We start from the raw sequence: 254,317 nt of genomic DNA, 5'->3' as shown, positions 1-254,317 counted from the left end.
TTTCTACAATGTCCTAATTTTTGAAAGAAACGTGTACACATGCTGTATTAGAAAGACGTGGATTATGAAGCAGTGTTTCACTTTGTTGTGTGGATTAGTCAGCCTATATTTATATGCCACGGTGAATTCAAACAAACAGGATTATGTGCATTGTATCAGTGGGAATGCGGCAGGCTGATATCCAGCATGTGTAGGACACCTCAGGTACACAAACGTATACATGCATGTGTGTGGTGTAGTATTTTTTTCCTAATAGGATACTGCTCTCGTGGGGCTCTGCTGTAAAGGCCTGCGATTGGTTGGAGGCGTCTGTGTGTGCAGGCCGGGGCAGAGGCTGCGAGGCAGGCAGTGCGACCTAGTGGTGGAAGAGAGGTGTGTGGTGCAGGGGGGGAGTGCACTACTGGTCGCATGGATAGACCCTCAAACACACACTTTACGTCTTGCTCATATGGACACACACACCGATGTGCAGACACACTCACAATCAAACCCACATACTTTGTTAATTCACTGTAATTTATCTCCCTGAAACACATGCGCTTAACCTCTAACCCATGTATGACACTGTTCCAGGTTCCAAAATAACCCATAATTCCCTACAAGCCACCCACATACACGACTTAATGCTCTTTAACCAGGTTTGAATGCATTTGGAATGTCAGTCCACCCTCCTCTGCCCCCCCCCCCCCCACTCCCCTCCTCTCACAGCCTGCTCTTGAACCAAATGGCACCGGTGGCAACTTCAAAGTCAGGATCTCTGTGATGACCCGACCTTCTCAAAGAAACATCCATTTGCCTCTGTTGTGGAATATTAGATCGGTCTAACTAGATCAGCTGGCGGTCCAGGTTTTTCCAATCAGCCGACTGACACTCGGCCAGGCTGGTTTTTTGGAGATGCTCAGCCGCAGATCACAATTTGCTCACCCCCCCCCCCCCACCCCCCCCCACCCAAAAAAAAAGAGATTACCCCGCTCCTCCAGATGTGTTCTAGCAGGGATTGGGAGGGCAGATGGGGGAGATTTGATAAAGCGGGGGGGGGGCTGAGAGGGGTCGGCGGGTGGAGCTGGTCAGAAATTTTGGGAGAAAGAAGTCCCAAAAGCAGGGTTTAACAGGGGCCCATCTCTGGTAGAGCCACGGCCCATTTTGCCTTGAGGGGATTAATAATGAATTAAGGCACTCCCACCCCCCCCTTCTAAAAAGATATTCATGCATGCTAATGCATCCATTATTTATCGTGTGCACAGAGGCTGGCTAGTGGTAGCCACATGCAAGTGGGAGGGATGTAAGGATGAAGTGAAGAGGTGGGGGTCTCTTCCCCTGAGTGAAGCTCCGAGGCTCTGGAAGCAACATCCGCCCATTGTGGCTGAGCCGGAGCTGGGTGGGAGGGTTTGGGGACTGGATATGGACAAGTGGGAGGAGGTTGGGGGAGATGGGGCGAAAGGGGGGCGGGGGGGCCTCGCTGCCAGACAGGCAGCTCGTGCATCGGGAGAGGGCCGCCAAGTGTTGTGGGGGGAGGGGTGGATTAAACAAATAAATACATGATAAGAAATAATCATGCCAGGGAGGGAGGGCGCAATGGAGACAAAGAGGCTAAGAGGGACAAGGCGGGGGGGGGGGGGGGGGGGGGGGGGGTTAGTTAAGTCGCTGTCTGGACGGATCCGTTCTTGACCAAAACATAATGCGTGAGGCAGGAGAACTTTTCTGAATGTTCCCTTGACTCGACTGGTTGGACAGCTCATCACTGACGAGTCCCTTACAGAGGACCTGGACACATATTGAGCCCTCCTTCCAATTTCAACACCACAACTAATATAAGGCCGCTGGGGGTGATAATTAAACCCAGCGTCGCAGAAGTCGATGCAGCTGAAAGCATACGATGAAATGTAGACGTTTGAAAAAGGTGAGAGATCGAGGACGAGTGGGAAGCCGCCGTCTCCTTTAATGTGAGCAGCACGTCAGGTATGTGGTAATGCAGTGCAGAATGAAGCCGGGAGATAAGATAAAGCTAAGGAACGAGCCAGATAGAGCTTTCTACCCCACTGATCCCCGTATTAGCATAGATACAGAGTCATCAGCATGGCAGGGAACTGGGAGTTATGGTGGTGACACCTGGGCCGTGACACCCCAACTCATCTCCATAGATATCATCGGGGCCATGCGGATAAATAATACATCAGGCTTATCTAACACGTCTGCCGTGCATGACATTCTGCCGGCACACCACCACCTTAAGTTTTGGTTATCCTTGTGAGAGAGTCATTCCTCATGCTGCTTCGGTCCCCCCCCCCCGAGTAAGACGTTACTCTGGTGTCAGTGATGGTTTTTTAAATGGTTGTACAGTCGGGATGACGGTTGCTTCGACAGACTGCGTTACATTGATAATCCTGTCGGGCTACTGAGAGTTCACTGTTTACATCCTTGCTTCTTGCGTGCATGAATACACATCTGCCAGAGATGTGGTGATATCTGGGGTAAGAGGTTATCAGTGGCTTTGCAAAAAAAAAAAAATGTTTGAATGGGATTGCCCTCTGATTTCAAAGTGCCGGCCCCGTGAAGCAAATCCCCTCCGGCGTGATGGAGTTTATGAATGGTTGCAACATGAATCTATAAAAAACTGCTACATGAGCTTGCAGGAACAGTGCAGGTAGCAGCCAGACACCCATTAACGGCAGACGCGCAACATGTTTCCCAACAAGTTGCACTGGAGGCCAGACCTCCGTGAAGGGACAATCTGCATTGTGCAAACATTGCAACCTTTGTTCCCCCAACAAACACAAGGTGAGGCTCTTTACTGTTTTTTTTTTTAATACGAAAACCTCAACCGCACACAGGAAAATCCATAAACGTTGGAATGATGTCAAAACAACATCGTGAGGTTTGATGGTTTTAATTTTCCACAGCTGAAAGTAGAAAAAAAACGGCTCCTGCAACATTTCCTGCACCCCCGGTGATTTTTATGACAAATACAACAGCAGCTTAATTATACATGCGACCACCGCTGTAAAAGCACAACCATTAACTACCATCCTGTTAACACAGAGGACCTGCCTCGAAAGTGCTGGAGTCGCATTTTAAAATCCTTTCACTAAGCGTCTGTCTGCCGTGGCAGATTGGCAGCGTTTAGAGGAGACGTAAAAAAAAGGAACGTGGCAGCGAGCGGAGGCCTCTTACACGAGAGCATGAGCAAGACAGCGACCTCAGAGGGTAATTGTTGATGAGCTGTCCTTGATGTAGTGGCTGAAACATCATGAAATTGAATATCATGGAAAGAGATGTGTCTAAAGAGAGAGAGAATACGTAGACACAGACACTTTCATCGACTTTAACTCCAACCTCCAGCTGCATGGGAGCCGGACAAAAGGTGGCTTCCAGAGGCCGTGATCTGCCGCGGTGTGTCCGGGGAGAACGCTTTGGAGTCTCAAAATAAGAGTGAACTTCCAACCTCTTCCTAGAGAGGCCTTCGGTAAGTTTCAAAGGCTTCCTGGTTTTACGTTACTGGCCAAACACACCCCAGCTGTACACAAAGTGGTCACTCTCAATGAGACCCTATGGAGGCCGAGGGAGATCAGACAGACACCCCGTGACGTAGCCAAACATCCCGGTTAAAAGCCGAGAGCGCTGAAGGGATGCCATTGATGTTATTGCTAGCTTTAACAGGTCAGCGTTCACTCCTGGCTAGTGTGATATTACAGACAGTAATTTCATACTTGGGAGCAACGCTTCGAGCCCGGAGGTTTCTACAAAGAGAATTCAAAGTTTGTCACCGTCGTGAAGTAGAGCCGTCATCTGAATATTTCATACTCCGTCCTTTTAATCTACTTTATCCTGAAGACGTCCATATGGGCTTCATAGAACGTGTCAATCTCTTGAGTGATATAATGTAAAAACCCACAAAACACCCCCTGAAGGCAAGCCCATCAAGTAGCATTCACTCAGAGATGTATGGCCCTATGTTAAGCAAATGGGCAGAGAAATGGTGACCCACTGAATCCATTATTGCTCCCCCTATATCCATTGTTTTAAAGCCGGCCTTATGTGCCCAGAGTGTCTTTAAAGGCATGTTAAGAGAAAGGACCTTTCTGCCATGGAATGAACTAACTTAATTATCATAGCAACTGGCAGTGCTCTTTAACATGTCAATGGTACTTGGCCTGCATGCATAATTCTGCTGTGTTATTGTGGTGGCCTCTGTGTTTCTCACTGACAAAACCCCGAACCACAGGCACGAGGGCCTATTGTCATGGGCGCATCCATCTGGATCAAGGCCATTAGAGGATATTTGCACTTCCTCTGTGGCTCCTGGCTCTTTTTTGACATGCGGCAGAAGGAGCAGGCATCACCCACCAGTGTAGGGCCAATTGAGGTGCAGATTGACCAGAAGGACAGTGAAGGAGGGCAGTCAGCAGGGCAGCGCTCCTGTCAAAACCGGTGATGGACACCCACGAGGGGGCTGCTAGCTACTTTTCGGAGGTCCTATAGCAATTGATAGGACATGACGCAGGCAGGCGCACTGGCTTCAGTCTTTTGTCCCCGGGGATGTTGGAGGTTGTATCAGAATGTCAGAGGCTCCTGGCTACAGCACACTTCTCGTGTCAATATGATATACAACTGCCCCCTTGCATGCCCACACATACACCACCGGGAAGATCGCAGTGGAACGCACGGTGTCTCAGAACACAATTCATTTTTCTCTTTTATGTTCAACCTCAACCATGAATAAAACATGACTGTATAGAACCTGTTCAGTGCAAACGAGTTTGCATGAAATTTAGAGCACAAACAATCGGAAGACAAACACATAAATGGTTTCCCTTTGAAGAGGTGGAAACATGCTGATGAAGCGCCCAGATAGACCTGATGTGATTAACACCATAGCATTTACAGAGGCCTTCAGTGTTCTTTCATATGTATGCATGTGCGTGTGTGTGTGTGTGTGTGTGTACACAGGTGGGGGGTGCGGGGGGCATTAATTGTAAAAGTATATATCTCTATACACATATGGAAAAAACTGCTTTGAGAGACATATCAAATAGAAGCAATTCAACTCCAACACATAAACACATTAGCTGTCAATCCATATCACCCCACGTGTAACGTATACGCTTGTCGCTGCGCACGCCGCCTCTCGGACCTGCGCTGGAATGCTGACAGCACAGAGATATGGATCTTGATTTGATTAAGAGTCAGAGTTGAGGGTCTGGTCGCTGGAGCCAGTGTGTGTGTGTGTGGGGGGGGGGGGGGGAGGCTGTGCAGAGGAGGTGAGGTGGAGGGGAAGGGGCAGAGTGTGATGGCAAGAAGGAGTCGGTGGTGGGGGTGGGGGGTGGGGGGGGTTACCTGTGGCCCTGGCTCCAACTGGGAGTAATTTGGAACAGACTGCTCCCAATGTGTTCATTAGGTTGTGATTGGGGCTGAGCGCAGGTGGGGAGGGCCTGCCCAGCCTGACGCTGAATAGTCCTGATTGTGCCCGGCATAAAACGCCATCTGTTTCAATGAGGGCATGAGGGAGAGAGAGGGAGAGAGAGAGAGGGAGGAGGAGGAGGAGGAGGAGGAGGAGGGAGCTACCGGTGAAAAGTCATGTTTTATGATGTCTGGTCATTTTTATGTTCTAACAAGGGGACACAAATTAAAAAAGGAGAAAAAGTAACGCTTGGTGACATTTTAAACTCTTCTCTTAAATTCAAAAATGCGATGAGAAAAAAATCGATTCTAAGTGAAAAACATCATCGTGAAAGTCCATAAAATAAATGGCCGATGGTATAAACAACACTGCATTGTGACTAAACTTAGCACAGAAACTCAAACGGGTTATTAGTGACCTGTTCTAGACGAGAGGTAAAATGGCGTCCTGCTCCAGACTACATGGCAGGTTTGAGTCAAGCTGCGAGCAGACAGCTAAAGAGACAGGGGGATTGGAGATGGGGCAGTGGAGTTTATTTACGGGCCGCCTGCTTTAAAGCTGGGATGTTTTTGGTTAATCCTGTACTCATACCAAAAGCAGACATCCAAATGTTAATCTAGGTGTTTACACACACATTTACACTGTCTGCCGCGCTGTAGACACAACATTACCCCAAATCACGTTCATAGGTCTTATGCGGATAAAAAAAAATGCAGAAGACAAAATTTTCCTTTTTACTCAGTCAGCCTCTCTTCTGTCTCTTCTTTTTTTTTCCTCCCTGCAAGGCCCTGGGAAGAAAAAGGAGAGCGCCGCAGAGAAGAAGGCCACTGTTTGCTGCTCGACTTTTGAAGCGTCTTTATCGGGCTTGGCAGCGTGGTCCTTGCGTGTCCAAGCCTCGTCGTGCTTTTCATCCTTTGTGCTGTCCAAGGTGTGTCCAATGCACTGGCGCTTTGTGCGGGGAGGGAGACGACACATCACATTCTGTCTTCTGTCCCGAGCTGGGGGATGGGGGGGAATTGAGGAGGGAGGGGGTGTACAACAGCGGGGGGACAAAAAGCAAACTTATAGAAGGCCGAGGGTCTTCAAAGCCGCGATGCACAAAGGCGCATAAAGCGTTACTTCATGCAGAGTTGTGCCAGATGTAATTCCGGGGTTCCTGGAGATAGAGGATCACATGCAATGCCTAGCTCCACCCCTGACACCATGAAAGGGCTGTGGCTAAGAAGCATCAACGGCCAAAGGGGTGGGGTGGGGGGGTGGGCTGGGCACAAAAGTTTGCTCCACTTTGATGCACAATAAACAAGTGAGTAAATCAGTCATCTTAAAGGTCCTGGTAGGAATCACTTGCTTCCTGAGACGGGATGATTTCGTGTGTGCAGCGCGATTGATGCCGGCGCACTGGCCGCCCCCCCATTAGAAATCAGGAAGCCGTGGAAAAGGGAAGAAGCGATCCCCCTCCCCTCCGTCTCTCCACCGAGCCATGAGCATTGCTTTCCACGGGAAATGATTTTGATTGATTGTTAATAAACCCAGAGGTAGGCAGCGTGAGCCCGGCGCGTGGAGGGTGTGTGTGTAGGCTGTAGTTTCACTGATCAACTTGACTCGTCCTCGTCTGCTTCCTGTGGCCCCCCGCTGAGACGGGACAGGTGCTGAGTGTGCATTGTTAAATATGTTCCAAGGCACAAGCGCTGCCTCTGTCAGGTACATTTGCACAGAATGCCGCTCCGTTCAGTGTGTGTGTGCAGGTGGGGTACGTGCACGCGTGTGTTTGGCTCACTGACAGTTAATGGCGGTGGGTGTGGAGGAAAGGGTGGTGCCATCACTTTAGGCCTGCAGATGGGGTTCCCACAGGAGGGACACGCCCCGGTGTTTTCCAAGAAGGAGACGGAGGCAAACATGGCGGCAGATCCATCTTTGCATCTTAAAGGTTTCGGCGGATACTTAGCCAGGGAACAGAAACTTCTTCTTGTCTCTTCATGTGTCATGTCCAAAGGCCTCCTGCTAGGGAAGTGGAGCCTGCCGCCTCTGAATCCACAAGGTCGAGGCTTAGATGTCTCGCACAGAAGATTTTCCTTTAGCCGGCCTCATTTTAAATGGAACAGAGAAAGCTAAATCACGTAGAGCCTCATCAAGGTGACATAGTGTGAGCACAATAGCATATAAATGTACCTCAGTGGCTCTCATCTTCACAGGATGGGTTTACTCAGGGACCCGTGTTTGTTTTACAGACTCCCTTCTTGCCTCCGAGGATCAGAATTCAAGTTTGCTTTATATCTTCACTGCGGCGAAAGGGCCGGCGTTTGTTCTATACGAGCGGAATTATCTTGGCTGTTCATGGCGGAATGAAATCTTGCTCATGATTAGAGTGGAAATGAAGGATCTTGTGTATATCCAAGTGATATTAAATGGCACATGGCAGAGCAGGAGGGCTAAAGCCTCGCCCGGTGCTCCTCTGCATATCAATCGTTAGGTGCTTGCGTGAAATGGAATAATTCCACCGCAGTGTGTTGGACTACAAGAATTATTTCTGATGTAGGAGCCACATTTGGCATGAAAATACAGCATTGGACAGAGTTCATGAAATAATCGTCAAATGATTAATTACTAACAAATGAAGCATCCAAACATGTGACCTCTCCGTACAGTGCAGTGGCCGTTGAATAGTTTAAACATTACATGCAAATATATAGAAAAATTCCGTGTAAACGTGCACAACAGACACACGATACAAAATAAGATGCCTCGGTGCCGAGTCGTGCGGCCGCCAGTCGGTGACTCATCACTGTAACACGCGTCCAATTGAAACTTTTGGATTAGCTACCAGCTAGCGTGTATCTGTCCACAGGCCGGCGTCGTCCACAGGTCACAGAACAAAGCACAGGGGCCAGCGAGCAGGAGTCAGGGGTCACAGCATCCCAAGGGTACCTTGAGTCTCATCCCAAAACCTCTAACATCTTTCAAAGACCTCCTGCAGCCCAGGCCCTCATCAGCGAGTGGCCCCAATGGCCCCCTGCATATATCCAGTAGCCCACGCTCTTCTCTGGCGAGCGAGGGTGGAAGCCTGAGTGCATCACCTGGAGCCGTGACTACGTGACAAACAGGCTCGCCCCGTCCAAAACCAGTCCGAGACTCGGTGGGGGGGAGGCAATAATGATGCTGAGGGGGCATAGACACACACACACACACACACACACACACAAGGGGGCAGTTTTCATTTTCTTCATATTTCACAAAGGCCTTTCGTACATTCTTGTTGAACTCGAAGCCCGGCTGCCGAGAGGTTTCAACCCACGAGAGATAATTACTCATAACCCACACGGCCCTGTTATCTCGGGTTCATGTACACACTGGCTCAAATTGAAAATCTTCTATATCACCAACGATACCATATTAAAACATTTCAATGTGCATGGAGGTAATCAGTGATCTTTCTTTGCATTTCTAGCTTTTAACCTTCAACAGTGAGACAAATTTGAGCCAAACTTTATCCACCGGCAGCTCAGGGAAAAACTGGGCCCTGATAAAGCAATAGATCCATCACCATCCCCTTATCCGCCCGATCAGCCATCAATACAAATCAGTGCCAGTGCCGGGCCTACACCTGCCACAGTGGAAAAGACCCCGGCCGACTACTTTACACCGGGAGAGGCTGAGGAAAAAAATTAAGATGATCAATGTCTGTGCAGATTATACTTTATCCTAGATGAAGGGTTGAAATAGAACGAGTGCGGTTCAGTCAAACCAGCTGAACGGGTGAGAATTAAGATGTTGTAGCGTGGGATGAGGCAGTTATGCATACATAACATGTTGAGGCTGGGACCCCCTACTGGGGAGAGGCACGACAAAGCCTCTCTAACAGCAGTACCTCTGGGACAGCTAATGATTAATTAGCTTGTGTCATTAAGTGAGGCAAATGTCACCCGAGCTTCCTGGGGAAGCTGTCACACCATGTGGAGGCTACTCACAAGTTTCCCCCTCAGGTGCTGGTGAAGGGTGGAGTGGGTGGGTGTGAGGGAGGGAGGGGGGGGGGGGCGACTCCTGTTGCACAGTTACTAGTCAAATCCTGACATCTAGTGGTCAGATATTAAACCACGTCGAGCTGCAGATGCCACAAAAAAACTCAGACAAAGATTTGGAAAACTTGTTTCTTTTTTGTTTGTCTTGAGCGATGTATCTTTAAAAAAATAAATAAAAATATGCACCTCAACCTTCGCTGAACATTTGTAGCCCAGGTCTGCAGCTCAAAGGTTATTCAGATTCACCTTTGGGATTAATCCCTGCTCTCTGATCCCTGAGCGCTAAATTAGGTGAGGTGACCTCTGACCTTTAAATGTCACTCACCTTATTGACCATGGCACTGGTGTCAAAATAAAAGAGCTGATACTTCCTCAAACACAACCTGGCATGAGCTGGATTACGGGCATGCTTGGCAATACTGGCACCTGTTTTTACCGCAAGACCTGGCAGTAAACACCGGACGTCTGCCTGCTCGCTGTTGTGGTTTGTAAATTCCAAAGACCTGAATTAAATTATAGATAAAAATTCAATTCTAACATAAAAGCATACGATTTAAAAGGTCTTACCAAAGATGCGAGATGCAGGCTGGAGTTGACGGTTCTCTCGAACAGTATTCCAGACCAGACAGGCTTCTGTAATGGTCGATTCTTATCAGTTTCATTCTGCCACTTTCTTCATCAGCGACCTCTGGATGCTCACTATGCATCCGCTCACTTTTTCCTTCCTCTCTCTCCCTCTCCATTTTAAGGATCAGTTGGTGTGAGTCGTGTGCAGATCGGCACTGAATCCTGGCCTGCTGCAAGACCAGACCCAGGACAAGTGAGAAGGCCTCTCTCTGCACCAGGGAGTGGCAGCACAACGTGGACACACACACACACACACAAACACATACACATACATACACACTTCATGTCTCTGTTTATTCAGTGCACACACACACAAACACATTCACACACACACACACACACACACACAATCTGCCTCACCCTCACATAGACATACGTATACAAAAGCACACCTGTCAGGGACTTTCCACTGCGTGAGCAAAAGCAAAGGAGTCTGGCCCTCCCTCTGTCTCTCTGTATGTGGTATCCCATGTCTGCTATATTAAAGCAAATCCATTCAGTTCCCACTTTCTCATCTGAAATAATGGCATGAGCAATTTTCACATTTAGGCAAAGCAAGGACACATGTGGTCTTTCTCTCTCTCTCTTCTCTCTCTCTTAGTCTCTCTCTGTGTTTAATGAATGGAGTCGGCTCCGGGCCCCCGTGGCTGTGGTCTAATCTGCCTTTGAAGATTTTTTCACCATATCCAGATAGCAAAATAAACCTGCAGCTCCACACACAGTTGTTTTTTTTTATCTCAAAACACACCAGTAAATAACAAGTCCATTGGTATATCTGTATATGTTTACTCGTGTCTACAAGTGTTTGTGACTTCTGTGTTATTTACCTCCGGGGAAATGGGCCCGGGGCCCTGCCAGGAGCCTCCTGATTGTGCCAGTTTACTGGTGTGTGACGTTCATTTGAAGGGGGAATCTGTCAAATAGCACGATTGAATTAAAGTGCACTTTGGTCCAGAGTGCTCCCTCTTTGCCACTTTGCACCATAACATGTCTTGTCCTAAAATAATTAGAGTGGGGCCTTGGGTGGTGGAGTGGCCACATCCTCAATGGTCAAAAGGAGGAATGGTGTTGGCTTTGAATGGAAGCCTCCCATCTTAAAAAACACTCTATTTCTTTACACTTGAGGTTTGTTGTCTTTTGTGACTATTATCCCCATTCACCATTTGCTTTCATGCAGCTGTGCCCCTCTTAAAAAAAGTCTTTGTGCCACCACCATGAATACAGGGAATGTGTCCATGGCAGGTAGCCCTTATTGCAAGTTAATCTCCTGAAAGAGCCTCATACAAGTACTTTTAAATTCTCCCAGAGCCACCGAGGGCTCATCATCAATCGAGTAGTTCTCCCCTTTGTGGGACTGATGAGTGTGGTGCGCGGCCCGTGACAATGGCTGCAAAGTGTGACAAAGTAATCACCTTCTGTAGAAAACACTAGTAATTACTTCTAAACTGTTTGGGCTTGGGAGACAACTGCCATTGTGCAATAAAATGAAAGGCTCCCTTTGGAGAGCAGTGCCGTGATGGTCGCCCTCAATCTGTTTGTCATCTGTTTGTTTACAGAGATTTTTCTGTGCAGTTGCCCAGCTGCAGCAATGTTTTTATCATATGTGTGTATGTGTGTATGTGTGTTTTTTTGCCTTGTGTCTGTCCTGACGGCTTCAGGCGCTTCTGTTCCTGTATTCTCGAAGAGAAGAGAGGTATGCATCGACATTCATCGTGCAAACAAAAAGACACTTCGCACCCGACAAGCCATAATGTTAAGAGGAGCCAAATAATTGTTTAATTAAACAATTAAATGTTCCCTCCAGTTCAAAAGAGTTAGTTAATTATGCACATTCCTGCATTCAACCAGACCTCCATTCATCCTGTGTCAGGCTTTAAGAGCGTCAGAAGAAAGACTATTTACTGAGCTGCACCAATGAGATAAAGTAGGTTCTGCTGATTCAACAGGGTGTATTTATCTTATTATGGATGGAAGCACAACTGGAGAACACAACAAGATAGAAAATGATGACAAAATAAGCAAAATAAATGTCCTACATTCTCAGAATGTCATTTTAAAACTACGTTGGTGCTGAGTAGATGCATACTCTCTGAATAAAGATTCTTATGAATATATATTATATGAAATATGATGTTTTGTAGAAATGTATTCAATAGCCTTATTTCCTCAATGCATTAATACTGTAAAATGTCATAATAGACATCATCATTTCCAGGAACGATGATACTTTTATTCCCATGAGAGCAACAGTTTAATATTTACCTGTGTAGGTCTGGAGCTGAAAGATTAGCAAAGCAGCTTAGGTAAATTCCTGGTCTCACAATATTACTGACACTGAAAATCACCGCAGCACTCACAGATTAAGGAGCATGAAGTTCAGGGACTTTACTGAAAAGTTTTGATTAGCTGGAAACTTTATATTCTACAAACAAATATAAATTAAAATACATACTAGATCAACGGCAAAAAAATACAAGGGATTTTCTATATATAAATATGTTTATTTACATAAATATATTTTCATGCTTATACATATATATATATACATGTTTGTATATGCACATAGATGATATTGATCCTTCTCGGGAGGTAAACTCCTTGTGTGTCATTTTCAGATCAAAATAGGCTTAAGTTCCAGCATTGACTCCTCTGCAGAGCTGTTTCATTTACTGCCGACAAAACATGTGTTGAGGAAAATTGATGAAATAAATTAAGGCCAGGTGGCATTAGTAGCATTTTCTTGTTTTCATGACATTTTGCACTCAAAATTTATTTCAACAATTTTCCTCAACAAATATCAAGTGTTTTTTAATTTCATATATTGCATTATGTCCACACTTAGATTAGATAGATTTCCCTCTCTGTAATATTGTATGTTTTATACTTTTGAAGAATCAGTCACCAGTTACATCAATTGTGTTGGATTTTGCTGCAACACTGTTTACCCCTAAGATGCAGATTAAGATGCATTTATTTGTCCCAATCACATGCACAGTACCTCTGCTTTTGACCCATCTGGTGCACACAGAGCAGTGAGTGACCATGTACAGCACCTATACAATGTTGGGGGAGTCTAGTGTCCCTTGCTCAGGGACACTAGACAGGGTCTAAACAGACTCTTGGATTTGTGGGCAGATCAATCCAGGTTCGTCTTTTGTTGTCTCTCCGTGGAGTTGAACCAGAGACGAACCAGAGACCTTTTCTGCCCATAGTCCAAGTTTCTGCCACTAGACCACCGCTCCCCTGAAACTCCAAAAGCTTTTTGTGGACTCAACACTTCACCCACCCCCCCATCAGCATCCCTTTAAGTGAACTAAGCTGCGGGCAGCAGAGCAACAATGGCTGATACAGATAGTTAAGTTCCCTCTCACCTGCATTAGAGTTATTAGAGACGCACAGCAGAAGTTTTACTGACTCAACATGCCCACAGCTGCATCGCATTTCAGACCTGACCAAAGGAGCGTGACAGTTAGTGGCTGTGGTGATGAATGAGGATCCCCTCCTCCCTCCCTCACAATAGTCCTCATCAAACCCCTCTGAGCTGCGTGTCTCCTTTTAGCCAGCAGAGGGCAGACAGCATCAAAACAAACCCAACAGTGGAGACAGAAATCAAACATGACAGATTATGTCTGCTCATCAATCAATCAAACTTTACTTGTTCGCCGCAGCATATGTAAATGTAAGGTGGCAGGGTGGGCCACATTAATCAGACTTGTAAAGATGCTTTTATGTGTCTCTAAAAACTTCCTATTTGGAAATGTGTGCAGTTTTTGTTCTGGCTGCTGTCACATAAAAAAAAAAAAAAAAAAAGTAATTGGTCTCTTAACAATATTTAATGAGTGTTCTAGATCTCTGCCACCACACTGTCTCTTTTAGACTTTTTGTGCCTTTTATTTGTTCTGATCTTGAGTCAGAGAATTCAAATGAAAACAAGCGTTGCCTGTGATATATTCCTGGAAAAACCTTGTGGTAACCATCTCTCTATGTTGACACCCTGTTCTCAGTAACTCAGTCTCAAAGCCTTCTGAGTAAAACCACTCGAGCACTGATTCATTGTGCTAAACTAAACACCTTTGGAGTTTTTTATAACAACTGAAGGCTAAAAACAAGTTCTCTTTCCTGTTTGGAAGGGTAAGGTGAGGTGAGCGGTGCTCAGCTGCAAACTGCAACTTCACCACACCCTAAATTCTACACACTGAATCTTTAAGACCTGTATTGTTCTCTGCTGCAGTTGATTCTGAGCAGTAGGAAATGTGTGTCAGAAACTGTGTCAGGTGGTTACATCAGCATGTCCTGTATTTCTTCAATTGGCCAGAAATCGCCCGGTGCTACTTTTTCATAAGAAGCCAGCAAACAACTGCCTATAAATGGTTTGTATTATTATAGCAGATCTTCTAGTCCTGATGAACACTCAAAACACTTGTGCAACACTTTTTAAATCAAACTCAGAGTCAATAGGGGCCATTTTGAGGTAAATATCTTGCCCAAGGACACTTCGGCAGGTTGAGTGAAGGAGACCCGGGATCAGAACGCTGACCCTCTGTTTAGTGGAGCCCACTCTATCCTCCTGAGCCACAAGTGCCCCATATTGTCAACTACGACATAATTTCATTTGGAGTGTGTGTAGCTGTTTCTGGCAGCTTGACGAAAGTACTTTCGAACATTTGCACAGTTTTTAGCTCTAGTTTGTTCTCCACCATCTCCCACTGAGAAAATCTGACACATTCACTTGCAAGATGCTTGCTGATGTGTTCTCAGCAGTGTTGTGCATGAACGAACGCAAAAGAATGCGTTCATTGAACACGTTCAGTTTTATGAGAACGATGAACTGAACGCAACTCAATGACAAATACTGAATTTGAACGGTGAACACGTTCATATTGTAGCGTCCTCGCGTATAGACAACAGGAAACCTCTCTTTATGTGTAACTCTATTAAAGTCCAGCGAACACATCACACTTCTTGTTCGTAACTCCAACACTCCTATCATCCACCACTGTGTTCTTCACTCCCCTTCCTCATTCACCCTTGATACGCCAACTCATCAGCCAATGAGAGCCTGCCATCACCCAAAACCCTACAGCCATTGGCCTAGAACTGTCATGTGCCCCACCCCTACCTGTTCACTGACCCTCAGGACATTTCAATACTTTCTCCTCAGGAGAGACGCTGTCTAAATCGAATGCTTGCACCATGTCATTGCTCAGTGCCCGTATAATGTCCTCGATGTAGCCTAACCGAAACCAACTCACTCCACTTCGCACTACTTTACCCATCACTCATGGCACACATATGCAGACCAATCAAGCAACGTATTCCAATCGTTTTCTTCTCTGGCCAGTGTCTCGGCTCCGAACCGTGGTTGGGAGCTCAGCTCACTGGTCAGGGCCGCTGTGGCAATGTTGGCGCCCTAGGCGAGATTTTAAATTGACACCCCCGACATACACACGCAAACTGTCATGCATCCCCAAGAACTTTAAACAGATGCACACACAGGCAGAAAAATTTGTAAGCTATATATAATAAAAAATATCAAAAGAGTCTTGTACTGATAGCATATCATGTCATGTCGACACAAATAAACATTAATGATGTCCACAATTGGGGTGATTGGTCTTTCTTCTCCTCCTCTACTTTGCAGTCCTTTCTGAATTGTGCACCTGATAATTTAATCTTTTTTTAATTCATCTTTGACGGTAACCGCAGTCTATCACCGCAGCGTGTACATCAGGGACACACCTGAGGCGGAAGAGCACTGTTCACACAGGGAGCCATCCAGGAGGATGTTTTAAATAGGATCATCTCTGATTCATGAAGCTTCCTTCTACCAAGTTGTGTGGTTATTGGTCCAGTAGTTTTCTTACATAAAGTGTGCACTAGGCGTTATGCTCTGTAGTTCACAAAAATATACAACAACAACTTTAGCTGTTGTAATCTTGTATCAGTCCTCCAGTCTCTAACTGAAACACCAATTTTTTAAAATTTTTTATATGCAACAAGGGAGCTTTGATTTCAATGTTTCATTTCAGAATGAAGAGGAAGACGTGTGTGCTGGAGCCACTGTGAAGATGCCAGTTTATGGAATATAAACAGCCAGAGACTAAAATTCACAACAGAAGTTCTCCAAGTTTGAAAAAGGAAACTGCTGCACGCCTGTGTCAGAACGGCAGGGTTCTCGTTTAAATGAATCCATGACTTGATTACATCTGTTGTTGTCTTTCTCGTCATCACATTGTCAACAGCAGGAATATAAGATGCTGATTTATGCCGCTGTAATCTGGAAGAAATAATTTACAAATGCCACATCAATAACGAACCGACAAATAAACTAAAATGAAAACGAAGAGAATCAGACAGAGACCGAGCTTTTGTCTGTGAGCTTGCAGAATGAGCCCTTGCTGTGGACTGTTGGTTAGTTCTTGTCGACCCGTAGGTGTCGGTGAGTGACAGCGAACCCGGGAAAAGCTGAATGACAGAGCTACAGATGGTGAGCTGGACACCTGAGGCCATATTGAACTCTCATACTGCATTAGTAGTGTGATGATAATGATCCCATGAGGCGGCAGGGCCTTCCTTTGAATCACAGTCCATTCAACACGAGAACGGGGGGGAACGTCTCCCCGCCCCCTGTGCGGTCACCAGCATTTCATTTGCAATCTAAATCTGAAAAACACCGTGCTGGAGAGTTGCATCAAAGAGCTTTTTGATAGGCGGGATCGAGCAAAGGCTTGAAATAAAATGGCTAATTACGAGTGCTGATGAGTGGGCCATGTAAGCTATACACACTAATTGGATTGTGCAATGCAGTGCAGCTTTTGTTTTCTGTGCATTAATGAAGTCTTTTCTCTGAAATGTTGAGGAACACATTTGTGTTTTCCTGGGTTTAAAATGGTGGCCTATATAAACATATAATTTATACAAACACTCATATAGGAGATAATTCAACTCCATGGTTACATTTAGGGTTTGATTAAAAAGAACAACAGCTACCGTGAACCACCAGAAGCACAATGGGTTTCGGTTTATCTATTCAGCCTGTGTTTTCAGCTTCATAATGAAGAATACAGGAGTTGTAATAATGGAATATTTACAGCTTTTGTAAAAGAAGGTATGTGAAAGATGAAGTTAATATCTTGGATAGAGGGAGCAAAGAAACTTACTTACCCGATGCAAACTCAAAGTAAAACATCACTTTGATCAAGGGCAGATAAAACTGATGATTATGAAAAGTCCTTTAACAAGCAGAGGAGCAATATGATTTCTTAAATTCGCAAATCAAATTTTAAATTTCAGCTTGCTTGTTATACATGGGTCATAGAATTAGTCCAATTTATTCAGTTTCATAACCATTAAGGATTTTGGTTGGGTGCAGTAGGCTGGATAATCTAAAATGACCAATAGCCTACGTCCAGTTTCTTCAGAATTTAAAACAAGTTTCTATTTGATGTAGAGAACTATAGTGTATCAAAGGCAGACTGTAGATTTGGTCAGATCGGGAGAAGAGCCAATGAGGTACAAAAGTTATTTTAGCCTATGTCAGCATTTTGGGTGAGAGATGATATTATTATTTGGTATATGGTAAATAAAAGAGGACCAAGCATGGATCCCTGTGGTGCACACATGCTAATGCTAGGGGGACTTGACTTGGAGACTGCTGGAGATGACGGTCCCTCCTGAGCTCTACCGGAGAGGAAGTCATTGAACCATTTAATTGAAACACTCAATCCTTGAATTTAGAGCATGTTACTGTTTAAAACCCTGGTGTTGTATGTGTTTCAGACAGGGGCAAGGTATTGGAAAGGCTCAAGCGACTGAAACATGAAAACACTATGAATCCAAACCTTTTGCTTTAGATGATGATTTTGATTTCTGATTCTTATTTAACTCCGGCCATTCCATTATGTGAAGATGACCCGTGACCTTAACCAAGAACCCATTGGGCTAAATGGAAATTAGGGGGAGGGGGATAAACAAAAATAACAAAAATGAAAAAATCCAATTAAGGAAAGAATGCTTTTAAATTTCCACTAAAGAAAATGGTCAAATTGACCCAATGTAATATGTGGATAGTGTTTTGTACATTCGGTTCCAAGTGTGAGTGGGTTCGTGAGACGCACGTTCACAACAAAGCAGGAGAGGGGCTGGTGAAGCAGGAGGTGGAGGGGGAGACAAGAGACATCGGTGCAGGTGTCCTCGGTTTTATTTCCCCGCTGACAGCTCGGAGACAGGAGCCGCAAGGAGCCTAAGACGGAATGAAAGCTGGTGAAATAATAAACGTCTGATCTGCCGAGAAAGAGCAGCGGAGGGAGGAAGGATGCGCGCGTCTGGATGAGAGACCCCCGCTGGGCGAAGACGCGCAGCGGAGGCTACGTGTTAGCTGAGCCGTGAAAAAAAAAAAAAAAGCTCCGAGGATGAGGTGGAGGAAAATGATCACATCACCAGCGATCACCGGTTCACACGCATCCCGCTCGGATTAGAAATCTGCATCTGTCTGGACATCCCGAGCTCGGTGTTGATCGGCTGCCTCCACCTTCCAGGTTTTCCTCCGACAGATGTGGGCTGCATCAGGGACGGAGGCCTGCTCGGGATACATCGCGATGAGCAGCATTGATCGTCCCCAGCATCACGGGCGACTCCTGGATGAGTCTGCTGCACCGTTTCCACACGTTATGGACGCCTTTGCCATCTTCAGGTGAGATGCAGCCGATGTGAGCGGAGCAGCGTTACTGCAACACGACCCGAGCTGCTCTATCTGCTCCATCACGATGATGGGTCTAACCTGACTCTGCTGGATGTCACTCCCTGGCACTGCTGCGAGTATGGGCACAAATATCACCGAGGTTCCCTGGGAGCCTGCTTCCGCCCCTGATTCCGCCCAGTACCCGGTGTGGTCCACCACGGCCGGTTGCGTGGTGAAGATGGTGCTCATATCATTCATTGTGTGTGTGTCCTTGTTCGGGAACGTGGTGGTGCTGCTGGTGTTCCAGAGGAAGCCTCAGCTCCTTCACGTGGCCAACCGCTTCGTCCTCAACCTCCTGCTGGCCGACCTGCTCCAGACTATATTGGTCATGCCCTTCGCCATGGCGGCCACCGTGCCAGGTGTGTGGCCCCTGGATGTGCGACTGTGCCAGGCCCTGGTGGTGCTCATGCACCTTTTCGCATTCGCCGGGGTCAACACCATCATAGTGGTCTCTGTGGATCGCTACCTGGCCATCATCCACCCTCTGTCCTACCCCACCCGCATGACCCCTCACCTGGGCACCAACCTGATCATCTGCACCTGGGTGCTCAGCTTCTTGCAGAGCACGCCGCCTCTGTACGGCTGGGGGGCCATCGACTTTGACCGACACCACAACATGTGCTCGGTGGTGTGGTCCTCCAGCCTGACCTACTCTGCCGTGGTGTCCGCCTTCTCTTTCTGGCTGCCCGTGCTCATCATGCTGGGATGTTACTGGATGGTGTTCAGGGCAGCTCGGAGGCAGAACGCTCTCGTGCACCCCATACAGAAGCAGTCCTACACCCAGCCAGCGCCGCAGGACTCCCAGGGTCCCGGCAGTCCACAGCGGCAGCCCCAAGCCCAGCCGGCGAGTTCACCGGAAGGCCCCTACGTAGCCAGAGGATGCCCTGTTCGGGTCAGGCACAGGCGCTTCCACTACCACTGCAAGGCCGCTCGGGTAGTGTTTGTGATTATGGCCTCATACATCCTCAGCATGGGGCCTTACAGCATACTGAACACAATATCTATGAGCTCCAGGGCGCCTGTGCCCCCCTGGCTGTCCTCTGTTGCGCTCGTGCTCTTTTTCTTACAGTGCTGCCTGCACCCGTACATTTACGGTTACATGCACCGCAGTGTGAGGAAGGAGTTCCTGGCCCTGCTCTGCGGGTCCTTCTGCAAGCAGGGCCGTCCCAGCCAGAGCTCGGCTGTGGAGAGCTGCTTCACCACCACAGAGGGACGCTCGGGCCCCCACCCTCACCTGCCCAGCCTGGCCGCCCGGGTCCTCCCTCTGCGGACCTGGGAGGAATGCACGACCTCCTCCACCCCCACTTTTGAGAGGAAGTCCAGGGACAGCCGCAAAGACACGGCTTCCACCAGCATCAGCTCGGAGAGGGAGCTCACCGTCCACAGCAAACAAAGCACATGAACGGCCTTGAGAATTTGGAGCAATGTCCTCATACAACAGGGTTATTCATTAAGAAGTTACTTGCATTAGGAACAACAACTTGACAATGTTTTTCTTTTCTAACTTGATGTCAGATGTATGTAATGGGGGGGTAAATTGACCGTGTAAAATAAATCTCGGTCAAATGTTGAGAAACATGTTTTATGTTTTGTCTCATTAGTTTAAACGTGTGCAGTTATTATACAATAGCTACACAGTAAAACCAGAAACAACATTTCATTTGTATTTTAAGGTATTTAACCTACAAGTCACTTATTAATACCATTAGGGTTTTTGAACTGCTGTGATTTAGAAAATATCACATTGGATTTGTGATGTGTGATCACTTTTTATTTATTCGGGTTACAGAAGTATTGATCTGCAGTATCTACGCAGCTACTCGGTCTCCATTAATCCTTTTGTGTGTGTGTTGTGTTTGGAGTCAGAGGATGTGCTGTGTACCTTGTGTTGAGGCGAGCGAGCGTCGCCTGCCACACAAATGAACTCAGGATCTGTTTTTGGAAAAACTTCGTGGTGCCCTTCTCTGTTCTTGAGCAAGTGGAACATGTGCGTGTTTACGTCCTCGTGTCTGTAACTCTTCTTAGTCTCAAAGCGCCTTTTGAGGAAATGACTAGATCGGTGACGCATTGTGCCTGTTCAAACACACAAGGGTTGGTGGATTGCTCTCCTTGATGGGATGGATAAACAAACCAGTTTGACTTAACCTCTGTTTCCTTTAATTCTAGTTCAAATGATGTGGGAATTTTTAATATATATCGGTCCGGAGACTGTATTTTCTGCCTTTGTGATGTCAGCCTTTCTTTGAGGAAGTACAGTGTTATTGTTGAATCAGTGCAGTGCATAGAGAACAGGGTATATACTCCAGTGGACCAGTTATTTAACGTAGGCCACATTGTATATATATATAAACCAGTGGCGTATAAATATATGAGTTTTCTTATGTTCCTCTGAACACATGTATATTTGTAAAGATCCCTCCTGATAGAACCTGCCCTCTCACAGCCAGAGAGGATGAACAGCTGCCATGACTCATCTCATAGAAAGGCGAATCCCTGAGCTGATTGTAGATGATGTGTCGCCAAAGGATTTCACAGTTGCACGACCACATTATGTGCATTATTTGAAAAGATTGTCCGGTTCTGTGGTCCAGTTTTTATAACTTTTAAATGAATGTTTTATTATTAGGATCATGATTGATTTATCGTACTTGACTGGACTGCCATAGATTTGAGCCTGGAGTCATTCAACAGTATTATAGCTGACAATCAAGCTTGTACAGCAGGTCTGACACGTTTCTCTGTGCAAGACAAAAAGTGACACAACAGTGTGTGGAACAGTTTATCATCAAATAGGAGAGTAGTAATGTTTTTTAAGTGCTTTAAAATGACATTGTGATTTCTATCGTGCTTTTGCATTATTTCTGGTTTTCATCAATCAACATCACACGTTGTCTGTTGTTTAATAAAAGTGAATTATATGTATTATGTGTCTAAGTGTTGTATTCAACTCAATATACCAAGTAGTCCTAGGTGTGAATGTGAGGGTGTCAGGTTGTTGTTGTCCCCACAAACAAAAAACAGACTTTAGATAGCTAAAGTCTAGCAGGATCTGTGGAGTGAGGTCTGGTCGAGTCACCAGGCAAAGCATCTACATCAAATAAAGTGAGGTTCATTTTAAATTTGGAATTACAACAGCACTTTAGGTTTTTAAGAGTAATTTTTTGTATTTGTACTGAACTTTCTTTTCATTAGTGTTGTATATATTCTTATTTTGTTAATATGTTACATATCATTTTTTTATCAAATTTGAGATGAAGTTCATCGGTTTTAAAAGTCAACCCAACAACTTCAGGAACATTTAAATGGAAATATAAATCTTCAAAGCTACTTGTCTTTATGTCACTAGAGGTAACATACCCTATATTACCTCATACATATAGAGTAAGGGACTTGGTTACAAGTGTATAAAATGATCATATATGTAACCAGTGGCTCAAAAAAGAACATGGCCTTCACTTTGAATTGACTGCATTTATTTGTAAAAATGTTACCACCTGGGTGATGACACCACGCTGCTCAAAGCAAAAGGCAGCAGGGTTTTACGTATAGTTACAGTTCAGCAAACTGCTTATTAATATCTAAAAGGGTGCATCTGTACTGGATCAGTAAATGAACGGACTGCATTATGATTTCACTGGGGGAGAATCTCTCCTGAGATTCTTGACGTGCAACACACTGTAACTGCAGCATATTCTTCAATGATACACGTTTGCTTCTTAGACGAGTGTGACCTTTGCTCCTATGCAAACTTGAGTATAGCAATCAATTACAAGAGAATAGACATGTGTCGTAGCAATGTCAGTATTTTATATGATTTCTTAACTACAATACAAGCTGATAGTTTAAAGATTTAAAGCCCACCCTTTACCTGAAACAAGAAATTAAAGTTCCTTAATGGTGACAATCTTTAAGTAGCATCTTTTCACACACACACTCGTTCTGTACAGTATATGTACACACAGTTTTTTGCATTTCATACAATATAAGTAATGAATAAAAAAAAGTTTAGACATTTAGAAACATAAAGAAAAAGAAAAAAATCAAAAATACAGGGCGAACACTTCATCTTCTGTTAAAACCCACCAAAACAAACTGCTCACTATGAGAAACGAGATCATTGGAACCCACACTGATTTTAAGGCTCCACTCCAAATATTACTGGTCAACAGTGAAGACAAAATCACATATATACTTAAAAAAAAAGAAAGAATAGCAATGTAGGTTTAAAGCACAAAAGAGGACGGGCTCTGCTCTTCAGGTCTCTCTATTATAAGTGATGGTTTCATTCAGGTCCATTGAGACCTCTCTATCACACAGGCAGCACCGAGGAGGCGAGTGCTGCGACAGCAAGGAGTCAGTCTTTCCCTCAGTCCTCTAGTCCACCTTGACCACACTGTAGATCTTATTTACAAACCAGAAGCAGGCAAAGAAGCCAATTGTACCTGAGAAGAAAAGGAGAGAGGTTACAGGACTGATCTGATAAATGTGATTACAAATTATAAAAATAACAAAAAGCACATAAATCCACCAGCCACATGAGCGACAATAAATACGAGTAGAGCACAAAGCCGATGTTAGTCCACATGGTAAAAAAAATGAATGTACTTTAAGAGCATGAGCATAAAAGTGTGAATCTTTACAACCGGTTTGCTGTCAGACCAAAACCACATTCCAACCCAACTTTAAAAATAACTTTCAAGAGGGAGTGCCAATCTGCACGCCTTGAAATCACCCCAGCCCTTCACTCTGTCAAAGACAGAGGGAGCGAGAGAGCACGTTTCCCTGAGCTCCACCAACTTTGAGAAGCCAGATTGGTCAAAATCCTGGATCAATTCATCCGGGTGTTAAAGTCCAATCTGACTGCTCGATGGGGGCAACGCAGCCCAATCCGAGTGAAGTTGTGATTAGAGTTGGAATGAGGTATAAGAAACAAACTTAATAAAAATAAAAAAAAACTTAAAATGGGAAGTGAGAGAGGATTATTTAGATCAAAACTGGAACCAAGGATGGGAAGTGATAGTATTTTCCTTGAATCCTTGGATTACTTCTTGGCAATAATCTTTTGACATCTCGTTCCCTTGCTACTTACGACTCTGACTTAAGATAGTGTCAAACTTTGTAGCAGCGACATGTGGGGACTACGGGCTAACTGTTATCTGGCCTAATGACGCTATAACACCATAAAGTGTGTCATCGTCTGACATCTCGGTGAGCCTTATATTTTCTGGGTGGCATGAAGACCAGGCGTGTGTTTGCCAGTTATCTAGTCCTGTATATTATCCTCTTTCGGCACATCCCTCATCTCGGCTGAGTGGGAGTGCATGAGAGTCGGACGGGGTCGGACCAGAGAGTGCCGTTACCATGTCAACATGCGTCAATCTCGGGATCTTTTAACATGGAGACGAGCACGGTAACAACGTTCTACTCATTGTAGCTCCGTGATAATAATGCACGTGGTACATAGATCTGCACAAGCCGAGTCACTTAGCTTGATTTCAGGTGCAAGCAGAGGAAATGTGTTTGTAGAGCGATGATCAGGAATCCTGAGTGTTTATAGGCTTATTATTATCCATGAACCCTAGTGATTGTGGTTCCTGTATCGTTTGATGTTCAGACCCCCCCCCCCCCCCCCCCTGCAGAACCAGGCCCTGGCTTGTCAAACAGCAGGCGACAGAAGAACCGACCCAAATAAGTCTGCAAAAAACTAGATCTGACCATCAGGGACTTTTATCATTCTAGTCTCATCTCCTAAAGTCCTGGAGATTTTCATTCAACTACAAAAGGACTTAAGAATGAGAGTTTAAATGGGACCTTTGCAAATAAATGCTCTTGGCTTCATCTGACATGGTGCTTTTATTCTGCCAGTTTAGAAATGAGATGGCAAAGGCTTCTATTTGTCTAAATGACAAGCAAACAAATGTTTCAAATAGGGGGGAATCCCTCCTGCTCAAATTCTCAAAGGAACAGGATGGAGATCCTGAATCTCCATAGTGTACATTATGTGCACTTCACAAACACAGCTAACAATATAAACTACACAGCCCTGTCTGCATCTGACACGTAGTGCTTTCACACATGCACTGAAGTCTGGATCATTTGAAAAATAACTCTAGAGCTGCTGAATGTGAAAACGTAAAATTCTGTTTCTTTGAACATTTTCTGGAACTTTTCCTGCCAGCTCCATAAATTACATGTCCAGAAAATTCACGATCCAGTGAGCATGTCAATAAGGTTTTTAAACACACAACAGACTCGAAACTGGAAGAACACTAATATTTAGGGACGACAAAAAAGGTGGCATACACTTATACAAATATGACAAAGATTCTTATGGCATAAGGACTTAAGGATTTAAAAAGCTGCTAAATGTCCGGACGCAATCTCCCTAACATTCTCTGGTGTTCATGTTAGAAAATGTCTATGCAGTACGACACAGAGCTTCTGCACAGGTCAGAGGGATATAGTCTTTGTGGAGGGTTATTTGTAATTTTTATATAAAACTGAGCCCACAAGTAGAAGCAACCGATCACAACATGATATCCAGGTGTCATTGCATAGTGTCAACACAAGCAAAGCTGACAAGTCACTGAACCCAAGGCCTCACCTGTGAAGAGGAAGAAGATGAGGACCATAATCATAGTGTATCCAAAGTAGAGGAAGGTGCTGGCCGCCCCTACGATTTGTAGCTTTGAGAAGAAGTAATGCACAGCATAGATGAACAGATAGACTGCTGTGAAGCCACTGGTCAGGAAGGAGCGCCACCACCAGTGGTAGTCCTGGAAACACATGGCAAAATAGGACAGGTTAGGATCGAGCATATGAGGATGTTCCAATTTTAAATCTGGACCAGATGAGTTTTCCATTTCATATCCGTGTCCCTGTATAAACGGACATATATTTAGCAAAGAACAGGAGAAACATGAACAAAGAACCAACATCATAGTATTTTAAATCTCTTTATTTTGTCCTTGTAAAATGTTTGATGACTCATCCTGCACTCAGGGGCTGTAACTAATTTTGAGTCTGGAGAGAATGCACTGCAGGCTTCAGATCTAGGCTAAAAAAAAGATATGGCCTCACTCCAAATCAAAGGATTTGATCATGGTCGTCGTCTTCAGTTAAATACTCAGGCTTAGGCGGTGGCGCCGAGTCCTCAGCAACAAAAGGCATGTTTTTGTCACGACTCTCCATGTTAAGCTGTGAGCTACTATACTAAGTCTTGTGTGGGGGCATAAAGCACGTTCAGCACTACGGCTGTAGCCCCATAGCTTCATCTTTTACTGCAACTAGCTAAATATACTGAAACAAATGGTGCTCTGACATCTGTTTCACTAGATTTGTAACAATGTGTTAATAACTCATATTAATATAATTCCTTTTTCTAAAAACGCTCGATAAAAAAAAAAAACATTCTCTGTATAGTTACATACCTCGGCACATAGATGGAAGTAGCAGAGAAGAATTGTGGCCTCGGAGCAGGTGATGAGCAGAATAATGAAAACCAGGAACAGGAACCCAAACATGTAGTACATCTGATGAGACCTAAAACACAAACAACCACTTTAAGCTACACAAGACTTCCCGACAGTCCTGAAAAAAACGGATTCCTGTCTTCTTACCAAATGCTGTTGAGGATGAAGAAGAGCTGGATGAAGATGCAGCCAAAGGGCAGGATCCCGCCCATTACTATTCCCGGAATTGGTTTAGTAAAGAAAGACTGCTCAGGAATTTGACGGGGGATCTGGTTTGTTCGCACTGGTTGCTCAATTGCCTGGACAGGTGCGAAAAGAGAGATTGAATAAATATAATTCAAGCATGTGTACACGTTTCATCTACACACAGTCAGTCCAAGCAGGAGCGATTAATAAACCAGGAGGCCAAACTCACAGTTTTCTTGAATCCAAAGTAGGCACCAACAAAGGTGAGGGGCACAGAGATTCCAAACCACAGGGCCAAAATTGCCACCAGAGTACCAAAGGGGATTGCTGCTGAGGAACCCTCCCACCAAAGGATCAGGTTCATCAGGAAGAAGTCTGCAAACACAATGCTAGCAGCAGAGAGGATGATAAAAGGACAATGACAAAAAAGAAAGTTAATACATGCGAGAGTGATATTTGCAGTGTCCAAGGCATGACAGGGCTTATGTAGGGCAGTGTGTCTCATTCCAGCACTCGAGGACTGATATGATCCAGAAAACAATGGACAAAAGAACATAAGCTGAGCAAGCGAACATACCCTGGGCACAAGAGTGCTGTCAGCAAGACGTTTGTCTTCCACTTTTCACCTCCGAAAGCTGAGAATAAAAACAGATGGACGTGAGCGTCATGATAAGACATTGTCTGTGTTACTTGATTAGACTGGAACTAACGAATCTGTAACCGGTTTCGCTGGATTCTTACTTTTGTAAAGGCGCGCAGACACATAGCCAGCAGGGGTTCCCAGCAGAACCCAGAGGACGACACTGCACGTCATGAGAGCCCCTCTGTTGGCTGGTGACAGGAAACCCAGACAGGCCAGGACTAAAGTGGACAAACAAGTGACAGTTCTCCTTTACAAACGTTAAGGTTACCCGAGTCAAGTCCTTAAAATACCTTTACATGGAGGATAATGTATTTCAGACTCTCAACCACATTAAATATTTTTATTGGAAATTGATAAGTTTGGATTTAGAAGCTTAGCTGAGCTTTAATTTGCGTAATCTTGTTGTTTGACATGTCAGTTTTATTAAGGTTTCCACAGGAATTTTGTTTGTATACTCAATACACACAACACACTGACATACAGAACATTTAAAATCTGTATTTTGGTTTAGGACGGCACAGCAGCCTCTTAATGGAAAATTGAATGGGACAATTTCCAAACTTCTGTATATTGTTTGCTGTTCTGCACGAGTGCACAGAAAAGTAACGTAGTTTCCAATTCAATATATAGTATATGAGGTGAAACTAATGACAGCAGTTCATAATAATGACTGTTAAACAGAACTTACAGAGTGTGATGAAGGTCATGATAAAGATCTGGGTTCCCTGCCCAAGGAACACAGACAGCAACATGCCTTTCCTGGGGGGACGGAACACATCCCCGTGCACCTGCTTCCACCCGGACTCCTCCTGTGCATCCTCCTGAGAAGGGAGCCAGTCAGCCAGAGAGGCAAAGTTAGAATCAAGGTCAAAGAGCTAAATACTTTACGCTTGCAAATGACAAAAGTAAAAGGTTAACCAACCACCACCTGTGAGCAAAGTAAAACGAGGTTGAGAGAAGTTCACCAAAAGCTTGAAAATCTGGTGTGAAAACTCCTCGTTCTCGTCTCGAGAGTATCAGACCTTTTTTTTCATCAAACTTTCCTGTTTCCACACCACATTTTGAATTTTGTCCTAATGTGCAGATTTACTGCAATCACACACCCAAACACCCGATTCCGTTAACACAAAAAAAAGAGTTTTGTTTTAAACAGTTTTTCCATAAGCTTACATAGAGTAGAGGGTTTTTTTCCTTGGTCGTTGGAACCTTTATCAAGTCTCCCTGCGAAATGTGACAGAATATATATAATTCTAGGTGTGTGCGAGGTGGTATTAAATACTGCAGAAGTTAACCAATAACCATTTATCTCTGATAGCAATGGCCAGTCAACACTGAGTTACTGCCATGTAAAATAAAATAAGCACTTAAAATATGAGAGTTTTATCTAAAATGCCATAAATAAATTGGGACAGTGTGCCAAATAAACTACAAGCAGGGCTACAATTCAAAGTACCAGTAGAGTTGTTTGTTTAGGACTTCCGTGTTTATAATGATACAAGCTCTTTAGACTACCATATTTGCATGGGGACAAAATGGTGTCCTACAAATTTGTTTGGTTTCTTGTAAGACAAATGAAACTACAAGAAGTCTACACTTGTATGTTAACACATCATCTACACATTCGGATCAGCTCCAACTGAGAGGGACCTTTACCTGGTCCACCTGGTTGTATCTGGCAATGTCCTTGTGCAGGGTTCTCAGCATGATCATGGCCACCATGCCAGACAGGAAGAGGACAATGACGAGGGAATTCATGATGCTGGAGAAAAACAAACAGGACATATTATAGTATCATAGCATCAGCTGACAAGAGTGTTTCACTGGTGTACTGTGTGAAAAAATCCATCATACCTAAACCACTGGATGTTGGTATGAGGCATGGAGACCAGGATGTAGTCCCACCTAGAAGCCCACTTGATTGAATTGTCTTTCTGTAAATGAAATAAATGTATTGATTAAAGCACTGATTTGTTGTTACATTCTCTCTATTTTGTAGAAATAGTTTTGTATTAGTTACATGTAATTAGTTTTGTTATAAAAGTATTATGTGGTTTGGAGGCTGACCTCAAATGAGACTGAGTAGGTGTAAACTATAGAGACATCCTCAGTTAAATCCATAGGAACCTCCATCGGGGTGGTTCCTTCACAGCTTGGGTTTGCCTCATCTGCTTGTTTGATGCTGTTGCAGATAAAACACACAAAATCGTTCCGGTCACATTATTAATGAGGCTGGTATTACGTTAAAATTGTGGGTTATCATCCACCTGCCGCGTGTTGGGGAAGATTAGACGTAAAGCAAATCCATTGTATCTATTGCCAAACAATATTTACCTCTTTGGCTCCAGAGTGGCAGCGACAAGCCGGGCGCCTCTCCATCCCTCGGCTTCTCCACTGTGGTACTTGAGCTTTATGTCCACATGGTTGAAGACATAAAATGTGTTCTTCTTGTGGAAATCAGACTGAAAAAAAAATGTATGGTACTCAGATTTGTAAAACAATCGTATGCGAGTTGTTGTTTCTTCTATATTGAAATTGTTCAATTAGCGCAATTAAAAAAAAGATTTCCAACCTTATGATTATTTAAACTAGATAGAGAGAAGTGAAATTACTTCATCATCCTTGGACACTCGTGACAAATATGAAGATCTCACGAAACTCAGTATATCAGAATGAGTACCACTTCAATTGCAAGTGACCACTACGGGGAGAACTTAACATATAAAGGGAAGCACAAACACTTAAATCAAAGACAAAGACAAAATCAGGACTCACATTAATGACACAAGCATCTTTGGGTTTTCCCTCTGACGTGACAAGGCAGCCAATGGGGAACCCTGGGTTGCAGTACTTCTGACCGTCTTCCACATCATAGCACCAAGTCACCGGCATGTTGTCGATGATCCTGAAGGAATAATTGGTTAATCTCAGCAAGCCTCTTTTTGTTTGACGACAGCTTTTCTTTCCTGCGGCCATCCATATCACTGACAAAACTTTTATACTAGGATTGCTGCAATCCCAAGTATTTCATTGTAGTACAGTGCTGTGAATGATTTACTAACCAGTGGTGCTGGTAGTTCAACTGCATTCCCATCTTGAGAAAATCCAGTTTGGTAGCATCCTCCTGGGAGGCTTTGCTGTATTTCTTTGTGCACACTGCTTTGCATTTAACCTCTTCATTGAAGTTGAACTGGAAAAGAAGATCAGAGTCTTATTGCATCAAGAGAAGACATGCAAAAAATAGGCTTGGGATTAGGGATGGGAACAAAATATGGATATACAGTCGTCCTGACTCCTAAAATATGATGATCTATATGCTGGCGCCAAATATCCAGATTTTAATTGTGTATGTGTATTTTCTATATATCTGTATATTTCTTTTGAAGACTGAAAAAGTTCTGCTAAAGAACTGTTCTGCTTTCTGGACATTTGCATGTGTATGTTCATTCCACCTTTGAATGATGGCACATCTGAATATTGACAATTGACAGTGTTTGTGTGTTTCAGATTGAAAAGGCTCTGAGATGCGGCTTTATTCACTTATAACTTTACAGTCTCAGTGTCAAACTCAGTGATACCGACATTGCAGTGAACAAATCCAACACTTGACACCTTTGGGGAGATTCTTCTTCAGTTAGACAGATCTCATGATGAATGATGTATTATGTGGGCCATGTATCGTGTCTTGTAATGTATCATGTCACCCAACGATTAACACCTCTACCTATATTTTTAAAATAAATAAAAATGGTTAGGCAGAGCTGTTCCCTTGTGATCAGATCTCTCAGGGCAAATGTTGAAACCAGCTCTGACCAGACCCTTGGATTGTGTGGTAACACACCTTGTAGGGTGATGACTCGATTCGTTCTCCAAACAGCACCTGTCCAAGGTTCTCCGAAGGCCTCTTCTCCTTTGCATCTTTGCAAAAGTCGAACCTTTAATTAAATTCATAGATTGTTGCAGAGAATGAGAAGATGACAACGAGATGGGAAATATGTTCGTGTGACCAGCAATGGCACAAATAGCATCAAGCAGAATCCAGATAATACTTACACATCATACTCGTAAGGCAGGACCGACTCCACTGAGTCCAGGCGATTGACAAACAGCTGAATCAATGTCTGCAAAGAAGCAAAGAGTTTGTCTTTCATGTTCAGCAACTGGGTGGGATGAACCCTGAGCTACGAGTTAAACGGCTAAAAGCTAACTCTGTTGAAATCTGTACTAGTGTGGTGACAGGTTAATACTAGAAAGGTACACGCCACCGGCCACACACACGAAACAGAAACCTCATTTACTGCCTCAGCAAAGAGAGATCTAAGCGACCCTACGATGCATGGGAACACTCATGCTAGTGTTCCCGGTAATAGCCGGGGCCTACGGGGAGCACTGGTTTGCTAGCAAGATCCAGGAAGTGCATTCTATACGAAGACGCACATTCAACTGTTAGCACTAATACAAAAAAAAAACTCCACCACGTCAGATAGTGACTGTTATGGCGTCTCTGAGGGGACCTTACCTGGCAATCTTCGCCACCGTTGTCCTTATCACAGAAACTCACTGGGGCCAAACCCGGAAGATAGAACGCCGAGCACGAAGAGAACTGCGAGACCAGCAAATAAACCAGCGCCAAACCTCCGTGTATCCGCATCTCCATGTTTGCCGGCGGTTCTTCGACGCTCTGGTTGCGGTGGTGGGAGCAGAGAGGCTTCCTTCGTCTCGGGGGAGGCGGGCTGCTGCTCGCTATTCTCGGCTAACAGGCTGTTTGTGCTCGGGACGCAGAAGCTGCGCTGACCTGACAACGTTGATGACGTTCGCCTCCGACCCAGCCACGGCATCAGCCCCGGAACTGAAACATCTCATCCTTCAAAATTAAAGCACGCACTAAAATAACGACTTTAGTATTCTGTATTCCTCACATGCATACCCGGTTCTATGAATGCATCAACTCGTTGACTGTACATTTTGTTCGTAATATAGATATAAGCACTAGTCTTATTCAGTAACTCATCAAACTGTGCGACCATGCACTGGCAAGACTTTTAGTTTGAAAGTTGGGAAATCGGATGTCACATGGGACGTATTTAACGTCGTGGAAGTAAAAGTGACGTTTGCTTATCGATGTTGGATCAGTAATACAAAATTAGAAAAAATTGTTAAAATAAAAGCTGGTTTGTTACTGTGGATGTTGCGCGAAATATCACATCTATGAGGAAGCAAAACAGTAAAGGAAGCATGTAACTAACCTCATACAACCGAGCAAATCTTCTTCAAATGCTGCTTTGCCAACTAGAAAAACTGGAATGGGCACATTAACTTGCTTGTAACAACAAATTCAAACCAGTTTTTGCACCCGTATAGTGAATGAAGCTTTTGCACGTCCCTGTTTTTTTATAGCAAACTTCATAGATGCAAGCGAACTGTGTTATAATTCAAAGAAACTCTATTATTTAATGTTTATTTACAACAGGAGTGGATTTTCCCCTTCAGAAATCAACAAAAATATGCCTTGTGTAGCAGGTGTGCTCAAGCTCTAATCCTGTGGTACAAAAGTTGATATTTAGTGTAGGATGGAGTAATACTGGCGGACACTTGAAAAGCTAGTTTGGGACCTGCATAGCCTATAATTACAACCCCTGCTCCTCCCCAGGGGAAATTGTAAATGAAATGATGCCGGAGTCTGACAGGTAGTGATTGTAAAGATATAAGATTTGTCAGTGCAACCTTTAAAAAAGTACTTTCAGTTTACAGGCCTTATGAGGATGAATAAGGGCTAAAGAATCTGGCCCCGTGAAATTAGGCATTAACTTCCACCTGGCTGTACAGGTCAGTGCAGTCTTTTTTCTTAAAAAATCACTTGACATAAAAACACAAACTTAAAGTCGCCACCAACTCAACTCAGTCACTTTACTTGAGTGTTGCTCTGCATAATGTTTGCGGTCTTAATCAACTTCAAATGGGTAACTATATTACCCATTTGGGCATAATGTGCCTAGTTATTTGGTATAATTTTTTAATGACGTCAATGTCTTTGACCGATTCAAATTTTACTGGTAAAGAAATAATCCTGATTCTTAATTTTGGTCTGCAGGTGGCGGTGTCGTGCCGCGGAGCTCCTGGTCAGCCGGGAACATAGCGGGAGAAGCAGAAGGAGACGGAGGGCGGAGTGGAAGAAACCGTTGTGAAGCTTCAGAGTCTCGGTGCTGATCAGCTTGGAGGCCGCCGCCTGTAACGCTGACTTACTCCATTTAATATACTCTGTGGTTTTATCGTAGATGTCTTAGAATTCGCGTGCTGGTGTTTGTAAAGCTCAGCGCGGTCGCTAGTAGCCGGATCGCTCCTTAGCCAGCGTTAGGCAAGAGAAACCAGCTGCAGGCGCTTTATCGCCATTTTGCGCAATCAACAGCCCGAGACTTTCGCCCGCAGCAAGGTGAGAAGCGCAGAAATACACCCAGGAACCGAACCTTTTAGCTGACGCTCCTTATCGCAGTAACGTTACACGATCCATTGTGTGTGGCAGGTGGTTGATCGTGCAGCATGGCGGAGGCAGACCGACCGGGGAAGCTCTTCATCGGGGGACTGAACACGGAGACCACCGAGAAGGCCCTGGACCAGTACTTCAGCAAATATGGCAGGATTGTCGAAGGTGTGTGTGGAGCCATTGTTGGCCATTTTAACGCTCACCTCAACGAGCAACTCGGTTTATGGTTTAATCCAAAATGCACAGTTTTCTCCGATGAACACTTCAAAACTCTACCAGATGTTTGTGCACTTACCTGAATGTAACTAACGGCACCAGATGTTTACACGATTGCATTTTAGTTTGGTCTTTTCTAGCAATTAGATAAATATTAATACAATTTTATATTTTGAATATCAGATGTGTGCACCATCGGATGTTTTTGGACCTATTACCTTAGTCCCCATTTTCTCATTTACTTTAAATTTAATCCTAGCCTTGAAGGAGGAACTCAGAAAACCTTTTGTAAACAAATTAAGCAGTAAGATTAACCTTGAAAGCAATCTTGTAGATTAACAGTTAGTAAATTGTGGCTAGAAATAAGTTAAATTGTTGTAAAATAGTAGTCGTTTGTAAATGATGTAATCAGCCTAAACACAAAGTACAAGCTCTCACTTGTTATCTCTTGATTTCAGTTATTTTGATGAAGGACCGTGAGACAAACAAGTCAAGAGGATTTGCTTTTGTTACTTTTGAAAGTCCGTCTGATGCGAAGGATGCAGCACGCGAGATGAATGGAAAGGTAACTACTGTCATCAATCAGCCGCACCCCCCCTTAGAAATCTGCTTCGAAATTGTGATTGAAATTGTAATTCTTCTACCACAGTCTCTCGACGGCAAGCCTATCAAAGTTGAGCAGGCTACAAAGCCTCAGTTTGAGAGTGGAGGAAGGCGAGGACCTCCACCCATGTACTCCCGCAGTCGCCCCCCCAGAGGAGCCCGTGGTTCCAGGGGAGGTATTGATGGAATGAGGGGCCCACCTTCCAGAGGTTTGTTTTTATATAGCAAACAACTTGAATGTGTGCAATTGTAAAACATATTTCTTTTTCTATTTTACGTTTGGAGCTTAGTGTGTCAATATTTGTATCTCTTGTCTTGTGTGTAGACTACTATGATAATTCAGGCAATGGAGAACCATTCTTCAAAGGGATGTCATCCAGAGGCCCCCCTCCTATGAAGAGAGGACCCCCAGAACGTAATGGAGGCCCCCCACCAAAGAGGTCTGCCCCGTCTGGTCCTTTGAGCAGACGTAAGTATTGGTACTATGCTGACTGGAAATCCAGTGGTTCACAGATTTGATCACCTACCTTGTTCTCCGGAAAGTACCTTGATCGGCTTCTTGTATCTCAGATTTTTTTTTTAAATTAACAAGCTTTTATTGTCTTTTTTTTTTAGCATCCATGTCAAGGGACAGGGATCCATATGGTCCACCCCCTCCTCGGAGAGACTCCATGATGTCCAGGAGGGACGATTATCCATCACCACGAGATGACAATTACAACTCAAAGGACAGGTAAAACATTTCGTCAGTTACATTATACAATTGTGTGATACTGTGAAAAGTTTTTTTGCATTTTATTAGATCAAGCTTGAGCATTTGTGTTTGTGTCTGAAATCTGGTCAAACTCAATAACTAGTTACTTACTTTTCTGATCATGGCTAAAATAATCAACAGAAATTCGGCTCCCAAGTGAAATATCAAAGACGGCGGTTACAGCTCTGCAGTTAATTGCGCTATTTTTTTCAGCTACTCCAGCCGGGATTATAATTCCAGAGAGTCCAGGGATTATGGAGCTCCCCCCAGAGATTATTCATACAGAGAATACACAAACTCCAGTTCCCGAGATGACTATGGCTCAATGTCAAGAGGATACAGGTACTTGAATAATTTGATACAAATTATTTTAAGATTAAATCGTCACATTTGGTCATCAAATGGCAATTGTTTGTATTGTGTAGCGATCGCGATGGTTATGGCGGAGGCCGCGAAAGCAGAAGCTACATGGACCGTCCGAGCGGTGGCTCCTACCGGGATTCATACGATGGTTATGGTAAGATACGACTCCATGAATGTAATAACCACTGTGGCACAAAGAGAAGCTGCACAAATACCCAAGCGAATCATAGCATTGACTACCACGCTCTCCAGTCGGAAGAAGCTGCAGTTTTTCCCCGCCCCAGAGGAAGTGACTTATCAGGCAGCCTCTTAACTTTTTTCTCTTCCCTCTTCTGCACCCTTGACCTGCAATCCGAGCTGCATATGTCCACGCTATTAGAAGCCTATAGCCATTGGCATCTCAAATTCAAAACAAAATTCTATCCCAAAGCTGTTTCTTCATATCTATGCCCATAGTACCGCTACAGCCGTCAAGCTTTTGTGGCAATATCGTGCAGAATATCTGCAACCATAAGGAGTCTCAAAAAAAGTCCATGGAAACATCTGTTGAGCTCTCAGTATGTGTTGCCTAGCAAAGCACTCCCTCAAGGAGTTACCTTCACAAAACCGTCAAGACAACTCTGAAAACCTCGTCCTTAACCTGCAGTTCTAACTCGTGGAGCTCTAAATGGAAAAGGCTTCTCAAATCAATGGCATGCTGAAGTGGGTAACAATTCCCATTAATTCCCTGTGCTTGGATACATAACTGCTGATATCAAGTCTAGCAAAACGTGATGGGACATTTAAATATGTCGTCCATTCAATTTATTTTTCACAAGGTGAATTCTATTGGCGAAAAAGTGGGCACTTGGCAGTGCGAGAATATGTATAAATTAAACCTTGCCAATTACCTGACCATTGACCCTGCAGGTAACTCTCGCAGCGCCCCACCCTCAAGGGGCCCCCCACCATCCTATGGTGGGAGCAGTGGAAGCAGTCGTTATGATGACTATGGCAGCAGTACCCGGGATGGCTATGGCAGTCGTGACAGTTACCCCAGCAGTCGGAGTGAGTCGTATCAACCTAGCCGTGGTGAGCGCATGGGCAGGCAGGAGAGGGGCCCTGCTCCCCCTGTCGAGAGAGGCTACCCTCCTCGTGATGCGTACAGCAGCTCAAGTCGTGGAGTGCCTCGTGGGGGCCGAGGTGGCCATCGAGCCGATAGAGGAATGGCTCGCAGCAGATACTGAACTGGACTTGGAAATCGCATTAAAGCAAACCTTGGTCGCCGTTGCACAGAAACGACGTGTTCTGGATGAAACCTGACGTGACAAACAAGCCATGTCTACATCTGTGGATTACAAAGCTTAGCTTTAAACTCTGTCATGACTTTCCCAGTTTTTTATGTGTAAACTTACTTTTGTTTTTGTTTTTTTTAGCATTTCTCTTGCTCATGTAACAGTACAGTTACCAAGTGAGTGTTAGTTTTTGTACATCAGTGCTGTTGGAATCTGCAATGCCCTATAAGTCTGGCTACTCTAATAAAGCTTTTAGTTGTACCTTGACCACTGCTCCTCCATTTTCGAAGAAAAAACAGATCAGAGACAGTAACATGAATGTGAAGTAACAACATGAATCTCTGTAAAGCCGAGTCTCTGCTCATACTTTATAAGCAGCGAAGTGACTGAAGTTCATTCTTGCCACTCATGTACCTCCAACTGGACGCTACTGTTTGTAAGGGTTAGGGAAATGTTGCTGTCAAACTGTTCCAATGTAGTTTCCTTGGAAATGGATCCATCACCCTAGAGCCATATGATGGCATGCAACGACAAAACCAAAGGCAACAACAACCAAATGCAACTCGACTGGTAGTCAACAGCTGGTAAGCAAAGCAAACCTCTTTGTTTCTCGTCTGTAACTGAGTTTCTCATTGTCCTGTATTGCAATCTCCACTCAGAAGGGTGATGTTCAAGATGCCTTTTGCTACAGTGGACAAGAGACAAAAGGAGGTCGACCGAATGAGCCTTTTTCACTGTAGTCCGTTCTCACCAGCTCAAGTTGTCCAAACTGAGAAACAGCCCCAAGACAATGAAAGCCGTAACAGAAACCACATGAGCCCTCAAAACCACCTTGTTTGCCTTCTCAATCGTTCACCCTCAGTAAAGTGATTGGCAACAGTGCATTTTAATCTCTAATTTAAAACATTTGTTTATATTTTTAAGACTTCTTTTTTTGCGAAAAAAATGACAAGCTATTTTAAATTGAGAGCCATATTCTCAGTATCAAAACCTGTTCAACAAGCATGCCAACTCAAACAATGGAGACCTCTGGAAGAACCGCATCGTCCTCACTGCCCAACTGGAAACGATCACTGAAGCGAAATCGAAGTCGGACCAAGGACTACAACATACTTTCCGATTATTTTATGAATACATGACAAGGACATGGGCAACATGTTAATTTTCTTTTCTCATTGCAGGATGAACATCCCTCCAAGGCAACTGCCCTTGCAACGTAGCTGACTTGTGTCCCGGTGACGTTGAACTGATGAAGCTGCATTGGCTAGTCCAGGTATGTCAACCAGACAGATCTTATAATAATCATTGTATTGTGGTTAAGTGGCTTTTCATTGCTGTGTACATATGTTACTGGTTGTCATTGTTTCCCTGTGTTTCAGATGCTGCCACAGGCGTCTGTTGAGAGTGGCGCTCCGGTCCTTTCAAGTGGACCAACGTGTCGACAGTGGGAAGATCACCGGCTGAGGATTTGCTCATATTCCCAGTTTCTGGTGTTTTCAATAAAGAGTTTTCTTTAAAAAAAAAAAGAAGCTTTGTTTCCTCTGTTGTATTGTCATGAAAGAATAATGAAATGAGCCCAGTTTTCCACAAAGATATTTTGGATGATGGTTTAGTTATGAGCTTTTTTTTTTCTTTTCATAACCTCTTTTGTGATAAGAGGCCTTTCTAATGGTGATGATGATTTCCTCCTGCAAATATCCACTTAAAGTATTTAGCAAGTGGGCAATGCAATAATCAAATAGCTTGGTATTGTTCTCCGGGAAATTTGTGCATGACCCATTTGGCACCGGAGCAGTTTTCCATGCCAATGTTATAATGGATGTCAGCAGACTGCATGTCAGCCCCACTGATCACCTATCCTGAATCACTCCTACAGTGCTATGGTGTGTTTTTACACATCAGATATCAGGGCCCTGGTGTTGCTGTAATATAATACGAGTGTAAATACTCTGTCAGCATGTGGTTCTCTGCAGAGGTAAAACTCCTGGCTATTGTTGAGGTGCCTATTTGCCAGTAGGGGTGATCATCAGTTCTGAGTGTAGAAACACAGTCCTTCCCCCCACCTCCCCTTTTTCTTTTTTTTTTTTACTTGTGGCAGAAGTGCGGATGTGAGTTGCATATTGATACGGAACAGGCCGCCACTTTTCTCGCTGATCTATATATATATATATTTAGTGTTTAGCCATGCGTGCACACGGACGATGATCACTCGGTGGAGCCATGAATCCAGAGGAGCAGACGGTAACGTGGTTGATCTCGCTGGGAGTGCTCAGCTCGCCCAAAAAGAACATAGCGGACCCGGAGGAGTTTCTGAAAAGCTCACTGAGGGATGGGGTCGTCCTGTGCAAGCTCACCGAGCGGCTCGTACCTGGAATCACCCCCAAGGTGAGTTGTCGGTTGAGGGGGAACTGAAAAGGACGCGGGCTCTGAGCTCTTGTTTTGGGGAGGAAAAGGAGGAAGGGAGGGGTGGTTGTTCGATGGAAGTGATACCGACATAACTTCTCCGTGCTGCGGGCCTGACGGTCCTGCAGCTCGGAGTAAGTTCTCTCTCTGGGCACCGAACTACAGCCGCATTTCGGCGGGTTTTTGAGACGTGCTTCTCCGCGGAGCTCGGCTGGCGAAATGTTCCGCATTCTTGACACGAGCGAGTCGGAGTGAAACACCCACCAAACACACGACCCGCTCGGGCAGGGGGAGAGCACTCAAACACCGAGGCCGTGCCGAGGCGACGGAGCAGGTCTCCGCCTCGCTTCTTTCGTTTTTAAACCAACTTTTTATATAGTTAACAACCGCATAGACAGTGGATCTCAAACACACATTATTTTTTATTGAGGTGACAAAACTTAATAAGGATAAATAACAGTTGCAAAGTCGGTTCGTCACTTCCTCCTCGGTCCTTCCCGGTGAGAGCAGCTAGCTTAAAAAAAACCGGAAGTAGCACGGAAATAGCCACTTCTCCCTTGTGAGGTTTAGTCTTTTTACCCTCGTTTGTTGTTCATACTATTTCACATGACAAATAAAACTCTTTTTTTAAATTACAAGCAGTAGGGGGAAGAACCTGAGCGTGTTCATTCCCCAGCGTCCATTGAAGGGGGTGCTTTTATTTTGAAAGTTTGAGGAGTGAGCGGATGTTTTGCTCTATGTCGCAGCTTTGACGTGTCTGCGCTGTAAATGGTTGTGTGTGTGTGTGTTGTGTGTGTGCACGAAGGAGACGCAGGAAGAACCCGCAGTTATTTAATTTTAACTGCAGGTCTCCGCGTTTGGATCATCGCGGCATTGTTGTTCGATTTGCTGTCTGTGTGTAAGTGGATTTACAGCAGCTTTTATTTTTGTAACTCGTAGAGCTTGTGTCAGCTCTCTATCTCCTTTCCTATTTGTTTATATATTTATTATGTGTGTGTTTGTGTGTGTTCAGTACTGCCAGGATCCGAGGACTGAAGCTGACTGCATTTCCAACATCAGGGAGTTCCTCAGAGGATGCTCGTCCTTGAAAGTGGAGGTAAGAGTGTCCTGTCAAGTTTTCCAACCCTGGACGATGTGATCTGTGTGTGTCCCAGAGCGTGATCTCCTTAGTGCAGTTCACAGAGGACACTTCATCTCACTCTCTGCTGGTGTTGTGATCTGCTTAACTGACATATGTTTTCTTTCACACGACCATGTGGAGTGAGCCATGCTAACCGGGTCAGACAGTCACTCACTCACAAGATCTGAGCGAAGCATCTGCTCTCAAATTTGACCTAACTCAGCTTTTAGTTTAGCAAACTGTATTAACTTCCTCATAAATACCCCCCCCCCTTCGCTTTTCATTATTTTTTCCCTGGTTTGTGTCATCTGCAGGTAAAAAAAAACCAAACTCAGACCCTCACTCATGCCCTTCGTTGCTTAGAAGACGTCCTAATGTTGCAAAGTGTTGAATCCTTTGCAGATGTTTGGGGAGTTTTCTCCATCTCCCTGCACCACCCTGCTTCAGACTGGCCACACCGGACAGTAATTTCTCCTCTAGCGTTATAAATAATCTCTTCCTGGTCTTGAATCACATCAGATGGTTTCTTTAAAAGACCGATTGAGTCAGCGGGCCTGGCTCGCTGTGAAGTCAAGTGGTTCAGTAGTTCTGCCCAGCTGGCTTGTTATGTCTGGGAGGTCCCCTTTGCTTTTATCCACGAACCCTGTCGTAGCCCATAATTAGACCTTTTTTTTTTCGCGGCCGACCAGTAGCTCGTGGGCAGAGGCTTTTGGAGATCTGCTGTCAAATGTGTCAGCCAGGGGATGTATGTGGCGCTGTAAAAACGCCCTGCCCAAGCTTTGGTCAGTGATGTGATCATGGTTGAAGAACTTTTCTCTCTCTCTCTCTTTTATTTTTGGCGTATCGAATCGTGCCCGCTTGTCCTGTGACTACACAAAGACTGCAGTCATACCATTTTCACTTCTGCCCTGAGTTGCAGAAAGAGGAAGCAGCAATTATCTCGCAGAGTATCTGTCGTGTTATTATTTCTGCGCTCATGTTTTCAACGCACTACTTTAGAATGTATTTGAAATGGGACTCATTTGAAACTAATGACCCCGGCTATGGTCAAGGTCTCAGCAGTGGCAACGGTTATTTCTGATCCAGCTCAATACGATGACGTCAGAACCGTTTACTCCTTCATTTTGTTTCGTCAGTGCGAATGGATTTTTCCAGTCTGTTCTGCTTTTCATACCACTGGTGTAAAATCATTACGTAAATAGCCAACAAAGCCTTCTCAGTTTGTTTTACATGATGGAAAAACATGCTGAGTAAAAAAAATGGCAATCAAAGACTTACTTGTCACACTTACTTTAAGTCTGAATGAGGTCATACACGACTCCTGACCAGGGCTGTATCACTCAAACTCTATATTTAAGATGTTTTATTTAAAATGTGAAACCTTATCTGCTGGAGGAAAGAGGATAGCCGTCTGAGACAGAGCGAGCATTTGTGAATCACAAATGAGTGTGGCACTGTGTGTTTTAATACAAACCGCTAAGTCACAAAATATGGGTCGTGCGTAACATGTCTGTTTTTATCTCTGTCTTGTAAGCTTTTTCCCCCCAAATCCCTGTGTGCTCTTCATGTTGTGTGCATGTGTGTGTCTGTCTCATTGTTTGTGCGGCAGCCTCTACTTCCCTCCCCCCCTCTCTCTTCATCTGTGTTTACTTACCAAGCATTAGTGTTCAGATCACTGCAATCAGTAGAAAAAGTTCCAATTGTGACTTTCTGTTCTTCCACATCTGATGGATTCCAGGTTCTATGAAAAAATGGTTTCCTTTGTTTTTCTTTTGGTCTGAAACCATCCCCTCTGTTCCTTCTCCATCCAGGGGTTTGAACCGGAGTGGTTATACACAGGCGAGAACTTTGGCAAAGTACTGACCACTTTGCTGGCAGTCAACTTTGCCACACAAGGTAAGAGTTGTCCAGTCTTTCTCTGTATTTCCTTTCGCCTGGGTAATATTCATATGTTTTGTTTTTTTTTGCTTTTACATCACAGTATCCTTATGCATGAAAGAAAATGAGGCATACAAATTAATTTTCTGCATATCATAGATAAATGCTTCTTGAGGATTTCCCCCTAACCCTTTACTTAATGCAAACTCTTTTTTTCCGAGGAACAAGCTTCGATAATAAATGACCATTACTCTTAGTTTCATTTTAGCAGTGGCCAGAGGATGTTTTTGCCTCCATATACCTTATCTAGATTTTCTACTCTGTCCGTGCAGCTCTTCTGTTACCCATGGGCAGCTGGCATGGCAGTGTGTGTTTGCATCACGCTGGGTGCCATATTTACTCATTTGCATCTATAGCATTCATGCACCATGAAGGATATCCTTCTTTGTTGGCTAATTAAGCTCCAGTATGATGCAAAATCCTCTGTGCGGCTGAATCCACACACGTGTACGCTTACTGCTCAAGTGTGTTCCTTTAATACCGACGCAGCATAAAATATTTTGCAGCGCAGTATCGCTACAGCAGCAGTTTAGGCTCGAGAGCCCTTATTTTGGGGCAGTGAAGAGGTAAAACCAGTCCAACTCTCATTGTTGACTGAGAACCAGCAGCATTGATTGTATAATCATCTAGTTTTTCGACCAGTCTGCCACTTCTGCACGATTGGAGAACATTGTCTTTGTGACATTCCTGCATACAAACAGATATGTGCTTGATTGACAGTGAGGATTGGAGCCTGATATAATGGCAGCAGCTAATGTTTTTTTTTCATGCTTGATTATTATATTATGAGTCTGATGTCAGAGCACTTTGAAATCCGGATGCTGAATTTTCATAGAGTCAGAAGTGATGTTTTCAAATAGAATATTAACCCAAATATTCAGTTTAGAGTTATATAAAACAAACGAAGACACCACATCCTCATTATTTAGAAGCTATCAGCTGCAATTGTCTCCCATTTGTGTTTGATGAATTTTATTGTTCTCAGTTTTGACCCATCAATGAACAGGTTAAATGTTTCTATACAATTGCACATAAAAGGAGGGGACAATGCACGGCACCTCGTGAGATGTGGATCAGAAGCCTCTGCCAGTGCTGGGGCTCTGCTTGATATGCAAGGCTTTTATAGGCTGGCCAGTGGCCATGCCTAGCAGCTGTCCTCTCATCTTCAGAGGTGAACTTGATTTGAGGTGGATTAGTCACAAGTTACTTGATATAATCATACAAAAGAGGCCTCTGTGTTTTTACTCATGATCCTCCAAGCCTCCTGAGTTTCAGCTTGAGGTTTTAACGTTTGTTCAGGGTAAATACTTTGAACACTGCTCAGATCTGACAATGCTCGCCACGGAGCACTTGGCTAACAGAAGGGCCTTTAGGGATCCTGTTTGTGCGTGTATGTGTGCAGGGAGTCCAAGAGTCCCACCAGTACACGTGGAATATCCCGCTGCCTAAAGTGTTATTTTAATCGTATCAGTTATGCCTCAGTGTGATGCAACCTGACGTCTCAGCATATGGAAAACAGTAGGGAATCTCCACCACTTTCCCATCTAAACATACATGACATAGATTCCAGAAGACGGGCTGATTAAACGACAAAAAGCGTTTCCATTGCACGTTTCTACTGCCCCCAAGGAAAAGCGCACTTAAGTTTATGTAAATTTGATAGTCTCTGAGTTGAACTCCTTATTTGATCTGAATCAAAGGAGACAAATGGTGCATGCTCACTATTTTTTTCAATCTTTCTGTAATTTGCAGTAGGAAGACACAGTAGACCTTGCTAGCATCCAGTTGGAATGTGAGAGGTAGTCATCAGTGAGTGTGTTTCTGCTTTTCAGCCTGTGTGCGGCTGGGTGGCTGTGATGTGTCACTTTTCAATTGAGTGCTGGGAAAGAAAATTACTACCCCTGTCAGAGCGCCTTGGAGATTGCACTCACTGCAGAACAGCTGGCAGCGACTGAACCTAAATCACTGCTGCAGTGGCTCAGGGGGGGACACTGTCGAGGCTTCGGCTGTAATGTAAATCGCCTCGTAGACTGTATATCTTATAGGAGACAGGTTTGTAGGATATAGGTTTGAATTAGTCAGAAGGAACGTATTTGCTGGACTGCACGATCACTGAGACATATTTATATCATAATGTAAACACTTGAGAGTTCCTTCTCCCCTTTTCCAGCTGCTTGCTCGTGTTGGAGCGGTGCGACAGTTTTATTTAAATCGGTTTGTTCCTTCTGACATTGTAAATGTGTGTGCCCATGTTCACTGTCCTGGGGGTTGTGCAGAGCAGTAGACCATTCTCACTTGAATTGTCATCAAGTGTTTACCTGTGTCAACTCTGACGATGATGTGTTTTCTTGGAGAATTTCAAACATGAACACAACCGAAGTGACCGAGGCTCCATGTTTCCTCTGTTTGTTTGTCCATAGACTGCGGTGCGGAGAGGTCATGTCCGCAGTCCGGCGCCCATTCTCCTAATCAGTCGACGTCTTCACACACACTCTCCTCGGCCAAATCCAAAGGCTCCCTGCGCAGACAATCCAAATCAGTGGTATGCTCTCTTCTGCATGTGTCTACATTCTCTGTCATCTGCTCACTTCATTTTTACATTGGTTTGGTCAAATAATTTGATGTGTTTTCCCCCACATGACTGCACATTTAATTTGTTTACACAACTAGAATGTCTCAGTAGAGCGCATACCTCCTCCAAGGCCCCCAGTCCCTTAATATTCAATCAAGCTGCAGCAAACTACACACGCTCATAAATATGTATCCTCTAAATATGCTGTTTTTCACTGAGATCTATATTATTCCTCTGGAGGTCAGTGAAAATGTAAAAATGTTATTGAAATAGAAAAAAACATCCCGGATGTCCCCCTCTCCCCAGATCAACACCCAAATTGAATGTGTTCTGTCTTAGCCCATGTCCCATCGTCCACCAAGTTTCATGGAAATCTGTGCGGCTGTTATTTTATTATCCTACTTAATTATAACTCTAAACACAAGCACTGTGGCGGAGGTAATGAACAGATCATTATATCAAGAGAAGCACGAAAAGTTGAATCGATAGTTCCAGCCTAATTTTAAAGAAAACTTCTGCAAGTTCAATATGGTGACTATGTATTTTATTGCACTGCACAAGATATGTTTGTTCTTGACTTTTGTCTTTGTGATGCTGACGCCTCTTCAACAGGAGATGTCCGAGAACGGCGGAGGCGGGCAGGCGATGGTGAAGGCCCGCTTCAACTTCAAACAGAACAACGAGGATGAGCTGTCGTTCAACAAAGGTGAAATGATCCTGGTGCTGCGGCAGGAGGAGGGAGGCTGGTGGGAGGGCTCACTCAGCGGCAGGACGGGCTGGTTCCCCAGTAACTACGTCCGGGAGATCAAACCCTGCGGTGAGTCGCAATCATCCATTTCTGAGTGTGGATTTCATTACAAACATTTCTTGGAGCACCATTTGTTGGCAGAGTTACAGTGTTGCTACAGTAAAGAATTATGGTTCAGTTGCATTGTTCCAGCTTTCGAGGGAAGGAGCTGTGGGAAAAAGAAAAATGTCTTTGCCTTGATTTGTGTTCCAACACGGAAATGAATCAACTAAGAATATGATTGTGTGCAGGAGAGAATGTGACATAGAAATGCTTTACTTAAGAGTTTTACTTATTTGTCATTGAAGCACTCTTCTGAAAGGCCTTTCTGAATGATGTATATTTTAAAATTCCAGTACATATTAAATATGTCAAACTGACTTGTAAGATGGTGGTTTTTGTCTGGATATAACTAAATGCATATTATGTTGCTGATTATTACTATGCCTTTCTTCTGAGAATCTGGTTAGTTCTTAATAATCAGTTCTTATCTCCTCTACAGAGAAGCCGGCGTCTCCTAAAGGAACTCAGCTGACTAAGAACTACTACAGTGTGGTGAGTGACACTTCTGATGGGTGCTGTGTGATGTGTACATGTCTACATGTCAGTTAACTTGATTGTTTGTTCTTCATACAGATCTATTTAAAGCTGAAAGGAATTTGTTATTATATATGTTTGCTTGATATTAAAAACTATTGAGTCATTTGGACACCATGCATTTGACAAAATGTAATTGGTCAGTCAGTGATATTTCTAGACAGTAGAGCAAAATATGGAAAGTGATGCATTTTATTTTATAGACACTTATCTGTTTATACAGTTTTCTTGAGTTTTCTTATTTTTAACAGATAAGTATTATTTCATTTTTCATCTACTCTGTATAACCTCTGCATCTCTTTTTGTGTGCACATTGTTAAATTGAACTTGATAAGAAACCGAGGTACTCCTAAATGTTCCTTATCCTGAACCAGTTTCATCTGTTTTGGAAACACTGGTGTTTTCCTGGAATCTGACGGAATTAACAAGAAGTTTTCTGCTGCTTTCGCAGGTGGTACAAGACATCCTGGAACATGAGCGAGAGTTTGTGAAAGAATTACAAACTGTGCTGAGTTCTTACCTCCGACCTCTGCAAGCCAGCGATAAGTAAGAGCCAATAACTAAGAGGGTGATGGATCCATTAATGTGCAAAAGATTTTAAATGAGGAAGACAGAGGTCCGAAATAAGAAGAAAATCTCCTTTGTTAATTGGATGATCCAGAAGGATTGAATTTCAGTGTCTTAATTAATGCTGCACATGATATGATTTTTTTCTGAAATATGTCTGTACTACACTACTTTCATGTTAACTTTCTTTCATTGTGGAAGTTGTAGCACATTTATCGTTCTCTGTAATAAAACTACATCTGTGTGCATTTAGGCTGAGCAGTGCAGACAGCGCCACCTTGTGTGGAAACCTGGAAGAGATCCTGACCTTCCAGCAGGGACTGTGTGTGTCTCTGGAGGACTGTACCAAGTAAGTCAAGCAGGGCAAGGACCTCCATGAAAAGTTTCTATTTAGATCAGATTTGTCATGTTCGGTCATAACTCAAATTCTACACAAAGCATATCATACTTATTTGTAGTATCATTCCTCCCAGACCTCTAATTAATTTATTTACAGAACAAATATTAACTTGCTGAAATATTGTTATCAAGCTACCACCTTTGCACAATTTATTTTATAAATATGCATGTTGTCTGGTACTTTCCTTTGTGCACTTTCGTGGGGAAAATAACATGCAAAACTGCTGGAATGCAAATATCTACCGTGGGGTGGAAAGAAAACATGTAAATACAACTAAGGTATCGTTTGCAATGGAAATTGGAAAAGTGTGCACAGTGTACAACTAGCCAGTTTAAAAAAAATGCTAGAACCATCTTGCATCATGAGTAAAAAATTATTTTTATGATTCAGTGTATCATCAGGGCAAACTTTTTGCCTCGGTCACTCTCCTTCTCCTAAGCCGTTTTACATTCTTCACTTCATCCACCTCTCTGACCCTGTCTCTGTGTTTCCGACCTTGCAGAGTCCCAGAGGGCCAGCAGCGAGTGGCGGGCTGCTATTTAAACCTGATGAGTCAGATCAAGACTCTCTACCTGGCTTACTGCTCCAGCCATCCATCAGCTGTCTGCATCCTGACGGACCACAGGTCAGCCCCTGCACACTAAACATAGCAGACAGCCATTCATTACACAGCCAGTGGAGAAGTCTTGCTAGTGAATTACATTTGTCCGAGGGGGAACTGAAACGGACAGTGCAGACTTAAGTTTTGAGTCATTTCACTGAAGTTTCAGTTGGAAGTCCTGCATTTAAAAAATGGCTTTTGATTTAAATATCCCTTGTGCTGATGTTTAAGAAATATGGTGTAATTATAAAAAAAAAATGTAAAAGATCAAACCATTTTTTAAAATATAAGCATCAAAGGTGTTCACTCTGTTGTGGATCAAAGGCAAACAGTTCTTTAAACTATTGATTTAAAACCCCAACATGCCCTGAAACTTTGTTTATCCACTGAACTTTTCCATGTAATTTGTGTTGTTTTTCTGTGAAAGTTTAGATGGATTATTACTGAATTAATTTTCGGGCCACCTAATGTTTTCTACTGATGAGCTGCAGTTAATTTTTCAGCCAGAAGGTGTCAGCCTTTCCATTTGCTAATGCCCAGGATGTTAATTGTCCCTGGTCCCTGTGCACAGAAATTTTCTGTCTCTCCATTTGTAATTCAAATGCTGTGATCTAAAGGCAGAGGGACACCCTGCCATGAATCTGTGCTGCACAGATCAAAGATCACTGTGAAACAGCAGAGTGAACACGGTGACATTTTAATAACGTGGTACGTCAGTTTCTACACTGAGACATGCAAAGCAAGTTGAATTAGAAACAGGAAGAAGCCAACTGTTGACAGGATGTATATACATGTAGTTGTGGTTAAAGACAAGCGAGACGCTTGTTTCCTCACAGTGAGCACCTTTTGTGTTGCAGTTCAAGAAGTGGTTATTTGTCACATTAACACAGTGTTGCCAGCTCGTGATGCTACAGGATACTGCATGACTGAAGCTCTGGATCTTTCAGAGAATGTTAGCGTGCTCGCTGAGATGTGAACATGTGGAGGTTTCAAAAACCAAACCGATGACCTAATTTATGTGGCCTGTCAAACTGTGTTAGCCCCATTACAGTTGATGGTAATGTGCACCAATATTATGATACTCTGTCAAAGTGTTGGCGTGATCTGCAGTCACACCGAGACTCACTTTCCAGACCTCGTGGTTTATTTTCCAGAAATTGGTCTAAATATTAAATTCATCATCAAAACTGTGATATTGAAAAGAAAAAACTTCAGTATACTGTTCATTGACCCGTTCCCATGAAAAGAGGCAGTTTTTTCTGGTTCTAAGTAACATGAACTGAAAAGTATGTCTACTTTTATATACATCATTTTACTATTTTCAACCCTGTGTATGTCGATAAGGTCTCCTGCTGCGTTATACGCAGAAAATAAGTGGAGTGTATGTGTGTTGTGTATGTGCAGATGCAAAATGATTAAATTGATATTGAAATAGATCGTACTTAGCTTTAGTCCAAGCTGTGATGCGATTCATTCTTTTTGTTTTGTTGAAGCATTGATGGCACAATGAAGAACCTTAAACTTTACAGTCAGGGTGCTCTGTGTTCTGTAGCCTCAGCAAAACACTTGTTACCAATAACTGAGGATAACACATGTCTGTTTGTGTCTGTGTGTGTCTGTGTTTTTTTTTTGCAGTGAAGAACTAGACAAGTTCATGGAGAGCCAGGGAGCCACTGCTCCGGGGATCCTGACCCTGACCTCCAGCCTCAGTAAGCCCTTCATGAGGCTCGACAAGTACCCGACCCTGCTGCAGGAGCTGGAGAGACACGTGGAGGTACAGAAAGACATTTTTAAATACATATTCAATATTACTTCATAGGGAAATAAGGAGGTTCAAATTAATAATGAAAAGTGTTCCCATATTTAACTGCTCATTCAAATTCTGTTGACTTTATTTACCTCCAATAACTAAATGAATGCTAAAACCTGACAACGTGTATTAATGGGAAGTAAAAATGAACGAGTCTTTCTCCTTCTGTCTCCATCTTCCTTTCTATACCACAATTGCTTTAATATGAAACACTAGTCCAAGCTCCTTCATTTAATTTGATGTGTTGCTTGTTTCCATCACAGGAAGCCCACCCAGACTACACTGACATCGTAAAGGCAACGTCAGTATTCAGGAGCCTCGTGGTAAGTCTGGTAATCCAGAGAGCTCTTCCTACTTGAACCAGGTTTAAACTCAATCTTAAAATTGTGACTGTTAAAATGAGGCTGAAATAAATCTTCATGGTAGATTTATACCATTCTCCTGGATGCTTTGTATTATCAGAAGTAATAATTCAGTCCCACTAAAGAATTAAGTTATGTCCTATGTGTTTCTTTTTCTTTTATTCACAATTTGATTATTTCCCCCTCATTGTCAGTGATGCTACAAATGATTGACAGTGGAATGTACCATAGCACCTCACAGCCCTGTGTGACAGGAGTGTAATGGAAGTGTGTGAGCCTTTTGGGTGAAAATCTGGTTCTTACAGTGGGTGTGAACGGAAAACATGCTAAAGATTTGGATTAGAAAAAGGGAGAGAACCTTAGTTCTGACACACAGTTTCCCTGGTAGAGCTTTGAGCTCTGTGTAAGACCAGGTGAGGTGACTCACACATGTTTCTTCCGCAGTGCTGCACAGGAAAATTGGGGGGGGGGAGTAGGAATCGCACAATGCTGACAATTGTAATTTAAAAGACTGTGTGTGTGTTTTGCGTGTGTGGTTTGCATGTGTGGTTGGGTGGGAAGGCTCTGAGAAAGTCTAGTTCCCTCTGCAGTACCTGGTCTGCAGAACCTCTTTTTGTATTCTGCACAGTGGAAAATGGATGATGTTGCATTATCATTTCTTCTGCTTGAATAGGGAGAACCCCTGCCAAGCACGTGAGAGTTTACTACTTGAAGCTACAGCTTTCTCCTCATACCTGACAATGAATTTAAAGAAACACGTGGACATTGATTTTTTTCTAAAACTGCAAATAAGCCAGTATTTCTTAAAGGATAGAAACTATATTGTTCAACAACAGGTCGGTTAAATGTATTAATGACGTCTACCAAAAAGGAAGCATCTCAATTTTGAGAGAAGGTGTCAACATGGGCTTTAGACTTTAAACTCCCTAATTCCAGGTATCTGTTAATGTACACTGCAAATACATCTCCAAGGCAGACCCGTGCATTTGACAGTTTCTGTGAATGTTTAAATCATTTGTCATCTTCATAGACTGATAAATATGATGTGTGTGTTGGTGTTTAGTCGCAGTGCCAGGAGCTTCGGAAGCGCAAGAACCTGGAGCTCCAGATCTTGTCGGAGCCTGTGCGGGGCTGGGAGGGAGACGCCATGAAGAGCCTGGGCCAAGTAGTCTACATGTCCCAGGTCCATGTGAAAAATGGGTCCAGTGAGGTGAGAGAGCTGTGTTTGGTTCAGTTTTCATGCGAATTGTTGGAGTTGGCTTTCTAAGGCAAATGTGAAGACAAGAGTGCCAAGGGTGCCTTTCAGTCAAAGTGGATAAACTTCTCTGTGCCTATTTAAAAAAAAATGTATACACATCTGTAAATTATTCCATGGAAAATTGGTGAAAATGTGAAAAAATCCGGCACACATCAAATCTTTGATCCACCCTTTTGTCTTGATCCACCCCCCAAATCTTATCGATTCTTTCCTGGCCCACGTGCCATCCATCAACCAAGTTTTGTGGAAATCCGTTCATTAGTTTTTGGAGTAATCAAACAAAACAAACGGACTTGGGTGAAAACAGATCTAATTATCACTGCTTTATCCCAGTTAAGCCTGAACTGCTGTATAACCAGTACAGTTTGAATCGTCTAAATTGTTCTTGATGTTAAACTACAATCTAGACCGATGCATCGACCTTCACCATTTCAAGAAAATGCTACACATTTTTCATTTTTTTATTAATTGAGATGATATGACTGCGTTTTCTGCTGAAGTGAGACTATGGTGTTTGACGCAGGTAAACAGACAGGAAGTGTGAAAAGCAGCTTTCGGTGAAGCGCAGTTGACTCTTTTCCTTGTTAATCCCAGCAGGTTCTCCATTTTCAGAAAAATGAAACTTTTATCATCATCTAAATGTGTAATCAGTTCAGACAGTCCATCTAAAATCCACCCTCCTTTACAACTAAGTCAGTGTCAGAACAGAAACGAGTGTAGGCCGCACGCAGCCTGAAAAACAGCTCCTTTTTGTGTTGTGTCTGTTTAGGGGTAGGCTTTTATTTGATGGTGGGAAGAAACATACTCATTTGGATTCCCTGTCTTTTGATCACTGCCAACCACTTTCCAACCACCGTACCTGTCACCATATTTCTTTAACAGCTGAACATTCATCTTATTTTCCATTCATATATGGCGCAACGGCTTTCCCATACCCATATCTAGTTGCTTACCTGAGCTGCATTATGCCAGTGTCAGCTATAATGATGGCTTTAGCGTCAGTAGGTGCAAAATAAACTGGAACGCATGTTGGTTTTTGATGAGCAACATGATGAACAACCTTTAGAGCTGCTGGCACCCTCCACTCCATGGCAAGACAAAAACTGTATGTCAGAGAACACTGTTGTTTAACCAGCGACTTACTGTTGCCGTACATGTGTGCAGGAACTCAAACTTCATATTGCAACCAAATGTTTTTCTGTTTCTCTTTTACAGGAGAAAGAGGAGCGCTATTTAATGCTTTTTCCAAATATGTTGGTCATGCTCTCCGCCAGTCCCCGAATGAGTGGATTTATTTATCAGGTGAGCGTTAGCATGTGTTGATCCGTTATCAATAGAAAAGTAAAACCCAAAATAATCTCACCATTCGCTTGGTTTAATAAGATCATTTACAATTCAACAAATCCCAAAATTATAGGTTTATGTAAGATTTAGCATTTTTGGATGTAAGCCCACATATTTCATTAATTTCAGTCGATAGCAACGTATCGTGGCTAAATGGCCTCTGCGTATGACATGGTGTCTTATTTCCTCTCCCTCTTGTACCATTCAGGGAAAGCTGCCGCTGACGGGCACCACAGTGACGAGACACCCAGAGGATGCAGACAGTGCTCACTTTGCCTTTGACATCACAGGTTTGCATCTGAAGCTCTTCTCCTTCAGTTTGTTTGTGGAAAAAGCAATAATGCATAATGACAACATATCATAATGAGAGGATCTTGAACAGTTTTGGGAATATGGCTTCAAAACTCGCAAGTGCTCACAGTTGCATCTCCAACCTCGGCTAACTAGGGCTATTTTAGGACCTGAAATTCAGTAATATTTTCAAAACTTGGTTTGCGCCTTCTCCAGAGTTTGCCCTCTACTCCCCCTTGTCTTTTACCTGAGCTATCTGAATCAACTCACCCAAATGCTCGCTGTAAGTTACCCGGGCACCTTCCTGCTCTATTCTCAAATTGACTGGAGATGCTGACTCCTTCGATCTCTAAATGCCACCTGCGTAATGTGGGTTTTTGTAAATGTTGTTTCTTGTCAGCTTTTTGTAACTTCCACTGAAGTCTGTCTATGTGTGTTTGTGCGTGGGTTTGTGTGTGTATTGCAGGAAGCATGATTGATCGAATGACAGTGCTCTGCAGTAGTCCCCAGGAGTTGCAGGAGTGGCTGGAGCACCTTCAGCCCTTCACCAAAGGGGGCAGCCCTGTAGGCACCATTGCAAAGGTTAGAACGCACACGCATGCAAGCAAGCGCGCATCAACATACACAAGTACACAAACACACACATAAACACCATTGAGTCAAATCCGTACTGAAACTGAACCTGTGATAAGGTGTGAACCTTTTTACGAATTTTCTCACCCTGACACGATGAACATGACTTTCACACTTTCATTGTACAGTCATCATTTTTCGATTGGCACACAACCGCTTCTCTTCTTTCCACATAGACTGTTGAGGGAAAGCCACTGAGCATGGTGGGTACCCCAACTCACCTGTCCCACCCGGGCAGCATCAGCGCCATCAGTCGAGGCCCCCTGGAACCACCAAAGATCAGCAAGCCGTGGTCGCTCAGCTGCCTCCGCCCCGCGCCTCCCCTCAAACCCTCCGCTGCACTGGGCTACAAAGAGGTAGGAGTTAGAAAGCGTCTCAAACAAAACCACACTTGCTGGATGTGCATCTATGGTAAGCAGTCTGGCAGTGAGCTGTTACTGCAACCGAGAGAAGTCTCTTCACCCACGTCGCCCTCTGTCCTCCTTTCTATCTCTATTTGGATTTAGACCCAGACGTCTGTTTAACACAAATGTCTTCACGAAACACACAAGTTAAATTCCCACACATGCCTTTAATCCATTCAAATGACTGACATGGCACCTGTTCAGAAGTATAAGATACAAGTGCTCCAGGTTGATGAGAATAGATTTAGTGGTTCAGTTCGTGTAGCCTGAACTGTGTGGTCACAGGCTCTTAAAACCGTGTACTGCTGTGATGCAAACAGGAAAACCCACATTTAAATTAGTTTTCTGTAGAATTTGTGAGCCATTTATATAAATTACACAGTGACTGGAAAGGAGCAGCAAACATTTTTGTTATTATTGTTGAGTAGTAGATAGAGTCAGAGTCCTTTCCGGGTCAGTTTTTGCAAACTGGCCGACCCATGTTAATTTAGTGTACATTTTGTTGCGAGTACCTAACCCAGTGCAGGACTCTATAGATAGAATAGATTTGAAACTGTCCATGTGTGTCTAAATCAAAACCAGTTATGCTGTAGTCCTCAGGAAGTTAATTCCAGTAACAGTAGAATGATCACCGCGTCTGACTGGCACCTAGTGAAACACGAGTTACTAACTTCTCGTGTTGGATGTGTGTTGACGGTCACTCTGAAGCGCATGCGGGAAGCAGAAGCTTTACTTCTTAGTCAGCGCTCGGTTGTGGAGAACCCCCACAGTTTTGTGAGTTAGATATACAGTATATTTACAGTGTCTGTACATCTTTAAAAACTATATTCACATATTCCTCTTCTCCCACCTTGAGAAAACAACCGGTTTACGGCTCGCTGGGTCTTTTTCTCTGCTCTGCAGAGATAGCATGCATAGTCCTCTGAATGCATGACCTTCTTGCTGCTATTTTTTAATGCTATTTTTTTAAACACATAATTATTACCCTTTGCTGCAAAGACAAACCGTAGGTGAACTGCAAAGGGGCTATAGAAATGCTCACTACCAGCTCTCTATCACATCTGTCTCTCATCGTATTTTTCATGCACATTTCCTCTTTTTCTCTCTCTCTCCATCTTGCCTCCTGTAGAGGATGTCTTATATCATGAAGGTAAGGTTAGAACACTCTGTTTCTCTGTGTGTTCGTGTGTGCGTGTGTTATCCCCAGGTTTGAGCTGGTATGCGATCGCTTTGTTTGCTTCACTCCTCCCTCATTGTCATCTTGTTGGTTTCCTGTTCTCTGTGGCTCTGCGTCTCTCTCTCTCTTCTCTCTTTCTCTCTCTCTCTTAGTCAAAGAACGACTCACCAAAAAACACTGTGTAGTAATTTCTTCTCGGATACTATTTTTGGAAATGTGGGTTGAGAGTGCACAATAGAGTCAAATGTCATTCAGCCCTGAATGTTATATGCAAATGAATCACATTTGCATACTGAGGAGCCTGAAAATCCTGTCAAGGTTGCAGTTTCCTGTTTCTAAAAAAGCATTGATTTCCTTTCCATAATGTCTACAGTTTCATCAGACATTCCAATAATGTACTTGTCCGTCATTCGCCCGGTGGCTTCAAACAAAACTCCAAACTCCTCGTTTATGTTTGCACGTGAATTTCTGCAGCTCCCAAATCAAATTAAGTGATTTATCTCCATGCGCTCCTTACTACTCATCGATTCCAGGCAGGTATACATGGTGTTGGCGTGACACTGACACACCACCCTGCTCCACTGGCCCAACCAATGTGGCACAGGCCACAGGAAACCAAGCCTAATAAGGAGAGATCCTCAGATCAGCTGAATTAATATGAATCCCTCAGCTTCACGGGCTCTAAAGACATGATTCAGTCAGTTACTCTCCTGATCTGTGGTTGCTTGTCAGGATGCACCATGAATGGGTCGACTACCTGTTTTCTCTGTTACGTGCTCGTCTTAGCTTCTCCTTTTCAGTAACAAATGACATACTTTCAAGTTTGATAAGAATATGTCTGCAGTAAGTTAAGTCACAAGTTAGCGCCACACTTTCAAATCAGCTTTAGCACATCAGCAGTTTGTTTGACTATTCACCTCACACCTCATCTTTAATGTTCTCATGGGAGGAAATCGTCACAAACTGACGGCTGTTGTCTGAAACATGAAATCTCTCATTTATAAAGTTAAAGGTAGTGTCACAGTGATGAAGAACATCTTTACTTCCCCTCCTGGGTTTGAAAGCAAATGTTATCGGACTTGAATAAAGAGGAATTAGGTTTTTCTTCATGCTTCTGCTTTTCGTCAAGAAGGATTCATATCGGCACAGATGGATTAGATGGGTGCTTCGCTCCCAGTCACCACCACATGCTTGCTGCCTTGTTCGTTGATGGTATTTTGTTCTTCGATGTTGTCCGTTCACAAGGGACGCGCGTCCCTGTGAGCTTGCATTCTGTTTGGTTTGAAGTCTTGGCTTTACAGGTGTGTGTAGCGGTGTGTGCTTGTGTGTTTGTGTGAGTATGTGTGTGTGTTTGTTTGTTTTAAGACTAAATTGAATGTTTCGCTACTCCAGGACTCCAGCAAGAGCCCGCGGCCCATGAAGAAATTTCTGCCAGGCAACAGGAAGAAGGAGCGGAAGCCCTCAGATGACGAGGTTCAAATAAGGAAAAGTAGGAGTTTTAACTTATTTATATGACGGTTTAAGGGAAACATGAGAAACAACCTAATACAGGCTTATATTAACTTATAAATACCTACATTTGTATTCTTTGTGTGGTTTTAATTCTATTATGGTTTTTACCTCCATTAAGAACTTATATTTCCCCCCCCTGTCCAATGTTTGATTGGTTCGTTCGTTTGTCAACCAGATTACACCAAAAACCTTAATGGATTCCCACATCCATGATTGTTTTTCACTTTCTCTAACATTGTCTTGCGCTTCCTGACATTTTCACCCGATTCCCAGGGATTTGTAATCGTGGGTCTATATTTTGGTATTAAGCTCAATAATTGATAGAAATGATTTCATTTCTAGAGTGGTTTGATATTGAAACTCTGAAATTAAACCTTAAGAAGTTGTAAGTCTCATTCAAACGTTGGGCAGGCAGCTGTGTCCACTTGGAAAATCCAGTTCTGAGGCCCCTGTTTACATCAATAATATAGAGGACAGGCGTTAACTGCACCAGTGCAATGTGGGAAATTTGTATTACCTCCACCAAGGACATTATGTTTTCATTGGTGTTTACCTGTCTGTTTGTTTGTATTTATGATTCTTAATCTGCTTTTGTCAGGCACGGCCGCTCTGGAGGAGGATGCTCAGATCTTGAGGGTGATTGAGGCGTATTGCACAGGAGCGAGCCTGCACCAGACCACCACAGGTGTGTGTGTGTGTGTGTGTGTGTGAGACTAATAGATTCTTTAATGCCTTCTCAGACAGCACTTCCATAGCAACTAATATAGCCGTGTATCAACGTTTCTTCTTGATTTGTCTGTGTGTTTATATGCAGCGGTGCGGAAAGAGTGCATCCCTCAGGTGCTCCTACCAGAGGAAGAGAAGATCATTGTGGAGGAGATGAAGAGCAACGGGCAGACAGTCATTGAGGAAAAGTAAACATATTATAACTTTGAAAAAAAGGCTGTTATTTAGTTGTTGTACCAACAGCGACAAAAAAGGATTTGTCATTGTTTGAATTTGGATCCTAATTATCTCTGTTATTAGATTCAGAAATATGATATTGATCCAATTTTGGTCAAGGAGGTCTGGATCTTTACTCAGACTGACCTCGGCTCAGAAGCCAGTGTGACCTTCATGTTCAAATGTGTTGCTGTATAATGACAACGCCACCTGCTTTATTTATTGAGCAGCTAAAAATAAATATGGATATTGTCGTTCAACCCTCATCGTCGTTTGGTTTGTCTTCAGGAGCCTGGTTGATGCCGTGTATGCTTTAAAGGACGAGGTTCATGAACTGAAAAAGGTGAGTTTTAACTACTGATCAAAACTTTCCTTTTACTTCAGTATATTTTCACTTCTTTTCCTGTTTTGAGATATAAATTCCGTACAGTGTCTTATAAACTGTTAATTATATGTTCATATGCTGCTTTTAAATGCTAAACTGGTCCTCTGCATCTGGGTTTCTTGCAACAAGGAACGTTTTTTCTGTTTGTTAAACATTGTCACTGTCCAAATGTTTTTACAGGAGAATAAGTGGATGAAGCAGTTTCTGGAGGAAGAGCAGAAGTCTCGCAAGGAGCTGGAGCGAGTTGTCCGAAAACTGGCCAAGACGGGCCAGAAGAATGATTGTGCTTGGGATGACGCCGGCCACTGAACGCCTCCCTCTGATCATCCTCATTCTAGTGTGCCTGTGTGTGTGTGTGTGTGTGTGTGTGTGGGGGTACCTTTTACTGTGTGTAAGCATGCTTGCAGAGGGACAGGAAGGTGTGCGTGTATTTTTGTGTATCTGTCTACGTTGCGTCTCCGTATTTCAATCACACAAGAGCAGAGTTGGACTCCCTCTCTGACGATGACTCTTGGAGACTCTTGGCTTAATCTGACGTCATGGTGAAATCCGTCTTCCTCGTCCAGACCCACTGGACGAGAGACACGAGTCCGCTTCCTCCCGAAGCAGATCAGCTAAACCAAGACTGGTAAAATGGGATGTTACAAACGTACCTCCTCTCGGCTACTGGCACTGTGAACCTGCCCCGGCAAACAGAACAATTTTGGACGAGGACAAAACAAGTTCTCTGCTGCTTCTCTTGCTTCAGTCGGCAGTAGAGTTCTAAGCCATCGAGTCCAATAGGTTTTCTCTTGCATGCACTTCAGTTACATACAGGACTTTTTCTTCTGTTCGCATCCTGATGTTTTTCTTGTCTTTGTATTTTTATTTGTCACAAGGACCGACCGTGGGGAAATCTATTGACCTGTCATGAGTGTGTGTAATTGCCGTTTTTTGTAACATTTCAGACAACATTTCACTTTACAAGTTTCCAGCCGGTTGTTGTGGCCGTTTCAATCAAATCAACCAGGTTCAGCTCAACGTCTTAAACTCAGTGGTTGCCCATGACTGTTGATCGACAAACTGCATGAATGTACAGTGTTTCTGCAGAATCCTGCATCAGAAATGTGACACGATTTTCAGATATTTAGTCCAAAGCTATCAGGGATGCAGCTGCAGTAAAAATAGTAAAGGCTTAACTATCATTTATTATACAAGAGCAAATAATGTCTTTGATATCTCCCCTACTCTTCTTACTAAAATATATTCAATCATTTTACTCATTGACATAGCCTGGCTTTATTTTGGATTTTTTAAAAGTATTCTTTATTTATTGCTCACCCAAGCATTTAATTGTTGTGTTGGCCTTGTTGATATAGTTTTGCCGCCTTTTACATCTGTTTGGATTTTTTTGGTTATTAATCAAACCAAACTGATGGATGAAGGCAGAACATATGTCTTTGTTTGGGCCAAGGGAAAAGAGGAAGGGGGTTTTCATTACAAAAGAGGAAACATGTTAATGAATGAGTCTGCTGGACAATTCAAAGGTTTTTTGTTCAGTCTCGTACAGAACTGACAGAGACAGACTGAGGAAATCCACCCAGTGAGATTCGTTTGATGGTGTAGAGTAGAGCTGAACTGTCTAAGTGCCTCCCAAAGGGGTCGTGAAACTTATAACTGAGTTTAACACCAGACTGGGACTAAATGCAGGATTTATATTGAAAGTGTCCGAGATGGATCATTGTAATATTTGAATGAGATTGGCTCAAACTCAATGGGCGTATATGGGGTCTGAAATATGAACGGGGCTCAGCATGTGATTTAAGATGCAGCCTCTCAGTGGGGACTCTCGGCGGTACATTTCCTCATGCGGTTGAGCGTGTGCACTGTCAACACTTATCTATTCTTGCAGCGCTGCAGAGCAGCAGTGGATGCTATTGAAATGCAATAAGTGACTGCTTTACTGATTGACCTCTGGGTCAGTCACAGCACCATGAACCAGATTTGGAGAAATTGCAATAATGAATGAATTAACCCAGTTTATTAACCAAAATATAGGACCACAGAATGTGGCTCAGTTAGCTTGTTTATCACGTTCAAATTTGCCTTTATTTAATCAAGTCCTCTTGGTTGATGTTGATTGTTTAAAGATCGCTGACCAGGTCCCAGTTTTCATTACAAGTCATATAAAATGTTGTAATATTGTTATACTGTACAATCCATGTTGGGAATCGCTGTTTTTGCATGCACCTCTTTACAGGGAGGTCAGGGCACCGTGTAGGGAACAAGGCAGCACTGGTACATCTCTTGCGGAGTCGCTGTCTTGCTCAAGGGCACGTAAGCAAGGTCGGTTCTTACCCAGCTGCAGGGACCGATTTTAAACCGCTGTTCCTATTCCAACATGCAGATTCTCCCCGGCGCTACACAGACTCTGCTGCCTGCACAGATGTGTGACTGTCTCATCATATCTTTGCTGTTGAGATTAACATTGTTGCTCATTCTGTATTTTGAATTGTTTTCATTGAGTCTAACATACTGTAGTTTTCAATTCCCCAAAGCCTCATTGAGCACTTACTAGTGGGAAGGGGCTGAACTCCGTTTTTTTTTTATCTTGTTTGAAATCACATCTCCAGACCACTGTGTGTAATGTTTTTGAAAAGTTCTTCTATGCAATTGTTGTTGTTGCAAAGTATTGTCATTGCTTCTTTTTTTTTTCTAGACACTCTGTTACTTTATGTTTGGAATGGTCATCCTTTTATTAAAAGTTTAATATAACATGTGGAGCTTGACATCAATGTCCCAAAACGGAAAAGTCCAAACACTGAAACGAGGTGAGGTCACGGTTGACTTGGAAATCCCGACTGGTTCGTCCTTTTCCACGCAGCATTCAGCACTTCTGCACTTCAGGAATTTGCAGGTTGTTAAGATTTGACTGCAGGAAACTCTTCGCAGGACGGAAAGGAGTGACTAGAATAGATGACATCCTGTGCGAGAGCATCGCCTCTGCATCTTAAACACACCTCCATACATAATCACATTTTCCATTCTGAGTTTTTTTTATGATGTCTGAGGTGCTGACTTCAAACTTGCACTGCATTTTACTTTTGATGGTAGGGAGGGAGTTAGAACCTTCTTTTTAAATTACTCATGTCCCACTGGAGATAAAGCCTAATAGTCATCACGCGAGTTAAAGTTGCTTCTAACTCATACCTGGAGGATAAGGTGGAGCCAGCAGTTAAATATAAACTGATATGTTTTGTAATATGTCATCTTTAATGTTTCAGCCCCTTCCTTTACTGGGAATCCGGAATACTGAGAATAATTTCCTGTCTTTTCGGTAGCCATTGGTCTAAATCAAATTTTCCACTGTGTCAAAATTGAATGGCAGATATCACATAAGGTAGTCTTGTGATGCATCACAGTGAGTCTTTAATCTATGATAATTTGTGTCAGTCATATTATCACTGTGAAGGAATCATACTGTTCCAGCAGAGGAATAAGAAAAATTAAAAGTTCATTGTGACGGAACATGTCACCTGATGTATGCACCACGGGGGATTAAATGTAGTCCAATTAGCTGCCTAGAAAGAAGAACGCAATATATTACAGAATAAGACACTAGCAGCTTATACTTGAAAACTGTGAGCAGTAAAATACTTTACATAAAAATGAGCATATGTCAACAAAGAAGCAGTTTCCCGTGTCAGGGGAGTAGTCTAACTTTTTTTCAAGTTGTAACCTACATCTGCAGTGGTCGTGTTTCTTGTGGCGCAGCATCATGAGAAACTTCATCTTTTGTGTGGTTTCTTGTGTCCTAGAAATTTGAAACCGCAGTGGAACAGACTGACTAATAATACAGAAGGAACTTTACAGTAAATAAATTACAAAGTTGATTTCTGAGTCGCCCGTGGAGCACGTCGGACTTCCCTTTCCTAATCCTGATGACTGGGTGATGACTTATCCAGCGCCTCAACAATGATTCTATACTTTTTGGTGGTTTGCACCATTTCTTAACGCCTTTACTAATTATTTTCACACAGATGTGCTCCATATTTGGACATGCACACATAACTGTGTAATACAGTTGTCACCAACCTTGTTGAGCCCATGATCACATTTAAATCCTATTCAAGAAACCCACTCAGGAGGGTCATATTTAAGCATTTTCTGATAAAGGCTGAATGTACGAGCATAAATATAAACAAAGAAAGGTGGTTATGCAACTTTATCTATTCAATGAACAATAGTCACATTAATATCAATTCATATTTACAGTATCTGTTCAGTGCACAATATTTAGCTTCAGTTCACACTGCAGCACAATGTTTTTTACATGGCCATAAATATGACTATTTACTTGTGTGAAAGTAGTCCCCTGTACTCAAATAAATACAAATACTATACAGCCGTCCATATTCTGCTCCTGTAAATATTTCACAATAAAATCTCCTTGTTAAACAAAAAAAAAGGTTTTAAACGCTGGGGAGGTTTTATTTTGATACGCATACAGAAAGTGTTGCAGCCACTTGTGTTCGTAAAAAACATAATTTCAACAGATAAACAATTCAAACTCGAATGAAAGATCATTTTCTCTGGTTGTTCCTCTTGTAAAACACAATGTGTATCTGTCTATGACGCAAGCGTATTTACAACACTTCCCGAACCCGTTTCAAACTAAAAGCGTTTTCACTTTCCGAGTCCATCGATCTGTTCTAAGGTTCCTACGTGGGGTTAGATTGTTATCGAGAGACCGAAAGATGCGCGTCTTCATACCGTAGTATACTAGTATTTGCTTTTTTACATAAACCGACTTGCAGTAGGTAAACTAGCAGCTGTGGCGAAACCGCAGCCAGTGATTCTAGAGAGTTCGGGGGTCCACGGTGAAGACTGCGGGATCGACCGGAAGATCGCTGTCGACGGGTGGGCGACCACATCACTGAGATGATCGGTATCTCCTTTACTTTGAAATTCACTCCTGAGCTGAGCACACGCGCGATAAACTGATGAGATAAGAAGGGACACTTAAGATTAAATATAGAACAAATAAAATCATTTCAGGGTAATATAAACTTCATTTAATTGAATAAATACAGAAGGATTTTGTATAAATTATAGTTGAGGACTGTTCCTCTGTCATCAGAGTTCATCAAGCCTCAGTATTCAGCAGTGTTCTCAGTAGATTTATATCCAGGTCCATCCACTGAATGAGTTCCCCTCAGGTCCGTGTCCTCGCTCCTCCGGACGCTCCTACAGTCTGTACATCCCAAACGCTGTGGCTGTTCCATCGTAGTCCACATAGGAAAGGTTCTCTATCCAGACACCGAGCTGGTTTCCCTCCTCCAGCGTGACCACCCTCCCCTGCGTGGCCGTGCACTGCCGAGGCTCAGACTGGTTCTCAGTGGGGCTGCCCAGGTTGCAGTAGGCCTTCATCAAGATCTCCTCTTCCTTCTTCTCGCTCTTCTTCAGCATGACTCTGCTGAACAGGGGGCTGACAGAGTGGCTCTTGGAGAAGGTCACCCTGGAGTAGACGTAGTAGTCCCCGGCTTGCAGCACTGTCAGCCAGCTGCTGTAGGAGTAGTTGATGTTCTTGCGAGCTGAGTTACTCATGTCCCACTGGAGATAACCAGCTGGAGAGACACAGGGAGGCGTTTATTACAGAAAATACTCAAGTTGCATTTCAAATATGCTATTTCTATAGTTTCTTACATTTAGGCGTTTTTGCAGTATTCCGGTCAACCCCCAAATGCGCCAAGGCTCTGTAGGAAGTTTCCTGTTTAACTGATGTTAGAAGTGAAGCTGGAAATGAGAGGAAACATTTGGTCAGAGTCGTATAAATATTTTTATGCAACTGAATATATCAAATTACATTTGGGGAGAAATGAAATGAGTTTACCTTTTCCTTCAGCTGGGTAAAATCTCTCCTGTGGGAACGAATAAGGAACACGAATTAGGATTTTCCTCATACGCTATTAGCGTCGTGAAATTAAAGAGTTTTTCTCTCTTCGATCACTAAATGTCTGCTATAGTAATATCACACCTCACTTGCTTGTTCAAGAGCATTTCCTGTGCTCTAAATACACAAATGCAAACTCAAGTGCACTGCAGTTTGCACATCAGTTACTTCATTCAGAATTTAGAATGAAAAATCATGAACTTTGCAGATGAAACTTATATATATATTTTATAATTGGTTTTTCCCATTGATTAGTTTTTGTTTAAGTGTAATAGAAATTGAAAAAAAATTTAAACAAAAAGGCCTTTTTTCCTCAAACCATCACCTTAACATTGACAAAGTAAAATAATTGTAATGGGTTAAGTAAGTACTGCATAATGATTTAAAAAATACGTCCAGCCGTGCCACCAGCTAGGCCTTGTGTGGTTAAAATCCTCATACTGTAATAATAGACGTAGTTTTACCGTTTTTTCATAGTGGTACAGATAGATGAATCCTCCGACAGACAGCAGCAAATGCAGTACCGCCACGCCGACTAGGAATCGGATGAGAGTCTTGCTGTGGCTCGGTGATGGATGTGGACCGGGGATGAGGAGGGTCTGGGACCCGCTGTGGCGCGGAGGCACCGGCGGTGGGGCCACGCTGGTGTGGTAAGTGTTGATCATGATGGAGAGTAGCGGTGGAGTCTGCAGGAGCTGCCTGCTGTCCGTCACATCCCCACGCACCTCTGAACTGCAGCTCTCTCTGCCAAATGAGTTTTACTCTTGGTACTTCCTGGAAGCTCTGCAGGCTTCAACTTGCCCGAATCTACAAGTGACGTGACCTTTGAAGAGTTCATGTGTCAGTGTGTGTGTGCATGCATGGGTGTGTTGCGTCTTCCATTCTGACAGCCTCCGCTGAATGTTACGTGAACTTGTACTTCTCAATTTTTCCATTTAAGTGTGGCAACACTTCTATTTTTGACAAAAATGAACAATAATCCTACAAAGTGCAGTATAATGTACTATTTGTTATACAGGAATAGAACTAGGCCATGTGTGTCGCAGAGCTTGTAACCAAAGGCTTGTGCATTGGACGCTCAGTGGTATTTTCACACAGTTTTGATGCTGTGTGTATTTCCTGAGACACAAATGACCTCAGCAGCCGCAGATACATATGATCTACACAGTAATAGGAGCAGGAAATAACACATTTACAACATGTTCTACATCCATGTGTCTACCAAAGAAGACCTGTGTGTAGACACAAGCAGTTTAAATATTTACAGGGTAACTTCTCGATAATATTTGTTGGATTATTTGGTTGTTTACTTCAATTCAGAGGAAACAAGAACGAGTGCAGAATGCAAGTGGACAAAAGCCAGATGAGCACAGGCCGGTAAAAGCTTCCTGAATGCATCTCACCACAGTTCAACTTGAAAGAGGTTTATTCAGATACACGGCGATGTCGTCACACTGCTGAATATGTGAACACTGCTCGGTTGCGGCGGCACATACATCAAGGGAGGAGGAGTCGGAGGAAATCTAGAGAAGATGCGCAGAAAAAGAGAGGAAGAAAGAGGGGCTGTCATGGCAACAACTTGACCGGAAGGCACAAGAGCGGAGAGGATGGGGGGGGTTCGTTACGTTCCCCGGGGGAATCAAAAGGCCTCAGAAAAAGAAGGCACAGAAAGTTAAGGCTATTGTGAAACTCTTTTTCACGTTTTCCCAATTAGTCTCTGAGGGCTGTAAAAGCAGAAGGTATGAGACAGCTTAGCAGATGACACCATGTCACATGCTTTTAGTCAGTTCTGAAGAGTCGGTGTACAGCGTTTCCTCCGCACGACAACTTTTTCACATGGGAGCTTCCTCCCGGAGCTCCTACACCCAGATGGGCCTCTAAGCGAAAAGCAATGAAGGCAAAGAGAGAGTTTCTTTAAAGTGCCTGCTGCTCATGAAATGACTGCGACGCTGAGTTGTTTACCCAGTGAGTAAAAAACAGTCGTTATTTGAAAATTATTTAATATTTTTTATGTTGAGGAATGATACATTTTCATAGACAAAAACATGTGTTACTATTTTGGGGGCTAAAAGTTAAGATTCTCATGTTGAGTATTGGGTTAAAAACAGCGTAATTTATTCAGTGGAGTCTCAAACCCCATTAAGGTGGTTTTAACTTAAATCTGCATAATATTCTCAACACTGCACACAAGTATTGGACAGGCTTTCCTATGATAAAAAAAAAGACTTTAAAAACCGATACTCAAAAATAACTGACACACGTGAAGACTGAGTCTAATGTGACATTACTGCATCTCAGTGGTTCAAAATATTCTCGACTGTAAATACACGCATAAGATATTTTTATTTATTGAAATATATACAAATAAGAATAGATTCAATGTTTTTTAAACGCTACATTTTATACTTTGTTTTCCTAATTTAGTACCAGACACCATGTACAGTTAAATTCAATGTAATTGTGGAACCAGAATCAGTGCATGTTAAATGATTCCCTTTTCTCTCCATTAAATGGTGAGTTACACAATATTCTAACTGGTTCTTCTGTTTCCTGTTTTTTAAAAGGAAATAAAAGAAGATAGGATCAGGACTCAGAATCAAACGTCTAACTGAGAAGTGCAAAGGAATTTTATTCTTTTGCGAACCACAAGAGACATTCATTGATATTTACATTTCATGAGCGTCGGCATCAATATGCAGAGGCTGTTTTAACTCGGTCGGTCAAGCTGCAAACTTACACATAATGACATTGTTAACATGTGCTGTACATTGTTATTATCGTAAATGGAAGATCGGCACATGACCAAGTGAAATGTGAACTAAGCAGAACTGCATGGGACTGAGTTTACATTCAATCCTTAGAGAGTTCTTCATCATGTGTAAAATGAACTGTCTTTGAGTTGCTCTTTGGATTCTGCACAAAAAAAAAACTTAGTTTAAACGTCCACAGTCTGTCAGAGGAAAAAGGTGAAACACCAGCTAAGGAGTGAAATGAACAACAAGTGTGTGATGTTCACTGTGCCGGCTGCAGGGGGCAGCGTTTCCAGGGCTGCTGTGGATTGGAGATGGGGCTGAGAGGAGAGAGGCCTGATGCTTGTGGGAGGGGTAGAGGCCTGAAGCCGGTGTCCCTGGGGTCGGGTGCACTTCTTCATGAACAGAATGAGGTTCGTCTCTGCACTTCATCAGAGCCACAAAGCCTCTGTAGAACTGAGGGAAGCCACAGGATACAGGAAGATCGGTGTTTGTCAGCATTGATGTGCTGATTTGCAGGTTATAAGAAGTTTGATATCACAGCTCATTATGTCAGTAACATACATAATAATCAGTATCATATCAGTCAGTTACTAAACATCAGGATAAAATCGGCTGAAACGAAACATATACTTTTTCTATTAATACAAATTTATCACTGGTTAACTTAAGACATATATTTGACTCATGACCAATCATGTGTCAGTCTCAGCTGTCAATCATGATGTTATCGTATTAATAAATAATTAAAACCAAACCTACTGGAAAATGTTTCACTTGGACAAACATCAGTGTGATAAGATCTACCTCAAACTACAGAAGACATACACAAAAAGTTGCGTAACGTGAACTTTGACATTTTAGTTTGGTTCATGTCCCATCGATTAACATAGGGGATTTATGCGTTACACTGCTGCCAGCCACTAGGTGGCATATGACAGAGACAAAAGGTCACATATAGCTGCGGGGGAAGGAAAGCTCTTATGTGTGGGAGAGAAAACTTTTGTGCTACTTTCTATTGTGTGTATTTGTAGCATATTTGTCTATTTGGTTTATTTTGTGTATTTGTCAAATTGGTGAGGAGGTTTTCTTGCTTCTGCCTAAACAGGAGCCTGTCATCCAGTGCGATGAACATAACAGCTGATAAGTGGTTATCGAGAAACACTGAGAGAATAAAGACTGAGCTTCTCCTCACTGAACGTCTCTCTACCTTTCTTTCCACTTCACAGTTGGAAACTTCACACATATTTATACTTTAACCAACAGACCTTACATAGCATACCTCATCGTATACCCCCCGGGTCGCTCACCTGGTTGTTGAAGAACATGTAGATCACAGGGTTGATGACTGCGCTGAGCTTGGCCAGGACCGAGGGCACCACACTGGCCATGGGAGTGACCAGTCCCAGCCGTCCGAAGGTGGCAATCAGGGCCATGATGCCGTAGGGCATCCAGCACAGCATGTAGCAGGACACCATGGACAACACCATCACCAGGATGTGCTGCTCTCTGCGCTGAGCGGCCAGCAGGTTGATCTTACCCACCTGGAGACATGGAGAAAGAATCAGAATCGGGGTTTATTGCCAAGTTGGTTTACACATTCAAGGGATTTGCTTTTGTTTTTTATGGGTGCTGGATGAACACCTCGTTTCTCTATACATCTGCCTGAATGCTGAACCATCGTGTTAGGGTAACTCTCCCTATTTTCTCCATAGACGCCTCAAATAACTAGTTTTCATGATTAATGTGGTTTAAATTTGATAAGAAAGTTTATATATATATTTTGTGCACCGTTTTAATATCTACTCTGATATGTGTATATTCTGTATTACAGATACATCACTTGATTACTTTAAACTGGACAGTGGGTATTTAAGATGGCGACTTTGTTTCTAAGAAGTTTGAGTGGAGCTATTTTGTGCTCTTCACAACTTTTCCAGAAACAAAACGAGAGCCGACGGTTGGTTTGGGAGAAAGTGTGAATGTGTCCGTGCAGTGTGTGACGTGTGAGTGTCGGCTGGATCGGTAGATCTAACATGTCAGACTCGGCAATGCACATGTCGCAGTAACCATAGAGACCCCCACTAAAGAAACAGTAGACGGTTAAAGTGTGTCCAGCAGCTCCACTGTGTTCCATTACGACGGATGTACTGGTCCCCCCCCCCCCCCCCCCCCCCGCTCTAGTGCAGCTGTGGGCTTAAATTAGCACAGATACAAGGATAATGTTGTCCGCGGAGAAGCTGTCCCAATAAAACAGGTTTTTTTATTGCGTCACTTCAAACATCACTCATGACACATGGGCGCTGCAGAATTGTGCTTTACTACCATGAATGTAAATAAAAAAATCTTTGTTATCATCAAATTTTTGGTGGGAATCCCAATTAGGAGGCGGATCTGGGAAAAATTCCAAGAGGACTGGTATTTATGAGTGTGCACAATTTGGTGCAGGTCAATATAGAAATCTGGATCTAGTGATTTTAAGTGTGGCTTCCTCTGCTGGGCCTTGCGCTCTACTGAGTAACATTCTATTCTTGTAATACAATCGAGCACGGTTGTCAGGGAATGTGTCCATTGTCAATAAACAGGAAACAGTTATATGAGAATAAATCTCCAAGGTGCGTGGGTTAATAGAGGAAGCATTGTCGACAGCGTCATCATCATCAACACGATCTCTGAGCGATGTTGCCGTGCAGAGGAAAAAGTATAGAAATCCAAGCCGGATGCACACTGATGCTGTTGATATAAATGTCATGCGTCCCTCTGACGTGTCCGACTCAGTCACCTGGGAGACGCCAGCTGAAGAATCCACACACTGATTGCTCAGTTTCTAACAAAAGCGCTCCCAGTCAGAGGGCGATGGCGGAGCCGCCGTTCGAGGGGATACAGTAATCATGTCTGCAAAGCCCCTCCGTGCGCTGACTCCCTCGGGTGCATTAATAGCAGGGATCCATTAGTAACAGGTTGCTTCCCTGATCTAAAAATACCTCCCATAGGTGATACATAGGAGCAGTAGCAGAACAGTGCACGGAGGCACCCAACATCAATTGATTGCTCTTTAATTGTGTGACTGACAGGTTTACGTAACCCACAACGAGCTGCAGATGAGTCACTATCTGGAAACTGAGAGGGGGTCATTGCCCTGAGGAAGGAGGCCGGGCTCTGATTCCTCGCTCGCCCGAAGATGTCGCTGCTCCATCCTTCTCCTGCTGGATAAATGGATCTTGAGGTAGCCAACACTGATCTGTGGCTTCTGGTATTATCTGCTCTGCGAAAAGACCTTGAAAAAAAAGTGTTGATGGGATTGTGAGAGGAATCACTCAACCTCCGAGCTGCGATCTCCTGCCCAAAGAAAACCATGACAGCTCGAGAGAAACCATGAAGCCCACTTCATGAGACCGATTGAGGCACTTTGTCCTGAGAAAATTACAGCTGGGTGCCGTGTGTATCTCACACTGAACCTTTAGAAATGTGTCTTCTATACTCTCAGGGTGAAACAAAGCCGAGTATAATTGAGCCAAGTGTATTTGCAATATATTATATACATTTCTGTGACATATCAAGAGCCTGCAAGTGGCGACAATGGAAACATTCCCTTCAAGCAGCCTAACCCTAAAGCATCTGAAGCTTTGAAAGAGACAGAACCGCAAGCACACACAGTTTTTAAATCTGATCTGTGATCAGTTTTTCAGGGACTTTCTCCTGTGAGCTATTTCATATCAGGGCATTGCCTTGATACACACAACACAAAAACTGTGCTTTGTCTCTTGAGCTAAACTTTGTATTATTTGCCCTGATTTAAAAAAATAGTTGTATTCTTTATTTTATTTGTTGCAGGTATGTGTCTAGTGACTCTGCTTCTACATTCCCTGAGGAGTTAACAGGTCTAAAACGTTGGCAGGAAGGTTACTAAAAAGTTTGTGGCAGCGTCCACTGGTGTGTTGAGGTTTCTTGTCTTCTGAGTTTTTGAATGAAACTGACAAAGAAACTATTCATAACTTGTGCTTTATAATTACATACATGTTTTGTGTAACTTCAACCGATCTGTGTAAGCGTGTGCCGGACCAGCATGCACTCACCCTCCTGATTGCAACCAGGATTCGTCCATAGGAGTAGACCATGAGCAGAAGGGGCAGCAGCAGACAAAAGATGAAGAGACACAACACGTACGAGACGCTGGTGGGCGAGCGGAGGTGCCACTGGACTGAACACGTAGTGCCCGGTCCCTCAGGCCCGTAGCTGCTCCAGCCCAGTAGAGGCGGCACGGTCCAGAGGAGAGAGTAGAGCCAGGAGCCTCCGACACAGAGCCAGGCCTTCCTGAAGTCCGAGATGTCGGCCTGGGAGGAACGCAGCACGGTGCTGCAGCGCTCATAGGAGAGAATGGACAGGGACACCAGGGAGACGATCCCTAATGGAGCAAGAGAGGAGAGATCAGAGTAGATCAGGTTTATAAGAGAGCAATTTATACTTCTTATTCTCACTCTTCTAACGACTCTACACTGGTTCCAATGAACGAGGAACAGTTGGTCCAAATCAACCTGCCGACTGCAACTGAGATGTTCTCTGTAAAATCAGACCTTTAACTTTCTCGAGGGTGTGAAAGCAGAATAAGAAATAAATAGTTCAAATGAATTCATTAAATGCAAAAGTCATAGCCTGTCCAGCTTTGATCCTTTTAAGTAAAAACATGAAAGTTGATGCTTTTTCTTAACAATGAACAAAGATCTTGAAATTTACACATGTTTTGTGATACGTTGACTTTCCAAAACTGTCACATGAAGCTGTGTGTGAGCATCGTTCTTCTTTTTTTTGTGACAGGAAACCTTAATGCCACTAGATCGTCATAGAAAAATCCATCCTATCAGCTGCTCTCTGTTCCTTTTCATTGTGAACCGCTCACAGAATGAAAGCGTCAGTGGAACCGCCTCTTTCCTCCAGACTGAAACATCTGAACAACTGTCTGATGGATTGAAACGACATTGATGAACTGACTTTTCCTCCAACAGGAGGTTTCATACTGGTGGTTTATAAGAGGAATGTCTCAACAGCTGCTGAATGCATCGCCATGAAAGTTGGTACAGATGTTTATGCCGACTCTAACATTCCCTTTGTCATCATCTCATTAATACATATCCCAGAATGCCGTCAGATCTCCATCACACAAAAGGTTTGAATCTTACAACTATATAACTTTTCATCTATAATGAATTGTTTAATATTAAAAACATGAGTTTCACCGTCAGAAAATAGTTCTTTCATGTTTATAATATTTGTGAATGTGTGTGATGGTTAGAGAACTTTGCTAGTTTGCTTTTGCTGTTATTGTCTTTCCATAAGTTTTTTATTTCTTCTTAAATTCTTTAAGTTTTTCTATGCTTCTGTAAACCACTACAAACTCCCACATGTCTGCCTGGTGTTATATAAAAAAACTATATGAAATTGAATGTGCTTGCATGTGTGGGTGTGTGTGTGTGTCTTTTGTACAACAATTAAAAAAAAAATAGGATGCACATTTCTACCTCGGCTGCAGAAAGCCTGCGACTGAAAGCTTTTGTGTGCTGAGGAGATCAAGAGACTGAAACTCTGTCAAATGACACGTCCACCATGAGTCATCCTCACTTTGACACAAGATGAATAGATCACAGCGGGACTCTCTGTCACCGTCACTGGCTTCCTGTCGTGAATCTGCCGTCTTTGGTCTTAGTTTCCTTTAAAGAGCCAATTAACTGAATTAATGGTACAATGTGACACCTACACAATCCCACAAGGTTATTTTAGGTTTATTTAACCAGTGATAGTAGCTGAAAATAACTAACTAAAGTACATTTACTCAAATGCTCTAAACGATTACCATGAAAAATATAAAAAATACCTGAGTAAATGTATTTCAGCTACTTCCCTCCACTGTTTAAATACTGTGAACTTGTTATGGTTCTTATGAGCCAAGTATCTGTAATATACGGTTGAATCTGACACCAACACAGGTCTTGTGGTTTTATTTAACCATTGGAGTTAAGTTGTGTTTTCTCAAGCACTGTTGAGGTTTGAGTTTCATGTGGCACACAAAGAGAGATACAGATTTGTACGTTGCAGTTTTGATTTGTAACAGTTTGAATGCAGGACTTAAGGTTGTAAATAATAATTCTTATACAATGGCACAGCTACAGTCCTATTATAAAATGATCTAAATACTTTTCCCACAACTATCTTTAACCTTATCGTCATCATCCAAATCCAGTTAACAAAGTCAGTTACCATGCTTGACTTTGTCAAAGCATGGTAAGCTGATATTGGATTTGCACTTTAATTTTGTTAAAATTTTGAATTCAGGACTTCAGCCTGTGAATAAGTTATTTTGCGTCAATACCTTTATCAAAGCTCTAAATGTTTCTCCAGCCATTGTCTGTCTCCATGTTTGGCTTCATGAAAGAATATTTTAATATCTGATGTTTAGTTTTACTTTGGTGACATTATGTATGGGTTTTGTAAAGCAGTACTGCCACAGTACTTTTTATTCCACCCCTGTCTCTATTAACACAATCATTAAGTCTTTTAAAAGTCACTTATGGATTTTCCCTTTTACTTTGGTAGAACTTTGACTTATTTCTTCCACCTCTTGTCAAAATCATCTTTACCGAAGTCAAACATTTTTTTACTTTCTGAATTCATCATAAAACTCACGAGTGGGTGGAAAACCACAGACAGGAAAGTTGTTTGTTTGCTCTGACTCACCGAAGAGCGAGTTGGCGAAGCCGTACCACTTGCAGCCGTGCTCCCCAATGAGCCACCTTCCCTGCAGACTGGCAGCGAAACTGAAGGGAGTCCCGAACACGCAGACCAGGATGTCGCTGAGGCTGATGTTGAGCAGGATGAGGTTGATGGGCGTCCACAGCGAGCGGAACTTGGCGAAGACGAGCAGAGCGAGCAGGTTGTTGAGGATCCCCGCCACCAGGATGAAGCCGAGGCAGACGGCCACCACCGTGTGGCCGCTCCGGCTCAGGCCACCGGGGTTCAGGACACCGGGGCTCTGGGACGCCGCCTCCGGGGAGTCCCGCAGGGAGAGGTCGGTGCCGGGGCTGGAGGTGGAGTGGGAGCTGTCCGCGGTGCTGAAGTTGCAGCCGCGTATGAGGACGACCATAGCAGAGAGAGGAGGAGGAGAGGAGGTGGAGAGGAGCAGGAGAGAAGCCGGACAGGAGCAGGAGAGGAACAGGAGAGGAACAGGACAGGAGCAGGAGAGGTGCAGGAGAGAAGCTGGACAGGAGCAAGAGAGGAGCAGGAGAGAGGAGCAGGAGAGAGGAGCCAGATAGAGGAGCAGGAGATAAGCTGAATAGGAGCCGTAGAGGAGCCGTAGAGGAGTAGGACGGGAGCAGGAGGGGAGGACGAGAGAAGCAGGAGAGGAGCAGGACAGGAGCAGGACAGGAGTCGTAGAGAGGAAAGGAGCAGTACAGGAGCCGGAGAGGAGCCGTAGAAGAGTAGGACGGGAGCAGGAGAGGAACAGGAAAGGAGCCGGACTCAAACACTGTCCTGCACAGCCCCGGTGCAACTGCTCCACATGCTGCGGGGGCCGCTACTGCACAGTTAGAAGAGAGAGTGTACTTTGCCCTGTACTCTTCCTTATACCTGCACTCTTATAATAACCCCCCCCCCCCCCCCCCGCCTCCTGACTCCTCTTCTCCACATTCACTCCTCCCCTTTCTTCCTCAGAATCTCCCCTGGACTCATTATAAAATCCTTTTGATTTCAGTGACCTATGTTAATAGAATGAATCCCACCAATTGATTGCTTTCCGGCTGCAGGTGCAATGTCTTTCTGAGCTTCTGTGCAGACGTGAATCAAATTTGCACGGTCACACCGACTTCCATCGGATTCCTTCCACTGGATTTTACACGACAGATAAAGGCCAGATCGAGCGATTGTCCAAAAATTAAGTTCTCATTATACACCAGAGAGGGAACTACATGTGGCGTTCCGCTTCAGAAACACAAACTTTGGCTGCATGGTTCTGCTAAGCCGTGCGTTTCATATTCAGTGCTGCTTTCTGTGCAGGACTGCTTTTGTGTGTGGGAGCTTAGTCAACCGTGCACACAGTAAGTCACCAACAAAGAAACTTCCCCACCTGTTCAGCATTTTCTTTTCCACACGACCAACCTGTCTTTTGTGTCCTCTCAATTAACGTTACCTCGCTGCACCGACTTGTTCTCGTTCATTTCTTCTTTGTGTGAACTTTTGGAGACTTGGAAGCCTCTACAGACAGGTGATCCATGCAGAGAGTCAAAGTCTGAGTTTTCAAAGTTCACTTTCTGTTGCAGATCAATGCAGTGAAAACATCTGCGCTCCCCGGCTGCCTCGTTCACAGCAATCGATTGAGTTTCATTTCAGTATGAACCCTGGAATTAAATGGATACCGGGACTAAAGTGCAGAAATAAACCAGTGATTGTATTTAACATTGGTCGACTTATTCCAACTATCCAGAAATTAAGCTGAAATATATGTAATGCCAATGCATCTTTTGCATTTGGTGCCTGTGTCTGTGTAGCAGCGATCACTACATGGACGCACTGTCTCTTTACACAGAATCTTTACTCCCTCTTGTTCATTTTTATATCTGTCGCACATCTTGTACACAATGGTTATTGTATCTTTGGATGGTTTAGTTGTTTGCTTTACTAGTTGTGTGATTTCTCAGGGATACGGTTGATAACTTTCCTTTCTTCATACTTCTCTCTCTTCTTTAATGAGTTTCTAGCAGCTACAATGAAGAATGCTTTTTAACAAACAGAGTTGACGTAGCCCCTCAGGTCTGTGAAATCCTTTTAGACCGTCGAGGACAGTGTCATGATTGTTTTGTTTGGAATTATCTCGATGATGCTGTCTGCTGTGAAGCTAAAGGAGCTGCATTCTTCAAATAAAGAAAAATGAGGGTCACGCAGACTGAATGTCCATCGACAAAGAGAATGAGAAATTCGTATTTGCAGAAGAGAGTTACAGACCCAGAGAACAGTGCTTCTGTTTGCAGCCCCCGTCTCTTACAAAGCTTTAAGTTAACAGATTCTTATATAAACTATTTGAAATGTTTCATGATTTCGTTGCAGCTTCAGGATCGCAGCTCTGGCTGTTATGGAATCAATCTTGATTCATTATTGTGTGCATCACTGGTAATACCTCAAACATTACAAGTGTCATCATTGCTCCCTTCATTTCTTTCACACATTTTGTATAAACACTTTAAACACACTGTCTTGAATGTTAGAGATAATGTTATATTGTCAACGTGTTATATTACAAGTGGAATCTATTGCACCCCTGTCCGTCCTGGGAGAGGGATCCCATCCCTCACTTGTGGCTCTCTGAGGTTTCAACATTTGTCCTCCTGACGAAGTGTCTTTTTTTTAGAAGTTTTTCCTCACTGTAGTCGCGGGTGAAGAACAGAGAATGTCACACCCTGTTTAGCCCTATGAGATGAAATGTTATTTGTGAATAGGGGCTGTACAAACACAATTTGATAGATCAGCGGATTCTGTTGGTAACAGCTGAAGCAGCTTGATAACATCACAATTCAGGATCACTTTTTTTATTCTCTTAACTGTTTTAGGTTCTCACAAGTTTGAAGATTGTTCTCCAGTTTGGTGTTTTTTATTCAGTTTGAACCTAACTTTAGCCATACTTTTTTTATATATATATAACAGTTTAATACTATGTGCACAATACTATGTGCAGTGCCTTAGACACTTCCCACGAATCCTTGCTACATTCGGATGTGGTCACTGGAGCGTCTCCTGAAGTTCTGCCCCAACACTGGCAAGGATACCAGTCCTTTGTCGTCATGGTTCCAATATTAACGTTAAGTTAATGGAACGATCGTGGTGTGAATCACAGACTGGTTAAGTTATGTTTACGTCCAAAAACTGCAAGAAGTGCTAAGCCAACTGTCCAGTATTTGTATTTATTCACAACATTTTTTATTTCATAAGGTCTCATCTGTGCATTCATTTAGAATTTACCTCCTTAAATGTCCATAGTATCATCAAGTAAAAATAAATCATGTGCACGAGTTGAAGATGTATTCAAATCATTTCATTTAAGCAGAAGCTGCAGTAAGACACACTAAAGATACCCAATTAAATACAAAAAATTCTGATTTACGAGTTTTACTGTTGTAAAAGTATGATCAGTAAAATCTTCTTCACATATTTAGAATAAAATAATTGATTGTGCAGAAAGCGTCTTATAGTTTGATCTTATTTATAAATTATTATTGCTAAATTAACATATAATTGCTTAGTTTAATTCTGTAGTCGTGTGAAGTGAAGCTAATTTAACTTCTTCACTCTTCTGGGTAGTTTACTTGACAGTAGCCTTATGAATATTTAATATGTTGTCAACCTGCCACTAGATGCCACTGTTTTTCAATTTGTGTTGTCTGTTAATTTCTTTTCAAAGCCGGTGAAAGGTTTTTTTTATATTTTTACTTTACTTTTGATACAAAATGACAGAAAACGATTTATTAAGATTGTATGACCGTGCCCTTTTGGATATGTAAAAACATTAACAACTAAAGCTCATCCAGGTGAACTGCAGACCAATATTAACAACAAAATCTTTACACTGAAAAGGCACACAATGTAATACTGGTCTAGTTACTGGTATAAGTCCACTAAGATAAGATTTAAGAGAATGCCCTCTCGACTCCACAGCAGAGGGAGAAACAACATATACAGTGCACTGTAATCTACCAGAGGAATGACAGAGTTGAAGAACAGGTTTGTCAGAGAGTGTTCCCTTCCAGAAGGCTTGTTCCAGCTAACACATACTGAGGTACTGAGTTCATTTGAGTGAGAGGTGCAGAGAGCGAGCCAGGGAATGGAAGCGCCGCTGTTTCTTCCGTCTTTCTGAGTTCTCCCATGACACGCCGAGGACTGTTTAACAAACACACATCTGGCGGCTCCTCGACTGAAGAGTAAGCCAGCTGTTGTAACTCAGTGTCGCGTGGTGGAAGATGTTCCAGTCTCTGCTGCTCCAGGCGCTCGCTCTTCAATACCAGTATAAGTCCTTCTTGTCCAGACGACGCTCTGACAGAGAGGAGACAAGATCCCAGCATTTCTAAACAGCTCACAATCACCCACACTGTTAAAAATTACAGCCTAATTAATCTATTTGCATAGATTAATTATGCAAATAGATTAATCTATAGCAGAACAATGTGCAAGAACTTCCTGTGCAGATACAAGGAAATGAACAAGAAAGTGGTCCAGATCTTATTGATAATACAAAGATTCCTAACGAGTAATTCCCAAAGACCTCCACACTGATTTGAGAAGGGTTAGGGCTAGGGTTAGGGTTGTCTGCTGTCCTACGATAACCTACATAAGTGCCTCTGTACTGACTGCCTCTGGTGCATAATGACACATAATCACTGCTTTTACGTAAAGATGTACTGCAGCCTGCCTGCTTTATATGCAGCACGAGCAACAAAAGAGCATGAATGTGCTCTGAAGATGAGCAGTAAGATATTTTAGTTTATTGCCGTCACTCAAGTGATTTGTTAATGCTTTTCCAGGAGGAATGCACTTGCTACTTGTCAGGTGTGTACTGCCGGAGCACAGCAACACAAGCATGCACTTTAAAGAGGGGACATTGGTTAAGTGCCTCTGCAGCTGATAAGGATTTGAATTCAAGCCAAAGACTTACTTTGATTCATTATATTTCACTTTCATTATACAACCTGTGAAACTTGGGGATAGAATCATCAAATGTTAAAATCTGCCACGAATCTAAGAGTAATTTTTTAATAACCAATCATTACCTAATAAAGATTACTGATTTGTTCCTTTCTCAGACTGCACAATTCTTGGAACAAATGTTATTAATATAACTAATATTATTATTACTGCTTTATCAGTATCTGAGGTGCGATGCTGCGGCTGCAGGCTTACCAGGTTCAAATCCCACAGAGGGGTCCACAGACTCTCTGAAGCCCTGAGGCACGGTCCAGCTGGGCAGCAGCTCTGGCTTGGAGCTGGAGGCCATGCTGGGTCCCATCTCACCCCTGTCACTGTGCAGCAGGTTGAGCAGGGATGTGGCATATTGTTGTCCAGTCAGGCTCAACCCTTGCGGGGTCAGGGAGTATGCAAGGGGCGGCAGACCTGAGCCCTCTCCTGGCCGGGCTGTGAGCGAGTGCCACGAACCGGGGGGAGTTTCGGCCAAGGGGCCGAATGTCAGGAGACGTTCCGCAGCGGGAGGGGACTGTGCCTCAGTGTAAGGGTTAACAGCCCTGCCCTGACATGAGCTGCTGCTCTCTGCAGGGGGCGGAAGAAAATAAGAAGCCATGCAGTGAGGTTGAATAGAATCGAACATCTTGTTGGTGTGTCACTCTCTGTTATGTGCTCACCAAGTTTGATACTTTTCCTTGTTTTTTTTGTCTTCGCTGCCGGAGCCTTGGCCTTGCAGTCTCCTCTGAGAGCTCGGGTGAAGTGAGCGTCCACCATGCTGTTGATGTCGCCCTGGAAGTAAGTCAGGATGACACCCCGAGAATGCTCCTCCACCTTCACAGCCATCTGGGTTTCTGTTCTGTCCTCCATGGGTCAGCTGGTACTAAACACAGAGACAAAACTTATCGCTATTGACGAGAACTGTCAAACTCAAGAGGGAAGTTTTCCTCCTCATCTTCACATGAAACCTGACTTTCCCTGGAGGATTCAAGCCATGAACAGCCGGATGTCTCTAACTGTCCGGCTTCCCATAGAGTGTCCAAACGATTTGCACAAGCTCAACCAGTCAGACAGTGAGATCCACCTTTCATTTCACTAGATTTGTTGAATATAGTAACATCTTACACTTAGATGAATGGAAATACGTTCAAAGAGCATAGAGATGAACACATTTGCATGAAACTCTTTTGTAATCTGTGAAAAATGAGCAGCGGTTTGCACAGATTTTTAAAGCGAGTCATTATCTTATCATCTGTTGAATTTGAAATATACTGTATATTTAAAAGAAATGGTGAAATTAAATAAGTTTTATGTATTGTTATAATATATAAAGCCCCCATGAACTTCCTACCCTGACTTTTGAGAAAAGAACCAAAGAGTGCATCATTCACAAGTTCTTACCTGACCTGATGTTTGCCCGAAGACGACCAGACACTGCGTCCTTGAGTCGACCGGTGGATCAAAGTGAAAGTGAGCAGCAGAAGCAGCAGCAAATGTTTTCGGAGGAAATATCACCTGGTTTCAGAGTCATCGATAAGATTCGAAGAAGCGACAGCTGTTGCCGTACTTTTCTTCCTCTACTCTACACACACAACATTTCGCTCGCCGATCCTCCAGGTGTACATGATGTGTTGGACTGGCAGGGCGTGTGATGCTTCATAGACGCAGACGGCTATGAGCAGAATGTCATCCGGCAAGTTCCTCCAGAAAGTGTTTGACACCTTATAAAAACATTCCACAGTCACGCTGACTAAAAGTCAAGGAGTTTAGCAGCTGTTTTGAAGGGATTCATTAGATGTTTGCAGATGAAACTTCATGTTAATTAGATTCAGATGTTACATAATACAGGTTTATACATATTGCACCTAAGACAAAAACTTGTTTGACAACCACTGACCTTTCGTCTCAGGGCCTCTGTGGTTAACTTATGAAATCTTGTTTCCTTGTTTGAAGGATTGACTTTTGTATTTTGTGTCATCATAACAGATTAAATAAAACCATGTGGCTCTTTTATCATTGATAACAAATAAAGATTTAGTCAGGACTAAAATAAAAGTCAAATTAATAGATTTGGTCTGGTCACTGTGCAGATTAGTAGTAATGGAAATGTGAAAAAACATGTAAATAAAACTGAATCGTGGCATTAGAAAGTAGAAGCAGAGCAAACAAGAAAAAAAGCTAAACTTACTGAAAAAACTTTGAAACTTCACAGCAACTGTGCAGAGAGATGATTTAATATCTTACAAATTAAAACCATATGCTTTTAAATTTCATTGGTAAACTGTTATAACTTTAAATGCAAGGTTACATTTTCTTATTACTTTACAATTATTACATTACATACATGTTTTTATTTTTATTATTTGCTGTTCAGTGATACAGACATGAAGCAGTTCTTCTTTAAACCACTGGATAGTCCCTGAACAGTAGACCTTGAGAAGGAGAGCTTCACAGAACGTCTCATACGGTGGCCGCTTATGCCCCCTGGTGGTGCGATGGTGCTGAGCCCGTAGAGGAGTCCGAGACATTCCTGATGCTGGAGGTGTTGTCTGAAGAGCCTGAGTTGATAAGATTGTTATTTTTGCGGCCGCCCCCCACTGTCGCAGAGCGGCTCCAGTCTGGACACAGGGGGCAAGAAAAGAGAGAAGAAGAAGGATCATGAAAAATCAGGACATGAACCATGGGACACTGCACGTCCACAAGAAGAAACATGGCTTTACAGCAGGTACCTGAGTAATCACTGAGCCTGAAGCGTCCGCAGCACAAGTGGATTCTCCACTGTTTCCTCACGTTCTCCTTCATCACACAGTGGAACAAGAAAATAAAGAAGCCTGGGACACAAGAGCAGAGACAATGGACACAGACCTCTGTCAACTTGTCACTGCTTTTCTTATGCGATAAAGGGATTGAAGTGTTTTCTTTATTCTTTTTCTATTTCTTAGTCTTTTGATTATATAATTTCATCATATTGCTATTGCAGCACTCACATTTTGTCAAGAAACGAGAAAACCATCATTACATGGCGAATTGAATTGAAGAAACCGGTTGTGAAATCTTTTTAAAACCAGGGTAATAAACTGTAAATGCAGGTGAAGCACGCTGGTAAATGTCAAATCAATCACGTGAACAACATGATGGGAAGAAATTGGATTTTCAAAACCTCTCCGAGTCTAGAATGCGGTCAAAATTACATACATGCGAGAACTAAGAGAATTACACGCGTGTTGAAAAGGAGTTTTCACTCCTTCGTGACTAATAACCACAAAACCCTTCAGCTGATATTTACCCTGCAGAGTGTTGAGGATGGAGAACAGGTACATCATGACCACTCGGCCCGGCCCAAAGGAGAAGAAGCCCATTGACCACGTCAGGCCCAGGAGGACGGTGAGACTGGCCACCGCCCTCAGATCATGCAGCGAGCCGATGCTCTTTGCTGAGGGCTTATTGGCTCTCATCCGTCTGATCTGGATCAGAACCACGACGAACACGGCGATGTTGCCCAACAGGATCAGGAGAACAAATGCCACCACGGTCACATAGAAGAAGACGTCATCCTGCAGCCAGCAGCTGGAGGGAAGAAGACAGGCGGCGGTGTCATTTACGCTTGGGTTTATGATGAATGTCACCAACTACATTTGATTTTTGTCTGTTGTTTTTATGGATTTTCCTCAATATCCCTGGAACATTCAAGTCCGAGCTAAAGTCCTGTTTACCAGTGCTTTTAATCACTCTTTTTTAAATGGTTTTATGTGTTTTACCTGTTTTACTCTCTGTGTTTGGTCTCAGTTTCTTATCGTTTTGAATTTTATTTCCATTTATTTAGTCATTAGTTTGTCCCTCAGGGTTACCGCACTTTAGGTTGTCTTTGAGGATAAACACATTCACAGAGCTTTCCTTTGAATTTTTTGTTTTCATACATTTGATCAGGCACCAAAGACATTTTATAATTTCTATTATTTGAGACATGATGATCACTGCTGCTCAGTTCTTACAATGGGTCAGTGGACTGGTCCCTGCTCGCAGCCTGTTCAGCCACAACATTGCCATAAGCGTCTTTATCTATTGCCAGCACCAGACCGACTACGACCAGAGGAATACCTGTGAAGACACACAAACATACATGTAGTAAACTTAACATAATAATTTTTGCTTTAGATTCGATAATAACTCCCTGATTTGTTGAAGACATTTTGACTATTTCTTAGTGGAGCCTAACTGCACCTGAATTTGTTTGTTTTCTACAGCCAAAAATCCTGGATAATGTCAAATGCCACTTTTGTACTTTATTTTGTGTGTCATTTCTGATACACACTCTGTAATCTGGTTCTTTGTGTCGTTCAAACAGAAACATTGTTCTACAGGTAGACTTTAACATGTATAGAGAGTATTCAGGGTAAAGGTTTTAAATATTAAATACCTATGTACCCTATTCTATATATATCCTATTTTAAATTTAAGTTCTTAAAATGTAGATGATTGACAAATAAATCTCTAATCTCAGGTTTCTTAAACAAAGTCGGCCCCAACCAATCAAACTTCAGTCCTGAGCCCACACAGCCAATTAGAGCCAACAGACCCTGAACTTTTCTTCTGTAAGGAGTACTCAGTGTCGGCTCACCCCATCCTACAGCGCAGAACTTGAGGATATATGAGGGAACATAGATGTTGAAGACCTTGACCAGGGCGAGGTACATGTTAACGGCCTCCAGGCCCATCCAGGTGAACGAGGCCAGCAGGAAGTAGTGCAGCATTGCACCGGTGGCAATGCACAGGCCGTAGCTGGAGAAGGATGAGAACCAGGAGTCCAGGAGGAACAGCATGCTCAGTCCCAGCAGAGCAGCTGACAGGTTGATGAGGATCTTAGAGGGGTGGTCCCGACGCAGCTTCCTAAAGAGTTTGTGCAGGGAAACGTTGAGAGAGAGGACACAAACACAGACGGACCAAGGACAAGTTTGAAGTCTCGCTTGAGGCCTCAATATCTTTAAGGACAGTGCAAGTAGATAATATTGTTTTAAGGCTTATTAACAAATTCTAAAATGCCCCAGAGTGAATCCCTGAAGAAGCTAATGCACGATGCCTCTTATACTTTCAGTGTGTCTGACTCACTCAAACACCAGGTAGGTGAGTAGAGTGATACCCAGAAAGATGGAGGATATCCCACATCCAAGATATGAAATCAGAGTCAGAATGTAGCTGTTGGCTTCACTGATGGGAGTTCTGGACACATCCTGAAACACCAAATACAAACAGGACAAATCTTACATTTAAAGCCAGAATTGGTCAAAGATTATAGGTATAATACGTAACATCTCTGCATCAAAAAACGTTGACTAGTGTTATATGTATAGAGTTATGCACTTAAATGATCACAAATGATTCCACCAATCCTTAGTCACCCTTTGAATCAGTGTTGTGTTTGTCTTCCATCCTTTAAGTGCTCTGTTTGTTTTGAATAGAACAACTCATGCTAATTTGTCTCCTAATAAAAACCTCCCATATGTTTTTATAAGTTGTTAGAGAAGAAGCCGAGCAAATGTCAACAGCAAGCGGCAACTGAAGCCGATACCAAAACACTGCAATTCATTGAATGGCCACTTGAGGCTGACTCCAAAAGTGAGTCAATCCCTGGCAGCAGTTTGGCTAACAGCTCCCCGGGGACAATATTTAACGTTAAACTGCTTCAATTAGATTATTAACTGGTTTATATGTTTTGGAGAGAAGGAGGCCTTTACGGACAATAAGCCGCCCATTAAAAACCACCTCAACGATAAACAACTAATGAAAGCTAATCAGGCAAAGTTAACTCCAATGAAAACATGCAGACCACTAGTGGCAGAAAATGACACATTGTACGTTTACATTTTTCCAAATGTGAGTGCACCCTGGTGGTAGAATCAAAAAGCTGTAACGTCAGCATTTTTGCATCACAGCAGTGAGCCACTCGCCAGACAGAACACCTCATGTTGTTGTTGTTTGTTTATTGGATTAGTTCATAAAAAGCAAATCAGTGACTCACCAGGAGCACCGCGAAATTTGTGAGGTGATCGCAGAGACAGCTGGTCTGATGAGGAGAAATACTCCTGGTTTCACAACCACTGCCGTTCCAACCACCCAGTCCACCTGACACACACACACACACACACACACACACACACACACACACACACACACACAAAACACCAACAAACAGAGATACACTCCATTTATTGGCTCTGGCATCTACATGGACCTTGATTGTTTGGTCTAACTCGTTCATAGAAAGTTGGCTCTAAATCCAACTGTAAACATATCAAATATATCCTGGACAATAAATAATGACTAACTCACCGTTCTTCCTGAAATCCCAAAACATACACTGCACCCTGTCGTCGGGCTGTAAAAGAGAAACAGGAAGTCATGGTGGTTTTCGAGTTAGAAAAAACACAACGTGTCTTTTCACTGCCGAACTGAAAATGGAGTCATTTCTCACCAGTTTGGGTTTGTGATGGCTGAGAGTCACCACCACCGGATCACTCAGGTTGCTGACGTCAGTGTCATTGATGCTGGCGGATACTATATAAGAGTTCAGCGTCCACTGGCTATGAGCTGTGCTGGTGGTGTCCTGGTAGGAATCAAATAGTGGTGACGTTAACTGTGGCACGGCTATAAATCACAGCAAGTGGGTAGAGGGTGTAAAGTTTCACTGAGGTCATTGATCAATGCTGCAGAGAGGCCGATAGCGAGTTGTCGTATTCAAAGATTGATTATTTTTGTGCAAGTGGGGAGAGTTACAAGTTTAACTGTAAATATCAAATATCCAACATTTGTTTTCCTGTCGTTTCTTACACAAATAGTTTGTGAGAATATGCTGAATCACTTTTACGCTGAGATGAGATTTATTAGAAGAATAGTTACCATGTTTTTTATATTTGCGAATACATGTAATATGAATACATACAGCAGCAACTTCTTAACTCTGCATCCTGACTGGAAACAAATCCCAACTGAATCTGCTTTGTTGAATTAAATCAAACAAAATGTGTGAAATGCAAGAGGTCACAGCATAATTTACATCCTACAGATATGACGGTGATATCAACATTCTTATCAACAAAATAATTCATGCCTTAAGAATATCACAATTATATTATTGCATTAAGTAGCCTGCATACAACAGGCTACTGCAGTTTCCTCAGTGTCGTGTAATGAGAGTACCTGAAAAAGCTCGGGTGTTCCATGGAACTGAAACTGAACACGAGTTGTGTCTCTGGTGAAACAGTTGTTGAGCTCAGAGGGCAGAGAGATGGTTGCATCTGTGTCTGGAAGTGGTTCACTCACGAAATTCCAGTTGACAAATGTCTGAAAATCAAAAACAATAGTACAGATAATAATCAGAATCAGAATCAGAATCAGAAAGTATTTATTGCCAAGTAGGTTTATTTAGGTTAATATAATATAATGTGTTAATTTAACACATCCTTGAGGTGTGGGGGCGGAATAAAAGTCTGATTGTACTTGTGAATTATTACCCGACATGGCATTTACTATTCAAGCTGAATGTATTATTTTAGAAATTGTATTAAAGTCGAATCATTTGCTTTCTCACTGAAGTTTAATGAGCTGTGGTGGCTTGAGGCCACATTGACTGTTTATTAACTCCATTTCCTGCATTTTAATTCAAGGACATAAATGACACATTGAACTGGTTGAACAATTGTCTGATCAAAACATTATCTCTTTTCACCTCTTGCTGATCACGAACCAGCTGGTTTCGTAAAATGGGGATTCCTCATTACATCACATTTATGATTTTCTACCTTCAGATCCAGGAGAGATGAAACTGAGGACACACCGAAGGTGAGGCCCTTGAATCCATCTGCAGCTACGTTGACCATGGAAAGTGCCAGTGAAGGAGCGGTGACACTCACAGATTGATCACTGAAAAACATGTTGTCTGCCATTCTGTCCGTCAGCTTGAGGACTCTTTGACAAAAGAGAGACAGATTAACAATTGTTTGTTCATATTACTGAGATTAACCAGATGCCCACTTCCCTCTTTGCTTACGTTGTAGCCACTTGTGTGACGTTGGTTTCAGAGAGCAGGATATCAGCGATGACATTGACTATATCACCCCCAACAGCAGGTTTGATGACACTGATATCAACCACTTCATTGAGCTTCCTCACCACGGAATCCAGCTCCAAGGATGAGAGCACGGAGCTGTTACTCAACCCAACGTCCACCAGGTCCTGAACAATGTCCACCACCTCAGCAGCGTTATCTACAAAACAATAAAAACATTTATGGTTTAACTGTTACTGTTATTGCAAATAATTATGTTTGTATACAAACAAAGGCAGTGAACCAGACTGTGTGTGATACTCTTACCAGTGGTGACCGTGATATTGAAAAGGTCGGACATGGTCACAAGTTGCTTGCAGTTCTTCATATCAGGCCTAGCCCAGCTGGTCATGTCAGTAGTAATGTCTAACTTGCTGAAAACAGAGGAGAATCAGACGCATCCTTGTTAATAGTTGAGTTTGGTTCCTCTGCTTGTGAGATCATCACCAGTTTCTACCAAACATGGATTATTGCCTCATTTAACATCAACCCTGTGTGCCAGTAATAAGCCATAAACCCAGTTATCTGTATTGCATTGCCTGTTGAGCGATAGTGATAGTGCAGAGATGATGTGAGGAAGACTGTAGGCTTTCATTACTCTTATTATTCACTGATAGGAAATTGATGTGTGTGTGGGGTATGAGAGCTTGTGTGCAGAGTGGGAGGGCCGCGTGGAACAGGACATCGTAATCAAGGGGAACGTCTTGTCTTGCTGGGCTGTCTCCATGGATGAAACCGACGAGGAGTTCGAAAAGACACTTTCTCCCCAAATTTGATCGGATCAGACGCTTCAGCCTCAAGCTAGAGAGAATAAAGCCCTTAATGTGATTCCTCACCATCTCAACTATCATCCAGGATATGCTTTATTAATATTCGGTTGACACAATGTTATTCTGTCAAACAATAAAACATTAGATCATATTGTGCAGCGTGATAAGCTCTGCTAATAAAGATGTGATTTGATTGATTTTCGTGTTGTCTTTGGGTCATCGCTTTATAATGGGACAATTCGTCTTTGGTCAAATCTGCTGTGTAAAAGGAAATTGGTGAAGTCTTACCAAAGCCTGTGAGCTCTTTTTGACGGAGGTTTTCTGCATACCATCTCTTGTTGTTCTTGTGGAAATGCTGCAGGCCAAATATATTCTCCATAGATCGTTGCTCTGGTTTCTTCTAAACAGTTTTCTGGCACTGACAAAAAAAACAACATATAAACTTAAAGTTGTTGAATTTAGACTTTCTCTTTTCATCCGAGTTGGAAATCCATCTTACATATTTGCTTTATCGCCAAGTCCACAGCTTCAATAATAATGGAGCCATTTTGGTGCTTTGACGTCAGTGCAGAATTAATGAAAGTTATGATTTCTGCCACACTGTTTTTTTTGTACTCCTGAACATGGAAGGCGCAGTAATAGCTGTTAAGGAAACACACAGTTAGTGCTTTAATTAAGTCATTTCTGAATGGAAAACCTAATTAAATTGACAATGCAGTAATGTCAAACAGGCAGTGCAGGTAGCTTTTAAAATAATCATTTTTTATTTTCAGTCACCTACTGTTTTTGTTGTTGATAGGAAATCTAAAAAAAAGGAACCAGAGAGATGAAGATTAGGAATTATCATTGTTTAAAGCAGTGTGAGATGTTATTCCTAGGATTAACCCAAACATGCACTTATATTGTCTTAACATATTGATGTTGAACAACATACTCACTGTCAGTTTATTGTTTTTGTCCATGTACCTATTGAATAATACAGATTAATATATAACAAATCAGAGCTTTAAAATCAGAAACATCAAAAACAGTTGTTATGCAAGAATAATTGAATCCACCCACCGGCCGACTTTCTCCTTTATGACGAGATTCAGTACAATCATGGTGCCATTCACCTCCAGTGATTCTTTCACCTTATTCCAGAAGATAACAATTCAGTGAACATAATTTTTTGGGGGTGATAATAGTGTGAGTCACTGTCTCTTACCCATTTCTTAATGATAACCTTAGGATTCGTGGGGCCACCATTCATCTGTAACGTCATATTGACTCTGAAGAACGTATCCGGTCCGACTGCGGGGATAAAACGGTCTATGTCATATAATGACACAATTCAAAGAACAGCTCTGAATCAACCTCTATTTATGGGACAAAACATCTGTTTGTGCTGTGCAGACTCCCCACAGGGTCGTGACCAATTCCTGTAACTGTTTTTTCTCAAAATTAACAGAATCGTAAAATGAGTCAACCCCAGGCCATGTGGTCGGGGTTTTCTGGGAGAGAACATTTCTAAAACAAGAGATGTGGTTATGGATAGGTATGGAGCTAGGTTTGCATTGACTGAAGTCTTTTAATTGATGTTACGTGAAATAAACACTTCTCAACATAGACTGAATATAAAACTGGAAGACACATCTCCACTTCCTCCCACTATCCCAGTAGGGATCGGTCATTCCAGCCGTGGTACAGAGGTTCTGACGATACTCGACCACTTGTGAGTCATTCTCAGCTGTCAGTCATGATGTTTGAAAATGTTTTCATAGCATTAAATTATAAATACACATCGAACAAACATCGGTTTGATAACAACTACCAACAATGGCAGAAAACATTCTTGAAAAAAAAGGTTTACTTGACGTGTTCTTAATTTGGTCCATGTCCCATCCACTAACATGGCAAAGGCAGGGTTTATGACCTATGCTGCAGAAAACCACTATGAGGTGACCAAGACCCTGTGGCTTTACTTTTCGGGGAGCTGTCATGTTGTCCATCTTTATAATCTATGGACTAGATTAGCAGATCAGTCAATTAATCAATCAATCAATTAATCAGTCAGAACTTGTTTGTATAACACTCATTAAAAAAGAGAAATGTGAAAAAAAGAGAATAAAATACTAAAAGAAAAGATGTTTTGAAGTCAGCGAAGCCTTTTACTGCTGCTGCTCATATTTTGTTTTCATCATGTTGAGCTCTTGGATTTCTGTGTGTGTTACCAGCTCTTTAAACATCTTCAGTTGTCTTATTGTGTTTTTAGTTATTTGTTGTTTTAATGCTGCTCCCCTGCAATGATTTGAGGAATGTCCTCCAATGTGAGACAGCTAAGATGTGAAAATGAAACAGAAACAGGAGTGAAGAAGCTGCATGAACCCGCATGTTTCATCAGAGTTTCTTGATAAACTGACAGGCACTCAAATTCCGATCTGAAGGATCCCCTGTCGTCGACACGTTAGCGGGACAAGCCGGTCGACTTTGAGTTGGACCTGTTTCTGAGAAATAAATTACATGAATTACAAGAAAAGAACAGCACAGAGAGAAAGTCTTTAACACTTGGCTGCACCTTATTTAAAATAGGAAAGTTAGTGCTGTCACTGCAGATAAATAATAATTAATATTCCTTCTCGCACGCTCACCTGATGTAGATGCAGTAGTAGTGACAGCTGTTGGTGGTTCTGATACTACAGGGAAGGACACTGAAAGAAACACATGAAATCATGAATAAAAAAAGCAGCAAGAAAAAAACACTCAACTAAAAATCTAGATTGAAAATAATGAATTGTGAAAATTAAGTGATTTGAATTCTGCAATAATGAGAAAACATGAATTTCTTGTTTCTATTATAGGTAATTTTAGACACTTCACTCTGCAGCTACAAAAGGTTTATTTATTTCAGTCACTTGACAATAGCTATACAAAGGCGTTCTTACTTTGAGTTGAGTTTTTAGGACTTTGATTTTTAATTTTTAACTATGTACTTGTGGCACTCTGAGATTCTCGAATGAATCTTGTGCCTTACAAATAAAATGTATTATTATTATTATTATGCGTGTTCGGTTAATCTTTGATGGATGTAATCCACTAAACACAACAGAGTATGTGCTGCACAGACTGTACGTACCCACAGGAAGTACCACAATGCTGTTAGGGTCAGCTGACAGGTTGAAGAAGTTGTACGAGAAGGCCAAACTCAGCAGAGAAGTAATGTCTGTTTGAGCTGCTTCTACGTTGGCGGCAGGATTCACATTCACATTGACTTCACAGTGGAAACTGGTGGTCGAACACAAGGACACAAGTTAAATCTACGCGTTAACGGTGCAATGATCGTGAACTTCGGTTTTGTAGGTGTTGGTTTCTTCTCACCACTTGTCACAGAGGGAGTCTGGTGACGCTGTTGATCCCTGGAAACACACGTCTCTTCATGACAAGGTTACTCATTCGATTACACCTGGTTGTTCTTATTGTGATATCACAACCAGGTCATATCAGCGTTCTCATACGAAAATCATTAGAATAACACTCAGTAGTGGACAAGCCTCTACCAAGGCCCAACAGTCCCTTTAGCGAACCATATAAAAGTTGACTAGATTTATATTTGGATTTGCAACTTATTTCATGAATACAAATATATATATCACCCTAAACATGTCAGTTTTTTCCATTAAGATCCAAATTATTCTCTGAGAAATCATTGAAATCTGGAAAAACGATGTCACGCAATGATCCACACCAAAGTGTTATGGATTCCTCCCTGACCCGCCAAACGTCCACCAAGTTGTATGGATATCTGGCATATCCTGCCAGCAAAAACAATTCACTTGATACAGATAATAACAATCTCTCTTTTTTGATTATTTTTAATTATCTGTCCTCTAATCAGCTCAAGTATTTGAGGATATTGCTTCCATGGAAAATCCACCTGAGGACTGTTGATAAGACTGTACCTGAGGCTGTCGCACATGCAGAGCTGCAGAATCATTAACCCCAGGGCAGCTGCGGCTGTACAGAAGCACAGATAACAGAAATTACAGTCATGTTCAGAATATACATTACATTCAGCCTTGAAATGCAACAGTCACCTTTGTAGAGTTAAGTTCAAAGCAATGGGAAGTATTTCCGTTTACAAGCACTTTGTAATTTGAGCTTTAAAAGAATGGTTTTACCTTTGGGAAGACACAGAGATGTCGTGGACAGAAATGGTCTGAGGGAAAATGCTCTCCAGCTGATGAGAGGAGATAACAGGTACATTATTCTGAAAGGCAAATCTGACTGTTGAAATCTTATTGGAATATTCAGCAAATTCTTCATACCCAGCCTCTTGTGACTCCCTCCGGGGAGACAACACAGTTTCCAGGTTCCATAGCGTGAACGAATGTCCACATTTGGATTTTGTAGAGAGACCAAGCTAATCAAAAAGAAAACGAGGAACAGTTCCAAAGAAAAATTTTAATCAATCAAGTATAATCAACAGGGTTTTCAAACAAGGTATTGCTGAACTCTTGAAGATGTTCCTTTCCTTTAAACTCAAACAGCAAAATACATTTCTGGATAGTTCAGTGTGTAAGATTTAGGCGAAAGGGATCTTTCTGCAGAATATACAATTTAAAATAAAATAATCCTAGTGATCCTAGTGTAAATTGACCAATTTGTGGTTTTCTTTTCACTAGAATCGACCCTTTGCATTTAAATACTTTTTATTTACATCAGGAGCAGGTTTCTTTTCAACAGGAGCTGCACTGCTTTTTACAGTAGCCTAGACTGGACAAACTAATTACCTTTTTAACTGAAGCACTGAGACAACTGAAGGCTACCACAGGTTCTCTGTCATGTTTGGAAGGGGAGGGTGAGGTGAGGATGCAACATGCAACTTCACCACTAGATGCCACTAAACTCTACACACTGAACCTTTAACTCCAGGGAAGTTTGAACTGGACAACCATGCAATGCAACAGAAATAGCTCCCCATGTTATTACCACAGTGAAGGCTGTTGTCAGGCACAGGAGGGCAGCCGTGTTTCCACTGCCGCTGGTCCCATCTCACCACGTCTCCATCTGCACAGCTCTGCCCACTCAGCTCCTCAGCACTCCACTCTCTGGACCAGATCCTGAACCGACCGATCTCCCCCAGCAGGTTGTTCCCGCTCTCTGGCTGCACCTCCCCGTTTGTATTCACATTATGAGAAACCCCCAGAGTGAGTGTGCCGTTTGGGGCCAGCTGTTGGGGTAGGTTAGGATTCACAGGGGCCTCATGCAGAAGGGTTCCATTAATGTAGGTCCTCAGCCTCCGAGCTCTGCCCGACCAGGTGAGACACACAGAGTACCACTCTTTGACTTTCAGTTCCAAGAGCAGAGGCACTCTCTCTCCGAACAGCCACACCGTCAGCTCTGAACCTGAGCCCCCGAGTCCCAGCTCTATTCTTTTACCTCCCGGCGCTTTGTACACGAACCCTGTCCACTCGGTTGCAAAGTTGCGGCGTACGAGCAGGCAAACACTCAGCTCCTCCAGGGCCGGCACCACGACACCTGGCTGTAGCTGCCAAATGCAAGGACGACCGTTGAATTGCACTTTCTTACCCCACAGGCTGGTGGTGGTGGCAGAGGCACCTTGTTATGTTGAAAAGACACAGAAAGGTTTAAGCTACTTAATATGAGATCAACAGTCAAATCTTAAATGTGTGAAGTCTAATCTCATGTCAAACTCAATTAGATATCAAGATTTTAATAATAAAAAATAAAAAAAACGAATATAAAGACAGAATATTTTAGAGGTTGTGATTTGTATTCATTCTCTTTAATATTTTCTACAGCTTTAAACATTATCAAGCTCTATAAGAAATGTTCTGAAATCTTACTAGAACCCAGAAGACACACTGACAGCTGTATGTACAGACAGACGGTCAGTGGAGACCGGGAGTCCATGACTGCAACTTAAAAGAACTCCGGGTTTTCAGTGTCAGTCAGCTGGTCGTCTGCTGAAAGGTGAGAATAAATCATATATTTCATTATGATTCACTATGTTGAAGGAAGTTGTGTAGCTAAATCAACAAGTGAGACTTACCATGCTTCCTCCCTGCTTTGGTCAAATCCAAAATATAAGATGTTCAGTAAGAAATGTATCAATCGATCAAAATCAGTTCACGCAAAGCTGCCCGAGCAATAAGTCTGCTGAGCGGTGTCCCCTCACTTCTCTATAAGAAGACCTCCACGCCCTCTTACTAGAGTTACTCATTAATCTGGCAATAAACATAACTGACACAGGTGATAACACTAGAACCATGACTTTGTGAAACCCTTTGCAAAAGTGAATCTCTCCGGTTCACACATTGAGGAGTTTTGTGCTCAGTGTGAAATCACCTGGTTTTGGTGCTGCGGTGGTTCAGCGGCTCCTCGAGAGTTTGAATGAATAATTATCCTCCTGAGGTTTAAAGGTCAAAGACAAGAGTTTAGGTTGTTGAGAAAGATTCCGTCTTTGACACACACCCTTGTTTGTGTAGATGTTGATGACACAGATGTAATAAGACATGACAAGCTTTATGTGTGGGGGCTGTTGTCAGAGCTTCTAGATTCCTTCTGCGTGGGGATGGATGTTTATGAGGATTTTTTCCCTTTAATATTACAGTAGTAGATGTGAAACACTGCTTCTTTGAATACTTATGAAAAAAGTATTTCTTGGTTTACATGAGTGTGTAAATATTCCTTAAACACAGTAACGTGCCAGATATGCAGAAAATGTACGTTGACTTACATATTCCGGTACAGTTTACACTTGTACACTATGTAATTTAAATATACAAATTGTTTTCATTTGATTCTATTATTGCTCTAAATGCACTGCTTTCAATTGTACTGTTCACCCTGTGTTAACTTACACATGACGCTGAAACGAGAAACTATGTTCTTCCACTGCTCTTGTTTTTTACAGGTGATAAGCGTTCAAACAGATCTAATTTTCTTCCCTGTGTGAGATACACTATGTCCATGTCTGTGAAATGTATACGGTATAAGTCCACAGTGCAGCCTTCCTTTAAGCCTTCACAATTCAAACAGCCAATGTATGTCAATATCTCAACCTTTTCTAAACCAGCAATATCCTGTCAGGGCGTTGAAATCTTTCAACAAGGGAAGACAGGATGTTTTTTCTTAGCTTTATGGCTCCATACCACAAAGTAGTAAAAGGTGATATTGTAGCAACCCGGCTGTACTTTGGGAGGCGTTTAATGATTCGCAGCTCATCACCTTCAGCTTGTCTCTCCTCAGTGGAGTCAGCAAGAGGACAAAATAATAGATAAGTGACTTTGTTTCACTCACACAAAGTATTCTGGATGGAAACAGCTGTCTTAACAAGGCTCGCATTCATGTATCTGAATACCCTTCCCTCCACCTCCTCTTCCTCCTTCCCTCCATGTCTGCAGGAGCCGACGGCCGAAACAAACGGGTTCCCCAGAGAGAAGACCAGGTGTGACGTGAGGTGCCCAGGTCGGGGGGGACCTGAGCTTCTCGGTTGGGAACCTCTCTTGCCTCACATGTGATGTAGAATGAGGGGGATTTCCAAAGAACTTTCCCACTATTGGTTACCTCTGCTGAATGGGGAGCAGCTTGGAGGGAGGCACGCTGTGTAGGATGCACTGCTTTTACAGATTTGAAACTTGCCAAATAAGTTTTGGTCACTTTTAGGTTTTGATGTTAGCCATCTTTGTGTTGTTCATGAGAAAACTTTTAAGATTGCATTCAAACGAGAACACATACTTTTTGGGATTACAAATTCAGAGTAGAAAGGGACCATGGACATTTTTCTTGTGGGGTTGTGTCTCTATGTTGCTCTGGTTATAAGTCTGAGCATAAATTCATTTTTTTCTTGGCTGTGTGATGTTGTATTATTAACAGATAATCAATTTTTACTGAAAATAATAAAAAGGTAAAGTACAGAGTACATTCACTTAGAGATATTATATTTGAGTATTTACATTTCATGCCACTGTATTTTTTACTACCATTCACTTTATTTTATACAACTTCAGAATATGTTATGTTTGGTAAAATATGATAAATTATGGAGAGGATACAATTATTGAGCATTTTTTGTTCATCACTTGTACTTAAAGTCTTAAAGTCTTTTTTTAAGTTAATCCAACATTTTTGTAAGTAATTCTCAAATTGTTTTCAATGCTAACAAACTTGTTTGAAGTGTTTTTATGGAATCTAAAGACACTCGATTGGTGGACGTCTTAAAAGAAGCTGATTTAAATGAAATAACTGCAGTTTCAGTTATATACAGGTTTCTATAACACAGTCTTATGATATGCGATAAAATAAAATGTTCCCTCTGATCAGGGCTGGCAATATTGACACCCTAGGTGAGATTTCAACGTGGGGACGACTAATTTGTGTTGGTTTTGAAATCCGTTGCATTTTCATTCACCCCATTTCTTATATCTGTTTGTGTGTCTAACTGAACAGAGCTTTATTAGTAGCTGAAGAGAAAGAGTAACATTCATCGTATGAGAGGAAAAGTAGTAGATTATGCTGCTAAGAGAGGTGAAATCAAACTCTCTTCTTTTTTTTCTGTTCATGCTGCAATGAAGTAGATTCACTTAGTCTGACGTTTTCTATCACATCTTTATTAAACACCTCATTAGCTTCACACTACAAACCCTGTGGGGGGGGGGGGGGGGGGGGGGGAATGTTTTTTGAGAGAAGATTCCAGATTCATTCACTGGACTGGCACTCAGTAGAGCTCAACAGAGCCATATAGGTTCATCTCTAATTCATGCAGCTTTCTTCTACCAAGTTTTGTGGTTATTGGTCCAGTAGTTTATTCCATAAACCTACTGACTGACGAATCAGAGGTGAAAACATAACCTCATTAGCAGAGGTTATAAAACCTCCACCCATTTATCAAGGAAATGTCCCCAACATTAATAATTATTAGAAACAAAAGAGGAAATTAAAAGTAGAATATCTAAATAGTTAACAGGTAATTTTCTGTTGGTCTACTTATCAATTAATTTATTAAAAGCAAATTTTCCCCTGCTACTTAGTCTATAGGGTTTTTATATTGAAATTTATTTACATTGTATATTATTATACTGTATATATATTTTGTCGTACATTGGTTGTTGGTTGTACATCAAATTGCCCTTGAAGGATAATAACGATTTTCTTTTATAGACAACTTTAGTTAATCACAAGCTGGATAAACAAAACAAGAGCAGCAGAGGAACCCAGCAGCCAGCAGGGGGCAGCCTCAGGGCATCACAGCAGACTAATTCTTGTTGGGCATCAGAAGACAAGGTTTGGAAAAGTACTGGGTTATTCTCTAGCAATAGGTTTTTAAAGCATGTTAAATCATCCAGTATCTAAAAGCCTAAAATATAAAGGAAGGCTGTCAAATATATGTCATAAAGTAGAAAATATTTTCTGCAGCGTAGAATGTCCATCGTCTTATAGGGCGTAGTTCCTCTTGGGAATCAGCAGGTGGTTTGGCCAGTCAGTAAAGTGTACGTTTATAAACAGGAATATTGTGGGTTTGAATCACACTCTATCTCACCTTCTTACTGATTTCTACAAATTGGCGGGAATTCAATCTTCTAATAATTGTAAACTATATTACACTATGTAAATTGAAATTAATTAAATAAAAAACTTCAAAATTCAAATAAATATTAAAAAATCAACAACAAAAAAATGCGCTCGCAATGGGGCTGCTGCGCAGGAGGTGCGTAGTGGGTTTCTGCGCAGAATGTGTGCAGTGGGTTTCTGCTGGGGATTATTTTATTTTATTTTATTTTATTTTATTTTATTTTATTTTATTTTATTTTACTTTATTTTATTTTATTTTATTTTATTTTATTTTATTTTATTTTATTTTATTTTATTTTATTTTATTTTATTTTATTTTGTAAAAAAAATACATTTAATTAGAAACGGTTATGGTTATTTTTTGTTAAATATTGTGCAATGAATAGGTGGTTGAAGTCCTGCAAACACTTGTTTGGTGTGTGCGTATTGTAATGATCACCAGCGTCAAGTGGAGCTGGTCACGCGTGTGTGTTTTTCATAACTCCCTGTGTCTCCTATGAAGATTTGTAAAGCCTGGTATTAAGTATTCAGCGTTTGTTCTGTGTTCAGACTATCACCAGATGACATGGGCGTTACCTCAAAGCACATCTGGTGATATACAGCTGACAAAGCAAAGAACGAGACATTTATCTGACGCGTGATTACAATCTCAGCGGTTCGGTGGCGTGATGAGATCATCATCAGGCCAGAAGCTTAAAGTTATCCAGCGCGTTGTTTTGAATCCCGTTCAAGATTTTTGTACTGTTTTCTTTTTTTAACCATTTAATTTATATTGCTGTCTCAACGTGATGCTGACACGGACGGATTATCTAAGAAGAAGACATGTCAGTGATCTTGATTGGTTCAGCAGCAGCTTCCTCTGTTTTCCTCATCGCTCTGCTGCTTTGGGCTTTCCTCCTGACTGCCGAGAGATTCAGTGAGTTAGACACATTCTGTTTGATGTCTCTTCTCCTTCTCTCCTTCTCTCCAATCTGACTCCTGTTTGCTAAATGTGCATTATATAAACTTGTTGCTACATCCAGAGCAGATTCCAGACCTTTGTCGTGGACCTGAGGGGCTGTTGTCTGCAGAAGATCTTCAGCACGTAACTTGGAGGGAACAGCAGAAACTCTCAGAGAGGCCTTCACAGGAGGAGTTTCTTTCAAGGTTTTCTGCAAATAGCCCTTACTGAATTATAACTCATTAAACCAGATCGTAACTAATTATTTATATAAATATCATCTGTTCCCAGAGGCCTGAACCCACTGAACCATGGGAATGAAATGCATCCTACTTCTATTGTGAATAATGTCACCACCAACATCAAGCCCTCTGGTCAGCAGACAGAGAACATCACACAGAGGGAATGGAAAAGCAGCTGCTTCTCCTCAGAAGAGGTGAAATACACGGGACAAATAGAACTTATTGTCTGGGTCATGGCAGGAATTGGAACAAAATTAACACTGCATGCTCCTTCCTTATATCCATAAATAAGATATACTGTTGTTGTTAAAAACTCTTTATGCTTTATTCAAAATCCATATGAGATCCTAAAATCAAACATCCTTTCAAATGTGCTTATCATAAAAGCTGTAAGTGGGAATGATTTTGTTTTTTACTTTGACTTTAAATGAAATACGTTACACAAGTACTAACAGTTTATAACAAGGATAACATCAGGATAAACCGTATCTTTGTCTTTTCTTGTTTCTTTTCTATGTCAACATCAGATGGAGGACACGCTGCATACGATATGGGAGAAGGCTCAAGTTGTGTATCTTTTCATTAAGACAAAGCAAACATAGCAGTTATTCGTTTGGACTATAAAAGGGCCGCTCAATTTAACCTCTGGGTTTCCAAGAAGGAGGCACCATCCTGTTTGAATGGCCTCCATCAGCAGGGGGCCCTTTCTTAAGTTCATGCCTGATTCCCTGTACTCATTCTGACTCTGTCCATGTGACGGTGTCGAGACGCTCAACTACGACTCAGTCCAGGACTTGTCCCGGCTCCTCGACTCTGAGGACGACTAGAAGGCGTTGAGGGGACTGGGGCGCTCCCTGGGTGTCCCGCCTCAGGTCGTCCCTCATCTCCGAGGCTTCCAGGACCTCTTCCAGTACCTGCCCACCTCCGCCTCCACACTGCTGCCCCCGCTGGGCCAGGCCGCTGCACTCCTGCCTAATCCTGAGGTCGTTGCTAGGACACACAGGGCTGTGGTTGAACAAGTGACCACTTAGGCCCTGAGGATGCGTTGCCATGACTCCAGCTCTATAGTATTTCTGACCCACTTTGCGTGATGACTGTGTTACCAGCCGGGTCGCCCGATGCTCCTGACACGTCTCCCTTGAGACACAACGATGCTCTTTGTCCTGAAATAAATTGATTTTGCGTGAAGTAGGATATTACTGTAAGTAGATATAAAAGGCATGAAATTAACATCAGAGAGAGTTGCAACACTTTTTTTACCCACTTTATTGGTTCCACCTGAATTAATCAATCATGATAATAGAAGCCATGAGACTGACTAAACCCACAGATGATATAAGTCATTATTTGTGCTTTGCAAGTTAAATAACACAATATCAAGGTCACTGGAACTGAACCTACCATGCAGGGTTGCTTCCTGTTTACTGTGTAAAGTAGAGGAGAGGCCCTCTGGCTCGAGCATGTGAGACCGACCTGGACAGAGGGAGCAGTGTTCATATCAAGAGAAGGAACATAGAGCCCTGAGAAAATGTGTTATTCTCTCACTGGGAGACGTTTGCCAGCTGAACAATTTTCTTGATCTCCAGCTCTGCAGATTCTTCAGCACGTTAAATCCGGTAAGGTTCGTTTCATCACTTCTTTTCAGAGCAAACTCAAAGGATAACGATGGACACATTGACAGTGAGGTTTGGTGTCTTCTCTTTAAATCTATTTCCATCTTGTCTGAAAAACTGACTTTGAGAACCATAATGAGAAACATGTCATATGAAAGTACTTAGTTGGTTTAAGTAAACACTCTTGTACCATGAAAGTCTCCTGTATATTTTTAACTGGATCTACTGTACGTTTGATTTGCTGATGTTCTGATCTTTTCTTGGCGAGATACTTTTTTTTTTCCCCAGTGTACATCCAATAACTAACTATATACGCTAGGTGGCGCTCGTGATCAACATAGCAAATGTGTCCACTATATTTCAAATACTCCCCCCCCTCGCGTAGATCGTGAATGGAACAGATGATCCACTACTCTGTAGAATTTGGCCAATTCGGACTACTTTTGACTGTAGAACTGTACCCGACGAGAGTTTTGAGGTAATTCTGCTACTTGTTTGTATGTCAAATCAATTCAGTGGAAATAAATTGTGTCCTTCAGTCGACTTTAGTGGAAATTCAGCAGCTACTCAGCAGTAGAGCAAGATATTAAAAATAGCCCTGCCTTCACCAGCTGCAGCATGTGATTAAGGCCTCCATATAAATTCACAAATATTTATAATCAATTTACAAATATTATTTGCACAGTGAGCAAAGGGTTTTTACTTTTGCTACTTTATGTATATTTTTATTCCAATTCTTTTGTACTTTTACTTAATTGAAGTTGTGGATTCTGAATGTAAGAAAGTATTTCTAAGGTGTGACTACGCAATCGACAGTCTTATCTGAGTAAGAGATTTTAGTGCATCCTCCAATCCTGCTTTAATTTATGGTTGAAGTGACACTTGTGAAGCTGCCGTCTCTGTTGTAAAATAAAATGTAAGTTCACATGCCACAGGCCGGGTCTGAGTTTCCTTCAGGCCCCAGACCTCATAAAGAAATCTCTTTGCAATGTTGCATTGTTCTCCACAAACAAACAACTTGAAAGGAATAGTTTGCAGCTGAATCAAATACAATTGAAGTGACATTTAGGCATAAAACATTAGTTTAATTTGAATGTGGATGCTTATGGATACTTGGATAATACCACAGGAGCAGTATGGAGACTTTAAGTGGGCTTTTTTCTGTTGTTCTTTTACATTTGAAGAATCAATCGCCAGTTACTTGAATTGTTTTGCATTTGGCTGCAACGCTGTTCACCCCTGGAACTCCAAAGTGTTCCAGGGGTGTTGTGGACTCAAACATTTTCACCCAGTCCTCCATCGGCGTAGTGGTGAGTTGATAATAAGAGAATTTTCATTTGGGCTGAACAATCTCTTAAGTGGTAAACTGATATAGCATTGAAATATTAGTTACCTAAGCTTTAAAAGGGACATAAAATGAATAGATACCAAACTCCAGCACAACAAAAAGAGTAGAATCATCACAATTTGTTCCTGTGCATCAACAAACAAGATGAGGACCTCGAGGACCTTATAATCTTATAATGTGACACTGATAAACCTCAGTGTTTAAATCATAAAGCTTCCAGACTCTGGCACATCTGCATCTGACCACATCTCTGGGACGTGTTGCTCCTCCGCTCGAGAGAAAACGCCTCAGAGTGAGACCTCGCGGCTTTCCCCGCTGGTCTTCGCTGTCCACGTCCCCGCGGTGTCCGAGTTCTACCGGCTGCGATGCGTCTCGCGCCCCCGCGCTAAGAGAACACACACTGTGGAGGAAAAACTTCGGAGAAATGGCGGAGGGCGCTTCGACTCTCAAAGGCTTGCGGTCCCAGATGGGTAAGACGCGTCCAGACAGCCGCGGCGGAGTGTGGTGCAAACTGCAATGTGTCTCACGCGGCGGTTGGGACTTTGTAATGTTTGCTAGCAGCAGCAGCATCCGCCGCTAACCGGGATGCTAGTGCGGTTAGCTTCTGCGGGGTAGTGACGTTAGCTCGCTGTCCGCTCACAATTGACGCCGACTAAACTCCCACTTATTCCCACATTAAACCTTGTAAATTGAAATAGCCGAATCACGTTAGCTGATATTGACTTGTGGGTTATATAAGCCGCACATACGCAGTGAAAGTAGGGAAGCTACGCGGAGTTAGCTAAAGTTGCGACGGCTGACACATCGCGACCAAACTCGGCTAACTTGGGTTTAGCTCCACTTTAATGATGTTCCATACTTGTCCTGAGACGTATTTATGTATTAAAGTGTGTGTGTGGACAAGGACAAACACAACATGGCTTGTAAACGAAGCTAACTTGCGTTCAGAGGCAACGACAGTAGCTTAGATAACCATCGCTCATCACTCAGATGGGGGGGGATTATTGTCACTAGTGATCTGCTGTCCCCATCGGGAAGAGTTCAGGAAGCGCGCTGCTCCTCGCGCCGTGTGTCCCCGGCTGTGTCACAGCTGACAGCTCGTGTTGTCCCAGCATCACATCAGCTGCTTCATCATGGGAGAAGATGCTGTTCTCAGTTTCTTTTTTTAATAGCCTCAGTCAAAGTGCTCTTCTCTCTCCTGGATCCACCCGGCCGCCACTTCTGCATATTTATTGACATATGGCCTAACCCCCCCTCCCCTCCACTCTCCAGGGAGGGCAACCATGACAATGTGTGACCTGAATGTTCAGCTAAAGCTGGATTGTCAGACGGAGAGTGTATTAGTGGAGTTTGTCTGCACGCTTGTGTTTTCTCGATTTGTCTCGATGCAGTGACAACAGGGTTTGGGTTGGACCAGCAGTCTTTGTCACACACTGATCTGTAAAGCTGAAAGCCACATTGCATTATGGACAGTTTGTGATTTAGGCCAACTGCAAACCCTCCGTCAGTGATTCTCATTCAAAGTCGGCCCCCTCCAGACCTTATGCATGGATGTTTACAGGGTCTACATCCACAGGCATGAATGCACAGTTTGTTATGGCTCAGACAGATTTTCAGTGTTTTAGAATAAGAGGGAGTTTTCTGCATACCCAGTTTGGGAGTAGGCTTGTTTTACCTCTGCCAGTGACTGGACCACTTCTGGTGCTGCTCCTGATCCTATTTCCCCTCACTTGTCTATGTAGTATTATGAATCTAAAATTTCCATCCATCCAACTGTGTTGTTTTGGGAAAAATATATAGCAAATTGAAAGTGATGTGAAATGTTGGACTACTGGCTTTGCAAGGAGCTAAACGATCTCCTGAGAAAGAGATGGCTCAGAGGACTGACAATAATAAAATAATGTCAGGAATCTAGCTAATGTGCATGGTCAACTCCACAAGAATGTGAGCAAGGAGAAAATGTACCCTGCTATTATGAAGGGAGATCACACTACTGCGAGTCACACCGCAAGGTTATCCTGATCTTGGCTCTGCAGTTGCCACTACAGAATTGAAAGCATGAGAAATATTTCAGAACTGTTAAGATTTAACCAGAGGAAATGGACCATCTGTAAGTTTAGCGTGTGTATGGTCTAGGATCTGTTCACATTGGGTTCGCTTTGCTCTTCTAATTCCCAACCCAGTTTTATTTCAGCTCTATACTCTGACTGATAGGAAGTGTTACAGTATAAATGTGCACACACCCACACAAACAATATTTGAAAAGCAAAACATCCTCATTTGTATAAGCTATAACTGAGGTTGGCGTGTCATCAGAATAAGGCATCCGTTGAACCGGTGTGCAATTGTCCAGCATTTCTCTCGTTAGTTCTGGTCAATTGCTAATAACTTCATAACAATGCAAAGCATATTATCCATTAGGCGCAATGTCACGGTTAATTTAATGTGGTATTTTAGCTACAGGCAGATCAGATTTATGAAAAGACTATTGATGTGACATATGTTTGGTCTTGCATTGTAGCTTGTAACTTGTTCTGGTTGAGAGAGGTCTGTAAACTAAATAGCTACATGTGTACTTCACTAATAGAAGTCTAACTACATCTAAGACCGTAATTATCATTTAAACATCTGATAATATATTTGCTCAACCAAAGCTAACCTATAAAAAAGCACTGCTATTAAAACACTATAAAACTTGTGTAAACTTGTTTCATCCCGCAACCCTTAATCGCAAGAAACACATTAGAGAGTCAAGTAGAATTTGTATTGTTTGTGTTTTTTTGTAAACGATTAAATCCTTTCAATGCCAATCTCTACAAAAGAAAATAGTCCATCTGGGAGAGGAGACTCCCTATTGAAACTGGGATGTGTCATCATTATCCTGCTAGTACTGCAAATAGCCAAGGCTTACCTTTGCATGAACAGGTCTCCACTAATCCCATAGAAGGTCTAGTGTGTTTGTGTGTGCATGAGTGCGCATGTTTGTGAGCGTGCATCAGCTCAGCTGTGTTATCTGATGATCTGAGCTACTGAGCCAGCAACGGGTAGCTCTGTGCTGCGGAAAGCCAAGACTGTTAATGTTTTCTTTGCAGCCGAGCACAATATAAGTCAGCCGGACTTATCTGGATAAAATAAAGCAAAGCATGTAACAAATCAGCGGCACAAGTTGTGTTTGACAGTGAATTGTCTTGTTATAGTTGGCGTGAAAAGTCCCTGCTAAGCGTTGCTTCTTGCTGCCAAATGGTCGTCCACCCATGCATTAAGCTGTGCAGACACTTCCTGAGCAACAAGCTACTTAATTATGCTGCAGGGCACAATGAAGGCTGCAGTTGGAAGAAGGGACAGAAAAATAGACCCGTTCATCCAACTCATACTTTTTCTGTTACACCACTTGTATAAAAAGAGGGAGGCACAGAGACTCCCAGAATATAAAGATCGTTATTGTTATTTGGAGAACTAGCAGGGAGCTAGCATTGGATGAGCGTTAGCGTTAGAAGAGAAGTGGTGTGATGTAATGCCGGCTGGTCTGTTTCCTGTTTGTTTTTTTTGTCTGGGCTGCAAAGCGGGGTCATCACGACACCCCTTAGTGTTTTTTTCTGACGCTGTAATAACCCAGCAGTCCTCAATATGTATATGTGCTGCGGCCAGAGTGTGTTTCCAGTATTTATTTGAATATATATGACTTAAAATGTTGAATCAAGCTGTAATCATAGACACAAGAGTCATACAAATATATTTTCTCTCTCTCTATATATATATATATATATTTGTCACAATATGACCAAAGTGATTAATACTTTTTTAATGACTGCATGACGATTGAGAGGATATGAAATGCTCTGCTCACTGCGTCTTTAACTCTACTCTACCACCCACACTTACCTGAGCAACATATTATCTGGCAGACAATGGCATTAATGAGTCTGGTGTAAAATTAGTGACAAGATTAATCAGTTGTGTTTTTTTCCGTCTAACCTGTTGAATCTGAGTCTGTGTTGTTGCAGCGGTGAAGATGTATGTAAATGGGTACAGGTCGCCGTAGTGATGAGAGTTAGCTCCTCTGATTGGCTCTTTGCATTTCTGTGAGCACACCTGGCTCTCTGGAGATCTGGACCTCGTCCCCCGTCTCATTAAAGCTCTTTAGTGGACATATACTCGTGTTTGTGTCAGTGGAAAGTTATATTATTCCGAGATGGTGTGTTTGACTTGGTGTTAGTTTGATTCTTTATCATCACTACTGAGCATGAAGTTCATTCAGGATATGTATCCTCTGCTTGTGGCACACAGAAATTCTGCAAAGTCATAAGAGCATCAGTCTTTCTAACAGAAAGGCTTATTGTCATGTTTATCGCAGCTCTTATAAGAAAGATAGACTATGCATTATTTTAGCTTACAAATGAAACCTACTCAGCCATTTTTGATTTCCTGTCTGCTTTTACTTGCTTATCATGTCACGGCAACGGAAGAAAGTCATAATATTCTGAGATATGAAATATGAGACATGGCAACAGTTACCCTTATTTTAATTTTCAACTCTTTTAGCCTTGTTTATGAAGGTGGAGATAAATGAGGACATATTTTGCCGTTTCTTATGAATACAGATCAGTTTATTTTACAACAGTGAGTTTTTTTTGATTATTTATTCCCACGCATAAAAGTGTCCTAAATCGATGTGCTAAAATACAATCTGTTACACATACAGTGAGATGCACTGTTTACATGCACAACACTATACAGAACAGAATTATAACAAAAGTTTACTTGTATGCTTTGACTTAAGTGGGATTCATTTGTAGGATTTTTACCACATGTACTTCATAGCACAAAGCTGGTGATTGATAGTTAATGCAATTAAATAAGTAACTCTATTGTATGAAAAAGCTTTTATAAGTGCTGTTAGATCACAGGCACCCTTAACTTCATTTAGCTTAGCATTAGCTAACATTTGGCCTACTCATGAGGTGGATGCAGGGAATTAGCTGCAGACTTTGACCTTTAGTAATCTCCTTTGACTGGAAAGCACTGATGTTGCCACATGGTACATATATCTAGTGCATTGGTGACTGCTAAACCTGTTAACTCTCTTATCTGTGTGTCACCTGGTTGTAACTCAAGTGATAGTTTGTACTAGTTTATTACAGCTACATCAGATCAGTCTCAAAACATTCACCCAGATATAGGGCAATAGGAAGATATAAATCAAATCAGACTGGTTTACAGTACCTGTGGCTCAGATGGTAGAGCGGGTCATTTGCTGATCAGAAGGTTGAAGTGTCTCTTGGGGAAAACACCGGCTGTGGCAGTTTGTGAATGGGATGTATGATACAGAAGAGCTGTATGAAAGTGTGTGACTCATAGTCTGAAGCGCTTTGAGGGACTATTAAAGGTACCTTTATTTTTCTTCATGTGGATGAGGCTTTCTTTGTTAAATCTTCCTCACAGCACACACACACAAAGGCAACACAACAAACACAGAGGATAATAGAACGTGGCAATTATGAACAGAGGAAGGACTCTGACCAGCCTAGACCTATTAATATGCTTGTATGTAAAACAGGGGATACTTCTGATGCATGGATGTAGGTGGAGCATGACAAGTCTGACGTGAATAGCCTTACATTGAAGAGTTATGCTACAGATCAGTCCTCAAGACTCAAACATCACTAACCTCTGTGGTAGCTTGCCGTTGCAAAGTATTTGCATAAGATGTTACTGACATTTTACTTCATCAATCATCAGGAAATGTGATTTCGATGATATCACACGTCCTTATCCCTCTGTTTTGAATCTTATTTATTTTCGTCTGCACTCATACATCTCCCTAATCTAAGAAAGCATATTTGACAGTCAGCTGTGTGAACAGAGCTTACCTGTCAGTTTGTCGGTGTCAGTTTGTCAGTGTCACTTCATTGAAGCTGAGCCCCTTGTCGTCTCTGCTTTTTCAAACAGAAGTGTTGTAGAGAGCAGAGCTTATCGGTGCTTGTGATTGACACAGCTTAAATATTTTCAATACGCTAAAGCAACTCTGTTATAGATGTTGATAAATCCAATAAGCACTTTCATGGCACCATTTCAGCTTTTATTCATAATAATTATTAGTTTTATTGTAATGAATATGATGGAGAAAGAGAAAAACTTTCAGCACACAGTTAAAAGTGTTCATCAATAATGTAAATATCACATAACTGACCTTGGTTTAGCTTCTTTGTCAGCAGTTCTGTAATGCTGAATTCAGACTAAAAGAGACGGGAGAAAAAAGCTGATACTAGGCCTCATAAAGCTTGATCATGTCCTAACTGTTTCCTTCCTTCCGGCCTCCGTGTCTCTGAACCATGATTTTCCTAGGAACTGTTTTGGCTGAAGAAAATGCTGTTGACCCAGCGGTGGTCTTGGTGGGAGCGTTGATGTATTTGAGCGAGTTTGTAACTCCTGCCTTGATGCAAAATCTCTTGATGGTGTATGCGTATCGGAAAGGAATGATTTTCCATTCATGTACACTCACATGTAGACACATGTCATTCATATGCAATTAGGACAGGAAATATTGTGCGGATAATCCGGTTTATCAAGATGAAGCAGTGGTGTGGAAATTTGCTCGAAATTGTTCTTAAATCATTATTTTATGGAGTACGTGTTTCAAAATGTTGTGCATCCTCAGGCATATTAGCGCTTTACCAAGATGCTCACAAGGGTTTGATTCCAGACATTTCTCACTGCAGCCCATCCCTCCCAGCTTGCCACAGAAGGCAGTGTATAGCTGGCTACAGGGTTGACTATGAGAGTGGGGGTTATGTCTCATGGCTGAATAGTTGGATTGTTCTGTAGCTTCAGATCTGCTGAAACTGTTCAGAACTAGAATTCCTATGAAGAACAAACAGGGCACAGAGAAAAAACCTCTGAATTTAACACGATTTGTTTGGATCATGTAAATCCAGTCTGGTTCCTTCTTTGATATTATGTGATATTCCAGCTTTGTCACAATGGCTGTATGTGACTCCAGTTCTCTTTGTGTAATCCCTGGGTGTGTGTGTGTTCTCCTACATGCAGCTGCAGCTGCACAGGCCCAGGCAGAGGAGCGGCGCAGCCAGGCAGGAAATAGTCCAGGACCTACAACTAACACCTCAGCTAAACCTCAGGGGTGTAAACCAGGTAAACGACACCACACCTTGACACAGAAACGGATGGTTCTCACAAACACAGCCCTGTCACTGCTCTATTGTCATTAATAATCTGAACCATTAGATGCAACACAATCCCTTCCACCACCCTCTCAGTGTGGCTTACTGCAGGTCAACCTTAGTCATCATCTTATTACTGTAACAGTTTATAAAGCTCATTAATGACGGTCACATGCATACATCTGCTAAAGCCTTAGTAACTCTATGCTGCATCGTAATCCACTCCTGTGTTCATCATATATGCATTACCCTTTAATCACATGCTGTTTACACATATGTATGTGTTTGCAGTCCTCGACGGTGCTGTTCTTAGAATAGACGACCGGCTGCGAGTGGCAAAAGAGAGGCGAGAGGAGGCAGACAGACAACAGGGTAAGAACACAGTTGCTGTGTGAGATTAGTTTAGCCAAAGCTAGCCCTAACCTATTTAACCCTATGTGATGATTTCCTAGTTAGATATATAGAGATACTTAAAAGTGTTTTAGTACAGGAAATGATAACGATTTACTACAAAGAATACCTGCATTAGCAGCATCTTTACTCAGCTAATTGATAGTTAATATGGTTGATATCAACTTAGGCCATATATACAGTGGCATTGTAGGGATTATGACAAACAAAAGGATTATTATTTTGAGGCCGTTCACCCAAAAAAACACATACTAATACATGACGTGTTTTTCTCTGTCTGTGCATGCACATGCTGTGTGTGTGGTCAGTTTTGCGAGAGTCTCAGATTATGGAGCGGGAGCGTAAGGCCAAGCTGCAAGTGGAGCGTCAGATGGAGGAGCGTCAGAAAAAGGTTGAGGAGCAGCGAAAGAAGGAGGAGCAGAAACGACAGGCTGTGGAGGAGAAGAGGAAGCAGAAACAGGAAGAGGAAAAGGTATCTGGGGGCTGGCTGACTCTGGGGAGCCTTAGGATCTTATTGTTGCTTAAGTAATTTGACTCCTGTGACTAAAATAAATACATTTCTAGAGGAACTCCGGTTTATGTTGCAATGTTTCCCTTTTTAGAAAAAAAAGGGGAGGTAGAGATTAAATTAAAAGGATATAGTATAATGTTAAGAGCTAACAGCACAGTTTTAATATTTGCCTCTTGTCGTCTTCAATGTTCAAGGTAGATTCTATTGTCCTTCACTTCATACGCAATGCTCAGTATGCAGAACAGAACTACACCCCATTCCCTCTGTGCTGATGTGTGCACAGTTATACCACACAACAGAAAAAAATGAAAAGGAGTATAAACAGTAAAGTACAAAGTAGACTAAAATACCATGAATGTTGTTTTATTCTAAATGACTTGCATATTCCTCATCCTCTGCCCCTGCTCTGCTGCAGGAGCACTACGAGGCAGTGATGCGGCGGACATTGGAGCGTAGTCAGCGTGTGGAGCAGAGGCAGAAACGATGGTCTTGGGGAGGACTGTCCACAGACTCCGATGGACGAACAGGTAGAACTCCTTAAAATCCTTCATCTTACCAGTTCATATTTATTTTGTGTTTTTCTGTTAAATTCGACTTTTTTACAGCGGCGCATTAAGGAGGCAATTGGGATGCTCTAAGAGCTCCTCATAAAAATGGTCAAGTTGATAATATGACTGTGTTTCACCACAATTTGGGTAAAATCCAGGCACAATGTGCATGAAAGACCTTTATTTCCTTTGCCGGTAATGTCAGATGAGATGATTTAGGTTGTAGGTTCTTCAGTACGATAAGGTTCTGTAGAGACAGACACAACACTCCCTATCTTTTTCATTTTCAAAAAGCTATGGTATTACTTTTTTTCACCAAAAATACAGAAGCACAAGAGTAAGATTGACTGTAAATGACAGCTTGAAGGTAGTCGGACACACTTATTGCATAAATACATTAAAGAGATACTATTTGATTGCTGTCTACACTTGCTGTACCTGCAGAAAGCACAGCAGTTGTAACTCCAAACAAGACAGGTTGAGTTGAGATAGCATTTCTGTTGGTTACCAACTAATTCTAAATACTGAGTCCAGTGTATTTGTGCTTTAGTTGCAAGGTGTCACATGAAGGCTGATGGCCGACAGGAAGGTTACACGCTTGTCGATGATGATGAAGGATTTGCCTCTTCTTGCATTTTATCGCTCCTCCCTGAGAGCTCTTTTTTCCCACAGGAGATTCTGATGCCAGCGCCTCATCTCCAGTAACTATAGTTATCTCCCCTGCCTCGCCAGACAAGCCACCGAGGAGTCGACAAGGTTTTGTTGTTGATTAATTGTTAATTTGCTCACGTATGTTGCCAAACACAGCTTGGACTGCCACCGGTACTTCAAATAGCATGGTTACCCACCGTTCCTCCCACCAACACCCCTCCACCACCTGCGGTCTAACTGGCAGTCTTTCACTAACCATTCTTGTATGTGTGGCCTGTGTTGTAAATGTGCCTAAGTCTTGTTGAATAGCTGGAATTGAAGCTTTAGGTTTTTCACTCATTCACACTTTCCAGCTCTTCTAGGTCACGAAGGTGAATTCGCATGGGAGTCCACTTATGTTTGCCAAACGAAAAAATGGGTGTTTAAACATTAGCATCTACAGCTTACTAACCACAATGCTTGTCTCTGAAACCATGTATGGTTTGTTACAAATGTACATTTTCATGTTAAACATGATATTTATAAAATGTGAATTTCAAAATTAGATCAGTGGATACTTTTTTTTTTTGGGGGGGGGTTATTAATGAAGGTAGATATATTAGGATCTGGCAGAATTTTATGCTCCCTCGTGTGCACCCACATGCCCACTCCTAGCAGCCAGCTTCTAGTGTAAACCCCGCCTCCCTTGTCTGTCTTTCCTCCTCCCTCTTAGTGGACAAGCGCTCCACATCCACCCTGAACTTGAAACAGTCGTCCGAGGCTGGCATCAGCAAACGCCTATCCTCTTCCTCTGCCACCCTCATCAAATCTCCCGACAAACGTAAGTCCCCCCCCCTTCCTCACTTGCTCCCTGTCCCTCCTACCCTTCTTCCTACTCTCCCTGCACCCTGCATTCCAACGCTTGTGTCTCAACCAACAAAGTGTATTCCAGACTGTTTTCAGCCAGTTAAATGTTTTTCAGTGATTTATCTCATGTCCCGATATCTATCAAGTGATAAAACTGTTGATAATCTAGAACAAACCTCTTTTTATCTGTCAGCTCTTTAACATGAACTCTGACCTCTTCATGTCCAGGGATTTGCACACAGGCTCACAGGAGCGCAGACAGACTCTGGTAAAAATGCTGTAGCTCTCTGTCTCTGGACAAGTTAGTATCACCTCCTAATTCTGCTGCATCCCTTCACTGTGCTCCTCTGCAAAGGGCATTGAAGGAACATTTTAGAGGACTTTAACAATATGCCTTGGTTTATTTGATTTCGCAAAAAGCCGATTTGATTTGATTGATTCCTATCTCTTCACAGCTTCCACAGGCTGCCAGTGCCATCTTTCCATCGCTAAATTCTCTCTACTGCCATACTCATTCAAAAGATTATTCTACCACTCTTTCTTTTCCATACATTCTCTCAAGTCTGAGAGACTTCTGTACCATTCACAAGAGACTGTTGTTAAAATGTACCATTGGGTGTTTCATCATTGTCCCTCAGGTGTTAAGCAGAGGAGTTCGTCTTGTAACCGGTTGCCTAGCAATGTGAATGCTTCTCAGGCCAGTAAGGAAGATGTCAAAAAGCCTCAGGTGGAAAAGACAGGTGCAAAAGATCCGCTCTCCATCCCACACTGTGCTCTCACAGCTAAAACGGCGAATAGAACAGTTTTCCAAAAAACACTGCAGCTTGCAAAGAAATATTTCAATTATAGATTCACCTCTGTCACAGCTATGATAACCACATAGCAAGCTGACGTTGTATAGGCCAATGGATTAAACACTCACAACCACAGTTCCCCTACTGTACTAATAGTAAGGAGCATCAGGTAATTTGATCTAATGAGTTACAACTCTTGTCTGGGTGTTTAGCCATCATCTTTGAAACTGGTGCATCAGCTGCTGTCAGCCCGAGCCTGGTGACTAACATTAAGCCAAATGAAGTGCACATGATGCGTAAACTGTCTATGGAGAGTCTTTGTCGACCTTCCTCTAGTGCCTGCTTGGCTATAATTCCACTCTCATGTCCGTAGGCCAATCCATGAAGAAGAGAAGCTCCTCCCTCACTCGAGTAAATGTGGGCAGAGCACAGACCCCTACCAAGCCTGATAAGGGGACAACGGATGATCAAGGTGGCTAGCATGAACAATCAACAGTCTTTTTCTTTATGGCCCTATCTGCATCACTAAGGCCTCCTTTTTTAAATAACAAGCATGCGGCTCTTATATTAATAGCTTGCTCAAGGATCTACTGTGGTTTTTTTAAAGCCCCTAACAATTCTTTCTGCATTGGCGAGGTTTTCGGGATAACATCCTCATTTGGTTCAATTTAATGTCATGGTGCTGAAAGAGTCTTTTGACAGGCTTACTCTTCTTGCTATGTATTCCCTCTTTCCCTCACCAAAGGGTCTCCCTCGCTTATTACAGAAATACCGCCTGGGAAGCTGCTAAGCTTCTGTAAACTGTAATTTCTCATGATTTACTGGAAAAGCTGAGTGTTTCTTAACCGTTCTGCTGTCATACTCCACCAGATCCTGCACCGTGCCATGCTCCTTACTTTGTTTGAACCTTTTCATTGTTTTCTTTTCAACCGTCGACCCAGCAATGGATTGTGTGTCTGGACTAACACTAACAGCGTTTTGTTTAGTTGTGACAAAGTCTTGATTGTTATCTCCCTCCCAGATAACGTCATGGCTGGATTTAAGTCTCTGGGCCTGTGCTTCAGTTTGGTGTGTGGTGTGTGTCTGTGCCATCCCCCCATAGCACCCTAAGGGCCCAGAAATTATCACAGCAGCTACTGCAGTCTATGTGTTGCCATTAACCACCAATGCTTTTGTTTGTCCCACAGCCACGTCATTCTCTTCGTGCTGAGGACTTAAAAAATGTACTTGTCCTGTACAGATGTATGTTCTGTGATTAACCTGAGAAATAATACAACACAGCAAAAACAATTATTCATACAGACTTACGACTTCATAACTATAACCTTATCACAGATTAATAACCCACATGCTTCATACTTTGGTGCAGAGCAGCAGGCTCCAGGGGCTAGTACTCAGCAGATGACAAAAAAACAAGTCTGTCGACAACAGATGTCCTCTCTATAAGGGGCTCCTACAGGAAGTGACTCTGCAATCTCCATTTGAGGAGGTAGCTTTTTAGGGACCTATCAAATCAAATCAACACTTTAAAGAAGTAACAAACTAAATGGGGAAATGTTGATTCTTAAGTTTCATGCATGCTAGAGCTCTTTGTTTCTGCCCTAACCGTGGACCATAGTGCTTTTCCAACATGCTGACTTGCTCAGTACTCACTGCTTCTTATTCTTATTTTAATTTGTTGATTTAAACTCAGCACCTTCTTTATGTCAGCCATGGAAAAGTTTCAACAGACGAGGCTTAAGAATTATTGCTGGTTCCCAGTCCCCTCACCCTGTCACTTTTAAACTTTGGTTTCACTTTTCATTTTCCTACCCAATAGTAATCCTCGGCTGTTTTTGAAGTTCACTAATGGTTCGGTTTTTCCCCCAATCAGCACACCTTCCTCTGCCTCAAGGAACCATTGATTTGACCTCATTTTCTACTTTGACTAATGTTTTTTTAACTGATCTTCAGTTCTTTGGTCTGTCTCAGTACTCTTCCATGGTGTCCTTTTCTTACTGTCTTTCACTTACAAACCTCATTTGTTAACAGAATAAAAGACAGTTGATAAGGAGCCAATGTAAGATTATTCAGACACAGTAACCTTTGGTTCTATCTGTTGATTCACTCCTGTTGGTTAAATCACATGGTGACCTTTTCCAAACTTCATTGACCCCCTTCTTTGTGTTGCCTTGTCATCCCACTCTCTCCCTCTTTGCCTTTTTGTTCTCCTCTCCTTTTTCGGGTGATTTTTTTCGGCCGGTTTAGCTCGCAAGGCACCGGCTAGCACTGTGGACGGAGGGGTCCTTAGTCGCCTGCTCACCCCCACCCAGGCCTCACTAGCTAGGAGCAAGAGCGCCGCCGCCCTGTCCGCTGAAGGAACAGATGCTCCAGGTAACCTCCACACAGGAGACCCTGACAGAGAGAAAGGATGGCTAGACAGAAATCCTGGTCGTCTTTGCTTACCCTTGTTGTCTTTTAGTAAAAAGTGAACCCAGTCACTCCCAGTCCCGCTTTAGTCGATTTATACTCATCCCAGTGCCCTGCTTTAGATCATTGTGCTTTTGGAACAATCCTCTCAGAGAAAATGGTGGCGGAATCACAGACGTCAATGCAGCTCCCTGTGTTTAAAAGCAGCCATTGTATCAATCAGCTGTTTATGTTACATTATTACATTACATGTCATTTAGCCGACGCTTTTGTCCAAAGCAACTTACATTTTTAGTACACTCAACATTTATGAGGGGCCATTTTGGGGGGTTCAGTGTCTTTGCCAAAGACACTTAGGCATGCAGATGGGAAAGAGTGGGATTCGAACCAGCAACCCTCTTGTTGCAGAACACCCACTCTATCCCCTAGGCCATGCTCTCCCCGTATGTTATGTATGAACAGTAATTACTTCCAGCAAAGTACACTCATGTGAGCATGTATAGTTACTCAGTAAATATTAAGACGCACACATGGATCCAGCTCACTTGCCCTCTCCGACCGGACACAATTGGCTGTTGTGTGCTGAGCTGGGCTGAGCAGGGCAGACTTGGCAGGGAGGGTTTCTCTGCTTCTGAGGAGCGTCAGGGAGGCATGCTGGGAGCTTTGCTCTAAGCTGCTTACCTGTTGGTTCTTGTTACATCAGAATGAGACCGTTGTGCTATAACATGTGTTCTCATCGTAAAACCAGGGTGTCTGAGATTCCAAAACATGCCACTTAAATAGTAATTACTTGTATTTGACTGATTATATGGGCTCTATGTCCCTCTTATCAAAATCAGTACATCCTCAATGTCCTGCTAGACATTGTAAAATATGGTCTAAAGCCATCCAAGTAGGGTTTTGTGTCTAAATGAAGAACTTGCATGCCTTCAGGTTTATATGAACTATATCTGTGTTATACTAAAATGGTTATAATCTGCAGAACATAGGTTATTGTTAAAGATCCATTGTTTTAGACTCAGCATAGACAACAATTAATGAATATGTTTGAGAACACTGTTTTAAGGATATAAAGAAGCACACTCTAAAGTACTGACTCGCTTAATAGCTTCCACTGCAGTCCAAGCATTGGTTTTAGGTTGTGTTGTTTATTGACTGGCCATTACAAAGCCATTAGCAGCTATAGATCTTTTGCTAAGTATAGTCCCAGTAGAAACATGACACATCAGCATTAGGAGCAGCAGTGGGAGCAGGATACATTTCATAGTCGACAGGGCTGCGCAGTGTGCAGTCTGAGTGGATTTGAAGAACACATTTGTGATCAGGCTTTGGCAGAGAGAGTTCTCCAGGTCTGGGGATTATCATGGCTAATCCCTCAATCTGACACAACAAGCTCAAAACCAGAGGACAACATTATTACCTTTAAGAGAAGAACACATATAGACGGCAAATTACTCTTGATTTAGTTACTGATACTGAACACAGCACGTGACACAATCAACATTCACTGTGTTTTAATGTACTAATATATCTGTGAAATGTGGTGTGTATAGTCCCAGTGTTCATTGTACTGTGTCGGTGGTAGGTTTTGTATAGCATGTGCGGTGGTGTGGTCCTTGGTGTTCCTTTGTGTTCATGTTGTGTCCGTAAGCTGTGTCTGGGACTTTTGTGAATTTGTTGCATTCTGTTCCTCGTGTGGCCTTTTAATCTCCAGCCTAATCAAAACATGAGCAATCATGCTGTCGCCTGCCTAAAGTGCTAACAACTTGCTTTTTTGTGCTCTTGTCCCCCTACAAAATGACTCCTCTGCCTTTCTTTCAACCATCATCTCTCCTCCCGTCCTCTCTCCCACTTTCCTTCTCTCTTTTCTTCCACTCTCTTTATTTCCCTCTACTTTTTGCTGCTTTGCCGCCCAACTCGGCCGCTTATCACGCTTCCCATTGGTTGTTCTCCTCTGGCCCTGCGATCACTGTGTCCTTTACCAGAGTGTCACCTGTGTCCTCGCTCAGCCTCTGCCACTCCCCTGCACCCAACACGTGGACCTGTGCGCAGCCGTAGCATTGACCGACAGAAGAGCGGCATGACCACCTCTGTTTCAGCCGACGGAGCCCTCGACCCTTCACTGGTGAGATCACCTCCTGACGTCACTCAAAGAGAACACTGTTCCATCAGACATTTATGAACAGCATGATTTAATTTCCTCACCATCCTCCCTGTCCCCTCTTCCAAAGTTGCATTTTTGTACATGTATTGATGTGGGTCTACCTACTTAGCATACAGCCGTCAAAAACGACAATGCATTGGGTTGATATTTTTCCCAGAGGACTGCTTTCTTCTGCAGAACTGGTAGGAAAACATTTCACCTTAGCTAGCCTTGATTAACTACTATCAGTGTTTTACATAAAAGCAAAGCCCTGTTGGAGCGTGACATATTTTTGTTAGACTCTTAACTGAATGTCTTAGTTTGAACATTTTATTAATGAATGTATAATTCTATGAGGCCTGAATAATAATATTTGAATTATATCACAGCCCTGTCAGTCAGTCAGTTAGTTTACTGATGTAGTATCCTGAATAAAGGGCTTTAGCCTGTATCTCTATTCTTATCCACATTCAAACTACAGAGTGATAATAGATACACAAGTCAGTGGATGTGAAGGACCATTAGAACCTGATGTGATCTGTTTTGACAGAAAATTAGTATTGGTTTCATAAGTATATGAGTATCATACTTTACAGCACAAAATAATTGCTGGAAAATAACACCACATTATGAAAATTCATAATACATAACCAGCACTATCAGTAATTCTAATTCATTGAATTTGACTTGGAAAATGTGGAGAGACACATAGTAGTTGACATATTATTTAAATATTAGTAGCTCTAAAGGAGAGTTGTACCTTTTTAATAGAGAACCAGTATTAGGTTGAAGTTATAACAAATGCATAGAGGTGACACTGCTCAGAGAAATGAGGCTGGCACTGAAGTCACTGATTTATGTGCATATCCTGCTACATTTGCCTGTCAAAGTATTTCAGCCCAATGCTAACGATAGGGAAATGTCATTCCCCCAGCTGCACTTTGGCCTTCCTGGTCACTTATTTGAACTTGCCTATACACTGGCTATTTTTGTCCTCATTGTTCCGTATAAGCAATAATTCTATTGTTTTTATATGGTGGCCTGTAGTGCCCAGCTTTCTCTAACAACCTGCCCGCCCTCCTCCTGCTCTGTGGCTGTGAAGGGCCTCATTGTCGTAGCCTGAAACAAAGGGATTCACAGTAGTCAGATTATGGACGGATCATCTCATGCAAAGCAGACACCACCCCTGACTCTGGGGCCTAATGTCAAAAGCCTTAGACTCTCCTCATCAGCTCATTGTGTCTTCTCTCCTCCACATGAGATTGGTGTGGAGATAATTTGAATTCATAGCTTCATGCTCACCATCCAGATATAGGTTAAAATGTGATTTCAAGTCAACTTAGTTGGGCTACAACCATATTAATATGTTGATGTTCTGAACATAGAGACTTTTGAAAACACTGCTTGCCATGTTTTAATTTGAAAACTCAGGTTTTGTTGAGTCATTTGACGCTCAAGGAGATTTGGAAAATATTAGTGCATACAGGTTTGTGTTGGACAGTGCTGTACACTTGTGTGTCAATCTGAGTGTAACATGGTTGACCTTGCTGTGCCCCGCTGTCATCTTGTTTGCAGTGCCTAGTTTAGCACATAGGGATTAAAAATAGATGTATTAAAACCCTACCTGTGGGACTTCTTTAAGGCAGCATTGTGTCACCATTTGATTTGTGATTTATACGAAAAGAGGCAGAAATAACGATGAGTTTAATGCTGAGTTAATATTTTTGTCATAGTTACTTTGTTATAACAGGCGACTGTGTTTTGGCCTATTTATCGCAGGATTTAGAGTTTTGTTATAAATAATAAATGTAAGGAGAGTTCAGCTACACATATAAAACCTCACCATGAGACATTTCATCAGATGAATGATAGAAGGGACAAATTAGACAAACTTAGAGTATTTCTGCTGCATTATGTGAAGTTATATGAGTTTTATTTTGACTTTTTTATTTTTCTGCATGTTTCTTTATTAGTACCTGATACTTTCATCATCAAAATACTTAGAATTATACAGTCTAAGATGGAAACATTCAGTGTTTAGTTAAAGTGTGTCATGTCTACTTTAATGCCATAAGCTGTCACAAGGGGTCACAAGTATCCCTTGCTGCAGTGAACTGATCCCTTTTCAATGTCAATACAACTTAGTCAAGCTCCTACTTAGGAAATTGCCATAATTTCTTTTTCCTCTTCTTTTCCTTCTCTCTGGAACTACAGAAGGACAAGCAGTCAACATCGCCCGCAGGGCAGCGTCCAGCCTCCCCATCCTCCACCCTGGGGCGCAACCGCTCACCATCCCCAGCCCCTAGTCCAGCTCCAAAGAGGACTCCCTCCCCAGCAGCATCCAAGTAAATCTACAATACATATTAAGTCATTCATTCATAAATAAGTATTTTGCAGGATTAGATGCAGCAACATTTTGATTTAATTAGGAGACAAAACAACACAACTCACACTTTTTGGTTTAACAGGCAAAGTTCCAAGACACGCCCATCCTCACCTGGTGGAATGAAACAACGTCCCCCATCTCCCCAGCCCACATCAACCAAACCCCCACCCATCCAGAAACCAGCTCTTACTCCAACAGGACCCCCTACTTTACGAAAGAGAGACTCAAAGTCCAAGGATTTGTGTCCTGTCCAGGCTGTGCCTCCGCAGTCCTCGGACAGCAGCAAGACCAAAGACAAAGATGGTGAGTTCTTCTCAGTTTGAAGAAAACACCACACAATATGAATGTGTTGTTGTTGCATAAATATATAGACAGTGATTTTTATTTGTAGAAAACATATAAGATATATAGGCCCGTACAAAGGCAGACTTAACAACCACAGACCACTGACGACTGTTTATTAGTCAGCACCTGTATTTGTCAAGCGTGATCCTCTGTTATTCTGACAACCAGGATGTTTGCACTTGTGAATCCAGACATGTTGTTAGTATCAAGGTGCACAGTGACCCAGCAGGACAAGCTACAATCTTTTTCGTCTTATCACCATCTTTCAGTCTCATAAAGATTCAAGTAAACTCTTTGTTTTCTGACATTTACACTGCACACTTACCTATTATTACCTGGGTGATCCTAAATCTAAATGGTGTTGCTGCACAAGAGCTTCTTTCTTGTCATTGTTTATATAACCTGACGTGATGACATAAAACAGCAAGAGATCTAGCATCTACAAGAAATTGCAGATCGCGGTTTAATGCGTGAATACATTATCAAATCTATTGTACACAAAAATATTTTTCTAGTTTAATTTCAAATGTTATTATCTGCATTCCATGTGTTTGCCAACTGTGCATGAGAACCAGATAATAGTGTGCCTCTTCCTTGTTCCCTTTTGAACTCCTGCTCTTTGTTTCTCTCTCTATCACTATCTGTCTCTTTCTAACCACACACACACACACACACCCTCTCTGACTGTCCATTAGCAGCGATGTATTCCGCTGCACCTTCACAGCCTCTGATATCTTGGTTTAATTCTCCCCCCCGTCTGTTTGGTTAGAGAGCATTATCATCTGTTTCAATAGCAACAGCATTTACGATTTAAGAATTTTGTGTTTGTGTATCTGTGTGTGTGATTGTGTGCCGCAGACTGACGTGGCAAAAGCTCAGTTTGCATAAAATCTCAGTGGCGCAGGAGACCTATTATGTCCCAGCTGGAGTCACATCCTGTTACAGATATGTGGTCGTTGTTGTTGTTGTTGTTGCTGCTGCTGCTGCTGCTGCTGCTGCTGCCACCCCATGGACAGCATCATGCTCTGCAAGATCAAATGACTTAGTAATGTTTTAATACTTGTCACCGGGCAGGGACTGTTACCCAGAATGCAGAGCAGTCTAAAAATGAAGAAGACACAAATGATCAGTGAATTTCCAACCCTGACTTAATAAGTTCATAGTGATATCTATATTATACTTAAAATATGCACATTACGCTTTTCATTTGTTATGGATATATTTTAATTTGGAATGCTGGTAAAGTCGTCTATCATGGTATATGTCATTTAATTTATCAATACATATCAGGATAAGTAGATTTTCTCAAAAATCTATTAAACTCATTAATTAAATTGCTTGTTTCATTTAAGTTTAGTCACAATGTTGCAAAAGTCATAAAAGTCTCAACTGTGCTCTCAGCCATCTATTTTTTACTGATTAAGCATCTCAAATAACATAATTATTTTTATTAAATAGTTATATATTATATGGCCGAGATTCTTGATTAAGGCAAATTAATTATCCATTCAATAATAATCATTTTACTGCCTAACCCAAATTAGTATTGCTACAAAGGTTATTGGAACCTGAGTTTCCTCAAATGACAGATATTATCATGTGACAGTTACACAACTCAGAATTAGGCCACTTTTTTTCCCTACTCTTTTTCTTCTTCACATTAAGCCTCTGCAGCCAATCTGGCTTTCTGTCCTCTCTGTCATTATTTATCCTCCAGTCACAGCGTCCCGTTGCTTTGAGCTCAGGTCTGCACCACAATAAGTAACATTTGATAGAGTGGACTGGACATAAAACGCTAAATGAATCTCCAATTTTTGTCCTTACACCTTAACAGACTCGAAGGGCTCGACGGGAACCAACTCGGCTGCTGAGGCAGCCAAGATCCTGGCTGAGAATCGCAGGCTGATGCGAGAGCAAAAAGAGAAAGAGGAGCAGCTCAGGATACAGAAGGAGGAAGAAGAGAAGTGAGGATCTTGAAATTAAGATTGCTTATCTACTTTGAAAATGGCTCCAGAGAACTGTAGATGTTAAGAGAAACCGTTTGAAATACGGTCATATTTTGTAGGTATTAAAGGTACAATTATTATGATTCTTTATCTCCTATAAGGCTGAACCTTCTGAATGTTCACTCTCTGACATTACCTGAACATATTTCTGAGTTCGTTGTCAAGCATTTGCTGCTTGTTCCCTTCCCAGGCTGAAAAAGGAGGAGGAAGAGCGTGTAGCGGAGGAGGCCCGACTGAAACGTGTGGAGGAGGAGAAGAAGCTAGCAGAGGAGAGAAAAGTCAGAGAAGAAGAGGAAGCTGTGATGGCGGAGGAGGAGCGAGTGAGAATGGCAGAGGAGGAGGCCGTGAAACAGGTCGAGCTACAGAAAGAACGAGAGGAGGCTGAGGCCAAGGCTCTGGTGGAGGCGGAGAAAGTACGTCAGGAGAGAGACCGCGTCATGCAGCAGAACCAGCACGAGCGAATGGAGAGAAAGAAGGTAAGCTGCTTTCAGACATGTACTGGACTCCACCGTATTTTAACCAGAGAACGTGCATGCGTGAAGACACGAAAATGAAAAATACTAAAGAAAACAAATATCTCCCGGTGGCAAAGCGGTGACACACACTTAGAAGACACAGCCAATGATGTCAAGAGAATTTGTGACGATCAGAGCAGACGACAGTGTCGGGGTTATGAAAACATGATCATGTGATCTCAGCAGTGGAGTTAATTTGTCACTTCCTGCCTCTGTCTTCTGTACTGCTCCACATCTTGCCTGAATCATGCGCAGGATTTGTTACTGTTGTGAACGCGTCTGTGTTGTACATGTGTGAAAGGCAGACTTGTGTAAAATTATTATTATTTAGCAGATAACATTCGTAAAAATGTTTTCTTTCTTTCCATTTCAGAGAATTGATGAGATAATGAAGAGAACTAGAAAAGGGGACCCTAATGACAAGGTGAGCTCACATTCAATCAGTTGGTGTATCCATATTTTGAGCCCATCATTTGGCAATTTACAGTTTCATGGTTTTAATTTGGGGGTTTACTAAAGTAGGTTCAATTGCCATAATGTTTATCATGGGCATTATTTGTCTCATACTCCGGGAGTGCCTCTTTTCATCCTCTGTCTGAAACACTCATTTAGCTCTTGGCCGCCTCTCAATGAGCTGTTTTCTCTGATTAGTCAGGCGACCCACTCCTTTGTGATTGGTCAACCGCTTAAACTTGCATGTATTCAAAGCGTCATGCCCCTCTTTCACAGACTGTCTGGTCATCTGTAAACACTGCTGTAGCCACAGCAACAATGGCATTGAATCTCCAGACCAATACGAGCTAGAGTTAGATATTGAAATTCAATATGAACCAGTCAATAGACCAGCTTAAGACTGGGTTTCAATGTTTTACCGTGGTAGGCTTTGTTTGCAGCTTTCTTATATTTCATATGTAGCATTTTAATTCTATTATCTCTATTCATCATGGTGAAAACTGTATGAAGGCTGGCATGTTACCTTGTGATGTGAAAGCTTTTATATGCACAAAATAACTCTGTGATCCACTAAGGGAAGGGAAAAAAACTAAAAGCAAATTATAGGCATTTTAAGTGTCTGAAATCCTCTTCCCTTTCTTGCCCGTGTAGAGAGATGATGATAAATGCTCACAGGACAATGACGACAATGATGACAATGATGACGACGATGTGGACTCAAACTATGAAGCAAACGGTAACTGTTTCCATCCTTAAGCTTTCACCTTAATTGCAGATTCAAGATATCAGACTATCTTTTCTCATCTGTGTGTTTTAAATAATCTTGTGTGTGTGTGTGTGTGTGTGTGTGTGTGTGTGTGTGTGTGTGTGTGTGTGTGTGTGTGTGTGTGTGTGTGTGTGTGTGTGTGTGTGTGTGTGTGTGTGTGTGTGTGTGTGTGTGTGTGTGTGTGTGTGTGTGTGTGTGTGTGTGTGTGTGTGTGTGTGTGTGTGTGTGTGTGTGTGTGTGTGTGTGTGAGACTTTGAATAATATCCTGTCTAACTTATGACTTGTCTCATCCAAATCAATTTCCCGGCAGAGATGGATGACATCGCCATGGAAGCTGACAAATATGATGAGTGTGGTCTATCCTGTGAGCCAGTGAATATCAGAGAGGAGGCCCTGGGCAGGGTGAACGGAAAACCAGAGACTGACGACAAGGAGAACAACAATGGCCTAAGCACAGATGAGACCCAGGCAATAAGGTATAACTGCACAAAGGAGTATGTAACTGTAGAGTACAGCTCATCTGTTGGTTTGTATTTAAAAGTTCACTCAACAGTAGCTTCACATTAACTCTCCAGAGAAGAACCACATTAGTTTGTATCATTTATTGAAATACCACAGCACTAGCTTGTAGGTAAGTGCTTTTTCCTAGTCAGGATTTACACTTGAAACTGATAAGTTACTCAAGTCAAATTAAACAAATACATTCTCAGCCACCCAGTCAGTGTTAGTCCAGCCCCCCCCGCCCCTTCTTAATTCCCACATCAGCTGACATTAATCTCATGTTTTACCTCAGTGTCTTCTTAATCTACGTGAACACATCCGATTTCCACAGTAAGACAGCTGAGAAGGTTCAGGGTCTGATTTGACTAATTAGTGGAAAACCATAATAAATTACTTTTGACAAAGTTTAACCTATGTCCTTTAACCCCTCCTCTCCAGTCCAGTCCCTAAAGGCCGCCATGTGGAGGGCTCAGAGTTCCAGAATGAGCAGGACTCTGCTAAAGTGGGCTTGATCCCAGGTCTGAACGGTAAATCCAACCAGTGGAGCTTTGAGGAACTGATTGACCTCAACGTCCACTCCAAGACCCCCCTCATCGTGGCGGAGGACTGTAACCAAGTCTTGATCAACTGTGACGGGAGCTCAGATGGGACCAGGGTAGCCTTCGAGGACAAGGGAACCCCCATCAACCCCCTGCATTCCTCTAATCAACCCATAGAAGCCCTTTCAGGTGAGGGCTCACTCCCATACCTATTTGTTGGGAATGTGTAACTTCAAGATTAACCATTTTGTGTTTTCTCCTGTGTCTCTGCAGAGATGTGATGCTGCTTCCAACCCTGAGAAGCCTCTCACTGTTGCACTCCTGAAGTTCCTATTAAGCTTAGCTCATTAAAAAAAACAAAAAAAGCAAGTCCCCTACCGGTTCCAAACAGCTTCCTCCTCTTTGTCCTCCTCCTCTTCCAGACGGAGGAACACAAGGTGAAGCGGAAAGACCTCCCTAAGTGCTACCTTTGCACCGCACATTATGAGGAAACATATGTATTGAAATTATATATTTAAAAAGAAATTCTTCAGGGAAATTCCATATATTCCTTAAGCATGCTTTCTTCAGGTCTCTTTCCTCTCCCACTTGTGTTTAGTTCTTCTCCCACATGTTATTTCTTTTTTTCCCTGTGTTGTGTCCTATTTTGATGTTTTTTAAGGGCTTTGTCAGGGGTGCATTGTTGTAATTTATTAATTTTGGCTTCTTTGTTATTGTAATTATTGTTATTATATGTTACGTTTTTTTGTTTCTCTTCTGTGACAATATTCCAGGACACGTGCGTGAACTGACATTGTGACTAAACGGAAGGAACATTTAAACGGTCTGTTCTGTCGGGGGTTGAGGGGGCGGGGAGCATCCCAGGATTTGCATGTGATTCACCTAAATTTACTTGACCGGCTGTTTCTGCAGCATCCAGCAATATGGCCTTATCGTGTTTCCCAACCTCGACGTATGAATATACTAAATTCTTGTGCTGAAAGCTCACACGCGCACAGTTCAGCCGTCTCAGTTGGGAGCAGATTCTGTATTCATGCTTCACCTCACTCATCTCGGCTCTTTCACCCCCAGTGTGTTTCATGCCAACCACACTCGTCGCCCAGCTTCTCCCTCCCTGTGTTTCCTTCGTTGGCCACTAGAGGGGATTCAGGCCCTCGGCTGTAACGTTTGAAGCTGTTTGGTGTCGAGATGAAATGTCGACACAGTTGTGAATTCAAATGTTCGGTGGAGCCTGAGCACTTTGTCGATTTAGAGTTGGCAGTTCAGTTAGGTTCATGTATATAAACCGTATGTTTCTTGAGTTGTATCCAGTTTTAGTGTCTAACATCTGTAGCGACGCCGCCTGCAGCTGTTCCGCTCACTTCACTCAAGTGAAGTTCATTAGTTTCCTTCATCGTGTCTTTGGATAACAGTTTCTGTTAACTGACCTGAACTTGAATGTTTGGCTGTTCTGTCAATAATGTTAAACTTTCGACTACAGTTTTTCCATTTTGTGCTTCATCACATCCATACACACATTTCCTCCATTCATCCTTCCACCCGTGCGGCTTTATCATAAATTTCACTTCTGTCCCACTAACCTCCCTCTAAAAAAACTCCTCTTACACAAGCTGCTGCATCTGAAACAAATTCATTTCAACTATTTTTGATAATATACAAATTTGGCTTTTTGTTTGTTTATATATGAAAATACATTTCTACATATATTTAAGTGTTATTGTATTGTGTATATAATCAGTATTAGGCAAATGAAGCCATGTTCCGGTCGGAGTGGTGTCAGGATGTGGATAATTGAAGTCTCTGTGTATGTGTATGTGTGTATAAGATTTAAGGTCTCTGTTCTTCACGTGCTCTTTGAGGGGAAGTCAGATTTGGCGAAGGGCACATCAGAAAACTAATATTTATCTGAAGCCCTCTTCCATAAGAGCTCCGCAAAAACAAGGGGCCACTGTGGTGTGTGTCCCCAAGCTCTGGTTTTGATTCAGATATTGCCTCATAAAAAAACAAGTCAACATTTTGATGGTGAGCCAAGCTCTTGCCCTCAGCGACATGTCTGAGCCGTGAAATCAGTCGCGTCTGTGCCTCACAGTGATTTTAAAGTCACCGAAATATGTTTTAGAAACAGTCAAGGGATGAGGAGATGTCGGCTCCTCCGTTGCAACGACGCACATCCGCTAAACAAAACCAGACGTGGGGCCAGACTTGTTTTCCCGCATTGTTGAACTGTCTGTTCTGGATTTTTGTACTTAAACGTTTAAATTCCCTGATGCTTGAATTGTCCAAGCACCAGGTTGGGGGACCTTGATGTTTTGTTTTTGCCTTGTTCTCTGCTGGCTGACTAAAACTGGCTTTCATTAATAAGCTCAAAGAATGTAACAGACTCCATAAACCGTCCTTCATTATTTACCACATCTCTCAGCCCGCTTTTAGCTTGCGTGCATTATTCATCTAGGAAACGCGGCGACTCTTTGCACTGTTTCAAAGTACTCGCTGTGTTTTATGAATGGTAACATAAGAGTAGCTTTACTGTACAGAGCCCAAGGAGAGTTGTGCGATATTCTTGAAGATGTCGTCTTGTCTTTGTTCCCGTTCCACACATTTTAAAAGTCTCATTCATAACCTGAAACTTCTACCTACTCATGCCTACACCCAAACCCCTCCTCTACCCCTCCTGTCGCTCCTGTGTAGCACCTGTTTGGGGGCTGTTGTAGCTGCTGCTTGAACAGATACTGTATCTATTCCAGGTCCTGCTGCATCTTTTAGGGCTCAAGCGCTCAACGTTGTCTGATACAATAGGATAGAACGGTGCCTTAGTTTGAGATTTAGTATTTTTATTGTATCACTTGTTACTAAGAAAGTTTGTCTTTACCTCAGCCTCGACAATCAGTTCACCCAACCAAGGGCGACTGTGTGAATATTGAATATTTCTCTGAAAGATTTACAGACCTAACAACGCCCTGTTCAGAAAATACAAATTTGTACTGTAAATATATCTAAAAGTGTACTGAGTTGACACAAACTGTTACAACAATAAAGTTTGCAAAAATACTCCTTTTTCCATGTTTTATATTTATTTCTTTTTATTCTTGTTTACACCCAAAGTCTTGGATACACGATCAGTTTATATTTCAGCATCAACCTCAAAAACCTAATGTGAGATTTACATTCACTCTACACATCATATTAAATGCTAAAAAAAACATCCAGGCGTCAAGAGACAGATTAATAATCAAAGCTGGTGTGTATGATGAGCAGCAGTTTATTCTAGATTCCAGTAAGGCACTGAAAAGGCTTCTCGTCTGATAAAGATGCACAGAATCCTGGATTAGATTAGACTAATGTTACACTGTTTCCATGTTAGTATCCAACACCCTGTCACTAATACAAGCTGCACTTATGTAGCTGTGGATAAATGATTGAAGCTATAGTGCATATTGAGTTGAAATAACCCCTAAACTGTCCACTTCAGAAGAAGATGCTTCACTAAACTTGTTCTGTTGCAAACTGAAAGTCTAAACTGTCAGTTCTGGTGTAATCCCACTTGTTAACACCGTGATATTCTGCACTGCTGACGGTGCAGCTCACAGCTTCTTGGCACAGTCGGGGCAGTGGATGTGATCCCCGCTGATCACGAAGCGCTTGTTTGCCAGAGTCAGGCTGCACCTCTTGCAGTTGAAGCAGTAATCGTGCCAAGAGTAGCCCTCGTAGTTCACCACGTTGGTGCCGTGGCCGAATCCTGCAGAGACCAGAGGACAAAACCCGTCAGAGCGTGGCTGCTCATATTTCGTTAAGAAAGCAATGTCCAAATTGTGAGCACACACACCGATCTGCACTCAAAGCAAATGTGCATGCTTAATTTGCATTAAGTTTGAATTTGACTGTGTGTACAGTCCTGTGGACTTATCTGTGTTATGAATTTCAAGATGTTTACTTGGTGCACTGGAAGAAAAAATTGTGGTTACACTAAATTTCTAGATTCAGAGTTTTCATGCTGATTTGTATTTGATGTTTTTATATTATGCTCTTTATTTAAATTTACTTTATTTAGAATTTCCTCTCTTACTCTATATTCTCTATGGCTGATGCTCTTATTGCATTAATGAGCTGATATTTTCTTCTTAACAAATAAAACTTGAAACTCAAGCTTGAAATAATTATGTTATTATTCTCTATTATTCTTCCAGGAATAATTAATATGATAAAAATGTTTAAACAAAGAATCCTCAGAAACTTTTCTCTGTGTGCTGAATTGAAAGCTTGCCTGTTTCAAAAAGTAACATTTCTGCTGTGCACTGCTCATTATTAATTCAACAGTGTTTCTCTTGTAAGGGAATTATTCAAAATAACAGACTCATAAATAAAACAATACTAGATGTAGTTGTTTCTGCTGTGAGACGCTGGAGCTGTTTGATGATGTAGTGTATCATCTGTGGGAGATGCAGCTCATCCTCCAAAATATGACTACAGTGCAGCATGAGTCAGTCCAGATTATTAGATCATAATGTGTCAGAGGTCTTTATAATCGTACAGGAAACAAAGAGAAGAGGAGAACACACTAGAAAATAGCTGCACCACTGTTTTCTCATTCATCTCTGCTGACCTGTGATGGGGTTCTTGCAGCCGTGGCACTTCTTGGCCACGTCGGTCTTGTAGCAGTCCACGCAGTAGACGCTGTCCTCGTGGGAGGTGAAGCGGACTCCTGCCAGAGATTTGCGGCAGGTGCGGCACACAAAGCAGTCGGAGTGCCAGGGCTGGTCCTGGTAGCTGATCCCCCCAGAGGTGATGGGCTAGAGAAGGAGACCCCTTGATCATGAGCTCAAACACAACACGGCCGGACATACATACTGTTGTAAACACAACAGTATACGATGACTTCACAACAATAAAATGCACACAATGATGCCGTCGGAGCTCGTACCTGCTTGCAGTGGAAGCATTTCTTGGCAAACTTCTTGTCATGGCAGGGGCCGCAGTAGATGTCGTCGCCCTTGGCCAGGAAACTCTGTGTGCGGATTGGCTGCTTGCAGTCAAAGCAGGTGAAGCATTCCTCGTGCCACACCTTTTTCTTGTACTCAACGTTCTGGGTTCCTGGAAACAGAATAAAACCATTTGAGCTTAATGACATTGGAATTTTCACATCTCCGCACACAGCATTTCTGTTTTGGTATATTTTAGAATAATTCAATTCTTCGCTCTCCACTAATATATATTGTGTTCAAGATTGTTCCATCTATTTTATTGAAGCTTTATGATTTTCATTTAATTTTCTTATTTTATTTTGTATTTCGACCATTTAAATAAATAAGAGAGAAATTATACAAACAAGTGGAAACAATTTAAAAATTATTATTTACAAACTGAAAAGAAATGTAAACGCTTTTTGATTTAATCAAAATTCTCGAAAAGGATTCAGGAGAAGTACAAACATATTTATAATCACCTTTTCCATACTGATTTTATACTTAATCCAGCTTCCTATATTTCTATAAAAATGTTTTTTATCTGTACTATATTTTATATATAATGTACACAAAATATGTTATAATAAATACAATGTAATATAAATATAAATATTTATTTAAACATATATACAAATACAAATCTTTTTACACTGAGTGAAATTTTCAAACACGACACTATATTTTTATTATGCACCTTGAAAACAAATGCTGATTCCGACAGATTTATTTCTGATTTAATCTGTATCTTTGGAAGCTTTGAGATCTCAACTAGAATGTAAAATAAAGGTCATACAAAGTTTGTAGAGTCACATTATTATTTCATAATGAGTGACCCACCAGTAGGTCATTTGAAACGGATACTGGTTGATTATCCTAGAAGCTCAAGGGCAACTGTAATAATAACCTTTGTGTAGCACGAGATTCAGTTACAGTGTTTTATATAGAGCAGAACAATACCAGGCAAAGGAGCAGGTGTGGGAAAAATAGTTTTGTGTTGTTGGAAACATTATATATGGATGTAGAAAACTTAAAAACTTGTTATAGGTGAAGCCCTGAAGTGAGTTTGATTGTTCACTGACTTGGAACAGAAACATTTGTGACACTTTCAACCCCATTTCTCACCCTGAACGTCTGTTCCTGTTCCTTCTAACTAGAGTGGGTGCGATCTCCTGTGAGAAGTGTGATCTGGGGTTCAAAAGTCATGCTGAACTGTAGATCATTCAAAAAGACTCAAAAGTCCTTGACAACCTTGTTTTTATACAGTATTTTGCAAGTAAACTTTGCAATATGAAGAATTCTAAGCACAGTTTGGTGGGTTTGTGGCTCTTCTGGTTGGGTAAAATGTAAAATGCATCATTCAGCTGAGTTTCAGCTCAGTGAGTCGGACTCCGCAGTCTAGAGATTGACAGACTATGTTTTTTCTCTACATGAAAATAACTAGATACCATGTGTTGCTGCAGAGGGCGCTGTTGCTCAGTAAAAGTCACATAGTGGTTTCAAATGTTGACATGTTATTTATTAATAAAATCCTGCTATTAAACTCTGCATTTTGATCACATTTTAACAAAAACGTATTGTCATTGAAATACTGAATAAAATAAAACTACTGGGGAAGTAAGATTTTACCCAGCTGACTGTATTTTGACAGTCCAAAATATCAAAACAAATACAGAAATCTCCTCACTGCTCAAACCTCAGCAGAAGGTTGTGTGCTCACGTCAGGTAATAAACCAGTTGAGAAAATGTGTTCGGGGCATTGAGAAGAAAGTGTGACAGTGAGAACACCCACCTGGCATGACCACCTTGTAGCAGCCCTGGCACCGGTTACCATCCTCCCGGGAGCTACACTTGCCACACATGATCTTGCCATCGTCCCGTGCGTTGAACTGCTCGCTGGCCAGCGGCTTGTAGCACTTGGCACAGCGGAAACAGTCCTCGTGCCAGTGGCGGTTCTTGTGGTGCAGCTCCTGAATGCAGAGGGTAAGAGCAGGGTGAGCAGAGGTGCCCTCGACTGAATCCTCGTGCAGACCCAATTAATTAAAGTGGGGTTTGTTTTCTCGTCATGTGAACTCAGGCTCATGTTGCAGTGCAGTGAGTAAGCCAGGAATGACTGGCTTACTCAATGCACTGAGCCTGAGTTCGATGCTGGGAATGAGATGGAAAGTATTACATTTAAGACCAATTTGTAGAAGTAATATGGGTATTTATATTTTTTTACATCTGTAAAACTGCTAGAAGACAATTTGTGTAACTGCTTAAGACTGACTGCTCACACACATACACACACCCACATACACACCCACATACACACACACACACACACACACACACACACACACACACACACACACACACACACACACACACACACACACACACTCATGCCCCAACGACCTATGAGGACATTACATTGACTTACTCTAGCCTCAGCCATTACTTGCCTATAACCCTTACCTTAACCTTTCTTAATCTTATCCTTAATCTTATCCTTAACCTTAATCTTCAGCTTAAAACGTAAACTTATTTTTAACGGTGGCCTTATCCTTTACCTTAAAACATGTTTTCACTGTTAAATCTAATGCTCTACATTGTGGGGACATGCTTTTGTCCCAATACTGTAGTGTATTAACAGGGTCCCCACAACACAGGTAATACCTGGAGCACACACACACCCACACACAAACACTTATTCTCTTGTTGTTTATCTTGACAACATATTAGGGTTTCTCATGGTAAACCACAGGTAAATGATTCAATAAATAAGGATTTAATTTCACTCAACTGCTTCATCGTCATACACTTCTCAGAAATGATAGTTTATATGTTTTCTAGTGTCTGTGTGTGTGTGTGTTTTCTGTTTTTGCACTTTTTGCGAGCCTGCACATTTCTGATATAAAATCTTTATCATCCAGTAAAACACTTCGATACTAATAAGTGTGAAAAGTGCAGTATAAATGAATGTATAACATACACTTTTTTGATCATATTTCAAACTATATTTATACATTTTGTTTGTATTTATGAGTGACTTCTTCTGTAATTTGTATTAATATGGTTTTGTCAGATGCTTCAGGCTGGTTCCTATGTCACTCATCTATGTTTTCTCGACACCTCACACACCTTAGAATCCGCACCGATGGGGCGCTTGCACTCTGCACAGGTGTTGGCACAGAGCTTGTCGAAGCACTTGGGGCACACGTGCTTCTCGTCCTTCTTCACGTACTTCTTCCCGTGCAGGTTGTCGCGGCAGTAGTAGCAGTCGAAGCGGTCGGTCATGGTGGCGCTGACGTAACTCCGGGGAGCTGTGGGGACACAGGACACCGTCAAACACTGGGACTCCATCACTGGTGAGTTTCCAGCAGACGCCAGATGGGGGCAGTGTCGCCTCTTTGTACAACCAGTGAACGAAGCAAGTCAGAGCTTCAAGAGCCCACACAACAGCAATGATGAATGTATTCTAATTATGCAGTCGAGCGCTTAAAACAATGTGAATTCAAAGTGCTTTGCAATGCAGGAAATATTTTAAGGCATTAGGAGCAACAAGATAATTTAAATCTGCACGAATCCCATAAATTTGTAGCTGTTGTTTTGGTGAACAGGCAAATAATGCCAGAGGCTGAAACTAAACGTTATATCTCACTTCTGCATCTTACAATGCACAACAACAGCATTATGCAGGAAGTTGATTATATTTTGTGTTTTTCCTGTAGAGTCAAAGGGAGGTGCACCTCTAGCAGCAGCATACCACAGTGATGAAGTATATCAAAGAGTAGCCCACAGTCGTCTGCGTATTTTCTGGCCACCAGACTTTTTTTTTTATCAAGTTCTCCCTGGAAAACTGAGTGCCTATTTTTAGACTGTCTGGCTTATTCCCTTCCAACTCCCCCTCCATCACCACCTGAGAGACCTCCCTCGCTCAGTCCGGCCCACACGCTCTCTTTAGGGAAGGTCAGCTTATTGGCTCCTCAGTGTAAGCACTGTAAACCGAGTTGCCTTTTTTCGCTCCTTCATTCATCAGCATTCCTGCATCTCCATCCCAGCCGGTCTCTGCTGGGAGCCGACTGAGTAGTTTCCTGGAACAACTGTGCACAGGGTGGAGCGTGTGGCCACATTCAACTTTATCTACATCACCTTAAAGCCTCTGTCACAGGATGTCAGACGGAGCAGACGCACAGCGGGTGAACCTCAGAGAAAGTGATTTATTCAGTGCGACTGATATCGATTTAGATCCGGTCAGGACAACAGGAGTGATGGAGGGAAACAATCGGTGGAATGGCATTTGGTCCTCGTAACCATAGGAACAAGGACAATATTTACAAAAGGGGACTGGGGCTATCTGAGTGGGATGTGCTCCACAGCCGTGTGATAGATATGAGGTTCCCTATGTGTGGTATGTGCCCCTGGTGTGTGTGGACTGATAGATGAGAGGAGAATATATATGTGCAGCTGTGCAGCATGGATAAAGACCAGACTGAGCCCCGGACACACCCCGACTCCGCTCGCCCAGTAGTGGCAGAACAGGCAAAACCTGGCCGGCCCAACCAAGTCAATCTCCTCAAATCACCTTTGCAGTACTTGATTCCTATAAGCAGAGAGCTATTTTAGACTTGGAACCTCTAAAGTCCTCTGACCTTCCAGGGGACACAAAGGGAGGGGGATGCAGAGTGATGACTACTGGAACTATGCGGCTATTGTGGCTCCAGTTGAGATGTGTGTGGTGCTTTAATCTTTTGTCACAAGCAGCGTGACAGCTGCCGCCTGTCAAGCAGGCCTGGTATGTACCGCCGCTCGGCTGCCATGGTCCCTTCAGAGACGAGTCAGAAAGGTCAGCGTGAGACCGGATTGAGAGGTGAGTCAGAGACGGGATAAGAGCGGATCAAAGTCCGGACGAGCCAGAGAGCGTATCGGTCCAAATCTACAGGCGAGGTTTAGAAACGTTCTGTTCTCTGACGCTTTGAAAAACAACAGCAGGCTCTGTAGAAAGACGATCTCCTGCTAAATCAGATTTTTACATAATCACATCTCGTCATCATGGTGCATTGGAGAACATTTTTTTATCCATTACATCAAAACTTTAAAAGCACAATGTGAAATCTGGAACAGGCAGTTCTGTCTCAAGACATGCGTCAAGAAGTGATAAATGGAAGAGAGGTCGAAACACAGATTTAAAAGCTCTTTCTAACATTATACGGCAAGAAATCATTTGGTTATTTTCTAATCATTTAAACTAAATAACTTTTTGGTTTAATGCTTCTACTCAAAACTCAATACTCCTCAACTCCATGTGTTCATTTAAAAATAATAATTTGATAAAAAACATGCTAAGGTTTAGTTTTCCTACAAATAAAAAAACAAAACTAAAACATGAATCTTTAGCAGTAGATCAATAAACTGCTCCTCAAGCTAAATAAACCATTTATAAACTGTGGAACATACGGGCCGAATTTTTTTCTTAGCTTTAAAAATACCAAAAATGTGGTGATACACAGTTTTTAGTAGAAAATGGTCAAAAGTTAAGCATCCTTTTATGAACTATTTTTATGAAGAATTTCTTGGGTACTAAAGTTTGAGATTTAGCAAATGATTACAAGAGGTGCACTCGATAACTTTACTAGCATCCTGTGCCTTCACCATCTCTCCTTATTTTACCTGTGTGCTTGTAGAAAGCCATGTTTGCTTCCAGTCAGGAGGAAAAGAAGAAGAAGAAGAAGAAGAGAAAGACGACACAAGGACAGGAGAAGACAGTAGCATCCACAGGAGGTCAAAACCCTCAGACCATACGTCTCAGTTAGTTATGGGGGGCTGTATATACCCCTCTGTGACACACACAAACACACCCCTTGGCCCCACATCCAAATCCAACCTTCGGCCCCTCCAGTCCTTTTTAGGGTATGAAGATCAGAGGGGATGAGAGGGATGCTGAGGGGATGGATTAGGTGATGGAGTATGGATTCCACTGCTGTAACATCACAGATCAAAAAATGAAACACAGCGATGAAGGACAACAGATACTCCCACTGCCCCGACATCAGAAGCTCTGTCGGTGCTCGGAACATGTGCATATGACAAGTCGGATCATTTAACAGCATAAGTCAAAGGGATGAGTCACAGGAGGAGCTGCAGGATGTTACTGACCGAGCTGAGGAGAGACAAAGTGTTGGAGAGGGTGGGATGAGTATCCTCTTCTTCATTCCTTTGTGTGCTTACATATTTACAACCATCACATGTCTCAGATAAAGGGTAAACCTGAACAATAAAGTCAGCCAGTGAAGATTATTTTAGAAGCAGGGAACATCCAGTGCGTTCCTGATGGAAAAGCAAAAAGGCCGAGTGAAAAACACAATCTGTCTCTTGGGGGCAATCTGTCTCTTCCGAGATACAACAACTGGGCTGAGCAGCTGAACAGCTGAATTCTATGTAGTCTTATTAAACTTGGCAATTCACAGGGGCATGGGAACTCTGGATCTTTAAAATCCTCTTTAAAAGCACAGGTATTTTAATATGTCATTAAAACTGTAATTACATGTGTTTAGGCCACTTTGAGAGCAGCAGAAACAAATTACGAACATTTCATTAACGTATCGTCACCGTTTAAGTGGATGTGGTGAAGCTAGCAGGGAAAGACTTGGCCCACACTGGCATCCGGACCACATACACAGAAAGACTGCACTCGGGGTGTCTGCTCCTGTTTGACACATCTGGGCCATAACAATACCGTATATCAACCACAGGTGCCAAAGGTGGCCCGACCTTGTTTTGTGCTATTCGGGCCGATGTTCACCATTAACCACATGGTTCACGTTGGGTTCACATCAAGATTGCACCTTACCTGGAGCACAACACGTTTGTGTGTCTGGCTCTTTAGCTGCTGTATGCTCCTTTATGTTCAGTGTGTCTGTTTGCTGGTGGGTGCTGAGCTGGAATTGTATGAAGTTTGAGCTTTTTCACTGAAGAAATCTGGGAGACGAGAAGATTCCATGGGAGAGGTGGGAGAGAATCAAAACATTAAAGTTTCACGCTGTAAAAAACAAAACTAATGAGATGAGATATGTTAAAAGGCTGAAGGGGGGGGGCCTGCAGAGTCAGAGGATAACAGCGTGTGTCACTGTGACTGATACTAAACACACAGTCATCTGATTCGTAGTTAATATAATGTTGATTGTAATGATTCAAATTGGGTTACATATTACAGAGCACACCATCATTACCATTATCTCTCCTGCAGTTCAGCAAATGAGTCTCTTGTTTACTCTGACTGATTTTGGTCTTTAGTGCGAGTGCAAATACAGAAATGTAGAAATGAGACCAGGAGCCTCCAAAGACAGGAAGTAAATCCGCTGTTTAGATAAACTCACTGACCTCAGTTGGAGCCTAAATAACCCTCTCCATATTTTATTCACAATATGAATCGATACAGCGAGCCAGCCTGTGTAGGTGCTCACTAATTTAAAGGCATCTGGTTGTTGTTACAGATTTAATTTGGTCCATTACACTGGAACACAACATTACATCTGTCCCCTTTTATCATCTGTCACGCAATTACACTGAACCCACAAAGACTAATTAATGTGCAGGAAGGCGCCATGACTCCCGGCCCACAGAAAGCCCTCCACAACAGATGAACGGCTCTGTGTCACATCGGGAAATGTCTTCAAATTCTCCTTTATCATTGCACTGTGTAGGATTTCATTGCAACCAAAGAAGGTTTCTGGTTCAAATCCCAGTTTGGCCGGGGACTTTCTGTGAATGTGAGTGTGTTGGCCCTGTGATAAATTGTCAATGGTCCAGGGTGTACCCTGCTTTTCGCCAAGTGTCAGTTGGGATTGGCACCAGCAACCCTCAAGACCCTACAAGGATAAGCGGTAGATAACTGAATAGCTCCACCCCTTCAGATTCATGTAGTAGAACATATGATACGTTTCTACTCAGTTTTATCGTCTGATACTTCCTCATATCAGCCGAATATCAAGTGTTGAGTTTAAAGAGGAAATTAAGCTGATTTCCTGTTTTGTGTTTCATATGAACTCTGACAAACGTCCAGAGGTGAAATGATAAAATCGAGAAACGCTTGTGTAATCTACTTCCTGTGTCGGACACATTTGCTTCTCTGCTCTACTTATTTCCGGTTTTGATTCTTTGATATAAACTACATGTCTCATCACACTGTGTTGCTTATTAACAGTCTCATGTGGGGATCTTATTACAGTGAGAGTCCATTAAGCAGAATTGTGGTGCCCTCCTCTCCACCTGCTGTCTGCGGGGAGCCTCGCTCCTAACAGAACCAAAATAGCTCCCGATCTCTAGAACAATAAACAAAGAGAATCTGGGCTGATTATGTTTCTGGTGATGTGGAAAAAGCGAATTAATGCTATAAAAGGCCCTCGTTGCCACTCATTCTCTCTCTCTCTCTCTCTCTCTCTCTCTCTCTCTCTCTCTCTCTCTCTCTCTCTCTCTCTCTCACTCTCACCCTATCGTGAAATGCCATGAATTGTTTTGTAGGTGTTGCTTCTTGGCCACAAGCCCGTCATCTCTCTGTCTCTACAGTTTTAGGCAGCACAGAGAAACAGGAAACCCGACCTGTACTTCCTGAATAAGAGAGCAACACACCTCAGAACGAGTGGAACAAGTAGCCACCGTCCTGTCGCTGTCACTGTCACGGTGTGTGTGTGTGTGTGTGTGTGTGTGTCTGAGCGCTCGCTCCTCAATGCGACCTCTCGCCCCTGGACGTCCATGTGTCTCTGTCAGCCTCCAAATCTAGTTAGGGGGCAGACAGAGCAATGCCAGACTGAGCCACACCATCACTGTCAGGGGAACAATGACTCACCACACACACACACATACACACACACAACTAAATACCTAACCCTAACCCTAATGTAAACCTAATTCGAACCCTGACCCTAGAGAGCCAAGTCTTAATCCTCTATAAGGTTGATGCTCAAAATGGTCCAAACGAAGTACAAGAACACACACACACACACACACAGACAAACACAGGAAAACACAGCAACAAGATGCGCTGTGTAACAGAGCTATGTCACAACACAAACACAAGTGCAGTGAGCAGCTGAGGAAATCAGGGTGTAGCTGCACGACCCAGACACACTGAGGTCAAACATGTGAAGACAAAAGACCACAACGGGACCTCTATCGGAACAGTTACACTCCTGTCCAGAGGTTATGACTTGGACAGGAGTGTTGCTAACACACCCACACACACAGACACACAAATAAGCACTCTGAGATAAAGCCCTCGCTTTAAGCCTGCAGCACTCCAGCTCTCACATGACCCGAGCCTCCCAACACTGAGCAATATGAAGAAGAAATCCCTTTGTGGGCCTGACTCTTGGCAGAAGATCTCAGTGAGACACACGTAAACCATCATTAAACATCAATTCTTCATGCACAGTTCACGTCAGGTTTTATCTCAACACTTGCATCAGTCTCAGAGTCAGTGTGATAGCAGGTTAAGTTTTCTGTTTGTTCATAGAAAGGCTTTTTTTTAAATAATGAAATACATCATTTTGATCTCACTGTTTTCATAAATTTCTTTCTCTCTTAGACTGAGCTAGGACAATTTTACCATAGCATACCACTCTAAGTACAAGTTTGAGGTACTTCACTGTGGATTTTATTCTCATTCATGTTAATAGTTTGCTACTTCATTAAAGGAAATATTGTGTTAAATTACTCCCTGACATTGAACTGACAGTTACTGCTTTACTCTCTTACAGTTATCTGACGATTTTAGTTTTATACAGTTACTTTGCATGATTACTTTATATGTAAAACCATAGACTGTATAAAGACGGACAACATGACAACTTCCTAAAAGTGAAGCCAAATCATCTTGATTGCCCCCTGGTGGTTGGGCTGCAGTATAAGTCATAAGCCCCTTCTCCTCCATGTAAACTGGGCACTGAGCAAACTAACCAGTCAAAGTACATGTTAAATAATTTTTTCTTTGACAACGTTTCCGTCATTTCAGGTATAGTTCTTAAGTTTGATTTTGGGTTTTAGATGCTCAAAATGATTGACAGCTGAAACTGACTCGCTCAGCTTGATACCTTTACATGTGGTTGAGTTTTTGCTGATAACAGAAGTCCCCATGCTTACTGGAGTAAGGACAATTTATAATGTGAACAGAAAAAAAGGAATTAGAAAGTCTGCAAAATGAAATAACTTTTACTTCCTAACACGTTTGTAATCAAACATATATGTTTACTTGGGCAAAAATTCAATGAAGGATTAGTACTAGTTACTACTAAGAGTAAATAAATTCCACGCTGGTAATGGTACTTTTACTTGTGCAACTGGCATCTTCTTCCATAACTGCATGAAATCATGAGCAAACAGACTTCTTTTCTCACACAAAGCATCCAGCGCTCTTAACCCCTCACTACTTGTTGAGGTTGTTGCGTCTTCCTCATCTCTCATTTCTTTCCCTCTTTCATCCTCTTTTAATCACAAAGTAATCGAGTGATTTTCAGCTGCGGCTTTCCTCTGGCTGAGGGAGAGCAACCAGCAGTTTGACGTCCACAACACAGGATATTGCCTCCGCTTATTCTCCGTTCAGCCCACACACACACACACAAATAAGCAGCATTGCCTATTTAGGAGTGTTGAGCTGGTGAGTGTGTTTCCTCCCCTCTCTCTTTCACTCTATTTGCAAGAATAAAATAAATGTTGAAACTCTTTTCTCAACAAAAGCATGTCCCTGGCTGAACATGTGCAGCCACCAGATTTCCCAGTGGCCTCAGTGTGGCTGACACATCCTGCTGGTGGTGGCCTGATGGAGAGGAGACCTCACAGGCTCAGACATACAGCACCATCACTGAGGAATGATATGAATTATACATCACATGAATGCCAGGCTTTATGAATGACTGATCTGTGACTATTGGGTTTGCAGAAAACTTTTGTGCAGATTGTACATGAATATTAAAAGACTTCAAAGATGCACATTATAGTCTTTAAAAAAGAGCTGTAAGTTGAATGTGGGTTTAATTTATGACCCAGTGAGCTTATTAAGTGTTTTATGGGTTCTAAAGGATGGTGAAGTCATGGTGAAGTCATATGGAGCCACAAGGAGGTCCAGTGTGCCAGGGAAAGGACCGTAACCTGCTGGTCTCTTAAATGACATCATGGGTTTGATTTGGCAGCTGCCCAAACCTGAAGGGAGGAAACGGTGAGCTGACGTTTGTTTTACACTTTCACACGGCAACTTTGGTGCCGAGCTGTTCAGTGCACAGACACGGGCATCACTGCAGGACGATGGTATCCCTACACTTCAGATCTGCTGTAGCCTGCAGCCATTACGGCCTGTTGTGTTGGACTGAATTAGACTGTTTGGTTTACATTTAGACTTTACGATATCACCCAACCCGCTTGGATTATATTGTTTGATATTAAGGAAATAAAAGGAGCTGTACCATAAAGTTCTACATTCAAATAGTAGATTTTTAATTTTTTTTAATGTTTGGTACTTAATATGTGCAATAATTATAGATGTGAAAGTGAACTACTATTTCCCTCGGGAATGTAGATGACGAAGTTAATCCCTGAAATAAAAAGTTTCAAAGTTCAAGGAGATATATGATGGACATTTAGAGATGAAGACAGAAATGGATCCAACACGTGCCACTGTGGTGCCAAGGAAAGCGCATGTGCCAATCACGCATCTGCTATAACGGTTTTTAAGTGAACCAAATATCATCCTCCCGTTTGACTTCTGCTGTCGCGCAACATGAGGTGAACATAGGTTCTAAAACACCGCTGTGGTTCAGACTCACCTCTCTCTCACTCAGATGAAGCGTCTCTCTCCCCAGCAGCTGTGCGCCCTGTGCGTCCTGCGTGTTTGGCCGAGAGGTGAAGTCTGAGGAGGCATCGCAGCTTTAAAGGACAGAGGGAGCGGGGTGGGGGGGACGACGGGACACGAGCCAAACCTCTGTACGCTCATATAAACGATGACCTCAACCAGGAATTTACAAGATCTCGCAGCAAAAGTTCTCATTGGCCCTGAAGCCAAACGGAATCAGCAACTAAAATCGAAAATTAATTTTCCTTTTTTTTTAGCACCAGGAATGGAAACCTACCTTGTTGTTGGAAGTAGATCTGCAGAGGGTTCCCCTATTTAGATATAACTTTAGTTTCTGGCTTTAATCCTGTATTTCAGGTATTTACCAAAATATGGATTGATTTGTCCTCCCACTTCTGTATTGGCCTCTTCTTCTCCTTCTTTGGTAATGAAAAGAAGGAATTACACCAAGATGACTCAATCTTGACCCAAAGTAAACACTCGCAGCCTGTAAATTGAAAAAGTTAATCCGCCACAAGTCCTTGATTAAATGGCCAGTGTGGTCCTGTTACGTAACACAGATGCTTTTAAATAAAGTGTGTCATTGAGACTAAACAGATATTTGCATCATTGTTTGAGCTCCATCCAGAGTGTCTCCATTGGGACAGATAAACACACATCGCTCAGCCTGAGGAGAGAGTGAGGATGTGCTGTTAGTGCAGACGGAGGGAGGAGGGGGGGAGAGAGAGAGAGAGAGAGAGAGAGATATGTGTGGAGGTGTTTTATCGTGAGGAGGTCATGTCTGTTGTGTTTCAAGGTCTCAGGGTTACTCAAACCTCAGGGTCAGAATGTGACGTCTAGTATTTACCTCATACATCTGCACATGGATCCACTCTAAATAAGCCCTCAGCTGGTAATTCATCCTCTCACTGTAAACATGAGATTCCTCGGTTGGTAACATCACTGAGAGTCGATTACATGAGGTCAGCGTTGATGAGAGCCACAGGTTCCCTCCGGGTATTTCCTTCTGTCGTGAACATCAGATCTGCAGATGTTTTACGGTTTCACATCTGCCAGTGCCAGGGCAGGTTTTCACTTTATGAGAGCGGCATTTCACTAGCATACAAGAAGCTTATATATGAACTATATGAATACAAATCTAACAGGGTTTGTGAGGTCAAAGTGACATTGACCTTTAACCTTTGAACACCCAAAGCTAATGTGTGGTCATGTGTAAGTCTAAGTGATAGTTTGTACCAAATTTGACGACATTCCCCCTCAGGGTTCTTGAGATATCATGTTCACAACAATGGCCCGGGTGGACGGATGAGAACCCGAAAACAATATAACGTTGCCCACGGGCGTCATAAAAACATTTAGTTTGATCTCATCTCATTATTATAAAAGATATTAAAAATAACTGGAACTTTAAAACAGAAGATCTCACCACTCAACAATCATCGAGGATCAACTGGAGTGAAAGAGTGATCATGTAGACAAAATATTTTGAGAGCGAGAGAGGCAGAAAGAGAAGGGGGGGGGGGGGTCAATGGCTCTTTTAAAACTACTGTTTCTTCCCTGAACACTCACTGCACAGTACAGACATTCTTGAGCAGACTGGAGGGAGTTGTGACCATATTAGGAACGTGTTACAAATCGTGTATGAGAGAATAAAATGCCATCGGTCCCGGCTGCAGGGCGCGGCTCCTCACATCCACACCGCTCTGCACCTCCGGCCTCGGATGGATGTGGGAGATCTGTCATGTCAACATATTTTTAAAGGAGAAATGCATGTTTTTGGTAGAGGTGACAGAAATGTGAGGATCAGTTCATGAAGTTTTGTACAGTTTAGATTCTTTACATAACAATGTAGAGATTGGTTGACATGTGTAAAGGCAGAGATACAAACCTGGCCCCTGAATGTGCCCAAAATAGTGAGGTTATTGTTCCTCATCTCGGTTACAATCACAACACTGGATTCGGTCGATCATGCAAACAAAAATACAAAAGGTTATGGACAACTCATTTATTGGACTGGTGCCTTAATGTGTTTTGTTCATTATCCAACAGTTTGGACTTTTAAGCTCTGGACCAAAAAGGTAATGAGTGTGTGAGCCTGATGCTAAATAAAAAACAGCTGTTGCAGTGATATGAGGATGTTAATGTGCTTTACACAGGTAGAAGTAGAGCTGTAAAACATGATACGTCAAGCCTGTGTGTCCAGTCCAGTACAGACACAAACACCATTAAAGAAGCGCCATCCCGGGTTGGGAAACTTTATTTAGAATCTTTATTTTCTGGGACTTCACCCTCTTGGCCACCAGGATGAGGTTAAATCTCTTCCACTGAAATATTTAGGAAGTTGTAATGATCTTTTACGTTTTGGGTTTCCTGCCATATTCTGAGGCTATGAAGATTATAAACCTGTTCTTCCTACAATAAATCATAAATCCCCCTTTCAAGTTGAATCATTTCTGGCACTAATCTTGTTTCACATGTCTTGTGGACGGGATGATCGCTGAATCTCGACATCTTCGTTCTTACACGACCGAGACATCCAATAAATAAAAAGAGGGAGAACAAAGTGAATGAGGAGGCCGTTACAGCGAGGGCTTTAATCAAAAGCACAGGCTTCTATTTATTGACCGTTGCACGCACATGAACAGTTGAGAGTATATTTATACAGATGCGTCAGTAGAGTCAGTACCTGCAGCACAGAAGGGAGAACTAGATGTCTTGCTCTTCTCTTGCACACACACATACACATACACACACACTCACACTTTGCAGTATCAAGACACAGCACAGCAGGGCCTCTTTGGGCTCCTACTTCATTTCCACTGGTCAAAGCCGGTCACCAGTCACCATTCAAAGAGCAGAGAGGGAAACACATTGGCAGAGCAGGAGGCAAATACCGAAACCTACGAGAGCTTTTGCAAACTTTGCACTTTTTTAATGTGTCATTTTAAAGAACAGTGGCACACAACTCTGTTTGTATATAATGTGACATTTGTTTCCCCACCGTCAAGTGGAGGATGAATGATTCATGCTCTGCAGAAGACATTTAAACAGCAGTTTGTTGCGAACACACATACAAAGTACCTGCGAGGTGTAAATGTGGGATGACAGAATGAAAGGTCTGCCACTACAGTGTGGACATGATTCTTCACAAAGGATTTATCAACGAACCGAAATGAATGTCTACTAAATACATTTCTTCACCGATCATTTAACAGACCGTGGCTCGTTTTTTCACAACCTTCCAAAACACAAGGTAAATAATAATAAAAAAAGCAGCTATAAGATCGAACAAACAAGGCAATAAAACATGAGTGCAAATTATTCAGCTTTTTTCCCCCCTCACATCATTGTTTCCCTTCAACAAAATAAAACTCCAAAATAACACAAATGAAAAGTATGAAGTGGAGGGAAGATTAAATAGTTTCCTGGACGTCAAACACTTTTAATTAGAAGTTCCTGCACAGCAGAAGATAACTGTAGAAGGAAAAGCGATATTTAGAAACGCCTGCTCTTCCTTCCACTTCTGTCTCATCCCCAAGATACAAACTGACACACAAACAAAATGGCCAAATTCTCCTTCCTCATCAATTCCTCTCATTTGAGTCGTCTATATCTCACACTCTCTTCTTCAACTCAACCCTCAAGCATACACCCGATTATTTTTTCTTTGGCTCACCAACCCGTTGTGTTCGACTGCGTCATCGAGTGTTTCCTGGCTTCTGTCCGCATCAACACAGTGTTGCCACGGTGACGTCCTATCAACGCTTCCTGTTGAACCCCCGTTAACAGCTGCTGTGCTCCACATCCCGGAGGAGACAACACACAACCTTCCATTCGACTCGTACACGCACCAAAATAAACCCCCGAGAGCGTGCGAAAGACTGGAGTAAGACAATAAGTTAAATGTAACACGTGCATCTTTGAGAAACATGTTTAAGAAGTGAATATATTTATGACTTGAAGCACGTTAATGCTATTTAACTTCCTGTTTCAATATCAAGCCATGAATCCTAAAGGACGGCAGAGAAAAACCTCCATCATATCAACAAATACAGTTGAACTGTTCATGGAAAGAACTCCCACATAAATATCATAAAGAATTCACCGCATCCAGCTTCATATATGCAAATACTTGTTATTTTTTAGTCACATGTGCTTGGAAAATGTATATCTTTGGGCTTTGTTCAGTATTTTTTTGACATTTATAGGCAAAACAATGATCAATCAATCAAAAGTAACGATGAATCAACATTGAAAAATAACGATTAGCTGCAGCCCCAATTAAATCAGACACAGACACAATCAATTCTTTGATTTACCAAAGTTATAGTTACAAAACACCAACTTTCTTTACTGTCAAATTCACATAACTATCTTTGTTATTTAATGAGAAAATTGGATTCAAAGTCTTGACAACGATTATAAAAATGTGCATGAAAGCCAAATATGACTATGAAAAAAGGGATTCGGATTAAAATACATAAGCTCTGTTGCCAAAAAAATATAAAACACTTGATAACATCAACTGCATTTTGATTTTCACAAAAAGTGGAAATGCAGGAGGCGGATGGCACTAAGCTTTCTTCATTTGGATCTCACAGCAGCCCTTCGTTCAGTTGGGAGCGGCATCAGCTTCTAAAATAAGGTGTAAAGTCCATCTCTATGTCACAGTCAAAGGTCATTGGGAGAGATCCACGACTTTCACTGCCAGGTCACAACGCATCTGTGGCCTCACATCGCTACACACTACTCACACGCAAATAACACAAACCGACAGCCCCAACACCTGCTGAGTATATTGCTACCTTATGGACAGAGGTGTCTGCTTAGTTTTTTGGGTTTTTCTCTTTTTTTTTTTACAAAGGAAAACTTCGACCGTGTGACCGACCCATCCTCAGACAGCTCTGACTCCCAGGGCTGATCCAGAGTGGGTCGCCGGGCGTAACACTACGACTCCCAGGCACTTGATTATAACCAAATGTACAGTGAAGTTGTCCACTGGGTCAGCATGTCTCTGGCGCACAGAGAGAGAAGGCAGCAACATTCAAGGTCAGACCCGGAAACACAAAAGCCCTCAAGCTCACAAACAAAGAAAACAACGAGCATCCTCTGCATGCATATCAAAGATATAGTGATATACTGTACGTCGACAAATTAGATAGCGGTTGGTACTTGCGTTTACACACAAACACATGCTGCTGGACCTTTGTGCGATGCTACAGTCAAGGTAACTAGCACACAAGTTGAAGCCAACCTGAGAGAAAATATATTTCTGGAAATGGTTGGAAATGAGAAGAATGAGAATGAGGTAGAGACAGTGATTTGCCAAAAGAAGGAGTGAGGAAATGGAGCAGTGAGGAAAAGAAAGAGGCAAGAGGAATGAGAAACGGTGCCGGAGCAAAAGAGAATTCAGAGGCAGAACGACAGGTACTGGTCTTTTGCTCGGTGGCTCAGGTCAGTGTCAGTGGGACGGTTGTCTGCGTCTGCGCTGACAGACTGACTGCTTCACATCTGCAGGCGGAGTCGGGGGTCTGTGAAGGGCGGCTCCGAGTCATCCATGGGCAGCACCAGGCGCGTGCCCCTCATCACCAGCTCGTGGTCTCCGTATGTCAACTCTCTGTCCAAGTCGTCAGAGGTGACGCCGGCAAAGGCCAGGCCGCCGCTGGTGTGGGCCCCGGAGGCGTCGGTGCTGACCGTGATGTCTCCGTAGGTCAGGTTGATGTCGCCGTCGGTCAGGATGAGGTCAGAGTCGTCATCCTTCAACTGGCATTCATTCTGGGGGAAGACGTTAGACGTTAACTTCACAGAAACTCAAATTAAGACGAGGGCGAAACATTTAAATGATCGTTTCCTCATCTGCCGGTAAAACAAAACCTCTCCAGCTGAGCCTCTGCACCTCATGGTTTATCTAAATAGCTGTTTTCCATTCAGGTAATACAGGATAAAACTCGCACAAATACAGTTTGGCTCCTGTATGAGCCGGTGTCTGACCTCGAAGGCCTGGGGGCTGGTGAGGAAGCGGGCGAAGGGGGCGCAGCAGGGGGGCAGCGTGGCGGTGAGGGGGGGGCCGCTGTGAGTCAGGATGGGCTTCAGGTAGCTGCAGAGGGGGCTCGGGTCAAGGAAGGTTAACATAGAGGAATGTGCACTGAGAGACAGAGGTTAGACAAAATGAAACATGAGAGATTCATGAATGATGAGTCGGACATGTTCAGTTTGAAAAGAACAACAACAGAATAAATTTGATCAATTAAGTAAATCAACATAATGAATTTAATACTGCGTCATCAATTAAAATACTGCGTCATCAGTCTGTACGAGGGACTCCCCCTGCTGGCTAACACTGTGAACTACATTAGTCTCCACCCAGCTACAATAGCTGCCACTAACAGAAAATAGCTGTCAGCTCAAATTGCAGAGGAAAATAAACAGTAATGCTTATGTCTAACACTAAAATGCTAAGCAACTTATATTTATTACTTCTTTGCACTGCTTTTACTGCTCTACTTATACAGTGTAAACACACAGAGCCGCTGATTTGCATACACCACAGTCATTGTGCATTCACTTCCCATTTGTCACTCTTTGTGTATATTGTGGATTGTTCTACTCTTAACTCTGTGTTAAGAATAGAATAATGATGTATGATGTTTAGTATGTAAGTACATTGAAAGTGATGCTAAACAGGAGTCAAATTCCCTGTATGTCCACACATCCGTGGCCAATGGAGCTGATTATGTTTCTAAATCTTAATTTTAGCTTTTATATACAGGTTTTAATACTGATTTAAATATATTTTTAAACGTTATAACCAGTTAAAGCATTCTATTTTTCTGTTGACGATTTTTGTATGTTTTGTGTACTTTTATGTTGAATATATTTCATTATTTTAAGTCAGAGGTTTATCATCCTTTAAAGGGTTGCCATTTATGTGTCTGGCTCTCAGATAACTGACAAAAAAAGAACTAATTCAAATCCCCCGAGCACTTAAAAAACTAAAAAGTTTTTTTTTCTGCTTGACTCATTTCTCACTAAAGGATACTTGTGGTCAAAGTTGTACCAAATCCTGAATAGATAAGCACTCTCTAGTTTGGTGCTTCTTCTCTCTGGTCCCTCGGCGACGCTCATCTAAAATAAACGAAAACAATAGATGAAGTTTTAGGCATTTTCTTGTCATCATAATACGTATCAGCATCTCAGAATAGTGATGCGTCTATCACAAGAGACTGACTCACAGGGTTATCTTGATCAGAGTCCACGCCCACTCTGTAAACAAACAAAACAGGGAAACACATGTAAAAAATTTTGAGTTGCAGCTGTCAGAGCATGATGGTGTTGAGAAGCATGTTTCCCCCGTTTAACGAGTTCCTGAGCAGAGACGCCTATCGAGGAGACGTACAGATTATAGAAACCTTCAGGCATTAGCCAGAGCAGAGCCAAAGGTTACACTCAGTTCTTAATTCCTGGAGTTTGAAACTGATGGGAGAAAAGTTTGCACAACCAGAGACAATTCACTTATCTCAGTTGACTTCTGTAAACTCAGTATTCACCCTCCTCTGTTATAAACAAATACTAAGTGTAAATCCAGGGCTGGATGTGAGCAAGGTGAGGCCTACCGTATGCGCTGGCAGGACAACATCTGGGTGGTGCCGCCTCCACAGACCCACACGGTGAAGAAGACCACGAGCAGAGTTGTGGAGAACATCATCTGACGGGCGTACGTGGCCGTGTCCCTGATGGACAGGGCGAAGGTCATCGCACCTCGCAGTCCTGACGAGCACAGCACAGATGATTGTTATGAACCCACATCAAGCATGTGTGTTTACTACACAAGACAAACCTCTGTTCACAAGCCGGTGTTGTCTCGGCATACAGCAAGAAACTAGAGAAGCTCCCGGTGGATCCACAGGGTGCAGATACCTTAGACTCTAAATTCAAGTCTTATTTTGTACTCAGGTTTTTACAGAGCTTACCCTGTGCATGAGGAACATCTTGTACCTGTTTTCCACTAACCTGCGAACATCATCATGTGCTGAAAGTTGGACCGGATCTTGTTGCGTCGCCCCAGATTAAGAAGGAATGAGAGAGGGTAGATGTTAGCGGCTCTTCCCAGGAACACTGCCAGCTGGGAGGGGAAGAGGTTAAGGAGAGGACACCAACACAAAACAAAGCCGAGCGCGAGTTAATTCTGTTCCAAGCTTATTTACTGACCCCCTCAAATCAATTACTATTTGCATGTTTCTGGTTGATTATAAAACCCTGGGAAGTTTTTCTAGTCCGATACTGACGTGACTGAAAACGCGGTGACTAAAAAGAGGGTCATCTGGTGTTTTCTTCACAAGATTTAGTCGTTTCAGACGCAAAAGATACAAAAGCTCCTACGATGAACATGGGATTAAAGACGTGGCTCTGGAAGGTGAACAGGGTCAGACCCATGTAGGAGAAAATGAAGTTCTCAGCCAGGAAGTTCAGCACCTCAAACAGCTGCAACACACAAGAGACAACATCAGACGACATTAGATGACAGAGGATTTAGTGGGTGTGCAACCTGTAAACATGGTTACACAAATTCCAACAGCTAAATACACTTTGCTGGCACTGCTTTGAATACAAACTTTAAAATGAAGTCATCTTAATTCTATGAAAGAGAGTTATGGCCACAATGAGGAAAAACTAATTCTGAGATTTTTTGAATAATGTCTTGATATAATGAGAATATAGAAAAAATATGTATATTTTGTAGGAAATAAGCAGCAAAGAGGACTTGTGCTCACTTCAGAGCCAAAATCTTCATCTAATCTCAGTGTTTCTTAAGAAACTGTGAACTGTGTATAGCACACAGATTCCACCAATGTTAACTCGCCCTTTCTAAACTTTCTAAATAAATGCACAAAAAAAAACTCAATATTTGAAGCATGTTGAAAAGGACCAGAATAAGCAGTGGTGCTAATGAGGTCCAGGTCTGACCTGTTTGGTCCGGTCCTGGGACTCGGGGGACAGGTTGTTGAAGGTGTAGTGGGCCTGAGTGATTCCACAGAACAGCACAGCCACCACGCCTGCAAACACATCAGCAGGGAGAGCACATGGTTTCCAGTTGGAATACTCACTATATTCCAGTTACTGTGTATGTGTGTGTGTGTGTGTGTGTGTGTTTGTGTGTGTCTTACCTGTGAAGCCACAGGCCTCAGCCAACAGGAACGTGCTCCATGACATGAGGAAGAACAGAGCCGTCTCCAGCAGTGGGAAATCTCTCAGCTTAGTGAACTTGGTCACGTACAGACGAGAGTCAAGAAGTTGAACAGGACACTCAGACGATGAAACATGGAACTTCATTAGAACTCAATACAGTGGATATAAGGTTTTTCCACCAGATAAAATAACAAAATATCTGCCAATGCAATGAGAGGATATTATTTGAGTCTTTCAATGGAACAATGGTTTATATTTTAAATGCTGTAGCTTGTTAGTTAGTTGGTGTATTTGTTTGCATGATTATGCAAAAACTACTTAGACAATTTTCACCAGACCTGCCGAAGGGATTAGGCCTGGAAACTAAACTTTCTTTAATTAACTAAATTAAATAATCTAGATTAACGGACCTCTTCCTTTTTCCTTTCATATTTCTAAAACTAATAAATCATGGGGTTTATCTTAGGGTTGCTCCACCTTCGTGGGGGATATGCCTTCTACTGTGTGACATGTTAGTTTTTTCTCCATTATTATAAAAACAAGGCCAAACCCCTAAGTATCAATTAAAATATTCTATTATAATATATTATTTCATGTTATATTTTAAACTAAACTAAACTTGTCTTGTATCCATAAATAATAACACAAAAAAGATATGAGAGCAGTGACGACTCCGGTGGCCACCCCCAGAGCGAAAGAGCCGCTGAAGACTCCGAGGAAAACCCCAAAGGATTTCAGTATCGCCACGATATCGAAGGTGTGCGTGTTGTCTCCCTCTGGCTGGTACGCTACTATAGACCTGGCGTTACACAAAGACACAACCGTTTAATGGAAACATCTTATGCAAAGTGTAAGTACATCTAAGACAAATAACCATCAGTGATGGTTCATATCATTTCCCAAGTTGAAGCCTAAATACAGAAAGTGAAAAGAGGTCATGAGGTTGAAATAAAAGAGTATTTCATTAATTCAGTGTTGATACTCAACTTAGTTTTGATTAGAACTGAATGCTTTAGAAAAAGATTTACAGATATGAAATGTGTCTCCAGTTAATACGCATGTAAATTTCCACTGAGGTCAATAGAGGACAACAAATACTGAATGTAATGGTGCAGTTAAGGTTTAATGTGCTGCCACTATCACAATAGCTAACAACGATTAGATAAGAGGGATATAGATTTTATCATTAGGTGCTGTTAAATACACAGTTTTTCATGATAGAAAACAAACACGGGGAGAAAAAGAAACGACGGAGCTTTTTCATTCCTCTGAGGATTTAGATAAAGAATCTGCTTTGGAAATCATGTGGACGGAAAAATTCCAGAGAACTGGCAACGCCACAAACTCAATGAGAAAGAATCTGTGTCACAGCAGCCTACAGAATTTTGTTTTTGATTAGAGAAGATGAGCCGAGTCACTTTATACTTTCCGTTTTTCTATAATTTGTGTGAGTCTCAGTCAAGTATCAACACTGAAAAATCCCAGTTAAAACATACTGGCAAGAAAAAGTACCACACATCTCATCGGACTTTGCTCAAATAGCTTTAGAAACGGGGTTTGAAAGTGGAGTGTGCCACGAGAGGGGACGCCATCGCAGCAGAGGATTTTAATATTGTGCCGTGTCATTTTCAATACAATAAAAAAAAAGATATTTAAACTTTTGTATTGATAAAATGGAATCAACGTGGCACACATCACTTCCAAATAATAGTTTCCAATAGTACTTGAACCAGGTCTGCCAGTAGCAGACCATATTCACCCTCTGCCTTCACAGCCCCCACACTTGAAAAACAAATCATCAGGCATTTTGTCTGTAAACACTCGCGGCTTCGTGCCCTCGTCTTGACCTCTGTATACACAGTAAGTCTGAATATAATTGGAATGTGTTCTTAGCTGGAATAAATTAATAAGTAATGAAATGTTCCGCGTCTACAGTGGATTCAGCCAGAGTGTAGAAACAAATGACCGATGATTTGTCATGTCGCTCCCAAGGCACCGCCAAGGCCCACAATGCCATGCTCTACTTAGTACACCCGTTCAATGGGCTGGTCCGACTCTCTCCACGGGGCCCGGCCCCTCCGCTGTGCCTGCCTTTAGAATTTATAATCCTGTGGAAATAATTCAATGTAAAGCAGGAGAACAACTAGCTCAGGTACCACCTCAGGTTTAGCATCACATCGATGAGAAGCTGATATTAGTCCAAGGTCACTAATAATTAATGAAATTAATGATATTAAAAATGCATGACTCACACTTCCATTATTTCTGTTAAAAAAGCAGTGAGTTAGCATCAGCAGCCGTGCGAACACTCAGACGCAGATTCAACGACTGTGCGAGATGTGGAACAGACGGACGACTTACGAGGACAGAACCAAGGCCACGGCGTCGTTGAGCACGCTCTCTCCAAACAGCAGCGCGTACAGATCCACGTCCACATGCAGCTCGTTGAAGATGGCCAGGACCGTCACTGAGAAACAACGAGAAACCTCCATCAATCCTTCTCCACATTAGAAATAACCAAGATAATGATACACATCAGCAAGCAAGTGGGTCCAGAGCTTCAGGAGCCATGCTCCCAATCTATAATGGTTTATTCTTTATTACATTTTAATCCGTTTTTTTATATTATAGCACTTACAGTTGTCTTTTTGTCATATTCTAATAATAGAAATAACATTAAAAGGTGCACCATTTTGGAAGTTAATACTTAAGAAATTAAATTACTTTACTGTTTTGTGTGAAAATCTGAAAAAAATGCAATTTGGAGCTTTGATATTTGCATTAATGTATGATAGAAATAGTTTTTGTTTGTTTTTATATCGAGCTTTTCTAGTCTTAATGACTCAAAGCTCTTTACAGTACAGTTTTACATTCACACACACATTCAAACAGTGCATCTATTAGAAGCACTTTTTTCTATGAGGGGCAAGCATCTTGCCCAAGGACAATTCGGCATTCAGATGGGGAAGACGGGATCGAACTGCCGACTTTCAGGTTGGAGGACGACCGCTCTACCCCTCAGCCACAGCCGCCCCAATATCAAGTAATTTTTTTAACTGATCTGCACCAGTTATATTTCTCATTATCGTATATTATCTTTAGTTTTATGATGAAATGGTTTCGGCCGTTCCCTGTTGGCGAGAACCTGTCCCACGAGCTTTCAACAACTTGTAAGCAGGAGACACAATGAAGGCTGAAGACCACCACACGTACCGGGGTCTGTGGCCGAGACGATGGCTCCAAAGAAAAGACAATCGGTGAAGAAGAAGTCTCCGTCCAGCTGCCCCACCTGCTTCATCAGCGTCACACAGCCGTACATCATCAACCTGACAGAGGAACAGACGCTCATTTTGCAATAAGTCACAAACAAAACTGACTTAAATGGCACTGACAACTGAATTATGTAAAAAGTATCTTGTGCATATCTGCAGTGCATATACTCCAATATAAAGTTGAACATATGAGATCAGAAGAATTTTTGTATCAGTGTTTTCCTTTTTAGAAAACTAATATTCTTACCCGATAACGAAACAGGAAATAACCGTCCCCAGAAAGGCATAAGCGAGAATGGATCCCATGTTACGGAAAAAATGTCTCTGAAAAACAAAACAATTTAACACATCAACACTCTAAATACATCAAATACTTTGGTCTCTGAAGACGAGAAGGAACAAGTGGATTTCATAATGAAAGGAGAACATTGTTTGAGTCAAACATGTTTTAAAAAGGTTCAATTTGTAATTGTCAAAGTATTTTTAATAAAGCAATAGAAAATGTGTTCAAAATACTACTGCACTGTAAATACTACTGTAATTTCACTGTACTATAAACACTACTGTAATACTACTGTACCCTTTTCAAGCTGTAGCCAGCATGGAAGATGATCGGCGGTAGAAGAATGTTGAAGAACACTTCAGGGTCAAAGGTCACCTGAGTCACAAACAAAAACAATTATCATGAATTATTGTGTAATAACATCATGTCACATTTATGAATCACTACAATAAGGAAGGACACTTAAAAACTTTAAAGTTACAGTTGTTTTCCTGGAAACTTCGAGGCTGCTGTATTATTGAAGAAGCTTCCTGACCGTACATTGTAAAATGACAACATTGTAAAATGATGAATTAAGAACAGGGGACGGCTTTTATAGTGAGAGGGCTGCCACAGAAGTTATTTATTCATTTTGGAGAATCGAGAACTCAGGCTGCAATACTAGACACAAAACTATGAAGTCAGGACGAGAAAAAGTGCCGTCCAGAAATGCTTGTTTTGACTGATCAGCTGTTTAAAAACCTAGAAAGTTCTGTGAAACATTATACGGGACAAATAACAACAACTTCTGAACATTTGAACTAAAGCTAAAATCCGCAAAACTTTTGATTAAGAATAAATTACCGTCGAACCACTGCTCATTCATTTTATGCCAATCGTCTCATCATTCAATCATTACAGGAACATCACAATACATTCATAAGATTGGCCGTGATCAATACAACTGCTCTAGATGAGACAAATGTCTGAGTGACATTCACACCGTACCTTTCGCAGCATCTCATTATCTTGCACGTCGTCCACCTCGTTGGGACTGATCTCCCCTTTCAGAGTGTACTCGTAGAATTTGCCGCTGACGTTGATGAGCAGGGTGGCGGGACTGGCGTTCACGTTGCAGCTCAGCGTGACGTTGCTGATGTCCCGAGGAACGTGGATGCCGTAACGTAAGACCACGCCAACGAGCACGCCTGACGGGAGTGTTGGAAAAGAGCCGAGACAAAAAGGCGACAGAGGCGATTAACGAGCAGATTCAATGAACCGATGTCACCCTCTGAATCGTAGAACTCCAGAAGTAAGAAGTAGCAGAGCATTAAAATACCCACAGAAAGTATTTGTACCTCGAAGTCAAATCCAAACACAGTATTTAAATAAGGGCTGGGCAGTAAAACAATGTCAAAAATTAGCGCAAAATGATGATCGTTATAGAAATATCATAAAGTTTAAAAATAAATACCGATATATTTGTTATTCATTGAACAGTGAGGAGGTATAAGACAATTGATCAGTCTCGGTTAACGCATTCCTTCGGATGGCCTATTCCTGAATTTACTTGGGGTGCTGGGTTATTATTGGTCCTTCATTTCTATTATTAATATAACCATTATTATTTATGTGCTTCTTTCTGTATTTAAACCATCCATCTTTGTCCTACAGCTCTTTATACTTTGTGCTAAAAAGTGCTCTGTATATTAATATATTATTATTACCTTAGATTTGTAAAATGTTTTGTTGTTTATCAAGTGTCATTTTCTGCTCATAAAGAAGAGTTTAAAACTACAACCTTCACAAATCAGTCTTTACACTTTAAAGACAATTTAAATGTGACATTTATTGTGATATTTATTGATGCTGTGATCAATTTTAATATCCTAATTTGAATAGATGTGCTTAGTGTCTTTCCAACTCGGGTGCAGGAAAGGTTCAGGAAACAGGACAGATTATTTGGTCTGTTTACTCTCAAGTTTCATGAGTAGTTCTCTCTGGATAAGCTGTGTGTCATTCTCAAGACCAGGCCGAGTGCAGAGGTGGTGTTTGTGTAACCAAGCTTGGTTAGCCTGAAGCGTCTCTCAGGACCGGCCTTGTGTGTGCATTTCCTTAAAATGAAATGTGCTGCAGCTCAGTAAACAGGATCGTGATCGAGCTGACAGTGGATCACGATGGTGGATCCTGATCCTGGTGGTGGATCAACACAACGGATTGAGGATCATGGTGGATCCTGATCGTGTTGGCAGACTGGTTGACAGACGCCATTACTGACAGTACCTCCTCAATTAATTTGTCACTGCTGCACCCTTTATCTCTCGCATACATTTTGTGTTGGTACAAATAACATTGACAGTCTTTTCCATTATATTACAAACTGTTTCTTCTAACCAATGTAAATCCTTTTTTTTACTGATCTATTGCAATTCTGTCTGTCCTGGGAGAGGGATCCCTCACATGTGCCTCTCTTTGAGGCTTCTACGTTTTCTCCCCCTGATAATATGGATGTTTTGATGGTTGTTCCTGCCTCTTGTTGAGGGTTAAGAACCTATGATGTCGCACCTTGTTGAGCCCTATGAGACAAATTGTGATTTGGGAATATGGGCTACACAAATAAAATGTGATTGATTGATAAATAACACGGAATCACTTTCAGATCGGATCTCCAACAACAAAGCAAGAGTCTCTCTCTCTCCCTCTCTCTCTCTCTCATCACTCCATCACTGTCTCTCACCATAGATCATCGCCAGTCCGGTCTCGTGCAGGAACCTGAAGCGCCGGTGCTTGAACAGCCATATGGTGAGGATGGTGAGGGTGAGGAGCAGGATGAAGATGAGCAGGTCGGCGCTGTCCTGCCGGTGGCTCTCCTCCGCCTGCTTCTCCGTGACGATGTTCTCCATGGCGCTGTCGGAGGAGGATGCTCGACACACACAGATGCTCACGGACACACTCACCAGCACCAGCAGCCACAGCGTCCGCGTCGCCCTCCTCGCTCCGCTGACAGTCACTCTACCCAACATGTCGCCCGCTCTCTGCTCCAACGCTGGGACGTCGCCGTGGGATTAAAAACAGGAGGGAAACTTGGTGCAGATGTGGAGCCACGACCAGGAGCTGGCTGGAGGAGTCGGGCAGCGGAAAGACGACAGCAACACACAGATCGACCCCGGCCCGGAAGTGAAAGCCAGCGCTCCCGAGAAAGTGTTCAGTGTTTATTTCAAAGGTAAAAGCAGGATAACAGGATGTTGTTAGTTTAAATCCACATTAAGTGTTAATAATAGCGCAGATCATTGTGTTGTGATGTATGTGACTCATAAGTGGTCGAGAGAATAGATGTTATCGTTTTTCCTGGTGTATTTCAACAGGTTATGATACTAGATGTAAAAGGGTGGCTTTTATTGTGAAATGTACCATTCTCATTCTTTAGAACAGGAAGTGACATACATAAATAAACATATATTTGTTATTTATGTTATAAATTGAACATCTTGGCTCTTATGTGATATCACAGATTAGTGATTAGTAAACAGCCATACAAAAAAGATCTCAAGGCCCTTTTTTGTTTTTACAACGTAAAGTAATTCTTAAAGGAAATATAAATCATAGCAATAATACAAACAGCTAAATAAAAGTTAAATATGTATAGTCACCTATTACCTTGTATTATATTTAGTGCAAAAAGCCTCATGTTATAGATTAAAGATTGACGTGAAGTTGATGTGACGTTCAAATTCATCGGAAAAATGTTTTATCTAAGGGGAAGTAATAAACATCAGGTAACTTTGGTTCTGGATCAGTGTGTACAGCGTGAAAAAACTTCTGTACGTGTACATTATATATTTTTAAATCTTAAATATGCATGATACAATCTCTTCTGTCAATATACAGCTAACTATATGTGTACTAAATGTGTGCAGGGTCTGCGTGATGTTACATACACATTTACCGAGGAGTACTTGAAGGCAGCAGTCGTCAACACAGTGGCCGACATGTTTTCTCCTCGTTAGATGAACTGGAGCGATTTTAAATCAGAATCGTTATATTCACTGTTTCTTTGCAGGCGTTTAATCATCGAACACATTTGTTTATTGAAGGAGAACGAGGATGACGTCTAAACTGAAAGGTACACTAGCACACTGGCACACTGTTAGCATAGCTGCTACGCTAACTATAGCAGGTTAGCATCTCTATTGTAAACATGCTGCTAATGCGGTTGCGTCGAAATGAATTAAAGATGATAGAATTAAAAAAACACAATAGCCGGTGTGGCTCCTGAATGTGAACCAGTTTGTCCACAGCTCCGGGTTTGAAGCAGGTTTCTCTGGACTGTCTGTGCTGTTATATCCAGTTAGCTCCAAACAAGCTAACTTAGCTTAAACGTTTCTTTGCAGTTTCATTAGCTGATTAAAAATCACCTCATAACGGGAAATCTACAAGCGATCGAGTGTATTAATCTCACTTTGTTGTGTTATAGCAACTACAGGCAAAAGTCAATAAAGCTAATGCAACCGTAATGAATTTAGAATAACACGCTTTATTAATATAATGTATATGTAGCATTAAATAATATAATTATCAGGACACACGTAGCAAAAATGGAAAGTAACTCCAAATCAAAGTCATGTTTTAAATATATATATTAAATGACTCAGACTCGGTTGACGTATGGAACCATTTCATGTTGTTATGAGAGAATCCTGCAGAACCTCATTACACCAAACACTCTGTTTACTTTTGTCTAAGTGCAATTCCTTTAAAATTGGCTCCAAACAGGTTCAATCTATAACAAATGAAAACGTGTGGGCATGGCTGGTCATCATGTCTGCTAATTTGAATAGGTTAGTGAATAGAAGATGAGCTGATCTCCATAAGTTTAAAGTTTTAACATTTAGCGCAAAGTTTGTGCATTATTTATGTGTACAATTTCATAATGTCATAAAGTAATAAAGCAATTTGAGCTCCCGTAAGTTTTACCAAGGTCTCAGACCTTCAGATCCTTTGCCTCCTTAAAGCTTGTCACAACAATTAAGAACCATGATAAATACAAATGTTATGGACTTCGTTGGTATTGTGCTTCTCATATAATACATCTCTTCTTACAATGCTGGCATTGGCCATCAGGGTAAATTTGGCCCATCAGAGTCCTTATACACTTTAAACCATCTATGTGATTAGTTGATTATCCACTCTATCCCCTGAGCCACAGCTGCCCCACAACTTATCATGGGTTCATCTAAGCAGCTGCCTACCCCTCTTAAAATTATCATAATGGATCCCCATAGGACAAGCCTATAAGAAGATATAGCCAAGCATTTTCAGGGCACAGTTTTTAATGTAATTAAGATATATCAGTTAACAGAAATGGTTGAGATCAAGTAGAATTCTGAAAGACCAAGAACATTTTTTGAATGAACTGCTCCCAGGATTGCTAGAAAGGCAAACCCCTGGAGTGGTGGTGTAGTGTTTTACTGTGAGGTGACACCTGCACAAATATAACCTTCAAGGAAAAGTCCTTATAAGAAAATCTTTCCTGCTTCTTTGGCACAATATTCAGCATCAGAACTGAGCTAAAGAACATTGAAACAAGCCTGATATGGAAACACGGTCTGTGGACTGGTTAGATCAGGATAAGTAACAGAATTTTGTGGAAAAAAACACCTCTCCAGCTACAAAGCGAAGTGGTGGATTAATCATTCTTTGGGCTTGGGTTGTAGCCAGTGGAACATTTCATTTGCTGAGGGAAAAGGATTCAATTAAAATACAGCAAATTCAGGGAGTAAACCTCACAGCCCCTGTAAAACAAGCCCTGAATCTGAAAGAGAACGGCTTCTGCAGTTGGATATTATCCTAATCACACCTCAAAATCTACAATGGACGACCTTAGAGCAAGCTGAAGGTTACTTCATCATTGCCCTCCAAGTCCCTGTTTCAGGAAAGTTTTTACTCACTAAGATATTCATAGCACAGAAATATACTTTTTCATGCCAAACATATGAAAATAAATTGATCCAAAGACACCGCCACTGACTTATGTCAGTTCAGCATAGGCAAAGAGTTATGACAGTATAAATTGTAGTTTCCTAAATATATAAAGCAATAAGTGTAAGTGGTTTTAATCATTTGTTCATGGTCACTTGTTTTGATTCTAGTCGGGAAGGTCGGCTCCAAGAGCAAGAACAAGGAGGATGCTCCGTATGAACTGGAGAGCCAGTTTGTCCTGCGGCTGCCCTCGGTGAGACTTGTACATGACTTGTACATGAAAAACAGATTTTTTTTATTTATAAATGATATTAACTGCGATTGTACTTAAACATGTGTCCTCTTTTGCAGGAGTATGCTTCAACAGTCAGAAGGATTGCACAGTCAGGCAGTATGAACATAAAGGACAGACTCACCATTGAGTTGCACCGTAAGATGCTTTTATGTTCATTCATAGTACAGATGTGTTTGAAGAACAGTGTGAACTTCTGTGTCAATTGTAATAACAATCAGTTTTTATGTCCTCAAGCGTCCTCTCTAATGCAAAACATGTTTCCCACCTGCATGTTTGTTTTCCATCTGAACAGTGACGGCTTTGTTTGGATGGCAGTGGTTTTCTACAGCCTCCAAACATCTCATTATACTCATCGCATCATTCCTCTTGTTTGTGTTTTAGCTGATGGTCGTCATGGCATAGTGAGAGTGGACCGCGTCCCTTTGGCCTGCAAACTGGTGGATCTGCCTTGTATGATTGAGTCTCTGAAAACTGTGGACAAGAAGACATTTTACAAAACTGCTGATGTCTGTCAGGTAAACGACTGCAGGGGCATTACATTGGAATCAAGTTTTCAGTGAAGATGTCAGCCACTAAATACTGTTTTTTTTAAGTCCATGCTTAGGATAACTATCTGTTAAACATGATTTTTCACAAACACTGGATACATATTTAGTTTAGGATACGAATAACAATTGCAATTTTTTTTTTTTACATTACAATAGAAATTTAAAAAGTTCGTTATTATGCATTAGTACAGAGACTTTAATCAGCGAAATGCTTATTACACTGAGTCACTAATTATGAATTTTGCATGGTTCAGATGCTGGTATGTACACTAGATGGAGACCTTTACCCTCCCTTAGAAGAGCCGACTGGCACCGACCCAAAGAGCAAGAAAAAGGACAAAGACAAGGACAAGAAATTTGTTTGGAACCACGGCAGTAAGTCAACAAACATCTACACACGACAGCATTTTGAGCTGAAATATTGGCACATCAGCAATTCAAGAAGTTCCGTTTCCCCCGAGCACAGCTGAACGCGCTGTATTGACTTCATTAATCCTGTGGTTTTGGTCTCCAGTCACCTGCCCTCTGAAGAACACGCGCAAGAGAAGATTTCGGAAGACAGCGAAAAAAAAGGTTTTGGCATTTCCATTTCCCCTTCAGCGCTTCAATCCCCTTTCCCATCCATCCGTTTAGCATCTCGTCTGATGATCCATCTCTTTCCCCGGCTCTCTTCCAACAGCGCATTTACATTATATAAAACAAGAACTGTGGTGAGAGTGAAAACTAAGATTTACATATAAATAAAGCCTTTCCATCTTAGTTTGCCCCAAAGGCCTGCAAAAAGCAATTCACTATTGCTTTGATCAAAGAGAAAGCAAGTGTGCACGAGCACTACACTTCTACATTGTCTTTTGAATAAATCTTCCTGAAGTTGCACAGCCGAGCCATATTGATTTAGCCCCTTCTGTTTTAATCGCTAATGTGCACGCTGGCATTCAGCCAGCTGCTACCTTTCAGTGTGTGTGTGTGTGTGTGTGTGAGTGAAAGCGATGCCACGAACAGCACATGCAACTCGATCTCTCTCTCTATCCACAGTATATTGAATCTCCTGATGTGGAAAAGGAGGTGAAGAGATTGCTGAGCACAGACGCTGATGCCGTCAGTGTCCGTATCCTTTTAGTGACCTACTCATATTCTGCATGTCCATCATGTACAGGCCAACCAGCAGTAAGAGTTTAAATAAACACAACAATGGTGTTCAATCTATTTACCAGGTAAGATGGTTCAATTCAGAAAAGCAGTGTGTTTTGTATCATGTGGAATGAGCTGGAAATGATTCATGAATTTAAACTCACCCCGTGACCTCAGCTTTAGATGAATCATATTGTTCTTGCTGTTTTTGTATTTTTCAACAATCATAACCTTGCTCCCATCTCACATGCTCACCAAATGTGACTCAGTGGAATGCCTTTGTGAGAGCCACGCACTTTGCAAGGAGGCTATTAATGCTCTAATGAAACTCTAAACTTATCTGACAGAATAAGAGCACAGCAGGGCCGCTCTCAATGGCTGCTTGCTTCGCGTTAATTGAGATGGACTGTTCATTATCATTGCCTAGTTGGTCACAGTGAAGCTGGATTCTAATTATAGTTTTCGGAGTTCGCATGCAGCAGCAGCTGACTCACACACATGACGTGCTAATGAATGGTAAAGATGCGGCAGCTCCCGCGGAGACTCATCTGGTTTTTACCCTTCTAGTCAGGATCAAAGACGAGCTTGAGGAAAGTGAGAGTTTTGAAGGATCATGTGTTTTTTTAAGGGAGGAGTTTACAAACTGTGTGTTGACCTTAACCCGAGATGTTCAGGATGGGAAATAATAGCGGAAGATGAGTCCAAGGAGCCGGAACAGCAGGGCTCTCTGGCAAACCTGGACTCCTCACCTGGCACCTCAGGACACAAGATGGGTCATGGATCCTCTGGTAAGTCAAACATGCTTTTGTACGTTTTATAACTGGTGAATAAGAGACAGCAGGCTTAAAGCAGAAACGGGGTGTGAGTTAGTACCTGGGCCACATGGCCTGCAGAAACTTAAAGCAAGTAACATTTCATCCAATATTTGAGAGTGAAGAATTGTACCACAAGTACTTCTTTCAGATCATTATCCATGTCACTCTTCTTAGCATTTTCTTCCAGTCGTTTGAAATGGAAGAAGAACACCCCCATGCTTCAGTTACTCTTTGGCAACATGGTTATTTTGCCTCTATATTTCCCAGAGGACTTTCTTTGCACCAAGGATCTCAGGCTGGCACTTATTGCCACATCAGTTTATATGCATGAAAAGCATGACTGCCGTTTCATTTTGCTGCTGAAACCACTGATTTGCTTTCTGCTTTGTAAATGTTGCCTCAACAATCTACGTTCATGCATCTGTGACTTTTACTGCACCACAAAGTGTGGGCAAAGTTTTACTGGGTGACAGGAGCTGTTCACAGCAGAGTGGAGCATGCTGGGTGTTTTGAGTCCACTTTTATAATATCTGGTTCTGAGCTTCTGTTTTTTCTGTGACCCACATCAAACCCCAGCACATGTTCTAAGTTCTCCCTGTTTTCCTCTGTATGTCCGTGTTAATCACAATATCCCACGGCCAGCCCAGCGTGACGAACTGAGAGAAATCTTCAACGACATCAGCAGCTCCAGTGAGGACGAGGAGGATGAAGGGGACCGACACGAGGACGAGGACCTGAACATCATGGACACGGAGGATGATCTGGTCCGACAGCTCCAAGACAAACTCAACGAGTCGGATTCCGCTCAGCATGAGAGTGACAGAAACAACCAGATAGGTGAGAGACTCTCAGGGCTTCTATAACCCATGTAGAAAATGTATGCTTTTTTAATTGGTGATTTTATTAAGAGCTCATAGAATTATGCAGATAGTTTCTTACTTAACGATTACTATAATTACATAATTTTTATTGAAGAAAAATTCCAAATATTCTCTCTATATTTTAAATTGAATATATGGTATTTGGCTGTTGGTTGGACACTAAGGATGATATGGTGTTGTCTGTTTTTTTTTTTATTTGTTTGTTTGTTTACAAGATTATGTAAAAAAAGGACTTTCCAATTTATTAGAATTTTGTGGAGGGACAGGGAATGACCCAAGGGAGAACATTTTGGTGCAGATCAGGGGATGGAACCAGGAAGTTTTTCATCTTCACATTGTGAGATGAACTTTTCAACAGTTTCACTGATAGATGAGAATAATTTATGGACCCTGATGAAAGAAAAGTTTTGCTATTTGATGCAAATTCAAATAAAAATCCGGATGTAGGGAATTTCAATGTGGTTTTATAACAGGAATGTTGGTCCATGGTGGATTAATGTACTCTACTGAGTGCTACTCTAGTGCAGTTGTTAATCAAAATTATTGTTTGTTGCAGCACTGTTGACATGGTTTAGTTCTTGTTTGTGTAAAATATAGTTTACATCCATTAACAAATTGTCTAGAGTCCAGACTTTCAGGTCTGAAAAAGCTGTTGCATTTTTATAAATGAAAAACATAAAGAAACTCTGAGCTAAATGATGTATGATTATATCCATGCGGTGGGAGGTGCATGTTTATTTATGTATTTTCTAACACATGCTGGAAAGTGTGTGAGTATTTGTTTGTTAGTGTGTGAGTTTATCTGTACTTGTAGCTCCAGTAGGTGGATGAGGTAAGTGCAGCTGTAGAATTATGCAATGGTTGGTGCTGTACTTGCAACTTCCATTTACCCGTCAGAGTGAACCCTGATTCTTTCAGACTCACTCAATATAACAGCAGTCTTTAACTTTTCAGTCGTAGAGTTCAGGGCCAAGAAATTGACCGGCGATGATGCATGCTGATATCAGAACCTTCTTGAAGACCAGAGACAATCAGAGCTGAGTTTTCTAGGCCAGACACTACACACACTAACACGAGTAGTCCAACTTTGATATAAATACACGTGCCGCACCCCCTGCCCACGGAGATGCACACGCTGACAGCTCTCAGCTCTGATTCTCCACTAGCCAGGCTGATAGGTGTTGTGGCCCAGCATGTAACTGAGACAGCTGTCCATTCAGACAACTCAAGGCATCCTTATCAGCATACATGGAGCTGTCAGTCAGCCACATTATTGGTCAGCTCCTGTGTCAGTTCGACAGAGCCTCTCGTGGTGTGTGGGAGTCTGGCTGTGCGTGTATCTGGCAGCTGTACAATGTGCTATTAAGTGGTTCTGCACTGACTCCCTCCTGCATGATTTTGCATTTTAAACTGTGCCAGTGGAGGGAAGCAGAGGACGTGTGCAATTAGTATGAAGGATAGTTGATGGCGGAGGAGCCACAGGTTGTAAGACACTATCCCTTTGTCTGGCTGTAATGAGAAACCTGTGTGAGGCCCTGAGCAGGCTGATTTAGTTGTGTGTTTTAGTGCTTCAGCCTGCTGGCGCATGTCCTTTTTAAATGGATTTGTCAAGTAGAAATGGACACAACCTTGTGGTTCAGCAAGTTAAGGTGCATATCTGGTCCTTCTGGTTTTATGAATGCCGTGTCACTCTGAAATTATGGTTCGTCTTTCTCTCTCTCTCTCTCTCTCTCTCTCTCTCTCCAGCGTTTTCTGTCTCGTCCGCACTGCACCATAAAGCAGAAGCATTAATTGTGTGTTGTTGTGTTTTTTTAATGACGGTTTTAACACGTGAACTTCCTGCTGTCCCCCCACAGTTATGGAGTTTCAGGTGCAGATCAACAGCATCAAGGCCAAGCTTCAGGATACTCGCGCCCGGAAGAAACAGCAACAGGAGCTCATCATGAAAGTGGAAAACCAGGCTCTCAAAGTAAGCTGTGAACACACAGACACACACACTTGCACTTTTTTTCTTTTCGCTGTCATTCAGAAACTAGGTCTGCGTGTACAGAAACATAAACAACAACATGCAGATGAGCTCGGAGGCAGAAGTCTTCATGCAGCATAAGTTCTCACAGCACTGATGTGAAAACATAAAAAAAACCCCAGATGATTACACACATTGTTGGAGGCCATTATGTTTTTGTCATTTTAAAGCCTTGACAATTCCTTTTTCTGCCAAGCGCTCCTTAGCAGGGCCTTTACAGTGAGTGAAATATGAGCAGACGTAGCCCTTTTTACTTTGCCATTTAGAGCTCTCGTTGCCCGGTGTTTTGGGGCCGCCAAAGCCCGTTATTATCACAGTCACAGGGAAAAGGTCAGCTGTCTCTGACTGGCATTCCAAGTGGCCTTTCTGTCAGAGGAGATAGCGACATGAGCCGTCCTTGCAGACACACATTTAAAGCCATCACAATTTAATGAGGATCAGCATGTCGACTCCAACAAATCCCGTTTGTCTCTCTTTCCCCTCACAGAACCGTTTCAAGGCCTTGTTCAATGAGATTATTCTGCAGGAGGAGCGGGAGATGGAGCAGGTAAGAACCTCTTCGCAAAAGCCCAGGATCAGGGCTAGCTGTGAGCTCTCTGGGGTTTTCAGCACTTTGCATGAATTTACCTTGTGTGACTATCAAGTACTGTGTTTAGCGGATGAGGTGTTCCTTGCCGTCCTTTTTAATCCCAACGATTCATCACGTTAAAATCAATTTGTCAGCAGCTACCAGTGGTATCCCTGTAGCAGCCAAGAAATAGTGGCCACCCGCTGTCCTGGGTCATGCTTTGTATTGAAAAATGAAGGCAGCAAATGAATGTGAAAAGACATGTTAATCATCATCTACTTACCTGCCAATTTCACCCCGGGGCTGTTGGGCATCCATCACTCACTCTGTTTTCTGCTTCAACAGCTGGCCTCACTGCAGGAGCAGCTGGACTCACTGATCGAGAAGTGACCACCAGGGGGCAGCCTGATGTCATCTTCAGCCATACAACACAAACACACACAAGATGAAGAGGAGCAGAAGAAGCTTCATCTAGGGAGGAGGGAGTTTTTATTAACTAACTTGCTGTGTCATTCCTTTCAGTTTCTGTTTTTCATACATTAAAACCTCAGCAGAATGATTCTTGTTTTAAATGTTGTTAGATTTTCTTTGTTTCTTTCTATTGGTCAGTTTCAAAAGATGAATATCAGATCCATCCTGAAGCTAAGCATCTTAACGTTTCATGACTTGTATAAAGAATAAATTTCAGTGATACACAAGAAAGAAAACTGTCACCTTTATTGCGTGGGAATAAATCTCTATGTGGATATTTACAGGTTTGTATATTTGTTGCTGCTTATAAGCGCAGTGAGTGTCTCATCTGAGTAAATCTCAACAGTGTCAGGATGGTTTACTTTACAACCTGACATCAAAACACTTTCAGACAAAGAATGGGTATACATGGGAAACACTGTATGTAAACAGGGATGGGTTCTGTCAGGGATGTTTGTAATGGCAAACATCTTACACACATGTGTATGGATGTCAAAGGGTATTTTGGGGGACAGCTTGTCCAATCAGGGACAAAAGCAGTGTCCTCAATATGTGAAAAAGTTGATGCTGGTTTGGGTTTGGTAAAGTTTCATGAAAACTTGACTAAAAACCGTTCAATTGGGGAAAAAGCTGTGAAAAATCTAATTTTATGCACCGTCCCCAAATGGGACCTATGACGTGTGTGCGTGCGTGAGTTTGTGAGTTTCTGCGCATGTCAGCCACAATGTAAATACCAAGGACAGGTGAGGTGAATATTCATTATTTCATTTCATTGTCATCTGTAAAGGGACGATGGGGTTTATCAGGCAGCAGGTGAACGTTCAGCTCCCGTATGTGTTGGAAGTGAAAAATTGGCAAGCGTGAGGATCTGAGCGACTTTGACAAAGGGCGAATTTGTGATTGGCTGAACAACTGCAGGTCTTTAATGGCTGTGATAGAAAGCTGTCAGAGCACAGTACATTGTCGCTTTAGACTGAGACTGAATAACCACAGAGCATTGTCCATGCTGACCTCTGTCCACTGCACTGGACATGTGAACGTCTCACTAGACCCTGGAGCATTGAGCCTTTTTCACAGCAGACGTTTCGACACAGGAGAAAAAAATAAGGCTACATTCAATTTCGCTGCTTCAGTTGCAGGGTCCTGGTGTTGTGCGTGCTGGCTCCCTGTCCCCCTCATGTCTTCCTGGGACACTTGAACGGAACAGACCCATTGTTAACACACCAGCGCTCTTCACACCAGGACGTGTCAAAATGTCTGTTGCGAAAAAAGGCCCATGGAAGAATGTGACCTGGTCGGATGAATCACATTTATATATATATATTTTTTTTTGCACACCACCTGGACGACTACTGGGTGCGTATACATTGTTAACCCGAGGAGGAGATGGCAGCAGGATGCACCACAGGGAGGGGGCGAGCCGGGGGAGGCAGTTTGATGCTCAGTGCTCTTCCTGTCATGTGGACGCTGCTTTGTGACACGTTCCACCTACCGGGACATTGCTGCAGACCAAGTGGGCCCCCGTCATGCCACCGCTGTCCTCATGGCTGTGGCCTCTTTCACCAGGATACTGTGCTGCTCCACACGGCAAACATGGTTCACCAGCGTGTTGAGGAGCGTCACAATGAGTTGAAGACGATTATTTGACCTCCAGCTTCCCCAGATCTCAAGCCGCTGTTTGACTGTTGGTCACATGACACAAGCTTTTCGAGGACATGACTTTAGACCTCAGGAGGCTGTGATAATTACTTTCTGGGGAAAATTAGTATTCGAGTTAGTAATTGGCAGATTAATTGTTAGTTGCACCCCTGGTTCCACTTCAAAGATTCCAGGATGCACGATAACACCCGGCAGAGACGTGCTCAGTGGAGAAACAGGCCTGGAACCTTCACCCAGAGAAAGCCCAGCCTGCTGTTAAGTACTTGCTCTGGGCCGCAGCTACATCCCTAAACCATCATCGCGTCATCAGATTACACTCCCTCTAGAATGATCTGCGCTTGTCCGAGAGTGATCTGGGTCCCTCTCGTCCACACGGTGCCGGGGCCCGGTGGTCACCCCCCCCTCTCCCGCTCCTGCCCGCGGGGATTGCTCCACCAATCGCAAGGGGTAGGCGAGGGATTAGCTCCTCAGATTAGAGTGGCCATCTCCAAACCCCTGCCTAATCCCGCCATCTGTCAGAGAGCAGCTAACCAGCCAAGAGTGTCTCCACAGGCTAATTAGAAAGCCAGAGGAACACAGAACCCAGAGAGGGAAGAAATCTCCCCAAAACACACACACACTCACACTTTCCTGTGTGGTGACTGCTGGAGGCGGCTTGAAGATGGAAGAGACCTACCTTTCCAACCACCCAGGAGTGAAGAAGAAGATTCTGGCTGGAGGCAAAGGGCCGCTGCCACACTTTCCACCTGGGACCAAGGTAGTCAAAGTCACAGTTAACCCGATGACCTGAATAACACACCAGGATGATTCTCAACACAATTAACCGACAATTGTGATGTAATTAACGCGGCTCTGAGTGATGTCTATTTTTAGCCGTGTGTTTCATTTGCCCACTTCAATTATTTGCCATTGAATTATTCATGACGCGAGGAAGTGTATTCTGTATCTGGCCCTTTCACACAGAGCAAACATTTGGTCAGCCAATTTGCAACATGTTTTTTGGCACGGCGTCTGTGTTTCACTTCATCTACTGATCTGCTGGTCGCACACTTTTTTCTTTTACCCCTCTAGTCGTATCCAGCCATATGGCACAGAGCCTGGACACTGTGACAAACATTTTCCAAGACATTGCCAGCATGAATTTCAATTTACCTGAGTGTGTGTGCGTGCCTTGACTTCCTGGTGAGGTGATCCCCGGCAGCTCGCACCGTTATCTGACCATTATACACAATCTGTCAAGCTATAAATAGAGGGTTGCATGAAGCCAGTGTAATTCTGCAGTCTGGGGGCGATGGTGAGGTTTTGTACGTCAGATGAATGTAATACAGATGGAGCACATAATGAGAACCAGCAGGTCTGGGGTACGTTACAAGTGTCTGAAAAATACCTTGAAAGAAATCAGATCAGAAGCCCATATTGTAACGTAATTAAATATTATAATAATAGAAATATATAGCAGGGAGATGGGAAAGAAACGCATGCATGTCGAATTGGCAACAGCTGCACATTTGCAAGTTAAACGTATTCACACACATGTATCAATTCATGTAGCAGTATCAACACATTCTAGACATAGAAAAAAGATAACACACTATACGCTGCTTAAGAAGTGAGGTTTTTCCACAAACACAAAATTTCCTGTCAAAAATCATAAATATCCTGAAAAACAATCACGTCAGATTTTTTATCCCAACTGTATTTTTTTTAAGAAAAGCATTAATCATTAATCCCCGTTCTGTGTATCTTCCCTTCTCCCCCTCCAAGCTGGTGTTCCACTTCCAGACGCTGTTGGACGACTTTGAGCGGACGGTCATCGATGACAGTCGACTGGCCGGCAGGCCCGCTGAGATCTTTGTGGGAAAGATGTTCAAGATGGAGATCTGGGAGACCCTGCTGATGTCCATGAGGGTTGACGAGGTGGCGGAGTTCTGGTGCGATGCCGTTGTGAGTTGAACAACTTCTTTCTCACACTGGAATAGTAAGACCTTAGAAAGGGTTCTAATAAGAGTTCATGAGACAGAAAGAAAATCTTCTGCACCTCTTTATTAATCAACCCTCTTACATGCTTAGTGTTACAACAGAGCAATCTATTTGTGCAATTTCTAGTTCCCCCCCCCCCCCCCCCCGAGAAAAAGGTAATGAGATTGTGGGTTTTCATGTGTTCTTTCCTGCAGACCTGATTACACAGGTTGTCAGCAGCGGGGGGTTAGCATGATCAAGTGCATCCATGTCTTATTTTAGTCTTTTTGTTTATGGCTAATATTGATGTTTTCATTTTGCAGCACACAGGGCTGTATCCGATTGTGTCTAAGGGAATGAGGCTGATCGCTCAAGGGAAAGATCCCCTGGAGGGCCAGAGACACATGTGTGGCATGGGGAACGTGTTCCACTATCACTCCACTGGTTTCCCAGAGCTGGATGAGCTGATGAGAACCCCTCAACCACTTATATTTATCATGGAGCTGCTGCAGGTAGGTGGTAAAACAAAAAGACTGTGTAAAACAATCTGCTGTTTTCTAATTCTTTCAAAAACAAAAATGTTTTAGCATCGGTAAACACTGGCTGTCAGGAAAATGAGACATCCATCCCTCCTCCAGATCCGAGACACTTGTGCCGCGATGTTTTAAAATCAACTGACAGAAAGGAGAAAACCCCGGTCCCTCTTTCCCTAAAACATTCAGCTTTAAAATGATATATCATCCCAAACAAGCTTGAAACTCACCAGGCGGTCCAGCAGTGGTGGCACCAAATTAACATCTTCCCCATTCACTGTTCTTGTCTGTGCACGAGCTGACAGCTGCTCAGCTCCTCTACTTCAAGTAAAAGTGCCAGTACCACGTCGTAAAAAAGAAAAACACTCACTAAATTCTCAGGAAAAGCACAGTAGGTTTTACCAGCACAGTTTGCTTTCTAAAATATAAGTGCTCATTTGGCATAATTGCCCTTTCAGGGTGTTAAATAAAGGAGATGCCAAGGTCCTGAATAATCATTTTTATTGTTATTATTTTGTGCGAAAACATAAGAAATAGTGCTAAGTGAACAACTCTGTTTGTTTTTAAAGTTCAAACTTTATCTTTGTGATTAGTGCTCTCCCAGAAGTATTACAAACTTGAAACAGTAAAGTAAAATTACCTCAAAACTGCTTTCAAGTGCATTCCTCGAGTCGGAGTACTTTCAATCAGTGGAGCTTTTCTCCTCTTGACCTTTTTGGCCCTGTTGTGCTCCACTCCTGCCCCTGCTGCTTCCAGGTCGGAGACCCCATGTCCTACCACCGAGAGTCGTGGATGATGGAAAAGGACGAGAAGCTGCAGATGGTGCCAATTCTCCACATGCAGGGCAACGCGCTGGTCAAGCAGGGACGATTCCGGGACGCTGCCAGCAAGTACAAAGAGGCGGTGCTGCTGCTGAAAACCGTCCAGTCCAAAGTGAGTGGGGGGGAGTGAATGATGCTTTAAGAATATTTTGACGTTTTCTCAGGATTTGAGGTTTATGGGACATGCAACTCCCATTGTTTACCAGTGGGAGATTCCTGTTTCCCTGCTTTGCCCTGCTTCCCTGTGTCCCTCATTACAGGCGATAGAGTGTGATTCCTGGCAAAGGAATAGAAAGGGGAGAGAGAGAGATGGTGGAGGACTGTCTGGGATGAGGGGGGGATGTAAGGACGGGGGAATACTGGAGGGAGGACCCTTTGCATATGAGATGTTTTTAATAAGTGACCATTCTTGATTCTCCTGGCAGCTTTAGGCGGATACACCAGACGGATGTTGGGAGGCTCGCAGATAGCTGGCCCGTATGCAAACAGTCAATCTCGGTTTCCCTGAGAAAATATTTAAACTTCTGAATTCTCATAAATCATTAAAAACGTGTGTAGGACCTGTCAAGCTACAGAACAGCGCTTATCGTGTTCTTGTTCTCTCATCTGTGCATCCGTGTGTTTAGGAGATGCCGGGCGATGTAGACTACATTAACTTGGGTCGAATGATTATCCCTCTGGAGCTGAACTACTGCCAGTGTATGATGGAGCTGGAGGAGTATTACGAGACGATCGAGCACACCACCGAGCTGCTGGAGAAACACAAAGGTAAAGATAATGAGATACACACGTGAGGAGGTTCCATGGTGACTTATAAATCATCACTTTCTGGCACTGAAACAGGTTTGAATCATTATTTTCACCGGTGCCTTACACTGAGCGTATTCACACACTCACCCGTCGCTCTATCCGGCCCAGCTTCACAGGAGCTACCGGGGTTAATCCTGTGCAGTTCAGCGGTGCAGGATGTTAATCACCCACTTGCCCTGCGGGGATTTCAACCAGCAAACATTCTATGTGACCCGGAGGGTGCAGCCGTGCCCAAAATCTGAGAGGAAGTAAAACAAAGCATCATGTTGCTATCGGCTTGTGTTTGCCAAGCCAGTGTAATTTATGCATGAGTGTCATTACTATTTAAAATGTGTGCAGGTCTTTGAAACCGTATATTCACTCGTTATGGAGCTGCAAGGTTTAAGAAGTTATCGAGAAGAAGGCAAATAAGAGAAGCTTGTAATGTAGAGAGCAGGGTTTGGTTTGGATCTGAAAATGTGTTTTTCTGGAAGATTAGAGTCAGAAGATAAGATCAGACTTACACAGAATATCAGAATGAATAGTTGCCCCACAATTAAGGATATTTTAGATGAAGCTGAACACAAATCTTCTTCTGTAAGCGATAAACAGGAAGATGTATGACTTAAAGGAAAAACCTAAAACAGAAGATCAGCCACACTTCTGCAACGACATTTAAAACCATTTTCTTATCCAACTCTTGTCAGGAAAACATATAATGACATGTCCCGACATGTTGAATTTTTTAACACATGTTACGCTGCTCACTAGAGTGGAAAAGAAAAGCATGTACAGAGTGAGCTCCACCTCTGGGCGATATTAAAAACAATCATTTTGAAAAAGCTGCATGACAGGTCAGGGTCCTGTGTCTGCGCCGGGTTTGCTGCAGTGGCTCTTCCATGTTCGAGCTGTGCTGACGTCACTGCAGGTTGTACAGTTGAAGCAGCTCTGGGAGATGCTCTGTCAGACCCTGGAGGAGCTTGCATGTCGGCCCAGTCTCCACTTCAGAGCCTTATGAATTATGCCCCTCACCCAGGGACAGGATCCACTGAGGCAGTCTTTATGTTTCTCTCTGTCCCTCAGCCTGAATTCCCACTTTTACTATTGTCTGTCTGTGTGTGTTTGTGTGTGTGTGTGTGTGTGTGTGCTCGGGGCTTATGTAGCAGGAGGATGTAAACTTGCTTGCAAGTGAGCGGGAGTGTCATCATGGAAAATGGTGGTCAGGAGTTTTCTGAGCTCCACTGGCCCAGTATGAAACACCTCCTCATGAGAAGGAGCCGTCCCACACCAGCATCCCTCCTCCGTTTCCTCTCCTCCTCTTCAACCTCTTGTTACTTCCCTTTTCAAACCATTTCATTTCCACATTTTTCTCCCGTCATCAATTTCACGTTGCCTGTATCAGCTGGAATCAGCCACTCCACCGCTGTTTCATCCCCTTTTACCCAGTTGTTCTTTAGCAAACCGCCCGCTGGTGTGTCTCTGCTTTCGCCCGAGGTGATGAATAAATCTGTTTAAATGTCGGCTGAATGAAGATTAAGTGCAGAGGCAAATTAAATGCAGAGGAACAGAGAAGTGGAACCATCAGTGGGTATCTGAACCAAGCACATGGGCCTAATCTGCTAAAAACAGAGGCACAGCAGCGTGTGTGTGTGTGTGTGTGTGTGTGTGTGTGTGTGTGTGTGTGTGTGTGTGTGTGTGTGTGTGTGTGTGTGTGTGTGTGTGTGTGTGTGTGTGTGTGTGTGTGTGTGTGTGTGTGTGTGTGTGTGTGTGTGTGTGTGTGTGTGTGTGTGTGTGTGTGTGTGTCCGTCCAGATGAGATTCAAAGGATTAATTCAGCATTGTCTTTGCAGAGACTTTACTTTTTGTACACTTTAGATTTCACACAAACAAAACAAGAAAAATGTTAATTTGTCCATTAGTGAGCTTTGAAGGTTGTGCACCACTTTGGTGCAAAGGACGGCACGGTGGTGCAGTGGTTAGCACTGCCTACTCACAGCAAGACAGTTATTGGTTTGAATCCCCTTATGGGTAAATTGCATGTCCTTCCTGTATCTGCGTGGGTAATATCCCGAAATAATGATGATCTGATAAAACCCGTTAGTCACACGCATGATGCAACACGTGTTCATTTTTGCTTTAACTCAGTGCTGATAGACAAAACTGTCAAAAATAGACCAAAGAAACTGCCCCCTCATGAGGTAGAGCAGCTTTATTTTGAACATTTCTAGTTAGACATCATTAACAACTGTTTCCCCTTATGGTTGTGTTGTTGTTTTCATGCACCTCAGACTGTGTGAAGGGCTACTACAAGAGAGCCAAGGCCCACGCTGCCGTGTGGAACGAGAAGGAGGCTCGCAGAGACTTCAACATGGTGTCCCACCTCGACGTCACGCTGGCGTCTCTGGTCCACAGGGAGCTGAAGAACCTGTCGGAGCGCATGAAGGAGAAGTACTGGGAGGAGAAGGATCAGTACTGGAACATGCTGGAGACAAAGGAGGGCAAAAATGAAGAGGAGGAGGAGAAAAAGGGGTATGAGGAGGAGGAAGAAAAGGAGAGGGAAGACAAGAAGCAAGATGATGGTGAAAGTGGGACCACAGAGAGTAAAGATGTCGGACAACGTGGAGAACCAAAAGGTGAACTGGGAGGAGATGAAAGCCCAGGGAAGATTCAACCGGATGAGGGTGCAGGTGACGAGGAGGAGACGAGCTCCTCCGAGGGTAAAGACTGGCAGCAGATGCTCCGACTCGTCATGATGCTGCAGAACGAAGGAAACTTCCTTGTGAAACAAAGCCAGTTCCAGGAGGCCGGTGAGAAGTTCAAGGAGGCCATAGAATACGTGGACATCCTTCAGAATAAGGTGACAAATGAAACCAAGTAAAACCTTTTGATTTGACGACAGACGCCAGATTCGGTGTCATATTTACAGCCTCCACTCGAGCACGATGATTGATGGGACGTGCCGGAAAAGTAGTCGCACAAAAGAATACAATAGTTAGCTGCCTCGTAAACTGTAATCATCATCATTGTTTCTTTACTGAAGAGCAGCTGTGGCTTGTAGGTGTGCCGGGGAAGTGAGGAGCAGAGAACGAGCTAAAAATAACAGCCCTCCACAGAGAAATAACGGTGACAGCGCTCGGCTGTGCTTCTTCTCTCTTCCTTAGACTCCCCCTCCTCTGCCACACCTCCCTGTCTTACCCCCCTGCACACACACACACACCTTTCACACACAATAAACTCCCTCTCCTCGTCAATTCTCCTCCTCCTCCTCCTCCTCTAACATTCCTCCACTCTCAACTCCTCTTTCTGTCAACATTCCTCCCCACGCTTTATATTTTCATCTCTCCCTCTCTGTCGTCACACTCTTTCATCTTTTCAACATTTCCTCCCCCATCCATCAACACCAACACGACCACCGTCCTCTCATCATCCCACCCTCCTTCAGCTTCCTCTCTCCGTGTGCTCGGCAGGTGGATCGACGGGGCGAGGACCTGGAGTCACTGGAGAAAGTGCGTCTGCCCCTGACGCTCAACCTCAGCCAGTGCATGCTGGAGCTGAAAGAGCACCAGCGAGTGGTGGAGCTCACCAACAAGCTGCTGAAGAAGCACAAAGGTAATGTACGTCAGGAGGAATCAAAGAGGTCTCAGATGTTTGGATAGACATGCTCCGGTTTAGTTTTTTCTCCGCCTCTTACACACCTTCTTTTTGTGAAGTTTCAAAATATCTGATTTGTTTTGCCGATACAAATGTCTGGCCCTCAGCAAACGCCTGTGACAATCCTTAATCTCGCTGTTTGCCACGGAAAGAAGAAAAGCACATTGCTGAGTCTCTCTTTCGCTCCCGCGGCACCCACCCGTGGACATCACAGTCAAAATGAATTCATTGTTTTCCTTTTGTTTCTGCTACGTCTGAATTATTTATAGCGGAGGCTGATGTGAAATTGTTGTTCTTATGCTTTTCCCTTTTCCCTTCATTTACTTCCCTTTCCCAACTCCCCCCGTCTCCTGCCTCTCCGCTGCTGTTCCGTGCAGCTACTTCACCCCCCCCCCCCCGGTGTTTTTTATCTGACTTCACGTTTTACTGCTCACCCGGCTGACCTCCTGTGGTCTTCACATCTTGCCCCTGATAGGTAACTTTAAGGCGGTGTACCAACGGGCTCAGGCGCACGCCGCTCTGTGCAATGAGGACAAAGCTCGAAGGGACTTTGAGACGGTCGAGAAGTTGGACCCGAGCTTCAAACCCTTTGTCCGCCTGGAGCTGAAAAAGCTGTGTGAGCGCGTCCGCTCCATGCACGCCAGCCAGAACAAGACTTACTGGGACACGATGCAGGAGAAGTGGGGGCCTAGTGGAAGCCAGAGCAACAGAGCGGCAAGCGAGAAGAACGTCAAATTTGCACCGAAAGCCACAGAAGAAAACGCTGAAGTAGATAAGACGGCAGAAGAGAGGGAAAGCTCAGAGAAACCCGCCCCTGCCGAGACGGAGGGAGGGGATGATGCAGAAACGGAGAAAAGCCCAGATGTGAAAGCAGAGCGGCGTAATAAAGAGCTAGATAGTGGGAGAGTGAGGGACGAGGAGTTAGATAATGAAAATATAGAGAGTGCTGTGGATCACGAGTATGGCCAGGGTGCGGCAGATAATCGAGCCCCAGATAAAGACAGTGATCCTGCGGCCACCAGCACAGGCGGAGATAATGTAGTGAGCAGGAGATCATCGTGTGATAAGGGCGGAAAGAAGGTCAAATGCCAATCAAGTGCCGAAGCGAGCCCAAGCGAAACAAGCCAAGGGAACAAAGCCACCAGTGATAAGACAGGAAACGCTTGCACTCAATCAGAGTAGACCAATGGGCCGAGATTGTCTTGTGCAGAGCCAACGGCTGCAGGCGACGCGAGCGGGCGGAGAGATAAATAGAACGAAAGAACTGGAGAAAGAAAAGCGACATGGACGCAGGAGGTGAATTATGAGGAAAGACAAGTGATTAACTCCCAACGGGAAAATATTGATTCGGCCACATACAAATATAAACACCAGAACAATAATTCATATAAACACCGTCCTGAGTCGAGTTTCATTATTCAGCTCTCAGAGGGATGACTGCAAGCACATAAAAATAAAAATAAATAAAAACCCAGGCAGACGGGGGGGGTTTGGCAAATACAAAGTTTTTTATTTCTGTACACAAAGAGTAGAAAGCAGCCAGTAACCCACATGTTAATACAGTAAAAAGCCTTTTCATCAGAAAACTTTTTATACAGATTAAAAACTCCAGAGAGAAAAGACAGCGAGACGTGTTTGAGTGCTGGACAAAAACCACAAATCAAAAAAAGAATTAAACAATTCAACTTTGAATGAGTCATGAGGTATATTAATGGTGATTTAAAAAAAGAAAAAAGTACACCTCAGTTCATCAGTAATGTAAGAGTGTGTGTATATACTGTGTGTGTTAGTGATCTCAAGTCGTAGGTGAGGTGACACACAAGCGCACTCGCATTTGTTGGATGCTCAAGACGCACAACGGTAGACACACAGAGTGGGGGGGGGGGGGAGACATAAAGGCAAGACAGTAATGACAAGGCTTGTTAACATGGTGGAGGAACACGTGTGTGGAGTCCTCTGCGGTGACCTCTCTGCTCTGTGGAGAGGCTCCATTCTTCAATCACACAGCTTCAGTCAGGCCACAGGGAGCAGGGGGGGGGGGGGGGGGGGGGGGTCTGTCAGTCTGTTAAGTTTGTACTCGGGGTCAGGCCTCAAGATGATCACACAGTTACACAGAGATGCGGCCGGACAACCATGGAGAGCAGCAGAGGGAGAGGCGGGGGTGTGGAAATATAACGCGCTGCCATTAATGGTGAATTCATTTCATTCTGCCCGGATCTTCTTTATTCAAACTCTGCCACTGTCTCATTATCTCACGTACGGGGGTAAAGCGTGTGAGGGCACTGGGTGATCGTCAATGTGTAACAAGACGGGTGAATTCCATACAAAATAAAAGTCTATGAATATACATAGCTCATCATGGCTTCTTCTTTTTTTTTACTTCTCTTCTCTACCACAAGCTGAGCCGCTGCTCTTTGTTCAGACTTGTGTGAGATCTTTAACAACACAAACCGTGAAGCGTCGCCGGTGCACAGATGGATTCGAACAAATGCTAATGACTGTTTTTCAGCAGCTGAGCAGTGGCAGGCCTCAGAGGAGGATGGAGTGATGAAGAGGAGGGCCGCATTTGGAAAACAAGATGCTATTAGCATCTGTATAAAAAAAGAACATAAAAAAAAAAAACACAACACACATCACCGCTCCGACTCACAAACCTGTGGAAGTGCGTCTTCTGGGACAGTTTCCTGGCAACAGTGTCGAAAGGAACAGGCGGCGAGGGTCCGCCTACAGGTGGGGTCCTAATGAGTTCAGTTCATATGGTTCCAACTGCAGTGATACGAGTGTCTGTAAGGTTTCAGATGAATTCTTAGTGGAGTGTATCTCTGTGTGTGAGTGAGGCGGGATGATTGCTGAGAAGCAGCCGGAGCTGGTTCGTCTCAGGCAGCCTCTCGTCCTGCTTCTGGAGATTTGTCGGTGGCAGGCACATCAAAGTGGAGCGCTCTCCCCAGCCCTTCAGCAATAAATAGTTTTTCTTTATTTCCGCTCTTTCCTCTTGTCTCTCAGATCTTTCAGTCCCTCCAAGCATCATGGGCTCACTCATGATAACCCGTTCCAGCTGCTTTCAACATGTGGACGCTCACGTGCTGCGGCCACACCTTACCAGAAATGAACCACCGGCCGGTTCAGGGATGAGAAAAAGTCCAGAACCTCTATCTATGAATTCACTTTGGATTTAAGGCATTAAATGACTGTGCTATGTTTAGAACAGAGCACAACCCGTGACCCTGATATGATGAGGCGAAGCCATCTCAAGCAATCGCCGTTTTTTTTTGTAAATCTGAAAGCAATTAAGTCGGCATTAGCAGGGGAAAATGAGGCATGTATAGTCACTAGCTACTGTTCTTTTCAAATCTACATGAGAGGAGGGATTACTAGGGATGAACCGAGCGTTGGATTGTGCCGCGGTGGCGCCTCGCGGCCCCCTGTGGTGCCTGGGATCGGCCTTGACGAGGGAGAGGGAGCCTCAGCCTGGCGGCGCATCGCCTGGAGCCCCCTTCTTGTCTTTCCTCGCACACAGCAGGAGAACGGCCAAGATCCCAAAGAAAACGCTGGCATCCTGATATTTAGCGACGCTTCCACAACAAAAGCCAAACTTCAGTCACAATACAAATTGGCTCAGACCCGGGCGCTTGTCTGAATCCCACACGCCGAGGAGATCAAACAGATCTCCATTGTTACGACGGGTGTACTGTATGTGGTCTGTGTTTTTTCTGTGATGCACTTCAGCAAATAGTATCGATCATGCATAGAGGCCTTTGTGCATTCGTGCACAATGAGAGAAGGGTGCTTGATAACTGTGTGTGTGTGTGTGTGGGGGGGGGGGGGGGGGGTGGGTGGGGGGGGGGGCGAGGACGTAGCAGCATACGTCTGTGTGCGCGTACAGGGAGCACGAGTGGTTCTCCACGAGCGTGCAGGGCTCACTTGGAGCAGGCGAGCGATGAGATCGACAAGCGGTTGGAGAGGATGAGAGGGACACAGTGTGTGCATACAGAGGCGCTGTGTGCTAGCGGGCACTTTGGCTGTCTTAAATAAATCATGGATTGAACTGATGATGTGTCATTCTCACAAAGTAAATAAGCTCGTGGTGGGTGCTGTCAACCTCGCTGACAACCTCCGCCATGCAGCCACAGGAAATACACACAGCCCCGCATCTAGTTTACACCGGCGAGCTTCAGCGCACCACCTCCCCTCAAAAAAACACAAAAATAACAAGCACGATAACACATTCATGGAGGAGGTGTGTGTGTGGGGGGGGGGGGGGGAGGGGGGACAACTGAAGATACAGGCATTCTGACATAAACAAAAAAGGGAAATCCTCCTTATTTCTTTTTGCATTTGTTTTCAAGTTCTTTTAAATGGAAGGTCCAATTTGTGCTGTGGACTGAGATAAAGCTTCACACCTCCCAACGACTACACAGACACTGGTAAGCACAGTGTCCTTGACTCCAGTCTCCCCCTGACCTGCCGCTGACGCTCCAGTTTCCTGTGGCTCGTGGACGTGGCGTCAGGCCGCTGAGCACCCCCCCGGCCGCATTGGACATCAGCGTGGCCCTTTAGCATTGTTCGCATGGAAAAGGCTTTTAGTGCAGTGAGTTCCAGTGGAGGGTTAGCTCTGGGTGTCATAGCTGCTGCTGCTGCTGCTGCTGTGGTCGCAGGGGCCTGACCTCAGCTGTGTGGAGCTCCCCCCCCCCCCTGCCCCGCTCCGCTGCCATCAGGCTGTCTCTTTGCTCCTCCAGGCCCACTCAGGGTTTAAATGTGTGAGGTGGTGCCTGAAATTAGGAAAAAGAAGAAGAGGAAAAACGTTTTTTTAGGGTCCGGAGGTACAATCTGAACATTAAACTAACAAGGTTGTATTGATAATTCCTTTCAAGGATGAATTTCCAGGCACGTTGCGTTTTAAATGAGCGCTGCGGTTGCGCGGATGCTCTTTATCTCCGTGCGACTGTTCCTGTCTCTCTTCATTTTACTCCCCCCCCCCCCCCTCTGCCATTTGATCTCCCTGTGCCTCCCCTCAAGACAATCAACACGCATGCAGTACGTATTCGCCCTCCTCTCCAACTCTCACTTTCCACTGGCTGACCAGCAGACCGGACAAACTCACCCGGTTCCGAGGGGAAGACGTTTCTCAGCTGCTCGATGACCTCCTGGAGCTGCAGCACCGTGTCCTGCTCCATGTCGTCTCCTAACACACACACACACACGGGAAATATGTATATGGACTGGGATAAAAGGGAAGGAAGAAAGGTTTCACATCTTAACATGCATGCGTTTGTCGGTCGAAGCCCTCAGTCGCTGACCTGCTGCTTCAGTGTCGGTGGTCTCTCTGCTGGCCGGCTCCCCGTGGTGGCCCCCTCCAGACACGGGGGACGAGAGGGTTGACGGCTCTGAACCGTTGGCCTCGGAATCATCTTTGGGCTGTTTTGAGGAGAGACTGATTATCCTTCCGTCCAAATAACAGCTCATATCCATCATGTTTCAGACCTCCGAGGAGTTTAGCCTTTCACACGGTAATGAACGTTCTGGTTATTGGCACTCAGACAGCGGCCCTCAACTGACATCTCGGAGCAGAATAATAATAATTATTAAAATAAAAGGAAATATCATCCAGCAGTTGTTTGATGGAGCCATCAGGTTACTGGGATTTGTCCTTTTTTAAACACATAATAAGCCGCCCAGCCGCCCAGACGACAGAGGGGAGCCCTTACAATCACAATCACAGATGCATAATGTGACACACGAGGATATTTTTATGCTGTTTTTAGAAACAATGCAACAACACTCAGGGGGTGAGCAAGTTCAGTGGTTGTCGAGAAACATCTGCAGAGACCGGGAGGAATTCACTCGCACACCTCCTCAGACAACGACAGCAGATTGTGGAGATTTTATATTTTGAGGGAAATGAAACTGTGATATTGGTTCGGGCAGAAAGGGATTATATGAAATTGAATTGCATTTTTATATGCAGGTATATACCTCCTGTCTCTGTGCAGACATCAGTGCCACATACTATTTTAGCCTTCATCCTCGATCTCAATCTTCAGTCTTTAACCTGAACATGTGTCTGATTCCTCTCTCTCAGACACTCTCTCCTGTCAATCACTTTTCTGTCTCTCTAATCAGTGACCTACGTGGGCAGTTTGCATCTGTACTGTACAGCGGCTGCTAACTATTCCCTTCTTACGACCCAGTGACTGTGTGTGTCATCTCTTCACAGATCTCCTCCTCGCACCTTTCCTCCAGGCTGCAGTAATTCCTTTTATATTACACTCCACGGTGTCTTAAGGCTTATCCTTTTTCTTAACTCGCACAACAGTATTCCCGCCGCAGGTTCTCCTCGTCTTTCCTCATATCGTCACAGTTGACATTTGCATAGAAGTCGTTTTTACATGAACCTTCTTTGACTGCTCGCACTTAATGAAAGTATGTGACGCACTGTGTTCCTTGATGTTTGTAATTTCATGACCAGAAATGTTGAAAACCATTAAACTTGACTCTGTGCCCTTCATTCAAACAGCAGCTACACAGTGTTGTACAGTGAATGAAGCTGCTGCCGTTAACCAAGGCCCATTATCCCAGCAGAAGGATACTTGCTCATCTTATGACTAAACTTTGTACTTCTTCCACACTAATGGTGAAACAAGAACTCAGATGCAATATTAAAAACACTATATACCCGACCTTTAACTAGAGTTTTTGTAAATTTCTTACTATTAAGTATCAGAAAGACTGAGAAACATATGTCTCGAATAAGGATATGTTTAAAATGAGACGTATTTTGACTTCACATCAAAATTGCCTCCATCACACTGTGATATACCGCAGGACGGCATGGGTTTATCTTCCTGCCCTTATCATCCTGCCCACCTGGAAAATGACTTATCTTCATACAGAGGAAATGAGATTGCCCCAAAAGTATCACTCCTTTGGGCAGGAAACTATGCTCCATCTCCACCTTGACGAATAGAAATGTTCCAGCCGTGGATTCAGCTCCTTCATGACTCCTCGGAGTTGCTACTCTCAGAAAAAGGCTTGTCAGATCTGTCTGTCTGGCATTTCACCAGCCAAGAAGCTAAATTCTGGAAATCTCCCAAAAACGTTCATCTTTAAAACCCTGGCTCAAAACCGTCTTCTGGATGCTTCGCTCGAATAAAGCAGCAACATCTACCACTGTGGGTTCACGGAAAATAGTCCCTGCCACTTACTCTTTTGACCCATAGATAAGATTATTTTCTGCAATACCTTGATAAATCCATCTCTCTACCAAATTTGGTCCAAATCAGTTCATTTCATTTTGCATAATCCAGATGACTAGTAAACAAAGAAAAAGGGGCTAATGTATAACTTCCGCGGTGGAGTTAATAAATAGCGGGTTTAAATGAGGCAGGTCTTTTCCTGGACTTCATCATCATCATTATCTTCGCTGCGCCCCAACAGCGGATGTACCTGTAGCAGTAGCTCCCTGAGCCGGTGCAGCTGCGACTCCAGCTGTTTGTTGTGGTCCTCCAGGATCTGCATGCGGGTCTCGAGGCGCGTCTTGTGTTGCCGGAGGACCCGAGCCTCGGCCAGGAGCTCCTCGTCCTGCTGCCCCTCTGCAGTGGGTGAACCCGGGCCGTCCTCCCCAGCCTCGGTCAGCATGGGGACCGACGCTGCTTCTTCGTGCTTCCACTTGAGCCGCCTGTACTCGCCCTGCAGCACCCTGAGGACACCACAGTGGACAGACGGAGGGAAAGAGTCAGTCAACATGGAAAATACATCCACACACACAGAAACTGCTAGAGATGTTTACCTGACACAGAATTTCATAATCTAAATTATTTCTTTAGTTGCCTGAACAACAACACATTTAAACAATAAAGCAGGCTTCACTTTGAAAAAAGGCTGCACTAAATAGGTTCCTTCTGTTTCTAGGCTCCATGTGTGACACTGAGGCCATTAACTGATTGCAAACTGTGCTGTGAAGCATCACTAAAGGTACTCCAATTTATTTTGGTGCTGCTGGTGCAAAACATGCTGGTCTATTCCAATGTCAATATAGTTGAGCAAAGTTCTGTATTTTGGTGAGATTGGTTTGACGTCACTGATTCTAATCTTGTTATGGTTATAATATATAATATAATATAATATAATATAATATACAATATGAGGAGTATTGAACAGATAAACCTTCCCTGGACATTCATCCAGAAACTCTTAGTAGATTATCTATAACAAAATAATAATGACATATTTTATTATTTATTTAATGTATATTTCTTTGTATGAACAATCTGCCAGCATACATCTTGGTGCGATCATTTTGTGCCACTGCCACAGTACATTTATTTATTTCTGTAAATACTATTTCCATAGTGGAATTTGTATGTTATGTAAATGTTCTTAATTTCTTAAATTGTATTAGTTTATCTTTATTAACAATCTCTTGTCTACCTTGTCTACTTGCTGCTGTAACAAGTGAATGTGGGATCAATAAAGTTTTATCTTATGTGATCGAAAACTCTTTCATATTTAAAGAAGTCTATGTTTCTAATGTTTGAGGTAAATAAGACACATAATAAGAAGTTAAACGTCTTAACAGCTGTGAATCCTTGTATTTATCCACGTTTTAAAGCAGGATATCTGAGACACAGGTCCTTTTCTGTTGCAATAAAAAGATGTTAGATATGATTTTTAACCTCAGGACCCCTGAGAGATTTATTGTCGAGGTATGAGTGACAGGATATGAACCGAGCTTCTCTTCTACTCCTGTCATAAATACAGACATCAACGCACCGTGCAGTGTCATAACAGGAGGCAGACTTTGCAGAAAAAATTAACTGGGTCAAGGTTTCAGACACCCAGAGGATACATGTGTGTGTGTGTGTGTGTGTGTGTGTGAGTGTGTTTGCCTGACTAGAAAGGTCATGACCAAGCAGAAGACAAGAGAAATAATTCATGTGAATCATTCGCATAAAGGCTGCCTCCAGTAACCAATTAAATGGACAGAGAATATGAATTTGCCTCGTTTATGGAAAATATCTGAGCCTCTTTGCAACTGGGACACGGTAAATTCAAATTCAAAGCATTAACATCTACCAGTGTGTTTCAGAGCTGCTTCTATCACAGCGGTCCCTCTATAATGGAGGTTTCCTTTCAGGACACCTTTAATGATGCAAGGAACGGTTTAGAAATGCTCCCATAATCCCATGGTCTTTACTGTCAGGTATGAGCACACAAGAAATGCCTCCTGTTCTCTCACGGCTGTTCAAAGGGTCTAGAGTGTGAAAGTGTTTACTCTCTCCAGGAGATGTGCACATGGCAGCAGACAGATACCAAAAGAGTTTGATGCCTAGAGACAAAAACACATATTTGTGTTTTTATGCTTCTCCAGAGATTTACCAATGGAAATATCTCTTCCAATTGCAGCTACAAGTATAATTTAAACCAAATTCAAAGCTTTAACCAAATCAAATTCAACACAGACGTCAATGCTCGTGTTTCACAGATGTTATGGTGTTGGTGCATGTTCCACAGACCTGTTCTCATTCTCCAGACGGGCCAGGGTGCACTGGAGCTGCTCCTTGTCCTGGTGGTCCAAGTGAACCAGCATCATGTGTTGTCCGCAGGGGGAGTCAGGGTCCAGGGCGGGGCTGGAGTGACGCAGGAGGTACTGATCTTCATCCCTGAGTCCCCCACACAGGAGACAGCACACTGAGCCACCAGCACACAGCCAACAGCAGCACAAAGCAGAGCCATGGCGGGCATGGGAGAGCACACAGCCCAGAGGGGGGGGGGGGCACGCAGAGCAAGACGAGGGGCAGTTTTACAGACCAAGACAGGACGCGATGGGACACTGACAGAGACATCGCGCTGCGCCAGGTTTACGTTCCAAAAATGAAATGTTCCGTAATAAACTTGGCTCATCACACCATTAAAAACCTACTCCGATTTATTAATATTGGAATGAGGATCTTAAGCTACAAGACAATTTAATTTCCCAAACAATAACGGATAAACTTTATTGATAATGGAAGATAAAACTTTATGCGTAGGTCTATGATAGAAGACATACGGCTGTAAAACTATAAGTACATCTATAAATGTTTTGAAGTTGTTTTATTGGACGGACAGCTGTTTGTCCATTTTCTATTGTGCACTAAGGCTGTGGGCTGCGAAGCACTTTAACTGATCCAAAGTTAAAATCAATTTAAAGATTTGCCTTGTAATGTAATATCATATATCAAAGGGTAATCTATTATATTCAAGCAGGCTTGTTTTGTTTTAAGATGGATAGGTCCATTTATTAAATTATAATTATATACAATTATACCGTTTTTGTTGTATTTACACAATTTTATATTAAATATAAGCTATTGTATACTGTTCTACCTCAGAAAAGCTGTTTTACACAGATTTTATATTTTAATCATAATAATATAAAAAGAAAGATCTGCTGTTAGAGGGCTTCTGTAGTTTTCAACAAGTTAGATTTCAGACTTGTTAAGACCTTTAAAAAAAAATAATGAATACAATGTAAGACCAATATGAAGGAATATTCTTGAGAATCAGAGTCAAGAAATTACTTTTACTTCCCCCTAATTTACAGATAAGTTGAAGAAGCAGAGTTTTAGTTGAATTATTAAGAGAGAATTATTGCATTGAAACAATTTTAATACTCATCCTCTTTGAGCAGCTTATGGAAGACCTGGCTCTAATTATCTTTATTTCCAATACCTGGCAACAGGCAGCTTTGTAGAACACAGCACAATGTATACAGGTGGTGCACGGAGCCAAACAGAGGCAATGTGGTTCAGGACAGAAAACAGTTTGATGCCAGCCGAAACACCAGCTGGAGGCACAGATAGCATAGCAGCATGTACAGAGCCATGCAGCAGGAGTCACAGAGAGGCGCTGACAGACAGAAGGTCTGGTTCACAGAATCCGAACAACACGATACAAGGGCACAAAAGCAGAAAACCACGTTGCTACACATAACGGGCAGGAGGGGAAGTGTCATGCATACAAACACGCGCTCAGGCCTGGAATTATACACGGACGCTGATGCATACACCATGTGTACATGCACTGATATACACACATGTTTGTGACAAAGCTTCACCCCAGGCAACTCTCTGGAAACGTGCACATGGAAACATAAACATCAGGAGCCGGCTCGAGGAGCACAGATGTCAGTAGTGTGATGGAACATCTTGTGAGCTCTTAAAGAATTTTCAGGAGACCCACATGTCTAGAGCAGAAACACTGATCGAAGCTTAGAGCACTGAGGAGAACAGAGATCAGCAATATAAGTTGATACTGTGTAATGACACCAGATTCTGAACGTGAGTTTCCCTGCAGGGCAGATTTAAACCCTTCAAGAACAACAGTATAATCTCCATGGGACATTAACACCCATCCATACATATGTGAAGATTCTACCAAACATTAACCAGCATCATCGTATATAGAACATAGAAATGTCATCAAACTAGAGTGAATCCTGCGGAGGAGCTGCTGTTTTCTAACATTGGTTCATTTAGAAGTTCTCTAGAGGTTCTCACTAGGGGACTGACCTGAGAAACTCACATCCAGCCCCTCTGGAGAATGTCAGGAGATTCCCCAGAGGTCTGTGCATGTCTGAAAGCAGCTTCAGTTTATATCCGTACTAAGCTTAGGGTCTTTGCTACCACCTTGGGTGCAATGCTACACGAACAATCCTTCACACGCAAAAGTGTTGCACTGCTGAGAAGTAGTGTAGTCGTGTCTGGGCATGAAACTCGCTCTTAATGTGCTGTCAATCACAGTTTTCTCTCAGAACAAACACATTAAAAAGAAAATAAATAATAAGTTCACTTCACACAGCACAGACAGACACACACACACACACACACACACACACTGACACACACTGACACATACACACACCTGGAGGCCGAAAAGTCCAATGAGAACTTTGCACGGATCTGCCGGGCATGCATCCATGACGCTCGAGCCCAGAGGAGGAGGAAACGGTCGACAACTCACACACAGCAACATACAATCAACATAATAAGACACAGCCACTCAAAAATAAATGATCTGATACAACCATAAACCTCCTTCTCTACCTGAGGCTCTCTCAGCTTTCCACAATAAGAACACACCTTACTGGCTGTCTAACTCATCTCACACTTCCCTATCCTCCCTCACCACACTGCCACTCACTCATCTTATACAAACACACAACAAGCCTCTCTCTCTCACTAGCGGCGGGGCTTTGTGTACCCACCCACAACAGCAGACTTTAATCACAGTAGGCATGTGCATGATGAAGTGAGGCCGTGTGCACACCTCTCGCTGTGGGCCGTTTTTATTATGTGGCTGATTATTTATGTGATTACCCAATCTTACCATAACTGTTGAACATACATGAACAAGCCTGAGCGCGAACACACACACACACACACACAAACACAGAAACAAACAGTGTATCAGGGGGAAAGGGCGTGCACAGAAAACACACACAGAATCCCCATGAAAGGCCATGGCTGTAATGACGGGGTTTGTACTGTGGGGGTGGCGGCGGTATACTCACAGACTTTCATCAGGAGACAGGCTATCCGTGAAGAATGAACAATTCTGGCTCTCCATTTCTGCCAGTCTACACACAAACACACACACAGGGGAGGGAATTCAACACACATATGTACAGACGGACACACAAAATCAGAAAAGGAAACAGGAGAGTATGATGTTAGAGCAAATCTTAGAAAACCTGAAATACCGCTCTGTGGTTGTTTTCCAGATTAATAGAAGGTCACCATGACCTTTAGCTTTGATCGCTGAAATCTGAACAATTAATCTCTGAGTACAAGTGAATGTTTGTTTGAAATTTTTGAGGCCACTGTGAACTTTCCCTTTGACTTCAGTCTACCAAAATCTAATCAGTTCGCCTTTGATACCAAGAGAATGTTTGGCTGCCATCGGCTCAGAGGCATAAAAAGCTGAAGTTACAGATAATATCCAATGCTGGGGAAATATGTTTCACTGAATACAAGATGAAAAAAAAAAGTACAACAACAGGGAGAAGAGTTTCGCTTTTAAGTAGCATCGATTAGTCCTCTGGCCTTTTAGTATTATGGACTGCAAATGAACAGCAAGCTGCCCAGAAACATGTGACTGACAAGATTGCAGAGTGGCAGAAATTCTAACTACCAGTGTGCAGCAACCATAAAGATGTCCACAAACAGGGAGAGTAAAATCCGGATGAAATACTGGACACTTGCAGACAAGTGTTGCAGTCCAGCACCATGGACAGAGACTATATTTTGTGTGTGTGTGTGAGAGAGAAAGTAGCTGCTGTATGGACTCTTCAGGACCAAGGACAGTGCCTCTGGTTCTGCATTATGTCTTGCTCTCCGTGGACAGATGCACTGAACATGCTCCGTAAGCGCTTTCACTACATCAGACAAAATTGCTGCACTAGGTGAATTTTTTTAGTGTTTGAAAAAAATAAATGGCACTTATAGTTTCTGATGTTTGATGGCGAAAAGAAAATCACAGCTGGAGCAAAAGACCTACTGTGTAAAAAAGAAGCAGTAATGGTGATGCCTGCATGGAGGTAGCATATAGTATTCTGCATAATAAAGAACTGGTAAATATTTTAAAGTACATCTACATACAAAACTCACATGGATCTGGATGTAGCTCATGTTGGTGTGAGGATAAAACTCTCGGTGTTTCATGGCTGATATGCTAATAATCGACAACACTAGAAACAGTCTGGGGACTGCCTGCCTCGCCCACTGATAAAGAACAAGGCTGTATATAAGGATGTGCATATAGATGAATATAAGACTGAATATATGATGATATAAAGATCTCCTCCCCCATCTTGTGTTTTTAATAATGAATTAAAACCAATCAAACAGGAAAACTCTTTCATTTGACGAACATCAACAAAAACAACAAACAATGACAGAAACTATCTTTGTATCTTTGTTTATTTGCCGTGTAAATTACATTTTTTGTGTGGTCCATGTCCCATTTGCTAACATAGAAGATTCCACCTATGCTGCAGCCACAAGAGGACAATAGAGACGATTGGCTTCACTTTAAGGATACTTTCATGTTATCCATTCTAAGTAACAGTCTATGGTTTTGCCTAAAAAATTTAAAACTTAGCTGTGTTTTGGGTTCATCACTTATTGCACAAAGACAACAAACAGTAGCTTCAAAAGCCCACAAAACTTGGTTTAAAACCGGGTTGAGGTTCATCACAATCACATTCATCTCCTCCGCCTACAGTCTCTGGCTCCTAAAAGCAGGGAGACATTATCTCGATGTAGGCTATGACCGGTTCATCACTAAATTAATTCACAACACAAACTACTACAGTTCTCGGGATATCATGTTAATGATACACAACAGTGAACGATGATCAAACGGTGGGTTTCTCCTTCAAGTCAGGCAATTAGCCAGCACAGAGAATCAACCCACTAACTGAAACGTGTTATGAGCCTTGTGGCTGCCCACGTATATACATTCACATGCATGTGGCACAAGAAAGTGGTCTTAAAACGCCTCTCCGGCGTCACCCGTACACACAAAGACACACTGACACACTCTGTGCTGCATCATCTTTCGCAGAGTGTCGTCAGCTAAGACAGTGAGGGGTTGGAGGGAGGAGGAGGGGTGAGTGATGTAGAGGCTGTCAGGGACATCCAGATCACATTCTATTTCTCTCCGGTGTCCAGTGAGACCGTAACACTGAGAAATTCAGGATTTATCCATGTCCTGTTACAGGAGGCCCGGCCTGTGCACCTGACCGCTCATAATTCAATCGGTGACACTATTCCTCAGAAAGCACTCCACAAACCCAGAGCCACTGGAACAGGCAGATAGTTATAGGAACTAGTGTAGCATGTGTGTGTGTGTGTGTGTGTGTGTGTGTGTGTGTGTGTGTGTGTGTGTGTGTGTGTGTATGCAGCATGTCGCTTCATGTCTGAATATAAATGGAAGAAAGATGAAGTGAGAAGCGGGAGAGATCTAAAGGGTTTTTAACATGATGTCCCTCTAATTCATCCTCGATAAGATGGCGAAGCAGTGCTGATGATGAAAGGAATCATCAATTCTACTCCTGCATCGATATCATGTGGGGGGGGGGGGGGGGTACAGAGAGAGAGGGGAAGGGACTGATGCTGTTCCCGTGTTTGACAAGTCCACAGACACCCCCTTGTTGCCAAAAATGTACATCAAACCCATCATTTGCTGAAGGTCGTGCACGCGCATGCGCACACACACACACACGTAACGTACACACGTACACACACACAAACAAACACACACCTGTCTGGGAGAGAATTTCAGCCAGCATTGACATTCAATATTTCAACGTCAGCTTGACTTTCTATTCGTGTTCACAGTGAGTCATGATCAATTCAAATGAGAAATGTGATTTCTCCCTTTTATATTCTATAGCACAGAAATAAAGAAGGAAAGAAAAAGGAAGAAGGAAAGTAGCTTCTGTCACTTCTGCGTACTGCCTGGGTACAGATAAAATAGTGGCCACTTCCATTATAAGGACTGTCTCCTCTTATTAGGATAGTGCTCAGATCAAGCTGGAACATAAGAGGAGCGTGCTCGCACTGTTCAATTCCCCCTTGTGTCTGAATGGGCTGCTGCTCATTCATTTTCAGCCAGTTCCATGTGTTTATAGCCAATGGGCCACTGACATACTGGTCAACCAATTACACATGGAGTAATCTAACGCAAACACAATGGAAATAAAACTATAAAATCTTCACTTAATGAGCATCCCGGCGCGGGTATATTGAATTGTGAAGCTGTACACAGATGGAAAATTATACTAATTATGAAAAAAGGAACTATATATATGTTAATGTACAACGCTCCCTCATGGCATGCAACATCCTTGAGTTCTTGTACCATGTGTTGCAATGTGCAGCACAATAAGGATGCCAGATGCACATTTTAAAGTTTAATTAATGTGTCTGTCACTACTTCTATGAAACATTCACAAATGGTGTCGACACAGTCAGAGGATTCATGATAACACAATAAAGCTTAGCTGTGGTCGTTTGTAACCATCACTCTGCCATGAATCTTCACTGGAGCACCAAATGTGACTTACTCCACTACTGACATCAGTCTGTTCTGGCTGTAGTTTGACTATTAAGTGATCAAATCAACAGTATCCAGATATTTTCTTAAAGAAACGTTAATATTTTGAAGATTAAGGACTTCTGCAGGAACACAGGTTTGAGAAGTTAAGTTTGTTCGAGTATTTTCATGTGATTTAAAATGTTAAACCAGAATTATCTTCTGTTGATTTATTCATGTTTGTAATTGGCTTATACATACTTAAACACCCTGTTCATAAAATATATATTTCATAATACATTGTACTTTAAGCTGTTCTTAATGTGTTCATTGAGATATACCATAAAGAGAATAAATGTTATATTATCAAGAATTAATAACAGATGCTTCAAATGAGTTGTAAGTAAGTGATTTCACTTTTACTATCCTCCACGTTTTTATATCTACATTACAGTGATTAAAATCTTCTGTTATGGTTTTAATAATTAACTATATGGCGCTTATAAAAGATAAATATTGAGTGTTACAATGTTAGGACACTGTCTGAAAGTGTAGGGCAGATGCAGTCATATGTCATTTTCTTAACCTAAGACTGATGCTTGATTAAAGAGAGAGAAATATTCCTGAGTTGCAAAAAGAGAAGTTTGCTGTGACTGAAGCTGCAGAGAAAGACACAGACACTTTATTATCTTTAACCGTGGGAAACATTTCTCTCTCAGCCGGTCAAAGAAAGACGACAATCTTTCTCCGTCTCATCACTTTTCAACCATGAACACTTTTCCATTTCTCTTCTTCTGGTCTTATTTGGTTGAAGGCATGTTGGCTGCTACACTCGTAGCGTATTATGCAGATTACGATTTTTCTGAGGGACTCAAGAACAGTTTGAAGCTAATTTTACTGTAATTGGAAAAAAGGGAGAAAATGTGAAGGAACATTACAGTCAAAGATATTTAAGGAGGGAGAAGAAGAAAGGGCTCGGAGAGAGGGAGCCAGAGATAGATAAGAGGGGGAAATAAGTGTGTGGGTGGGACACAATAGGAGAGCGGGATCAAAGATATGAATAAAAAGGCAAACAGCAAAACAGGAGGAAGAGGAAAAAGGGAGCGATAAGACGGGTAAAGAGGACAATTGTGCTCGCTCGCTTTTTGGAGTTTATTCCCTCAATTTTGGCAGGATGTGAAGCAGTTGTGTATAGGGGCCTCAGGGAGGAAATACACAATGACACACACACAAACACACACACACACAGTGCCACAGACACTCCGCAGCTCTATGGGCAGATCTCCCAGGAGTGTGGGACTGTGGGACTCCAGTGCTGTGCCCTGTTCATAACCTGTCAGACAGACTCTAATCTACACCGACAGCTCCCATGTGACCAATGGGCTCATTGCCCAAGCAAGTGACAGTGCGCAAGGCCCGCTGACCCCCACACACAACACACACACACACACACACACACACACACACACACACACACACACACACACAAACACACACACACACACACACCACACAATAACAACCCCAAACTGCTCTGCTTCTGAGTGCCAGCGTGTTCACTTTGAGAACACAAGTGACAGAAACTGCTGGGCAATATAGTCCCTGCCCTGGACGGAGTACAGAGCACCACGCAGCCAAATCAATACTTCAATCAATGTGTGGTGAAGACTAAAGGGTGAGGGAGCAGGGAGGGTGGGGGGGAGGGCACAGGGGTGAGGGGAATATCAAGAAGATGGAGGCTGATTTTGGAAAGAGCAAAGTGAGGAGGGAAAGCTTTTGTTGTGGTTACTTGATATAGTGTGAAAGTGCAGTGAGCCACGTACCTGCTGGCGAAATGTTCGATTCTGCTGTGTGTGTCTGCATGGGGCAGCTTGGGCGAGGAGCACGGCCTGCGAACGACAAAAAAACAACATCAATACTGCACCAAGGCATTTTAACACTCTGCAAGTGTGACTGTGTGGGTCACCGGAAGGCCACAACTCACATGTGTGGATATAATCGGAGGAGGGAAAACTTTCTTGTTAATGATGCAAAACAAAGATATGATTTATTACAAAGTGAAGGAAAATAAAGGATGTATATTTAAAAGGGTTATTCCATGTGATGCCAATGTAGACGTCTAATCAACACTTCAGAGAAAAAAACTTTGCTTTCTACCTGCTAGATTTGCCTCGTCTGAGTGAAGTTACTATAGTTACTTTTCAGATTAGGATTTTGAACAAAAACATATTAATGCTCTTAAATCATGATGTCATTTTCAAATCAAACTCCTGGTTCCCGACCCTCTGACCCTTTACAAGGCCTTGGCAGAGAACTGTTTGCTGTTCTAGTCCCTCTTGCATTAATGCCAGAGGAACACCACTTCTGTTTAGAAAGAAATTTCAAGTTTGATACTTCTTTCATTTTGATAGTGCAGAGGTTTTTCTTAAATATTGCTTCATTGCCACATCTACTTGAATAAAGGGTCCGACTACTTCTAGCTCTGGACTTTCATGTCTGTTCTGCTTCAGTAGATGGAAGGATGAACTCTTCAGCTGCCTTCAGACATGCACTGAGCTCTGGAGAACTTTTTTCAATGTTGGGATCCCTTACTGGATTCACAACGAGAGAGTGAGGGTTTGATGGCACTTCTAACCCTCGACAGAGGCAAAAATTTAAATAATATATAAAACCTCAAAATAAATCAATTATCCGCGAGTGGAAAAGCGATGTCACACACGTAGAAGACACAGACGAAGATGTCGAGAGAGTTTGTGCCGATAAGAGCCGACGTCTGTGTGAACGAGTCTGTACAGAGAACCCCCCCTCTGCATTGTGAATGTGTGAAACAATAAATCCAGACCCAATTCTACAGAGATCCCCGCAGGACATGTCTGAAAATGGCTTTGGACTCGTATAATATTTGTTCGAGGTTATAAAAGTTGACCTTCGTGACACAATCGGATGCATAATCATCATAAATTTCCATAGCTACGAGCTACGCTTCTTGATGAGCTGATGCATTTTAGCCTTGTTGCTCATGCTTCTCCCTTTGGGTGAGACTCGCTCATGTGAACACAATGTCTGACCTGAACTGACATCGCATGATTTGCGCCATGTTGATTCTGAACACAGACGGAACCCTTTAACCTTCGTCAGCGAGGCAGAGTGCCTGAAATCGTCAGAGAACGACTATGACCCGACAACAGCAGAGCTTTGCATGTGTGTTAGCGAGAGAAGGTGAGAGATGTGTGACACAGTAAAGCAGTGATGGAGAGATGACTGTGTGTGTGTGGGACTCACGTCTCCGAGCTCTCGGCTTCCAGCACGGACTGCACCGGCAGGTAACCTCTCTGCGGGTGTTTGGTGAAGTACTGCTTTGACCTGAACTTATTCTTCAGAGTCTTGGCAAAGTCCCTCATCTTCTCTCCCGAGGTTGTCTGGAGAGTGATGTATGAGTGGGGCGGGTGTGGGGAGGGTAGACGGGGTGAAACGCGGTGAGCGGCGAAGGCAATGGGAGTGGACAGGTGGGAGACAAATTACAAATTGCACAGCTTGAGAACTCTCTGAAATATTGTTTTACCCCAAATGACCCCATGAGAAATTTGTCCACTGTCTCCAGGCCGGATTGTCTTACTTTTATTTCTCCATCTGTTCTCTCTTTTTCAATTTCTGCTTCTCTCTCTTGTGCATCCTTTAATTTCTATGTTGTTTCCAATCTTCCTACTTTTCTCTCTCTTTCTCTCTATCATAGCAGAAATCTATGGGCGCCGTTTGCCTCGCCATCGTGAAAAGCTGTATCTGGCTCGCCTTAAAAAATTGTCCAGTGAAAAAGAAAATCATTGTACAGCTGGCCCTTTGCCATATTTTACAGCTTAGAATTGATTAGAGATTAAATCTGGCACCGTCTCAGTACATTCCAGCGCTCAAGCTACTGTGCTTGAGCTACTGCTTTGGAATTAACTTGACTTCAGAGACTGTGTGTGTGACCGCCTAAGACTCAGGTTTTCTAGGGGTTTAGTGTTCAACGAGTGCAACAGGTGAGCCCAGAGTGATGTCACCGCTAAGAGGGATTCAATGTATGACTACTGTAGATGCGGATGAGGCAGAGTCGATGGACATCTTATACTGGACTGGTGACTAATCCATGCCTGGTAGCGGGAATAAGGAAATACAGTATTTCTTGAAGCAGCAGGGGTTCATTTGAATCTAGCTAAACCATAATGTTTGTCTTACTGGCGTGTAGTACTCCATGATGGGATAGTGCAGCTTCTTTCCCTTGGTAGTGCGGCCGGTTAGAAAACATGTCTGGCAGATGTCCACATTGAACTGCTTCAGACTGCGATACCTGTCAAGATCAATATAACACAGAGGCTGAAGTGATGTTTGTAAGAGAACAGGCAGAAGTGCGAGGCTGTGGCTGTGTGTGTGTGTGTGTGATTGCAGAGTAAAGGGTTGGTGCATGCATGTGTACTGAAATTATAGGTATGCCTGTCGACATGCAGGCTGTTTTCACACATCCCTCTCTGCTCCAGAAAGAGATTTAGTCCACATGAGCCACATGTTTTCTGAGTCAACACGCCTTAATCAGAAAACACCAGCTGCTCTTTTAAAAGGATTTCTTCTTTTTTTATATTCCCAGAATTAATGTTCACATTCTTTTATTCAACAGGCTGTAATTTTGATGCAAATTTCAGAATTATTCGTATTACTACCTAAGAATCTTGAACATTTGACTCCCATTCGTTTTTTTTGTACATTCATTGTGTGTGTATGTGTGTACATTTATCCTTCATTGTGATTAATTTAACTAATTCAGTTTATTTGCTGTCACCCTGTGAGCTGGCATGAGCGGTTGCAGGGTAACAACTCAGGGAGGTACTGATACCCACAGCCAAAGCAGCATCTACCAAGTTAATGCAGAATCCTGTCTGTCTACAGAGGACATTAAACATTTTATGGATATTTAATGGGCCACCAACACAGGAAAGATCTCTGCTGGTGCTGCCAATGATCAGTCACTGTGAAAGACAGACCAAGTATTTGTGTGAGCGAAATATAGACAAAGTGAAAGAAGCAATGGGACGAAGACCACTGAACACGTATTCAGTAGTATATGTAATGTATATATATATATGGTATGTACGACACATGCCTACTACACATTTCTCCACAGATGCTTTTCATGATTCTTTGTAATATTCCTCATTGAACATCTGCATGAATGTCAGTTTGCCTACACTGGCATACCGACCTGAAGCCCTTGATGGGACACTGTTTGCATACATAGCATTTGGCTTGGTGCTTGGTCGACTCTGCAGCAGTCACGCGGTGGAGGACAGGAAGCCAAACCATCGACTGGGGTTCAAGGCTCATCCACTCCAAGAAATGAGACACCTCAATGGAAGGTTTCCCTGGGGCCTGGAAAAGGACATTGAATTTAGGAAAGAAGAGTAAACTGTAAACAAGCAAAATATAGACCAGCAGGCGGCCAGATACATAAGAGTATTAAGAGAAGAAGCTTTGCTTCCTCTTCAAAGGTGGTCCTGCAGTGAGAAGGGGTGGAGGAAAGGTATCAAAGGGAATAGAGAATAGGAGATGAGAGAAGAGAACAAACTGAGCAGAAGAGGTGAGTACACCATGGGGAATCTTTTGCTTTCATGAAACTATACTACACTGTAATGCACTTTATTTATCGTAATACCTGCTTAATGTAAAATTCACTTAATTATACAGATAATTCACAGCACATATGAACCCTGTGCGTTTAATGTACGTATGTTTGTTTGTTTACTCTACGTGTGTTTGTGTGTTTACAAGCAGTTTTAGAGAATTCCAGAAAGTGGCATAAGAAGGAAGTCAACGTAATAAAAGAACAACTCGCCAAGTGCTGACAATCCGTGATGTGCTAAATTCTCATTAAGTCTGCATCAGAGATGCATTAAGAGGTTGATTTCCCTGGGGCTTCCTCCAGCGCTCAAGCTGAGTAGCATAATAAATGTGTGTGTGTGTGAGTGTGTGTGTGTGTGTGTTGTATGTGTGTGTGTGTGTGTGTGTGTGTGTGTGTGTGTGTGTGTTCATGTGTCTACCTGTGTGTGCATGTGTGTGTAAGTTGTATAGAGATGTAGAATGTCCCGGGGACGGAGGCGCTCCTCTCTGGTAGCAGAGTAGCCAGTTTATCTCCATGTGGGAGGTCAAAACGCAGCCCCTTGCATACCGAGCACCTGGGATTGGCTCTGAGTAAGCTGAGCTTGCTGCTGCATCACAAAGCAGCACACTGAGCAGATGGCACACTTTAAACATCATTGGGAAAGTAGAGTAATAAACATTCAGTTATCCATCAAAACTCTGCACTTTGTGAACTATAAATCCCCTGAACAGCACGTTTGTAAACCAACAGTCAATGTACAAAACTTTTTTAAGTATTTGCTGAATTTTGTGTTATGCTGCCAGTTGAATTTGCCCCAATACTTGTGCATATAAATCACCTTCGGCAATATTACATTGCTCTGTGGAACTACTTCTTTGCATAATCTGTTTCAGGTCAATTTCATGTTCTCCTCTCCCAGCAGAGACTAACAGTCAATATCAGTCTGAATTGACACCGTGTGCACATCCCCGAAAAACTGATGTCACTCACTTCCAAGTGATAAATGGGCAAATGGGTCAACCCCCGCTCAATTCCCATTACATGGATATTTCATCTACAACTAAACGCCCAGACACAGAGCAAACTTAGAGAGGAATTGGTTTTAATCGGCCGTAGCTGATACAGTAAGCATGCACCAGAATAGAGTGTGTATAATTAGGATCTGCCTTGAAAGTGAGGGAATTAAACAGGCTTTGCAGAGGCCATCTTCCCCCAAAAAATTAGCTGCAGGCTGCTCCTAACAACTCAGTAATTATCTGGTGTTGAATGTCATGAGTTTAAGTTCAGGCAACCTGCGGCGACACTTTTAGAAAAGACAAAGTAATTAGGACATGTCTCCTCATTAGGTCTTGCACTTCACTAATGGACTCTGTGACTTTGCTTCATATTAATATTCCAATATTCTTATTATACACTCAACTTTCCCAATAAAACTTCTTGAATTTCACCTACAGTCTATGTATGGTCGGGAGCCTGATGCATTATCTACCACTGACTGTATTTTATGTCCATTAAAAGCAATGAGATGCAATATTAATGAGATGTAATGTTTGTGAGGCAACGCTCCTAAGGAAGAATATTTATAACTTCTCCATTTCCTGAGATGGTGCATTTAACGGCTTCCTCTGTAGAAAGAGTCCGACTTTGCTGATGTCAGTAAAACACAACAGGATTCAAAAAGCTGCTTCCTGGTGCGACTTCATCACTTGTTCATACTTGAAGTAAAGCTTCCACAGACACATGTTTGATTAAGATATTCATTTTTTAAGGTTTGGCCTTTAAAATTCTCTTTCTGAAATAGGGTCTTGGTACAGATAACGTCTGTTCTGAATATCTGGAGCTCAGTCATTGTTTTCCCACACATTGATAAATATATCAGCAGGTTTGAGATACAGAAGGATTAATGTGGTCTGCAACATTTGGACCGCACTGTACATTATTGTGCTGTAACACTATTAATAAATGATCAGGTTGTTGATTCAAGAACAGAAAAAAAAACTATTGTGTCTTCAACACTGCTCACTGGCTTCAAGCCTGAACAATCTAATCCAACAAGGACACTGGGCCTTGAATAACAGTGCAGACTTCCCAGTAGACGATGAGTAAACAAGCAGAACATTGTTTACCAGGTCAAATAAGGTAGGGTGAACTCACAGCATATTCCAGACAGATTGTTTAATCGTATGTGTGCGCATGTGTGCAGCAAAAAACTTTGCATGCACCATTGCCTGTCTGTGAATGTGTTTATGCGTGACATGCATGCATGCGACTCTGCCCTCACCACGCGGAAGCAGCTGCGGACGCTGGGCTCCACGTTGCTGCCCCCGAATGCGGCCACTTCACCCAACTGCCGCGGGATCTGGATGGCTTCATGCAGCAGCAGGCTGAGGTGACGCTGGTCCGTCAGACCTCCAGGACCAGACACCTGACGGAACAAGTCTGCACAAACATACAGTGTGCGTCAGTTATGCAGGAACATATCTGATCGAACGAGTGTAACATCATTTGTATGCATGAAAAACAGTTATTTGAATTTGTATTATCATAATATCTGCATTTTTCCTGCACGTTTACATCTGTGATTTACAGTTTTGTATACTGAACTGTATGAGCCGGGCTTTTATGACTGAGGCTTTTTTTTATGAGTTTCATTTCAAACATTCAAGCAAAGCAGCAACAATTTAGAAAATGTGCCACAGCTAAAAAATGGTTTTACCCTAAGATAAGAACTATATGCTAAGCCTGTCAATACAGTAGTGGTGTTCGGGCTGTTTTGCTTGGATTTAAAAAGCTGTGTATGTGGATTCCTATCAGATTCTGTCACTGAGGAGATGAATGCTGACAAGCGTGTGAGGGTGCTGCACAATGGCAGTTTACACATCCCATGTATCCCTGTGCACTTATTCAGCCCGACAGGGGCAACACTTTAACACCTAGATGTTTAACAGCCTCCCCTGCATAGTCCTCATAACCAGAGCTGAAGCATGTCTGACATTTTAAACATTTACATTGAGCTGTTTGATAGAGATGAGGTTTCAACATGTTTTTATGGTGACACATTATACAGCCCTATTACAAATGAAACATGCAGATGGCAATGTTGGAAACTCAGCAGTTAGGTCATGTTCCTGGATTTGGCTGCACAGACACACGCTTTATGAGCATTCATTACTATTATTTTCTGAGTGAAGGCTTGTATTGAACTACCTATTTACTAAAACACTAATTATGTTGATCACTTATGCAACGCGGTGCATTGAGCTAAATGCAAAAGTAAATAAGCAAACATGACAAAATGGAAATACTAACGTGCTCCTGTTAACCATAGACTATATAGAAAAATCACGACACATCTCCAGCTCCTCTTACTATGGAGAACTCAAGTTTAAAAGTTGCACGTGCGAAGTACCACCTTTCATAAAACTGTTTTTAATGTTAACTTTGACGTTTTAGTCCACTAACATGGAGGAGGCAGGATTTAGGACATATACAGCAGCCACAGCAAGTGAGATGTTTGGGCTTCACTTTTCGGAAGGTCTCATGTCGTCCATCTTTACATACAGTCTATAATATTCATGAGGTATTATGTTTACCATAGTCACCGTAGCAAGTTAGCATCCTTCATTTCTAGCACTGAAGTATTGATGGAAATGTCATTCATTTTGCAGCTGTTTTGTCAGATATGACACATTTCTGTATGGACCAAATCGGAATGGCAGCATCTCTAATACATTACAAACATGACTTGATCAAGTTTGTCCAGCTTTTAAAGATTAAGTAGATTTAAAGTTGCAAATCCAGTGAGCTCAGTTTTCATAGCATGATTTCAGTCGGTTGAGTTTGCTTAATGATTCACCAGTCTCTTAGAGCTATCACAACTTCATCAACTATTTAAAGAAAGCAAACATAAAGTGATCCACTGCGACTGCACAGAATAGATTGCCTCCAAAAACAGGTCCGAACATGGACGGGAAACGTTCCTGCCTACTTGTGCAGAGAGAAACGTTAAATTAGGATCAAAGCTACTGTTACCAAGTTAAGGAATTAAACTAAACTACTTTTATAGTAGTAATGATAAATAATGACAAACATATGTTTCGTCAATCACAGGTCCAGACTTTTGCTGATGGAACAAACACCCACCATCTGTATCTCAGAGCAGGTTGATGCAAACGCTCTAGGTTTATTTGAGAATATTGATGATGAGTCGTCTGGAGCTGACAGAAATAGACTCATTCGGAGAAAACGACAGACTTTTGAAGCCACCACCTGGACACAGAGAAAGACGCCTGACTCACTGAGGGACAATTCGATTGAAGACAAATCTGTTGTCGTTCAGTGTTTAGGAGATGACACAGATGGTTTGCCAAGGATGAATTTGGAAGTGTTTTTCTCAGATACGGTTTCAGCTAAGATGTTCCAGGTCCAACTATCTGCAGCTCAAATGTTCCCTCTCGTTTTTACCTGTACAGGTCGACTCTACAGGCTAAAAAACAAACAGCTGCTGCATTTTCTCATTCTGTTCCTCTTGCTTCGTTGCTCTGATTGGTCGCAGGTCCGTTCTGTTGATAACAACTCTCTGAGAATAAAAAAAAACAACGGGGAAATTCCAGACCCATTCGCAAATGCGTATTGGTCCGTCAATGACTCGTAAACTGAAATTAAAGTGGAACAGTAAAACCCTTTCTCAGACTGGAGCATTGCACTCATAAAATATCGCGGCATAATTTATAATAGACAAAGATGAAAGGGAAAGGGGTTCGCTATGTGCTAGTTGACCTGTTGAGAAAAAGGAGGGTTCGAGTCAAAAGAAAGAGAGCGTTCATAAACGGTGTTTTTGGCAAGCAATCCTTTTAAAAGGGCCCCTGGTGTCTTCGGTAGAAGAAAAGAAAGCTTTCTCTATTGTGGCAGCAGAGTGATTTCCTCCATTAGACTAAGTGGATGTCTTTATGTCATACGGGCAATCACTGCCATTTTGTTTTGGCTCATTGTTTGCAGTCGAGGCGACCAGTAGGCACATGAGCCTGCTTCAGACGCACATTTGTACTTCTCCTGGACGTCGGCGTTGCATAAGCTCACTAATCCCATCTTGAAGCTGAGCACTCGCACTTTGCCGTTTCGAGCACTAGAAAGAAGAAAGACAGAACAGAGGAAGAAAAAAGGTTAGAACTGTTTAAGAGTGAATTACACTAAAATGGGGGCATTGTGGTATATTCCTACATCGGCTGAGCCCTTGTGGGAGGGACAAAGTGTGGAGGTATTACGTGGGTCACAGCAGGACAGAGAGGGTCAGTGCAACACTGTGAAATTGTATTAGAGCACATCCACAGTAACCAAAGGCACCACAGGGATTGAGTGTGGCGTCAATGGGTTTATGCCCAGAAGAGCATTAATAAGCTCACATACCAGACTATGTCCCAGTGTTTCCTACAGACATATATACATGCATTCTGAATAACACACACACACACACACACACTCCAACACACTGTCATGATTTACACACACTTTTCCAGCATTTACGAGTTTACCCAGCGGAAATAAAACGTCTGATTGCTCAACAGTGACAAGGCCAGTGACATGGACGCTGTCCCGCCCTGACCTGAGCCAAAAAGAGAAGGTTTTTTTCAGCTTTAAGTAAAAAAAGGGTGATGTGGGGGAGCAACTGTGGAAGGAATGGATTTGAGAAGCAAACACAACCATCACTGAGTCCCCGTCATGATTCCACAGCGCCGGTGCCAAAACAGCCCCGGACAAATTTAGTGTCGAGCGGAGCGGCATTGGCAGAAACCGCCCGCTTATTGAATTAACATCGCAATCATTAAGTGAGAATATCAGGAACATCACATTCATCAGAGAGCGTCGGATCAATTAAGTATAAAATCTAATTAAAGGGCGAGTTAAATCGTCCGTGCTTGGTTTTTGCTCCCTGTGAGTTCTGCAGTTAAGTAGATTCACTTTTTTTTAACTCGTTCCAAACACAATTAAATGAAACATAACTCGGGTACGTGGAGAAACATGAGAGGTCTTGAGGAGACCGTAACTGCGGCTCCTCTATTATACTCAGGGCTGGAGTGGGTCCAGAGGAGCTGGAGAGCACATGGGGACAACTGGCTGTCAGCACCTTTCACACACACTCTCTACTTTGTGCCGCATGCCTTCTTCAATATGCACCCCTGTGCTGCTCCCCAGGGGACACGTCACTCCTGTGTACCCCGCTAGTGTGACATGCCTCGGCAGGACAAACACACACGTATATACACACACGCATGGCGATAGGCTCTGATAACCATTCACTGGCACAAACACAAACAAAGCCACACATGGAAATTACCAAACGAGCATACACACATCGTTCAGACCCACTGCTGCTATTTATTGGAAAACAAAAAGCAATTACTGGAATTTATGCAGAGGGTAGAGTCTCTGATTGTCTCTCATTAGCACCGTGTAGTTAAGAGCCACCGACCAAATTTAAAGCACTCGTGGGGTTATTCCTCGATTTCCTTTTCTGTGCCTGTGCTTTCTTTTTCGGAAACGACAACACGGTCAATAAGAAACAAAAGGTGGAGAGAATGTTGGTGTGAAAAGGGATTTTATTCTGTTGTGTCTCAGAAGGGACGATTGGCCCTCAGCCTAGAGACATCGCTCTCGGGCCTTTAGCCATGCTGTGGTTCTTTATAGATTTCTGTACAACAAGCCATTGAAACGGTTACATCAATCTGAAGACAGACCTCTGTTCTAGGACTATTGGTTCCAAACAGCTTTTAATCATTTCAGTAGCATGAGATCACAGCTATTGAGTCATTGTTCACGATACACATTATGTGCCCGTGATACATATTTAACCGATGCTCGGATTTTTAAATACCAAGAGTCCTGAGCCGTGCTGAACCTGACTCAGCAGCATTTCTAAACCTCATTCACCAGCGCCATGTAATAAATCAAATTCATAGATGCCGCTGCGTGACACACCCATTTCTGTCTTTTAATGGGGCTCTTGGCAGATTTATTGCTCTTTTAGTATCAGATTAAAAATAGGAATCAAGTGGAGAGAAGGTTAAAGTCCAGATTCATGATGTCAGTCATATCCTCAGTGATAAAAACGGACTAACGCTGATCCACTGCAGGTGAATTCCATTAAAGACAATACAATCCATGTAAAATCTAAACTTCCCTTCTAATCACGGATGAAGGTGCTGCTCAGTGTTAGCTAAGGGTGCAGGGAAAGGTAATGGCATGTTATATACTGTAATCAGCACTGTTGGATCTTTATATTGTATTGGTATAAAATCTTCAGTGAAGATGTGTTATTATGAAACTTGATGAGTGTTTTATAAACAGAGAGGAGGAGTGTGTTTAAATACACATATTCACAAGTTTACAATTTCATTTTGGTGCTCTACTTGTTTATATGCTATGATGTTCTAAAGACACATTAGTTCTCTCGTAGCTTTCATTACTTTATTGCCTCTCTTCATCCTCTGTATAAAATAAATTCTGATTTATCTCTTGGCCCGCCTCTCTCTGCTCTGATTGGTCCTCAATCCCACTGTTTAGAGATTGGTTTGTCACATGACTTAATGAGAATTGACTTGACTTGAATATTAATAACGTGTTTTTTTAGATATTGTCTTTTATTCCACACAGTCCTCTTCAATATTCTCCCTTGTCAAAAACTGGTGTTTACATTATAATCCATAACCAATATAAGCACAATTGAAAATAACTATTTGGTTGATTTAAACATGTTATGATATTAGTGGCTGATGTGGCCTCAAGCTGCAAGCAGAGAGGAGCTGCCACAGATGTCTGGTAAATTAATTGAGTTCTTCACTCGTCCACTTTATCTCCAAACTGTAAAATATCAGCCCCAACTGATGCTGACAATTCATCAGCCTTAGCCTTAATACAACTTCCCTTTCCACATTTGATGAGCAGTGGTTTTAAAAAAGGAAGTAGATTTTCGTAAACACGTCTCGCACCGGAGAACCCACCTGTCGTAGACGTTGAACAGCCAGTTAAGACACATGTCCACGCACAGGGGAATGTTGACCACGATGGACCTCTCCTCCTCCAGCCTCTCGTACAGAGCCGTCAGCCCGTGAATCACCTCCACCACGTCCATCACGTGCTCCCCTTGCTGTAACTCCTGGTCCCGGAACACCTCCACAAGGCCGCTCAGCGCCACTAAATCCACTGAAGACACACGTTCATGGATATTAATGGGAGACAGATACCTGGAAACAACAGACTCATCTCTATTCAGCGCTGGACCTGGAGAATTTGTAATTTAATGAGAAGAAGTGACGCGCGCAAGTATGTAAATTATGATGCTTTTATTGTGACTGTGTGCGTGTACTTCCTGATGCGATGCACCTTGTGTGTGATGTGCATGTGTAAGATATTCAACATTTGAAACTGAATCGTTTTTAGCAGGGTCCCAACTAAATTAATTTGATTGTAAATTTACAACTGTTAAACCTTATTAACACGTGTTCACACATACATGACTTCACATTCATTCATTTCCAACACACGCAGACACACACAGTGTGATCATCATCCCCACTTCAGCAAGCGAGAGCACAAGTGACACAGGCGCTTATTCACTCTTTTTGCCCACTTAAGCCCGACCAGTTATTTCAAGAGCAGTGACATAAATTTGATTTCCCTCTCTTCTAAACTAATTTGATGGCCCATGCTTTAAAGTGGAGCTGAGAGGGTGTCCGGTGATGCCAGGTATAATTGGATAGCAGGATGATGAGGTGGAACAGTGAGAGGAGATAACAGGGAGTATTCTAAGGGACGGGGAGTGAATCACCTAAAAATGTATTTCTGATGGGCTTTTTCATGCAGCGCTGCTCAATCACTCTCAAAGTGTGCAGAGAGAAAAGAGTGAGAAGGCTGCAGTTATCATGGCAGCCTGGCAATTAAATTCAGTCATGATATCAACTAGCAGACCAGAGGAGAGTGAGATAAGAAAGCAGGGGGGGGGAAATAACTAATGGGGAGCTTCTGAAAGAGCTTCGACAGTAGTCGAAATAGGCTCAAGTTTTACCAGAGCCACTTACATGGAAGGAGAGAGTAGAGGGGAGAGGAGGCAGCAAGGTGGCAAAGAGAAAGAGAAGAAGAGGGGCTGAACATGATTAAGTGGCTGTGGCAAATCTGGGGTCACAGGAGTTAGAGCAGTGCAGACAATGGAAGATGGATGAGAGGAAAGGGTTGAGAGCATGACGAGAGGGATGGGGCGGAGGTAGTGAGAAACAGAAAGAGCTCAGAATGTAGTGCCTTTAGAAACACAAACTCATCATTAGGGGAGTCACTGGAACAATACGCAAGATTTATAATAATAGGCACAAAAGTGAGAGTGTGTGGGGCCATGTAGGATCTAACAAGTGCTGTGACCCTGATGGCGGCACACATTACCACTCCAACCATGCGGCAAAAACTAATTGCCTCCTCTTTTGTGTCTGTAATGGACCAATTAATAGCACTAATTATCTCACATGCCAACGATCCAGGAGCTGATGAAAATGAGGAAAGGAACCTGGTGCCCCGACTGGTTCTAACGACTCTCCAGTATATCAATACTTCAGATTTCTGTATTATAAATCCAACGGTAATGGAGGACGTGGAGAATATTTCACAGAGAAGCGACGATTCCTTTCGACAACTAAATAGAGGAATGTGCCGCGGCTGATCGTTATATCTCATTCCCACGAAAAGAGCTTGTCATGGTGGATTAATGATGGTGCAGGATAACGGTATATATCACTTAACCAGCCACTCCCGGGGCTGCAGACGGAAAGCAGCGCTGATGAAAAAAAGCGTACGTACGTCTCAGAGCCTTCTGAACCCGTCGCAGCTTCATGGCCGTTCTGTATGCTGAGAACTTGATGTTGTTCAGATCCGCTAATGGAGGGAGAGAGAGAGAGAGAGAGAGAGAGAGAGAGAGAGAGAGAGAGAGATTAGAGTAAATTAAAATATGAGGGAAAACCACCAATCCCCCACCCCCCCCTCTTGCGCCAATCCGCCCGGCCATCAGAGAATGAGACGTCCCTATCTGTCCCCCTGTTTATCACACCACTGCAGAGGTCATTAGCAGTTTAATGTGTTGCTAATACAATCTGTGCATGTGTCTGGTCCCATGAATTCTTTGTGTGTGTGTGTGTGTGTGTGTTTGTGTGTGTGTGGGGCATGTGACAGCGCGTCTATCTCCCCCGCCAGCTCTGCGTGTCAAATCAGATTAACAGTAAAACACGTGATGTCGTTCGATCACAATTAATTAAAGGCTAAACGAAAAGCAATCACAGTGCTGGCAAATTGGGCCTCGTAGGTTAATGGCAGTAGTGATGTAGTCCCTGAGGTGCCGAAAATACTTAATGAGCTGTATGACAGGGCCTTCAAAGCACAACCCCAGCTGTGTCGAGCCGTCAGCGCGGCGCGGTCGGGGGTCCTGGTCGCACGAGCACGAATCGGAGGGTGCTCTAATTGTCTCCTCACTCACCCAGCGCTTGGTACAGCTCTGTCATCTTTGGATGGTCCCAGCACGTCGTCTGGGCCTGATGGCTGAGAGGAGACAAGAGACAATTAAACGAGGAGGCGACGGAGCAGGACCGAGACGAGGCAGCGGGGACCGGGGCAGGTGTGGCAGACGGTAAAAGGAGAAGGATCTGAGGGGGGGTAAGTGAGAAAGGGAGGTCAAAATCGAGAGGGCAAGATTGGGGCGGCTACTGGGGAGTTCAGGCCTGTGAAGTGCAGGCACACGTCAAACATGATGAAGGTGTCAAACCCTGATGTTAGGTCCCGCTGCTGCTGTTCTGGAGATACAATGTCGGTCACTTCACAAGGCAGAAATCCCAACAATTACACAACCTTCCTGTCACACTGTGACCACACAAAATGTATTGTGAAACCCCCCCCTAAAAAAATAAGATCACATAAAATGTGGAGCAAAAATAATGAGAAACCCAGAAGCAGGAAGTCAGGACTCGGGGGCCATTCAGGGCGCAGCACTCATAGCTTTGCCTGTGCGAGTGCTCATTGATTGGAACCCAGTGGAGTGAGTCTCAGATACTACTCCACCTCCCATCGGTACAATAATACAGCACATAAAGAACTGACTGGCAGAACCACACAAAAAACCACAAGGCTCTGCTGCAGATGATTCAAGGAAAGCAATAACCTTGGTCTGCGGAGAAACACACTGCGGAAACGCTTGCACGGTTCATTGATGAAAACAACGGAAAGGTAAACTAGCATTGATGAGGCGGGTAGATAAACAGATGAATGCTCGGGGGCTCAGAGAAGCTCGATAGAGTTCCTCTCCGGGTCGTTTTCTATCTGTAACTTTTGTGCAAGTGTTTGGGCAGCGGAGAGATCCGTGGGGACAGGAGTCAATCTGTGCTTCAAGACAAGAGGACGAGGGTCAATTCTACTTTCGGTCAATCGGGCCGGACCCAATGACACGATTGCAAAACTGCTGCTTTACAGGCTGAGATCAGACCGGTGGTAGGCTCTGAGGATAATGGCCCTGACAGCAAGATAACGGCTCAACTTTGAGAGTTCATTGCAGCTGCAGAATGTCGGACGCTCACAAATAATCTATGTCTGATTGTCACGAATACAAATGGTTTCACTTCGAAAAGCGACTGCTGTAGTAGCGCCTCATTTCTCTCAGTTTATAGATGCGAAACACCGGGAACTATTTTTCAGAAAGACTAATAGAAGAAACCCTCGATCAGAAATAGCACTTTTTCATTTCACAGAAGCTCAGTGAGCAGAAGGGCCAAATCTGACACTGATGCTCTATTTAAGTGCTCTCGAAGTGTCAAGCCTGACTATTTTACCAACATTCATACGAGATGAAACGGCAATTGAAGCTCTTTTGAATCGCTTCTCATCGGGAGGTCACAACTGGAAAAATAACAGACATCAGAACTAGTAAATCATCGTTCTGAATATTACTACAAATTGGAAAATGCGGTCCGACTCAATCTCTGTTGAGAATAACATCATCAGTGTGCGTTTCAGTAACACAATGATCATGCAATTCCTCACACAACTCCCTTGTTTTGATATGGCTTCCTAACCTGCCGAGGGAAACCCTGACGTTTGCACTTACTTGATGTAGTAGGGCACTTTGTTGGGCGAGATGGCACGCTCCCATGGGATCTGCACTGAACCTGCACAAACACACGCACAAACAAAATCATATTCAACACAGGCATGTCATGGCATGTCCAGGCTCAGTGTCCATTCAGCGGAGCGGCTGCACTGGAGCCAAAGGGACGTATTGTGTGTGCTTTCCACACAGTGATGTTTTTTGTGTTGCGATGATGTAATAGAATACAGGGAGGCAGAGGAGGTGACAGGGCGAGCGGATGAGTGGAGGGTTTAACTCAAAACCATGAGGTTCAGCTGAAATATCATATTATTATATTTTTTGCATCAATGTAAAGACTGTGAATGAAGATGAACAAAAGCTGCAGTATGGCACTAACCCTGCCACCTCCATGTTAGTGGATGTGACCTAGACCAAACTAAATCATGTCAGTGTAAGTAACTATTATCAAACTGATGTTATTTGATGCATTTGATGATTTGATACAAATCTGCTGACATCTCATGAGACTGCCCCGTGATTGGTCAAGTGCATGATCTTGATGTGTCAGCTTCACGTCAAGATCACTTATGTGCAGACATCAAGGGCACAATATGGCAAGCCCGTTATTTACAGGCTACGTTCAATACAAACATCACATTTTTACTTTGTATCGGCTGAAGTTGGAACTTTGTTGACTAATTTATAAACAATTTGGTGGTACAGTCTAGTCGTTAAAAGAGTTTTACCTCCACTGGGCCTCAAACATCCAATCTAAATCAAACCATTTCAGAAGTTTACAGTGGAAATATCTGTTTTGATGGAACTGCTAACAACTCAGACACCTGGGAAAATACAAAGATCCCCACCTTTATCTTACTTTTGGGAATGTTGGGAACCATTTGTTTTATGAATGCACCATATTTTAAAAGATAATCATACTACCCGGGGTGTAGAAGCAATTCATTAAAATATGAAGGTGAAGTAAAAGCTCATACAAATGTAATGAAGTACAATACCTGTACTAAATCATATTCCAACTAAACCTTTACTATAAGCACTGTATGCACCATAACAAATTTACTATAGCATACTGAGATACAGGCATGTTGGTGCATAGAAATCCACAGTATGTTCCTGCAGGGTGTAGTGGGCTGTGCTGGCAGTGGAATAGGGCTCGATCAGCCCCTGTGTATCATTTCTGAGGCAGCGTGACAGCAGTAAAACTGGATGGGGGTTAGTGAGGACACGCGAGTACACAGAGCCACTTCAGGTTCGCTCGCTCCGAATGCCCTGCAACACGCAGCGTTTCCAGCTCTTCATCAGTTTAAACTACATAGATCACATTTTCAGGCCCCCTGCTTCTGCTGTGTGGCCTTTGAAGAGCAGCAGGTAGAAGAACAGACAGAATTCACAAATATGTATATCTCTGTTCAAATGAGAGCAATGACTGTTGCGATGAGAATCACTGGGGAGGCTCATCGTAACAGTGCGCTGGTTCCGACGAAGACAGACGCACAAAGCCTGCCAGCTCCACCTCTAACCCAAATACGCACACAAACTGACACTCGCGCCCACAAAGGGATCGTTTTAAAACCTCATCACAAAAAAACTGTTATACACCGAACCCCCTTCATCCGAAACACTCTGAGATGGTGCCTTGGCGCAGCATTGCACAGAATGGTGGGACACGGACTTCAAATGGGAGAGGAGGACTCTTACTGGAGAGGAAGTGCTGCGATCCGGGGCCAAAGTCTCGATGTGCATCCTGGAGCTGCTTCAGCCTCTCCTCTATGGAGCCCTGAGGGACGGACGCACACACACACACACACACACACACAGATACACACACACACACACACACACACGCACAGAAAAAGAGAGAGAGTTAAATCAAAGAGACTCATGCTGTTCAGCCCACTCCTCGTCAAATCCCCACAATAGAGATGCACACACTCAGGCCACCTGCTTCTCCTCCATTAGTTAACTGCGGAATACAAAGTATGTCTTTTCCTCTGCTGCCCCTCTTGAAAGACTTTCGAAAGCCTTTGAAGAGCAACAGGTATTAAAAGGAAGACGGAGATTGCAAAACAATATATTTTGAAAATGAGGACAGCGGTTCCTGGATGCAGCGTGTGAAACAGAGCTGGAGGAAATTGAGATGAAATGAGACAGAGGAAAGAGGAGCTGGTAGGGATGGGAGTGGGGGGGGGGGCTACAAAGCCTCACATGTGCTGCGTCAATAACCATGGAGACTGAGTTGAAGAAATTAAGTTTGCAAAAGCATTTCACATCACATTTATTTCGCGTCAAATGGGATTTAGTCCGTCTAATCCTGGTTTATTTGAAATGTATTGGATTTGGCACATGGATCATGGTCGGCTGGATGTTTGAAACACGTCCTCAAACAATTGGAGGCAAATCCACTTGTGTTGAGGTAGAGAGAAGAATAAAGACAGAAAGAGAACGTGAGGGGGGGGGGGGGGGGGACGCACAGGAAATGAGTCATAATGTGGAAAGATATATCGAGTTAGCATTTCTCAGTGTACACACGTCACGGCTACAGTGATTTAAATTGGTGGGGACTAATATAGAGCATTATCAATGTGCCGTGGAGATGCTGCTGCCAACTGTGCCGTGTTGTACAATCTATTTGTTGTACGGGCAATTTGTGCTGCCATAAGGAAGACAAATGACAGAAATATCCATGATCGGCAAATAGAAGCAAATCAAATTTGGAAATACATTGTCGCTGCAGTCACAGCAGCCAAAATCAACAGGGCACAGGACGTTCCTGGGATTCGGCATTCATCATTTTAATTAAGAGGAAAATGGGACAGAGAGAGAGAGAGAGAGAGAGAGACAATGAAAGACATTGCGTTCTTCTGCATCTTCGTATTGAAATTTTTGACGTGGACGATGGAGACGGCCGACCGATCGATGTGTGAGGCGGCTGGAATGTGCAGGAAAGGCTGTTTCTTTTTGCCGCGTCTGAAACCATTTACCACACCTGTCTCTTAACTCATCACTCTGGCTCCGCCGATGTCACAGAAACCCCCGGAACACTCGGCGATGTGGAAGATGAATATCGGCTGGTGCCGGTGGATACTAAAAGCCTTCTTAACAATGCTGATCATCAGGAGGGATTACAGACTCTGACCTGGTCTCTGAATCAAAGAGCAGAGGACGCGCTGCCCACTGAAGCACACAGTGCATCAAAGATTCAGCAGAAATTATCCTGTAAAAAGAACTTTTGCATGAAGACTCTTTTTTACCTCCAACGCGAAGGGACATCAATGAGTCCCATTTTCTGTTCTTCCTGCTTGCACCCTCTCTCAAAAAGAATGTGTAATAAGCCCCAACGATCTTTTCCTAAAATACATTGGACTGTGGCGACAATTTGTAGCAGATGTCCTCTTGATAATTCCGGTTTCATAAAGTTAGTTAAAACTTGTGCTTTTAACGAACGCTAAGACTTCCCTATGCATCGAGCAGCTTGCCAAAGAAAGAAAAAAAAATTCAATCAAACAGAAGGAAGGTAGGTGACTAACATAAAAATACGACTAACAGATGTTTCTATTTATATGCAAGCTCATTCCATCCTACACAGGAAAAAAAGGGCTGCAATTCTGTTGTGCGGTAATGGCTGCATTTGCAGGATAAGAAGTTTAGTTCTCCACGGCTCTTTGAGCAAAGAGCACTTCGCCTCGTTCACTTCGGTCGAATAAGTGTCCTAAAAAAAGATCAACGCGTACACAGCCTTCGAACAAGCTGCGTCCCCAATCCACACGGTGTGTACTGTATGGAACTCTATTTCTTTTTTCTAAAGCTTAACACTTTTTTTAATTAATTTGGTTTTCCAGGAGCAATTTGTCCACCTACAATGTATCTGATTATACTTTTAGCGGCAAGCTTGTTCTCAAATTACTTTTTTCCACATAATGATTGTATTTAGCATGATTAGCAGTTGAATGGTACTCTCTTTCATGGACACACCCTGTAATACTTTTAATAAGTATAGAGATAGGTGTTTGTACAGTGTGAGAGTACGACAACATGTTAGGATTTTCTAATGGGGACTAAGCACAATTGAATTTGTGACCTGATAACAATAAAAAGTCAGGGGATCATTAGAGTCGTTACAATCCTGCAGGACTTCTCTGGAAAGAGGTGATGAATGTACTCAGCGTATCTAGTCGGCTCTTTGTTTTGAGGGCATCGATTGTTTAAATGTGTGTGCCTCACTCTCAGATCGAGTGCTTACGTCTGAGCCTTCTGCTAATGTATTTTAGCTCGATGGCATTTCACAATTGAACCCAGATATCAACTGTGGAGAATTGCATTTTTGTTGTCTGCATCTCAGGCTGAAACGCAAAGCTAGTTCTGTTTCCACGAGTCCTCGAGCAGCCCTACACTGGTCCAAACTAATTTGTTGCAATATGAAAATCCAGCCAACGGTCGAGATATTTTACTCACTCCAAAATACTGTGTGCTCCTCTCATCGTGGCAGAAGAAACTCCAGGCAATCACCAAGGTCATTTAGACTCTATCAACACCATGAATGTCACAGAAGTCCAATCAAAGGCAGTGAACTGACGGACCGACTTCACCGTGCCTACAAGGCCACGCTGATAAAAACAACCCAAGTCCTTCCATTAACTGCTTCCTGATATATCTTATTGGCTGCTGGAGGACAGCAGCCAATCTGTCTCGTTGTGATTTGCTAAAAACAGTCCAGTAGGTTTCACTCAGAAAACCGAGGCTTCAGCTAAATGAGGAGATTTCATTGAGAGGATTGGACACAGAAAACACAGAGTCCCCGACTGCTTCAGGGACTCAGCCGCAACACGAAGAACTCAGGGAGCGCCAAGTGTGTAAAGTGGATACCGGAAGATCATTTCTAAGAATTGTGGGATCTTATAATCATCACGTTTAGAGAGTCACTGAGAGAGAGAGAGACAGAGAACAGGAGAGGCTGGAGTGGCAATTAAAACCTCATCGGCCGAGCGGAGGAGGAGGAAGAGGAGGTGTCATGAAGGTTATCCTGCAGGAGCGGGGCGTTCACTCATGAGCTGTAGTGAAGGCTGAGTGGGTTCTGTTGTGCTTGTAGGAGCAGTGCAGAGGTTTGTGATGGAGAACTCAGCATTAGCGCGAGCACTGCACACTCCAGAGGTACAGTAATGCTCACTGGATAATGCATCCATACATTCAGTAAAGCTTCAAGAGGAGGGCAAACGCAGTTCAATGAATCTCGGGCACTTTATTCTTGGAATTTTTAAAAGGCTTCAAGAGGAGAGTGCCTTGGACTCATTGAAGACTTTACATGTAGGCGCACTGGTTAAGAAATCATGACTCATTGAATTTCCGTCAAACGCTATTCTACTCATTTCTAAGATCTGCTTGGTGCCGATAGTTTGAATCCATAACTAATGAGCATCGTCTAATTTCCTCCTCATCCCCTTTAAGTGAGTTCATTAAAAAAAGATTGAGCCGAACTCATCGCAGGGAATGAAGTGCCGCTCAGAAAACAACGGTTGATAGAAAACGGGTCCATACTTGGAATTAGCTGCCTGACATTTTGTTAATACAATATTAATGCAGACTCCCAGTGATTACCATGAAGCAGCTGCAGGACGAGCAGGAGACACTGGTGAGAGAATCTAACGCTCGTTCAGCAGCTCAGTCAGGTTTGAACCATGTTTGGACCGTTTTACCGTAGTTTAACCCCCCCCCCCCCCCATTAAGTCTTATGTTATCAGTCCATAAAGACAGTTAATCATTTACAAAGCACTTTATGTTTACTGCATCGCTTATCTATAGTAGTTGCATCTTAATATACTTGTTTTTATATACATGTTTCAGCTGTTGTATATCGAGTATTATACATATTGTTATTTTGTTTCTTTTATAAACCTATTTGTAAAATTCACATATTTGTACATATTTCTCTTCTTTTTCATATTAACTCATTTATATTTCTATTCTTTTAATTAGAATTGTTGATGTCTGCATATATTTTAGGACCAACTGGAACAAAACACAATTTTCATAGTTAATAAAATACTTATTATTTATAAATGACTCCTTAAATGAATTAAATAGTAAGAAACTAGGTTGCTGCGGTGTTGAAGAAATGCTAGTGAATTAATTCATGTTGGTATGATTTTCTTTTTTCTTCTTTTAATTTCTGTTCAGTGTAAGGGTTTATAATTCATACGCCTAAACAGCCTCTTTATTGATTTGAAATAAACTGAGATGAGGGAAAAAAACAACTGCCCTTGAACTGTGGGAAAACTAAAACCAAACACTGAGTCCTTGTGAAGCCTTAAGATGCTGAAGATGTAATTAGGAGAGATGCCAGGAATGTTTGTTCTATTATCCATGATAACGGCAAAAATGTGCAAAAATACACTAAAGCTGCAGTGTCTGAATCCCAAAGATGGAGAAAAACAAACAAGCTGAAAAAAACACAAAAAGCTGTTGTAAGCCTTTAGTGTGAGAACCACATGGGCCTCATATAAACCTTTAACTTACACTAACAGAAACATAGAATGACTTTGGTACGGGTCTTTTGAATTTGACTGCTGCAGCTGACAATGTCACACAGACGACACAGAGCCGGCACTGAACCTCACCTGAAGCACTTTCCATCTGCTGTTGAGATGCTCCAGGGCGCGGGCGTTCTCCATCGACAAATGAACATCGGCGATGGCCAGCTGGTGAGCCAGATCATTGATGTGCTTCATGCCCTCCTTCACCTGGGTGAGCTCCTCCTTAAATAACTGAGTGCAGGGGAAGATAGAGAAAAAGAGGGAAATGGATTAAATAAGGAAAACATTAGACACGGTAGATATTAAATACAGATGGGTGTCTTGCACGGGCGAAACAAGAGAGCAGCACAAACATCTGGACCAATTCCACCGTAACACCCCAATAAATAACATAAATCAAATGAAATGTGAGCCATTACAGCAGCTTTCAACTCCACTTTAGAAAGTATTAAGCAGAAAATATGTATTAATGTCCTAAATAAAGGTAGCAAGAACATGTTATTGGAGAAGCACCATCCTGTGTTCATAGAAGATTTTACATGTGAACAATGATGGAAATTAGAGAAGATACACAGGAAACAGTGCCATAGGATACGTTGTGAAAATGATGGAGTCCAGTATTTCCTTTAACGTGTGAAACGCTGTTGACTTAAGAAACACTTTTTCAAAGTTTTAATTAACTCATATCTAGTTATAAAATACACCCAGAGATTATTGCCTGATTGACATGTTGTTTTTAAGATAATATTTATAGAAACTGATGACAGTTCACGCTAGGGACACAAGTGAGAGATTGGAAATGAGGCGCACCACGCTACATTCAATAGCAGTGAACCGTGTGGTAGCAGACTCAGAGCGCAAATTTGCATGAGACCAAAATAAAGACATCAACTCCAGCACTGAAATCTAATTAAGGTTTCATGTTTTCCACTATGTAGTGTAACTGTGTGGAAGCTCCACTCTAAAGAGGTGAAACTTCTATGGATGACAGAGTTCGTTCCTGATAGCTACAGACAGCACCAGCAGAAATAATGTCGTAACTTTTGAATTAGGAGAAAGGAGGAATTTGAAATGTTCAGAATAAACGTGAAACTTAAAGACGAGAACATCAAATTACTTACATTAGTACAAATGACTGCCTCTAAAAAATGTCTCATGATTATGAATTTGTGAAAATGGTTCTGCCGGATCATTTTTAGTTACGAGGAAAGTCTCTATCTTTTTAGGACAAGCTATTAAAGAAAGCCGCTCACACAGCTGTTAGTCGCTGCTCTGACTGGATCTGATGGACGAGACGAGTCCACTTTATTCTGCACATTTCCACTTTCAATCTTGAAATTCTAAAGAAAAGAAACCCCATCGTCCTTTCATTTTCTGTCTCATGCCCTGGACCTCAGACTCAAAAACGCAAAGAAACGTCTTCATCAGAGGAGCAAGTATGAAACCATGCGGGTCAGTGTATGAGCTTAAACAATTAATCAAAGCTAATCATCTCAACCTAACACAGTATTGTAGGTCTCAAGTAAGAGAAATTGAATCTGTAATTGTTTTGACAATCAATTGTTAGCTGGCATGTGAATGCCAGTGTGCATAATGTGTGAATGAATGTCTCTTAATTGTGTACATCCATGTGTCTGCTCAAGTGTCTGCGTGTGTGAGTGTGTGTGTGTGTGTGTTTGTGTGTGTGTGAGTGTGTGTGTGTGTGTGTGTGTGTGTGTGTGTGTTTGTGTGTGTGTGTGTGTGTGTGTGTGTTGGACAGACGAGGAGAGAGGCAGCGGAGTGACGAGCCCGCCCTGAGGACTGAGCTGAACATGTGCTGGCTGTGACAGGAGTCCAAACAGTGACACGATTATGGTGAAGTGGCATCATCTCTAATGAATAGTGCCACGCAATTACAGGCGGCGGCGGCGTTCAGCACTCAATGATGACTCCACCGACGACCTGCCATTTGTAAAACAACATCCATTCAGCCGGGGACGGTGACCCCGGCCGTCTCCCCGTGTCAGTCTGAAGCGACACGTCCCTCTCGACATCTGTCAGATCACAGCCTCTCTAACAGAGACGTGTGCGCAGGCGACCCCATCAAACAATTAAAAAAAGAAAAAAAGCCTCATTCAGATCTAGCATTAATTCATGAGTAACGTATTTCAGCTCTGTTCCTGTGATGTAAAGAAAACAGATGTCACTATTTTGATGTTGGTTAATGACGTGTCAGAGTGTCACAATGTTCGCTTTTTCCAGGGATAGCTGCAGGCAAATATCTCAAAGGGGACAATTAAGTTGTTGCACAGGCAAAACAGAGCTATATTTAGGATTCATGACGATGACGAAGATAGATAATGAAACATTCGTGTGGTGCGGTGGGTCTACCTTGGTGGCGTCTATGTGGTCCTGCAGAGAATCTATGAAGAGGTCTCCCACAGGCTCCCAGGCGTCCCTCACCCCCTCGGCCTGCTCCAGTGCCACGGCCAGCTCCTCCATCGCTGCCTGGATCTGGAGGAGACGCTCTAAGGTCCGCTCCATGTGTCTGCAATTCAGGTGAGAATATAATGCACCACGTTTAAACACCTGCAACCGCTGCAGCAGTACTTCATTTCAGGAGGAGTATGTACAAACATTTCACTACCTAAACGATTTTTTTTATTCTCAGTTTTAATTATCTAACTCTTGATGGATATGTTTTTCCTATTGGCCTCTGTAATGGATTATACATGCCACAGTTTGTAATCATGTTATTGTAATTACATTATGTGTAATGTATTGCTGCATAACCTTTGCTACACAACAACAGTCACAGGGAGAAGTAACACTCAGGTCTTTAGAGCTATAAAAGTTACAGGCATTTACCTTAAAACTTCTTTGATTAGTGTTTTTGTACTAAACCTTTTATCGATTTAAGTTTCCGACAAATAAAGAATATTTTGTTTCTATTAAAAATCTTTTAAGACCATTTTTTGGCTACTTTATTCACCTGGTATTTATGGAAAAGTACATAACATCTGGATTCTGTATTACAGTTCCTGAGCCATGAAAAATACTATATTAACTGCAATATTATTCCAAGACATTTGAAAGAAAGTTTTTGAGACATGGCCATGAACCTCACTGAACAGACACATAGTCACTCAAACTTGAACCGTGAGGTTTCAGATCCGAAAAGTTTGCTTCCATTGTACAGAAATCTTTTCATTAAATCCTTCAGTGCTACTTTTTACTTAAGAGACATGGTGAAAAGTATTTCTCGGATTCTTTCCCAAAGTAAAAGGGTCAATCCTACAATGTTAAAAATAATCCAATATTCGAGTCCTGGATTCAAAATATCTATCTATCCAAAATAACAGTACTCTTCATGCAGACTTTACCATTTTAGCTGCTTGATTTAAAACTCATTTTAATTACTTTATATAGAGTTAGGTAACTTATTTGAGGGGCTGCTCCGAATGGTCACAGAATAAATCTGAGGGGGATGTGAGATACTGTAACTCGGATGATTGCACTAATGTGTTGGCTTTTCCTCTAATGTTTTAATGTTTTTTTGCTCTAAACCTAAAATAACACCAATGGGAATAGGAAATGTCTCTTTGATGAAATACTCATGCTCAAAACTCAAAGACATCTGGGAACCACTTGATTAATCTTTAGTTAAGTAATATTTGATACTTTTATGATATTTCTTCTTTTAATGTAAAATCTTAATCTGTACAGTAAAGCAAAAATAATTGTAAAATAGTAACATATTTGAAATAGATGAAAGTGAATGTACCTGCAGGAACCACACGCATAAGGTGAGCAGGTTAAACAAAATGAAAAGAGAAGCGTCTGACCTATGGCGGTCCACACAGCGCGCCGTCAGCTTTTCCCACAGGTCACTGGCCACGTTCGCTTGCTTCCATACTGAGCGGCTCACATTCAGGATCCGCCGGCTTGGAGAGACCTCTGCAGGGGGTGAACGAGGTAAGTCAGGGCCACGCCGGGGTAAGAGGATAACAGTGGAAAGAAGGAAGTGGAAACACAGAGAAGACGATGGAAATAATGGAGTGTAGAAGAGAGACGGGGGTTAAAGGGTCAGAGAGAAGCAATGATCAGAGGTGGACGGTGTAAAGTAGATGAAGCAAACAGTGAGCTGAACACAGTGAGGATTACTGCTTTAATATCCCCGAGGTGAGGCTCCAGTGGTGCGAGACAAACAACTGGAAGTAGGGCGCGTGGCCTGAGAAACACCGGAGCTTACTGTATTATTGATCTATTGCCGGTACTGGAGAGCCGGTGAACTAGAGCTAGTTGGTGCCGACCCGGAAACGCTCCCAACTCTTATCGTAACACTGTAGGACGGATCACTGCTGGAAACTACTCATGGATGATTTCACCTGCATGCATCCAAACAAATGAACTGTGGGACCCAGCCGAGGAGGCCGGTGAGAGTGGGGTATTTTGGCTGGCGCAGCATTTGGCACAGAGTAAGAAGGGAGCAGACCTTTTCCATCGGCCAGGGTCTCCTCCGGCTCCTGGAAGGGGTGCTGAGCCAGAAAGGCCTGGGCGGACTCCAACACCGAGTAGATGAACGGCCCGCGGGACTTGACATCCTCCATGAACGCCTGCCGGGGGTGCGGGGGGGTGGGGCGGAGGACAGAAGAGAGGAAAGTGTTTCTAAGTGGAAAGAGAATGAAAAACAAAAGGTCTCTATCAAGTCAAGTGCTGGTTTCTCCCCAAAGAAGTGGCAGAGGAAGAGGAGTCATGGAGGCGACGCTGAACAATGAGACAACCTGACCGAACATAGACAAAAAGGATATGATGCATTTTAGTGATAAAAATGTTAGGTAAGCAACTGAGCATGTAGGAAACACTAATATATTGCCTTTCACAAACATCAGTGAATGGTTCTAGCCTCTCAAGTATGACAATCTGCTTCTTATATAATCAAATTGAATATTGCTGGAATTTGGCACCGCTGGTAGGACACAAACCAGTTCAGTGAAGACATGGCCTTGGGCTACGTGGAATTTTGACACTTTCTGGCACTGACTAATCACAGTCATTCAAAAAACTGACCAACAAGTAAGCTGACAATGAGTCATCTTTATCGACTTCAGCTTTATCTACAGCAGCCCTACATTACTGGGTGTTGAGATGTTTTGAACTGGTAGCTGGATGGGACACAATCATTTAATTTAATATTGGAAGCTGGGGCATTTTCAGTTTTCCCCACAAACAATTCATGGATCTTGATGGAAAAAGAAAATCAGGCACATTTAAGGGACCGACACCTGAGTGTGTGCAATTTGCTGTGGCTGGATTGAATTTAAGGGCACTGTGGTGGAGGTACGTGTTCTACTGAGTCCATTCTAGTATTCACAAGTCAAAGGAAGAAATGAGAACACACCAACAGGAGAGCGGAGGAGGTTATGTAGATGCGAAAAACAATCAGTGGATCATTGCCAACACAATTTACAAGCCCCCGGAAACAGCAACGTGTAATAAGTAGATAATGTGTGATGGAGGATGTGTTGCATGAGCTGTAGCTGTGTTTAGCACATGACTGACAAATCAATAGATTGGTATCATATACTGCATATTCATAAAAACTGAATCACAATAATTAGATTAATTGGATTAAATGAATTAGATCAATTGTTTTGACGTGATTTCCCTGAGCCGCGTCTACGCTTTAAAGATCACGTGTGATGTAATATACGCTACACACAGTGTAAAACCTGTAAGAATAACAATTTTTTTTTTAGCTTTAGAAATAAATCTGGCTTGACTTCCGTTTAACAGCAAATCCCTGCGATTCACAACATGCCCAGGCTGCTAACAAGAACAAATGAGTGTATGTCTGACTTCCATTATTCACATCCTGCCTGAGACATTTTCATTTGTCTGGTTCAAGTGATGTATCACCAGCGACCGAGAATGACCATCGGAGAGGAAATACCTGGCAAACTGTGAACCGAATCATGTTTTCAGACTCTTCCCAGTTGAGGAGGATTGACTGAACAGCAAGCAACAGGTTGGAGGAGCCTTACAAATGGTCCTTGTCAGCTCATTGTCACAACTCGACAGTATAGTAGATAGAGTAATAGAGTGAAGTTGGAATTGAGGGAAAAGAAGACCCTGAAGAGCCAAGTGGTTAGAGCTAAACCAAGTGTAACCAGAGGGGTTCATAGAGGTCCCACCTCTTCATTTGGACATAGTTCTATAACTATATAACATATATAAAGTGTTGATTCTCTGCTGAATCCACATGATCCCGGCTCCAGATGGTGTTAGATAAAAGGTTTGTAGCCTTATTTGTCTCTGTCAATCAACTGAAAAAAGCCTAGGCCCCCAAAATGCTTATTGTCCATCACGATCAATTAATTATTCTCTGTGAAATTGGTGAAAATGTCAAACACCCTCCCCGTTGTCCGGATCCACTTCAATACTCGATTGATTCTTTCTTGGCTCACGTCCCTTCCATCTAGTTTTTGTGGAAATCTGCTAAGTAGTTTTCGCACAATCCTGCACACAGACAAACAATCAAAGAAATCCAGAAACAAGCAGACGTGGATCGAAAGACGAGGCAACAACAGCAGTACTTAAGTACTTATACACAAAGTCAGGAAACTGAAACTGTAATGTCAAACAGTGACTATGTACTTAAAAGAACAAACATAACCCTTGGTCTGTAATGTTGGTCCAGTATCAATGTTCCTCTCATATTAGACTGATGTACATTTGACAGTTTCATAAAATACTCGTTATACTTATTTTAAGCTCAATAGGTTACCTAAGAGCCCAAGTTTCCATGGTAACAAAAATGACTGCCAACCGGCTTCAGCTTCACAACTCTTGACTGTTTGTTTAACCTTAAAACTGAAGGAGGAGAAATGAGGAATTCTCTTCTGAAATCAAACATAGACTCGTGCTGAAATGACACCGGGCTTCACAGGCTGAAGATCAAACACTCATGAACAGTATACATGAAACACCACGAGATAATTGGCATGTTTGAATACATGAGTTTTAAAACACACACAGACAAAAACACACACACACACACACACACACACACACACACGCACACACACATACGCACACACACACACACACACAGACACACACACACTCTCTCGCACTGATCTACTGGCAGGACCACATACGATGACATGGCTGTTCGCTTGTGCTGAGCCCAGGGCACAATGGGAGACCGTATCTACTGGGAGTACTGGTCTGCCGGCCTGCGAGCACAGAGGACCCAATTAGCTGGAGAGGCCGGCTCCACTGGTCCACATTCAGCAAACACTCCCTATGCAAATCAGAGCTGAGGAGCTCAGCGTGTGTGAAGACACACTTACTCCGCCTTAACTCAGCCACCGAGCAGATACCCAGAGCCTCCCCGGTGAGTGGAAGAAAGCCAGTGTGTCAACCTCCTTCATTCTTCCACACTCATCTTTGTTCTGTAGAAAACACACTGCAGGTGTGTGAGAGCTAATGCCTGTTATTCCCACCTCTTGAAAGTAATTTATTTAGGGTGAATCCAACGTCCTCAATCCTCTTACGCTGTGACGAGATTACAACTCCAGCTGAAAATCTATATCACTGGTTGGAATTAGCCGGGGGTTGTGCGGCTGCAGCTGTGACAGTGTTTCAGCGGGGCAGGCCTGATAACACAGCAGTTAAACAGAAAGCCCACTTGAAACAGCAAACATCAGCCGGCACCGAGCAAACATGCAAGAGTGTGTAAAGGTAGGGGAGCTGAGGCATGAACAAAACCTGCTGTCTGTCTCTCCTCGCTATTCCTCCTCAGCCTCACATCCTCCTCGCCTTTTCCTCGACCCTCTTTCCATCCTCTCCAGCTCTCTATTCTCTCCATCCTCTGTTTAGCTGCTTTGCCGCCCAAAGAGGAGCTCAGCCATGGATTCCCTGAGCCAGCTGTCATGTTAAAACTTTAATTCCAGCTAAATTTCACACTCAGAGGCTTCATCTTTGGTTGAGGGAACATTAAGAGCGAAGCCTTCAGATCAGATTAAGTAACATTATGCATGGAGTGGAGAACGTCAGGGAGGAAGCGACTTCATTGACTTCGTCGGAACATGTTGATGGCATTCCATTTAACCCTCCCTTCAGATGCCCCCCCCCCCCCCTCAACATGCTTCTTACAAGAGAGAGGGGGATACATTTTCATTTGGTTTGCCCGCTTGAATGAGGCAGGGATTTTTCCATGCCCTTCCTGAAATATATATTTGTCCCAACACGCAAACACAAACAGGACCCTAACACACATACATCTTCCCACCTACCTTCCAGCGTCACAACCCCAAATTACGCAAACTGCAAACATGCTCCCCAACATTGCAGATGAGCTCACAAAGAAAAGAAGAAAAAAAGTGTGGCACAGAGGGAGCTGGTACACCCACACACAGAAACAACATCAGAAAGAATCCACTCAAGATCAATAATTCAGTTTTTTTGAAATGCTTTAATTCTCTATAGAAAACCGGGATGCATTTCCCTCTCTGCTTTGTCGGAAAAGTTTTAGAGCAACCCGACTCTTGGGAAGCGGAGTCATCTCAGATCATGAAGGCGTGCTGGGCTGTAAAATGGGACATTTGAGCGAGGGGTGGAAAGGAAGCTCGTGACTCTCAGTTGGGAATGTTGAAGACGGAAGGGAGGCGTGAATGAAAAGGACTGTATAAGGTGAAAAGGGCAGATGCAGGAGAAACTAGAAGAACGCTCCAGAAGCACAGACCTGCACCAAGACTAAAACCCTATTACGCCATACCAGTGTGAGTGACAAACAGCTCCTGAATCTGTTGGATTCTTGCTTGGGTCAAGCCCAACCACTGCTGACACACAAACAAACAAGAATGGCCCCCAGTCGAGCACATTCCTCCGCAAAGGCCAGATATTCAATTAAATAATCAAGCTGCACCAAATTGTACACATTGAACGCTACATATTGCAAAGGGAAAAATAATTCCTATGCCTATATGTCTATGTCAGCTCCTTTCATCAAGTTCCCTTGAAATCCGTTCAGGAGCTATTTTTTCTTAAACCTGCTATAAACAAACCTACAAACTAGACATTGGATAGATAGGAAAACAGAACCTCCTTGGTGGAGGGAATCCGTTATTTTTAGCTTTTGGTCTGATTTGGGCCAACAGCACAAAAACGCCATTATTACCAATTAACAATTGCAAACACATGACCTTATATCTATTCAGAGATCATGGAAAAAAGATCCTCCGAGTAATTTAATAGCTAGTTTGGCAGACTATTCATGTTGTAAAGGTGCCAATTTGTGCATCACTAAATATCACCATCAACCCTGGAAAAGGGAGACTGCAATTGGGTGAAGAGGAGACAAAAGCGACGCCACTGCAGGCTGGTGTGAAGTACATGTGTTTTTCTCATTCTCCTGCTAATTGGAAGGATGATTTCACAGTGCAGCCGCTGAGGTGGGAGTTTTTGACTGAGGTTTAATGGGAGCCACAAACCTCTCAGTGTCAATACCAGTCGCTTCACAAAGATTCTGCACAAACTGACAAGAAGGGAAATTGCAGGGAGGGTAGAAAAATGAAATCTGAGCTGTACTTTCAGAAACCAATCATGGGTGTGCATGAAGACAGACCACAGGATGAGCTTGTGCTTCTGAACATCTATGCAAGCCGCAGTTTGTGATTTGTTTCAGCCACAACTGAGTTGATTTACCGGAATATAAAAGAACATCTTGGAAGTCCTGGGTAGCGTTCGACCAAAAACATTCTGTCACACAGAAGGTGGAATCCAAAGATCACATTTTGTAATGGTTCTTACCATCACCCACACACCTTTAATGTTCTCTTGATACAGCAATCATGGCAGCTCAACACTGTTTTATCCTAAAGGTCATCACAACTATGATGTAGCTACTGCATCATATTCTGCTTTTTTGTCTGAGATATTTTTGAGTAAGAAAGACACACGTTAACACACACTCTCTCACAAATAAACACACACATACACGCACATACACATACCTGCTGGGAAATTCCTGTCTGTACCAACTTAAAGACACTCACCACTCACAGGGCTATACATTATGTCAATTAAAAAGTTGGGAGACTATCTTCCCTCAAGGAAATCCTGGGATTTTTGTTCTGGTCCCACCAGTGGGTTTCTTTCTACACACAGGAAAGCCATTAATTTTATTTTATCTTCCTTCCCATAAAACAAATGCTACTGACATTTCATATCTCTCCAATTATTCTGTCAGCATGTTAAATTACAACCGCCTGCAAATATAATGTATGAATGTGGCAATGTTATAAGTGACCAGAGGCTGGTCTGGTCCACCCACTCAGGTATTCACTTATTTCCAGTACATAAAAGCATGAGCACAGCAAAACTCATCTGGGTTCCTTCCAGAAATATGTAGCTCCAGGAGCCTGGTGACAAATGAAATACTGAAGCCCCTGAAATAAGGAGGGCAGGAAGTTGGTAACTCTTATGAGTCACAGCAGCCTCCTTCCGACCTCGCATGTCGTTCTCTAGATTATCATTTCATTCAATAAAGGCTTCCTTGAGAGGAGAGAAAGCGCTCTGAGCTGGCAAGCTTTCTAGCTAACAATCGACAAGCTCAGAATTTTATGAGTGGCACAGTGGTTCAGTGGTTAGAGACTGGGTTCAAATCTGGGTTCTGGCCTTTCTGTGGGGATTTGCATGTTCTCACTGTGGCCAGGTTGTCTCTGGGTACGCCAGCTTCCTCTCACAGACCAAAGACATGCTTCATTTGAGACTCAAAATTGCCCGAAGGTGTGAATTTGAGAGTGAATGGTTGTTTGTCTCTATATGTTGGCACTGCGATACACTGGCAACCTGTCCAGGGTGTAGCCTGCGTCTTGTTAAATGTCGGCTGGAATTTGTTCCATCTCCTCCAGCAACCCTCAAAGGAAAAGGAAGAAAAAGGAGAACGGACGGAGAAACAGAGGGATAAGATTCCTCATTAACCTGTCAGTAAGTCAATATAGTTTGCTCAAGACACATTTGCACCATCAACCCGAATCTGCTATCTTTTCTGTAGAGCAAACAGGAAAAACTCAAAGAGGAAGATAGGCACAGCCTTGCTTCATCACCGTGAGTGAATCTATTGAATTTGCAATATCAATGGAACTAATCAAAATTAAATTCGGTGGTTTGAATGAGACCAGGCCTTGACAAACACTCCTCAGGTATTAGCTTTGTGGACTCCGTTAGGTTGAGCCAATTTGTACTTTAACAACCTCTTATCACACGTTCACCGACCCTCAACATCGAACTGGTTTAATCAGGAAAAGTAATGAAATACACTCATGTGCGGGAGCTTCAAAGAGAACCGGAGAAGCCCCTGAGACAAAAGCATCTCAAGCAAACGTGTAGTTATTGAGCAATGAAGACGGGTAAGAGACTTAAGAAGACAGGGGTAATGAGATATGAGCCGAGCGGTTCAAGGTCGTGCACATAGACAGTTATCTGCAGTCTGTTTTTATTACTCATAAGAACAGACCGGTTCAAGATGACACAACAACTGATCTCTGCACAGTGCATACAGAAAACATAAAAATTAAGCAAAAATGTTATTTTACCCTGACGACTACCAATAAAAATCAAAGTATTATTATAACCTTTACAAAGTGTTTTTCAGTAAAAACAAATAATACATTTAATATTTGCAACTGAGTTTTAAGAAGAGATTTAAAGGAGGACGCAGAATTTATGTTCCCCACACTCCATGTCTACTGTGACTTTGATTGCACCTTAGGGACAAAAAGTATTAAATAAATATGAATGTAGTTTTAAGCCTGTGGCATCAAACCAAACTGGAGAACACTGGCTGAATTAAATTATAAAATAAGATGTTGGCAAAAAATGAATTCACAGAAATCAACACCAGCTCTTGTTTCTTCTCTTGGTGACCTCCGCTATCAGCGTTAATTTCATTTTGGGAATAAATTAAAGTTTTATATTAATTTATCTGATTCTGGGGGGGAAATTTGCCACGTTGTTAAAGGTCTATGCTGTCTTGCTATAATAGGTGCAACCAAAACACAATCCATCAAGCGCAGACAGTCACGCCAACACAGACCCGAGGAGACAGCCGAAGACAAATTAAATGTGTGTGTGTGAATTCTGCTGTATGGTTATAAATATTAGTTGGTCTGTGACGCTGAAAGAGAGAAATTAATATTTCTGTTGCGCTCCTGTCACTCCCCCTCCTGACTATGTCGTGCAGAATCTGCTGACATCCAGTAATTTACGTCAAATTATGATTCTAGGTCTTGAAGGAAGAGTGGCTTTGCTGCCTTTAGAGTGAAGATGAATATATTTATTGGAAATTAAAAGGAGTGCAGATTTTTTGCCACAATCAATGAAGTCTCAGTCAGTGAGTCTTGTGAGCTGTTGTGCGCCTCTTCCCCCTGCACATCCTTGAAGGGATTTAAAGGCCAGTTCGAATCACTGAACCGTGGAGGAGTTATCTGAAAGGGGGAAGAGGTGGCTTGCTCCTCTGTCAGCAGCTCTAACTGATGTTCTCTAAAGCCCTAAACCTTCATACTGTAAAAAATAAATAAATGTGGCTTCCAGTTCCATCCGGTTACCATCGGGGGAAGAGAAAGTCGCAGTTTGTCTCGGATCGAGTCTATGGGGTGAGAAACTGAGGTGAAACAGCTGATCCTCATGGGGCTCAGTGTTAATCAAGTCTTTAGTTTTCCCTTAATAGCTTGAGCATTGTGGTTGCACTGTGCAGATTGTGTGTGTATGAACACCTCCAGACAACACTGTGAATAAGTGTGTAGTCAACTCAAAATAACAAGAATATTTTATTAGTCAAGAAATATAAAAGCACAAACTTCAGTTGATTGTCTCGTAATATAACAACGATCTGCTGACGTATGCTTTAATGTTTTGCAAAAATGTGCGGATCTATCCATCAATCAAACACAGCACATCAACAACATATCTATATTTAAAATATTCATGAGAAAAGAAAATGTCTAGCTGATGAAAGTACATTTTACTTTGCAGCCCTGGTTCATTCTTATCTAGTCTTCAGTCTAAATACATTCCTAAATTCCTTAAGGCAGCTATAGTCTAACTACCTGTCAGAAGGTAGAGCCCAAAACCAGAGCTAAAACTAGTGAGTATTGGACTTACAATGATAAAGCAATTCACATTGAGCTATGAGGGATTAGCTCTCTCAGTAGAATCCACATCAATGCTTGGAATCATTCATAGTTTATATCATAAAGCAGAGCCTTTCCAATTACACTGAGTGACTTTTTGTTTCGTTATAAAGCGGCGCTTCTGTTCCTGACTGATCAAGTGAGCAAGTGGCCAGAAAGAATAAGCTGCAAATGTCTCCATAGTCAATTGGAATATGTGGGATTGGTGTAGTAAAGACGTCTGTGGGTGAAATTATGAATACAAGCCTTCTATATCATCCGCAGAAATATTGTAATATTTATTTCCAAACAAGGAAAACAAGAATATTGTTCCTGTTTATTTAGATGTTCAATAAACCAACTTTTAACAGCAATGAAATGTTTGAGCTGCATGTAGAAACTAATCTGTGGCCCCCCCAACACAAGCCTCACCTTCATCATCGGTATCTGTGACAGACGATCTTCAAGAAAGTTTCGTCTCTCTGGTGTTGACTCAGACTCGACAATAAATTCTGCCTTGATCAACGTCTCGGATATTTACAGCTGCGTTTTGTTCCTTTCCTTTTATTCCTGTTCTGCCAGCATAAACATTTACAATACCACGCTGCGCCACATATTTCTTTACCACGTCAACAGATTCAACCACTGTACAAAAAAAAATCCCTGTCCTTCCAACCGCCAGCCGCTCAGACCGTGATGACAGAGCCATCACACGCTCTGCACAGATCACAGCACATGACCCTGGGCACACCCTCGATCCATTTCTCCCAGTGCGCCCACATGGAGGACAGCACAGGACTTTAAAGTCGAGAAGGGAGCTGTGGAATTCCCTTCTGCCACTCACGATACAAAACAGAATACTCCTAGGAATACAGCTTGTATCTACAGCCTCAATCCGTAAATGTGGTGCATTCGTATTTGTGTGTTTCTGTCTGGGTGTGTGTGTGTGTGGGGGGGGGGGGGGGGGTTGTATTTAGTGAGAAGACATTCTGTGGTAACTAATTACCTCTTGGGATGTGCAATCATGATTAAACTCTCTCCCATGGATACTTGCACTGTGCGGGTTATATTTGCACTCATCCACTTTACCTGGTGGAACTCCCTCTGGTGCTGGACGGCCCCCACGTCGCCTCCTATGGGCAGCTGCTCCGACAGCTCCTCATCCTTGGCTGTCAGCCATTCTATGATCTCCTGTAGCGAGAGCTGCAGCTTCCCGCTGTTGTCAGAGAACGCCTCTAGCCGCACCCTGCCAACACACACACATACACACACATACACTCAAATCAGCAAACGGTAACATTCCCCTAAACACAATCTAAATACTGCACATGGCATTTAGTCCCTGTCTCCCACTTGGCAACATGTGAACATCCAAAACAAGCTATATTTAAATGTGCCTGCTAATAAGGTGAGTTACCAAGAGTTTCAGCCACTCTAAGTTCTAATAAACCCTCTTACCAGAGCTACCTCTTCAAGGCAAACTACGGTGACTCAGAAATAGGGTAAAATTCCGGGAACATTCAAAGTGGGAAACTTTCCATGGGAATATACGGTAATTACCGGGAATTAATCGGAAAAAAATAGAAATTGTGTTGGTAATTTATACTAACTGTATTTACCTTGTCATATACAGACATAAATATAGACATTTTGTTTTGTCATAGGCTGATTTGAGCCCTGGGGAAACTTTGGACACTTGAATATATGCTTCTTGATCTTTGTGTCATTCTCAACATAGGTCTTTGCACAGTATTTGTAAATGTAAACAGCCTTTCCTTCTACATTGGCTGTGGTTAAATGTCTCCACACATGAGATAGTGGAATTGTTCTGTAGAATAAAATGACAAAAAAAGCTTGTAAAAAAACACAAATGCAATGCCAGAGATATAAATTGTTGGCCAAACAATTGGAATCGTCTTTAAAAATATTAACAATTGATGGATAAATGAATAGAAATAGGCTAAATGGACAGATGAACAATCCTCAATCAGCATTTTAATATATTTTCCCCAGTTATGTCATTGAAACTTACCTGACTATTCCTGCACACTACAGAAGGCGTCGGTAGCCCTGCTGTAGGGTGCAGGATGCTGGGAATTATCTGCACCAGCGATGGAGAAATGCACAGTGGAGGGTTGAAATTCAAAGTGCATCGTGTGCTGCATTCCATACATCTTTAAAATAGAGTTTTGAATGATGTTTTTATTGCGCAGCGTTTAATTTGCGAATATTTTTTTTTAAAAATTCCCCATTTCCCGAGCTCAATATTCCCATGGAAAGTTGCAGGAAATTTACCGGAAATGTTCCGCCCCTTTGCAACCCTACTCAGACAGTGGCGAGATGATCCAGGGCAGCGACTCTTCTCTACTCAAACACTCTGGGTTCACATTTGCAGGGTTTTTGTGGACCCGGCTGTAAGAAGGTCAGCGGTTTACTGGATTTAAATTTAATTTAATCGCTCTTTAAATTGGATTTGCCGGTGATAACTATGGTCAATCATTTAACCATTACATTGGTGAAGGCCGTTATTAAAGCTGACCTTTCACACGTAGAACACATAACCACGTTTTAGGGCTAAAGCGCACACTGGAGACACTGCTGACTCTGCAGCTGCATTGTAGATGACGTAGTGACCCTCATTCCCTTTCTGGTTGGCTTTTATAAGTCACCACTCGACTACCGGCAGTGAAGGCAAAGTCAACACTTATTGTTAGTAAGTGTTCCACTTCAAATAAAACCCTCATCTTACTTTCCTCTATTGATGTTTCCTATTTACGGTATTCGTTAGTCAGCAACCACCTGCAGGGTCATAATCTGTTTCCTGTTTACACCAGTATGCACACCTAAATACAAGGTCATATGATATATACGTTTTGGCGTTTGGTAGTAAGGACGGGGACTAATAGTGAGTGGCACCCAGTTATATTTAATTGTTTGACTACTTTTCCACTGATCAACAGGTGGTGTTAAGATTCAAGAAACGACACCATCAAGGATGAGGAAGAAGAAGACGTCTGCCAAGCACAAACCTGTAGCCAAAACAAGCGTGGCTAAGAAATGCTTTAAAAAATTTGCTGCCAAGATTTATGTGGAGAGAAGTGCATTAAACATGTGTGTAAGAGCTCCAGGATACACACAGCATTTTGGTTAGCAGAGAAACGCAAACAGGACTTTTGTTTGTTTACAAGGAATCTCCGCAGGGCACCTTAAGTCTGCAAAGCTCATCGGTTTGTTCACATCCTAAAATAATTTTCCTCATTAAAACTGAAACAAGATGTTTGAGAATGTAAATAATAAAGCAGGCTGCCACGCTTATCCAAGTGTTAAAGCTAAGCATCCGAACAGGGAATGAAACAACAGTCTGATCCCACATGTTTCCTCGATGCCTTTACCTGGAGTACCTCCACACAGCTCACACACCTGCTCTGCTCATCATCTCCACATCTATAAATCATCTACCCTTTTCTGCAGGGTTCTCATTATAAAAATCAATCAAACAAGTCATGGAGCTAATGTAAGCTTAATTATCTGGCGAGAGTTGATAAATGTTATCAGCAAAACCTTGTTGCTGGAGCTGCAAAAATCAACTGTGGCTGACTGCAAAAAAAGAGAAGCTGCTTTTGTGTAATTCCATCTGTGTTAAGGGAAACATTGTTTATGAAAAATTTAAGAATTCTGATAAATGGAAATCTGCCGCCGTTATCACGATGAATTGCATATGGGCTGTGCAAGGAAAGAAAAGCTTGACAGTGTCTGAGTAGATTGGGTCTTATATTGTCGTTTGTGGTGGGTGTTTTGTTATGTGTGAGTAAATATATGCAGCAGAGTTGAGTGAAATTCAAGCTGAGTCATGCTCCATGATCCCAAAAACACCAGAATACAACATCCATCTACCTGCAATGCTGTTTCATATACACACATATATACAGTGGTGGAGGAAGCACCCATACTTACTTATTATATATTTCATCAGAAGAAATTGAAATTGAAAAATGAACAAAAGTATTTCTATAAATGAGACTATCTGGTTCTCAGACCCCTCTTGATGTCATTAAGATTGAAAAGGTGGTGAGGCTGTCGCATAAAATAGGACCCCCAACCCAGGTCTAGACAATAATGGCTGATTGGATCAAGAAATTGTAGATTGAATGTGCTGGTTATGTCGACTAGAGGTGATTGGCTAGGAGGAGCGAGAGACTGACATGACAGCTGACAGCAAGAGAGAGAGAGGAGAAGAGATTTTCCAGCAGCAACGACACAATAGGCTGATTGAAATCGTGGCCAAATCTAATTGGATCCCTGTAAACACCCAACACAGTGTTTTCAATTAATTATCCAGACTGTTGCAGCCAGTAATTTTCTAATGTGTCCCCCCCAATTGTTTCATAATGAACCTAAAAAAATGATGAGATCTCGATTTAGCTCCATTGAGTTCTTGTCTGGAGCATTCAATACAGTTCTCTCACATGCAAGAACACATCTTTCACTCTCTAGCTTGTGTTCGAGTCACTCGGGCTCTTCTGCGCTCAAAAAAGCGAACTGCATGCACGTGCACCTGTGCTGCCGCCGCGACTGAATCAATTCTGTGGGAAACATGGAAACAGCTGATTGGAGGGGGCGTGGAGTGGGAGAGATGAATGGGACAGTCCTCCTGATTGAACTTAATCTGAGCTTCATTCATATAGTCTGTCACAACAAGCAGACAGAGAATGTATATGTTGTCTGCTTATAGCATGACAAGAGAGACACAGAGTCACAGGTTTGTTTCGGGTAAACCAGGAACAACTCAGAGAGCATGTATCAGCTCGCCACCTGCCAGCATCATGAGAGGAGTCTGAGGCAAAGCACCGCTCTTATATCCCTCACCCAGCTGGCACTAGTGTGGTGGCTGCTGGGGCTTGTGTGAAAGCGTCCCACTGTTTCAATTACACACCAGGAGCCAGCACTCAAATATCATTATTCCTGCACATCACAATTCAGACATGATGAGTGGGGAGCAGAAGCAGAGAGAGTGTTCGCTGCTCACCACTGTAAACAAGAGGGTGTGCTGCAAAAAGAAAAATGTGACTGGACGGATGTTCAGAAATGAGAGCAGAGCCAGAGGAACAGTTTCAGATTTCATTAAAGTCTCAGTGGAGTCAGAGTTATCATGCAATGATGCAACTCTGCAAAAATATAGCGTTAACATATAAATGACTAAACTCCTCCAGTGTGTGTGGTCCTGTGCCATAAGCAGGGCCGCTGTCGGCAATGTCATGTCAGTGTCGGAAAAAAGAAACGTAAGGCAATTTTCTGCAAACTGAATTTGGCAAAGACGAGTTCTGACACATGAGGGATTAGGTATCACTTCAGGGAGGCCCAATACAGGCGGGCATGTGCTAAAAGCTCCGAGACTTTAAGGGTGAAAAGACAGAAAAAGGTGAAATCAACCTTGTAAGTGCACATTTCAAAATTGATAAGCCTCTTTGTTCGACCCTGTTTCAGGAGACCGGCATGAGGCAGACCACGCTGGCCCCTCGCCTCTTGTCGCCCTCTTCAGCTCTGCTCCCCGTGGTAATTGAATAGGAGAGCAACTGTTTTTTTTTCCTGTGGCTCGAACAGCATTCAGCTTTGAATCTGTAATAGTTTTGAATACACACTCGTATACACAACAACACACATACAAAGCGTGAATGGAGCGAGCCCGGGCCTCAGATATGTCCATGTGAGGTCATCCATTCAAGGACGACCCTGGAAAAATTGCGGAAAAGCCTCGAAACACAGCAGACATTCACACACTTGTGCAGAGACATTCACAAGCAATCACACACACACACACACACACACACACAGCTTAGAGCACACTGACCCATCTCTGCTGCTGTCATTACACACACTGAGGGTTAGACAAATGTAGCGCTGCCTGTGCTCTAATGGAACAGCCGTCACATGGCGGGCACTGCCAAGAAAAACTCCTGCCTTGCTAAGCTGGGTCAGGCTAAAGGTCTGCCAGTGTGGCTGACTCAAGGTACTTTATCTCCAGTGGAAACACTGTGGTAATAATTGAGGTGCTATTTAAGGACCATTTTCTGCAGCATTCATTAGGCGATACCAGGGATTTTGAGTAAGTCCATAAATGCAAAAAAAGACTTACACCTTAAGGTCACATTGTGTAGAGTTGGTTTTATATAGCAGGTCTGGGTACTATCTAAATACTGTGGAAGTACCGAAGCACTCAGTCCTTAAATAGATGCAGACAGCCTCTACTCAAAAACTGTACTTTAAAACAAGCTGTCAAGATTCCCCTTACTTTCCCTGTCAGTCACGGCCCCAGCACTGTCCACCAACCATACAGAATTTGACTTCTCTCTGTGTTCACCTGAAGTATGCTTCATTTTATTTCAAATCTTTATTAAAGCCCCTTTTAAAGTCTTGTATGATGACTCAATCCACCAGGTCATCCTTTAATCTCTTTAACGTTATTCCTCCTCTGATTGTTGAATTAAAATGGTTTTAGCCCTGGTTTGAGTTAAACTTGAGCTTAAAACCAGCCACTATAAGGGCTGTTAATGTGGTTTGCAAATTTGCTTGCTCAAATCTACCGCCTGGAGTTGGAGCTCCCAAAAAATCATAAGCTGCTTCATAATCAAACCCACTCAGCCGATTTTATGGATTAAAAAAAATAAGTACAAAATCAAACCGACGAGCTGAGGGATGCAAAAATGTTTAATAAAGTTAGGGAGAAATTTCCCTTGATACATTAAAGTGGCAAACTATCAACATAGAAGTAAGGACTATTGCAGTAAGGCATTTTACTTAGTCCTCACTTCACTGTTATGATGTGGGTTAGAGTTTGGTTTATGTTTACTTTAGAGTAAGGGCTGGGATATGGATTTAAGGTAGATGCTAAATAAATCCCACAAAAAGACCAAAAACACATTAGTCCATCCCTCAGTAATTTCTGTCCTCCATAGCCTGTCTAAGGCCATCAGCCCATTTGGTCCGGCTGCAGATGTAGATCTTTAAAAAGTGGGTCATCTTATTTTTTTTACAAAAACTACTCAAGCTTAGACAAAGTGGACTATTTGTTGGGGAGTATTTGCAGCTGCAGAGAAGTGAGTGTTTACAGTACGTTATAAGACAGGCTTCGGAAAACAAAGAAATACTAAGGGATCAACGTGTTGTTGGTTTTGCTCTTGTCATTGGATTTGTTGGCAATAAAAAAATACAGAAGATCACCAGATTCATTGTTTGAGATTGGGGTTAGAGGCTAGGGAATGAAGTGTGTCAATAAGACTCTTTACGAGACTAGAAATACAAACATGTGTGTTGTGTGTGTTTGGGAGTGACTCATCATCACACCTTCACTTTATTAAGCGGCAGGTTTATTTTTACAGGTGCCCTTTGGTGTCATAAAGCTACGGCGCCAAGGCACGGACTGTAAAGTAAAGTACTCACCGCAAACAGACTGTGTATGTTGTGTTTGTGTTAAATGTGCTGTGTGTGTATTTGTGTGTGCATCCTAGGTTGCTCGATAACACCCTACCCTAAGGGCAGGATGATAACCCCGGCGATAATCAATATAAATGGGTTTATGGGATCCTGAGTGGCTAGAGTGCACGGCAGACTGTTTCCGGGCTTCTCCTCAACACGGGACACACTCAACATATGGAGTCATCAATTCGCCATCACAGACGGCAATTTCAAGATGGAGAGACAACCCATCTCACCGGGGAACACGTAACGACACACTCTGAACAGACGCCAGCTGTCGAAATAAAAGGTGTTGTGGGAAAGATCGTGGCACCTTTTCTCCTTCCTGGACTCGGTTTCATGCAAAGAATTCAGAGGAGATTTCAGAGCCCGACATTTCCGACACTAACCTTTGTTATGAATGTGAATACACAAGAGTCGTGCTGCAGGAGCCGAGGCAACAATCAACATCCACGTGTCCTTGACGACGACACTAAACTGCTATCGGCTCATCGCTGTCGGCAGCCGTGGATAAGAATTCTAATCACGATGTTTCGGGGGTAAATACAAACCTGTGCGCCTGTTGAGCAAAACCTTGAGTTTTCCATTCGGCATAACTCAATGGAAACTCTGTTGCATGCTAATTAGCCCCGTATCCCCACATTTCTTGACAGTTAAACATGCAAAATAAATAACAATGTCAAATAGAAATCCAACTCCCCAATCAGCCGGAGAGATTACAGAGAGAAGCTTAGAGCTCGGTTCGATGATTAATTAATGCAGAGGAGATAGGAGCAGTGTTTTAAGGACGGAGGAGCGAGTGAGCGTGTTGCCTCGGGGCCCAGAGAAGCTTTGAGCACAGCCCCCATCTCCTTCTTCCCCACTATTCTCTCAAGATCTTTTTCTCTCTCAATTGTGGAAACGATGGGCTGGAAGGAATGCGCCAGGGTGTGTGATGGGCCACAATGGCACAGCAACACTACGTCTGGTTAAAACGGTACTTGTACAAAAGGTCCATGTATTTTTTTTTTCACAATCAAAATCTCCCAGGAATCCAACTGTGGAAGCAGGAAAGCAGACTAGAATGAGATGTGACGTATTTACTGTGTCATGTTGTCTCTCACTCTTAGCTTGTTAAAATGAGATTCAGACTTTGGAATTTGGGCAATTTCTGAAAAAGAAAGAAGTCAAACCTGCCCTGTCTGTGTTGATTTGCATTTAACTGGTTCCTGTTGTGTTGTGTTATATAATGGTTGCATTGCATTGTCACCCGAGCAAAGAGTTGCACAGAGACTCTGAAACATAGATTTTGTGAACACATGAAACTGTATGAGGATTAATATACCTCATGTACATGAAGCTAATCACATGTACGTACATTTGGTGTAAAGCAGAGCTAATCTCTGGTTTATCTGTATATCTTACAATAAAATACTGTAATCTTTTGGATTACTATGGAAGTAGCAATTGCTTATGTTGGATGTACGATGCTAGAAAATTATTATTTTTTTTCTATTCTCATTACATTGATTTGTAATTTTCCTTTGGTTAATATACTGCAATAAATGGTAGCCAATAGTGTGACCAGGCTCAAGGTTCAACACAGTTGACAATAGGTTAAGATCACAACGCATAATCAATATATTAAATACCAAGACACAGAATAATTATTTAGTATACTGTTACAATTTGTGAGTTGGTGAACAGAAACTCAACTGATGTTGGAGTAAAACACACTTTCTTCCTAACTACTGGGCAAACAAAAACATGGTGAAAGTAAACTTCAGCTCCTGATCCCCTCAGTATACTTGAATCTCTGATTCCTGAGACTTTATGTGACCTCCACTAAGGATGCGGTGCCAGAGACAATTATCTTAAAAGCGGCCCACGCTCATATGAACAAAGATTTCAAAGTCGTCCATGACGTATTTTGCTGTAACCCTAGAAACGAGAGGATCTGGATTCTGGGTAACTCAGCCTTGGAGGACAGCTACAAAAACCCACTGCTTCTTCTGTTCTACTCCCTGACACCCTGGGCAGTGCGTAACCTAAACATGTCATTTAACAGAAAACTATTTGGAATCATGCTGCTTAGAAACCCACAAGCAGGTCCTGAGCTGAGCCTCCACCGGGATCTATGGATTAGTGTGAGATGAGGCACGAACAAGGGTCACAGGGTCTTTCTACCAAGGATTCCTCGCCATGACAAAATTGATGAGCTTCCCTTTACCTTTGTCAGGCAGCAGCTCCCAGTCTGCCTGGGTTTCTCACTCCCCAGGAGCAAAGGTCATGGACAAGAAGATGAGCGAGTACCCTCCGCAAACAGTGTTCGCTCACGGTCAGCTTCGTTCAGCCTTTTAGAGAACCTTCATTGTCAAGGGCTTTTTCTTTTTTTCAAACAGATGAGAAAGGAATAACAGATGATGCTGTGTATAAGCAGTGACTGTAGCAGCATGTTATCAACCAATGTCAAATAAACAGTTTCTCCTTTTCTCTGTAAAGTAAATATCAATAATGTATTTTCTCTGTGTCATTATTATTTTTTACAACATTGTTTGTATCATTTCATTCACTGGGCACTCGTTCATTTGACGACAAACTACAAAAGCAAAGAAGAGAGAAACAGAGTACTATTCTTTCACCCTGCAAAAAAAGTAATAAGAACTTGAAAATATTTGAATATTTATAGTTTTCTACGATCCAGAAATGTTATTAATGGGATTATGCTGTAAATGTTAATTCTCAGTTACAAAGAGGGACTCTTTTGTCCTTTTCTTTGGTTTTTCTTGTTTGTGGATCAGTTCCAAATTATGTGAAATGAACAACTACACAGTAAAAAAGGTAAAATGCAGAGAAAAGTCAGATGATTAGACTGTTGCATCGATCTGTTTGAAATAAGTGAATGATTGCCTGAATTATTCAACAGTCCTTTAACCTCTTTACCTTGGGGCTGAATCTGAACTGTATATCCTCTGGTTACCTTAACCTTTACTTATTATTGACACACACCACGTGCTCTGAGCCCAGTTTCTGTACAGCATATACACTGCTCTCATCCCTGTGTAATGGAAAGTTAACATCAGACCCCAGAGACCTGATTACTGTCAATTGGAGCCGCTGCCATCTGTCACCCGGACAGAGAGCGCTGTGCGAAGCTAAATTAATGTAGCCCGGATGCAAATGGTCCCAGGTGACAGCAGTAAATAAGTTACAAATCCAACTTCAATATCAGTAAACTACACACTGTGATGGCTGTAAACTGCAAATGGAGTATTCATGTTTGTCAACCTCCCCGTCTGTCGGTGTCCCTTTTGGATTTTCTGTCGCATGTGATGCTTTTAGGGACTCTCGGGTGGGGGGAGTTTTTGATGCCTCGCCTAAAGCGTTTCTCCCAACAGCCATTTAACTGAAGCTCGAGTGAAACATATGTAATGAGCGAGAAGAGGAGGGCAGCCACTGGGGCGGTTTCCCACAGCTGGAAATACGGTGCACGTTCTATGATTTATAGCATCTCACGCCCATGGGGAATACACTCGTGTGACAAATTCTTTACAACTTCAAAAGGGAAAAGCTTGCGTGCTTGTGGTTCCAAATGAGGTGACGAAATAAGATTTATCAGAATATATAAATCTGGAAATCAGAAGCAAACACCAGTACCCCAAATTGTGTGGTGTAAAATCAGGGAACAGTTAACAGTGCGCTTGTTTTTAATCTGGCTGGTCTGAAAATATATCTCCTACCACTAAACTTCACAGGCTCCAGACTAATTATCTTACATTGGCTAATCCAGCTTTCCTTTGATTGTTAGTTCATTCAGAGATATTTAAAAGTTACTGGAAGAACTTTGAAGCTCCAAATCCCATTAAAAAAAACTAATTTACCAGTTTTCAGTTAGACTGGAACATGGTCTTCTCAATTGCTATTCTATTAAACTGTCATTTGAAGAACAACTCTTGACTTGAGTAGCTTTAAAACAACATTATGCAACAAATTTACCTGAAAATAACAGTTTCAAAATAACTTTGATGGTTAACGACTTGTAATAAGGAAACTGACGCCTCTTGAAGTTCGATCTGATTCCCCAACAACTGTCTTGCCCTGTGGAACTTGGGTTGAGCGGCTACAACCTCTGGTGAGGAAGTGTGTAACCATGGTCAAACTGTTGTTTATGTTACGTCCGTTCATCCGTTTGTGCATTTCTTCTGGAAAATTAAATTCAGATCAAGTAAAAGCTGATATTTCATTAATAGCTTGAGGTTGACCAAGGAAACCGCACTAATGTTCAAAGTGTGACGTGTCTCCATTATTCCAGCCCTCAGTGTTCTCACGGCTCCAACTGCAAAATGTTTTCAGTCCTTTGGGGACGTGACCTGTCAAGCAGAAACTGCAGCGTCCAAGAAGTCCAACGCTGTCTCTAATTTGTGCGAGACCACCTCTCATTTGCTCTGCACTAGATGATGGGCGAGACGGAACAGTTCAGTGCTCTCCTCACAGCTTCACTCTTGTCTAATTTCAAGCTCTACATACACTCACCCGCACACACAAAGCGGTAATTCAAATTATTCATGGGGCTCCTAAATCCTGAGTGGTTTGTTTTATCATTAAAGTGTGTCAGAGTTTGTTTTCGTCAGCCCCGCCAACAGATACGGTGTCTGTCCCAGATGTCTTGAAGCTGTGATTCCTTCTACGGTTGTTCTTCATTCCCCGGTTTACCAGCCTTCACCCAGCGTGATACACATGACGTCAGGGGCGGTCCCTCAGGGAAAAGACAGGGGCCTTGTGTGAGGGCTGTATGAATTATTACAAGTCTGAAGTAAATGATTAAGACATCAAACATGTCACCCGCTCACTAATGTTATGTCAGGTTGAATCAAAAAACGGAATTGTAGGTCGTATTTGATATTTGACCCAGCAGGTAAAATCACATCCATCAAATCCAAATCACGTCAAGACTCAAATCAAACACATCCATCCAGAAAAACCTGTTCCCCCACAGAGAATGATCGATGGTTGAGTCTCACCCACCTGCCATCGCATCACCAACCCCTGCAGCAACAGCAGGTCTCCCTCCCTGACCTTGAACAATAGAATTATCATTAACATGTAATTGGAGCTGGGATAGTTCTGCAGACGATGAGCTGCAAGGTGCACGAGGGTTCCGTGGGGAAAGTGGGGCACAGAATCACCAAGGGGCATCGCACTGAACCTGGGAAACTATTTAAACGGCACCAGTGAGGATGAGAGGAGATGGAAAAGAGAAGAGATACAACAGGACAAGAAAAGAAGAGCAAGGGTAGAGAAGAGGAGGAGTAAATGAAGAGCGAAACAGCAAAGACTGAATGGGAGAGTCAACGGGAACGGAGGAGACCTTGAATGAGAACTCGTGCAGACGCTTTGTGAATTGAAACAGGAACAGTGCGGTAATGACAGAAGTGAGCCGAGTCAAAAACAGACTGCCCCTGCCCTCAGACAGATGCTGCACGTGGGTGGCTCGGCCCGCCGCAGTTATCCGAGCCATGTGGCAAATAAATTCATGGCATGCCATGAGACACCCACTCCGGGCCCCTGCAGAGCAAAACAGCAGGAACCTCCCCATGTGGAACAGCCCACACCTCAACAAAGACTGCATTATTCCTGGTGTGAATGATGCTGGGATTAGATTTCTTATACGTCTGCTCTGTTGAAAGGAAGAAAGTTCATAACCGCAACTGACTGAAGTGAAATTCTGTCTTTTGATTCTACACAGGATGAGATTTGTGATGATTGAGCCACACGCAATTTAGTTTCCGACATTCACAGTATATGTCAGAGCAAGAATAGGATGCAATGAAGCTGGTGTCATTGCGGATGCTAATCACATCTGTAATACTAACATAAAACAAGAGAGGCAGGGTGATGACCAAACGACTTTGTGCAGCGGCCTGACCACGTTGGGAATCAAAAGCGTAAAACTATGAATGTACCTTTGTCTTGTTCCATTTTCTAGTCTGAAACAAAAATTGTCATGCATAGAAACTTTTTAAATTATGAATCTGTGGAATAACATTTCAAAGCTGTAAATTGTGCCTTTTTCCATCTAAATGTCTCATTAAAATGTAAATGTGTTGTTTTCCTACCACAGATTTGCATATAAACATATGAGAAAATTCTTGATATGGTTACAATTTCTGAAAAATGCTTTATTTAGGTGACTTACAACCATCTTACCATTCGCCTAATTGCCTTTTGTTGTTGTAATTAGAACTTTGGTCACTTTTCTAATTTCCGATTAAAAACATAACCATGGGATGTGTAATTGTGTGAGAAATTACATGTATATAGATTGTAGGACATGATAACTGTATATATCATTCTGTGCCGAGTGAATTTCCATTGTTCTAGTTAGGTTTAATAATAACCCTTAACAGGGAAGGGGGGGGGGGACTTTTTAAATTCATAGTGTACCACTGAGCACATGAAAAGTGACAAAAATAGTTTTAGTGGGCGTGAATCTCAGTTTGTGTGATTCTGGAAGTTACACACAGCTTGACATATTAAAAGCATTCTTCCTTTCAATTGTCTGACAAAAGGAAGAATGAAACGCGACAGCCGAGCTTCACATGTTTTCTTTTCTTATCCATGAGCTAAAAAAGAAGCTTCCCTCTCACAAGTGGAGGGGTTGAAGACTTCGCTTCACTTTCTCACTTTGCAGTCGAGCCGAAGGTATTTTCACTTCAGGTAAATGGACGTAAATGAAGGAGAGCCGAAGGACTGCCAGATCATTACCCGACTGTCCTTTGAATCAATTACACACCGCTGCTAGAAGAATAAACCGTCCTCTTCCATAATAGCGTCTCCACAGAGCGAGATTCACTGAGACCTCCCACACACTCGCACTGTAGTTTAGCTGCAAACGGCTGAAAGGCCTCAGCAATATGCTCCCGGTAATAACTGTCACTTTAATATATAAATTCATAATCATTCATTGGTGCTTACCATGACACAGCACAGTGCTCTGCCGTGGTCCACTTGTTTTGGGGTCGTTAGCCCAATCTTGCGAAAGACATTAAACCACAAGTTGATGTAAGACGAGAACAGCGTGTCTACATTTCCTGCCAGTTGCGTCAAGGTGCTGTTTTCGTGTCGATACCGCACAAACAGCCAGTTGATGTGTGTGTGCGTGTGTGTGTGTGTGTCTGCGTGGAGTGGCTCACAGTGTTATGATTTTGCCTGCTTCAAGAAAAGCGATAAAACCTCTAACCTAATGTTATCAAGGGCAAGAGCAATTAGCTGAGCGACACCGCCTCACACAGTGTGAGGCGGAAAGCGTTTTGCTGTGCTGTTTACTCCTTATCTTAATTTGTTTTTCTGAGAACGAGGGCACACAGGTGCTTTCACGCCTTATTTTTTTCTTTCTGGCTCCAGGGAGGGCTGTGTCACTCAGTCCACCATTTTGGGTCCAAACTGAAATATCTCAGTGACCAATAGATGTCTCTGGAATTTTGTACGGACATCTTTGTTCCCCAGAGGATAAGCCGAACTGAGTTTGGCTATCCTCCTGACTTTTCCTATATGCCTGCTGCACATGAGAGGATTTCAAATCTTACCTGAAATGGTTAAATATGTGGGAGACCACAGAGATAACGACGGATGTAACAGGAGGATGCAGACACCAGAGGATCCAGTCAAGACGCCAGACAAATTATTGTCTAAAATTATTTATGTGAGGCAATTTTTGAGACTTGGGAATATAAGCAAACAGTTGCCAATTAAACAAGTTTAACCTCGTCTACTGTCCACCTGGCACAGGGGAACAAAAGTCTTATTTACACTGTAGGCAGCCATGTCTCCGTTCTATACACAAGTACACAACATCTGCTGGTGCTGCACTCAGAGGAGATCTTATTCAGTCGCTGACATTGAATTGGAGGAGTGTTTGTAAACCCCTCTTACTACTACGGGATAATTTGGCCAGATAATCTATTCAGATCAGCCTCAACTCTGCACCGAATCAGACATTAAATCGTGCCAATAATCCTCTAGTGGGCAGCAGCCATTAGTGCCAACATGAGGTTGAGATGCTTTAGCAACATTTTCAAAATTTCACAACTGCTTAAATATTAGTATTAGTAATATTAGTTAAATATTAATATTAATAGTGATTCTGGTTCTCATCTGATTTGTCATCTTTCATCATGACATTCCTTTCAGCCACAGTCGTACTTTCTCTTCATGGCCAATTAGCAAATGCTAGCATGAGACACATGTTGGTATTGTCACTGTCAGCTTATCTAAAATGATCTCTGTCCACATGTGATAGGAGCCTGACGAATCACCAACTGCTCAAGGCCAAAAAGAGCCAATCAGCAAGTGGTTGCTAATCCTAACCTGCCTCATCCTGTCCGCACTAAAACACAGTGCCAGAGTTTTCAAACTAAAAAGGGCAGAGTTGCGTTTCCAAAACTTTTTGCAGCTCAAAGACTCTGGAGTAGTGAGGAATGGTTTGGTAGAGCGGATGTAGCCTCAAAGCATCCCAGTGCAGCCTCCCAGAGACATGAATGGAGAACAGTCATAGTCAAATGGCACATCAGGGGCCTTTCAACAAAAATGTAGGACTAAGTTTTCCCTCACAAAACGTATTTAGTAATTGGTACCAAAATACAACATGAGAAGTTCAATTTAACTCCAGTCAGGGCACAGTGTGTTACAGGAGATAATGCATGAGAGACTTTAAAGGATAGAATAAAGCAGCCATGACTTTCATTGTAACAGAGCCTCGGCCACCTGTCAATCAATGCCAGGCAGGCCGTCTGCACTTGTCCAGCCGCCGGCGCTAGAGGCAGCCAGACGTTTCCTCCGGACTGATCGCACCCACAAGGTCAGACAGCTTTTCACTGAAGCTCTTCTCCTTCCTCTTTCCACTGCGCCCCTCCCATTGCCCAGCATCCCCGCTCTCTTCTGCGATGATTTCATACCAGCTGTCTGCTCGATCCCTTTCTCTCTCTACCTCTTTCTCCATCTCTCTCTACCTCCTTTCCCCACCAACCGCCTCTCTCAGCTTGATGAAGTCAGAGTGCAGCTCAGGTACAAAGAGCCACTGCGGGCCATCCATAGTGATCTCATTACACAGGACTGCAGGGGAAACTGTCTTAAGCAATTTCACAACCAGCCTCCCTTAACACCCCCACCCCCACCCCTCCAGCCCCCTCCTCCTAGATACATCGGGGTCAAGGAAGCAATTAAAGGGCCATTTGTCTAAACAGGACGCCGGTTGAATTGAAAATTTGATGCGGGCGAGCCTGGACAGTTTCCAATTAAGCATCATAGAACAACATGAATGCCCTCTAACTGTTTTTGCACCAACTAGAGTGTATCTAGCGTAATGGCAGTATTAACCCATATTATATTAATAATTCAGAAGATGACTGCAAGGAACACTGAAATATGGATTATTGACTCACTGCACTTTGTCAGGAAAAAAAACCTTTAAATTGCCTGAAAAACTGACCGGGATTGGCAGCAAGACGACTCGTTAAGAGGGACATGAAAAAGAAACAAAGACAGCGACAGAGAATCTATATATAGACATCATTAGGCTCTATTCCACTGTGTGACTGGCTGGACATAAACTGAACACATATTAGCATAATGTTTGCACCCACAAAGGGGCAACTGTCACAGTTAATTACTTATTTAATATTAAAAAAGATAATTACGGCAATTAAGAGCCTGTGTAGAGTGACAACTTTAACATGAGAGACACGTTAAAAGGCTTTTATTGGTTAATAACACATTTACAGTCTGCAGTCACCTCGGGGGGGGGGGGGGGTGCAAACTTACAGCAGCTGGGTTAAAAAGATTTTGTCATAAAGTATTTGTTTTGAGTAACACTGCAAAGTTAGCTGCTACAAACCAACAGTTTGTATTGAACCGAAACACACGGTGGTGAAGTGGTTAGCGCTCTTATTATCTCTTTTTTACCTCTTTTACACAAAAATTTGCATTAAAACACAGTTTTTTTTTTATATTTAAACAAACGTAAAACCCATTAAAGGCAATTGACTCCCTTCCCATGGACACTAGGAGTTTGTCTGCTGTTCTTTTTTCCTCCAAAAACTGCAGAGCTCTCTCACCTCACTGTCTTGTCAAATTAGCGCGTTCATCTGGCTATCCCAGTCTATTGCAGATTCATTTAACCTGGGTGTAAACGATGATTTGAACTATTCCCATTGCAAGGGAAGCCAGATGTAAGTGGTTGCTAATATTGTGGCTATGTTGACCAGTTGTAGGGCGGCTTATCTCAGACCTAGCCCGCATCGACCCTATAAAGAATAAGCGGTTTAGATAATGGCTCGACTTTTTGGGTAAAAATCATCCCAGTTCTTTTTTGACAGACGAATTGTCCGTTCAGAGATGCCATTAGCAGTTGTGTTGCCATGGCGCCGAGTAACTTTCCATCACCTCAAACCCTTCCACCCATATCTCTCTGATACCAACAGCTCCACGGCACTAAAAACATCCATCCCTCCAGGCTCCCATAGTTTTTTTTTTACGAAATGTCTTGTCCTCTGTAAAAACACCAGCGCGAATGGCCTCTCACCGGATGTTGTGGGACTTGCGTTTGATCTCGTTCCAGCAGAGGTTCATTTCTCCCGTTTGGTGCGGGCCACCTCCTCTCAGCCTCGGGCACTCCGTCCCCTCGTCCTGCCCCTCACCGTCCACCGCGGACTGGCACGGCACACAGTGGCATCCCGGCCACGAGGGCCGCCCCGCAGCTAGAAACACACACACATAGGGACAACAAAAATAATCAACAGCGGGTATTAAGGTCAACTGCTGATGAATAATACTTAGTTGCTGTTAGATGTTTCAACCCTCACAGGGCAGGATTTCTAGTGAAAAAAGAGAAAAAAAAGATAGCGAGACAACCGAACACAACTACCACACTTCATCCAACCAACCATGGACACTTCATCCAAACTGACATCCCACACGTCCTCCTCATTGATTGAAATAAGCATATTTAGGTTACTCTAAATTCTGTGTTTTAATGCAACAAACAGATTAAAGCCTATAAAACACGAGTATACTCATGTTTCATATTGATTATTATACTTGACATAAACTAAGTATAGCTAGATGGATGTATTTTTTCAAAATAAAATAAATAAAACATTACAATGAAAGGAAAATGAAAATAATTCTTGTGATTAAAAAAAGTGAAGCGCAAAACTCGACAGAGATGAGTCAGTGCCTCTTGAAGACGAGACCTGATCCAGGCCTGAGAGAGAGAGAGAGGGAGAGCAAGAGAGCGAGAGCGAGAGAGAGAGCGAGAGAGAGAGAGAGAGAGAGAGAGAGAGAGAGAGACAGAGAGGAAGCCTTGGAGCATATTAATAATCTAAAGTAAGACCAGAAGATTTATAGAGCGTTGAGGGCAAAAGCTCCAACCCATCTGCCAGCAGGAGACTGATAGTTAATCAATCACAATTAGTTAAGCAATAAAGGAGCCAAGGGTTAAATCTTAGAGTCAGATTAAGTTTATCAGATAAAGATAAACCGTAACGCTGTCCTGTGTGTGGGACAGGAAACAGAAATCATGAGACAAGAGCACTTTTATCCTGTTATTCCGTTCCATTAAACTCAGGGAAACAAAAGCCTGTTCTTTCCACAGACCTCCTGAGAGAGGGGGCATGTGAGGCCACACTTGAAGAGGTGCAAAACCCTGGAAGGTAGGGGGGGCATACACACACACACACATGGCATCCGGGGCAGGAGAAGCTTTCCCAGGTTCACAGGCCATGATAAATCTTGTCTTTGGCCACTGGCCTGCGAGTGGATTTCTGTTTATTCAGTTTATTCACATCTTTTGCCTTAGCTCCCGCTATAGGCTCTCAGCTAACACGCTCAGCATGCACACGCACACGCACACACACACATAGACACACGCACACTTGCACACACCATAACCAAGAGCTTCCCTTTGTGTTTGACATGAATCGGATCTTAAACTGTTCAATACGATTCTTCTCAGCAGTAGTTCACAACCGCTAACCTTTGCAGCAGTGCTCATCCATCATATGCAACACACACACGCACACGCACGCACACAAACGCACACACACACACACACAGTTATTAAAACACAAGCCCTTAACTCAAATTGTTAGAGACAGGCACATGTCGAGATGGAACTTTGTTTCACTTAACACAAACAGCTTGAGCCAAATTTAGGACTCTCTGTTGAAGTGTGCGCAAAAAACTCCCAGGGTGCACAGCAGTTTTAATTTAATATATTTGGTGAAGTTATGCTGACAGTGTGATTTCACCATGTAGCAGGAAGTCCGTGGTGACTCAGACGAGATTGGTACAAATGATTCACCAGAGTTACAGGAAGCACAAGAGAGCCATCTTTTTCAGAAGAATAGGACTTGGAAACATAATGCCTCAGGCCACTGGCTGACACATAACAGCTAGGTGCTGTGCTCTAGAGCCATCATACAGACAATTTACTGCGTTTTTTATAACCACGATGTCATATAAAGAGGTGCATTTTAATTTGAGGTACTAATCTTTGAAAGCTATTTAATGCTCATTAGAGCTGCAACATAAACTAAGTATATTACAGAAACTTGAGTATACATCAGAAACTTGAACGTCAACTGTTGTGATTAATAGTTAATCATTTTGAGTGACTTGATTCAAGAGAACAGATCCAACACTCTCTGGTTCCAGCCTGATATCAATATAGATGTATGAGTGTTGGAGATGCAACATTAAACCCTGGGGAAACAGGAATCTCTATTTTTCTGTACTTTCTGATGTTTAACAGACTAAATGGTTTATTGATTAACCAAGAAAATAATGAAAAGATACATCGATAAAGAAAACTGTTCCTAATGTTTGCATTCACTTCAGGAGTCTAACACATTGACCATAAATAAGAATACTGATAGGTGTAAATGAAAAAAATCATCAAACTTTGAGTGTAATCTATTACCCTGATGCACATTTACCATAAAAGGACAACCCAGCTTTTTCATAGGCTGCGTTTTTTTTAAGTTTGTGCCAAAGGAAACTTTAGAAATCGAGAAGAGATATTTCTTTGTTTCTGGTGGGGGGCATAAAAAGGTTAATGCGTCCTACACATCACTTCCTTTCATGTTCTTCTCCCTCAGCTCAGGTTTATCTAAAACAAATTGAGCCCAGAACGAACAATGAACCTCTTTTTTGCAGTGTCAACATCTGTGTGAACGGCCGCGGTGACAGAGAGAGAAAGATTTGCTTTCAGCGCACTCATCTCTTTTTCTTTTATCTTTACCCTCCTCTCTCCTCCTCCTCTATTCATTCTTCTCTATTCCTTCCTTACTCGTTCTGTAGACCAACTCCCCTCAAATTGCCCTGATGTTTTACTTTTTTTATTTTTCTATTCACATGAATCATCATCATCGTCCCGCTCCCGTCTCCAGTTATCTCTCCATTGCCTTCCCTCTCTCCTCTCCCTCAGACAGCTCCTGTTAGTGTAGGTCTTGTATGAATCAGCAATAACCAGCACATCTCTCCCACTCTCACCGTCTTTTCTACCTTCGCTGGTAATAAGAGGTCAGCGGAGCTCAAACAGCTCAAAACAAAGAAGCGAATACGCACCTTCATATTCTGTATTAGATTTGAGTCACTCAGCTGCTCCATGTTTGTGGATAAAAGATGGAAGTGAATGCAAACAAAGCAGCAGAAGAAGAAACACATGATGCAATGACGTTTGAAAGCAGATTGGATGTTTGCTTGCTTAGGAAAGCCGCCGCTTCAAGATGTCAAATGGTGTTGAACAATGACAACCATCAACCGCACCAGCGCTGAGATTCCAAGAGAATCCCCTGCGGCTGAACGAGAGCTCGGAGAGAGGTTTGCTTCTGGAGCAAAGAGGGAGCCGAGTGACAGGCAGCTCTGTCATCAACCTTAAATCTCTTTTTCCTGCAGGTATAAAAGGGTTTCTCATAAAGACACAAAGTCAAACATCGCTGCACCTGGAAAAATGTATTTATATACTTTTTTAAAGATCTCATTTTTGATGCTAGGCACTTTGTCTCTCCCGTCTCTGTCTCGTGGGCGCATGTCCTCACCACATGGGGATGTATCAGCCCACAGTGCGAGACATTAGGTGAGTCCGTCTCCCGCCTCAAACCTCCAAAACATGAGTCACGCTTTAAACATTCATTATTCACGGCCTTGATCGAATGTGGCGTTTCTCAGTCAAGCATACATAACTGAGAAGATGCTGACAAGATGCAGCAGAGATTCCACTGACATGCCACAGAATGACACAGACGATATTCCTCTCCGCTGCTTTGGATTCAGCTCTCACCTCCACGTACTCATGACTCGGTTCTCTACAGAAATCATGCCATAACACTTTGGCCCAATAACATGAACAGCACAGAGAGAATATCTGCCTCTTGTCTTTCTAATGCACTCTTTTTTTCTGACCGCTCAAGCCGAGGCAGCCCGAAAAAAGACATTTTTCAGACGAGACGTGAATTTTAAATCAAAGCGTCTGAAGATTATGAAAGATAGCACACAAAGCCTTTCTGGATTTCACAGGCAGAGGAGAAAAGACAGTTCAATTGAGCAGATAAAGCATCAGACGATCAAAGCCTCTGTGCCGCCGCACCATGTCTACACATTGATATTAATCTGAGGGAATCAGGACCGCAGCTCAGATATTCCTGAGAAGCAGGAAGATTCATTACCGGAGCACTGCAGACAAATCCAATTCCTACACAAAGCGCGGCGCCTACCTTAACAATACAGACTCGCCGTGCCGTTACAACTCCAGTCTCGGTGTCATGTTGTTAAAACCTGTCACACAAGGCTAAACAAGGGCTGATAGTATTCATCCTGTCTGCTGGTTGGCTTATCAGAGAATGAGGAGATAAGTTGGGCCTGAGGAAATAAACAGGGGTCGAGCTGGGGAGGGTGAGGAGGGGATGACGGGCAGAGACGGGTGAACTAATAAGCAGAGACTTCTCTCTCGGTCAAAGACGTCTCTGTCCTTTCACATTCCTTCCTCACACCTACATGCCCCCACTCCTCGTGGCCAGTGGAAAGGAAAGGCCATCTGCCCGATGTCCTCCGACCCACACGTGCACTCTGAGCACAGCAAAAACAACCTGCATTGGAAAGATTCTCAAGTCAGAGGAAAAGAAGAAGACAAAATAAATTCTTACACTCCCACAGCAGAGGCTTTCAGCTCCTACAGTTTGTTCCCACTGTTTATAATGAATGGGAAGAAGAGCAAGGGTCAGAGCTCCAGTGCACTGAAAGAAGTGAAGGGAGAACAGCAAGGGAGGAAACAATATGTTAAAAGATTTGAACTTTACTATATTGACGTATGCATACAAGATAACCACACACATCTTCAAACTGGCAGCACAGACAATCAACACAGTCAGCACAGCCTTCTGATCCTGAGTTATGTTGATGAATGATTGTAGAAAACTGTTTTTACAGATGTTACAGTTAAGTTAACAAAAAATATCACGTCATAATTTTCTATCTACCTTGATATTTGTGTACAATATTGTCCTAATCTGTTTAAACTCTTGACTAAACGGCTAAATAAATGCGAGGTCATCGGCCATGACTTTTGACCTTTGGCCACCAAAATCGAATGAGTTCTCCCTTGAATCAAAGTGGATGTTTGTACCCAAGTTCCCTCAAGGATTTCCTGAGATGTGAGTAAACAGATGGAGAAACAACGCATAAGGTCTCACGCCAGGGTTGTTAGCACTGAGGCATCACAATGCTTAAGATCACTGTACAATAGAAGATCAAAAATAGAAAAAAGCACAAAAGCAGTCCCGTGATTTGGTCGATGAGTCACTCTGCACCATACGCTCAACAAGTGTGGAACTCCATGTACAAGAGGCCTGAAGGCTTGACCTCTACACCGAGGGGATCCTGTGGCTGTTCTGTGCCGGTGGGGCCAATATGCTGGTTTGGTCTGGGTCTGAACTACAAATGAATACAAAGTTCTTCTGACCTTACCCTGTGATATAATGTTCCTGTCCTAATGGGACGATACCAACATAGATAGGAGTCACTGATGGGTTTGATGACATTGCTAAAATTCTCTGGTCCTTACGCTCAGCAGATGGGAGATTTTGGACGTGCCAGATGGAAGAGTAGAGCTCCAGTAGAGCTTTACAGACTTGTAGAAACAATGTTGTGGTGAACTGAATCTGTTCTGACCAGACGTGTTGGCCTAACACCCTCTTTGTCATTTCATTTGTCACCTGACTGCACCTCAGTTGGGACCTTAGAAAGTATAAAAATGTGACCTTTAGTAAAGTAAGTACATCCTTAAGAAAACATGTTTGGAATTCGGCCTTCAGACAAGTTCAGGGGAAACTGAAGAATTTCCATCAGTTGCTGTGGCTCACAGACGACTGATTAGCCACAGCTAATGATTTGTAGAGAAATTAAGTGCATTTTGAAAACTTTCCTTTTTATGTTGCTTCATTTAAAAGAATGGAGATGATCAAAGGGTAAACTTAGAAACATAAACTTACTTTCATATTTTAACTCTTAAATCATCATCATCTTAATTTTGAGATCCTGTGGACGGGTACCAAAACCAAGGTACCACTGATCACTGTTCCCCACTGAGGTTCAAAATGAAGAAGAAACTGGTTCGGAGGGAAGCAAAGGAGTTTTACCCAACAGCCTTTCATCCTCATAGTTAAATCATATTAAAATGTACATAAGCTGTGACAGACGCAGTGATTGTTCCCGAAATGGAAATAAATCCATACCGTAATTACGAACACATCATTCTGTCAGCAGGCTAAACCCAGCGACAATTTGTTGTACTTTTACACCCACAGTTACAGCACTCTGCAGAAGTGATAAAGCTATTATGCAGTGTCTAAAAGAACTGGCAGGCACTGATACGGACGCCCAGAACTCACAGGCTGGGCTCCGCTGAATGTGTCAAACACCAATTTAACTTCAACAAACAAAAGCCAAGCCAACAATGACTCAGAGCATCAGTGACCAAGAGGCCTGCTGGTAAATGAAGACAAGCCGGCGCAAGTTAATTTGGGCCTTTCTATGGATGTGATTGTGTGTGTGTGTGTGTGTGTGTGTGTGTGTGTGTGTGTGTGTATACATATGATGTGTGTGTGCTTCAGCAGCAAGCTCCTGGCTTTGAGCCTGATCAAGTGGAGGTTGGACCATTGCCTCCTTGCTGCTCTGTCCTGCAGCTCCTCAACACAAAACCCACAAACACTAGCACACACACACTAACACACCAACACATCAACACACCAACACACCACCACACCACCACACGCCAGCGCTCAGTCCCTCTGCTGCAGATGCAGGATGAGTGATCTGAGTTTCCCACGACAGCTGCGACTGTCACACACCGCAGGAGAGCCCGGGGGAGCTCCAATGACCCAGCACACACACACACACACACACACACACACACACACACACACACACACACACACAGGTATTCACATAGGCACTCTCCGATATCGCCTATTAAATAGTAAACGTGCAAACACACAAACTTCCAGCTACATCCGCTTTACCCTGCCACCCCTGCTGGGCTTCAGGCAGCTATCAAACTTTTTCCATTCCCCCCCGAAACGTCGCCACTCACTTCCCGAGCTTGACTCCTTTTGTCTGCAGACATGCGACTGCACTGAGTTGCTGTTTGAAGCACCCACCTCAAACAGCGGGAGCACCAAGAGACTTCTCACTCCTCCTGACACATTCCTCCTGGAATCCCATCGCGACGGCACATTGTCATGCTCGCAGCGTTTCGCCCTCCAACCAGATATTTCATTACCCTTCGTACTTTATTATCTTCTCAATGCCAAAGTAATT

General features: G+C 42.7%; 15 protein-coding genes across 30 annotated transcripts; 6 read left to right on the top strand and 9 right to left on the bottom strand.

Annotated features, from left to right (window-relative positions):
- Positions 1-18,266: 18,266 nt before the first annotated feature.
- gpr101 (G protein-coupled receptor 101) lies at positions 18,267-21,684 on the top strand. Its single transcript, XM_062393938.1, has one exon. The coding sequence runs from the start codon at positions 18,834-18,836 to the stop codon at positions 20,181-20,183; it is 1,350 nt and encodes a 449-aa protein (XP_062249922.1). The 5' UTR covers positions 18,267-18,833; the 3' UTR covers positions 20,184-21,684.
- Positions 21,685-22,237: 553 nt separating this feature from the next.
- Positions 22,238-31,892, bottom strand: tm9sf5 (transmembrane 9 superfamily protein member 5). Of its 2 annotated transcripts, XM_062393657.1 has the most exons (18): positions 31,599-31,892; positions 31,133-31,200; positions 30,921-31,014; positions 30,142-30,269; positions 29,855-29,984; positions 29,414-29,541; positions 29,147-29,261; positions 28,934-29,013; positions 28,736-28,841; positions 28,253-28,303; positions 27,771-27,903; positions 27,181-27,300; positions 27,017-27,074; positions 26,669-26,828; positions 26,401-26,552; positions 26,212-26,323; positions 25,386-25,557; positions 22,238-23,223 (listed from the first exon to the last, which is right to left on the bottom strand). In XM_062393657.1, exons 1-18 carry the CDS (start codon positions 31,734-31,736, stop codon positions 23,156-23,158), a joined length of 2,013 nt encoding a protein of 670 aa, XP_062249641.1. In that variant the 5' UTR covers positions 31,737-31,892; the 3' UTR covers positions 22,238-23,155. The 2 variants fall into 2 exon arrangements, with proteins under 2 accessions (XP_062249641.1, XP_062249642.1); XM_062393658.1 differs by lacking the exon at positions 28,253-28,303.
- Positions 31,893-33,221: 1,329 nt separating this feature from the next.
- Positions 33,222-38,299, top strand: rbmx (RNA binding motif protein X-linked). Of its 2 annotated transcripts, XR_009921722.1 has the most exons (10): positions 33,222-33,509; positions 33,600-33,725; positions 34,235-34,341; positions 34,426-34,588; positions 34,705-34,848; positions 34,995-35,112; positions 35,347-35,475; positions 35,559-35,650; positions 37,952-38,043; positions 38,150-38,299. XR_009921722.1 is itself a non-coding variant. In XM_062393710.1 (9 exons), the coding sequence occupies exons 2-9, from the start codon at positions 33,617-33,619 to the stop codon at positions 36,720-36,722; spliced, it is 1,179 nt and encodes a 392-aa protein (XP_062249694.1). In that variant the 5' UTR covers positions 33,223-33,509; positions 33,600-33,616; the 3' UTR covers positions 36,723-37,037. The 2 variants fall into 2 exon arrangements, 1 of the variants encoding a protein (XP_062249694.1); XM_062393710.1 differs by lacking the exons at positions 37,952-38,043; positions 38,150-38,299 and adding an exon at positions 36,406-37,037 and having other exon boundaries at positions 33,223-33,509.
- A 570-nt stretch (positions 38,300-38,869) lies between these two features.
- Positions 38,870-60,629, top strand: arhgef6 (Rac/Cdc42 guanine nucleotide exchange factor (GEF) 6). Of its 2 annotated transcripts, XM_062393619.1 has the most exons (22): positions 38,870-39,155; positions 40,186-40,269; positions 42,105-42,189; positions 44,652-44,773; positions 45,416-45,620; positions 46,093-46,145; positions 46,639-46,733; positions 47,008-47,103; positions 47,657-47,779; positions 49,391-49,529; positions 49,829-49,888; positions 50,991-51,137; positions 52,401-52,487; positions 52,738-52,819; positions 53,287-53,402; positions 53,630-53,809; positions 54,987-55,007; positions 56,427-56,523; positions 57,145-57,231; positions 57,361-57,460; positions 57,777-57,831; positions 58,054-60,629. In XM_062393619.1, the coding sequence occupies exons 1-22, from the start codon at positions 38,991-38,993 to the stop codon at positions 58,180-58,182; spliced, it is 2,328 nt and encodes a 775-aa protein (XP_062249603.1). In that variant the 5' UTR covers positions 38,870-38,990; the 3' UTR covers positions 58,183-60,629. The 2 variants fall into 2 exon arrangements, with proteins under 2 accessions (XP_062249603.1, XP_062249604.1); XM_062393620.1 differs by lacking the exon at positions 54,987-55,007.
- A 2,283-nt stretch (positions 60,630-62,912) lies between these two features.
- cd40lg (CD40 ligand) lies at positions 62,913-64,560 on the bottom strand. The gene is made up of 4 exons (XM_062393124.1): positions 64,270-64,560; positions 63,746-63,773; positions 63,559-63,648; positions 62,913-63,479 (listed from the first exon to the last, which is right to left on the bottom strand). The coding sequence occupies exons 1-4, from the start codon at positions 64,468-64,470 to the stop codon at positions 63,100-63,102; spliced, it is 699 nt and encodes a 232-aa protein (XP_062249108.1). The 5' UTR covers positions 64,471-64,560; the 3' UTR covers positions 62,913-63,099.
- A 2,223-nt stretch (positions 64,561-66,783) lies between these two features.
- On the bottom strand, positions 66,784-73,690 carry tmtops3a (teleost multiple tissue opsin 3a). The gene is made up of 4 exons (XM_062393999.1): positions 73,285-73,690; positions 70,632-70,960; positions 67,866-68,099; positions 66,784-67,011 (listed from the first exon to the last, which is right to left on the bottom strand). The coding sequence occupies exons 1-4, from the start codon at positions 73,688-73,690 to the stop codon at positions 66,784-66,786; spliced, it is 1,197 nt and encodes a 398-aa protein (XP_062249983.1).
- Positions 73,691-76,492: 2,802 nt separating this feature from the next.
- On the bottom strand, positions 76,493-79,879 carry vgll1 (vestigial like family member 1). The gene is made up of 4 exons (XM_062393233.1): positions 79,663-79,879; positions 78,942-79,144; positions 78,487-78,849; positions 76,493-77,622 (listed from the first exon to the last, which is right to left on the bottom strand). Exons 2-4 carry the CDS (start codon positions 79,129-79,131, stop codon positions 77,585-77,587), a joined length of 591 nt encoding a protein of 196 aa, XP_062249217.1. The 5' UTR covers positions 79,132-79,144; positions 79,663-79,879; the 3' UTR covers positions 76,493-77,584.
- An 827-nt stretch (positions 79,880-80,706) lies between these two features.
- On the bottom strand, positions 80,707-93,301 carry adgrg4a (adhesion G protein-coupled receptor G4a). Of its 2 annotated transcripts, none has more exons than XM_062393176.1 (29): positions 93,185-93,301; positions 92,979-93,098; positions 92,101-92,730; positions 91,437-91,531; positions 91,290-91,348; positions 91,071-91,125; positions 90,490-90,527; positions 90,248-90,396; positions 89,763-89,822; positions 89,535-89,618; positions 88,340-88,425; positions 88,195-88,265; positions 88,071-88,098; positions 87,914-87,936; positions 87,632-87,774; positions 87,421-87,550; positions 86,630-86,736; positions 86,306-86,522; positions 86,058-86,223; positions 85,456-85,599; positions 84,731-84,862; positions 84,589-84,634; positions 84,278-84,381; positions 83,368-83,489; positions 82,880-83,148; positions 82,254-82,359; positions 81,548-81,828; positions 80,991-81,092; positions 80,707-80,879 (listed from the first exon to the last, which is right to left on the bottom strand). In XM_062393176.1, the coding sequence occupies exons 2-29, from the start codon at positions 93,043-93,045 to the stop codon at positions 80,737-80,739; spliced, it is 3,657 nt and encodes a 1,218-aa protein (XP_062249160.1). In that variant the 5' UTR covers positions 93,046-93,098; positions 93,185-93,301; the 3' UTR covers positions 80,707-80,736. The 2 variants fall into 2 exon arrangements, with proteins under 2 accessions (XP_062249160.1, XP_062249161.1); XM_062393177.1 differs by having other exon boundaries at positions 89,535-89,612.
- A 7,878-nt stretch (positions 93,302-101,179) lies between these two features.
- map7d3 (MAP7 domain containing 3) lies at positions 101,180-126,898 on the top strand. Of its 10 annotated transcripts, none has more exons than XM_062393089.1 (20): positions 101,180-101,318; positions 107,896-107,997; positions 108,318-108,398; positions 108,746-108,909; positions 109,364-109,475; positions 110,169-110,252; positions 110,860-110,967; positions 111,632-111,733; positions 112,161-112,259; positions 114,035-114,160; positions 116,182-116,321; positions 118,554-118,684; positions 118,808-119,028; positions 120,905-121,034; positions 121,267-121,552; positions 121,965-122,015; positions 122,696-122,780; positions 123,121-123,286; positions 123,750-124,039; positions 124,124-126,898. In XM_062393089.1, the coding sequence occupies exons 1-20, from the start codon at positions 101,273-101,275 to the stop codon at positions 124,129-124,131; spliced, it is 2,532 nt and encodes an 843-aa protein (XP_062249073.1). In that variant the 5' UTR covers positions 101,180-101,272; the 3' UTR covers positions 124,132-126,898. The 10 variants fall into 10 exon arrangements, with proteins under 10 accessions (XP_062249073.1, XP_062249064.1, XP_062249065.1 ...); XM_062393080.1 differs by having other exon boundaries at positions 101,185-101,318; positions 116,206-116,321; XM_062393081.1 differs by lacking the exon at positions 110,169-110,252 and having other exon boundaries at positions 101,185-101,318.
- Position 126,899: 1 nt separating this feature from the next.
- On the bottom strand, positions 126,900-140,695 carry fhl1a (four and a half LIM domains 1a). 3 transcript variants are annotated; one of them, XM_062393091.1, is made up of 6 exons: positions 140,604-140,695; positions 131,932-132,113; positions 130,601-130,778; positions 128,769-128,938; positions 128,451-128,637; positions 126,900-127,586 (listed from the first exon to the last, which is right to left on the bottom strand). In XM_062393091.1, the coding sequence occupies exons 2-6, from the start codon at positions 132,085-132,087 to the stop codon at positions 127,432-127,434; spliced, it is 846 nt and encodes a 281-aa protein (XP_062249075.1). In that variant the 5' UTR covers positions 132,088-132,113; positions 140,604-140,695; the 3' UTR covers positions 126,900-127,431. The 3 variants fall into 3 exon arrangements, with proteins under 3 accessions (XP_062249075.1, XP_062249076.1, XP_062249074.1); XM_062393092.1 differs by lacking the exon at positions 140,604-140,695 and adding an exon at positions 134,649-134,667; XM_062393090.1 differs by lacking the exon at positions 140,604-140,695 and adding an exon at positions 134,461-134,607.
- A 2,502-nt stretch (positions 140,696-143,197) lies between these two features.
- Positions 143,198-156,532, bottom strand: slc9a6a (solute carrier family 9 member A6a). The gene is made up of 16 exons (XM_062393845.1): positions 156,087-156,532; positions 154,358-154,557; positions 153,668-153,745; positions 153,335-153,411; positions 153,029-153,141; positions 152,177-152,282; positions 150,474-150,614; positions 149,794-149,900; positions 149,594-149,682; positions 148,997-149,110; positions 148,640-148,751; positions 148,243-148,396; positions 147,862-147,892; positions 147,669-147,754; positions 146,621-146,726; positions 143,198-146,404 (listed from the first exon to the last, which is right to left on the bottom strand). The coding sequence occupies exons 1-16, from the start codon at positions 156,370-156,372 to the stop codon at positions 146,135-146,137; spliced, it is 2,070 nt and encodes a 689-aa protein (XP_062249829.1). The 5' UTR covers positions 156,373-156,532; the 3' UTR covers positions 143,198-146,134.
- Positions 156,533-157,309: 777 nt separating this feature from the next.
- taf7 (TAF7 RNA polymerase II, TATA box binding protein (TBP)-associated factor) lies at positions 157,310-166,309 on the top strand. Its single transcript, XM_062394093.1, has 12 exons — positions 157,310-157,472; positions 159,499-159,581; positions 159,680-159,758; positions 160,005-160,138; positions 160,426-160,546; positions 160,686-160,744; positions 161,207-161,279; positions 161,977-162,090; positions 162,760-162,954; positions 164,855-164,967; positions 165,512-165,571; positions 165,938-166,309. The coding sequence occupies exons 1-12, from the start codon at positions 157,454-157,456 to the stop codon at positions 165,980-165,982; spliced, it is 1,095 nt and encodes a 364-aa protein (XP_062250077.1). The 5' UTR covers positions 157,310-157,453; the 3' UTR covers positions 165,983-166,309.
- A 2,034-nt stretch (positions 166,310-168,343) lies between these two features.
- LOC133958389 (aryl-hydrocarbon-interacting protein-like 1) lies at positions 168,344-177,332 on the top strand. Its single transcript, XM_062393148.1, has 8 exons — positions 168,344-168,479; positions 169,487-169,666; positions 170,005-170,193; positions 170,971-171,147; positions 171,662-171,803; positions 174,112-174,680; positions 175,291-175,432; positions 175,950-177,332. Exons 1-8 carry the CDS (start codon positions 168,384-168,386, stop codon positions 176,654-176,656), a joined length of 2,202 nt encoding a protein of 733 aa, XP_062249132.1. The 5' UTR covers positions 168,344-168,383; the 3' UTR covers positions 176,657-177,332.
- Positions 177,333-179,749: 2,417 nt separating this feature from the next.
- LOC133958394 (dystrophin-related protein 2-like) lies at positions 179,750-185,715 on the bottom strand. Its single transcript, XM_062393154.1, has 5 exons — positions 184,987-185,715; positions 182,918-183,170; positions 180,772-180,889; positions 180,576-180,656; positions 179,750-180,243 (listed from the first exon to the last, which is right to left on the bottom strand). The coding sequence occupies exons 1-5, from the start codon at positions 185,061-185,063 to the stop codon at positions 180,224-180,226; spliced, it is 549 nt and encodes a 182-aa protein (XP_062249138.1). The 5' UTR covers positions 185,064-185,715; the 3' UTR covers positions 179,750-180,223.
- A 9,114-nt stretch (positions 185,716-194,829) lies between these two features.
- Positions 194,830-216,062, bottom strand: LOC133958393 (dystrophin-related protein 2-like). Its single transcript, XM_062393153.1, has 11 exons — positions 215,922-216,062; positions 211,009-211,087; positions 209,308-209,368; positions 207,691-207,752; positions 207,021-207,095; positions 205,178-205,379; positions 202,220-202,305; positions 199,462-199,619; positions 196,785-196,951; positions 195,767-195,878; positions 194,830-194,970 (listed from the first exon to the last, which is right to left on the bottom strand). The coding sequence occupies exons 1-11, from the start codon at positions 216,030-216,032 to the stop codon at positions 194,830-194,832; spliced, it is 1,254 nt and encodes a 417-aa protein (XP_062249137.1). The 5' UTR covers positions 216,033-216,062.
- Positions 216,063-254,317: the final 38,255 nt, after the last annotated feature.

The sequence above is a fragment of the Platichthys flesus genome, chromosome 8 (assembly GCF_949316205.1).
Source record: "Platichthys flesus chromosome 8, fPlaFle2.1, whole genome shotgun sequence".
Classification (NCBI taxonomy): domain Eukaryota; kingdom Metazoa; phylum Chordata; class Actinopteri; order Pleuronectiformes; family Pleuronectidae; genus Platichthys; species Platichthys flesus.
The sequence above is the reverse complement of the archived record's forward strand: the minus strand, read 5'-3'. Positions and strand labels throughout refer to the sequence as shown.

Coding starts and splice junctions, on each gene's coding strand:
- gpr101 (XM_062393938.1), top strand. CDS start 18,834: ATGTCACTCCCTGGCACTGCTGCGAGTATGGGCACAAATATCACCGAG.
- tm9sf5 (XM_062393657.1), bottom strand. CDS start 31,736: ATGGAGATGCGGATACACGGAGGTTTGGCGCTGGTTTATTTGCTGGTC. Junction 29,014..29,146: donor CCTACTCAGTCTCATTTGAG/GTCAGCCTCCAA, acceptor TTTCATTTACAG/AAAGACAATTCAATCAAGTG. Junction 28,842..28,933: donor ACCAACATCCAGTGGTTTAG/GTATGATGGATT, acceptor GTTTTTCTCCAG/CATCATGAATTCCCTCGTCA.
- rbmx (XM_062393710.1), top strand. CDS start 33,617: ATGGCGGAGGCAGACCGACCGGGGAAGCTCTTCATCGGGGGACTGAAC. Junction 33,726..34,234: donor ATATGGCAGGATTGTCGAAG/GTGTGTGTGGAG, acceptor TCTTGATTTCAG/TTATTTTGATGAAGGACCGT. Junction 34,849..34,994: donor GTCTGGTCCTTTGAGCAGAC/GTAAGTATTGGT, acceptor TTTTTTTTTTAG/CATCCATGTCAAGGGACAGG.
- arhgef6 (XM_062393619.1), top strand. CDS start 38,991: ATGAATCCAGAGGAGCAGACGGTAACGTGGTTGATCTCGCTGGGAGTG. Junction 42,190..44,651: donor AGTCAACTTTGCCACACAAG/GTAAGAGTTGTC, acceptor GTTTGTCCATAG/ACTGCGGTGCGGAGAGGTCA. Junction 49,530..49,828: donor AGCTGGAGAGACACGTGGAG/GTACAGAAAGAC, acceptor TTTCCATCACAG/GAAGCCCACCCAGACTACAC.
- cd40lg (XM_062393124.1), bottom strand. CDS start 64,470: ATGATCAACACTTACCACACCAGCGTGGCCCCACCGCCGGTGCCTCCG. Junction 63,774..64,269: donor TGTACCACTATGAAAAAACG/GTAAAACTACGT, acceptor TCGTTCCCACAG/GAGAGATTTTACCCAGCTGA. Junction 63,480..63,558: donor TACTGCAAAAACGCCTAAAT/GTAAGAAACTAT, acceptor GTGTCTCTCCAG/CTGGTTATCTCCAGTGGGAC.
- tmtops3a (XM_062393999.1), bottom strand. CDS start 73,690: ATGGTCGTCCTCATACGCGGCTGCAACTTCAGCACCGCGGACAGCTCC. Junction 70,961..73,284: donor CTTCGCCAACTCGCTCTTCG/GTGAGTCAGAGC, acceptor TTGCTCCATTAG/GGATCGTCTCCCTGGTGTCC. Junction 68,100..70,631: donor TCCTGGTTGCAATCAGGAGG/GTGAGTGCATGC, acceptor CCATGTCTCCAG/GTGGGTAAGATCAACCTGCT.
- vgll1 (XM_062393233.1), bottom strand. CDS start 79,131: ATGGAGGACAGAACAGAAACCCAGATGGCTGTGAAGGTGGAGGAGCAT. Junction 78,850..78,941: donor AAGGAAAAGTATCAAACTTG/GTGAGCACATAA, acceptor CGCCCCCTGCAG/AGAGCAGCAGCTCATGTCAG. Junction 77,623..78,486: donor CTCTGTGGGATTTGAACCTG/GTAAGCCTGCAG, acceptor CCTCTCTGTCAG/AGCGTCGTCTGGACAAGAAG.
- adgrg4a (XM_062393176.1), bottom strand. CDS start 93,045: ATGGACTCCCGGTCTCCACTGACCGTCTGTCTGTACATACAGCTGTCA. Junction 88,099..88,194: donor ATAAAGGAGAAAGTCGGCCG/GTGGGTGGATTC, acceptor ATTATTCAATAG/GTACATGGACAAAAACAATA. Junction 83,149..83,367: donor CTCACCTACCTGGTGTTTGA/GTGAGTCAGACA, acceptor CAAACTCTTTAG/GAAGCTGCGTCGGGACCACC.
- map7d3 (XM_062393089.1), top strand. CDS start 101,273: ATGGCGGAGGGCGCTTCGACTCTCAAAGGCTTGCGGTCCCAGATGG. Junction 107,998..108,317: donor ACCTCAGGGGTGTAAACCAG/GTAAACGACACC, acceptor ATGTGTTTGCAG/TCCTCGACGGTGCTGTTCTT. Junction 123,287..123,749: donor GATGAGACCCAGGCAATAAG/GTATAACTGCAC, acceptor CCTCCTCTCCAG/TCCAGTCCCTAAAGGCCGCC.
- fhl1a (XM_062393090.1), bottom strand. CDS start 134,482: ATGGCTTTCTACAAGCACACAG. Junction 132,114..134,460: donor GGCTTTCTACAAGCACACAG/GTAAAATAAGGA, acceptor GTGTCCCCACAG/CTCCCCGGAGTTACGTCAGC. Junction 128,939..130,600: donor CTACAAGGTGGTCATGCCAG/GTGGGTGTTCTC, acceptor TTCTGTTTCCAG/GAACCCAGAACGTTGAGTAC.
- slc9a6a (XM_062393845.1), bottom strand. CDS start 156,372: ATGTTGGGTAGAGTGACTGTCAGCGGAGCGAGGAGGGCGACGCGGACG. Junction 150,615..152,176: donor GTGGCCTTGGTTCTGTCCTC/GTAAGTCGTCCG, acceptor GTGTAACGCCAG/GTCTATAGTAGCGTACCAGC. Junction 148,752..148,996: donor TGTTCATCGTAGGAGCTTTT/GTATCTTTTGCG, acceptor TTCCCCTCCCAG/CTGGCAGTGTTCCTGGGAAG.
- taf7 (XM_062394093.1), top strand. Junction 160,547..160,685: donor ATTTGTTTGGAACCACGGCA/GTAAGTCAACAA, acceptor TTTGGTCTCCAG/TCACCTGCCCTCTGAAGAAC. Junction 161,280..161,976: donor CGCTGATGCCGTCAGTGTCC/GTATCCTTTTAG, acceptor CGAGATGTTCAG/GATGGGAAATAATAGCGGAA.
- LOC133958389 (XM_062393148.1), top strand. CDS start 168,384: ATGGAAGAGACCTACCTTTCCAACCACCCAGGAGTGAAGAAGAAGATT. Junction 168,480..169,486: donor ACTTTCCACCTGGGACCAAG/GTAGTCAAAGTC, acceptor TCCCCCTCCAAG/CTGGTGTTCCACTTCCAGAC. Junction 169,667..170,004: donor AGTTCTGGTGCGATGCCGTT/GTGAGTTGAACA, acceptor TTCATTTTGCAG/CACACAGGGCTGTATCCGAT.
- LOC133958394 (XM_062393154.1), bottom strand. CDS start 185,063: ATGATGCTGGTTCACTTGGACCACCAGGACAAGGAGCAGCTCCAGTGC. Junction 180,890..182,917: donor TCAGGGAGCTACTGCTACAG/GTACATCCGCTG, acceptor TCCTCAAAACAG/CCCAAAGATGATTCCGAGGC. Junction 180,657..180,771: donor CACCGACACTGAAGCAGCAG/GTCAGCGACTGA, acceptor TGTGTGTGTTAG/GAGACGACATGGAGCAGGAC.
- LOC133958393 (XM_062393153.1), bottom strand. CDS start 216,032: ATGAAGCACATCAATGATCTGGCTCACCAGCTGGCCATCGCCGATGTT. Junction 205,380..207,020: donor GGTTCAGAAGGCTCTGAGAC/GTACGTACGCTT, acceptor GTGTGTCTTCAG/TGGATTTAGTGGCGCTGAGC. Junction 202,306..205,177: donor CTGTTCAACGTCTACGACAG/GTGGGTTCTCCG, acceptor TCTTCTTTCTAG/TGCTCGAAACGGCAAAGTGC.